Here is a 209,515-nt window from a genome sequence, read left to right on the forward strand (position 1 = left end):
CTTACGACAAGGCCGATAACTTTGTCGTCGGTGTGTCTAGGAAAACAACTAATTTCGTAATAGGTAACCATATAATCCATATAATCGCAAAATTTATTACAAACGATACTTCAAATCTTAATTAAAACCTTTAAATTTAAACTTTATTACAGAGACCAACCCTAAACCACAACTCTAAAACTTATTGTAATTTACAGAAATAAGAACACTTAATGTGTTACACCGTTCAGATATCAGTAATGTGATTGTAGATGTATGACTAGTCGATAAGCATGTGAAAATAATCACGTGACAACATTCAAACGCAATGGGACGGCGTGGTCGTAGATTAGAACGCACAGCTGTTAACCAGAAAGTCACGCGTTCGGATCCCGGTTTCAAGTTCGTAGGGCATTCGTGAGTCCACCCAGCTCTGGCGGGTACCTGACTAACGTTGAGAAAAGTAATGGCGGCTGTGTATAGTGACGCCATATTATCACTTCAAATGCTAAAGTCACATAAACTTTTCCTCATCTGCTTCATATACCAAATCCAGTTCGAATTGGTTACTATAACAACTTGGTGTAATTTATATGTATTCAATTCGATTTCTTAATAGGAGATAAACTCAATGAAAAAAAAAATACCTACAACCCACCCCCTCCATCCCCCACTCCTAACACAGACCTTTATAACAGCTAATAGCAACCCATACTAAACTAAAACAAAGGAACAATGTAGATATACACACACGAACAACAGTTTGAAACGTACACACTGATACCCGCGTCATTAGTTATTAATGTAACCGAACGACCAAGCATCACATTGTGACTATAGAAATTTAAAATGAACTTCAAACAATGGCTACTATTTTCGTTACAAACTGTAACTTTATACCTAAAAACAAATAACTTCACTGCAGCAGAGAGAAGAAAACAAAACAAAACACAATGACACTAAATCCCCCACCCCTTGACCCCCTACCCTTACTATAAAAACCATAACTAAAGACGAACCACCAACAACTAAAAGGGAATGTTCCACTGTCAAGGGGCATAACCATGTTTAAACATCGAGGCAAGCAGAGTTGAATGCAAGGGGAATAAGAGACGTATTTGTGTTCGAAATGCAGATGCAGTGCCGAGCGCGCATCGTTTCAAAAGGGTAGAAAGGGGAGATTACACCAGGAGCGAGAAAGAAGAGAAAAAAAAAAACTATCTGGGTCACATTTAAATTAAAAAAAAAAAAGAAGAAAGAAACTAGGTCACTGGAATAAAGAAGATTAGCAAGTCTTTTGCATCAACTATACTCTTGTGCCCGGGACTCGAACAATGGGGGCAGGCTTTAGACCAGGTTGGTCCAACTTTTAAAAAGTTAAAACAAAAATTATTAAAGGAACAAAAAATTATATTTAAAAAATAAATTTAAAATATTCCCGTAATGAACAAGATTTCTGTGTTGAAAAATTTTCCACCATTAGTAATTTTATTTGTTTTAGTTTCTAAAAGTAAACAGCCATTACTAAATACGGCTAGTAGAATTTCTAAAAAAAAAATTAAATAAATAAAAATATAAAAATAAAGCAGGCGACTATTATGATCTCTTACGCAACTATTAATATTAAAAATAGACCACTAAAGATTTTATTTTCTTTTAAATGATTAACAAACACTTTCGTGCAATTTATCCAATAATCCTATTACATTTGGACTTACATACATATATATATATATATATATATATATATATATATATATATATATATATATATATATATATATATATATATATATATATATATATATATATTTAAAAAAAGGCCCGCTTATAATATATATAATATATGCATTGGTCCCTGATAAAGGAAGATTTGGATAGTGGCAGTGGGCGGCCCACTTGCCGCGTGGCTTGTCTCATCCGGGCGGTATCGAGTACTCGCTCGCCGGCCGAATATCCCCAGCGACTTACGCAACGGCATATTTCCATTGTACAACTGCAGGTCACTATAATTGTTTTTTTTTCCTTCGGTGAGAGGGAAGGGGTCCGTGCGGCATGGGATTGGGGAGGGTCGTTAACTATGAATAATTGATTGGAAAACGACTAGTTTTAACTCTAAACTTAAAGCCTTTCCATTTTACCCAGTGTACAAGCGTCCATTGTTCTAAGGTTTTTGTTCATACACTGGGCTAATTTATTTATTAGAGAATTGAAATGGTCGGAGTTACCACTGGAGCTCTGGGTAATTATAATTTACCTAGACCGCTGATGGTCTGAGTGGGAGAGAGCCCTGCATGGTATATTGGTAAGGGGTCACGAATGGTAAATTGGTAGGGGTCACGAATGGTATATTGGTAGGGGTCACGAATGGTAAATTGGTAGGGGTCACGAATGGTAAATTGGTAGGGGTCACGAATGGTAAATTATTAAGGGGTCGCGAATGGTGAATTGGTAAGGGATCCAAATGGTAAGTTGTTAAGGGATCCCTAATAGTAAATTGTTAAGGCACCCCGAATGGTAAATTGTCAAGCCATCCCGAATGGTAAATTGTTAAGCCATCCCGAATGGTAAATTGGTAAAGGATCCCGAATGGTAAATTGGTAAGGGATCCCTGAATTAAATGGTAAAAGCTCCCAGATAATGCGATGATAAAATGAAAACTGAGCGTTAAAGATTAGGTGTAAAGGGATACATGATCCTTGGGGTTATACGAAAACAGCGTTGAATAAAGTTTTTTGGCTAAAAGCCATGCATGTTACTATGGATACTGTCCTGATTAGCTTTTTATTCGGCAATCTTTTTATTTTAATTCCCAAAAGAACTTAAAACAGAAACAACGGAAAAGCTGGATTAAGGCGAATGGTTCAACATCTTCCGTCCTAGATCTTTCGATCTGTACAAAACCCCTGTACATGTAAACAGTAAATATAACAAATACCGATCGGCTTCTTCCCTGCACCGTACAAAGATGAAATAATTTTTGTCTGTTTTAATCCCAAATTGAGCTCCACCTGTAACTAAAAGCCAGATGTCAAGAGCTAACATTAGTTAACAGTCGATACTCCAGTATGTGATTAACACCGTGGTCGATCTGCCAACTACCACTATCTGCTCCACGCAGTATGGAGACTAAAGGTCAAAGGTGAGCGACATAAGGTCAAGCAATACTAGTCTAACATCAAGGGTTTATTACTGAAAATAGTTCTACTGTTGGAGTCTCGAGAAAAAAAAATCGTATGTAATCTTTAACCTTTCCTGATTGGGTTCCTGTTTAAGAATGACAAGGTATGAAAAGTGAGCTGTCGTGTTATTTGGACCGGTCAGATTAGTAGATGAAGTAGAGTTTATCTATTTTTTTCGGCCCCGGTTTTGTATGTGGTGCAGTGGTCTGCTGCTTTTGTTTTCAATCGCTCATCAAGTCTGTCTGGCGTCGTGGACATTATACAGACTCCAAAACTGTAGAATGTTCTGGATTCGAACTCTAGCATCCGTCAGTTGTGTGCAGCTTTTGTTTTTGTGTTTGTGTGTTTGTGTGTGTGTGTGTGTGTGTGTGTGTGTTTGTGTGTGTGTTTGTGTGCGTGTGTGTGTGTTTTACGATTTATAAAGAAAGTGGGCACGCTCTGGTTTATGGAAGCCTGTTGTCACAGTATTACTTGTGTCATATCATTACACATCTTCACTTAACAGATGAACACACCACACCAAACTCGCACACTCTCATCTTCAACACTCTGCAACTCTACTCACATACTCCACCCGGTTCTCCACCCTTAAACTCCACCCTCAAACTCCACCGTCACACCACCCTCAAACTATCCCCCCCCCCCCCCCACCCTCACGCTTTTCCTAAAAACTACCACTTCACCCACAAAGCACAAAAAACCATCTCTAAAAACCATCGTTACCTAGCATTCACATTCACGCTCCCCTCCCCTCCCCCTACCAGAACCGCCTACACTAAAACCTTAAGCCCCTTCCAACATCGCCGCTAAGGCAGTGACAACCTAACACCACACAGCGGACTATATAATTGGCACCAGTGCCGTCTGCTGGATGCTGCACGTCTTCCGGTTAGTGTCAGCACGTGCTCTGGTCTCGCTCACAAAGTCTTTAGGTCTAGTACCAGACGTCAGGTGCTGGAGCACAGCGGTCCTCACACTGGAGCTCATAAGTCCTCACATTATACATCCTACTGGAGCACAGCGGTCCTTATTAGCCCAGCGGTCCTCTCACGGTACATAATTCTGGTGTCCAGCGGTCCTCACACTGGAGCCTAGAAGTCCTCACATTGTACATCCTACTGGAGTCCATAAGTCCTCACTAGCCCAGCGGTCCTCACTAACCCACCCTGTCCTCTCACGGTACATAATTCTGGTGTCCAGCGGTCCTCACACGGTTAACCATCATGGAGTCCCGAGGTCACAACTAGAGCACAGCAGTCATCACACGGTGCGTCATTCTGGAGTTCAGCGGCCATTACTGGGTACACTATCCTGAAGTTCAGTGCTTATACTAGAGCTCAGCGGTTCCCTTAAGGTACATCCTGCAGGATCCCAGCGGTCCTCACATTAGGGCCCATAAGTCCTCAACCTGTGCACACTACAGGATCCCAGCGGTCCTCACATTAGGGCCCATAAGTCCTCAACCTGTGCACACTACAGGATCCCAGCGGTCCTCACATTAGGGCCCATAAGTTCTCAACCTGTGCACACTACAGGATCCCAGCGGTCCTCACATTAGGGCCCATAAGTCCTCAACCTGTGCACACTACAGGATCCCAGCGGTCCTCACATTAGGGCCCATAAGTCCTCAACCTGTGCACACTACAGGATCCCAGCGGTCCTCACATTAGGGCCCATAAGTCCTCAACCTGTGCACACTACAGGATCCCAGCGGTCCTCACATTAGGGCCCATAAGTCCTCAACCTGTGCACACTACAGGATCCCAGCGGTCCTCACATTAGGGCCCATAAGTTCTCAACCTGTGCATCCTTCAGGATCCCAGCGGTCCTCACATTAGGGCCCATAAGTCCTCAACCTGTGCACACTACAGGATCCCAGCGGTCCTCACATTAGGGCCCATAAGTCCTCAACCTGTGCACACTACAGGATCCCAGCGGTCCTCACATTAGGGCCCATAAGTCCTCAACCTGTGCACACTACAGGATCCCAGCGATCCTCACATTAGCGCCCATAAGTCCTCAACCTGTGCACACTACAGGATCCCAGCGGTCCTCACATTAGGGCCCATAAGTCCTCAACCTGTGCACACTACAGGATCCCAGCGATCCTCACATTAGGGTCCATAAGTCCTCAACCTGTGCACACTACAGGATCCCAGCGGTCCTCACATTAGGGCCCATAAGTCCTCAGCATGTAGGCGACATCCTACAGGATCGCAGCGGTCCTCACATTAGGGCCCATAAGTCCTCAGCATGTAGGCGACATCCTACAGGATCGCAGCGGTCCTCACATTGAAGCCAATAACTCCTCACACTATACATCCTACAGGATCGCAGCGGTCCTCACATTGAAGCCAATAACTCTTCACTCTATACATCCTACAGGATCCCAGCGGTCCTCACATTGAAGCCAATAAGTCTTCAAACTATACATCCTACATGATCCTATTGGTACTCGTGCTACAGCTGTCAGATGACAAAACCTGGAACCCCACAAATGTATACCCCCACCCTGTGATCTTGAAGACCACTATTAAGGCCATCCTAACCTCACACCATATATCCAACATCGTGAGAACCCTCCTCAGTAACATTCTTTCTTTACGATGTGTTTGCAAGTATCTTAACGTCACCAGCATTAAAATAAGTCACGCGCTAACAATTAAGACATGAACTTATGACTTCCGGTCCTGAGAGCATCGTATTTAGTTAACGGCCATAAACACAGAAACAGCGCGCTTTTAAACTCGTGGTTTTTTATTTGTTTTTTTACAGTCATTTAAATAAGAGAGTGTCTATTCGCATTTCACTGCAGTCTTCATAGTCTATTCGTAGTGAACTATAGTAAACTACTTATAGCCGCAGCCTTTATAAACTGCTGGGTCTTACTGTGTATGTTTATTAGAAGAATACAGTTAGCTTGCCCGTACCCCCATAATGAAATCATTAGTATCGATGTTTCAACATATACTTATCCACCCAACCGCGTCTAATTATTCGTGTAATTAACATAGCGAATAACAACACTAAAGCCTACACGTTTACAGTAAATGTAAATTTTTTCTTCTTCTTCGTTCTCAATTGTAATATTAAAAGATGCATTCTTCAACATAATTAAGTATAACGTGTCAACATATTATGTGCCGTCGACTCCAACTTTAGCCTGTCATTTTTTTCTTAATATACGTCCATAGCCATTGTCCAACCAAGAACAATCACAAAACAGCGTTTATTTGATTTTAGAGTTTTCTCTCTTAGAAGAGTTACTTTCCCCACCTAACCTCATCTGCTAAGGGTCCGAACGTGGGACTTTTGGTGTTTTAATTCATACACTCTCCGACCACGCCGCCCCCAATAAGGCAAACCTGGACTAAACAACAACAACACGATTCCAATACTAACTATAGAAATACCCTCCCCCTCCCCTCCGTTACGTTAACGTTGAATATAGATTGTATGGCAGATCTCTAAAAAGCATGTAAGTATTTGTTAGAAGTCTAACATACATTTGTTGTCCCCTGTCGGAAAGTTTGTAGTCGTCACACGGATAATATAAGGGGCCATCCATTTATGACGTCCACACGCGGGGGGGGGGGGGGGGGGGTCCAAAATCCAAAACGTGAACGTCATAAATGGATAACCCCTAAAGGGTAGAAACTCAAGGTCAAGGTCGATACGGTGACTCCTCATATTCCACGTTGGTTTAGTGGGACGTCATAACGATGATCTAATTCACCTTACACTATTGGTATTAGTCCTCGATTAAAAAAAACAACAAAAAACAAAAACAACCTCGTTTTTAAGATGGGCGGGAGTAGTCGATTAAAATGTAACGCAATCCTCACTTTGAGAGCCATAGTACCCTTTGTGAACCTGACGGTCCATTTGGGGCAGGTGAAGTAGACTTTACCTGTTTCACTAACCCACCTCCTAAGACTAAACCCCTCCTCAATGACTAACCCACTCCACTAATACTATCCCCCCTCAAGCTAACCCACCCCTTAAGATAACACCCGCTCACAAAGACTAACCCCCCCCCCCCCCATACACACACACACTGAAACTCCACTATTTCAACCCACCCTAAACCACCCCGTTACCCCAGCCCTGACCCTAGTTCATGCAACATCATGTGTGACACCATCAATTCGATTAGCTGGAGGGGGGGGGGGGAAGGATGAGAGGTAGGGGGGTAGAAAGGGGGGGGGGTGACTACCCCAACAGAACCAGTACTTCAAGGTCAAATTTGTAGAAATTTTAGAAATTTTACTTTTAGAAACGTTTCGAAAGGGAAAATATAACTAGCTATTTAAACTAAGTGTGATGAAAAACATACAACTAGATCTACAAACAATATGGGGGGAAAGGATAAGCCACAGAAGAAGATAAAGTAGCCAAAAATAAAAAAAAATTAACAACGATGAAGATGCGCGGCCACAAATGACTACCCTCATAGTATCGACGCGGTTCAGAATAATAACACATTTTTTTTTCTCTCGGTATCGCTCGGCCACTGCCCCCGCTCCGGAGAAAGAATTGCAGCTGCAAAGAAGAGAGAGAGAGGGGGAAGGGAGGGGGAAAAAACTATGACAGAACCTGTGCATGTCGTCTGCACGGGTGTAGTCCGACCTGGCGCGGGGAGGGGGGGGGGGGTGGGGGAGTGAACTAGTGCCCGCGATCAACAGCATGAATGGAGTCCACGACCATCCAGGCTCGCCGCCACATCGCGACCCACATCGCGCCTGCGATGTTACGTCTGCTTGTGCTGCGCAGCGCGCGCTGCATTTTCTGACATAACCCCCAACGGCTCGCTCTCTCCCTCCCCCATCCCCTCCCTCCCCCACCCCCCAACCCATGCCCTCCTATTTTTCTGCCCTCGCCGCAGGGGGCCAAAAGGATTCAAGATCTCTCTCAATCTCTATCGCGTTGTATCACTTGCGTCCAGTATTACACAACTACACTGTATTACTACCGCTCTCACAAGCGGTTAAAACTTTTTTTTTCTCTCCCCCTCTCCCTTCTCATCGCTACCAACGCTGCATTCTCTCCCCCCCCCTCCCACATGCACCCCCCCACATCTCTTATTATTTAATTCCCCCACATTAAAAAAAGATACTCTTCACCACCCCCTACCCCTTTTTTCCCTTCTAACAATCCCCCTCCCTTTGTATTTTTTTACCCCCACTTCTTAAAAAAAAAAAAAAAAAAACCCTCCCCCCACCACCGCCTTTATTTCTTTGGGTTGTTAGGTGTCGTGGTCCGCCTGCAGTGCGCAATGCATGTTATAGTTCTGCTCTTACTCGTGCAGTTTTCTGTGGCGCGAGGACGGGGGAAAGACTCGGTTTCGTTTCCTTTAGTTGTTTGAGTATGTCAGTTCAAACAGAGCCCATCTCGAGGCTGATAGAAAAAAAACAAACCACAACAAACCACTGAGTCGGATTTTTAACTTTTACTAGTAAAACCACCGGTCGCAGAACGCGTGCTTCACAATTTGAAAAAAAAAAATTACAATTGTGATATTTTAGAAATAATTTTTTAAATCTTATTTTTTGTAGATATAAAAAAACACGGTAATTATTTTTTTCCTACACATGGATATTGCTAGCGTGTTTTGATTTTCGGCGATTACCTTGACGCAGGTAATTATTAATTAAACTTGTATCCTTATTAGTTCTTAATTGTATTTTTTAAACGTTTTTATTTTTAATTTAATTAGTAATTTTTTTTTAAAAACTTAACCTCATTTCACAATTTGTAACATTCACACAACCGAATCTGTACTTCTAAGCCATACATCCACGGCAATATCTTACATTCATATTTTTTGCCTGTAATTACATTAATTGATTAACAAAACATTTTTATTACATTTCCAATAAAAATCAGCCGTTTCATAAATATCGATTCAAATATGTTTCTTCATTTTAAATTTTCAAATAGCAATAATTTTATTTTACTCAATATTTTTGGCAATTTGTCGTAAATGTATTTTTTGAAGACAATAATATACATAATTAATTACACTACAGCGCTTATACGAAATGTACATCAAACTCACATAACAATTTGATATTCATCATACATATAGTAGGAATAGACGTTTAATATTTATTAATAAATCTAATAGATTTAAACATTTAGTATAGATCTATATTCAATAGCCTCTTACATATAGAGCATATATCTAATAGACTTAAATATTTAGCATATAGCTAAAAAAAAACGTTTAAATATACAGCACATATGTAAAAGACGTTTAAATATTTAGCAAACGTTTAGTAGACGTTTAAATATTTAGCACAGGCCTAAATCTAATAGAAGCTTAAATATTTAGCAGTGTATATTATGCTTAAATGTTTACATCTAGTGTTAGCTAAAGTAAAAGATCTACAATTGGGCATACCTCTAGGACTTTAGTTTAAGTAAAGGCTATATAGACTAGGTAGTGTAAGTAAAGGCTATAGGTAGTTCAAGCTATAGGATTCAGCATGCATCTATTACACACTTAACTCTGAAGGCTTTCGGCCGAGAAGAGCGAACTAAAACTTTGATTGTTGCCATCGATTGACGAGACTCGGGCGATAGGTCACACTCGGCTGCTTGTGCTCGGTGTTTACATCTGCTGGGGCTACACGTACACGCCGCACAATGTGTCGTTTGGGACACGGTGCATGTGTCGTAGTCTACATATCTCATACGTTGTTTAACCTACGCTTCGTCGTGTGTGTTTAGAACTTAGAGTAATGTCGTGTGTGTTTAGAACTTAGAGTAATGTCGTGTGTGTTTAGAACTTAGAGTAATGTCGTGTGTGTGTGAATGTACGTGATTGGTGTGTGTTTACATACACACTGTCCGCGTGTAAAGCATGCTGTGTACGGTGTTCTGACGTAACGTTGACACAGCAGCCATGCATGTGACCCCCCCCCCCCCCCCCCCACAGGACACACTGCAGTTGTTTATCGGTCTGGCTTAGTCATGCGAGGGTATAATTCACAGGGTTCACCGCGAGGGTATTATCCAACGGGTTGGGTTCACGATGGGGGTATTATTCAAAGGGCTAGGTTCATGGTATTATTGATATTCGACGTATTGGTTTATATAAACATCTGCGGGATATTATCTACCGTTCGGTGTTTAAGTCGTGTGTTGGTTGTTACTAAACAAGCTCTACACTAACGTGTATTCAATATCTGCCCACTTCATCTATTCACTGTGTATTTGGATCATATGATGGACAATTTGTGTCTGTTTTTTTAACACGCCAGCTTTAAGTTTTCAAAAGGGTATGTTCGTCTAATTATTACACACCTCATCTTAACACTGCACTAGAAAATTATAATAAATAACGAGATAATAATTTCATATTGTTTTAACGCCAGTGTTGGATTCTCGATGAGCGGGTAGCGCCCCTAGTCTGGCTTGTACCGTGTTTGTTATGTTATGGTGAGTACGTCACCTCGCGATGTGCTGGATCCATTTCCGCATGTTGAGTTTTTAGGACACATTCCCGCTGATGAGTTCACCAGAAAAATTGCTCATCTAAAAACACAAACATCGCATTATTATTTTTTTCCCCAGTTATAATTAGCTAGAAGCTAGATTTTTAAAAAAATATCAAGAAGCCTTTTTTTCACCTCAGTTTAACGTCGAGTTTAAATAATCTGTTAATTTTATTATTATTATTCCGACACGACGCAATTTGTTGCTATACATTTCACAACATATAACATTTTACTCAGCATTAAAGCCATAACACAGGACACGTCGCGTAGGTTATTGTTGATTTCATACTACCGACCGATATATTTAAATACTTATACATCTAACCTTGCGCTCACTACGAGTAGGTTAAAATAATAATTAAACACATTCCTTTTAGATTAAAAAATTTAAAATCTTAAATATTTAAAAAAAATTAAAGTTATTTTAATCATGTTATGCCTGAGTTTTTAAAATATGTCTGCGTTGTGGTGTACTCCATGATCTATCTATATATATATACATACTTTTTTGTATATATATATATATATATATATATATATATATATATATATATATATATATATATATATATATATATATATATATATTCTATTGAACCCTAGGTAGCAGATTTTGAAAGTTTGAAAGATTAACAGTATATCTCCTCCCCCCCCCCCCACCCTGCCTGTGTACAGTATACAATGGCACACATACCACAGATTAAAAAAAAAACCTACATGCCGCATGTAACACGACACACACACCGCTTAGAGGAATACACCGGCCTCGTATCCATGTCCCGTTTACTGGGGCGCAGGCAGAATTCAGGTCACCTAATATTAGACACTAGTAACTAGCAGGTTGGCCCGTCTAGCTCGGGCCGTCTGCGGTTTTTGCACCTCTACACATCTTCCCCCCTTTTTTGATGCAGGCAATTTTTCCCCCCTCCTGCACGCCGAGTTTAGCGCGACTTTATCAACTAAATAAAGACGGTATTACGATTTGAATAAAGATGATTTAATAGACTATAGATATGACTTTATCAACTAAATAAAGACGGTATCACGGTTTGAATAAAGATGGTTTAATAGACTGTATAGAATGACTTTATAAAAATTACTTTATTAAATAAATAAAGACGGTATTACGATTTGAATAAAGATGATTGAATAGACTGTATAGATATGACTTAATAAAAATGACTTTATTAAATACATATAGATGACTTAATGATTTAAATAAAGACGACTTAAAACATGGAATAAAAGATGACTTTATGTAGTAAATAAAGATGTCCTAATGAAAGAAGTATTATTTATGAATTAAATAAAGATGAATGTGTTAACTTAAAAGATGACTGTAAGCATAAACTAAAGATGACTTTATAAACTAAATAAAGATGAATATGAACTAATTAAAGATGACTTTAATGAACTAAATAAAGATGACTTAATTAGCCAAAGAAAGATGACTATGAACTAAATAAAGTTGTTTTATGAACTAAATAAAAATGACTTTGAACTAACTAAAGATGTTTTATGAACTAAATACAGATGACTATGAACAAACTAAAGATGTTTTATGAACTAAATACACAAGACTGATTATGAACTAACAAAAGATGTTTTATGAACTAAATAAAGATGGCTATGAACTAACAAAATATGTTTTATCAACTAAATAAAGATGACTATGAACTAACAAAATATGTTTTATCAACTAAATAAAGATGACTATGAACTAACTAAAGATGTTTTATCAACTAAATACAGATGACTATGAACTAACTAAAGATGTTTTATAAACTAAATACAAATGACTATGAACTAACTAAAGATGTTTTATCAACTAAATAAAGACGAATTAACAGATAGAGGGGGATAAAGATTGCTTGCGGCCATGGCTTTAAAAAAGTGAATATAGTTTTTGAAGATTCTCATAAAACTGACTGAACAGTCCCGTTAGACTTTGGGTAGATTTAGATTTAAACCTCCCTTAGTTTATTCGCTGTAGGTAGTCTACTTCTTTTTTTTTTTTAAAGAAGACTTTCATTGATATTAAAACAAGAACTTTTTACATCAAGGTTTTTTAATTGTTAAACAAATATCTACTCAATTTTCTGAAACAAAAATCGAATGAAAAACTAATTACTTATCGCACAGCCATCAACCACTTTCAATAACAACTCCCACAAAAACCTAACCTAAATCTGACTTGCCCTCAATAGTTAACATGATAAAGGTTTGGTTTTTCCGTAATCTGATCGAGCTTGGTGCGGCAACTATGACACACACCAACTCTAAACTTTCCCTCATCACAGTATTTCGACCGCACCATTCTATCTTAGCTAACAACATTGTTTTTAAAAGGCAACTATCGCAGTATTTCGACCGCACCATTCTATCTTAGCTAACAACATTGTTTTTAAAAAAAACTTGTTAAATTCTAGCTCTAGTTTAAAAACTAATTAAAATAAATATGATTTAAAATTCGTGTTAAAACTTCAGCGTTGCTATTCTAGCAATACCATACATGGAGGTTAGATAGCGTTAGTGGAAAATTTAGATTTTAACCAAGTTTAAATTTCTAATTTAATATCAGTTAATTCCGTAATAAAACTTGTAGTATGGAAATAGCTATTTAAAAATTATCATGCCAATTTTAACACTTTACAGTTTTAACATTAAAATATAATATAAATATATTTAACCTCATATTAATACATATGTAGGTCTATATGTTGTTCTCTTAGTTGGATTACAAATTTTTGTCAGTAAAGTACAATTTTATGACAAGATATCCATCTTTAGGTTTTATAGCATTAGCTCCTAAAATTTAACAACTGTTGGATTTTAACAAATATAATTTTGATTGATTATATATTTTACTAGTGGAAGCATAAACTTAATAACCATTTATTAATTTGAATGACCCTAATGTATCTTTTTTTTGTATTGTTACTTAGTTATTTGTTTTACACGTAACATAATATATGCCCGAATATATATATATATATATATATATATATATATATATATATATATATATATATATATATATATATATATATATATGTATATATATATATATATATATATACATATATATATATATATATATATATATATATATATATATATATATATATATATATATATATATATATATATATTGGTAGAAATAGTTTTAGTGGTTATAAACTATATATGTATGAATGTATGATTGTATAGAGTATAGATACTTAGAAATATATCTAGTATTTACAAAGTATGAGTCGGTTAATGCGAATGAAAACACCTAGACTCTTCATTTCCCATTGATTTATGTATTCATTTAATTGCGGCTGCATATCGCCTAACTCTCCCGAGTTAATGAATATTTCTCCGACAAAAGTGTTGAAGTCAGTCGCCGTTGTCCCCTCATCGACGCGTGTAATTAACACGAAAAACGTTCCGGCGATGTGTGACGGAAGAAAGATGAATCGTCCTATTGATTCACGCGGCTAAGCAAATGAAAGGAATTCGTTTCAAATTAAACCCGTTCTTCTAATTAAGATACACCAAGACTTGTTTTATTGGGGATAAAAAAAAACACGAATTAAACCGGTAGCGGTTGGACATTTATTTTGATAAACTTGCCTTGTTGAAAAAAAAAAAAAAAATAAAATAAAATAATATAAAAAAAATCCGTCTGTTTAATTTTAAAGTTTACTTTATTATAGAAAGTGTACACGTTTAAAGAGTTTTAAAAAATATCTCCGTAATAAAAGCTACGCACGCTTGGACAACAATGCACAATAGCGCACCAATCGTGCTAGTGAACGCAGACAATGACACAAGTAATCGCGGATTTTTTTCTTTCTTTCGTTCTTTTCTTTTCTCCTTTTGAGAATGAAATATTTGAAAACTGTATAGCCGTGGTTTTTCGTTGTACGCGGGGGCCAATAAAAAGCGTGGGAAAACAGGAGTTTATAGGCACAAAAATAAAATCTTCCCTCACCTGTTAAAAGTTGGCCTATTTTTTTTTTAAAGCTACATTATAGAAAACCACAAAAATTAATAAAATGTCAAATAAATCTAAATAAGTCACTGTGTTACAATTTAATCTAGAAGTTTACATCCTTATTCAACGTTAAGTATTGTTTATACAATTAAAATATTTATTTGTAATACATTTTTGATCGGATAATATCACCCATACTCTAATAATTTACAGCGTTAAAATATTATCTCTCTAAATTTAGCATGTTTTCTTTTTGTACACACAACATGCATCTGATTTTAAAATACATTTTTAAATTTGAAAAAATCTTCCTCGAAAAATATCCAGGCTACACGATAATTTATTCATTTTTTTCTCTTTCTCTCTGCTCTTTTCCGTTCTATTTCTAATCAAAACTGATATGAAAATTATAAATGAAGTTGTTTAAAAAAAATGAAATTAGGCCGACATTCTCTTGAATGTTAGTTTTTCTTCACGCCGGGATCTCATCATTTTCCAATGGCATATTTCTCCGTCTAGACGCCCGTGTTGCTCATTTTTACACGCCGTCCTCTTTCGATCAAGGATTCGCACATTTAAAAACTCACAGCTACACAGTAAAAACAAATACAACTAGTTTTTAATCACTGGCCTTGTGATATTTAGCCGCACAATTATTGTGTTGTGTCCTAGTTATGTTTATCCTTGATTTATTGAAACAAGAGTAGCGTCTGCTCGTAATTAAAGCAATAGTTGTGGCTACTAGTAATTAATTTTAGTTGTGCCTACTAGTAATTGACACAATTGTTGTAGTTTTGGTAATTAAAACAATAGTTGTATGTACTTGTAATTGACACAATAGTCGTGTCCACTGGCAATTAAAACATTTTTTAAAATTGTAGTAACCAACACAATAGTTTTGGCTACGGGTTATTTAAACAATAGTCGTGTATCCTAATAATTGAAAAAGTAGTTATTAAAAAATAGTGTATATTATAATTGTTGACACAATAGTTTGAATTTTGGTAACAATATCAATAAATATGTCTACTGTATTAAACCATTTTTTTAATTCCGGCAAATATCACAATAGTTGTGTGTATTTTGTAATAAGAATTATAGTTGTGTATTCTGATTATTAACACAACAATTGTGTCTACTGCTATCAAAACAACAGTAGGGTCTACTGCTTATTAAAACGATTATTATGTACTGTGGTTCGTAACAAAATAGTTGTGAATGTTGTTAACTAAAAATACTTCCACACTAGTTCTTAAAACAGTATCTAAAGTTAATTAAAATACTAGTGTATTATTATATCGAGAACAATAGTACTCGAAATAATTCCTGATGATAATTTATACTAGTTTTATTTAGTCACGTGAACAATTGCATTGTGTTTTAGTCATCCTTAGTTTTTTTACACTTATTATATTATGTAAAAACTATAATTGTATGCTTGTATTACGCTTTGTATAAATTATGTGTGAATTAAAAGGTTACAGTATAATTATATACGTGTAACATTTCTTAACGCCATTAATATATATTTATGTAATATTTAGTTACATAGTAACAGATTATTGAAATAAATGATCACACACATGTAATATGTGTAATATTCAGTCTGTTCACACATATTATATACTTTTAGTAGTTATTTATAATTAATTCTACATTTTAAACTCATAATAAAACATAGACGTAATATTTAGTCTTATCATAATTTTTGCTTGTATATCTTATGATATTTGGTTTTTATTTTTATAATTGCAGTAGTTTTATTCTTGTTCTATTCAAGAACAGTATAATTATATATACCTGTAATTTATAGAATTAATAATAAAGTATAATAAGTATTTTAGGGTCATAATAATTTATCACCTGTAATTTATAGTCATAATAGTTTCTTGAATTCCAAATATGTTTTTTACTTGTTTGAACCCAACTATTGTGATATAGATATTGTATACTGAAATAACAAGATACTACTACTAAAATTTTGACATCATTTATTGGATTTAGTAATGTTTTAAAATAACAACACATTGAGTTAATAGTTTGGTGTTGAGGCTTTCAAGACTTTATTTTACTTGTAATATTCAGAAACATTTTTGCTTGTAATATTTTATTTTAATTGACATTTTCTAAATTGTAACATTTATTCATTTACTGTTTTTATTGTAATATTTAACCCTTAAATACCTCCATAAATATAATCCTTGGTCACAAATATATATATATATATATATATATATATATATATATATATATATATATATATATATATATATATATATATATACATATAATGTTTAAAGAAATTGATTAGTACTATTTAACAGTTATAATTTGTAGCATCAATTCAATTGTAACTATAATTTGCCATAATCTCGCCTGTAGTTCTTCTTGTTAATGATAATAAAACTCACACCTTCAAACCTGAAACACAATCGTAATCAATTAATTCAATGCTAAACACAATCATTATCAACTAATTCAACATTAAACACAATCATGATCAACTTATTCAACATTTAACACAATCATGATCAACTAATTCAACATTAAACACAATCATAATCAACTAATTCAACATTAAACACAATCATGATCAACTAATTCAACATTAAACACAGTCATGATCAACTAATTCAACATTAAAAACAATTATGATCAATTACTTCAACATTGAACACAATCATGGTCAATTAATTCAACATTAAACACAATCTTAATAAACTAATTCAATCTTATTAACATTCACGATCAACTAATTCAATATTTAACACAACCATGATAAATGAATTCAACATTAAACACAATTATGATAAATTAATTCAACATTAAACACAATTATGAACGACTAATTCAATCTTAAACACAATCATGATCAAGTAATTCAAACTTAAACACAATCAAGATCAACTAATTCAATCTGAAACCGACTCTACCCACACACGACATTTTAACACCGTGTCTCAGTTTTAACTTCTAAACATCTTCACGGCTAATGAAAAACTTTCAAAAAGAAAACTTTAAATCGCAAATGACGTCATCAATTTTTGTGAATTTTTAAAAAAAAACATGGATTCCTGTTAATTTCCTTGACACGCTTCTATTTATAACTTAACAGTCGCATTTTGAAGAGTGAACAGATTTCTCTGTATAGTTTACTTAGTTCTATTAAGTATTAACTCTCTTAATCCTAATTGATTTTATTAATTAGATAATTAACTTTAAAATAAATAGGCCCCACTAACAATTGTAACACTTACCCACATAAATTCACACAATTTCTAAAATCTTTTTTTTTCAGGTTGCGTTAAACATCAACCTGGGATTGCTTTCCGATAACAAAAGATCTATATCCGATCAATTAAAACTTAACACCTGGTTTTTTGTGTGACCTCACGAGGTAAGTTTTATTGTAATCATTGACTTTAATTTATTACCTCTAATTAGCTCGCAACAACACACCACAATTAAACGTAGCTTTACCCTGTAAATTAAATTAAATGTAATCAAACACACCGATATTTCTATAAAATATGATCAAAGAATTAAACGCAACATTTATATTTAAACATAGGATATATCATACGAAACACATGTTAAAATAATATCCAGTAATATCTATTAAAGCAATTAAAGATAGATTAGTCATACAAATCTATTACACATGGGACAGATCCATTACAAGTACACGGGGATAATCATGAGAATATTCTGAGAATATTCTAGTGCACAACAAGACGGTGAAGATCATTTTAATGTCTTCTCCTTAACTCCAGTTAGAAGAAACGAGTATAGGTGTTGCGTTAGTTCACAAGTAAATGTAGTAGGTTTGGTGGTGTTTTAGTTCAAAGGATATTGTAATAGATTTGGTGGTGTGTATTAATTCACAAGATAATGTAGTAGGTTTGGTGGTGTATTAGTTCAAAAGATAATGTAATAGATTTGGTGGTGTTTTAGTTCAAAAGATAATGTAATACATTTGGTGGTGTTTTAGTTCAAAAGATAATGTAATAGCTTTGGTGGGGTTTTAGTTCAAAAGATAATGTTATAGGTTTGGTGGTGTTTTAGTTCAAAAGATAATGTAATAGGTTTGGTGGTGTTTTAGTTCAAAAGATAATGTAATAGGTTTGGTGGTGTTTTAGTTCAAAAGATATTATAATAGGTTTGGTGGTGTTTTAGTTCAAAAGATATTATAATAGGTTTGGTGGTGTTTTAGTTCAAAAGATATTATAATAGGTTTGGTGGTGTTTTAGTTCAAAAGATAATATAATAGCTTTGGTGGTGTGTATTAATTCACAAGATAATGTAATAGATTTTATTGCTGTCTAGTGTTAGTTAAATATCATAATTCCTGCACTGCCGACATACCTAAAATATTTTCTTATTCATAATTATATTTTTTAGTTATGCTGTTGTTTTAGTAATAAGCAATAAACTAATTGTTTTATTTTTTATTTTTTTATTTAATGATGTATAAGGATATAAACTCGGTTTTAAATAAACAATTATCTATTTAATGAATGAATGAATTTTAAACTATTTAGTAGAACATGGTGAGAGTACCAAGTTACGAATGAGCCGCGGGGGGGGGGGGGGGGGGGGGGGGGGAAGGCGTTGATAGGGCGTTGGTTGGATGATTGCTTTGGGGGGCGTGAAACTAGGGCGCTTCTTTCTTCTATTGTGTTTAAATGATATACTACACGGGTCTGTGTGTGCGAGGGTTGCCGTGGGGGAGGGGGGGGGGCACGGGGTAGGGAGAAAGCCTTGATAGTGTTATTATATTTCTTTGTTTTTTTTTCTCTCCCTCCTAACCCGCGCTCCGCTGTTCCCGTCACCACTACTCGTAGTTATAACAGGAAAACTGTTCCATCGCCACTTTTAATATAAAACAATTTCCTACAATTTATATAAATCTCCCCCCCCCCCCCGGGGTCGATAATGAATAACATTTTAAACTTGCAACCAACGGGATACTTGACTTTGTAAATTGCTCTGTACGCAGGCGTTCGAGATCTATTTGATGGCTTGCAAGTGATTTTTGCCTAGCGTCATTTCCTCCCGGCGCCATACGCACCAGTGTGATGACGGCACGCATGCGCACTGAGAGACTACGACGCGAATGCCGATTGAGAAAATATTTATGTAGATTTAAATACTACTAAAAGAGCTCTTCAAAATGTTTTTTTTAGAAATCTTGTTTTATTTTGTGGCTTTCCGATTTGAATCGTTTCTCAAAAATTTTCTTTGGAACTATTTTTTCTCCACGGAATTTAATTTGTCTGTAATTGGTTTGGATGGATCTATCGCGTAGCAATACACCGCTTTAAAAAAGGTGTAAAAGTGTGCACTACTCCTTATAAATCGTAGTGTTTTTTCCCCATAAATTTCAGTTAAAACTCAGATCAAGAAAAATGTAGTCACTTTGAATTTCGTTAGAAATCGACAATTATTTGTTAATCATTTTCAAATTATAAATTAAAAAATAAATTATAATATTAATATTGGAAACATTTTTGCCATGAAATAGGAGCTTAATAGCCATCATGGAACCGGCACAATATTTGTTTCCTCTGGTTTAATTTTTAGCGTCTGTGTCTCGTTTAAAAAACGGGTGGACATGATGAAAATGTCGTCATTTGGCTCAAGCTAATTGTAATCATGCTAATTATCGATGTTTCGGATTCTTCTGGTGAATATCATCGTTCAAAACACACGCAATTTACTATAGTATAACCTCTAAGTTGCTCGGTGGCAATCTCTATATGACTTAACAATTAGCGTTGATTTGGAGACTATGTTCTTGTTTAAATGACCGATTAGCGTTTAGCTTTTTTTGTTTTTGGGCTATGTACCGAAAAGGATTTGATACTATGAAACGCAACGCTTATAGTTTTGGAGTTAAGTAATAGAAACAACCAGAAAGGTGAACTAGACTAATGATGTGCACGGTCATACATCTTCCATAGTCAGACTACGTAACAACTCACCTGTTTGTCCGGGTTAATAATTAAAAAGTTGATTGATGAGCAGGTAAAAATAAAGATTCTAACAGTCCACGCTAAATTTTATATGTGTGTCAGTCGGAAACTTTTTCGCAACAAAGTCATGTTTTTTTTTTCGTTCTGGCGGTCAGGTCATCTTGACAGAAGACACCGCCCTTAGCCTAATCCTGACCTTCACCCATGACCGCGCCGCCATTATGTTACTATTTATATCTCGCAGCACGCCCGCCGAGCCTGTAAAACGTTTATGTTATGTGCTGCAGTTTTCTAACCCTTGCCCAGATACGTTACCCACCCTAATCAACCACACAGAGCACCAGTGCTTATATTATCACTAATGTCTACACATTTTAAACTTTAGGTTGGGGTAAATATAAAATAAAAATCTAACGAAGAAAACAAACAAACATATTAGTGTAATATTTTTTGTGATGTATGTTGATCTTGTCAGGGGTGGGTGTGACCAAACTATAAGGCGTGAGGGGTGAAATTTTGTTGAACACTTCTAGGGGTTATAAAACCTAACAACGCCTATCTAAGCATTGGGTTGGTGTTCATTACGTACGTAAAGCGGTGATTGGTATTTTTTTTTCCATAATAGAGCGGGCTGACGTCTAGATAAGATGTAATACAATACGAAACAACACGACACCAAAATACAGTCAACTAAATACAATTGAAACCCAACATCATATGCCTTTAGATGCCCTAACATCATATGCCTTTAGATGCCCTAACATCATTTGCCTTTAGAAACCCAACATTCATATATTATAACAAGCCGTTAGAAACCCATCCCATCCCCCTCCCCACTTCCTTATCTACCGTACAATACCTTACTGTACAGGTAGCAAGAATACGGTCATTCTAGTTTTAACCCCCGATTCCCTCCCAAATCCACCCCACCCCCATCAACTACAGAAACATTTTAAAGGCCACACAAAACATCTCACATTTCTCCCTCACACCCCAGTCACACACAAATCCACCTCACCACCACCCCACCAATTAAGCTGCTTAGCTTAATCCCCTAAATACATGTGTTACATAAGCGCATAACCTTATGGTAAACAGTGCTTTAAACTAGGGCAGATGCTTTAGTAGGTCTTAGTATGCTAATGTATGCTGATGATATATGCTGTGCCTTACATGTTGTAATTAGCTCTGACCAATTATATACTTTTCTACTTCAATTAAGTGTGTAATTTGCTTTTGTAAGAAGAACGCGAACTGTATGATCTAGAAACTGGATTTTTAATTATGAAATTAGTAAGAATGTACATTGTTTCATGCATACATTATTTTATGGACACATTGTAGCTTGATTTTAACTGCATTTTTTCATGGGAAGTGTATGTCATGTTACAAAAGGAATCTAGATTTTATACGCAAATTTAACTTTGCTTTTAACAAATATTTGAGTATTATTTGCGTAATATTAATATGTTTTTTTCTTCACATAGTTTAATACTATACACCTTCAGATCCACAAAATAAAAAAAAAAGAATGTTAGGAGTTTGTTAGGACTGTGTAATTATTATACAAAATGTATCCCGAATTTTGTCTACTTCATCCCATTCTGACAAAAACAAAGGGCACTGCTGGGGGTAGGAGATATGTGGCATGTTCTTTGATAAAAGTCTGTTTTTATAGAAAGAATGTGACCGGATACGTACGTCTACTAATTTTTTGTTTAATTAGCACCAACCTCAGGTATGAAACCTGATTAGTGGCTCTATAGAATTAATTAACCGGTTCGATACAAAGTTTAATAACTGAGAAGAAATCTGATCTGTTTCATACAGAGTGTGTGTATTTAAAAGAGTAACATTGCTTGCTTGACACATTTATCTCTTACAAGAGGGGTATATTTTTTTTTATTGTCTGTTTAATTTATAACGTGTGTATACGGCCTAGATTACATTCATAGAGTGTGTATTAGGGATAGAGAACAATCAAGATTTGTGTAATTTGTGTTTTAAAAAGTGAAGTTCCCTTTTCGAACCTGAAGGTCCATGAGCCAACCTCGGCCTATGAAGGGATAGCGTGGTCAGCATTATGCCCAGCCTCCTTCACCTTCCATAGCGAGAAGTCGTTACCCATCAGAGCTGGGTTAACTCAGGAAAGTTCTACTGACTTTAACCCGGCTTTAAGGGCTAGCAGTTTAGCGCTTACCGCTACAATTTTTATATAGTTGATAGAAAATTAGAAAACTAGCTCATAAGGTATTAATGATAATCAGCGGCGTATTTAGGGGGTATGTCAGAAACATATATACTGACCCCCCCCCCCCCTCCCCCAAATGAACCATGTTCTACGTTGTTACAGCTGTCGGCGATGCTCGTTCGTGCCGCTTTCAAAGTTGTGAATGTCATAAAACTTCAGTTTTATGTTCTCAAAATCGTTATATGATAGAGAGCTAGAGCGAAACTGTATGCATAGAGAATATGTATGCATGTTTATATTTGAGTGTGTGTACCAATAATTTTGAAAACCCCTCCGCAATCAGAGTTTCTTCCAGGCATCTCTTCGGCGGGGGGGGGGGGGGGGGGGGGGGGGGCGACATTTTTTTTTACCCCCCCCCCCCCCCGAACGAAATGAAATTTATATAATTTATATAGAAAATATATACTTTTAACAGTGTCCGCCCCCCCCCCCCCCGAAGAAAGTCAACCGCCCCCCCCCCCCCCGAAAATTTCAAGTGCCCCCCCGGAGAAAAAAGTCTGGAAGAAACACTGTCCGCAATAACAAAATCATGCCTACACTACTTACCACCATAGTCATATCTTAATCATATGTACCTTACAATATGTTGTATTAATATTTATTACACTTGCTTCAAAGTATTTGTTCTAAAACCAAATTTAAAACTACATTATATTTTCTAGAGTGTACGAGTCTGACAAATCGGTTTCAAATAAAACAGTTCTTCCCCCATTTTCCTAAACCAAATTATAAGCTTTTTTTTTTTTAATTTTTTTTTTTAAATTTTTTTTTTTACTCCTGCGGCCATTAGCAACTGTCGTATTAGTAGCCCCATCAAATATTTATACCAATCAAGATATTAGTCCACACACAAAAGCCGGTGCTAGTTTTTTAATGGGGAATGTCGTGAATGACAGGAAGCGATACTTAAATAGCTCGACCCTCTGTGGGATTTCGATACCTAACGCATAAAGGGGCTGCTTTAAATAAGACATTTATCTAGTAGACTAGTAGTATGTTTTTTTTTTCAAAATGTATCTTGTAGGCTAGCAGTAAAGTATAATGATTTTTTAAAATTGTATCTAGTAGATTAGTAGTATTATTCTTGAAATGTAAACCAGTAGTAAAGAATGTTTTTTGAAATGTATTATTTAGTAAACCAGTAGTAAAGGATGTTTTTTGACATGTATTTAGTAAACTAGTAGTAAAGGATGTTTTTTCAAATGTATTTAGTAAACTAGTAGTAAAGGATGTTTTTTTTTTAAATGTCTCTAGTAAACTAGTAAAGTATTGTGTTTTTTTTTTAATTCATCTAGTAGAATAGTAGTAGTGTTTAATGATTTTTTTAAAGTATCTAGAAGACTAGTAGTAAAGGATGTGTTTTGAACTGTTTTTTAAAATGTAACTAGTAGACTCATAAAGTATATTTTAAAAAAAATTTATCTAGTAGGCTAGTGGTAAAGTATAATGATGTTTTATAATGCACCTAGAAGACTGGATTTAAAGTATGTATTTTAAAAAAAATGTATCTAGTAAACTAGTAGTAAAGTATAATGTTTTATATTAAAAATCTATCTAGTAGACCCTTAATAAAGCAATTTAAAAAAACTATCTAATAGACTTGTAGTATTGTATAATGATTTTTTTTTCGGTGTGTTATTCAACAATGCAGTGAAATATTTACATTATTATTAGGGCGATTACGTCATATGAAGTGTGAGGGGAGGGTATGGAGTAGAGACAAGGGTAAAAACAATTTATTCGAGGCTAATTTAAATTTAAAACCTTCGTTTAAAAAAATTAATTCAATTAATTTTTGTTTTAAATTTACAATAAAATCTAAAAATAATTTTTTTACAAGTTTTTCTGTTTTGTGATTAAAATTCTCTTTTCTTATATAATTGTGTACATTAAAGTTTAATTAATTAATTAGTATGGCTAAAGTTGACACGAGCTGATAGACTGCAGGCGTAAACTGTGCTAACTAGGCTACTATGTAAAATATACATAAAAATACAATAATAATAATAATAATAATGATGATAATAATAATAATAATAATAATAATAATAATAATAATAATAATAATAATAATAATAATAATAATAATAATAATAATAATAATAATAATAATAATAATAATACTAATAATAGGGCTAATCATAATAATAATAGGCCTAATAATAATAATAATAATAATAATAACAGGCCTAATAATAATAATAATGATGATAATAATAATAATACCAATTATAATACTAAATACAAAATAAAATAGAGGTAATGTATTAGAGTTTCACAACATTCAGACCATCAGAAGTCTTCCTTTGCTGTTAAATAATTGCTGTATTTTATGAGTTAATTTCTGGGTTTATTTTCTGTAATGTATAGTCTTTATTTAAATACTCTATAATTATTTGTTTATAAGGGTTTATTTCTGTTATTTCTCTGGATTTGTTTCTGTTTATTATAAAGGTTCACTTCTGTTATTTATATGAATGTATTTCTGTTATTTATTTGGATGCATTTCTGTAATTTATAATGATTTATTTCTGTTATTTCTGTGGATGTATTTTATCAAAAAGTTATCAGAATCTATTTCTCTAGGATCAATTTCACAATTTTTAATCCGCCTTAATCACCATTCAATTTTTTTTTACTTATCCTGAAAAATCATCGAATATATCTCTTACCTTAAATTTAAGTTAAATCTAAACCCTAGTTCTAAATCTAACCTAAAATTTAACTATCACAATATATTACTATATAACTATTACAAAAAACTTAACCCTGAATCTAATAATGACCCTAAACCTAGCATCAATCCAACTCTAAAAAAAACTCAACTCTAAACCTAACCTTAAATACAATGTTTACCATAAGCCTGAATCTAACTCGGACTCGAAACTCAGCTCTATATTTTGCCCCTGCCTTCAACCTTAATCCAACTCATACAAAACTAAACTCTAACTTAGCCTCTAAACCTAACCCTAGAAAGTAATCATACTCTCTTGAATGTATATGCCTGAGCATCTAGTAGGCCAATAGACTAAAAGAAAAACACAAACAACGCCACGTCTTCTTAGTAAACTCATTGAAACAATTAGACTCAACTGTGACCATTATTGCATTAATTTTTTTTCTTCTACTTTTTGCTTATGTCCCCTCACCGCTTAACTTTATTCGATAAACTCAATCGCCTCCCCCCTCCCCTTACAAAATGTAAGCCCCCCCCCCTTGCCTTACACAATGCAAGCACCCCCTCCCCTTACACAATGCAAGCACCCGGCCTAGTCCTAACGTGGGCGATGTCTGACGAATATCACGACCGGCGTCAATTAGAAGTAAATTAAAATCGTCATCGCTACTCTAATGATGCTAGATGGTAGAAAATTACTCCCCCCGCTCATCCCCCCACCCCCACATCTCTATATCACAAACAGCACATTTGTTTGGTATGCCTTTTTAATCCATACTAAAGACAATAAAAAAATAAGTGCGCAATTAAAAGAAACTGACTTCTCAGCGGCGTATCTTCTCTCCCCTTACCGTTTTCATTACCTCCCCTGGCTTGTAACGGTGAGCAGGGATACTATACACAACCAGCAATTGAAAGCAAGCGGGGCTTACATTGCAGAAACCGATGTATATCGTGTGGCGTATTTGATATCTTTTACAGCAACTTTTAATACATTCTATACGCACTTTTGCATTATTTATTCAGTTAAAAATAATTTACTTTAATTACATTTTCTAAGATTCTAAAATGTTTTACATAGGTAGATGTTTGTGTGTGTGTGTGTATATATATATATATATATATATATATATATATATATATATATATATATATATATATATATATATATATATATATATATATATATATATATAGCGAGAGAGAGAGAGAGAGAGAGAGAGAGAGAGAGAGGTCTATATATAGATATAGATATATTTGTATATTTATATATATCACAAATAGAGCATATACAGACATACTTATGTATATATATATATATATATACATACACACACACACACACACATATATATATATATATATATATATATATATATATATATATATATATATATATATATATATATATATATATATATATATATATATATATATATATATATATATATATACGTAGGTTTATAGAATAATCAATATAATAATATACCTGTTATGCTGCTCCTGACGAATCTGTATGTCTATATATTTCGAAAGTTCCACCAAGCGCCCCCCACCCCTCTCTCCCCCACTAGTGTAACGCCCCTGCTCCGGTCTTAAGTCTACGTGTCGCTCAGGCAAACAATGAGACTCGCCGAGACTGCTCGGCTAATTTAAAACAATAATCTTTCATTAATCTCCCTAACGACCAGGTGTAATCTTAACCGCTGTTTGATACACGTGCACGCGAGTAAAGCCCTCCCCTCCCTCCACGCAATACTCCCCCTCACACATCCAGAATACACCCTACCCCACATTTTACCCCACATATCCCCCCCCCCCCCTTCACTATTTACGTCTTACTAGTAAAAAAAAAATGAGCTTAGAATACAGTTACATCGCGTTTTAAAAAACTATAACATTTTATTATATATATATAATACGAAACAATGATAATAAAAAAGAAGCTAAAATATTACATTACAAAATTCTAATAATCTGTTTTTTCCAAAGCCAAGTACCTTAACTAAAAAAAACCATATCTGATAAATTGTTTTTTTTTAATGTAAAAATGAAAACACCTACGTATTTAAAAAAAAAATAACGCGAAAATAAAAATCGTGAAAATCGTGAAAATTTAAAACTATAAAATGTAATTGTACCTCCCTACTGTAGTATGCTAAATTAGGCTCTTAAAACCAACTCGAAAAAAAAAAAGAAAAATAAATAAAATTGTTCCACTTATAGTTAAACAACGTTTAACTTTTACAAAGATCAATAGAGATGCAGAAAGCATGCAGTGATCCAACTCCGCACCGAACAGCACACACTACTAGATCACTTGAGCCCCAGGCCCCGCTTGTAAGTCGGTAGAAGAAAATTGTACCAAGGAAATTGCACTGAAATTAAGATAAGCTGGTAAACACAGACTAGTGTCGGGGTAATTGAGCACGACATTGCTGAAGTATTTTCCACTTTTTATTTATTTCTTTAACGTTTCATTCCAAATCTTCATTCATCTTTCTGTAGGGTTTTTGTTTTTGCTGAAAAAGATTTTTTAATTTTGTTTTTTATTTTTTTTTTTGAAAAAGAGAAAAAAAAAGACGAGAGATATTTTGACGAGGGTAGAAAGAAAAAATAGAGGGCGTGGTTAAAGTGTGTGTTTGTTTAGACGTAAAGGTGTAGGGAATGAGTTGTAATCGGTTAGCTAGATACGGGGTGAGTAGTTGTCTGTGTGGGTTTGGGGTTGGTTGGGTGTGTGTGTGTATGGGGGTGGGGATGGTCATGCTACTTGTGTATAGCTTAGGATTGGGTGTGATTTTATAGTAGGGGTGTGTGTGACTGTTGGACTGTTGTGTATGTTGGATGTTGGTGTGTGGGTGTCGGTATGTGAGTTGGGGGCGTGTGTAGAGCGGGTATGGTATGTGTGTGGGTGTCAGTATGTGAGTGGGGGCGTGTGTAAAGCGGGTATGGTATGTGTGTGTGTGTCAGTATGTAATTGGGGGCGTGTGTAGAGCGGGTATGGTATGTGTGTGGGTGTCAGTATGTGAGTGGGGGGGCGTGTGTAGAGCGGGTATGGTATGTGTGTGGGTGTCAGTATGTGAGTAGGGGGGCGTGTGTAGAGCGGGTATGGTATGTGTGTGGGGGCGTGTGTAGAGCGGGTATGGTATGTGTGTGGGGGCGTGTGTAGAGCGGGTATGGTATGTGTGTGGGTGTCGCTATGTGAGTGGGGGGGCTGGCGTGTGTAGAGCGGGTATGGTATGTGTGTGGGTGTCAGTATGTGAGGGGCGCGAGTGGGGTGTGTGTTTAGAGCGGGTATGGTATGTGTGTGGGTGTTGAGAATGCACGATTATCCCTTATCTTTTTTTGTGATGCTGACTCGAAGGATTACCCGCGCCGTTCTGTTATTAATACACGTGGGATCACTTTTCAAAGCAAGAGACAACATACACTTTTTGTGTAACAAGCACCCAATCTTCACTTTAAAAAAAAAACATTCACCGCATCCTCACCACCATTCACATCCTCACCATCATTCACAGCCTCACCACCATACACATCATCACCATCATTCACAGCCTCACCACCATACACATCATCACCATCATTCACAGCCTCACCACCATACACATCATCACCATCATTCACATCTTCACCATCATTCAAAATAAACTCGTATTACATTCGGCGATATTTGGTTGACTCTATAATATACAAAACCAATCACTATCAAAACTTATCGCATTTTTTAAAGCTTAATCTTACCTACAAAATCACAACAGCTTTAATGATCATTAACAAGCCTTTACAGTTGAAACCCCCTGAACATTACTCACCCCTACATTTTAAAACAACGGTTATCGCCCCTGCTTGTCCTACACCCCCCCCCCTTTCGCCAACGCCCCGAGTAAAGAAATCTATTTCTTCTGTATCTCTTCCCGCCACTTCAAGAGGGAGGAAAGCGCATCCAATCCACTTATCACGGCGGCATTTACCGACGTGCGGCGGTACTCACGCTCCAAAAGAAACGCACACGCGCCTGTAGTACCGGGTACTGAGTTCAATGGGTGCACCGCTTGTGTAAATCAAAAGTGGTAGATCTATATTTACAGTCCGGACATGTCCGATGTTTACATTCAGGAGGAGATTTTAAAAAAAAAATTTCATACTCTCTAACATCTTTGTTATGATTCACGCACGCCTTTGGTGACGTAGCAAGGATACTCTACAATCAAAGCGTTATTTGAATTACCTTTAATTTTTAACAAGGCAAAAAAAAAATTCTATCTATACTTTAAGTATCTAATGTGGCTGATAAAGAAAAAAAAAAAAAAAAAAAAAAAAAAAAAAAAAAAAACAGCTACAAACTAGGCAAAAAATGTAAACAAAAAATCAAACAACTTAAGATGCCTACGCACAAGAAAGCCCAAAACTAATGCAACAAAACTCTAAAAAAAAAGCACTTCCCAGCTAAAGAAAGTAGCCAACATAATGATACAAACTTTATCAAAAATATACAACAAACATTCCCAAAATGTGCAACAAACACACTCAAACCTATAGCTACAAAACAAAACAACAAAATGCTGCAAAAACTTGTAAAATCCACTTTTACAAAGTTAAAGCTAAAAACACTGGCCCAGCACGAAGTTCCACAAACCTACAGCCTCAAACAAGCAATGATCACTCCCATATATCAGTTACACCTGGAAATTAATCCACGTCTTACCTGTAATATTGATCTCCATGACAACGTGGATACACATTTTTCTCAAGACTTCAAACGTGCCATTACAGACGTGCAACATCATTAAAATAAATTAAAGCTTTAAGAGATTCATTTTTTCCCTCCTGTGTTTATTTTCATTTGTGTACTTTAAGTTGAACCTTGTGTTTGTGAGGCGGGAGATACAGTGAATGTTGATGTAGGGGGTTAATGTATCCCACTTGTAACAAGATATAACAACACGCATAACCAATATATGACTACACACATGATATTAGTTATTTTACACACACAACACTAGATATGTACAAGACATAGAAGAACACACAAGCACAAAAGTAATACACACGTAAGATTAGTAATAAAACAGATAGTGTTACTTACCTCACAAGTTAAAGACAGTTACAAATTCTAATGAGACGTTTCGACCCAAGGTCTTTGTCAGCACACAACACGGAAGATGTAGTATTAGATCAGCAGTGATCCTTGTAGTGCAGATAGTCAGGATATTTGTTCAGGGACTCACCAACAATGACCCTTTAAACCAAATCCGGTCTCATCCCACTTACCAACAAAGTGGTGTCCGCTTGTCACATCCCACTGACCAATAAGTGATGTTCCCTGGTCATTTCCTACTGGCCAATACCGTTACTTCTGTTTGTCATCCCCAACTGACCAAGATAGTACCGTCCCCTTGTCATACCCAACTGACCAATAGAGTGACGTCCCCTTGTCATACCCAACTGACAAAATAGAGTGACGTCCCCTTGTCATACCCAACTGACCAATAGAGTCACGTCCCCTTGTCACACGCCAGTGACCAATAGAGTCACGTCCCCTTGTCACACGCCAGTGACCAATAGAGTGACGTCCCCTTGTCACACCCCAGTGACCAATATAGTGACGCCCCCTTGTCATACCCCACTGACCAATGTAGTGACGTCCCCTTGTCACACCCCAGTGACCAATATAGTGACGTCCCCTTGTCATACCCCACTGACCAATAGAGTGACGTCCCCTTGTCATACCCCACTGACCAATATAGTGACGTCCCCTTGTCACACTGACCAATAGAGTGACGTCCCCTTGTCATACTACACTGACCAATAGATTGACATACCCCCCCCCTTACACACCGAATCACGTGCACTGTCACATCCCACTGACCAACATAGTTACATGCCACAGCTCCCCTACCCCCCCCCCCCCCTTCCAAATAACAAGCTCCGACCCTGGCCAGAATTTATGCCCGAAATTTCCATGATCGCCCAGCTCGTCCAACTTGGCCGGCCCAATTTGTCAGCCCGGCCCGGCTACTTTATGACCAAATTTACGCCAAACATCCCGTCCTGGGCTAGTTAGGGCTGCCACAATAGGGCGCTGGTGCCTCTACACACATGGCTTTATGCTCACGCTATTGTTTTCTCTATGAGGAAACAACAACCACCGCGTGATGGCACTTACACGGACGTGAGCACTGATTAAAACACTCGCGGATGTGAGCTACCAGTTTAAAAATAGACTGGCGTGTTTTGTTTTTTATAATAATCCAAACCAAATTTTGAAAAATTACATTTTGGTATTTGAAATTTTTAAACAATATACTTCTAAATATGGCTTTCGACACATGGCTTTCGTCAAAATACACCCTAAAATAGACTGGCGTGTTCATTTTTTTTAATAATCGAACATTTTTTTTGAAAATTACATTTTGGTATTTGAAATTTTTAAACAATATAGGCTACTTCTAAATATGGCTTTTGCCACATGGCTTTCGTCAAAATACACAAAAAAAAGTAACAGCGATCACAAATTTGATGAAAATAATCTCTCCCTTGGCGGTTAATTATCAAGCTGTAATTAGCTCGAACCTTCTCAAAGTAATTAATAATAATTTTTTAATTCACACTTACTCTAGTTTTTGTTACATTCAAGGCCGTAATGTTATCTCTTCAAACTGTATCTCCTATGCGTATCATTCACCGTGACGCCCTATGGTAGCTTTTGTGTCGAAACGACAATTGGACGAAGCACAGTTGATATTCCCCTCACTATTGACCACCTTAGTCCAGCCTCTCTTATCTCACTTTAAAATAAAATATTTTCTATGCCAATCCTGACCTTCCTTTCTACTCCTACCTCCAGTGGCGTAGGCATGGGGGGGGGGATTAGGGGGGGTCATAACCCCCCCCATAGACCCCTCGGTATATATATAAAAAGTATGAGGGGGGTGCAAATCGAAAGTTTGAGGGGGGGGGGGGGTGCAAATCGAAAGTTTGAGGGGGGTGGGGGTGCAAATCGAAAGTTTGAGGGGGGGGGGCGGTGCAAATCGAAAGTTTGAGGGGGGTGGGGGTGCAAATCGAAAGTTTGAGGGGGGGGGGGGTGCAAATCGAAAGTTTGTCCCCGGGTAAAAATTGGAACCCCCCCCCCCCCCTTTAAGACGCTCCTGGCTACGCCACTGCCTACCTCAGTTGATTCCATTACAGCATCCTCTGAGTAATGTTACTTAGGACCTTTCTAATTGCACTAATTTGTATTTCATTTGAAAATTATTCTGTGCTATAACTAAAACTGGGAGTCGGGGGAGTGGGGGTGGGGTATGAAGGATGGTGCGCTAAGATTGTGATGAGCTAAGATTGTAATGAGCTAAGATTGTAATGAGCTAAGATTGTAATGAGCTTTTATACAGAGCATTCAGTCCTGGAGCTTTACATAAATAAACACACCAAGGTCAACATAATGTGCAACTAAACAAAAAAAAACGTATCCACACACCATACATTGTAAAGGGAAGCTACTCTAAAATTATATTCTTCGCTATGTTTTAAAATATTATGATATAGCTAGCAGGGATGTAACTCTAGGGCGGTACGTTGTTAAGTCCCTTTAAATAGACTCCATGATTGATTTGATTTTAATCCTTTGTTTTCTATCAACCAGCAAACTTTTTTTAAAAAAAAAGTCTGTACTTTTCCTAACATTTGGAGTTTGCATAGTGTTAACGTTAAGCTTTAGGTTTAGACTAGGAGTTTGATCGTGAAGATCTAGCAACTTGCAACCTTTAGAGGTGATTGCCTGAGGAATTTTTTTTTAAAAATTTATTACTAAGGACTTATGGGTCGTTGCTCTTTACCTGTCTGTATTGAATATACGGTTAAAAAAAAAAAGAATCATATTGGTAGTAAAAGGGGCGAGGATTGGTAAGGTGGGGTGAAGGAAACTATCCTGTTTGATTGTGGACTCATCATATGACTTCCCAAAATAATAGAAGAATAAAGCAGAAAAATAAATTATTTTAGTTCTTTTTTATTGTATGTCTCTCGTCTCTGCCGAGGGCATCAAACACGCTTGCATGCATAGGTACTCACACACCCTAACATCATCGTTCCATCCACACATCCCAATACCAACCCTCCATCCATACACCCAAATACCACTCCTCCACACTCCTCCACACTCCTCCACACACCTAACACCACCCCTCCCCCCCAACTTCAACAGCGACTTCTTTAAATCTATACAAATTATTAAGTTCTTTGTAGTTAGTTATCAGGTAAATAAAAAAAAAAACAAGTTAGATTTAGGCTTTAGTTTAGGCTTGTAGTTAGGGCTATCGTGATAGTTAGCTCTAGGGTTAGGAAAAGTTATCGTCTATCTCAGTTTGTCCCTTGCAAGTTTTTCGTGAGTAATTCTCTTCTATCAATACACAAGTACACTAAGTGCTTACACTGGGACGACAAAGCCATACACTTGTTCCACACTTATTACACAACATCATATCTTATCATGTACATTTTAAACATTTTCTCAATAAGTAAGCTGATACACACATTTGGTGGGGGCTATTTTCGGCCAACCTAACAATTTATTTCAGGAGGAATACATTTCAAAAAGTCCTTCCGTCGTTTCTCATGTAATGTATTCTTTAAGACTTTCCCCACTGAGTTTTTCCTTATCTGCAAGTAAAGACGTCACACGTTTTAAAAAATAGCATCGCAATGGCCACTAAGCGTTATGTAACAGAGGGGGAAACATTAAGTTTAGAGAAAAACGGAGAAGACTTTTTTTTTTAAGTGAAAAAAAAAAGATAGATAAGACTTGCCAAAGGAGCAAATATAAATAAGTTGAGGAACTGAATAGGTCACAAAGATACCCATTGTATGGGGGAACAAGAATTCTGGGTAGCCCGCACCCCCCCATCCGCCCCCTCTCACCCCCACCCCATGCAGGGAGCCGTGTAAAGTCGACTCAGCCCTCACCATATAGCTCGGTTATTGGGTCGGACACGAGGCAACAATGTTTGATTTGTTAGACCGTATAAAGTCTAATTGTATGTACAAGTTAGTTTTATACATACTGCCTCTAAACGTGCTTTAGTTACCATGGTGATTTAGTTAACATGGGCTAGTTGGTATTGTTAAGTTTTGATAAAGTTAACATAATTTAGTTACCATGGGCTAGTTGGTATTGTTAAGTTATGGTTTAGTTAACATAGTTTAGTTTACATGGTTTAAAAAAAAGTTTATTTAATATGGTCGTTATAGTTTATTTAACATGATCTAGTTATAGTTTTTTTTTTTTTTAACATGGGTTCGCTAACATCGTTCTACTTAACCATTAATCTTTAGCTTTTGTTTCAGAAACATGCAATTGGCTTGCTTAAATAAATGTGTATGAGTGATTCTAGCGTTATTGTTTCCTTAACATATACACTTTTGAATAATTTAAGAGCTTGTTAATGTTTTGTGCAACTGTTTCTTCAATTTGTTGTCTTCTTGTAACATGTAGGCCTGTAGTTTTCAAAAACGCCATGGCATTATTAGACTGTTTCACTCACCGAAAATAGTTTTCGTTTAATTGTCTCGTTTATATGCAGGAATGGTTCGATTATCGTACACATCCTTGTTTTTGTTTTTAATTGTTTTGTCGACTTTCTTATTCGGAATATTACTGTTCCGGATTTGTATAAAGCTATGTAAGAATTAGAATTGAGCTAGGCGGAGTTGTACTGTATTTATTTACTGTGCATTAGGTATATTTTCCCTATTCGACTGACATGAGTGTAATAAAAACACAGGATAGTGGAACTACTTCTCTTGCTACTAATCTAATAGTCTTAACAATGTTCTGTAGGCTTATATATTTACTGTTCCTTAGGTATATTTTTTGTATTCGTATGACATAAGCTTCAGTAAAAATAAAACTCGACAGCATTATGAAACGGTATCGGGGGGTCGGGGAGGAATGGATTCACATCATGTCGAGAGGTAAATCTTGATTTAACTTCCAAAACTCATCATTCATATCCGTCCTCTTTCCTCCTACATTACTCTTCTCTACCCCCATCCCCTCTTAGTGCTACTCTCCATTCCTCCTCTATCCCGCCACCCCCACTATCCCTTGTCACCCCCCCCCTCCCCCAGTACCCCTAACTCCCCAAACAAACAGTGTTTAGCCTAGCCATCCACCCCTAACAAAGCCACCCTTGTTCCCCCATTTTATTTCCAACTTAGCACGGCCTTACTTTACCTGTGAAGTGTTACATTCCGAATTTGTCACGGCCCTATCCTACAGCCGAGGCCGATACAGGTTGTTTTTTTAATGTTTAGAGGGTCATTCATCTGTTTTCATGTTCTTTTTACTTTTCTTGGATTCGTTTGTTTGTCCAAGAGGAATACTTTTTTTTTCAAAATTTTGAAATTCATTTGTTTGTCTTAAACGAATTAAATTATTTTTTTTTTTTATTCTGAGATCCGTTTGTTTGGAAATAAATTTTTTTTCACTCACATTTGTTCTAAAAAGTACTTGTATTGGTCAGGTGATTCAGAGATTCGTTAGTTTTATGTTTAAAAATACATTTCATAATTAGAACTAGATATTCTAAGCTTATTAGAAATTCATTAGTTTGTCTGAAACGACTTTTTTTTAGATCTCCCACTTCACCTTTTATGACATTTGTGTATTTGTCGAAAACAATATTTTACATTCCTTCACTTTTCTGAAATTCTTTTGCTTATCTAATTAAAAATCTAAAAAAAAAATCCCACGTCGAAAATTGGATTAAATTATCCACTTATTTATTCATCCATCACCATGTACTTTCCCAGTACCCATCCATCCACCCACTTACTATGTTCGCTAATTAGTTTTTAAAAAAATCCAAACTTAAAAAAAAAAACAATTTAATGAAACAATCGTCCAGCTTCACTGAGATTTTAAAAAAAAATAAACAATTTATTATCGTGTTCTAAAATTAGCTTTAATCTAGTTGGATAATTTATCCACTGCCGCTTTTAAAAAACAACACATCTTATTTCATGGTTAAAAATAGATTTACACAGCATCTATTCTATTTATAGTATCAAGACAAGGAGAACAGATGTAAATTTAAAAAAATTAAAAACTCGGAACGCTCAGCACATTTTACGAATTAATTACACAGTGACAGAAACAACATACAGTTAACTCTATGTAGTGTGTTGTATCGCGGATAGGGTGTTTAAAGATGTCAAACACGTTGAAGGACGTGTAGCGTGTTGATATCACGGGGAATGTGTTGTGATAAACCATTCCCCCGAGGTAACGTGATAACCGGATGTGACGTAGAACACAGGAATGTGCAGATATTTTCAACCCGGCAGCTCCTACACAAGGCGTGTAATGCCACAGCAATGGAAAGGACAATGTTGTACGCTCGTTGTGTTGTTAGTAGTGCCGGTCGTTTGTGCACACTTTTTAATCAAATTGCGCGTCACGACTGACAAAATGCGAGTCGCCATACGTCATTACTGACAAAATGCGAGTCGCCATACGTCATTACTGACAAAATGCGAGTCCCCATACGTCATTACTGACAAAATGCGAGTCGCCATACGTCATTACTGACAAAATGCGAGTCGCCATACGTCATTACTGACAAAATGCGAGTCGCCATACGTCATTACTGACAAAATGCGAGTCGCCATACGTCATTACTGACAAAATGCGAGTCGCCATACGTCATTACTGACAAAATGCGAGTCGCCATACGTCATTACTGACAAAATGCGAGTCGCCATACGTCATTACTGACAAAATGCGAGTCCCCATACGTCATTACTCACAAAATGCGAGTCGCCATACGTCATTACTGACAAAATGCGAGTCGCCATACGTCATTACTGACAAAATGCGAGTCGCCATACGTCATTACTGACAAAATGCGAGTCGCCATACGTCATTACTGACAAAATGCGAGTCCCCATACGTCATTACTCACAAAATGCGAGTCGCCATACGTCATTACTGACAAAATGCGAGTCGCCATACGTCATTACTGACAAAATGCGAGTCGCCATACGTCATTACTGACAAAATGCGAGTCCCCATACGTCATTACTGACAAAATGCGAGTCGCCATACGTCATTACTGACAAAATGCGAGTCGCCATACGTCATTACTGACAAAATGCGAGTCGCCATACGTCATTACTGACAAAATGCGAGTCGCCATACGTCATTACTGACAAAATGCGAGTCGCCATACGTCATTACTGACAAAATGCGAGTCGCCATACGTCATTACTGACAAAATGCGAGTCGCCATACGTCATTACTGACAAAATGCGAGTCCCCATACGTCATTACTCACAAAATGCGAGTCGCCATACGTCATTACTGACAAAATGCGAGTCGCCATACGTCATTACTGACAAAATGCGAGTCGCCATACGTCATTACTGACAAAATGCGAGTCGCCATACGTCATTACTGACAAAATGCGAGTCGCCATACGTCATAACTGACAAAATGCGAGTCCCCATACGTCATTACTGACAAAATGCGAGTCGCCATACGTCATTACTGACAAAATGCGAGTCGCCATACGTCATTACTGACAAAATGCGAGTCGCCATACGTCATTACTGACAAAATGCGAGTCGCCATACGTCATTACTGACAAAATGCGAGTCGCCATACGTCATTACTGACAAAATGCGAGTCGCCATACGTCATTACTGACAAAATGCGAGTCGCCATACGTCATTACTGACAAAATGCGAGTCGCCATACGTCATTACTGACAAAATGCGAGTCGCCATACGTCATTACTGACAAAATGCGAGTCCCCATACGTCATTACTCACAAAATGCGAGTCGCCATACGTCATTACTGACAAAATGCGAGTCGCCATACGTCATTACTGACAAAATGCGAGTCGCCATACGTCATTACTGACAAAATGCGAGTCGCCATACGTCATTACTCACAAAATGCGAGTCGCCATACGTCATTACTGACAAAATGCGAGTCGCCATACGTCATTACTGACAAAATGCGAGTCGCCATACGTCATTACTGACAAAATGCGAGTCGCCATACGTCATTACTGACAAAATGCGAGTCGCCATACGTCATTACTGACAAAATGCGAGTCGCCATACGTCATTACTGACAAAATGCGAGTCGCCATACGTCATTACTGACAAAATGCGAGTCGCCATACGTCATTACTGACAAAATGCGAGTCGCCATACGTCATTACTCACAAAATGCAAGTCCCCATACTTCGCTAGTGACATAAACTAGCCATCATACGTATACATTTAACACAAACGTTTATGATTCCAGCTGATTTTAACATAATTTAACCCTCCCGTCATATTTTAACACAAACTTGACTCTTTCACACTGAATGGGGATTTTCCGCAAACAAAAACAATACACAACCTTCTTCTAGTTCGGGGTGGTGTCCAAAAATAAACATATTAAAAAAAAAATTAACAAAAAAAAAAACAGCCTACGAATTAGGCTGGATTCAAAACATTTGGCTGATTAATGATTAAAATAAACAACGCAAAAAAATCCACTGAAATAAGTGATTACGTTGTGTAATGACTTAATTAAAATTGACCAATGATTAACGAGCCTCGAGTCGGTACCTCGTGTAAAGCTGAATGTCATGGTTCGTCCTTGATGAATAATTTAAACCACAATCCCAACAATTAAATAAAACACAGCCACGCAACATTCTTTGAACTAATGGGCTAGACCTAAAAATTTTGTAGTTATTTATTTTTTTTAAAGCTAAGTGCATCTGTTTTTCTATGATGCATGCTGAACGCAGAATGAATACTTGGACTCATGTTAATCTCTGGAAAAAAAAAAAATGTTAAAGCTCTGATTGATCGGATTTTTAAAAACATTCTTTCCCCTACTGTAAAGAAGAAAATGGTTAATCTGCATTTTACTATGCAATCAGTTGCGTCCCGCGAGCATTGCGTCTCCGACAGAACGAACGCGAGGGTTTTAGTAGGACAAAGTTTTTTGTGTTAGGGGGAGGGGGAGGGTGTGTATAAACATATCTGGCCAGTCCTTACACGTGCCACATGGGAGGGTGAGGATTAACTGCAGAATGGTATGGATGTGTACCACTCGGGTTATATGGGATGGGATAAAAATGGGAGCACTGGTGGTCAAAAAGGCAGCTAGATGAATATTGATATGTTTATACGACACTACAACTTTTGTATTTCAAGTAGCCGGAGTCGAATCGAATAATTTAATCCCAGAACCCGATGTGTTTTTTTCTTTATTAGAGTTAGTCTTAGCTTGAACGTGAACTTTATAAAATCAACAGACTATTGTGACTACACTGCCTCCCCCCTCCCCCATGACAGTCGTCTTACCATAACCTGTGACCACTTAACCCTAACACGAACCATGAAAGAACTTCAGAACACAAAAACTTCAGAACATCTGATTCTATACCAGAAAATAAGACATCACAGAAGTATTACAACCTCTGACCCCTACACCAGACATCACAAAAGCCTGAAAATCCATGACCCCCAAACATCACAAAAGCTTGAGAACCCCTGACCCCTACACCAAAAATTAGGGGTCATCCAATTATGACGTCCACATTTTTTTTGGATTTTGGAATCCCCCCCCCCTCCCCGTCCACAAAAATCCACTTATTTCCCTTATAAAAGTCCATACGCGTCCACAAAAGTCAATTTTTTCGGACCCCCCCCCCCCTCCCCCCGTGTGGACGTCATAAATGGATGACCCCGTGCAAAAGCCCGAGAACCCCTGACCCCTAAACCAGACATCACAAAAACCTGAGACCCCCTGACCCCTACAACCGCACCAGACAGTAGTAAAACAACAGGAACGATAACCCCGTTACTGCAGATAGCTCGGTACGTTGGGCCACTTTGACGGCATGCGAGGCTAAAGTCTTCTGCTCCTGGGGCGGCACAGTGCCGGCTTTATGATTTATGGCACACACAAATTACAGACACACACACAGACGCATGTACTTCTGGCCAGATCAGACGGGGGAGGGGTGGGGGGGGGGGGGAGATTGGGGACCTTTTGTTTGTTTAATACAGATAAGTTTACTGCCTTAGTACACTTTTATGGTGTCTAGCGAATGTTGACCTATGTTATCAGAATACCATTGGTGACTACATTGGTGACTACCTTTGGTGACTATAACACCTTATCCTTATGCTGACTACCTCATGGTGACTAGAATATCTATTGGTGACTTAAGGTCCTTATGATGACTAAAATATCTCATGGTGACTTAAGTTCCTTATGATGACTAGAATATCTATTGGTGACTTAAGTTCCTTATGATGACTCGAATATCTATTGGTGACTTAAGTTCCTTATGATGACTCGAATATCTATTGGTGACTTAAGTTCCTCATGATGACTCGAATATCTATTGGTGACAAAGATGTTTTAAACTTAATGGTGACATGATACAACGCATTAAACAAAACATTCGGTAACCAATCAATGACCTCCTTGAGGTGATCGATGTTCGAGCTATCGGTCACCACTAAACGATCCCCCGGGGGTCACCACCCACCCTCGTGTCAGAATTCTTGTTATTAACGTCATCAGCTGTTCCATGTACCAGTCATCCGGGGTCACACTGGGACAATAACCTTGACCTCTACACCGGGTATTCTAACCGTCGCGTTTAGTTCGGGCTCTGGAACAATGTGTACATGCGTATAACTGTTGCAGCAAGTGTGTACTAACATGGTGGGTACACATCCTAGCCAGGCAAGTGTTGGCCAGGTACTTGAACCATTCTTTGTATTGCCAGTTTGTAACAATGATTTACAAGCGAACTGGAGATCAAATACCGAAACCGACTACCAGTATGTCACGTGATATTCATTTGTTAAGGTAAAAATGGATGAACCGATTATAATAAAGTATACCAGTAATAATCGATTACAGTGATAATAATCAGAATAGGCAACTGTCGATTACATCGGTTAGTTTAATGATATTCGTAATACTCGATTTATTTCACTAATGCTAATAGTCGATTATTTTGGTAAACGATCAAAGGGCTGACTATGTAATCGATTGGGCGACTGCGATTACGAAAGTCATAATTGAAAGGTGAATATTTTAAAATTATAGACAGACGATTTCGTTAGTCATGACGTCAGTGGACCGCCTGTATGTCAACAACTGACTCAGGTGAGTTCAGGTATCTACTGATCTCACCTGAGGTGTACTTGAAATCAAGGATCCCTCCCCCACCCTCCCCCACCCTCAAGTGAAAACGATAAACACGACAGATAGCACCGAGGGTCCTCACATTGGTGGTGTGTAGTCTCTTGTTGAGTCCACACTACAGACTACAGGCCACCACTTAGAGCAACTCATCTAGTTTATATCTGATTCATGAGAACTACAGCCTAGTTTGTTTGTTTGTTTTATGAGTAGAAGATGAATTCTATACGACGGGATACCACTATAAGGTTACATGGTGGTTTAGTTATATAGTAATATACTTTGCATTGCTACATAGTTGAATAGTGGCATATCATTTTTAAAGAACAGTAAGATTGATTATGTTGCTACATAGTCGAATAGTAGCATATCATGTTTAAAAACAGTAATATTGATTATGTTTTTACGAAAGTAGGAGATGACAGCAAACACATACTTATAAAAACATAACCATATAAACAACACCAACCACACAGATACTCCACACACAAACAACCACACGCGCATACACTAAGTTATAGAATTTGAGACACGCGAATCTAGATCTAGTCCCATGTGTACTAACACATCCCCCACATACACATCCCCCACACTTACACAAACACACACACCACCCTCACATATAAACATACAAACATTTACCCTCATCCATGTAGCCTACATAGACCATACACACATACATCCGGTACACATTGACACGACCCGCACATATGCCCCCACATATGCCCCCACACAGCTACCACCACTCCCGCCCCCCACCAAACAAACCTCCATGCAGCACACTAAGTCACTTGTTTAAACTCCGTGTCACCGTGACCTGGTCTTGTGTCTGTCTGTGTGTGTGTGTGTGTGTGTGTGCATAGACCAGGTCCTGACTAACCTCCACCACACAGGTAGGTCAGCCAAGTCTGCCGATGATCCCTACACTTAACTCTCGTGTCTGATTACCGCCCCCCCCCCCCCCTCTTCTCCAGTAGCAGCAGAAGAAAATGAAAAAAAAAACTTTCGTCCATTGGTTTTGTTATTATTAGAGATCACGTGACTAACACGTCAGTGCATTCTTGTATAGTCGGTCATGTACAATGTTATTTATAAAAAAATCAGTTGAGTAATCATTAAGTATATGTGGTATGTATGTGTGTGTTGTATGTAGTTGATACTTCGTGTGGATGTGGATTTGTGCGTGTGGATGTGTGCAGGGGGGTAAGGCGAGATTCTCACACAGCGCCACCGCTAATCACAAGTAGCGGGAGTGATTGAAGGTCCCAGGGACCTTGCACGAGATAAGGTCAATAGGTCCCTGGTCCTCTACGTGAATCGGACGCCCAGATTTAGAAAACAATATCGATTCCTCGAGTAGAACCGGATAGTCGGACCTGGAGAGGACCAGTCCATGTGAGGCGAGCAGACGATAGCACATTGGGTCAGTCACACAATGCTTTAAGTAGACCCATGAAACCCAGTACTTGAAGCAGATATATGACCCAGTGCTTTAAGTAGACCCATGACCCAATACTTGAAGCAGACATATGACCCAGTGTTTTAAGTAGACCCAAAACCCAGTGATGTAAGTAGACATATGACCCAGTGCTTTAAGTAGACCTGTGACCCAAAACTTGAAGCAGACCCATGACCCAATACTTGAAGCAGACCCATGACCCAATACTTAGGGCAGACATATGACCCAGTGCTTTAAGTAGACCCATGACCCAATACTTGAAGCAGACCCATGACCCAGTGCTTTAAGCAGACCCATGACCAGAGGTCGAGTCGATTTGCATCCCCCCTCAAACTTTTGATTTGCACCCCCACCCTCAAACTTTTGATTTGCACCCCCCTCAAACTTTCGATTTGCACCCTCCCTCAAGTTTTTCTCTATTTATTTTGCTATTTTTTTGCCTTGGTGTCACCCCCCCCCCCTAAATGGTGTCACCCGTAGTTCAATACTAGCACGTTGATGCCAGAATACTTCAAGTAGATCCATGACCCAATGCTTGCAGTAGACCCATGACCCAGTAGTTTAATCATACCCATGACCCAATACTTCAAGATCGATGCCAGAGTACTTTTAAGCAGACCCATGACCCAGTGCTTAAAGTAGACCCATGACCCAATACTTCAAGACAAACACATCGACGTCAGAATACCTTAAGCAGACTGATGACCCAATATTTTAAGAAGACAGTTGACCAAGTTCTTAATGTAGATTCACTCCATAGGATTCTACCAATACATAACAGAAAACATACCCGTACAGTTATACTTAGACCTCATGCTAAACCTCATGCTATGCCACAACAACTTCACTAACGCCGCAGTCCCTGTTTTGAGTCCCTAAAATTATCCCGAAATAAAACTTATAAATAATGTACATAAAATGCTTTACAAACTGACAAGGTTTGCATTAAAAATACACAAACCTGGACACAAGAAAGTATTAATACACTTCCGGTGTTAATTTTATTTTTACCTAAGCCTAAATGAAGGTAAATGAAGGTAAGACATAATAGGTGGAGCTCGTGTGATGTTGTCTCCCAGATTTTACCTGGCTGGGAGGTATGTTATTAATAGTATCAAGGTGGGCGGCAGGTGGGACTGGAATATCCGGTAATAGAGGTGCCATCAGGTGTCATAGGCGTCCGGTGACTTTGGTGTTAGGTGTCATATGTGTCTGGTGACATTGGTGTCATATAAAATGGTTATCATTTGGATTGACATGTCTATACAAGTGTTATAATTACAAAGGCGAACCTTGACAAGGTGCTGATGTTGACTATTAGAGCTACCATGACAAAATTTCCTTACAGCCCCCTGCCATATATATATATATATATATATATATATATATATATATGGTTCCATGACAAATGATCTCAGGACAAATGATCTCAGACAAAATATCTCAGACAAAATATCTCACGGACAAATGATCTCAGGACAAATGATCTCAGGACAAATGATCTCAAGGACAAATGATCTCACGGACAAAAGATACCAGGACAAAATATATCAAGACAAATGATACCATGGACAAATGATCTCAGACAAAATATCTCAGACAAAATATCTCACAGCAAAATTTTAATAGTGTATACGATAATTTTAGTCGTTTTGAACATTTTTTATTGATTGGCATGTGGTTTTGTTTATTTTTTTACACATAATAATTGTGGGTAAAATAAATTTGGCAAACTTAACAAAACATCACAAGATTTATTAAACTTAATTTTTGTAATAGCAGATCTTCAGGTTTCTAACGTAAAACCATTGTTTTTATTGCATAATCAACACAAATATAATGCTTACGTTTCTTTGCTGACAATCGTATGGCTATGATCACACCTATCCAATAATATGTGATCGTCTACTATTGTGTGAACTCTTGCTCGACATAAATTCACTAGAAACTTAGTTCCTATAACCTTTCAACGATGTAACGTAAGAGGTCATAGCTGAGTAATCACCACTAATACTGCTTTGTTTGCATACACAATATGACGAACTTTGCTCCGCGATGTCCGCTGTCGTTTAAATAAGCATTTGTCACCTGATCACTAAGGTGTGACCGACGCATAACTATTGACTAGTTGTATTGTCCATGGAGGGCGGATGTCTTTCCAATAAGGCATGTCTCTGCTATCAAAGCGGACGGCCACCTTGATACGAAGGTGTGTCTTTATTGTTATTTCATTCCCCTTGATATAGTTTCATCAACCTGACATGGTAGGTTTGTCTCATGTTTTGCAAGCCCACCTATGCTATCTATAGAACAATTTCTTTAAACTTCGCATACTATATTAGTAATCTTAATTTTAAAATGTTTAGTGGAATGTGACAAATTTATGCGGCAAACATTTCTTACAATTATTAAATTGGCCTATAAACAAAATTAAATTTAAAAAACCAATATGAAAAAAAAATTCAGATCAACTAAAATCATCCTACACACTATTAAAATTTTGCTGTGAGATATTTTGTCTGAGATATTTTGTCTGAGATCAATTGTCCATGGTACGATTTGTCCTGATATATTTTGTCCTGGTATCTTTTGTCCGTGAGATCATTTGTCCTTGAGATCATTTGTCCTGAAATCATTTGTCCTGAGATCATTTGTCCGTGAGATATTTTGTCTGAGATCATTTGTCTGAGATCATTTGTCCTGAGATCATTTGTCCTGTCACCATATATATATATATATATATATATATATATATATAATATATATATATATATATATATGTGTGTGTGTGTGTGTGTGTTTGTGTGTGTGTGTGTGTATGCATATATAGATCAAACACAGTATACACAGAAAGGCAAGTAACGCTCCATCAACTCCTATGTTAACGTTATTCCTTTCAGCGTTCTACCATGTCGTTTTGTCGTGTTGAATCAATGGCCGGGACTATTCACACGCCCCCCCCCCCCCTTCCCCCCCCCCCCCCGTATCACCCCCACCCCTTACGTAACCCCCCCCCCCTCATCTACTTTTCTCCAGGTTTCAAACACACACGCACACATACACACAAAGACACACACACACGGTCGACATGCGGGGAACATGCGGCATATTGGAATAAATATTTACACTCAAACGTGCTTCGTTCAACATGCCCAGCACCCCCTCCCCTCCCTCCTCCCCCCTCCCTCTTACGTCACCCCCTCACCTAGAAGACCAAAGTCTGCTACTTACATGAAAGGGTACGTAACCCTCTAGCCAAGTGTGATACTCTCACCTTTATATTCTCCCCCTTTTCTTTGTTACAGTTGTCTGCTCTTGAGATAACTCATGTTGTCTTTCCCTTTGAGCTATATTTGTTCTTTGACTCAAAAGCACTTAGTTTTATTTCTTTCCTCAGAAATATAAAAAAAAAGTAATGATAATAATTTACCTTATACAAATAGTACACATATTACACATATTTTTCATATGTTCCGATTTCAGTGATTTTAGCAGATTTAGTTCACTTTATTGCTATTTTAAGCGTTGTTTTAATTAATTTAATTACCGTATAGACGGCAATGAAACACAGCTTTCTTCTAAGTCCCACTGTGCTACATGATTTTGTTGGTGTGCTTAGAGTAAGTTGATAGCGCTCTATCCCCCGTCCACCAAGTTCCTTAATTAGGATAATTTAGATGCTCAATTTATTTAGTGCAATTTAAATTGTCAGTTTAGTTTGGGCCATTGAGAAGGTCAGTTTAATTATGGTAATTTTAGGCCATTTTAAGTTCATTTAGATGGTCTGTTTTTTTAAGATAATTTAAATGGTCAATATAGTTAGGATAACTTAGATGGTCAGCAATTTAGGGTACTTTATTTTGGCCAACTTCCGGTCATTTAGATGGTTTCATGTAAAGCTTGGTGAGTTGTTTTTTCTTGAGTAATTTGCTATAAGGATAAGGGGCTCGATTAGGGTTAGGATTTGATGTTGAGTTTAAAAGCATTAGAGTTAGGTTAGGGCTAGGGGGTCATGGCTCGGGGATGTGTGTGTGTGGGGGGGGGGGGGGGAAGTACTGCAGAGTGAGGGCCAGAGTTTCGATAGCAGTCATATTCTGTACCTCTGTCAACATTTGACTTTGTGATATCTGTTTACATCGTTATTACAAAAATATCAACAATCAACAATAGAGAAACCAAGTATAATAATAAAGATAGCCCTGTTGTAGAACGTGTAAGTAAACCACTACCCCCACTTCCACCCCCCCCCCCGCACACCCATACGAAAGACACAGCCCGAGTCCCCCCCCCCCCCCCACACACACACCCATACGAAAGACACAGCCCGAGTTTCCTCATACAACAATAAGCTGTGTAAGCTGCTCACGTCTGCAGTGGTCGGACGGTTCTCATCTCAACACACAGGGGACCTGGTCTCACTGAGACCATCATACACCCCCCCCCCCCACACCCTCAACCCAGGTACCCAATGAACTCACAGAGACAACACCCCCCCTCCCTCGTCCGACCCTCGGTTTTTTGAAGATTGATATTTGAGATCAAATATATTGATCCTCTGCAGTTCCTTTAATCGGGAAGTCCCGCTACCCCTCCCCTCCTTACCCCCTTCAACCCCACCCACAGCCCACTTACTTTTAGTGGCCGAATTTTCTTTCAGGTTTCTTTAAAAATGCAAGTCTTAAGTATTGGCGGCCCGCTGGTGTCTCTATTGAGTACTGCAACCTTTGAACTTTGCCCCATCATAAGCAACATAAGAACACGTTTTAAAGGGATGTCGTCTTGTAGGCTATACATACATACATACATATATATATATATATATATATATATATATATATATATATATATATATATATATATATATATATATATATATATATATTATATGTATGTATGTATATATTTGTGTATGTATAATGATACACATATGTGTGTTATGTTGTATGTATAGTCAATATATTGAGTATTTTCTGGAATCGCAAATCAATTATTTATTAGATACCTATATTGATGAAGTAATAAATTTAAAAATATAGATATACATATTTTCTTATTCTGAAATACGCTTTAACTAAAATATGCTGTAGAAATTTACCATGAAACAAAAGCATGTTAAAATAAAAGTAAGTGTAAGTTTAAATTAATTCAAAAATAGGAAAACAAAACGAACATTTTCTTTTGTCAATAAATTTGTTGGTAAAATGTGTTGATCAAAGAGGTTTAAGAGGGATACATATGAAAAGGTCCACTGTAGACCAGTGCCTTTGGAAATAAGAATGTGTTAAAAACACGGCACATTTCGAGCAGCTGTATTTACAAATTATCAACATTTTATATTATTAGATTTATTTCTATTATTATTTTCAAACTGTTAAAAAAAATCAAATTTATCTCAACCGATTCCAAATTTGATAAAGACTTAAACGTCAGATAACTCTTGACTACTCGCCTACTGTAGGCAAAAATTATCGTTCTTTAGTGAAATCAACTTAATCAACTACGTCAGTGGCTTAAAGCGACATAACAACAAGAGCAGGATCTAGATCTAGTTCAATACAATTTTGTCATCAGCTGTAAGAAGAATGTTCAGAGACTAAAAGGTTATTTTGTTTTATCTCCCTGATTTCATGATTTTAGCTCATCTACATCTTTATGAAAATTTAGCTCCTCATAAAAAAAATAATATTTATTAAAAAGCTAACGGGTTTTAAAGTTTAGCTCTCTATCCTAAGACTTACATCAACAATTGAGTATTAAACTATGTCTACATTCTAAGCTTACGTCCATATTGTAGCCCATTATTGTGGGACATCATTTAAACTTTTGATCATAGACCATCCCACTAACATCTAAAACTTCAATTTTTTTTTCTCTAATTTCTAGAGATTTAAACCACAGAGCTAATCATTTTACCATTAGCTGCGGCGATTAGTTTTGGGAACAGCTAACCAAATATCTTTTTTAAATTTTAGCTCTCTCGTTAGTGTCTACAATTTTTAGCTCTCCGTCTTAATTCACACAGGTAACAACTAAAACCTTAGCTCCCGATACCACTTCATCACCTTAAGCTCACAAGCTCTACAACATGATACGCAGAGCTAACAACTATCTTCAGCTTTAGCTCCCCTTTTATCATCTACAACCTTAAAATTCTCCCCAACTTAAGCTCTCGATATAACGTCTTAGCTCCGCAGCTCTACAACCTTAGCTGCCGGGCTACCGTCTTGACTTTAAGCTCCCCCTAGCGTCATGTTTTAATTGACCTAAAAACAAGGCAAGCAGTACAAGTGGCCGCTGATTATCTTTGATATAAGGCGGCTTTCTATTGGTTAGAGTTAAGCCAATCAATAACGACCACTTGCGTTGTACCCTCTTCAAGTCTGATGTCACTTATGTCGTCATCACGAGTGTGAGCAGCTCATCAGCGACTCACTGAGGCCGCACATCGTCTTTTACTTGCTGGCGAGTTTTTTTTTTCTATTTTTAAAAAAAAAGTACTCACGATCCCCCACCACCCTCTCCCCCTTTTCTTGTTAACTGCTGTTGTAATTTTAAAGTATTTCCTTGTTTCCCCCCCCCCCCTCCCCCATACAACCCCCTCATCCACTACTAGACATCGTTTTTTTTTCTTGATTCCTTTATACTGCTGTGAATGATTGAAAGTTAAATTACTGTTCTTGGACCGTTGTCTATTGTTTGTGATGTTGTTTTGTTGGTATGTTGAGCTTGACATTAGTCTATAGCTAACGCTTGAACTATCTTTTATGTTGTATAAGCTGTGTGTTTTTGTTGATGTTATTATTATAGTATGGATATGTGAGCTACATGCATACGAGTCGTCAGCCAAAGTATTAGTTAATGTAATATTTATTAGGTTTGTGTTAGAGTGGTATGGTTAGTGTTAGATAGAGTGGTATGGTTAGTATTAGTGGGATACATTTAGTACCATGGTGATAAACTTAGCACTAGTGTGGATGGGTTACTGTTATGGTAATGATGTCAGCGTTAGGGTGATTAAGTTAGTGTTAGGGAGTTAATTTAAAGCTATGGTGGTAAGGTTAGTATAGGGCGGTAAGGGAAGTGTTAAAAGTGGTAAGTTGATAGCTAGGGAGAGATAATCCGTGTAAGAAAGGAGCAGATAAGCCATAAATTATTTCTCCATCGTTTCGCCATTTGGACTTGTTTTGTAATCCTCCATGATCATTTCATTAAGAGACTCTATGTAATCAACACCTGATTAATGCACTAATTAATTGATCGCATATTCTGATAGTTTAACTAGCAAAATTTACTTTCACCTCCTCGTGAGTTATTCTATTGTAACATGGTATTCTGTGGAAACGTCTATGGATCTGTACGTTCTTATGTGGCTCTGAATGGATCGAGCTCGGTTCTGTAAGAGGTATATTGTTAAAAAACATAAAATTAAAAATAAAAACAAGCCCGCTTTAGAGAATACACGAAGGCCATAATCCCCGTCAAGCTCTACTTCACCTGACCGCGCGAACATCGTTAGTTTTCATTCCCCAAATGGTTTCTTATAACTCCATATCACTAACGAACCTAGCGACGGCTCTGTTAATTAAATCCCCAGGTAAACTATTCATTTAACCTGTTCCATATGTAAACATCAGCAGGTATACCGTCTCGTTATGATTTTAAAAAAATAATCTACCGTTATCATTGTTGTGGTTACAATTAAGGTAGGGGGGGGGGTGATTTATATGGGGGACTAGTGCTACAGTTCGCCATGTCCAGGCTTAAGGTAATCTACAAAACATGAACTCGATGGACTCTTCTTGTTTAGACTGTAGGGGATCGGCGTGGTCGAGTGGTAGTGCGCGTGAATGCTAGTCCGATGGTCTCGAGTTCGGATCTCGGTGCGGCCTCGCACCCACCCAGCGCTGATGGCTACCGTACAAGCGTTAGGGAAAGTAAAGGCGTATGTCACTGTGATAACCTCACACATGCAGAGGTCAAGAAACATATGATTTCTACAGCATCCGCCCTATGGTTCTTTAGGTCTTTAATTTAGCGTCAAGTCGAGGACCGCCCTGACGGTGGCTACATTACATCTGTAACATCATTGGGAGAAACAAATTACACCAAGTTTTGTACTTTATTACTTAATGGCACCATAAAGTCACCCCCTTAACAATCAAAGGACTGCTAACCCGTAAGTCTCGAGTTCAAATCCGGGTTTAAGTCAGTAGATTGTTCATGAGTCCACCCAACTTTAATGGGTACCTAAATCTTGTTAGGGAAAGTAAAGGCGGCTGGGCATAGTGCTGACCACACTATCTCTTCATATGCCGAGGTCACAGAAACAAGTGAACTCTACTTCACTTGCCCTATAGACCGTCAGGTTTGAAAAGGGAACTTTACTTTTTTTTTTACTTTTAACAATCAAACACACACCTTTCTTGTGTTTCGGATCTGCGCCCCATGCAAGCAATGTAATCAAACGATTTTAAACTGCTAAAATCGTTCTGCGTTCACACAGAAGTTAGACCAATGGCTACACCAAATGATGGACCAGTAGTTAGACAGTGGTTAGACCAGTGTTTAAGCTTGCTCGCAGCTGGGTAACATTTAAATTACCGACACCATCATTTGTTATTAATTGACCTGATACATTATAAACCTTGCTTACAGTCATTAACGGTGTCAGATGTGTATTGCCATTACCAATCACAAGTCTGTTTTTGTTTACACCTCGTTACACAACAAATTTAGAAAAAGGGGGTGCTGTGACGTGAACAGCATCACCACAGCAGGAGTAAAACAGCATCGCACAGCAAGTACAGCTATTACGTGAAATTTAGTCATTGATATCCGTCCTGGCAATTCCTAAATGAAAGTACAAAAAAAAAATCTGGTTACTGAGCGAACTGATAGGGAGACTAAGGGAAACATCGAGAACAATTCAGGGGTGATAACTGCACAATTACCAGGAACGGTAATCGAGAGATAAAGAATAAAATTGTAAAAAGCACTATGGCGTCGTTGCATTTGGTCATTTCCGATTCTTTCCCGCCTGCGATACATTTTTATTAACCGCTGACAGGCTTGGTTTTATGGTTTTGTCAAATGGTTCGCTCGTCAATTATTCAGGGCGGTGGAGTGGCAGCCTGAGACACCACGGGGGCCCGGCAGCTTCTCTTTCTCTCTCTCTCTGCTGGTGTGACTCTAGTGACGCTTGTCTCTCTGCTGGTGTGACTCTAGTGACGCTTATCTTTCTGCCGGGGTGACGCCAGTGACGTCATTCCTTTTGCTGGTATGTCGCCAGTGACGCCCTTCTCTATGCTGGTATGACGCCACTGACGCCTTTCTCTCTGCTGGTGTGACTCTAGTGACGCTTACCTCTCTCTATAGTATGACGCCACTGACGCCTTTCTCTCTGCTGGTGTGACTCTAGTGACGCTTATCTCTCTATAGTATGACGCCAGTGACGCCTTTCTCTCTGCTGATGTGACTCTAGTGACGCCTTCCTCTCTGCTGGTATAACGCTAGTGACGCCTTTCTCTCTGCTGATGTGACTCTAGTGACGCTTATCTCTCTGCTGGTATGACGCCAGTGACGCCTTTCTCTCTGCTGCGGTGACGTGAATGACGTCATTCCTTTTACTGGTATGACGCCTTTCTGTCTGCTGAGATGACGATAGTTGCTCTATTACGTTGTGTAAATATCGCTTGAGTAATAGCTGTTACATAAATGTAGAGATTTCGTCCATCAGAGAAACGAACGAAAATGTACTGTGTCGTTTTAAAGTAAAATTCTCACAATAAATTGTTATGATATAGATATTCACCTTTAAAAAAATTATTAACTTCTACTATATAAATGTCATCTGTTTGAAAATCTATGCCCCCACCCTACCTCCATTTTGTTTTCTCTACAACACTGTATTTGTAACCATAATTTAATTTCCAGACCGTAGACTACAATGGACGAAAACCGCATCCTTTTGGGTCGCAATTAAATAAACCCCAGCACCCGCTAGACTTAACACCCCCCCCCCCCACATCCCTCCCCCACCACCCACGTCACCCCGACATCATCCACCGGAAGTGGATCTCATCACTCACCAGGCCACCACCAATCCACCCAAGACGGAGGTGGCGCTAACAGATGATTAAACTGGCGTCGTAGCTAGCAGACATATAGTCCTCATTGATGGCTCGATACATGATCCCCCCCCCCCCCACCACCGTCAGTCCCCCCCCCCCCCCTCCCCTCAGGATTAGTTGGCCAATATCTTTCCTTACCGTGCCCCGAGCTCATCTTTTCGGAAACTCCCGATCAATAAAAGCCACGGGTTAGGTTCTAGTTTTTTTTTCTCTTCTTTCTGCTGCTGGTTGCATGTTAGTGGTACATCATCATCAGGTCACTCCAGGTCCAGATTTGTGGGTCAGGGCTAGCTGCTCATTGCAGGCTTCATGTAGCATTGTGACAGTTTAAAAAAAATAATTAAAACTAGCATTGTGCTTGAACAGGCCTACTCAGAAGCGTGTAGCCGCTGAATACAAACAAATCTGCTACGTCTAGTATTATACCGAAACATGCTCAAAAAACATGCGACCCATATGGTGCATTGTTTAAAACAAAAACAAAACAAGCCAATGAATATACTGCACTCTAAAACTAATAATATGTAGGAAAACCAATTAGGCACATCAAGCAGAGTTATATAGACGAGGCAGAAATCCTAACTGGAGACTTACAAAAAAAAATAATTTTTTTGTGTTACGTATTTTTAATTTTTACTGCTTAATTATTTTTAACGCATCATCCCCGCCCTTAATTTCTGTAGCAGTATTGTGTAAAATGTTTATTGTTTAAAATACATTAAGCCATGAACCAAAATACTACAATGTAAGCTAACACTATTTTTTAAATACCTAAGTAAAATTTTCATATTTTTAAAATAGAAACTTGCCCTTCTTTTAACTTTTGTTAAGATTTGTGTTTAAAAAAAATTCTATAGAAGAAAAAAAAAAGCGGAAGAGTTTAGTGATGTCGGATTGTAATTATTCCGTTTAAACATCCTCTCCATCTTTTGATACAACCCAACCAATGGCGTCTCTGCTCGAATAAGATTGTCCAGACCCAGGCTTGTCCGTTTGATGGACACTAATGGGCAGTGCTGGGTGTGGGGGCGGCCACGTACAACAGTGGCCAGTGACTAAAGGGCCAATACGTGGCGTGAAACCGTTGGACCGTGGCCACACCCCACCAGCCATCTCCCACCATGGCCGGTAACTCCTGCTGAGGCTGGAGTTATGGGGCTTTAGATACCAAAAGAACGCGGTGTGACCAGACAGATGGTCTATAGCCAGTGGTCAGATTTTCACTGGGCGTTACTGAAGGCCGTTGTTAGATAGTGGATTGGGGGTGTTTCTGCTCACAATACCGTTATGGATGTTGGCAATAGGGCTTGTAAGTAGGTCACAACTTCTCGATCTCGTACTATGCAGCTAGTAGATTTCGAGACCGTAGACTACCAAGCCCTATTAAGCGAACTAAAAAATTAGTTGATGTCTAAGGTTGAAGTATCGACGTTTTTTTATCGAAGATACTCGCTATTTGATAAATGAGGTGCGCGTAATCCAAAATTAACAAAACGCGCCAATATCTATCTTATTGATATAAATCCTTTTGAGTTAAAATAAGAATAAGACAAAACCTACTTCCCATCAAATCACACGATATCTATATACCTGTTAGGTTTATGTTAATAACCAAAGAGTTAGGGTTAGATTGTAGCGTAGCTTCCAGTTAGGCATTCTGATCTGTGTGGAGACATTACTATTCTATGTTAATTAAGTTAGTCTTAGGTTATGTTGAGTTAGTGTTAGATTATTTTGAATTAGTGTTACGTTTGTATTTGATTATGCTAGGTTATGTTGAGTTAGTGTTACCATTGTATTTGATTATGTTATGTTATGGCGAGTTAGTGTTAGGTTATGTTATAGTCTTATATCCCAGCTGAGGATCCATGGACGCAACACGCATCTAGAGAAAACGTACCGCCAAAGTGTGTATTTTTACAGTAAATTAAGATAGCCATTAATTAAACCAAGTCCTTGGAGTAGTCCATGACTTCACCTTGTGATACCCCCCCCCCTCCCCCAACCACTTCCTTCCACCCACCCCTTCCTATTGTTTTAACAAATGTGCTTCCGCCGACCCACGTGACAGTAAACTAGGCCACGTCACATCCAGGTACATCTTCCGCAACACGGTGACATGCGCACAGACCACTTTCCTAACCTGTTCCGGGTTAAGTCAAACGATGCCTTGAAACGACATCCTTGCTCCCGTATCCCAGGCAACACCCCTCTACCTGACCCAGGTATTCAAACGTTAATGGTGTGTGAATCTTGGAGTACTAAACATACCTCAATGGCGCACAATGCATGCTTCGTTCATCATACTTAAAATATAACCTTTTTCAATCTACCAATAGCTGTACTCGAATTCAAAGTAAAATATATCGAATATAATTCTACATTGGAAATGAATCTGGGATTAGCTAAAATTTTGAATTTATTTTTAAATTTAAAGAAAAAAAGATGTTTTATTAAACGCTTTTTGAATATAAAAACTCGTTAGATCTTGTACTAAATACACTATTGTTCAAAGCTAAAACTATTTAATATAGTTTAGTGTTTAGCTAAATATTCGAAATATACTGTACTAGAGTTGTCCCCGAAGAACCCCTCTACATTATGGTATGCACATTACGAGAACGTCACAACATAGCCACAATTAACTTGCACAATGCGCACCGGCAAGGCCAAAGACTATTTAAACACATTTTAATAGCCACACACTGACACAGACAAAGGGGGATTATGCAAATATAACTAATGATTTGACAACAGCGGAAGTGTCGTCACACACTAATGTAGCCAACGCCCGACTGGTAAACTTTGTCTCTGCATCGTTTTTTTTTTTGCTTTTTTTTTTTTTGCTTTTTAAATTTTATATTTCACAACCAGGATTCGAACTCTATGCTCCAGCCCGTTATGTAAATACATTCACTGGTGTATTTTTTCTAGGATACTCCTGATCCTCCCTTTCTATCTTCACCCCCCCCCCTTCCCCCCAACATACAAACATCATCTCCTTCTTTACTTCAACCACCCACTAACTCCCCTACCCCCTCACCATTTATCTCAAAACTATAACACACACCAATTTCTACCCCCCCACCCCCTTTATCCACCTCCCCCTTTCCCTCACCCTCACCCTCACACCACACACGCCCATCACCCACCTTAAAATATCCAACACACTTACTTCTCCCCACACACTTAATTCTCCCCGCACATTTACTTCTCCCCACACACGTATTTCTCCCACCTTTCCTCAAAACCACCTGCCTCATCCGCCCCCCCCCCTTCCTTTAACACAGTACCCCCCCACCCTTCCCACATACACATACACACACCACCCCACAACCCTCCTTTCGTCTTCACCAACCCTCACCTCCCCACACCTCCCCCACACCAACACTGCCTCTCCATTCACACCGTGTTCTGTAACCATACATTACAGCAACTCTGCTGACAATTAATTACTGTCAGTCTCTGACATGCAGTTACACCGACAGCTCTATTTACAACTAGTACAGCAGTTACGGTACAACTCTCTATAGTTGGCCACTAGTACAGCAGTTACGGTACAACACTCAATAGTTGGCCACTAGTACAGCAGTTACGGTACAACTCTCTATAGTTGGACACTAGTTACCGTACAACACTCAATAGTTGGCCACTAGTACAGCAGTTACCGTACAACACACAATAGTTGGCCACTAGTACAGCAGTTACCGTACAACACTCAATAGTTGGCCACTAGTACAGCAGTTACCGTACAACACTCAATAGTTGGCCACTAGTACAGCAGTTACCGTACAACACTCAATAGTTGGCCACTAGTACAGCAGTTACCGTACAACACTCAATAGTTGGCCACTAGTACAGTAGTTACAGTACAACACTCAATAGTTGGCCACTAGTTACCGTACAACACTCAATAGTTGGCCATTAGTACAGCAGTTACCGTAAAACACTCAATGGTTGGCAACTAGGTAAAGTACAACACTCAATAGTTGGCCACTAGTACAGCATTTACCGTACAACACTCAATAGTTGACCACTAGTACAGCAGTTACCGTACAACACTCAGTAGTTGGCCACTAGTACAGCAGTTACCGTACAACACTCAATCGTTGGCCACTAGTACAGCAGTTACCGTACAACACTCAATAGTTGGCCACCAGTACAGCAGTTACCGTACAACACTCAATAGTTGGCCACTAGTTACCGTACAATACTCAGTAGTTGGCCACTAGTACAGCAGTTACCGTACAACACTCAATAGTTGGCCACTAGTTACCGTACAACACTCAATAGTTAGAGACTAGCCATGGATTTAACCCAAACCCATATTATAGTAATCAGATCTTCATCCGAGTTACATCGAATCACTGTGTTGATTGGAGGTTCCCAATAAAACAAAGCTACAAACTCATCGATAAATAACCAGTGGTCAAAACTTAAATATAAATAAATGACCAATCCAACCAACTTAACCATTTTAACTAGCCTGAAAATAAACATTGTCCTATGATCCAAAATAAGTTGAGATTTTGCCCTATTTTAAAACCATTCTTCAGGTTACTCTATTTTATAAAGTTGTAAAAAAAATTGCTCGCCCCTGAAGATGAGGACACCAGCTAGTCAGACAAAACACAAAACCTTTGCTCGCCACACACCCTCATATCTTCCTTCTTTCTCTAACGGCTCCCCCCCCCCCCCCCCCCCCCCGGCCAGTAGCATCGATTCATTCATCCGTCGTTTTATTTCTTTCTTTAGTTCACAACAATACCTAAAGTTGCGGCTCGGCTATAATTATCTCCCCTCCCCTCTTTCTCTCCCTACCCCCGTCTTGCTTGCGTCCCTTTGTTTAAAGCAGAAGAAAGCTAATGCTATTAGTTAATGCCCTTTTTTTTCCTTGAAAGCGTCTTGTCCATTCTAAACTGCGTGTGCTGCTGTCTTTTGATCCACATTCTGTGCAAGGTCAAGCACCCCGTGGTGTGAAATAGTAACACTCTACGCGTGGGCTGTTTCGAATGCCCCATATAGCAGATGAAGTAGAGTTAGATTATTTTCGTGTTATGCTTAGCGAACTGCCCCTCCTTCTGAACACACCCCAATAAAACTTTGTTGTCTAAATGTACAGTCTAAGTACGATTACAACACTAAAAAAATAATCTGTTCTTGAACTTCTTAATTAAAATTAGTTAAACTGTCTCCTTAACTATTAGCTAATTAAGTTTAAAAAATAATAGTAAATAGAAGATGTTAATTAATCTGTCATTAATTTAATTTGCTAAATATAATAAGAGTAGATGTGTTCTACTCTATCTTCTGTCGGCGCAGTTAAATCCTTGAAAGAGGACATAAGAGTGTTTTGTTAAATCACAGGCCCACAGCTATTATTTCTAATTGTTTCGTAATACCAAGTCGACCTAGAGGTAACAATATAACGTTGCTTTTTAAAAAACCAACACACAAAAAAAGATAATTAGTCGTCTGTCTAAAAAAATTAATTCCTATCTCATCTTCTCCACGGCAAAGACTCTTGAATAGAAATCTTAGGAAAAACAATACTAAATTGATTCTAAAATTAAAGTATTGATGTCAGAAAATTGCCGGCAATTGAAACAATCCCAGAGATCCCGGGCACTGGAGACCAGTCTCCAATTCTCGCCTACCAACGAGATCTCGGGCTTAAGTTCTCGTTAGTGCGTCATTGGTTTCCTAGCCCGGCGCATCACTGGGGGGCTAAACCCAAGTCTTCCAGAGACCGCCTGGAACTTAACATTTAAACCCAACAAAACAAAACACCTAACCTAAAAAAAGAACCAACTTAAGACTGGTAATTTAATCAGCCCAAAGCCTTGATTGTTTAAATTTGATATTTAATTATTTAAAAAAAATCTTTAATTGGTATTTCTTTTTTCTTTATTTGTTTCAGGAAATTGAAATTAGAAAAGGATCTTTTTATACGTATTCTAACTGGGTATGTACCACAGAAGTAATGTCTTTTTCTGTTTTGTGTGTCCCCACGTGTTTTGTAAATATGTTTTAGTGTATGTATCTATGTTTGTGTGTGTTAAATGCATTTGTGTTGGTCTTATTTTTCAGTGTGTTTACATTATGCATTGTTTATGTTATATTTATGAAATTAATGGTGTTGTCTCATTACTTTTTCTGTGAATTTGAGCGTATGTGTTACATGCATATACGTCTATATGTTATGGTTAGCAGTTGAGCTATTAAATTTAGCTCCATACAAAGTCTATATCCCTTAATAGGGCAAATGAAGTAGAGTTCATGTATAGCCAGCCGCTTTTACTTTCCGTAACGTAAGTCAGATAACCTTCAGAGCTGGGCGGCCTTAAGGACGTCCTACACACACCAAGATCCGAACTCGATACCTTCTGGCTCGCAGCCAAACGCTCTACCATTCGGCCATACCGTTCCAGAAAATATACATTTGACCTTTTTTTACTTTCTCGTATATACGAAGTATAGAGAAAGTCTTGTTCTTTTAAAAATTAGACGTATTAATCCACCGCTGAAATGATAATTTACTCACCCAATTAACTACGGTTCATAAATATCTACACCGGTTTTACAACGAAACCAACACTTCTACGTGATTTAGTAGTAACTAAATTCTATGGCTGTAATAAACCCTTTAACATAACACCAACTAGTGAACTAGAACGCCGACATCTAAACTGATCGTTATCTTTAATTTTGCATTCTCTTAACATTTTTAATCTGCCTCGCTTCTCTTGTCCTTATGCATATTTAATCGCCCAGCTTATAACGAAAAGATTTTAGAACTTGAAAGTACCCCCCCCCCCCTTTTTTTCCCCCTCCCCCTCCTTCCCGTACACCAATACTCCCTGAGTCGTTTCTCTTGTGTATCTCACCAAGTCGTACCAATAATTAATTTTAATGGATGAATAATTAATGGCGAGCGATATTGAGAGCGGTTATGATCTTGTTGGGTGTACTGGCTGGCGCCCCCACAGGGGCTGTTAGTGAAAGCTTTCAACGGTAACTGGGTTAGGGTTTCAGTTACGGTTTAGGTAACAGTTGTATCGGTACATGGATGCTTAGCTTTCAACACGACAGTTGAATTGTTTATGGTGTAAGTAAAGGGACGACACTGTCATGTTAGTCTAAAACTACAGTCCACTAAGTTTGAAACCACTGTCTATTAAGTTAAGAAATATGTCCGCTGAGACAAATGACAACTACAACCATTGTGCACTAATAGCCACTGTCCACTAAAACTACGGTCCAATAAAACCACTGACCACTAAAAACATTTATCCACTAAAACCACTGACCACTAAAACCACTGTTCACTACAACCACTGACCACTAAAACCACCATCCACTAAAACCACCGTGCACTCACTAGAACCACCATCCACTAAAACCACTGACCACTAAAACCACCATCCACTAAAACCACCTTGCACTCACTACAACCACCGTCCACTACAACCACTGACCACTAAAACCACCATCCACTAAAAAAACCGTGCACTCACTACAACCACCGTCCACTACAACCACTGACCACTACAACCACTGACTACTACAAACACAATCCACTAAAACCACCGTGCACTCACTACAACCACCATCCACTACAACCACCGTCCACTACAACCACCGTCCACTACAACCACTGTCCACTACAACCACCGTCCACTACAACCACCGTCCACTACAACCACTGACCACTAAAACCACCATCCACTAAAAAAACCGTGCACTCACTACAACCACCGTCCACTACAACCACTGACCACTACAACCACTGACCACTACAACCACCGTCCACTACAACCACCGTCCACTACAACCACTGACCACTACAGCCACTGACCACTACAACCACCGTCCACTACAACCACCGTCCACTACAACCACCGTCCACTACAACCACTGACCACTACAGCCACTGTCCACTACAACCACTACAACCACCGTCCACTACAACCACTACAACCACCGTCCACTACAACCACTGACCACTACAACCACTGTCCACTACAACCACCGTCCACTACAACCACTGACCACTACAGCCACTGTCCACTACAACCACTACAACCACCGTCCACTACAACCACTACAACCACCGTCCACTACAACCGCCGTCCACTACAACCACTACAACCACCGTCCACTACAACCACCGTCCACTACAACCACTACAACCACCGTCCACTACAACCACTACAACCACCGTCCACTACAACCACCGTCCACTACAACCACTACAACCACCGTCCACTACAACCACCGTCCACTACAACCACTACAACCACCGTCCACTACAACCACCGTCCACTACAACCACTACAACCACCGTCCACTACAACCACCGTCCACTACAACCACTACAACCACCGTCCACTACAACCACCGTCCACTACAACCACTACAACCACCATCCACTACAACCACTGACCACTACAACCACTGACCACTACAACCACCGTCCACTACAACCACCATCCACTACAACCACTGACCACTACAACCACTGACCACTACAACCACCATCCACTACAACCACCGTCCACTACAACCACTCACCAAGCTACATTTCCTCACGCACGTGCACGCACACAGCGCGCGTGCAGCCACGAGCTGACTTTGTATCACTCACTCATCGTGTCGCCCTCTGTCCCGTACTATTTATCGATTTCTAATCGCCGTGGTTTGTCTCCAATCAGAACGCCTCCGCTCTAACAGTACATTAGAGTACTTGTGATTACATATTGCTTGTAGGTAGCTAGTGCTACCATTCGACAGTTTGTGAGTAGCCAGATCTACAATCCAATGGATTGAAGGTAGCAACATTTGACGCCCTGTACATGGCATATGGCTACCATACGATGATTTACTTGTAGCTTGTTGGTTCGATCATTTCACGATTCGACATCTTGTTGGTAGCCAGTGCTACTATTGGACGCCCTGTGTGTAGCCAGTATAAGACGTCTTGTACTTATTGTTGGATGTCTTGTAGGTAGTCACTAATCACTGCTGCTATTCGACGTCTTGTTGGTAACACAAGCATACGATACAAACGCTAATTAACATTTCAATTGACCCACCCGTAGAGCCGCCCACACCTCATGTAAGCCCTCCTGTTTATGATCTCCATAGATCTAGCTACCAACCTTAACCTTTACTCTTATCCTACCTCAAGATCCTGGTCCGGGAAAATAATTTTAAAAAATTAACCTCTAAATCAAACCCCCCTGTTCTATACAGCGAAAACAAAAGATCTTTAACAGACAGCCTCGACTTGATGGTCCTAACGGAGAACATAGTAACCATGTATAAGGAACGATCCATCTCATAAAAATATTTGTTTCTTTTAACTACAACAACAAAAAACAACACAAGTGTCTCATGTCTAATATTACATTCTTTACAATAAGTTTGAAATAATTTGTGCACCAAAGTTTTGGCCACTCAACACCTGGCTACACCATTTATTCTCACAGGCCATAAGATTTTTTTTTTATTACTTAAAATATTTATCTAAGAATATAAATGTTTCGACAAAAGGCCACACCAACTCCCCGGCATTAAATTTGTGAAAAATTGAATTTTTCAAATACCAATTATTTCTATCAACGTGTACTCGATACTCAACAATGTAATGGATATTTTTGTGTATTCGCTTCAAATTCTTAATGGAGAAGGTGTTAAAGATATTCCTATAATATTTCTCGACTTCAACATTTTCTAATTAATCCTTAGAAGGATCACGACTCAATTTATTAATGATAATGTCATTTCTCATTGAGGTGTGTTCGAACTTAAAAAGAAATCAAGATGCATTTCACTACCCCCTCCCCCCTTCCCCGCCCCTTCGCTTCTAATAAAGGAAAATACAACAACATCTAAAGCAACTGTAATGAGCCGGATCGGAAATTTCCATTAAGCCGGCTTTTAAAATTAACGTGGTAACACACCTAATCAAGCCCTGTATCTCTGTAGAGATCCCCTATCGGCTTTTTGAACCGGCACCGGTATCGCGGAATCGACACCTCTCCGGAATTCCTAGAGAGCTATTAGTAAAACCGGAACTGCGTGCCGGTTGACGGTGGCCAATGAAACCGTGTACGTGTGTCTGCCGGTCAATCCGAACAGATCTTTTAGCCGGAACAGTTATCTCCCCATTAGCCAAAAACATCCCACCTGCTTCGTCAGGTTGCGATCTTATATCTAAGGGCAACAATCCACTCCCCCATACCAACATTTCAGTGATGGGTCTTATATATAAGGGAAACAATCCACTCCCCCATACCAACATTTCAGTGATGGGTCTTATATCTAAGGGCAACAATCCACTCGCCCATACCAACATTTCAGTGATGGGTCTTATATCTAAGGGAAACAATCCACTCCCCCATACCAACATTTCAGTGATGGGTCTTACATCTAAGGGCAACAATCCACTCCCCCATACCAACATTTCAGTGATGGGTCTTATATCTAAGGGAAACAATCCACTCACCCATACCAACACTTCAGTGATGTGTCTTATATCTAAGGGCAACAATCCACTCCCCGTACGATCATACCCACTCAACACGTACCTACACAGCGCATAGCCACACAACTCACCCGCATTGATCAAACCCACACCACACATTCACTCCCTCACTAACTCCCTCACTCACTCACTCACTTATTGAACAACTATCAAAAACTTGAACAAAAAAATCTCCTGCTTTAAAAAACATCCTCTCTGCTGGTGAACTATCTGACACCAAATGAACTAATTCCAATCACAAATATCAAAGCAAATGACGACTTCATAAAAGCGACGCCGTTACGACTTCATGTGGGCAGCTAAAGAAGGAGGCGACCCCCCCCCCCCATTCCCTCACCTATTCTTTATCCTCCTAACAAGGACCTCCATAAATCACAACCTACGACTCCTGTTCCTACCTGCCCCCCACCTTTTAATTTTAATTCAAATTTAATCACTCCGCCCATACATGAAAGCTAATTCACACAGCGCCTTAGTACGAATGTCGGAGTTCAAATAACAAATAAATGAAATAAAATACTCGTCATAAAAAATAATTAATGATCGGAAAATAAATTTCAACTTTTCCAACGCTAGCCGCGCCATATTCAAGCGCCGGTACCCTAATCAAGCGCTGCCTTTGAGCGTAAGACAGCTATTTAAGACAGTAGGACGATCCGCTGATTACTCGACCGTCTCTTTGATGTTTTAATGGCCGACACTTCTTGAAATGAAATAACTGGACGTGTCTAGTGCGTGGTTCTAGAGCGAATATTTTGAAAAAAAAATGGATATTAGAGTCAATTTTATAATAAAAGAAAATAGGCTGTATTAGTTAACTAAGTTCAATGAAATCTTTAAAGCGACTGGTTAAATAAGGTCCGAAAAATTAAAACAAAGCTATTTTAGAGCCAATTAATCATAAATCATGATTTAAAACGACGACAAATAAAATCTCGAAAACTAGTGTTTATTTGAGTTCTAAAATTAGCTTTATAATGTGTATATATATAGTATCAACAACATCTAATTTTTCTAACTTTAAAGAAATATTTTGTATTTTATAAAAACAGCATGGTCGTCGCCGACCTAACTGTTACTTAGTGTTTCTTGTAAATTACTTAACATGGGAAGTAACTCCAAGTTGTTTGATAATGTTTCAACAAAATACAAGAACATGATTATCAAATTGGAGTAAATTTATTTTATCAATGTTGTCATAGTGTTAGCTTAACAATGTTTAACTCCAAGCTTGTTACATCATAAGTGACACAGTGTTTGTTACATAAAATACGATTTAATTTTAAAAAACAACTCGAAAAGTAAAGTTGTATTTCTTATATTTACGACAAATTACATTCCATGTTGGTTGAGAATTTGTTAGCCACTCATATTGTATATTCGGTAACTTGTAATCTCGTAAATGCTTTTCTAAAACTGACATTTTGAATTCGGGACATTAAAATTGATGTCAGATTTGTTGCAATCAGCTTGTTGTTACATATTTAATTATTTCCCAGTTTTTCAAACCATTTTTATACCGGACAGCGCGTCTAGCCGACTGGCCTTCACGAACATTTTTTTTTGAAAGTCCGGCGTTCAAATCCGTTTTTACATCAACCTATTTTTTTAAACATCTAATCGGCATATTTTAAGACAATTGGTTTTTATATCTTTCTCTTTCTCTCCATCTTTCTCTCTCGCTCTCTCTCTATTTCTGCGTTTTCTTTCTCTCTCGAATAACATCACTCACACAACATACACTTTCTCTCTCACACACAAATACATCCTCTCCCCTCCCCGCCCCCTCACTCACTCACAACAACAGAGAGGAGTACGAAACATACGTGTGCCATAACATAACAACACCCAATAGCGTCGGCTGCTTATGGTGTTTTGCTAAAATATTTCACGTTGCAGACGAAAATTTTCCACGATTTTCCTGAAGACTAATCGAGCTTTAATTAACTTCAAAAACTAAAACACCCCTTTTGTCATTTTAAACACATCTTTTTAAAGCGGCGTTCAATTCATTGTTTGAATTTTTAAGTTAATCAAATTTAAAAAATTAAGTTTCAGATTTAAAAAAAAATCAAATGCTTAATTTAGACAATTTTCAATTTTCTTTTTAAAATGTTACAACCGAGCCGAGTTAGCGGTTAATTTCTAGAAACAGACACAATTCTGATAGATTTCAAACAACCATTTAAAACAGACAAAATTCTGATAGATTTCAAACAACCATTTAAAACAGACAGAATTCTGATAGACAACAAACTACCACATTTAAAAGAGACAAAATAACCGCTTTATATCAGTCTTACACTGTCTGTTTACATTCTCGAGTGCTATTTATGTTACTTAATTTAGATATAAAACTATTAACAAATGTATAGATGCTGGATTATTTTCATGAATATAGTTGAAGTTTGTTTTATTATTTTCATGAATATAGTTCAGGTTTGTTTTATTATTTTCATGAATATAGTTCAGGTTTGTTTTATTATTTTCATGAATATAGTTCAGGTTTGTTTTATTATTTTCATGAATATAGTTCAGGTTTGTTCTATTATTTTCACGAATATAATTCAGGTTTGTTTTATTATTTTCATGAATATAGTTCAGGTTTGTTTTATTATTTTCATGAATATAGTTCAGGTTTGTTTTATTATTTTCATAAATATAGTTCAAGTTTGTTTTATTATTTTCATGAATATAGTTCAGGTTTGTTTTATTATTTTCATGAATACAGTTCAGGTTTGTTTTATTATTTTCATGAATATAGTTCAGGTTTGTTTTATTATTTTCATGAATATAGTTCAGGTTTGTTTTATTATTTTCATGAATATAGTTCAGGTTTGTTTTATTATTTTCATGAATATAGTTCAGGTTTGTTTTATTATTTTCATGAATATAGTTCAGGTTTGTTTTATTATTTTCATGAATATAGTTCAGGTTTGTTTTATTATTTTCATGAATATAGTTCAGGTTTGTTTTATTATTTTCATGAATATAGTTCAGGTTTGTTTTATTATTTTCATGAATATAGTTCAGGTTTGTTTTATTATTTTCATGAATATAGTTCAGGTTTGTTTTATTATTTTCATGAATATAGTTCAGGTTTGTTTTATTATTTTCATGAATATAGTTCAGGTTTGTTTTATTATTTTCATGAATATAGTTCAAGTTTGTTTTATTATTTGCTCTCATCACGTGATCATACACGAGCATAACTGACCGGAAAAAAATGGCATATTTATGGAATATTGTAATGTTACATAACCCTTCTCTCTCCACCTCACCCGTCCTCAATCCAATTCCCCCCCCCCCCCCCACTACACAGTGACAGTGGTGCGGCCATTTAATCATATTCCATAACCACGGCACATGCGCAGACGTAAAGGTCACGAGTAGCTGTCGTTGGACTGACCTGCTTAGCGAATCGCTGTTGGTCAATAGTCCCCCACCCCCACCCCCCATCTCACTCCCATACACACCCTCTCTTTTTTTTTTCCAGCACCCGTAACACACAGACGAATTATGACAAGCCACGAACTTGCTGGAAATAACGAATTATCCCCAGTGCAGAAATTGGGAACAAGGGGTGCAGGGACAGGGACAGGGGGGGGGGGGGGGGGGGGGGGGGGGGTAGGAGGACAGTTGCACCAACAACCGAAAAAAAGGCCGTGATTATTTTTTATTAGCTGGTACTATCAAAAGGTTGTTTTTTTTAAAGCTGCAACCAATCTAAGGCCTAAAATATGGGTCTAATCAAAGGCTTAATGTTTTCATGAGCACCATGACTAACCAAAACTGCAAGAATGACAACGGTACCATATAATGGTAATCTACAATCTCTCTCTCATTCGTGTGGGACTAGTCAATTCACGTGTAAATAGTCCATTGGTGTGGGACTAGTCAATTCATGTGTAAATAGTCCATTCGTGTGGGACTAGTCAATTCGTGTGTGAATAGTCCATTCGTGTGGGACTAGTCAATTCATGTGTAAATAGTCCATTCGTGGGGGACTAGTCAATTTATGTGTAAATAGTCCATTCGTGTGGGACTAGTCAATTCATGTATGAATAGTCCATTCATGTGGGACTAGTCAATGCATGTGTATATAGTCCATTCGTGTGGGACTAGTCAATTCATGTATGAATAGTCCATTCGTGTGGGACTAGTCAATTCATGTATGAATAGTCCATTCGTGTGGGACTAGTCAATTCATGTATGAATAGTCCATTCGTGTGGGACTAGTCAATGCATGTGTATATAGTCCATTCGTGTGGGACTAGTCAATTCATGTATGAATAGTCCATTCGTGTGGGACTAGTCAATGCATGTGTATATAGTCCATTCGTGTGGGACTAGTCAATTCATGTGTGACAAGTTAATTATGTGACAACATCAGATAACAACATCGACGTCTCAAAAATGTGTTTTTGTTGCACTGTTACCATTTTATACCTACGAACACATCCCACCTGTGTGTTTAGTTTATACCCCCCCCCCAACCCCTACTATATCTGACCCCGTAAGACCCCCCCCCCCAACCCCTACTATATCTGACCCGTAAGACCCCCCCCCCCAACCCCTACTATATCTGACCCGTAAGACCCCCCCCCCCCAACCCCTACTATATCTGACCCGTAAGACCCCCCCCCCCAACCCCTACTATATCTGACCCGTAAGACCCCCCCCCAACCCCTACTATATCTGACCCCGTAAGACCCCCCCCCCCCTCCCTGTACCCTATATCCCAAGACATTTATTTTGTCATCGAACACAGAAGTAAACAACACGATAGACTCTAACGAAGCAATCAACGGGATTAACTAATCTAGAGAAGGCAATCAAACAGCCGCCTCACGCATTAATTAAGATAAGCTGTTTCTGAATGACACGCGGGGTAATTAAAAACTACGAAACTAACAAACCCATGAAAAAAAGCCATGAAACAGATAGAACTCTGGGAGAATGGAAAATGGAATCAAGCGACATCTGACGAGGGAAGATAAGCCATTTCACATCGAGACACACACACACACACACACACACACACACACACACACACACACATCTGTCATGTCTTTAGGCCAGTGCATGTTTTAATCAATACACGTCAAACACCAACTGATCCACCAGTCAGCTATGCTGCAAGTGTCATGGATCGCTGTGGTCCTCGAGAGATAACCAGGTGACCAGATCGCTATTTTGAGCTCAGTTTTTGTTTTGAAAGATTTGTGAGAAATTCTTGTCGCGGATTTAATAAAAACACATCGTCAAGTACATAACTACTCAGTTATTCAGTCTCTACCTAGTTATGATGCGACTATCCGACTATTTATTCAGTCTCTACCTAGGTATACTGCGACTATCCGACTATTTATTCAGTCACTACCTAGTTATTCGGCGACTACCTGCTCAATCAGTCACTACCTAGTTATACAGTACACGATCACCCTATTAAAAAAGTAAAGATTCATCTTTAGACCTAGGGATTCATTGGGCAGATGAAGTAGAGGTCACATGTTTCTTTATCAAGGCATATGATGTTTAACACTATGTCCAGCCGCCTTTACTTTCCCCATCGTTAGTCAGGTACCCATTAGAGCTGGGTGGTCTCAACCACGTGCTACAGTCACAAGGCCGAATCGAGATCCGAACTCGAGACCTTCGGCGTGGCAGCCAAACTTCGGACTAGCAAAAGGTTTTATCATTCGACCATGCCGTCTCATAATCACCCTATAACTACACAATCAACCTATGTTTACCTAGATTATGTACACAAACAGCAAAATAAAAAAAAAACTATTTCTGAACAATGCAAAACCAAAGTTTTAAAATTCAGTTTAAAAAATGAACGACACAAACACAACTATGTGTTTACTAAACAACACAACACATAATCCCATTATCGACTTTACTTTTTTGAAAGCCGTAGTCGCCATTGGACAACTCTGAAAAAAACAACAACCGATGTTTGGATAAAATATTAAAAGCGAGTTCAAACACAACTCTGCCACCCAAAGCACCCCCTGCCGCTCCCCCCCCCCCCCCCCCAGCACCCCATTGGTCTGATTAGTCACGTGACGCCGCCATCTTGATTCGAGTGACGTCCCCTGTGTACCTCAGCCCGCCGCTGCTGCCAGATAAATATTTGGTTTTTTGGTCACTTTACGGTCCTCACGGACTCCCCCCTCCGCCCCTACTCTCTGTGGACTTTCCAGCGGGTCAGCGTGACCTGGCCGTTGCATATTTTAAGCCGAGTTTACGCCGACCTCATGCATTGTGTGTGTGAGGGAGGGAGGAAGGGGGAGGGGAGCTTTGAAGAAAGTGAGAGAAGGATGAAGTGGCCCCCCCAAACGAGGAGGAAATGGCAAGCAGGATTTATGTTGCTGATGTTGAATCGTTTAACACGGCCCGCAAGACGCAATGAGTCTCTCTAGCGCGGACGTACGGTACGTCGTGGTGTTGTATCTCAATTTGATCGCGCTAAGCTTTGATTCAGTCGCCGATAGAACAAGTCATAGTAAATCGCCCCCAACATGAGACCGTCTCATAAATATATCTAGTTACCTCTAGCAGGTTTAAATACACCAAATGTCATGACTTGTCACCGATCCCTAAATGCCACAAGTCCCTGATCCCGTAATGTCAATTTTTTAAATCACTGACCCCGAATGGCAAGACTTGTCACATATTTCATGGTGGCATATCTAGAAATTCATAACCAATGTCAATAATTCACAAATGCCATTCCACTAGTCCCCACATGTCACCTCTAGCTACACATCCGGATGTCATCTCTAATAACCTGTCCTAAATGACACATCACGTTCCTGATCCTAAATGACATGTGGAGTGTCAGATCCAGTGACATATTCCAACATGTCAAGCTCCCATAGACCTACATAGTTACGACAACCATATTGCATATATTCCTGTTTAATAGAATATACAGCATGGTCCTCCATCTCAATCACCCCCACACTGTGTAGGTATATGCTAGAGGCGGTATCACCCAACTATGGGGGTTTCACTTTCTTAACCTACCAATTTACTTTCTACAGTCATCGTGATCATTTTAAATCTCATGTAGATTAGTACAAGAAAAAAAAACAAAAAAACAACATATGTACAGTTGCGGTGAATTGTTCCATGTTCCATGCCAGAATTATTTTTCGGCCTTCAATATCCATTTTCATATCCATACCCATAGACAAACCCACGAACATCAACATCAACACATGCATGTACACACATTCACGTGCACAACCGTATTCGTATTTGTGGTTGTGTTAAATATTCTTAAAATTACCACCATACCGATACGCATATCCTCATCCATCACCAATATTGTATATTATAATCCATTATAAAAAAAACTAAACAATATTCACCCCCCTCCCTTACCATAAGTAACTTGACAGCAATTCCAACGTCCGTCTCCCCGTTATCAATGTATGTTAAGGGTAACTTATATGGTATGTACGCCTTAGTCGTAAGGACACATATGAAGTGATATCTACCTCATAATAAAAAGGAATAAAAATAAAAAAATAAAATCAGTATTTTCTATTCCATACCGCGGTAGGTATCGATGTTGCCAAAGTAACACCCGATACCTGCTCGGGTATTCGAACCGGTCCAGCTCCACCACGATCCGTCCACTTTTCAAATGTCACGTGATCAATTATTCACACAATTACACATTCATCTTACACTAACCCGTCACCACCTTTGTTTAACCACGGTGTAGGTTTTTATCCTAAACAATAACAAAACGGCTTTATTAACCAAAGGCATGATAAGGTAAAGGTTAAGATTAATGGGCGGGTAAGGGTTAAAATATTCAAGATACAGCTAGATACGATTAGCTTTTGCTATATATTACAGGCGCCATAATCTCTATGCTATGATTATAATATGGTCTAATCCCAACCCTAACCTGGAATAATCCCAACCCTAACCTGGAATAATCCTAACCCTAACAGAAAAAACAACGTTTTCCTTGTTAAACTAACTACTAATTTATACTAATTAATAATCGGTAAGCTCGTTTAGAAACTACTACCGGTTCTGAACAGAGCGCCTCCCCACGAAGTACCAAGTACTCTAACTCAACGTAGTTTGTTTGACCACTATTACCACTTGAGCTCACCACATGTTTAATGAGGGGGGTGGGCTGGTCCATCTGCCGCCACATCCACACACACACACCACAGTGGTGTGAGGGGGTTGTGAGGGGGATGACCGTGAGGGCTTAGCCAGACAACAAACTCATCGCGCCGACCGCGCCGAGAAAGTCCGCGAATGGTCGCTCCCCTGGGGGGGATTTTGGTACAACCAATCGGTGTCGTGGCCGTACTAATGTCACGTGATCGAAAGCTACTCGGCCAGAGCACGGGCGACCACTTGCAGACGACGGCCGTCAGGGGACGCCACTTACTGACGTAGCTCACCACGTCGCTGGTGGGGTTAATTTGCCCGAGGTACCGTCTGAGTACTTTCACTCGCGGGGCGAGTCTGTATTGGTTGGTGGGTGAGTTCAGAGGGGAGGGGTGGCCGGAACTGTTTTTGTTGGTTTAGAATATAACAGAAAAACGCCGAAATTTGAACAAGATATATTTATTTTGTTTAAATTTTAGTTCGTTTTTGTAAAAAAAACATTTTTGCAAAGCGTGTCTTTGTAGTCGGATACACAACTAATTGAATACCCAGTAACTAGAGCTGTAATCGAATACCCAGTAACTAGAGCTGTAATCGAATACTCAGTATCGTACTTCGAGACGTCAAACGTTATTGTCGTCAATGTCTAGTTACGGCTAACCGAATATGTAACTGCATTAATTTGTATTGAAATCAACTCGGGTGTCAACTCAATACCCCCACCCCGACGCATGCGTCAAAACACATATTAAGTAGATCCTCCGTTTTATCACTCCATACAACCCCCCCCCCCCCCCCCACTGTCCGAGTTATTGAAGCATGATTCGAACTTTGAACTCTGACCTTCAAATCTTCGAATTCCCACCGCCTTGTTTAAACCTGTTTCTTTCCCAAACCGTCCCAAGTTCAAATCCCAGCACAACACGCAATCCTGTAGTTGTAGCCCGCACTTCTTATACGCTGGCGTAGTCGACCATTCGAAAACTACCCGAGTTCAAAAGAACACACCATTTTTTAGTCGCTACAACCGGATGTGATGTTAGTCTAGCAATGCCCGTGTCACGATTGATGCCCCAATCAACTTTGGACTAAAAAAAAAAAACTAAACATGGCGAGTCTGAGGGATAGATTACAAGGCAGACCTAAAATTCGGAATGCCGGAATAAGCAAAAGCCGGAATCTATGTAACCGGCAAACCACGGAGCCGGTTTGTGTAATCCTTGTCGGGTTGGAGTCTTTGATGCGTGGCCCCAGCACTGGAAGAGCAGCTTTTAATTACAGTGACCTGGACACGCTCCGGTGGTCACGGCGGGCTATTCAGGCCGAGTTAATGACCCCTGCCATGTCTGCATCATGACCCACTACTCGGACACAGACCAGTGCATTTGGAAAAGGGGGGGGGGGGTGAAACCTCCGAGTGATAACCGACGCCATCGTTTATTTTAAATAAATTTTATAGCACACAAAAATATATTCCATGTGGCCTCCGCCCCTTACCCCACTCAAAACCTCTCAATACATGTATGGGATACGGCAATGAATGTATGAAATCTAGCATCAAGTTTCAGGCGCTATAGTGGTGGTAGAGAAAACAAAGTCGCACTTCTTGTTCACCAATGTGTTCATAAAATCTTTCTGGTTGCAACAGTCAAATAACACATTCATCGAATGCCAACCAGTAGCCTACATATGATCTTTTATAAAAGCATATATGTATATACATATATATATATATATATATATATATATATATATATATATATATATATATATATATATATATATATATATATATATATATATTGTAAAAATGTAAATATGTATATGTGTGGTGTGTAACATGCTTAGAACACGTGCCGGTGTGTAGAATAACCAAGCTATTAAAATGTAGGGTAATCCGCGCCATAATATTCTAATCCATATTTCTATTTCCGGACTACCTGCGCGACCAATAGGTACGTTGTCGCGGAAGGTCAAGATGACCTAACACAACCATGACCTCTAGTGACTTACATCAGACCCCCCCCCCCTGTATTGTATAAACCCCGCGTGCCGCCACCATCAAAATGCATGTGGAGCTCACTTAACCTGTTGTCCAATTAACATTAATTAAACAATGTTGTTTTTATGTGTTATGAACACACACATTTGTAGTGGGGGCAAAAAAAAAAACCAATCGATAACACCGAGTACGAATAGAGCCCGAGTACGAATACAGTCCAAGTATGCACACGGTGTGTTCTGTGACACGTCCCCCTGACTGTTAAAAGTAGGGCGACGACACGACCGGTGACGTCAACACCACGGCCATCTGGAGGTCGTCACGCCCCGGGGCCTTCTCGCTGTCACGGGCGTGTACAGGCCAGGTCCTACAGGACTGTTCTGTCGTCTAGACGTCAGCACACGTGGACACTACACCGGACGTTGACCAGTGTTTCTTCCAGACTTTTTTCTCTGGGGAGGGGGGGGGGGGGCGGTAGACTTTCTTTCGGGGGGGGGGGGCACTGTTAAAAGTATATATTTTCTATATAAATTATATAAATTTCATTTGGTTCGGGGGGTGAGGTGCGGTTGATTTTTTTCCGGGGGGGGGGGGGGGAGCTCCGTCCCGTCCCGTCGTCCTTCCCCCCCCCCCCCGAAGAAACTCTGACAGACCTGTGTCTATGAGTAGGTCGTCGATGTTATCCAGTCACTGAAAGATTACTAGCAGTATCGTCTTGGGGGTCAGCGATACTGTCTGCGTAGTTAATGAAGCGCAGCATCGTAATCGAAGTATCGTCTCTGTAGTCAATAATACATGGTATCGTAACGGATCAATAAAGTCAACGATTCTTTTTAGATCAACGACAGGTCGATACCGTATCGTAGCAGGTATTGTTTTCCAACCCACGGCTACGCTGTTAACGTTAGGGTTAAAGCTAGTTTGGGAGTTGGGGTAAAGATTTGGGTCGCTTTTAACAGTATAAAAACCCCTTCATTATCATGCCAGTTACACCTGCTTATCAACGTATAGCAGACCCCTAGCGATCTTACACGTTGTAATGTGTGAATATCATTTTCTCCACTTCAAAAGGTGGTTAGTCATTAGCTTAATTTACTTTTTACGACTAATTAATTTCGACCGAACTGCACTTTTTTGTTTTGTCGCCAAACTACTTGGCTATGCAAGGGTTAACATAACACAGACAGACGCATAGATTGTGGTTATTAACCCTTTAACACCCGTAGTTAGTGGCTAACAAAGTATAGATCTTATAATTGTCGGATACCCCAACTGTTGCTGTCTCGTCCATGACATACGGATGTCAGTTTGTGGTCTTGTCCATGACATACTGATGCCAGTTTGTAGTCTTGTCCAAGACATGACATACGAATGTCATACTGACGTCTCACCCTTGACATATGAGTGTTTGTAGTCTTGACCATGACACATGACACATGTCACATGACACACTTAGTTTTAATTCCGCCGTGATTTGAACAGTACTTAACACCTACATTCGGGTGTTGCTGTATTTAACGCTGACATGTAGGTGTTGGCTGATAGAATTATGTCAAGTGGCCATCGAAACTCAACGGTCCATTGGAGCCGCACATCAGCCTATTTCTGGCCCCGTCATAATATGACCCAGGTGACCTTTTTATTTACCAGGTCGTATTGGGCTCATATCAGTACAGTAGGGTCAAGGCCGTAGCAATGACCTGAGCGGCGAGCCATTGACCCCGGCTATTGAACAGAAACAAACGTACGGACACGGAACACTAGGTTGATGGTTTCAGCCACTCGACCACTTCACTCCGTCCGTTGTTGTAGCTGAGGTAGCTGCTGTGGTAGATGTTAACTGTTCTGTTAAACTTTGTTTTTTTCCCCCGTGTCTACGTCGTGTCGTTATATTATCATCTTCGTGTCGTTATATTATCATCGTCGTGTCGTTATATTATCATCGTCGTGTCGTCATCGTGTCGTCTCACGTGACCTACGAGTCACGTCTAGGGTACCAAGCAACGTCGATGGTCAATTTCCCATACAATCAATCATATCCTGACGGTAAAGGAACTCTACTTCACCTGCTCTATGAAGCCTCCGGTCTAACAAGGAGTTTAGCGTTCTCGGATCAGAATTTAAAAAAAAACAACAACAACAAAAACAACAAAGCATGGAGTTGTAATAACATTTTATAACATACAGAATTAGAGTTACAAAAACAAGTCGTTCATTTATACCAACCAGGCAGAAGGCTGTCTGTGTGTTTTAAACGTCTCGGTTGTATACACACAAAAAAAATGTTCGCATTTTCCAGAGCTTCCATAGAACATCTTTCTGAGTTTAAAAATATATTAAAAGGGGGTGGCGGTGGCATTTTAAAATCCCGCCCAAATTAATACGCCTATTTTCAGAACCCCTTGAAATGTACCGGCAAGATTCTAGCTACGCCTCTGGGATGTACCACATCCGGTAGTTCACGTCATTCGTCTATTCTTAGCCTCAAATCTTTACTTTCGGTGGGAAAATCGTGACGTCACCCTTCACACTTTATTATAACCTAGACAAGCATTTTTTGGTCGTATAACAAAAGCAACACCTCGAATACCACAATTAATATCCAACCACCACTCCACCCGCATAAGGCCGCATACCTACCCCCATCCCAATTAAGCCCCCCCCCCCCCTTTTTTTTTCCAACCCTCTCGGAAACTTCCTTTATCAGCGACTACACATCGACTATAGACTGCGTGTGTAATCACTTTGTTCTGCCTTGCTGCATACCCTCATCAAACCACCACCACTACCCCCCCCCCACCACCACCTGTAAAACATGCCACCACCAGGTACCAACGTACACAGCCCGTGCACGCATGACTGCATCTACTAGCTGCATCTACAACGAAGTCAGTCTACCGGAACGTTAACTTAGGCGACCTGCCTTAGGTAGGCTAGCCTGTCAATAGCGGCGACAGTCAGTGGGGCGGGTCTCAAATTATGACAGTCAGTGGGGCGGGTCTCAAATTATGACAGTCAGTGGGGCGGGTCTCAAATTATGACAGTCAGTGGGGCGGGTCTCAAATTATGACAGTCAGCGGGGCGGGTCTCAAATTATGACAGTCAGTGGGGCGGGTCTCAAATTATGACAGTCAGTGGGGCGGGTCTCAAATTATGACAGTCAGTGGGGCGGGTCTCAAATTATGACAGTCAGTGGGGCGGGTCTCAAATTATGACAGTCAGTGGGGCGGGTCTCAAATTATGACAGTCAGTGGGGCGGGTCTCAAATTATGACAGTCAGTGGGGCGGGTCTCAAATTATGACAGTCAGTGGGGCGGGTCTCAAATTATGACAGGACTCGAACCCTCGTATACACACAGACTGTTTAATGACAGATACAACAACGGTTCTCAAATTATGACAGGACTCGAACCCTTTTATACATACAGACTGTTTAATGACAAATACAACGACGGTTCTCAAATTATGACATGACTCAAACCCTCTTATTCTTATACACACAGACTGCTCAGTGATAGATACAACGGTGGTTCTCAAATTATGACAGGACTCGAACACTCTTATACATACAGACTGTTTAATGACAGATACAACGATGGTTCTCAAATTATGAGAGGACTCAAACTCTATAATATGCTCAACCTGATTAATGACAGATAGAACAATGGTTCTCAAAATATGAGCTCAACCAGACACCTTTCTACACACAAACACGGGTTGAAATTAGGATTCATTTAACGTTTATGTAAGAACAACTACAGAACTGCTTCAGTGGGGGGAAAAAAATCTCCATAGAACGGAAAAGAACCAATATTTTAATTTGACGTGTAATTTGTGTACATCCTTATTTAAATGAAAGTGTGTCGGGTGGTAGAGCGATCGACTGTTGACCCGGAAGTCTGTAGTTCGGATCTCACATGTTCGACGTCCCTGAGTAAACGCGCTTATAAAAGAACATTTCGAACAGGTACACACCCAGCGAAGTAGAAACTAGCGATATCAGATCTAGAAAGATCTAGTAGTTTAATTCAAATATGACAAAATATGATAAAACTACACATTATCTTAAACAATGACAAACTTTCGATTTCGGGACTAGCCAGGGGAAGTAGAGCCTACCTGATTTTGTCTTTACACGATCTAGGTGTAAAAAAAAATTAACCGCCTAGCTGAGATATAAACATCCCCACCGTTTAATCCCTAACTAATCTCTCGTGGGATTAAGAATCCTCGGATAGCCACGGTGGAGGGGAGGAAGGGGCGGGGGACTGGTTTGTCCGCTAACGAGTTAGTGCATAATTTATCCTAGAGAATCAACACATGCCGTCTATGCACTACTGCAGGTAAAACAAAAAACTTAGATACTCGTCTAATAGAAGCTCATCTTTGCACTCATTGTAAAACTTTCTTGCCTTTTAACGGTTCAAAACTCGGTTTCAGTCAATTTAGTATATCACAGACTGTATTGTTAAATAAATCTAAAGCTAGCCTTTAAATGCTGTTTCATTATGCTAATACCTAACCCTAGACATAAGAATCACTAGTTACCACCCCCCCCCCCCCCCCCCCACCCCCCACCCCAACCTGAACACCCGTTCAAACGCCTCTAACGGGAACGTACAAGAAAGGAACTCCAGACTTGTTTGTACGACACAGCCCAACCCAACCCATCCCAACACAACCAAACCCAACATAACCCAACTTAAGGCAACCCCACACAGCCCAACCCAACCTAACCTAACACCATCCAACACAACCCAACCCAACCAAACACAACTAAACACAACACAACCCAACCCAACCAAACACAACTAAACACAACACAACCCAACCCAACCAAACACAACTAAACACAACACAACCCAACCCAACCAAACACAACTAAACACAACACAACCCAACCCAACCAAACACAACTAAACACAACACAACCCAACGAAACCAAACACAACTAAACACAACACAACCCAACCCAACCAAACACAACTAAACACAACCCAACCCAACCAAACACAACTAAACACAACACAACCCAACACAACACAACACAACAGAACCACTAGGGTGAGAATCTCGCCAGTATATTACCCCTTGTCGCGACCCGGCCCCAAACAATCGCCATGCCCCTCCAGTTATTCAAACACCCGAGGGCCAGGCTTATTTAGTCCCATAAAGCGGTCACGGTTGACTGCGTGACCCGAACAGACAGTCGGGGTGTATTTTACCGTCTAGACGGTAGTGCAGACTCGTGGGCAGTGGTTGCTCTCATTTCTTACTGCAACACACACCCACAGACACACATACAGACAGACAGTCGGGGTGTATTTTACCGTCTAGACGGTACCGCTGGGCAGTGGTTGCTCTCATTTCTTACTGCAACACACACCCACAGACACACATACAGACATACGCACGCACCGACAGCGATGGATTCGATTCCACGAGTTGTTTATCTCTTCACACGGCTGTGGTCACGACATCGATTCCACTGGTTTACGAGTATTCGTAGTCATCGCGCTTTCTCTGTGTACTTGTTATGTCTTGTAGGAAACATATCGATACTCTTCGCTTTACCCAGTTACAGGCTGGTGTATGGATTAGGTTGAGGGTTTATAATCTCCCTGTCTTAAAGCTCCTACGGGTCTAAGAAGTTAGATGGCCACACTTAAACCTTGTTTCTAGTATTACCCTCCACACGACTCAAACTCTAAACCTTACCTTAACTTCAAATCAAAGCTTAACCACAAATTTAGAAATAGTGTTTTTAAGTCTGGTTATCGGTCACCTCCGCCACTTCCCTCCCCCCCAGATACACACACTAAATATAAATTACACATTACAACCCTACCATCATAACATTAACCCTTACATAGTACTAAGCAGGCTACTAGATGTCGATCAAACCCAGCTGCTAATTAAACAATCATTTCAGTGTGAGAGAAAAGTTGATATTTATCAAATTGTGCTCTACTTGTACTAAATATAGATCTACTCACAATTACTTTGTAATTAAAATAGCCGTTCGAACAACTGACGATCCATGGTGCCGGAGAAACAGAGTTCACCTGTTTCAGTTACCACCGGCATATGACGATATAGTGTGGTTAGAATTATGCCCATCCACTTTTATTTTTTCTCAAACGTGAGTCAGGAATCCAATGATACTTTGGGGTTAGCAGTCGTACTCTTTTACCCAGTGGCTGAAGGAATAATTTTGTTTACAATTTTGACGCCATGTTCTTGTGTTATCTCTTAATCTAGATATTTTATTCACCATGTTAAAATAATTTTTTAAATTACATAATATCAGAACTGTCCCCCTAGCGCCTTAACGTTAGCCCACCCCCTCTTTAATCCCACCCGCACTATAATCCCACCCGCTCTTTAATCCCTAACATGCAGACGTATTAAACTCGTATTTACCCTAATCTGACACGCGCGACCAAATATCATCAAAGACTGAGGCTAATGATTCCCCTAAGACAATCAATCAATCACCAGGTACGAGACGACCCTCGACGACTAGCCAGACCTATGTGGTGACGTGTCTTTGGCCGATTAGCGGACATCAACCCCGATTCCCTAACCACACATTTACACATGTGTGTGTGTGGGGGGGGGGGTGTCGCCGATAAGGATACACCAACCCCCCAATCCCTAACCATGCATTGACGTGTAGTTAGTGTCGCCTATAAGGGAACATCAAAGACAAGTCCCTAGCTTCCACCATAACCATAAGCTTAATGTATGCTTATCGGCGATTTCCGATATAAAGGTAATCGATATAAAAGTAATGACCGCTTACAACAATAAAACGGATTTGTAAATGTTACAGCCAACTTACTATAGACCGTTAAAGGACCCATTATGTCAAGCATGAAACAAAAACCTAGCCACCTACACAATCATACATTAACATAACCATTTAGCCTACATATATGATCCTCCATTTAGCCTACCTGTATAATCCTCCATTTAGCCCACCTACACAATCATACATTAACATAACCATTTAGCCTACCTATATGATCCTCCATTTAGCCTACCGACAAAATCCTATATTAATATAACCATTTAGCCTACATATATAATCCTCCATTTAGCCTACCTACAAAATCCTACATTAATGTAACCATTTAGCCTAATTATACCTAATTATTAATACCACAATTTCGTCAACCTACAAATTCTGCATACATAAAACCACTTAGCCAGCCTACTAAGAACTACAATAAAAAATAAATATTCCACACAACCCACGTTAACCGCTTAGCCGTCCCCCAAAAACCCACCTTTAAGTAACCATTTAACCAAAACAAACCCTTGTATTAACCACTACACCAACCCAGAAAACCTGCTATAAACTGACCACTTAGCCGCTAAAAAAACCTACTTTAACCACTTAGCCACTTCTACAAACAACCTGCCTTCAGCATTCCTTTGACCGCCCCCCCCCCCCTTACCTGACACACCTGACTAAAACAAACCAAACCTGTACCAAAACCAGCGGCCTACACCTGCACTATCCGGACCAGTAGCCACGTCTATACCGATCTACAGGTACAAGTATATTAACTTTAGTTCACCCACCCCCATTTCAATGCAAATATTATAACCCCTATCCCGTATATTTACACGCATATTAACTTCACTCCCCCAACCCCCAATACAGCTACACTTTATTAACATCCCCCCTTCTTACCCCTTACCCCCACAGGTATATATATATACCCATTAATTGAGACCCCCCACCCCCTGCATTATGCCTACCATTATACTGTAGTGTTGTAATCCCCTAGTAGTGCTACAGTCTTGCTGCACACTGCGCCGTGTTGTATAAGCGATGACGCTTTCTTACGTTACACACTGTTCAGTCAGTCACTAGGGGTTGGCTACTAGTCGACGCTACTACTGCACTACCAACAGTAAGGCATGTATTTGTATGGCTTTTACATTCTTTTAGGTATTTGTCTACATTTATTACTTTTCTCTATTTTCTGACATTTATAACGTATCGTATATTTGACGTGACTTTTAACTTTGTAAGTACTTTCCTACATTAAGTGTTTGTCTTACTTTTAACTGTGTATATATTTTACTACATTATGTGTTTGTCTTTACTCTTTTTATTTTTCTTACATATATACCTTTTTGTAAATCCGACTACATGTATATATTTTATTGTATCAAATTAACAGTATTATTTCTTGAAAATTAGATGTACTATTTTCGTAATTATTTTTACATTTAACTAACATTATTATTAATTACAAATGACATACCTGTTTAAAATCCAAATTTAGAATAGCATAAATAACAAAGGAAACATTACGAACAAAAATCTATTAACAACTTTTATTTCATAGCATATGGTATAACATGCAACAGTACATTAAATAACATAATGTGACAACCGTATATCATATATATATATATATATATATATATATATATATATATATATATATATATATATATATATATATATATATATATTTATATATATATATATATATATATATATATATATATATATATTTATATATATATATATTTATATATATAACCTGTTGTAACACGAATACAACAGACGTATATGACAACACAACCAGGATCTATCTCAGCAATTATTTCTGCCGACCATTTATGATGACGACAGTTACTACTAATAACTTTATAATAAACTCGGCTTAACTGTCGTTTGTAAACCTCGCTGTAACAACTACTCGTGTAACTGGTTATAAAAGTCATTTATAACACCCATTACACCAACACTATACAACATTTGATAACATTTCTATAACTTTACTATAACAATTCTATAACATCGCTGTAAAGTAATTCAACGCTGTCAGTATCATAATGCAGCGACTTCTTCATACATAAATTAACATAATTTAAACCATACAGCTCATAATAATGACATACAGAGACGTGTCCATATGTCTACATATTTCCATACAACGCTAAAATTTAGGCAACTTCCTGTCATTATGCCGATTGCAAGTTTGATATTATTATTTTTTTAATGAAGTAATAAGATAATTAATTGGCGACAAAAAGATAGGAATAAAGACCGACACCTAATTTATGTATCCACGTCTTTAGAAACCTCATTGAATGACGGCTAATATGTTAATCATCAGCAATTAAAATGTCTGAAGTTGTTGAGTTAATTACACCGAGTAGCCGGCGATCATGGGCGGGGATGGGGGAATAAAGAACACACGACGAGAAAATAAGAAATCGAGGGGTTATTACAAGACTCCCCCTCCCCACATTTTCGTCCAGTTATTCTTCTATTCCTTTCCGCTTTCTATCAAGTATAAGATTTGAGTCCAATATTTAATTGCACCCATCTTATACCTTTTAACTGTAACCAATGGATTTCAAGACATTTTAATATTGTTTTTTTTTAATTGAAATGCTAAACAACAACGAATTATTAAAACATCAAAACATCCAGTTGCTATTATTATGCTTGGTTTAAACTATAGTTTAAACTATGTTTGTTAAGGCACTAATTATGTGTCTCTTTAAGAGAAGAAGTAAGCGGCTCTCTGTTTCATATATAAAACCTACATTTAAGAACTTACTTTTTACTTAATGTAAACGTGCCACTTTCTATATGCAGTAGATTGGGCTGTCGTAATTAAAACATACATTTTATGTGCAGATCCCCAAATGTTTTTTTCAGAACGTGTATAATTTATAAAAGAGAACCTCTACCACACAAAAAAACAACCTGCCGACACCTCTATTAAGCCGGGCTATTTATAAATTGTTACCAAAAAACTTGCCGACAGCCGACTCATTTAAAAAAAAAAAAAAAAAAAAAAAAACCTCTTTCTTACCACAATAACAACATTTTCGTTCCCACATCTTAAGCTTTTAAAAGTAATTTTAATTCAGGTCTTTGTACACAATGGTCACTACAAAACTGTGAAGAAGGGTGTACAGTATGTAAGATACGATACGGCCCTAGATAGATAATCTCTAAACTGTATCCACTGTACAACACCTGGGTGTGAGATCACCAGTACACCCCTGGGGTGTAGGGACATGTAGATACACCATCCAGCCACCTCTAGGGTGATCCACGTCTAGAGGTACTAAACACTTCTCAAATACATTCATCTAGATGCATTAAACACTACTGAAGGCGTTACAACAGTTTAGAAAATTCCTTACAAAATTAATTCCAAGAAAAGTTCCAATCACAACAATAGAACAGAGTTCAATTATATGCTATATGTAATAGTAAAAGAAGAGTTAGAACTTTATAAAGTTAAAGGCAGTTAAAACAACCATAACTAAATTTAAAAACAACTGAAAAACGCAATAAAAAAAAAATACCAGCACAATTACCGCAGAACAGTGCAAAATGTTGAGTCTATTTTTAGCCCCATTTTGACATCAAATGCTGTCGCGTTTACCTAACATGAAACCCCTGACCTTCCCTGCATGAGGGTCAAGGTGCACACACCTGTATTCTTACCTGGCCTACCTGTGTGGGGGTCTACACTCTGCATGATTGAAGTCAGAACTAGCGCGGCTCATTGAAACAATTATAAAGTAAAGAAGGCGTTTCTGTTAGGTGCTGGTGGTGCATAGAAGTAAATTGTTGTTTTATATTTAAATAAGCAGAATGTAGGTTTATATTTAAAATGTAAATTCATAGCATTTGTTGTACTCATTTGTACATTGTTTAAATTTGCGTGTACATGATACTTAGTAAATGTGTACATGAGCTTAAGACGGAGACTAACGTAACAGAAGTGACTCTTCACCAAGTCTACGATGCTCAGTGAAAAAAAAGAAAAATAAATCTCTTTAGACCTAGCGATCCGTTTGGCAGATGAAGCAGAGTTCGCATGTTTCTTGAGTTCTGCATATGAATGGATAATGTGGTCAGCACAATGTTCAGCCGTCTTTACTAACTAGAGTTTGGTACCCGTTAGCAATGGGATTTTCCATTGACTTAAACCGGGATTCGAATTCGAGACTTTCGTGTTAGCAGTCTTGCGCTCTACCGCCAGGCCACGCCGTCCCTTATACGAGCTCGGTATTTAATACACGGACTGTATCGTCGATGTATCAAATTTACAACATGCTTATACTCAATAATCAAAACGCCCATTATATATTTGCTATGTATCGAAATAACCGCTTTTAAACACGAATCAACAATCACCTAAAACATAAAGGTATAAATGCTTCTTCTAACAAGGGTAAGGAGTATGCTTTACTAGCACTACTGTATCCCCTATAATATGTAAGGCATGGTCATCAAACACATGACCCGAGGGCCGCATATGGGCTGCAGTTTTTGTCGTAGTGTATACGACTGAATTCAATAATCTTGTTTAAAAACTATAGGCATCTTAAAATGTATTCTTCAAACAACCATACATTAACTAGACCCTACACGCAAGCCTAATCCAGCGTATGTCTACAAAAACGTTAATCCTAACCACTCGTTTCATCAGGTTAACTTGTTCAAGAAAACAAAAAAAATCCATAAAGACATCTAAATTTACTTTAGCACACATATTCTCTCAACCCTATTTCTTAGTACCACAACCTGTTCAAAGCATAAACCCGAACCACATAATACATACTGCAAAACACATCAAGCATAACATCTTCAGACACCACCTCAGCCGTCACTAGTACCACCACCAAAAAACCACCTCGTCAGCTCAAGTTTAGGGCACGTCACCGCACCGTTTCCCCCCCCCCTTGCGCGCAACGGTGCGTAGCCTTTACATAACATGTACATTATTAGTCTAAATAATGGCTAAAAATAGAAACACTGGTATAGCTTTTAACACAGGTGTACCTCGGGAGATTAATGCAAATTTTATGAACATGTGCGACATAAGGTCATTGCAGGGTCACTAGCATAGAGTCACTCGTTGCGAGATAGATGTAGCTCGGCGCTGGATATCGCTCCGTATATATATATATATATATATATTGGGAGAAGAATTCTGACGCCCTGGGACATACTGATTTATCTGCTAGATTAACCTGTAGAAAGTAAAGCAAAGTGACGTAGCATCATTTCTCTGAGGTGAGGGGGGTGGGGGAGTTGTGTGTATGTGTGTGTGTGTGGTTGAAACAGCGCATATAAAGTTGTGTGTGTTGTGAGATTACGGCTTTCACCCACGCGACCTCCAGGTCGGTGATACCAAACTGATCACGTGTGGCTAATAATAGGGAGAAAAAACACAACAACCTCAAGTAGTGTTGTCGACAACACGACGTGTCTGCTACGGTAAATATGTGTTACAATATCACTGTTAACATTGTTAGTAAGCGAATAAAAGCATAGTGCAATGTTTGTATTGATACACGTTTTCCATGTTAAACATGGGCTATCTGATTATGTAAAAAGAAGCGAAATGTTAAGGTCACTGCATATGGGTAGATGTTCGGCTTTTTAGCATAATAATTAGTATTAGCAATATATATCACCATTTCGTACTGTTCAGTATAACATTTTTGAATTTTGTATTCTATCGTATTCGTAGACACCATACTTAGCAGAATCGTTTTAAAATAATACCTCACATAGCATTTCCTCTATATGTTTAGCATTATCACATATTATATTAGCGATTGACTATACAGTAATTTTGTACAGTATCGTACTCCTACATTTTAGATTTTAACAACACATTGTCACATTTTCTAACATACACCAAACATCATACTTAAGTAACTAAGCTCTCATTTACCTTTCATACATCATACAACTATGTCACATTTCTAATTTACCGATACGAATACTGACACCCCCCCCCCCCACCCCACCCCCGGTCTCATTCCCCCACCCCAGACAGATCAACGACGAACAAGATGCGCCAGACTAAACAAATTAATTTCGCCACATCCGAAAACAACACACCAAACTATCGCCATAATGAAAAACAAAACACCAATAAGGGGAGACTACTACCACTATAAATATAACAGGGGCTATAACCAATATCACCAATGTAGAAAACACAATCACTCTATTCTAATCGTGTGCGGCCTTGGTATATGGTGTTGACACTAATGAATTTATTAGTGTCTATGCGCTGGGCAAAAACAAATTGATAATTACTTGGTAGTTTAATTACAGTCATGTTGCACATGGAACGTGCGTACAACTATTGCGCCCTTTGTCCAACCGTAAAAAGGTAACAATTATATTATGTTATCATTGCATTGATTTCATTTTATCCCGTTGTACTTTGTCGATTATTTTTTCCACCTATTTATTACACTAGTTATAATGTATTTTATGATATAATAATATATAATAATATATAGTAATAATAATATATAATATGTATTTTATTATAATTAACTTAACCCCTGTGATGGTTAAAAAAAAATATTTGTAAATTGTTTTATTGCAAATAAAAAAAAAATTTAAAAAAAAACTAGTTATAATAAGTATAATTTTATTTAATAAGTATGATTTTATATTTGTGATTTTAAAAAATTTCATTGGTCGAAATATTTGTCACGTTTCTCTTCCTACGATTTAAAAAAAAATCTGGAATACAAAACTTCGCTAATTTTTTGTTTCTCACTCTAAACCCAGCGAAACAATTAATATTAGATAACAGCGTATAGAACTTGCACTACCATATCTTTAAGTAAAAATAATTAGTGTACTAGCAACAAAACTCGTGTTTTCATGTAGCGCCTACAAAATTCTTCTCTTTCTCGTCTGGAATTTGTTTCCCTTCCACTTTTCTATTGTTGTTTATTAGAAAATTCGTCTTCTTCCACTTTTCCATTATTGTTCATTAGAAAATTCGTCCGTTTCCACTTTTCTATTATTGTTCATTAGAAAATTAGTCTGTTTCCACTTTTCTATTGTTGTTCATTAGAAAATTCGTCTTCTTCCACTTTTCCATTATTGTTCATTAGAAAATTAGTCTGTTTCCACTTTTCTATTGTTGTTCATTAGAAAATTCGTCTCTTTCCACTTCTCTATTGTTCATGTTATTTTGTTTCCGCCTACCTTAAAACACGTTGAAGTAAATTTCTCCTTCGATGCCTGGTGTGAAACTAAACCAGGTGCAGTAGAGTCTGTCTGTCGGTACAACTACAACTTTTAAGAAATGTTGTTACTGTCTTCACATTCACACACCCAATGCACTGAACACATTTTTTTTTTTACATAAGACCAATGGTTAACTGACACTGAGTTGTATCACACCACCACAGGATACAATACCAACACATATTTCAACATAATTAAAAACATCACATGTAATTTGTTTTTAAAGGTAGTTCTCATCATCCTCAACTAACGCACGCACGCACACATACTTACACAAACGCATACACACGCATACACACGCATATACTCGCATACACCCCTCCCCCATGCACCTATCCAGCATTACCTGATCTACCTCCGATCAACGATAGAAACACCATCAGGCAATAAAAATCACCTGCTGTTCGACACGAGCTGCTGGTAATCGAACACATCAGTTCGATGCTAGAGATAACTACATCCTGACGTCACACGTCGGCCTTACATGGACTGAAGGGGTTCATTAACTTGACCACCACATTAGCCACCATATCATGCACACGTCCATCCTCATACGTACACAACACTAACACACATATTATATATATATATATATATATATATATATATATATATATATATATATATATATATATATATATATATATTTATATATATATATATATACATATATATATATATATATATATATATATATATATATATATATATATATATATATATATATATATATATATATATATATATATATATATATATACTAATAGGCCTATATAACACACACACACACACACACATATATATATATATATATATATATATATATATATATATATATATATATATATATATATATGTGTGTGTGTGTGTGTGTGTGTGTGTGTGTGTGAGTGTGTGTGTTATCACATGGCAGAGAAACATATCTTTACACCTTTTCAAACAGCGACCCATATCACCAGTCACCCTTCGGCCTTACCCTAACACTCGTACCAACTGACCCCCGGGAAAATTTCAGTATGAAGCCCTCCAACTTCAGCCCCACCCTCTTCCCTTTCCCCACAGCAGTGAAAACAATACCAAGTGAAGAGCCCTCGGTCGGGTCTGATAAGACTATATTGGTGATGCTAATCTGTGCACTACACGCGGCCATCACGCCCCCCGAGTACCACGACATCTGGTAGATGTCAGACGTTATTGAACATCAACCACCACCATCACATGTGGTCGTGCGTACACAGACTTAAGTTGGTCGCTACCACCACCACCAGCAGCAGTTGTTGCCGATGTGGACATGCTTGGTTGAGTTTTATGCTGGTTGACATTGTGTTGCATGAAATTATCCACATGTTGGATGACTCAAGTTGGGTTTAATGTAAGGTGGATATGTTCATGCTGGATACTTGACTTATGTGTGTTGGCGTGACGTCTAATGACTTTAAGAAAATCCGTAATATATATATATATATATATATATATATATATATATATATATATATATATATATATATATATATATATATATATACATATGTATTTAGGGATATATATATATATATATATATATATATATATATATATATATATATATATATATATATATATATATATATATATATTACAGTTCAGGGATTGTGTATGTTTGTGTTTTATGTGAATGTATGTGAATGTGCTACTATGCCTTATGGCGACAGTTATAAGCCAATGATCTAAGTCCACTTTACTTTCCTTCCACAGCCTGCACGCCACGCTAGGACTTCGAGTTACCGTAGGATTAAGCGTAGCTCAAGCTGTGAGTACTTTGTTTCTCATCACCTGGGTTGGTGGTTCTCACGGTCGTGTTCTGATCGAACTGTGGTCTTAATAAGTCGACATTTCAACTTTCCAGTGCGAATTGTGAAATTTATTTTTATATGTACAACCAAAATATATTTTCAAAATTTTTTTTTTAATGTAGGCTATACTTAAATATTTCTCGTTTATTTATTACAAAAATAATGTACAATACAACATAACAAGCAATCAAAATGAAATCTAGACACAGCCTAAATCAAATGCATTGACTTTCACAATAAAACATTTTAATCTCATCATTTTTCTTACGTTATGTTCCATTACCAGCACGAACTTGCTTCAAATCGATTCTAAAATCTAGGGCAAACTAAAAAATTGCGTAACTTTAAAAAAAAAAAAAAAAAAAAAAAAAAAAAACTATTTCCAAATAAAAGTCAAGCCATCCATCCGACAAAGCTAAAATTAATTTCATTAACCGGCTTGAAACCGCTTAAAAATGATTGACTTGATTCCAAGTATTATAATTACACCTTAGCTAACAACAGCAGCCCTCGACAAAGAGCTCAATGAAACGCTTATAAAACATTTTTTTCACATTGTGCGCGTTAGCGCTGAACGCTGGGTGGTAATTATAGACTTAAGGAATATCCGATTTTAAAAAATATTTTTTTTTAAAAAGTAAGCTTAGTCGCTGAGCAATGGGATCAGTAAAAACTTTCTCTTTCGTAAGACGAAACAAAAATAAAAAATAAATGATATACAGTTTAGTATTGATAATTATAGTAGTTTGTAGGCGAGCGATTAAAAATGTGTCTATTACATAGGAGACAGTAGTATGCGAGTGAAGAGTATGAACAAAAAAAAATTGTTTTTAAATTATAGAGAGTCAAGCGAGAGGCAAACGGGGTTAAAGATAAGTATATGGTAGAGTAGGGGGCGTGGCCTTCAACGGATTTGGTCAAATGATGGCTCTTTGTTTGCTTCAAACTCACGCACTGTCGATTATTTGGTAGTTTAGGTGGGTGGGTGGGGGTCGGGGTGTGAACGGAGGGGTTCTCAGTTTGTTCATCAAATTACATTCATAACTAAAAGGGTTATTTAAATTATCAACTTTGTCACCCGAATATTAACCTAATTGAATGTGCTCTAGTCATAAACATAACCCAAAAGGCCAAAATATATAGGTTTCAATAAGAAATTAACGGCGAATTATTTATGAATAGTAAAAGTCGTTGCGGAACCACATAATTCTCCTATTAAAATCATACATTATAAGTGTGTTGCGTGTATTACTTTATATATGACTGTGTGTGCTCTGTATATAAAAATGTAAGTATAAATTGGCTTAGAGATTAGAGTTTTATTGCCGACTTACTTCCCTTTGTTCTGTTCAACTATGGCCTAGTGACTTAGTCATTGGTTACCCGCCTTTACTAGGGACAAATCAGCACAGGTGTTTAACACGGTCACAGTGTTGAGAAAGTGGGGGGGGGGGGGGGGGGGGGTTTGATGACTCTATGCTTTGAAACCGGATTCGTGTTGGTACGGCCTTGCTTACACAACACACCATAGGAACTTCACCATGGTCTTTGGGTGTGGGGAAAGAAATCAAAGCAAACAGGGACGTTCCACCCCTCCAACACTCTAGATACGCCACTGACCGGAAGTCAGTCCTTGCAATACGCACTTCCTTTCACATGTCGCTGTCTTATTGTATTTTAGTTTTCTACTTCGTTCTTCATTGTAATTTTAGAGTGTTTCTTTCAACAAAATTAAGAAGTATTACACTTCAATATGTTGTTATGCGCCATGTGGTCCGTTTACTACTGTCCTCCCCCCCCCCCCCCAACCTAGATTTCCATAGCCTTGTCCAGACAAGACCAACTTGTAAGACAACATTTGCTTGAGTTTTCTCTCCTAGATGGGTTGCTGCACCCAACTAAACGGCGCCACGGGGAACAACTTTTAATTTTGCGCCACCCCCCCCTCATAATTTTTTTATATTTATAATGCAAAACTGCAGCTTAAGTGTGCGTTTAATTTTTTTCCAACACATTTTGGCGCCCCCTAGAGTCGGCGCCCGGGGACATATTTGTACCCCCACCCCCCTCGCTACGCCACTGAGTCAGAACTCAGGTTACTTGGAAATCATCCGACGAAGGACGATTGAACCCTTATGGTTCTCTATCTTACACGTTTGATACAGTAGACGGGTGAGGGGTGGAGACAGGAAGACGAGCGACTTAAGCCCACACACATTAGTAATTACCACTGCTAGGCCTATTGTCGCATTACTAAGAAAATGCACATCTTGAACCGGATGTACAAGCCTGTGTAGCCAGATTTCTCGTCATGCCATTGTTACCAGTCAAAACATTTTTTTTTACCTATTCAATTTTTATCCCCTTTAAAATTTTAAACGGGCTGTTTCTTTTTACCCCCAGCTATCGAGTCGAACATTTCTTGGTATTAATTTCTCACGGCGGTTTCATTTTTCTTAAATTTTAAAAGGCCGTTATCGAATTTAAGACAGGGATTTAAAAAATCTCGAATTAAAATTTTGAAATGTTAACGAAATAATTTATTTAACCTATTAATAATTTGAGCTGTGTTTACCAGGGATATTATAAGATTGATCAAAATACATCTCGAATGTTAGTTTATTAATTTTAGCTGCGTTCGTCTATGAAATGGGAGATAAGCTCCGTTTTTCTATGAAATGGGAGATAACTATTATTAAACGACCACGGTCCAAGTAATTGAAACTATTCACCACTGCAAGTCAAAATTCAATTGACAGGCCCTGCCCCACTCATCCCTACAATTAATGGGCACCGCCCTTTTATATATTGGAAGTTGTCACCTTCTAGTGTATAAAAACTGACAGGCCACGCCCACTCGCCAATATCACCTCCACTCCCCCCCTCTAGGGTATACCCCATAAAAGACAATGCTCATTCTTTAAATGTATTTATAGCTACCGCCCACTGCTTAACGTCTTTAAAAAAGTCCCCTCCTATATCTCCATCGCTCTCCACAAAGTCAAACATACACGTTACAAACTCCGCCCACTCATGTTTACATTTAAGATGTACCATAGCAGACCACGCCCACTCGTTATAGGGTTTATAATTCACAAAGAAGATTTACCTCCCCCTTCTCATCTACATTTTATAGACCCGCCCTCTTACAATGTCGACGGAAACCCGCGTCCTGTTACGTATCAAGTTAAAGTCCCCGTCCTATGTGGCATACTCGAATGTATACAAGTTGATGTCCCCGTCGACTGAGTGGCCTAGCGGTGGTGAACTAGACTGCCATAAGTCTTAAGTTCGAATCCGGGTACAAGTCAGTAGACCGTCCCTTAGTCCACCCAGCTATGATAAGTACCTAACTCACGGTAGGGAAAGTAATGGCGCCTGAGTTTAGTGCTGACCACACTATCCCTTCTTATTCCGATTTCACAGAAATAGATGGATTCTACTTCACTTGCCCCATAGATCGCCCGGAAGGAGCACTTTACTACTTAACTATATCCACGGCATTAAGGTTTACAGTAAGTTATAATGTCCCCGTCACTAAAGTATATAAGTTAATGTCACCGTCTCTGTGTTATAAAAGTTGATATCCCCAGTACTAAAGTATACAATTTAACCTCCCCACCATCTCAGGTATAAAATCGACAGCCACATCTCTCTAAAACCGACAATCCCAACCACATCCACAAACCTCTACCACACTAATAAACATTTTAAAGTCGATAAAATCTTGATAAACTACTCACAACTAAATATATCAACTTCCTTAATTTAATCATCATTCAATTAGCCACCATACAAGTTATTAGCATAAAAAACGTAAGCATAAATTGAATTCAAGGGGAAGTAATCCCGAACGGCCTGTTGACTAGGTTACGGGAGAAGAGTAATTAAAATTGATGATATATGGTATAAAAACAAACAGAGTTATCGTCCTTCGTGGAGTAGTCTACCTTTTATCGCTGTTCCAATATTACAAAAACAATTCACTCAACACACAGCACAATCTACTTCAGTCTAATAACTATCTTTACAATCGCATGTCTCACTATAAAGAACAGATTTTTTTTCTTCTCCCTGAACCGAAAATTGAAAAATTTAATGCTTTGAGTATGCCCCATGCCCATATCTAGCGGCTATCTGTTCGGATACCGTTTTTTTTATTAATACATATTTACTACCCAGACGTCTGTGTTTGACTAGCAAACACATCCCCCACCCCCACCCCCTCTCTCCTCCCTCAGCATCTTATAATTCAACATCTGTCACTCGTGGCATGTAGGATCTACACGGGCAGATGTAACGGTTTAAATCTTAAGGACCCAGATATCTGACCTCGCTTGTGTCAAGACACGAAGGGCATGCGTATACGGGTGTGTGTATATATATATATATATATATATATATATATATATATATATATATATATATATATATACAGGGGCGTAGCGAGGGGGGGGGCGGGGGTGCGGATCGCACCGGGTGACACCATTTAGGGGGGGTGACACCAAGGCAAAATACATAGAGAAAAACTTGATGGTGGTGGGGGGGGGGGGGGGTGCAAATCGAAAGTTTGAGCAGGGGGGGGGGGTGCAAATCGAAAATTTGAAAGTTTGTCCCCGGGAAGGGTCGCTACGTCTCGGGGGGGGGGGGGGGTGACACCATTAAGTGCCGCACCGGGTGACACCCGACCTCGCTACACCACTGTATATATATATATATATATATATATATATATATATATATATATATATATATATATATATATATATATATATATATATATATATATATATATATATATATATATATATATATACACAAATATGTCTATTATTAGTAAAAGTTTTAGTGAATTAATTTCGGAAGGCAACCCCCCCTACCCTCGTTCCCCATTCAGCAAAGTAAGGGAACATACGACATTTGAAAACTCGGTCAGTTGTACCCACATCTCACCTACTCGTCTAATTAATTTTTCCAGCACTTTGATTAACAATCCCTTTCCCTTCTATACTGTATGCACACTGTATCGTAGAACCCACTCCCAATATGACAGAGAAGACATTTCTTCCATTGTTAACTTTGCTTACGGGTATCACGTGATAAGACGATTAGCTCTTAAGTACGAGTACAATCATGAAGACCACAATCAGTTCAAAAAGATTGATGTTATTATAAGGTTTTATTTAGGCCATATAAGTTCAATCTATATTCTATGAAACGCATTTATTTGGAAAAATATTAATTAAAACAATAAAAGATACAACCAATAATAATAACGGTCATGTAACTCTTATAAAACTCAAATAAACTGAAACGTGATATATATATATATATATATATATATATATATATATATATATATATATATATATATATATATATATATATATATATATATATATATATATATATATATCAAATATGTGTGTGAGTGCGTGTGTTATGTTGTGTCACTGGCATAATAGTGTTCCCTGAAATAGCGAGATATAGACTTGATCTTATGATCTGACGACCACAATCTATGTCTTGCAGACGAGGAGCCGAACTACCAAAAAAAAAACCCTGAAATTAATTGATAAAAAAATAATTTATGTGGGGGGATTATTCTGGCGACCTGTCTCGATTTACGGTCAGTTGATTCAAAGGCGCAGACGACATCTCGAGCAGGCAACTCCTAGACCAAGACGTGAAGTCTGCTGGCTAGTCTAAAGTTTTGTTTTTCTTGTGTCCCTTTCTTTCAGTGGTTCTCGAACTGTATTACTTTAATATTACATAGATAACGTCTTTCATTATAGCAGTATCGGGGTATTTGTAAATTAAATATTCCAAATATTTGTTCTATTGTTATAGCCTTTGTCTTGATTGAATATGTTATGTTCGGGTTAAAGCTCGATACCAATGTTCTCTCTAAGGAAGAAAAGATAGTGTGCAAAATGTATTTTCTGTGCGTGCTGTTCTAAAAGTCTTATACAAGGATATATTTATTTTACAAAATCACTGCGCGGTAGCTCAAAACTACCGCGCGGCCGCGCAACCGCGCAGATTAGAGGGAACATTGCTCAGGTTAAGGGTTAGTGTTAGGGTAACACCACTTTCAAAAGACAACTCCAATCCAATCATGTCGGCTTCCACGCGAGTACATTACTCAACAATTAAATTACAGCTTGCCTGTCATGTATCTTAGTTTCGCCTTACCAACTTCGAATACCGCATCACACAAACTGTCACCACGCAGAATCGATTCTGTCACAACATATCTGTAACTCGTGTTCATAAAGCGATAGTATCGCAGAGGAAAGAATCGAATATTGTGTTAGTTTACCTAGCTACTGCTAAAAATCTACCAATTCGCTTGTCAGCACGGGTGAATATACGTGTATTTTGGTGTATTGTTCATTATTGTTTTGTATATTACGCAAATAAAATATATTTTCTATTATTGTATCTAATACTATTGTTGAATTGTATTACTGTGTTGTGTAACTTTGTGTATATTGCCGTGTTGTTTATTATTGAACTGTATATGCGCGTTTGTGTGTTTTTATTTTTTCCCTTTAATTAGAAATATTCCTATTTGCCAAGTCGTTATTGCTCTATTAATATGAATCTGCTTTTGATGGTAGCTATCTAGGCATATATATATATATATATATATATATATATATATATATATATATATATATATATATATATATATATATTATGTATTTAAGCGAACATATTAATTAGATTAACCTCTTTATAAACTCAACGATCTTCGTGGCAATTATCTTTAATTATCTTCTTATAATTATTTTAATCACATAATAAAAGGTAGTAACGTGTAGCCCATAAACGCGTGTCGAGTGGGGGCGATAATCTACATGTAAAAATGTGGTAGTGAGGCGCTGGTTTGTAGCGAAGTGTGGGGCATCGACCTCCGGGTGAAATAGTGAAGAGAGGGATGTATGGTCGACCTGAAATTAAAATTAAAAATTGGCTTAATTTTGTTTTTACTTTTATTTTGTTTTGTGGGTAGTCGAGTTCGAGTTAATATCCTTACATAAATACAAATACAGTTAAATGTTTATATTAATTTGTACCAATAATCATTCACTAGATAGCCGCTGTAAGTCTTGGAGTTCAAAAGGTTTACACGTGCGTGATTGAAATATAAGCATCAATCTAACATCATTTTAAATCTAGTTTGTACCAGAAAATGTAGCAGGTTTATCTTGTAGCATTTAGTTGAAATGTAGTTTGTACAAGAAAATGTAGCAGTTCTATCTTGTAGCATTTAGTTGAAATGTAGTTTTACCAGAAAATGTAGCAGTTCTTGGTGTATTAATCGAGTCCTTCAGCAACAAAGTTTGTTTGTCTTGTTTTATGTTGATACCTCTATCACACCGCTATATCCTAACACTATCCTTGTGTACAAATGTCCATTAGAATTGTCCTGTAATGTAATGTTGTAATGTTTTAAAATTGTAATGTTTCCATACATGTACCGTTGGACCTACTCTATATTTCGTCAACTATAACACTCAAAAACCATGGCTCAGTATAAATAATTTATACCATGGCTATTTTATCACCTAAACGCGGAAGAATCCTATATTAACTAACTCATTTTTAAAAGGTTTGGGGCTGTTTATTTTACCCCAGCTAAAGCGTATAATTATTAAAATGGCGTAGGGTTCTACATACATCCTACTGTCACATTAATAAGGGTTAACTGGAGTGGGCGATAAATACATAGCCACAGAGCACTAAATCAAGTAATAGATGCGCGAGAGAAAGTAGTTCAGTCTATTCTCCCGTAGGCTCACACAATCCACCGTTTAAAAATCGCCATTTATTAATTACAGCACTAAAGAATCGAAGCACTGTAATTGAACCCAGCGGTTTTTGTTCAATGGAAGAAAAAAAATATCAATCGATGCCAGAAAACAAAACTCGACGATGCCTCGTTTTAATTGAGGTCAAGGTTGTTTCTCGTGACGTGCAAGTGGCCGTTGGAATGTTCGGCGTCAGTAACATAGGAGTCAGATGTGTGAAAACTTGAATGAATGGCCACCCTAGTTAAATGTGTGAAAACTTGAATGAATAGCCACCCTAGTTAAATGTGTGAAAACTTGAATGAATGGCCACCCTAGTTAAATGTGTGAAAACTTGAATGAATGGCCACCCTAGTTAAATGTGTGAAAACTTGAATGAATGGCCACCCTAGTTAAATGTGTGAAAACTTGAATGAATGGCCACCCTAGTTAAATGTGTGAAAACTTGAATGAATAGCCACCCTAGTTAAATGTGTGAAAACTTGAATGAATAGCCACCCTAGTTAAATGTGTGAAAACTTGAATGAATGGCCACCCTAGTTAAATGTGTGAAAACTTGAATGAATAGCCACCCTAGTTAAATGTGTGAAAACTTGAATGAATAGCCACCCTAGTTAAATGTGTGAAAACTTGAATGAATGGCCACCCTAGTTAAATGTGTGAAAACTTGAATGAATGGCCACCCTAGTTAAATGTGTGAAAACTTGAATGAATGGCCACCCTAGTTAAATGTGTGAAAACTTGAATGAATGGCCACCCTAGTTAAATGTGTGAAAACTTGAATGAATGGCCACCCTTTCAAAACCTTATTTTTCAACTGAAAAGTGCGAAGTGGTTGGGTGGTTAGCTACGTACCCATGTGGTTTTTTTTAAAAAAAAAACGTTCTCCATGTGAGCTGTGTGAATTAAGGGACTTCCGACGACTGGAGCTTGGGAACCGAACTCAAGACTTTCCGATTCATGGTCTTGAGCTCTAACACTGAACCACGCCGCTCCATAACTAATTTGCACACTGCCCATTTAACAAAAAAAAAAAATACAACTTATATGTTAATTTTCAAGTTCATCTATTTTTAGCCACCCCCCCCCCCCCTCCTTTAGTGACGTGTGACCGACTTCGGTCCACGAGTCAGGTCGTCTTGACCTCGTCCCCCCACTGCCCACCGACCCTGTACCTGGTATCGATTACAATAACCCGATCGATACGAGTACTATCGCTTAACCCTGACGTCGCCATTGTGCTGCTGTTTTGTGTGTCAACACGTCTAGGCGTCTCCTGGTGCTGCAGTCACGTCGACTTAATCCACATGTGTATCCAGTGTATCCATATTAATAAGGGAGGGGGGGGGCGAAAAGTATATGAAGAATGTTATCGATTATTCAGTTCACAGTCGATACCAACATTCGGGTCACTGTGACCCCGTGTGATCAGCTGTAACGTGTCGTGTACTATTTCCCTGTTAGGGAATCGACCTCATAGAGTAGCGACCTGATAGGGAATCGACCTCCATTGACTGGTTACTATTGTCAGTAACCAACACAGCGAGACCAGTTTAGACTGTTCGTAAGAAACACGACACCTATGGAGATAATAGCTAAACAAAGGGGAAGAAATTGTACATAGGATTGCTCTACCTCGCACTTGACTTACATAAAATTTTATTGTCTTTTTTTTAAAAAATATTTTTAAAAATATTTTATTAAATATCCAACATGTACACCAGGGGTCTCCAAACTTTTCAGTCCGAGGGCCGCATTAACTATCAAATTTCAGTTCGGGGGCCAGTTTCTTCCAGGCATGTCTTTGATTTTTCTGGGCAAAGTTCCTCAGCCATCACCAACCAACGTTTTTTCCGTGGACAAAAAGATCTCCGCGGGCCGGATGAGAGGACCTCGCGGGCCGCATCCGGCCCGCGGGCCGTAGTTTGGAGACCCCTGATGTAGGCCTACACGAATACACACATTAAGGAACCGAAAAAATAATATTCTTCACATGTAATAATGCACTAGAATTAATAGAACTACTTTGGAAAGCGTGCTTTGACATTATATATGTTACGGTCAAAGCCCGAAGTCGGCCAATGCTAGGATTGGCCGGCCAATCCGCGCATTGGCCAATATCGCCTCCCATAGGTCGGTCAAAGTCCGAAACTTTGCTTCATTTCGGCCTTTGGCCGGCCAATCCGCAGACTGGCCATTGTGGACCGGCCAAAGTCTGAAATAGCTCTTGATTTCGGCCTTTGGCCGGCCAGTCCCGGCCAGTCCGCGGACTGGCCATGGTGGACCGGCCAAAGTCTTAATTAGAAGATCATGAGCAGATTTTGTTTTTTTTTATGCCGGTAGGATCATGAAATTAAGTCTTTATTGATTATTAATTAAAGTAAATGACAGAAACATTCAAATTTTTTATTGTACTATAGTCTCAATCAATCAATATTATCATTTGTTACAACAAGTTGAACTTTTATGGCATTTAGAATTACATAGCAGCTTGTCATTTTTACACTTGCAGCGATTTGTTGTACACTTGGTTGTGCAATTGCAGCGAGTGTAGCCTTGGCCCCCAGTCAATGATTGTGAAGATGCGATGAAGATGCGATGGTTCGTAGTGATTTTTCCTCAGTGCCAACTGACGACAATAAGAGCAGTTTTTCGTGAAGAATTGAAAACTCACTTCTAGCATACAGTTGTTTTAGAACACCATGTTCCGTTCCTAATTTGTAGAAACCGCCCTCGACGCTCATGACAACTGCAATCACGCTTCGGGGATCACCGCGACCTCTGTCAACATCTGGAACACGGATGCGTACATTGTCACCCACTTCACCATCTTTAAATTTTGTATTTGATGTTTTAAGCATCTTAGCACCTTGATTTTGCAAGCCAGTATGAGCTGCTGACCTGTGTTCCATGATGTCTTGTTTGTTGTGACACAATCTGCAGGTAATGTTCCCTCCGTACCCTTCGTCTGCTTCATTGAGTATTCCACAAATAGCATGCACATCGTTGCCACAGGATCCACAAGAATGAGCTGCACTACAATGTTTTTCACAAACTATACAGAATCTATTGGCCACATTATTGTCACGCAATTGGTCTGGACGTTCCGCCACGGCAGCAGATGTGTTAGCTGAGGATGTCGTTGCATTTATGGCAACCTCCATTTCTTGTTCAATGTTCTCAAGATCTTCCTCAGTAACTATTTTATTGAGAGCCTCTCTTGGTAGATTTGAAGTGCTAAGTCCCACTTTTGCTTTGCATCCAAACAAGGCTTCGTATGGTGATTGTTGGATTGCTTGATGAAAAGAACGATTTTTCATAAATTAAATGAATTTGAGACTCTCAGCCCAATGAGCTGATTCATTTGTTTGCATCCATGTCATCATCATGTTTTAAACATCTAGGAACGCGGAAAATTCTTTTGAACGTTCCGTCTTGTTGCACGTGGTCGGTGACGCCGACTGTCTTTGATTTTGTTCTTTGATGATTGTCTCACCTCGTCATCATGGAGGAGGCTGTCACATACAGTTGTAGCCCATATATGGAAACTAACATGAATTTACATTTTTTTCTTTTGACAGCCATCTGTTATGTCTGTCTCTTGGTCTGACGGTTCTCTTGGTCTATGTCGCATTGCATATAGAATGCTATACAAACAAGAGCTAAACAATACGTTACTCACAATGAAACCGCACCCAGAATAATTAAAACGCGATCACAACTTAGTCTAGATACAACATTGGCCGGGACATCCCGGCCAATGCGCGCATTGGCCGGCCAATGTACAAAATACGCTGTCAAGTTTAAGTACTTCGGACTTTGGCCAGTACGTCCCGGCCAGTGCGCGCATTGGCCGGCCAATGTACGAAATACGATCTTAGTTCTAAGTTCTTCGGGCTTTGGCCAAGAGAGCCGGCCAATCCGCGCATTGGCCGGCCAATCCGGGGTTTGGCCGCACTTCGGGCTTTGACCGTAACATATATATATATAAAATAAGTTTGAAAAAGTTTGGCACACAGGATACAGACGATAATAAACAGGCTTATGCTACACGAATAGTATGGACTATCCATATATATGTATATATAATATATATATATATATATATATATATATGGATTTTGGGGAAATTTTGTTCGCAAGATTCCACCCATTACTACGTACAATAGAGTCAAGTTCAATAAAAAAAAAAGCAAGCTGGATATGACTACTAACTCTAAGAAATGATGCAAAACTTATATGTGGATTTGTTCAGCAATGATGCAAAACTTATATGTGGATTTGTTCAGCAATGATGCAAGACTTAAATGTGGATTTGTTCAGCAATGATGCAAGACTTATATGTGGATTTGTTCAGCAATGATGCAAGACTTATATGTGGATTTGTTCAGCAATGATGCATGTCATTCTGTGCAACAACACACCTAGTCTACCTTCACCATCAGCCCACATGACTCCACAAATCCCGTGTTACATCCATACGATCGACTGTATCAGTTACAAGCCGTTTATAGTACTGGGGGCACTGAGCGTGAATCATAACTTAATCCTAATCCGATCCCTTTGTTCTTATTGAAATCTATAACTCATGTTTTATTACCTGAACGACTGGTGTGTTTCTCATTTTAAAAAGAAATTATCTTTTAATAGCAGCACACACATGCAGTCTCTGACTATCAACATTATCTAGATGGTATTATGCGGGTAAATTAATTCATCATTTGTTTCGCGAACGTGAAATTATTTACTTTGTTAGTTATGTTTTTTTTTAAACAATTAGTTTTCATTTATAGTCTACCGTCGTGGCGAATTGTTCGTAGAGTGGTGTCACTTACCATGACACCACACACCCCATGTTTAATGTGGTGGTGTCACTTAGCACAACACCACACACCCCCATGTTTAATGTGGTGGTGTCACTCAGCATAACACCACACACCCCATGTTTAATGTCGTGGTGTCACTCAGCATAACACCACACACCCCATGTTTAATGTCGTGGTGTCACTCAGCACAACACCACACACCACATGTTTAATGTCGTGATAACAATTAGCCTATCTACATTAAATTTAAATGGACTAGTAAAGTGGTGGGAACCCTTTGTTTTATTACAGAACTTTATTTAAAATTGTTTATGCTGAAACTTTTTTGGTTGCCCAAACCAAAACAAACGAAACTATACCAAAATGTTTGTCATCATTGCTATTTCCTCGCTTTTATTCTTATATCCACGTGTCGTTAACAATTGATCATAGACGATTCCATCACTTAGTAGAAAACCAGCTTTACATTCGCTAGATCAAATTAACAAAATATTTATATATTTGCTGAAACAGAACAATCTTCATAAAACTTCTATAATAGAATAATATCCATATATTTACTACAGCAGAAAAATGGCTAATCTACTATAACATAAACGCATTCATCTCTACTATACAAGAAAAAACGACATATATATATAACAACATAAACATATCCACATATTTACTTTATTATTAAATTATCCATATAAGTAATATAAGCCTTTCTATAAAAATGTCCATATGCTAAGTGTTTTGGAAAAATGTCGACACATTACCGAGAAAAAGTCTACATATTTCGTTTACAAATAATTCGTCACATTAATTTTTACTTCACCAACATTTTAAATAATTCTTACATATTTTACCCAGACCTTAAATATCCGGATCTTTAGCGTGCCAGTCCTATGTCGGTATATTTCATTCGCGAGAAAATGTCCTTGCGTTAAAATTCTGGACATTCGGTTTAAATATCAAATAACCACACACGAATGTACTCGCTAAATTGGTCACTCCGACTTGTCAAAAAAATGTCCATCACCTATTGTCGACATGGACAATTTGACGACAATATTCATATTGGACGAAACACCGCGTTAGTAGTACGCTTCAATCTGATTGAAAATAATTACAATAATAAATATAGCACAAGTAAATGATCTTACATTCAACATGCTTGTGTTGTTTCCCCCACCTGTTTAGGTGTGTTTTACACGTGGCAGAGGTGGTCACACAACTACAGGTATCTTTACATCAACCCGCCATCTATTGAGGTCCTAGTCTACTTACCATATACAGAATTAGCGACCACATAACTGTTTGTCTTTTTATCGCTGGTCGGGGTATAATAACACATCTATTGCGGTTACTTTAAACAATTCTTAGCTCTTTATGTGCGGACATAATTCGTTTTTAGATTTATTAAAAAGTTTAATCTAAAAAAATATAGGCCTATATTTTGCGAAAAACGTTAAAAAATAGCAACAATGAAAGTGAGAGGTGAGAAGCATGTATCTCATCAGCTCTCGTGTTCAAAACTAATCAAACATTGTTCATAAAAACTCCATGTTCTAACTTTACTTGCTTGACGATACATAACCATACTCAACTTAATACTTTGCATACGTTGTTTAGCAAATTTAAAGAGATTCTTTTACATAAGTCATATACATTGTTTACAAAATTTAAAGAATTATGTTGTAATATATTATATAATCTTTGTAATAATATCATGCATGCCGCATAGTTGTACTGAATTTAACGTTGAAATAAGAACAGCAATGCCTATGATCGCCTTATAACTTCTCATGCACAATGCGCGCATTGTTTGAACTCAAACCAAGTACAATAACTCTAAACGGTTCGGCATATAAAACAAACATAATAACTCCGCAGTTTAAAATATACACAAGAATAAATAATTACGTAGTGATCGGAGAGGATTGGGGTTTAATCTTAACCGGCTGTTTTGGCTAAAATAGTTAAACTCAATAATTTAAAAATAAATTAATTATTATGTCTGTTCCCAAAAAACCCCAAAAAAAAAACAATTTGATCCTTAACTTTAGTTGTTCTAATCATTGTTACAACTTTGTACTCTAATTTCTAACCCTAATCCTAATCCCGTGTTATAACGTTTTCTATTTTCTTTTACCTACCAGGTAATGGCACGGCACATCTGGCTGCACTAAACAGGTAAGTTTTGTTTTATTCACTAACACCTGTAGTTAATTAACACACATCACGTGACACTGGTCAGTTAACACACAACACGTGACACTGGTCAGTTTATATTTTTATTATGATATAAATGTAATCGCCGTAATTATCGAAGATAAATGGACAAATAGCATCAATGTTTTTTTTTCTTTAAATTCTCATACATTATCTTAAAATGGTCGTTTTGAAATATTAGCCTCAAACGCAAAAAACTAAAACCAAAACATAACATCCTGTCTTAATCGATGTACATAGAGCGTGGTATGTTGGCTATTTAATTTGTAAGCATTTCAACTGGAGCTAATTTTTGTTTATGAGATTGAGCTTTAAACAAATTATAATTTGAAAATAAAAGATGCATTTTAATAAATAATTTTGCGCGCCACTTAAATTTCCTGATTTTAAAATCTTGAATCAAATGTTGAATCAAAGTAAGGTAGATAACTGGTGTTATTACAAGGGCAATAAAGTGATACATTGATATACGTAATACAACAAAATGGCGCAATAGTACTCTTATACTACAAGCATAAAAGACCCGGAATATTAAGCAGAAAACAACAAAATATTAGTCTATAAATTTCAAATTATTTTGGTTATCGGTTGCAATAAGCTATGGTGTAAATTTTTTTTAACCAATTTAACACAAACTCGAGAAAGTGCAAATACTAACTTCATCAACCACCATAGTACACCAACACCATCATAAACATCAACAACAGATATTTTTTAAATAATATTTTCTTATCTCTTGTTTGTATCTTTGTTGTATATTAAATTAAATAATTACTTTCTTCTAAAATAAAAACATTGTTGTGTGTTCGATCTTTAAAAATAAACCCATGTCATTGATCACCGTTTGAAGCCAGACTTAATTAATGAGTACTGCGTCATAAAAATGGCGACTACACCTAATCAAACATCCACCCGTGATAAAAATTTCTTTATCATCTTTCTTATTTTTTGGACTGGCCCTTCCCTATACATTTCTAACAATTTATTTATGTATAATCACGCATTACTTCCCTTCAGTGAACGGCAACAGCAATTACCTAAGATAAAAAGTTGAAATTGTTGACCATAAAACTACACTATATCCTTACACGGTCGTCATTTAGATGACAATTTTTTTTTTGCGAAATCTTTCTCTCAGAGCAAGTCGCCGCTGCCCAATAAACACACGTCCCCCAAATTACCACCGCCCACAAATGACCACTCCCCCAAATGACCACCGCCCACAAATGACCACTCCCCCAAATGACCAGCGTTCATAAATGACCACTCCCTTAATTGACACCCCCTCCTCCAAATGACCACTCCCCCAAATGACCACCGCCCACAAATGACTACTCCCCCAATAGACACCCCTCCTCCAAATGACCACTCCCCAAAATGACCACCGCCCACAAATGACTACTCCCCCAATCGACACCCCTCCCTCAAATGACCACCGCCCACAAATGAACGCCCCTGTTATAGATATATATTTTTGGCAATTATCCCGCCCGTGTCTCGCTCAAATGTACTCACGTCCTAACAACTTGCCTGCCCCCATCTGTCATCCGACATCATCATCTTAACTACATGTCCCCCCACATCTGTCATACAACATCATCATCGTAACCACACGTCTGCCCTCATCTGTCAAGCGTCTCTCGCCATTAGCATGCAGCAATTGGGCATTGGGACCACACCCTCACTCGCCGAAAAAAAAAAAAAAAAACACCCCTCGCCGAAGAGCTCGTCGTTTGTTATCACGTGACGTACATCCTAAATTTTAACTAACCGTGGTCATGTGATCATTACATCACGCGCCGCCCTCCCCCCGTTGTCCAGTTCGTTACTGTCCATTTCCCGGCATTCCCCGTGGTCCCAGTGATGGCCGTTTGACGTGGCCCGGCTAATGAGACCGCCGTGGTGGTTTTCTTTCCTCAACAGGCAACAACAAGTGTTAAACCTAACACGACTGGTTTCTTCTTCGTGAAAATAGCCAATCAGATCCCGCCTTACATATTTTACACATCCAATAAAAACAAAGCATACGTCGCGGTCTATCCCCCTTGTTTGGGTACAGCGGCTTATCCGGCGCATACATTAATCTGAAAAATAGCTTTGTAAGTAGACACGGGTCTACATAACTGTCTCGTCAACGTTTCTTTTCGGGTGGGGAAAACAGAAATAGCATATGCTGCTGTAGTTGAATCAAAATGGCTACTGACGAATTCTGTGTACATGTCTAATTTATTTTAAAAAAACCATACAAATCATCACACAACATGCTGGATTATTAGTGCAGGCAGTGTCAGACATTAGAATCTTATGAAAATACATGTTAAGTTGTTAGAGGCTTATTCAATTCAATTTATTCAATAACAGTAACAACAGTAGGCACGGAGGCCTTTTTTCCCACATTGGCCGTTTAAAAAACAACAACTGGTTATTTCAGGTTAGTGATTAGGGTCTCATATAAGAATCAAGGTTAAATAAATGTGTAAATAGCCCCTAAGTCAGACTTATACTTCGGATGTCTTAATTTCGTACTGGGATTCAAAACCAGACTCATTTGTCTTATTTCCACACTGGACCCCAAAAAAAAAAAAAAACAGATTTGTGTTTTGAATTTCTTCTTGTGTTTTTTTTCTAACCAGACTGTCATGTCAGTATTAGGTCTCTACATCTGCTGGTAGACACATAACGACACAACGTGTTTAGTGGGAGGGGGTGGGGGCATTGACGAAATAGGAAATAAATACATAATTTAGGTAGAAAATATATACTTAAATCAGTATCCACTACCTCCCTCTCCGTAAAATGTAAGTGCCTTCCGGCCTTACCCCAGAGGTTTAGAGTGCTCCAACCCTGGAGAAAAAATACCTGAAAGATACCATACACAAGATGTATTCAGAATTTCAGTCTAGCACCAAAAATTGAAAATAGTATCAAATTTATTTTAAGTCACAAAACTGACCGTACAAACGTCGTTGGCGTGAGTTAAAATATTCAGAGAAAAATTCCTACAGTGACCCTTGTAAAAATCCAGGTCCAAACTTTTTTTTTTCCAATCAGAACCTGTCAAAATAAGTCGATTATCTCTTAACTCCAAACCTAATCCTCTCCCATGCTTTATGCGTAAACTTCCCTCCCCTTACAATATCTTACGTAACCACCCCACCCCCTCCCCACATCCACATCAATGTGTCCAGCAAAAGAATAAAAAAACACCCCATTTCCCCCCCCCCCCCCCCAACCACTTCACACGGACACCTCAAATTATCAACTCCCTACATCGGTGACTTAATCCTCATAATCCTCCCCTCCTCATCAGAAGAAGATGATCGTCCGGCGTTTCATCAATCCCCCCCCCCCCCCCCTCATCATTTCCTCTCGCCCCCACAGCAACGGACTAACCCCAAACAAACATGGCGGCATAATCAACATCAGCATGTCCCCCCCCCCCTCCAACGTAATCATCATTCTTTTAATCACAACCCCGCTTATTAGATTTAACGTGTCTCTGCAGACATGTAGGGAGGAAGAGGGAAGGGGGGGAGATGGCGGGGGGATCAAAAGATAAGATTGGGAACCACTGTCATGTGGCGAGCTTTGATCATCAAGTTTTCTCTCTCTACAAGGTCGGTCTGACTTTCTCCTGGGTGGACGGCCCAATCAGATTTCTTAGAGACGGTCACGAGTGTTGGGGCTGTTGGTTTATGTTGAAGTGATGATGGCGTGGTTGGTATGTGGTGGAGGTGGACGATGGCGTGGTCGGTATGTGGTGGAGGTGAGCGATGGCGTAGTCTGTATATGGTAGAGTACGGTGCTGGCATTATCGACGTGTAGTAGAGGTGGGAGCTGGCATTGTTGGTGGAGTGAACAGTTCTGAAGCTGCTTATAAAAGAAAATACTTGTTATACCTTCTTTCTTAATACGAAATCAATCTACAAAAGCATCTACATGACGAAAACTACCCTTGCTTTTTCTTGAACCGGAAAACTCACCGTAACCTCTTCACGCGCCGTCCCTACCCCGCAGTCAATGCCACGCCTACACCCCCTCACCACCCCTGTCCATATGGAACGAACCACCTAACACACTCACAAACAGTTAAATCAAAATGACATCAAGTAACTCGAACCGTCAAACCGGATACGGAGTTTCAGCTCAACATTTGCCGGCAAACTTCAAACGAAATCCCCCTTAAGACGAGTTTCTACTCAAATAGACAAATCCCAACCTGCGCATTAAGCCGATAAATACGACAATCAGAAAAAACGCGAGAACAAACAGACAACTAAAGCAATGCGAGGGTGTTGCATCTATCTGATTCTTTGAATATAATATGCGGGAACTGAATTAGTTTTTATTTTCAAGAACGAGTTAAAAAAAAGAAATAAAAAAAAATTACCTTAAAATAAAATAGAAATAACATTTTTGGTTCTGATATCAATGTTTCCAGAATCGGCTGGAGTTAATTCTACCCCCCTCCTCAACAGCAGCACCACCACACCACTTAGCCCCCACCCCACACATCTCCCTCCATCTCCTTGAACCCCCCCCCCCCTCCCCCCCACTCGTCAATCCTACAAAGTGAACCTTAGACCCTCGGCAAATCCTTTGATTACAGACGCGCGCCGCACCCACCCCGGAACTTACTCATGGTTAGTTTGATTGGTCAGAACTTACTCATCACGGCCTTTTATTGGCCATTGATTTCTAAGCGCCGCCTTCAAGTTTGATTACAAGGGGGAGGTGGCCGGGCCGCTAACAAGCGAGGCCACCAAGACACCCAGTGTTGGCCATCGTGTTTCAACTCCTCTATTTACTCTCTGGCCTTTAAGTCTACTCGCTTTTTTATTTTCTTTACAGGAGAATTACAAGAGCTCCAATTAGACGTAGTATAGGGCCCGATAGTTCTTCAGAAGTGATTTGTGTGTGTGTGTGTGTCTGTGTGTCTGTGTGTTATTAGTTATGTGAATGCACAGTTGTAATTGATGTACACATTCAAGCGGCTTAACATGGGATCAAAGGTGACGGGGTTAATATGGTTGTATGTCGGCTTTAGAAACCTCCATCGCCGTAACTGGGCCGTGAACCATGATCAGGTCACTGTATCTGGTGCGTGTACACGCTCACATCTGTGTATTTTAAATGTGTACGGATTCATGTCAGTGTGTCTTGATTGTGTACAGATTCGTATTAGTGGGTCTTGAATGTGTACAGATTCATATCAGTGTGTCTTGAATGTGTACAGATTCATGTCAGTGTATCTTGAATGCGTGCAGATTCCTATCAATGTAGGTTGAATTTTTACAAACTTCTATCTTGTCTTGAATGTGTACTAACTCGTGTTTATTGTGTACATGCTTGTGTCGGCATTAGATGCAAAATGTACATCTGTTCTTGGTTGCTCATCTCACTACTTGATCAGCTGTCTAAAACTGCTTCTACTATTGTGTCTGCTGCCACGTCTACTATTATACCTACCATCTCAATAATTATGATAAAATTACAATCATAATCAAAATATTGTTAATTAATCCATTTACTTAATTATAATAAAAAAAAACAAGAAAACCAATAAGAATAATAATAATAGCTGATAATAAAATTAATAATAATAGTAATAGTAATAAAAAAATCCTTTGCTATGATGAAATGACGATGTAAATTCTATTTTTTTTTTTTGTATCACTGTTCAATTATCTGCGGCTAAAATGCTATTTCTAGACGGGCTGTCTTGTGACTGTCAAATAGCCTGTCCTCAAATTATCTCTTTAATTGACTGTTGTCAAAGACTTTTGTCCAAAAAATTGGTCGTAAAATGAAATTGGACGCTGAGTGACAACTAGGCACGGCCTTGAATAGGCAGGATTTTAATGATGCGGGGAAAAAATCTGGTCAATACATACTCGCCGGTGAAGTACTGACTTCCGATCTCGTACAAGACTGGCAGACGATACACTGGAAGCCATCTTGCCACCGGAAATACGCATGCTACAAAGCCGTACAACGCAAGGTATGGTTTCTGTTTCACCCTCATTTACATAAAAGTTTGGGAAAATATATTTTGGGATATGCTGTTGTCTCTGTTTTAAAAAAAAAATCTATCATGCAGATATAAAATCTCTGGTGACATTGAAAATGCGGATCACTTTCGTATAACATGTGTTAACACAAAACAAAATATATTTTGTTTTCGTTATCGTTCTTTTAAAAAGGTCTTAACCTTTATGTCAAGCGATCTTTGTAGAATTTTTATAAATTCTTTTTGTTACGTTATTTTTTAAACAAAAATCGGCTATTGTAACTACGAGTGTGTAACTGGATTAAATAGCCTACAATCCCCCTCGTATTTGACAATCAGGATATTTGAGATTATTAAGAAATATTTAATAAAAATAAAGACATGAATTTCTATTTTTTGATCTCTTAACATTGCAACGGAAAAAAAAACAATTTCTAATTTTAATTTCACTTGTTAAAAATATAAATTTACAGATAATTCTCACCGAAATAGACATTTTCTAAACAAAACTTTAAGTCCTGTACTTTTTTATGTTAAAAACAAAATCAACACAATATTGATGGAGAAACGCGGGAACAAAAAAGCTAGAAATTTTAGACATTTCAAATTTCAAAACAAGAAACACATATAACAACAATTCAAGTGCGCTGTTCGAAAAAAAAAAAATATTTTTTTTGCCGTTTTTAATTATTTTAAAAAAATTACGCAACACATTTATTAACAAGCATCGCCTTGACCTAGATCTAGAAACGTCTTCGGCTTAAGTTCTCTTTACGATGTTTAGTAAAATGTTATTTCCATCGCGAGTTACACTCGGCAATAATCACAACAATCGTGTTTTCTTGTTGGTCAATGGATATATTTTAAACCGGGTATTTTGGCTACCTTGTTTTTTGTCTTTTTAAGAATACCATTCGGACAACATGCTGACCAGCGTCTTGATGATATTTGCTATAATTAATAGAGGATAGTGATTAGACTAGGGTTTAGTTAGGCTGAGGCGAGAAATCAACGTGCAGTCTAAATGTGATAACACAATTAGTGGTATGATATCGCCTTAAGTTTTACTAAACTAGTTCGTTTAACTATAGAGAGAAGTATCATACCGCCGTAAATTTTACTAACTAGTTCGTTTATCTATAGAGAGAAGTATCATACCGCCGTAAATTTTACTAACTAGTTGGTTTATCTAAAGATAGAAGTATCATACAGCCTAAAGTTTAACCAAGAAAAGTTACATTATTTCATCTATAGATAGACGTATCAGCCCGGTCTAAGTCTTTAATGGACCTCTTAATTTAAAACATGTTAGTTTCTTACAACTAGGGGCGGGTGGGAGGGACTGAGGTATTAGTTGTCGAGCTAGGAAGGGATTGGGGAATGGAGGGTTAGTTGTCAGACTAGAAATAGATTAGGGAATGAAACATTAGGGAATAGAGATAGACTTTGCTGTTTGAGCTATGAGAAGAACTCGTGGATGACGTGTGACGTGTGCAACTTTTTGCCGGGACATGCGCTGTTAAAACAACAAGGTAGCCGGCACCGGTTAAAACAAAAATCTAGCCGGCACCGGTTTAAAGATAAATCTAGCCGGCACCGGTTTAAAGATAAATCTAGCCGGCACCGATTTAAACAAAAAATCTAGCCGGCACCGGTTAAAACAAAAATCTAACCAGCACCGGTTAAAACAAAAAGCTAGCCGGCACAGGTTTAAATAAAAAATCTAGCCGGCACCGGTTAAAACAAAACTAGCCAGAACATGTTAAAATACCAAGCTAGCCGGCACCGGTTACAACAAAAATCTAGCCGGCACACGAACAAAAAAAAAAATTATCAATTTCCGCTGTTGGAGGGCCATGGTGCAGCAGTGGACTAATTGAGATGTGTAGCACGAGCTGGATGACGTAACCACCCACATAGCCACTGCCCGCCTTGTTAGGGCCCAAGCCTCGCGCAGTCAAATTACCAAGTAAAAAAAAAAAGCCACTATTATCTCAATAATTCGCCGGGAACGTCTTAAAAGAAACGGCCTTAAGACACACATGCAATCTGCCCCACCCCCACCTCCCCCCCCCGGCATGTCACACTAGCAGGCCGAGCTCCCACTGTTCTAGCACATGCAACTTAAAGATTAACTCAGCCAGGGCCAGTGTCTCCTTGCCCGTCCGCCATCTTGAGTTGGTTTTTTTTTTCTTCTTCTCATTTCTCATCAATACCCTCGTTACGTTTTTTTTCTTTATTCCTTCAGCAATGTAGTTGTTACGTTAGGCCTTGGTCGAGATGTATTTAGTCAAAGTTAACTTTAAAAACTGATGTTAAGTAGGCCCTATGTGTTGATATATATATATATATATATATATATATATATATATATATATATATATATATATATATATATAAACGACAACACCCGTAAGTAATTTATACAAACGATATAACATATGGTACTGCGTATGGTACTATATATGTACTGTTTATGATACTATTTGGTACTATTTATAGCACTACATAAGATACTACATCTGGTTTTAGATTTGGGTCTACATAAGGTTCCATATATGAGATTCTAAATATAGTAAGGCCTGAATACTGCAACATATAGTAAAACATATGGTTCAACATATTCTACTATATATGGTACTGGACACAGTACTAGGATTACATACGTTACACATTGCATTAGAGATGGACTTTGTAGCATACAATTCTAAACACACCCATGTTTCGCCCCCTCACCCGCCCCCACACATTAATAAAGTGTAACTATATCAATCAGTTACGTCTTCTCGCCCCCCCCCCCCCCACAACTCACCCACTCCCCCATCTACACCCACTCCCACCGTAACCCTAACGAAAACCCCATTTACATATCTCGTTTTAATATCCCTCCCGGCCTCCTTATCACCGACTAGGTCCGGGCCGACCTTAATATCTGCCGGCTTCTCATAACCGGCAAGGGTCCATGCCGACCGGCAGTAATTCTCATCTGATCGATTCTAGATCTACACACTGACCCCCGTGGCCGCCATCTTCATCAAAACGTCCCCCCCCCCATCCCAGTGTACTGGACAGTGTAAATACATTGACCGCCACTGGCCACGGTTTTTCCAAACCGCCTTTTTAGCATAACTAGGTATTTTTCTTGGCAATTTCAGACATTATGAAAACTTCTGGGAACCTGCTGTAGTTGTGGGGAGGGTGTTTTGTTTTAGAATAATAACAGCACTCTGACTCTCTGACTCCTGGAGTAGCTGACTCTCGTGGCTTTCTACGTGTTTATCTCTCCCTTTTACCAGTGTTTCTTCATGCGCTGTTGAGGCACTGGACTCATTGGAGCGAAGTTGTGTGTGAATGTAAAAAGTTAACACTACATGGCCATCAATGTAATGTTAACCCGACATGGCCATCAATGTAATGTTAACCCGAATTGGCCATCAATGTAATGTTAAGCCAACACGGCCACCAATGTAATGTAATTTTCACATAGCATTATATAACGTTCCACACTAACGTTGTGTTTTGGGTAAAGTAGTTGAAGTAGAGTCGTGAGGTTTCAGTGGATTTCCCTCTACCAGGGGTGTGAGTGAACCCTCTACTAAAGGGATGAGTGAACCCTCCCCATATGGGTGAGTGAACCCTCCACCAGGAACAAAAAAAAAGACAATGGCTAACTAAGTCGCTTGACCAGCCATATAACCTAACCCCACCCCATCTCACCATTCTGTAGCTGATGCTATGTACCACGGCCTCCTCCTGGTTGTTGGACTAGTTCAGCCTAGTTGCTGGTCTTAATGTTTGTTTTAGCTTCATCACAAAGACATCCTTGTCGTCTGCACCATGTTTTTTTTTCTTCCGACTTTTAACCCAAATTAAAGAAACCAGTTCCAGAAATATTTCCCGACCTATTTAGGTAACAGTTTTCCAGTCTGTAGCTTAAGTCTAACAGACCAGTTCCAGAAAAATTCGGCGCTATTCGCCAGGGGACGTATCAGTGACACCCTGACGGATTCACTTCCTGTCGCCTGCATCAGGGGGCGGTGCCTGGTCATAAATCCCGCGTACTTGAGATTCAGTTAAAAAAACAAAAACAGGTCACCGACACTGTTACCACCATTTCGACAAAAACACTCTCTTACCATATCAAAACGTATCTCTAAACACTCAAACCGTTCCAAAGTTTATCACAGAAACAGCCAGGACTTAAGATGTAACCATGGCAACCACGCAGCAAATACCCCGGTCGGACATTTTGAAAAAAAAATAACAACAAAAAACAAACACGCACACCAACTTGCATGTTGATTATCCGAAACGAAATTTCGCATCCGCATGCACAAACAAGTCTTACCACGTGAAAATTAGCGAGGTAGAAATTAGCCAGGTAGAAATTAGCCAGGTAAGCTACGGGCAAACAACCCCACCTCGTTTCTTCTTGTTTGATTTCTTGCACATGCATTAAGCTAATCCGTGGCCCCCGGATTAGTCCACCCACCCCACCTCTTCCCCCCGACCCCCCGAGGTACTCACGTCTTATGAAAAAAAAAATGTCTCAAAAGTTTACTTTAGATTTAAAGTTTGTTAATATTAATTATTCCCCTCCGGTAGTATTACCCAAGTTAAAAAAAAAATTATTCCACTCTTTCTTCTTGACTAATACCGTTTTCCGCGGATTTTAACTATTTATAGCGCTGTTTTAATGTTTTCAAAACACACTGGTAAAGACATCATTAGATTTAAAAAAAGATAAAAAAAAAATAATTCTTAGTGAGCATCAATATTTTCTAAGTTTGATGTATTAAAACATGCTTTCTTACACACAAAAGTTATTTTTTATTAAATGAAAAGATTAATTAGTTTTAAACGAATTTAAAAAAAAAAAAAGTAAAAAAAAATTCTTTGACTAAATGCTTGCGTAACTGCCGGCTATGCAGGGGAAGACAATCGACACAATGATATACCTTAAAAACTAGGTCGCGTCTCATTAACGCTGTTCATATGCCTAATAATTCCCTCCTAATTAAGCACTCTCTGCATGCATAGAGCCATATGAAACAAAGACGTCCACATTAAACATGTACGCCCCTGCCTTTTTCCCCCTCATCCTTCAGCCATCGATCTATACACCAGCCAACGTCATTAAATCACTCACTTTGACGGCGGGAAAAAAAAATTATTAATTAATTTTTTTTGTTTCGAAATTATAATTTTTGACATAAAATTACTTGTGAATAATATATTTGACACCATTCACAACGAGGCAACAGTTTCACAAAGGATGCGAAGTTTTATTTATGAAACAAAATATTTCAAAACAAAAACATTCAGCCGTAGAAATAATGTGAACGTTTTGTCCTGTGCTGTTTATTAATTAAAAAAACCACACTACTAATTAGAAGTTATCAAATGGTTAATAGCTAGATCAGAATGTTCAATTACAATCAACACACAATAGTTAAAAACATTAATTTTTAATCTTCACGTTTTCGTTTCGTAATTCTTGAAAGAGGTCCATGTTTTATCCTAGGCTCTCGACCTGCAGTTAAATACCCACAGTTTCTAAACAAAGCCCGTACGTACGATATTCGTGTCCATTTCCTATCTAATACACCCAAGACCTATTATCTAAAATTGATACAAACTTATCTCACAAGCTTATTCTAGTTAAAGACGTTCTGCTACTGACCAGCCCATGACATATTCTGCCCGTAATACGCTATGCCAAATTTCTGACCAAAAGAAGATATGCCACTTATCTGCCCATAAGACGTTATGCCACTTATCTGCCCATAAGACGTTATGTCACTTATCTGCCCATAAGACGTTATGCCAATTATCTGCCCATAAGACGTTATGCCACTTATCTGCCCTTAAGAGGTTATGCCACTTATCTGCCCGTAAGACGTTATGCCACTTATCTGCCCATAAGACGTTATGCCACTTATCTGCCCATAAGACGTTATGCCACTTTTCTGTCCATAAGACGTTATGCCACATTTATGCCCATAAGACGTTATGCCACTTTAATGCCCATGAGACATTATGCCACTTATCTGCCCATAAGACATTATGCCACTGTTATGACCATAAGACGTTATGCCAGTTATCTGCCCATAAGACGTTATGTCACGTATCTGCCCATAAGACGTTATGCCACTTATCTGCCCATAAGACGTCATGCCACTTATCTGCCAATAAGACGTTATGCCACTGTTATGAACATAAGACGTTATGCCACTTATCTGCCCATAAGACGTTATGCCACTTATCTGCCCATAAGACGTTAAGCCACTTATCTGCCCCTAAGACGCCATGCCACTTATCTGCCCATAAGACGTTATGCCACTTATCTGCCCATAAGACGTTATGCCACTTATCTGCCCCTAAGACGTTATGCCACTTATCTGCCCTAGCACAAAGTCCGTGACGTACTCATGCACCGTGACATCTATACAAATGATTGGACAGGCTGTCCAATATGGCCGCTTGTTACTTCCGGGAAAGGAAAGTGGAGAAAAAAAAGTTTGGAAAATAAAAATAAACTTGGGGGAATGTTGTGAGAAGACTGGGGGGGGGGGGGGGGACACGACACGCCCGGATATGCGGTGGAATCAAAAGGTATACGATGACGGACGGGCAGCTACACGAAGGCAGTGAAGCCCCACGAGCCAGCCTACCCCTGTCTGTGGGTCTAATGAACAACCTACCATTTCTCTTTCCCTATTACCCACCGGCAGAAATACAGCTACGTGACAAGTCAAATACGATGTCAAGTTTAATACCCTGACAAGTCCGGATGGGGAGAAAAAAAAACTTGTCCAAAAGTCTTTGAAAGGAAAGTGTGTCGAATTTCTACAATGTTTTTTTTTTTTTTTTTTTTTGCGTTTGCACATAAACTTGAAGGGCAATGGTAGCAGGGAAAGCAAATACAACATTAGGTCTAGTCAAGGACTATTGTTGTCCTACTACCATTTCAAACAATAAGTGGTTTTGACATCGTCAGAAAGATATTTCTCAGAACCAACAAGATATTAACTATAGGAAGTACCTACTTTAAGCAAGCAAGATACACTGGCATTAAAATAACCATATTTGTCTGCAGAACAAACTTCTATATTTTTTGTAATAATACAACTAAAGTTGTGAACTTGATTTTAATTAGTTGATTTTTCCACCTTTAGTGTTCATAAAAATAATTACACAGTGTGCTTAATGACGTAAAATATTAACCGTGATAACTTTTTGGAAACTAGGTCGTGTTGATAGAGCTTGGCCTCAAACTTATGGAAAATTCTAGAACTATGACCACCAGCCAGATTTTGCTGCATGTCCCGGCTAGCCTTGCGTGAGAAGCGGTACTTTCATTTGTGATGCAATTATTTGTATCCCTAGCAAAATGCAAAGCGTAATACGGAAAACGCCGACACGTACCGGAAAGGCCCGAACCCCGCACAGGCAGTGTTTGGTGTCGCCTTTCACGAGCTGTTCGATACAGGCAACAAAAACAACAACGACAACAACAACAGCAACAACAACAAAATACCACACAATTATAAGTGATTAACTTTAAGCAATTAAATCAAATTGATGTATAAAAGGTAAAATAGTTATGATTATTAAAATAAAAACATGCACAGAAGTAACTCTTCATACTCGGTCCAGATCACAGCAGCAGGCTAACTCCACTTCCCATACTGCTAGGTTCAAAAGGGTGACTACTAGCCCCATTACTTACCCCATACAGTACCCCATTACTTGACGCCATCACGACCCAACTAGCACCCCATCCAGTACCCCATTACTTACCCCATACAGTACCCCATTACTTACCCCATACAGTACCCCATTACTTACACCATACAGTACCCCATTACTTACCCCATACAGTACCCCATTACTTACCCCATCCAGTACCCCATTACTTACCCCATCCAGTACCCCATTACTTACCCCATCCAGTACCCCATTACTTACACCATACAGTACCCCATTACTTACCCCATACAGTACCCATTACTTACCCCATCCAGTACCCCATAACTTACCCCATACAGTACCCCATTACTTACCCCATACAGTACCCCATTACTTACCCCATGCAGTACCCCATTACTTACCCCACACAGTACCCCATTACTTACCCCATCCAGTACCCCATAACTTACCCCATACAGTACCCCATTACTTACCCCATACAGTACCCCATTACTTACCCCATCCAGTACCCCATTACTTGACGCCATCACCACCCAACTACCACACCATACAATAAACATTCCCCACTCCAACTAACACTGTCACGACGACCGATCTCCTCACCTCACCCCCAAATGCCAATAAACGCCATCTAACCCTTACGCTAACCAAATATCAACCCCCGTCCTACCCCACTGAGGGTCATAAATTATAAATCAATCACTCCCTACCACCCATCACAACCATCCCGCCGCAACCATCACCACCATCGCCACGATTCCGCTGATCTTATAAGCAGTATTTACCCACCCCCCTTTTCCACATCCCAACACTAATGATTCCTATTGATATCACTATCATCATCACACACACCCCCCTCTCCCTCCACCACCCCACCCTCTCCCTATTCGTCACATGGTACGACCATGCGCGCCGACCTATCCTACTCACGCCGATCGTACACTCAGAGTAAGTGGCTAAGCCGGGCACCCGACCCCCCCCCCTCCCCTCCGCCCTGCCGTAAGACACATCGCCCCTCGCTATCGATACCCTGATGACGTATCGAAGCATCAGCCGCTCACTATTGGAATTCCTCTCTCACGCTGGCCCCGCCTCCCGCCTCGCCCCGCCCCTCTTCCAAAAATTCCATCCCGACCACACGGGTGCCGCGCAGAGAGAAAACCGTGGCAGATTATGGCGTTAATAAATCAGTAGGCCTCATCATTTTAATCAACCCGTTCTCTTCTAACTAGATCAGAGCACATTTGGCTGGCAGTACCTGTCTTGGTACTCACACACGACACTTACTATATATATATATATATATATATATATATATATATATATATATATATATATATATATATATATATATATATATATATATATATATAGTTATGTACTGCATAAATCATGTAAAAAGATACAATAGAAATGATTACATAATACGTCTATCTTAAGTTAATATCCATTTTTCCGTTTTAAATTATTTAAAATAATTTATTTTAGTTTTATCGTAGGCCGCCTAATTAATTTTTTTATTTATGTATAATTGTTTCTACATTTTACTAGGCAAATGAAGTATAATTAACTCAGTGTAATTTTTATTTATATACATCTGGATATTCCATTATCATTTTACTCAGGAACTCCGGTATTTTTCACCACGCAGCGTCCGGTTCGACCAGTATAGTTTGAACAGTTCCACAAGCAACATGGGTTCGAACCCAGATCGTTTGACATTTTCCGAGACCAGCCCCTCCCCCCCCCCCCCCCCGTGTCAGTGTCGGGTTCAGATGTTGTAACGTTAGACGAAAATCAATGCCCTCCCCCCCCCCCCCCCAATCTTTAATGATTGCGGACAATGGCGCCCCTCAAAGGACAAAGGTCATGACTCCGTTCAAAACTAGGGGGCATGTTGTTTTTTCCAGTGGGGAGAGGCAGGGGGGTTGGAAAAGGGGGGTGGGGAGTAAACATTAAGATCTCGAAATTATTTTTAAAAATCTTTACGTTTTTGCTTTTACAAAATAAAATTTAAAAATCCTTTTGACCAAAATTGAACGGCACTACTTTTTTTTTTCGGGACTTGCTGCCATATTAATTGCCGTTTCTTGTTTTGCTGGTTTCTTTAAGTTACACAACACCGTAATCACTTGACCAGCGTTGAGAAGCTAGCCGAATACTAATACATTTTTATTTTATCTAGTTAGAATTCTCATGAGTACTTGACTAGAACTCAGCTCTAAAAATACTTTTTTTCCCAAGGAGCTGTATAGGTCGTCTTCAAGCCACAAACCTAGCTCTAAAGTGCAATAATTTAAAATTTAATCTAAAAAAAAAAAATCGGTTTTCGACTAATTCTTTGAAACAACAAAAATATAAGTCAACAAGGATGGAGATTGCCGTAATCTGCGCCGTAAATTTGCACACCCATTCTCGTGCGCACGGCGCGCACAGAACCCGGCCCTGAACAAACAGACTAAGTATCCCAACAATTGTTGCACCGATGTCAGACAACACACAGACACTCCGATATCTCTACGCATGAAAAAAATAATCCGTCTACTATTCTTCTTCCATTCTTAAAGAAAAAAAAAACGCTGCAAAGAAACCCGGACGTTGAAGCTACTCAATAAAAAAAAATACAAAAAAAAACTTTTTTTTTTCAAATATTTTTTTTAAAACGAACCAAACTGAAAATAAATAAAGCCAAGAAAAAAAAAATGGCCGAAGTTTGTAAACGCGATTTATGTCCAACTGCATAATGCCTCCACATGTTGCCCAAATTAAATTATTTCATACGACAGCAAAAAAAAAAAAAAAAAAAATAGCCTGACAAGATTATTCCGCGCTGTTGCCTTATGCAAACCTTGTTGGAAAATTGCTTGAAAAATTATTGAAAAGGATACATTTTAAAATAAAAAAAAAAAAAAACTTGGAACCGTGTGTGCGAAAGCCTCCTTCGAGTCCTATCATGCCTTCTCATTTCCAAATAAAATAAAAACAAAAAAAAATTTCCTTGGAATATAAATGCGCTCTATAATTCGACTCACTCTCGCACGCGCATGCAATAACGACAACACAAACCGTGCATGCTACATGCATGCATATATAAATAGTTGACCGCTGGATTCCCGCAGAGTAACGTCCCTTCATTTCACTGTTTAAAAAAAAAAACAAAGCATTTTGTTTCTTCCAATGGGCGAAAATTTGTGTTTTATCTCTTTCCTAGACGCCCTTCCTACGGCCTCATTTCCATTAGCCGTCCCCGTCTCCGGCGAAATTAGCTAAGACATTGTAAGAAAATCCAATTTCTTCTCCATTTATTATTTCAATAATACATGTTTAATTTCGAATTAATTATCTTATTGTAATATATCTGGTGTATATTATCTATATAAATTTGCTTCGATCAAGAACAGAGGTTGTTGTTTTTTTCCCCAATGTAAAAAAGAAATTGTTTTGTTAAAAAAAAAGAAAATTAAAAAACTAGATTTATTTTTACCGTAACGGCTATGTCATGGAGAGCGATTGGCGGTAATGACCAAATACCATGCATGCGGTCAGACACTAGATAGATGGTGACATGTCTGGTCAAACACCTGACATATGGGCTAACAGAACATACATGGGCTTATACCTGACAAATGGGCTAACAGATGATACATGGGCTTATACCTGACACATGTGCAAACACCTGATAAATGGTCATAAGTTCAGACGAAACACCTGTTAATGTCAAAAATTACCAGGCGTCTATACTCGATTTAAAAAAAAAAACTTTCAAAGTTAGTCTTCGATCATTTTTAAACGCTGGGTTTAATACTGAAAACTTTGTATTGAACTTGACAGACCGTCAGTATAGACATGGTGGTGCTACACTATCCTTAATTCACTAATTGGGATTCTGTGTTATTGCGATTTAACCATACTGCTTAGTTTTACCTAGCCGCCTACTTTTTTACAAGCATATTACTGTGCTGCTTTTAAGAGACAATTTAAATACAGTTAAGTGAAAAAAGAACAACTTTCACCTCACATGTATGCATATACTAATGTTAAAATTATAAAATACCTAAAATCCTAAAAATCGGCTGTAATGACCCGCGCTTCATACATTTTGGCCCCGCCTTAAAATAACACGATAATGGAAACTGAATGATTTTGTTATGGATGGTCATCAATGGTAATTCATAACACACTACATATGTTCAATTTTTTAAAAACAAAACTACACACCTCCCTAATCAAATAATTAAGTATTAATCACGATTACCATATACCCTTCTCATAGCACCTATCCTATAATCTATCAATCGCCTATTCATCCACACCTACCCGTTGGCTGCTGTACCGAAATTTAATATCCCATTCATTGAGCCAACAATTCACGCTAAGAAACAAAGCACATTTCTACACCACTGTCACTATACCTCCCTACTACTTCCCTCTTCTAATTATAACTTCTATCGCAATTCTTGTTTCATGTAGTCCTCTTTTCTTGATCAAAAACAGACCTGCATTAAAAAAAAAAATATTAATTCGTCCATATAAAGGATGATTCGCTAAGATGTCTTCGTACGAGTTGCCGCCCTTAACGGTCCATTAGGTCCAACTTGTGTCATTCTTTCATGTTTTTTTTTTTCACGTCTGCTAATCATGGTCGACATGGTGTGACCACAGGCTGGTTGTCTGTCTTTGTTGGCCAGATATTGACCTTTTTATCTGACCAGTCTTAGTTGGCCAGATATTGACCTTTTTATCTGACCAGTCTTAGTTGGCCAGATATTGACCTTTTTATCTGACCAATCTTAGTTGGCCAGATATTGACCTTTTTATCTGACCAGTCTTAGTTGTCCAGATATTGACCTTTTTATCTGACCAGTCTTAGTTGGCCAGATATTGACCTTTTTATCTGACCAATCTTAGTTGGCCAGATATTGACCTTTTTATCTGACCAGTCTTAGTTGGCCAGATATTGACCTTTTTATCTGACCAGTCTTAGTTGGCCAGATATTGACCTTTTTATCTGACCAATCTTAGTTGGCCAGATATTGACCTTTTTATCTGACCAGTCTTAGTTGGCCAGATATTGACCTTTTTATCTGACCAGTCTTAGTTGGCCAGATATTGACCTTTTTATCTGACCAATCTTAGTTGGCCAGATATTGACCTTTTTATCTGACCAGTCTTAGTTGGCCAGATATTGACCTTTTTATCTGACCAGTCTTAGTTGGCCAGATATTGACCTTTTTATCTGACCAGTCTTAGTTGGCCAGATATTGACCTTTTTATCTGACCAGTCTTAGTTGGCCAGATATTGACCTTTTTATCTGACCAGTCTTTGTTGGCCAGATACTGACTTCCTTATCCAACCAGTCTTAGTTTTGGCCTATTTAAATGTGTTTCAAGCAGACTCGGATTTCAACCAATATTATTTTTCCATTTCTAGACTCTCTTCTTGTCCAATTTTCATCTTTGAGTTCCGACTCTTGGTTAACCTTGTCAATTTGTATCTTGTATTTCTCGACTCACTGGTTAGTTAACGAGCAAGGTACTTTCTCGGTTTAACTCCTTTACAACTTTCTCTGCAGTCACACTATAAAAACATCTAAACTATCTTCTGCAGTCGTATGATAAAAACATCTAAACTATCTCTACAATCTAGATCTAAGTGTCAAACATCTAAAATATCTCTACAATCTTACTTTCAAAACATCAAAACTATCTCTACAATCTTACTATGAAAATATATAAACTATCTCTACAATCTTACTGTAAAGCATCTAAACTATCTCTACAATCTTAGTATGAAAATATCTAAACCAGCCCATCACGAAAATTAAAATCATCATTTCTGTTTTTGTTGTATCACGTGAAAACACATTTTTATAATTAATTAACTTAATTAACAATATCAGCACAATTTTAAACCAGACGTTCTAAATATAACAATATTCTCATAAATACGCTCTCTCGCGTTAAAGTTTAGAAAAACTTGAAATACCAAAAATGAAATTTAAAATTAAAAAACAAAAAAAAAATACGTCAGTGCTCTTTTATTCAGTGTCGCCTCAAATACATTTTTAACATTTAGACACAACTTAGACACGCGTGTTATAAAATTTAATTTCAGAATTTCACAGATTGCTATTATTTCATTCAATTTTTTTAAAACTTCTAAAATAAAAAAAAATGTAAAAAAAAAAAAAAAAAAAAACCTCGTTCGTCACGTGTTGAAAAAGTGACGCCATCCGCTTTGATCTATTTTTAGAACTGTGATCTCTGTGAAAACTAACGAGAAAGCGAAACCCCCCGAGCAGCATGCCAGCCCTCGTTTCAATGATAAATACATTTTCAAAATCACTATTTTCTCCCAGTTTTCTTCTTTCAGATATAACAAGGATGGCGATTTTTAACAGTCGGTTTAAAAACAAACTTGAATTGTTTTTTTATTTTTTTTACAACCTTGGATGAGAAATGAATTTTGTCTCCGTCTCGGCATTATAAAATTTTTCATTTTGTGGTCAAGTTCAGGGTTATAAGTGAACTTTACCACATCACTAATTCTTTGGTGTTAACTCTCTTCTATCCTGTTTTATCTGTTTTAGCCTGCTTCTAACCGGTCATATTCGCCTTCTATGTTCGATTTCCTTCTTCTTCTCTTTAGTCATGTAATTTTAATAATTTTTGCATATAGTTGTGATATAGGCAAACATATTTTTATATTCATTCATTATAATGAAGTAAAACTGCAGATATGTTTTTTCTAAATTAAAAAAATTAGTTTTGCTGCGACAAAGATGCAAGAAAAAAAAAAGCATTACTTTCAAACTTGATGAATTACATGTATTAGTTTACACTTCGTTAGTTGAGATGACAAAAACAACCTGCATAACGTGACTAACGTATCCACCAATGAACTCTTCTCTCACACAACCCCCCCTCCCCAAACACCGTCACAAGTCAGCAGACGACACGACACCAGCGTTAAAGCAAGAGAAAAAAAAAACAATCTTTTCATCACCGGCTGGATCTGAGAATCAAAGAGATTTAGGACCGGACTAATCACAGACATCATACGACGTGACACCAATAAAAAACCGGAAAAACAATCTCCACAATGTTCTCCGGACCTCCAAGACTTTCAAATCCATTATTTCACTTGTGCGTCGTTTAGTCTTGCGCTTGGCTAAATTCGAGCGCATAAAATTAAGGTATCTTTATTAGAAATTTTCTCATATATATATATATATATATATATATATATATATATATATATATATATATATATATATATATATATATATATATATATATATATATATATATATATATATATGCGCGAAAGGTGTCCAGGGGGGTTTTATATTGCAGAGAAATTGATATAATGAACCACAGCTTACCGCGACAAATTGCAACCGTTCTAATTCAGCAGGGCATAAAAATCCTTCGGGCCAACCCTCGACGCGCTCAACACAATTTATCGCGGCGAAACGAAATGGATTTCTCACTCTCCAAACTGTTGATTTCATAAACTTTTACTTTGTTTTAACCCCCCTAACCCACCCCCCCCCCCTGCTCACCCCTCCCCCAACCACCACCCCTACTCGTCCTAAAATACGACACTTCGGCATTGATCATTTTCCCGAGGTGGATTTCTCGCAAATAACTCCCTCTTGCACGGACATGCACGTGTGACGAGCAGCGAGCAACAGTAAATTGGGTCCGCTTGCGTCATGCTCCACCCCCCCCCCCCCCCCACTCGCTCCCACATGCATTGGCAAATAGCGTTTTGCGCAAGAGATCCATCCGTCCGCGTATTAACAAAATTTTCAGATCACTTGGCTCCACCAAAATATCCCCACCCCCTTTTTTTCCCCCACCCCACGGTGGCATCTCGGCTCACAAAATTGACATGCGCAGTCAGGAATGTCCGATGCCCTTGCATCAGACGCATGTGCATTCAGCTTTTTTTTTTTTTATATAAAAATGTTTTTTTCCCCAAAGAAATAAAATGAAATTGGGGGGTGGGGGTTTGGGCCAAGATATCCCCCAGCCCGGAGGAACTAGACGTCCAAGTAAAGTTGGCCCAGCCCGACCAGGGAACCAAATCTTTGGAATTTATTGTACATGTAGTTTAATTCCAGTGATGCCCGCACTAGGAACTTTTTTTTTTTATCTTAATGTGCCTCAAATGGAACGGAGGCAGTGGGCTCAAGAATTTGGATAAAGAAGGGAAATAACTTGGGGAAAGTAGAAAGGGGAAGGCATTAGGAAACTGAAGGGAATTATACAAGCGTGAGAGCTAGAGAGTGGGGGGGGGGAGGGTGGTAGATGGAAGAGCCGGGCTTAAAACCAAATGCAATAAGAAAATTTTAAGCACTCTGTTCGAACACCCGCTGTATATCCCCACCCCCCATCCCCCACCCCGGACCCTACCTCGCCCCAATTTAAAGTTTAGGATTTATTCTAGTTCAGTTAATTTGAAATAAGGGCGGCTGTTCTTCTCTTTTGGCTTGTAAAGCAGACCCCCCCTCCACCTTCGTCCCTCCCAAGTCTATTTCAAGTTATGTAAAGTAACGTCATCCTCCAATCAGTTTATTCTTTTTTGATCACGTGATGTAAGCAGAGATGTATTTTTCATTGCTGTAAGCATCACTCCTTCGCCCTTTTCATTGATTTTTAACTTGCACATAAAAGGGGCCGAGATAGATGATGTCCCTATCTTAAACCTCTAGTCTCTACAGGGGTGTCGCTACAACATACAGTACATATGGCTGGCCTATACAGGGGTGTCGCTACAACATACAGTACATATGGCTGGCCTATACAGGGGTGTCGCTACAACATACAGTACATATGGCTGGTCTCTACAGGGGTGTCGCTACAACATACAGTACATATGGCTGGCCTATCAGTGTATGCTGCAGCATACAGTACATACAGCTTGCCTATCATATTGCAGCATACAGTACATATGGCTTGCCTATCACTGTAAGCTGCAGCATACAGCATACGGCTTGCCTATCATATTGCAGCATACAGTACATATGGCTTGCCTATCACTGTAAGCTGCAGCATACAGCATACGGCTTGCCTATCATATTGCAGCATACAGTACATATGGCTGGCCTATAAGTGTAAGCTGCCGCATACAGCATACTGCTGGCCTATCATATTGCAGCATACATTACATATGGTCTGGCCACCAGTGTAAGCTGCAGCATACACCCCATGTTGATCGCTCCGCTTGATTGCACACGTCAACGTCCGTTCACGTCGTCCATTTTAAAATTTATTTGAAAACCGTTGGACCAGATTTTAAATTTGAATTTCTCTTTTAAATCTCACGAAGCATAGATAAGCAAAGACATGTTTTAAATATGACACTGTACACAGCCAGTTTGTTTCGCCGTTTTACAGATAGGCTATATTTACTTTCTCGTATATACGTAGTATAGAGAAAGAATTGTAATCGTGCAAAAAAAAAAAAATCGAGATTTTTACAAATCTCGACGTTTTACACCTCACTGATACGGAAAAACATAATTTTGCAATCTTGTCCGTATGTCTGTGTGTGTGTGTCTGTGTGTGTGTCTGTCCGTGTGTAAACACGATAACTTGAGTACCGTTACAGCTAGGTTAATGAAATTTCATATATAAGTATTTTATCAAAATCGTAGATCCGTATCAACTTTTGAGCGATTTCCGATAACCGGAAGTGGTACTTTTCCTACTTTGAATTTTTCAAAAGCCTATAACTTGAGTACTATTTCAGATAGATAAATGAAATTTCACATGTAAGTAAAAGATCTAATTCTCTACCTTCTGTTAAATTTTGAGTAATTTCCGTTGACTGGAAGTAGTAATTTACGCTACTTCCGATTTCTCAAAAAACTAATGTAAATTTTTAAAGTACTAATAATATTGCGCACTATTATACGCGTTTTTATTCGGCGTTTGCTTGGTGCGCAATGTTTTTTTTTTATGAGATTCTATTCTATTTTTAAAAGTTTAAGTATTTAAAATGGATTAAAAATCATAACTATATCCCCAGTTACCATCCCCTGTTGTTTTATATAAGAATATTCGAGAAAGTTTAGGGGAGATCACTACCGGTTTATTTTAAACTAGTCATCAAACTATTAAAATTTGGCTTTAAAATTAAAAGAATTCTCTAAAAACATTGCGTATTGCAACAAAACAAACTTGAATATATATTTTTAATTTTAAACGCCGTTTTCAAAGAACTACCACTATAATTTATCCGATGTTAAAGTTTATTCTTCTTCATTTTTAATGGCAATGTTGGACCCTATTTGCTCCAACACAGTTTTGTATAACGCGTCAACCTGCTATGCGCCATATAGGCCGTCGACTCCAATTTAAGCCTGCTTTTTAATATATATATATATATATATATATATATATATATATATATATATATATATATATATATATATATATATATATATTTATATATATATATATTTATATTTACCGCATCCTTTTACACATTTCTATAAAAGTAAAGTGGAGCACAATTTCATCCACTCCTCTCCTGTATCAAACCCTAGCTGGAATACGGTGATGCTGAAGATAATCAAAAAATGTAGATAAATTAAGTCAAGCCCCACCTCCCATCAAAAAAACCTTATCATCAAGATATCTTCTGCCGGGGCTTCACTCCCCCAATCTACATCATATTCCAGTTTCGGAAATTCCATGTTTTTAAAAATTCCAGTCAACACACTGTCCTCTCGCGTCGTCTGAAATTATTCTTTAAACCTCGTGGATTTTCTTTAATATGAAAGCAGACGCTGATTATTTAAATTTTTGCATCTCATTTTTCTTCCATGTCTGGCCGGCGGTTCTCACGCTCTCTGCCGGTCAGTACCCCACAGCCACAGCAACAGGCAGCCCAGACGACAGGCTGATGGAACCGCTCTCCAAAACGGGAGAATTATTTCTTTTTTTTTTTTTAAATGTCTGCAGGATCACAATTATCATGCGAGGAATAATTTTGTTGACATTTGTCTCGAAGACTTGTCAAAACAAAACGGTCCACCTTTCTTTAACCTTGACACAGTTTCGTTTTTGTTTTATTTTAAAGATTTGAAAAAAAAAAAAAAGAAAAAAATTAAAACATTTGAAACATTGATATCGATTCTATTTTAAAACCTGTTCACGTCTTGTGGCAGAAAATAAAATAAATTTAAACCTGACGTCACAGCTCACCACAGCACTAGCCGGATAATCGAGGGTAGACCGAGGGCATGCCGGGAGTAGACCGAGTCATCTTGCACGCCCCTCCCACTTCTCCCATCAGTACTTATTGACTCGCGCTCTGGTAGACTTGACCAATCAGATTTGCTGTTACATAAAACCGTGTAGCATTCGATAGTTGTGACTTAAACTTGTACCAAAACATACTGCGGAGTTCAACCTTCCATTTGCACCCCCCCCCTTTCATGTTAACACACCTAACTACTCACCAACCGCACCTGCACCCCCATGCACTCCCCCACCGCGAATACGCCCCTATGCACCACCACACAGCATGATCACCCCTATACACCGCCCCACATCTGGTGCACCCCCATGTACCGCCTTAAAAACTTGCGTCAACCATACACCCCCCCCCCCACCCCACCGGCTACAACGTCTTTTTAAATTTGTCATCAAGTCTGCGTGACGCAGATCTCGAGTTCTCGAAAAAGCCTCAAATGCCGGCAAATGCCGGCAACCTTATATAAACTTCACCCCTCGCGGGCACTGATTGGCACCGTACTCAACAACTTCATAGCCGGCATAAGGAGCCCGAAATTAGGGCAGGGGAGGGCAAGCAGTGGTCGCTGGGGTGGGGGTGGGGGTGGGGGAGTGAAGCTGTGGGGTGGCTCCTCAAGGATGTACATAGCTAGAGCTCGGGTCAAAGGTCAGGGGATGATTGAAAACACAACGTTACCGGCATGGGGAAAATCGAAGTTTTTAATACGTTCATATGTAAAAGTAGAGGGATCAGTGTAAGAAAAGGGGGCTCCTGGATTAGGGATCAGGGTTAAAAACAGGGTTTCTAAAAATGGGGGTCAGGGTAAAAAGTGGGTTCCTGGAACGATGGGGTTGGGTAGAAACTGGTTGGGTGTTAAAATGGATGGGAGCAGCGCTTTGTGAAAACAGGGATTGGTGTAAGCAGAGTTGGGGGTTATTAGAATAGAGGGATCGGTGTAAGTGGAGGTGGGGGTTATTAGAATAGAGGGATCGGTGTAAGTAGAGGTGGGGGTTATTAGAATAGAGGGATCGGTGTAAGTAGAGGTGGGGGTTATTAGAATAGAGGGGTCGGTGTAAGTAGAGGTGGGGGTTATTAGAATAGAGGGGTCGGTGTAAGTAGAGGTGGGGGTTATTAGAATAGAGGGGTCGGTGTAAGCAGAGTTGGGGGTTATTAGAATAGAGGGATCGGTGTAAGAAGAGGGGAGTTATTAGAATAGAGGGATCGGTGTAAGTAGAGGTGGGTTATTAGAATAGAGGGATCGATGTAAGTAGAGTTGGGGGTTATTAGAATAGAGGGATCGGTGTAAGTAGAGGTGGAGGGATCGATGTCAAAAAGGGGTTTCTTAGAACAGTGGGTGTAAGCAGTGGAAGTGTGAGGGGGGGGGGGTATTCTCGCACAAGTGAAGAGAAAAACAAAAAGGGGAGGAGAGGGGGAATTAAGAAGAGAAACAAGAAGCATGTCTATGATTACAGGGGTGGGGGGGTGTGGAAGTGGGGGGAGGGTGCAGTGCGGATGGGGCGCTGGGTAATCATCTATTACACAAGAAGACGAGCTGAGAGGGAAAATATGCATTTAGGGCATTAGGGATGGAAGATATAGAAAAAAAAAATCTCCATGCAGAGGCGAGCGAGCCGTGTTTGTCAATCGTGGGGCTATTTTCATCGAATTTCAGTTAGAATCGATACCGTTTTTTTTTGTTCAGCGAGTAGCAGCACCTCGGATTCGGTTTAAAAAAAAATGTTTTTAAGGTTAGGTTTAAGTTGCCGAATACAGTTTCATTAGGCTTACATAATTACACATTTTGATTAGGGTTACATAATTACACATTTTACGCCGTGGGTAGGGCGTTGCGAGAATCACGCGGGTCCATTAGATCACATGTTTATTTTTGCGCTAGATCACATGACTATTCTAGATCACATGACCGGAGCCGCATCGAGTAACTTCCGCATGCCGCCACTCGCGACGATAAAATATACATCAGCGTCAGCCAATCAAAAAATAAACATGGGCATCAGCCAATCGAAAAAAAGATTCTATCTTTTGAAAAAAAACAAAAAAAACCTTCACTTCTCACCCACCTAACCTTCGCCCAATGAATATTTCACTGGCTACAACAATAAACCCGGGCGATATCGACACCGCGTTTGCACATGGAATCGACCACGCCCACTTAGGGCATGTTTGGGCATGTTTTTCAGATGGAAATTGTCAATTTTTTTTCTCTCTCTTCATTTTTGTCTCCAATCTTCTCACGTTTCTACCCCCCCCCCCCCCCCTCCATCCTCCCCCCCCCCCTCCCATCCAACCCTCTTCCACTGTTAAAATGCCCACCGCATATTCTCGCCTCTCATTTTTTTTACGTAAAAAAAAGTTTTATCTGTTGCTTTTAAAGTTTATAAATAAAAAAAAATAATTTAAAAAATAAAACTCGAAAAACCTCCCCTCCCCCCACCCATCTTCCCAATTTTTTATTTTTTATTTTGAAAAAAATTCCTGATTAAAGCAGAGAAATGCGACCCTAGATAGATTTTGTTTAAAAAAAAAACACCTTCCTTGCCATGCATTTTATGTAGATTAGATCCACATCTATTGCATGGAGGGTTCCAATCAAGGGGCTGTAGGCAGGCGTTGGATGAAGAGGGTGGGGGTGGCAGGGGGTGGGGTGTGGGATGTTGGACGTTCTGGACAGCATTACCCGTTTGCTATCTTTCAATATTGACAGGGAAATACAATTATAGCTGCATTCCTATCTAGCTTGCTGCCAGCTATATTGTAGCTACGGTTGAACTTGTATCAAGCCAGATTCAATCCATTAAAATATATGATTACAGCTATAATATAGCTAATGTTGTATATATGATTACAGCTATAATATAGCTAATGTTGTATATATGATTACAGCTATAATATAGCTAATGTTGTATATATGATTACAGCTGTAATATAGCTAATGTTGTATATATGATTACAGCTATAATATAGCTAATGTTGTATATATGATTACAGCTATAATATAGCTAATGTTGTATCGGTGACCTCACATTTTTTAGACGACAATCAAATATACCCGGTGATTTAAAATAGCTAGGCGTCCATAGCAACAGCCAATGGTGTGTATGGCGAACAGATTTTCACAGAGCTGGCGAATTTTACTAATCCGCAGCTGTAATCTAGCTGACAATCTTAAGAACTATCAGCTATACCTTAGATACTACTTTAACAAGTAGGCTATTTCATCTTTCGTCTGCGCACTCTAAAGATAACAAAAGTATACACCATTTTTTTTTATATTTAGATGAATATCAATACTAATTTAACTTTTTTAATCAACATTCCCATATCTATAACTAGCTTTTTAAATTCTTATGCATTTTTCTAACTTTAAAAACACTATGCATATATATATATATATATATATATATATATATATATATATATATATATATATATATATATATATATATATATATATATATATATAATATATATATATATATATATATATATATATATATATATATATATATATATATATATATATATATATATATATAGCTAACATTTAAATCACTATGCCTTTAACTATTAAAGTTATGTGCATTTAGCTATAGATATCTTTTAAACCACCTGGCGTAAAGCTGTTTCTAACGTTCTAACGTTTAAACTACTATGCATACAGCTATAGCTAACATTTGAACTACGTTAGCGTATAGCTAAGGTTTCAAGCTCGTTAACTTATAGCTGACGTTGAAACCACTATGCATGTAGCTAACGTTGAAACCACTATGCATGTAGCTAACGTTTAAACCACTATGCTAGGGCTCTATATTTCACCGTATCCCAGACTGGCCTTACGTCCGCCTATATTGGATCTCCCCCTTGAAATCAATTATTATCATGTAAAATAAATTGAGACACTGAAGCTCCATCTTGACATTTCTACAGACCCCCGCCCACTTTCACCCCCACCCCCCCCCCCACCCCCCCGCACCTCCTACACCCCTCCCCAACTATATTTCACGTGCTGTCACTCACCTCGTCTAAGACAACAAGAACAACACGCACGTCTTTCGTCTACATCAACATCACATTATACCAACATTACCATATACAACATCACATTATACCAACATTACCACATCAACATCACATTATACCAACATTACCACATCAACATCACATTATACCAACATTACCACATCAACATCACATTATACCAACATTACCACATCAAAATCACATTTTACCAACATTACCACATACAACATCACATTATACCAACATTACCACATCCAACATCACATTATACCAACATTGCCACATCAACATCACATTATACCAACATTACCACATCAACATCACATTATACCAACATTACCACATCCAACATCACATTATACCAACATTGCCACATCAACATCACATTATACCAACATTACCACATCATCATCACATTATACCAACATTACCACATCAACATCACATTATACCAACATTACCACATCAACATCACATTATACCAACATTACCACATCAACATCACATTATACCAACATTACCACATACAACATCACATTATACCAACATTACCACATACAACATCACATTATACCAACATTACCACATACAACATCACATTATACCAACATTACCACATCAACATCACATTCTACCAACATTACCACATCCAACATCACATTATACCAACATTAACACATACAACACCACATTATACCAACATTACCACACACAACATCACATTATACCAACATTACCACATCCAACATCACATTATACCAACATTACCACATACAACATCACATTATACCAACATTACTACATCCAACATCACATTTTACCAACATTGGTTATACCAACATTACCACATCAACATCACGTTATACCAACATTACCACATACAACATCACATTATACCAACATTACTACATCCAACATCACATTTTACCAACATTGGTTATGTCAACATTGCCACATCAACATCACATTAGACCAACATTACTACAGCCAACATCACATTTTACCAACATTGGTTATACCAACATTGCCACATCAACATCACATTAGACCAACATTATTACATCCAAGATCACATTTTACCAACATTGGTTATACCAACATTGCCACATCAACATTAAATGAACATCATACATCGCCACTGTGTCATAGAACGGTTCTCAAATCCCTTGCTTTAACCTCATCCTACGTAACGTTAGAACCACTGCCCTATTTCTTTAATTCCGCATTTATTAAAACCATATCGCATATCAAAGCCGCCCCGGCATATCATATTTAGCATGTAACATGTAATTTGTATCTCATCATATCTCTCTAAAGATGACACCGCTTACACAGAATCACTACATTATGTGTAAGCTTGTGTAAGCTTACCATGAGCTATTACACTTTGAATTATTCCGAAACACGATTACATCATACAAACGATTTAAATTCAGATGCCTTCAAAGGAGCATCGGCCTTTTAAAGGAAGTAGCCAGACCAGTGGCTTAAAAAAAGACAAAAGGCAAGTATATTTTATACCCTTAACACCCAGAACCCCATAGAAAGTCCGAGAAAAATGTCTATATTTCGAAAAAGGCAGTATAAAAAATGTGGCTAGAAAAATCCCCACTTCCGTATTGTACTAAGAGTACCCAAAGTCTTATGCAAGAATGCCGCAAGAGAATTGTGTTTCTTAAGACCATCCATAAAATCTTGCAAGAATGCAACAAAAGCCTGTTCCTTAAAGACAAGGCGTACAATTTTACAGAAAATGACGCAAAAAAAAATTTGCTAGTTAACAACAATGCATAACATCTTGCAAGAATGTCGCAAGAAAACAGTCTGTTTCTAAATGCCAACACACAACATCTAATGCAAGAAGGCCGTGGTAAATGTCTATTCCTCACCACGTCCATGGGATCCTTCTCTACGTCTCGATCGTGTGCCCCCCCCCCACTCCCCTCTAGAACACTCAACCCCTAAATTAAATCTTCGAACTTGTTGTGAATATCTCTAACATTACCTTTAAAAAAAAAATTAAAGAAAAAAAAAACTTTTAAACATGTCACGTGACTTTTATTCCCTCCAATCAAATTGTTTGAAAAATCACCCACCGTTAATATCCGCCCCTGATGTCCAGGAACAGAACATAGATCAAACAGAGGCGGGGCTTGTGTTGGGGGGGGGGGTGTCCAAAGAAAATATTTTTACACGGCAGCTTGTGGTGAAGAAGAGAGAAAAAAAAACCCTGGGCTTTAGCAGTTGGCTGGAGGGAAGAGATACCCTCTTTTAGAATGCCCACATGGAAAAAGCCCAAAATCTCTTGCCGTGTTAAAAAAAAAAAAAAAAAACCTCCGCCTATGTAGATGCAGGCTGAGTATGTCAAGCCAAATGCAGGAAAAAAATCAAACAGTTTTTTTTTATTTTGTCTTGTTTTGTTTTTATATGAACCCCTTAAAAGCAGATAATTAATGGTGGCGTGTGGGCGTTCTGCAAAATGGCACTAAAAATTAAATGTTTATCCCATACAAAGCTATGTTAAAATACAACGTTTAAGATTATATATATATATATATATATATATATATATATATTTATTTATTTATTTATTTATTCCTTATGTCTTGACTCCCATATTAACATATGTACTGCAACTTATGTAGGAGACTATAGCGCAGTTTCCCAATAGAAGAATATACATGTAACAACTTCGATACCGTCTATCAGCATTACTAAATAGAAGTCTTTGTAGATGGTCAGACATGAGAGTATGAGCCCGTAGGCAGGGAGGAGGCAGGAGGGAGGGAGGGAGGGAGGAGGGAGGGAGTGATGAACTGCGTCTCTGGTCAAATGGCGAGTTGACCTTGCTGTAGGTGTCATGTTGTTTCTGCCTCTTTGATTGATTATGATAGAAATCGATCGAGCTTGTTCGCTTCGATAAGCTAACGGTAGATCCCGCCTCTCCGGCCATAGATCACGCTGTGGGCACGGATCACGTGGCCGTGAACACAGATCACGCCGTCGTGAACAGGCAGCACACAGGCGAAAACTTGGATGGGATAGACACGATGGGTTTTATAAAAAAAAAAGTGATAATAAAAGACATGCAAGACTAACATTTTCTTTGAGTTTGTTCTTAAGTTGTACCAATACAACTAGGTCTTGATTTTTTTTAAGCGGTCACTTGCAAAACAAAGAAAACAGTTTTAAAAGTCTAATAATTCATGGGAAAAATTATTTTTTTTCATCATGGCGGTTATTTAAGACCGGTAATTAATTTACGCAAATGTGCATTAATTAAAAATTCTTGCCTTTTGAGATAAGAGCATTGACTTTTAGGCACTTTACTTTTCATAATAGACCTCGTAATTTAAACAAAAAATAGTTTTGTTGCTTTTAAAATTGCTTTTGTTTTCTAGGCCATTTCAGTTATATCCTGGGCCACTGGCTTAATGCACGGGCCATCTCGATCAGGGCCAGCCGTGTAGATTAAGAAGCTTGATCTATTCAACTTTTAATTAGCCTGCAGGTGCAGATGTCACCGTCGTTAGCATATCTAGATCTGAGGACATTAATTCAAGCTAGCTGGACAGGGTGGGTGGACGGGCGCTAGGCTAGGGGAGCCACAGGGTGGGTGGACGGGCGCTAGGCTAGGGGAGCTATAAGGTGGGTGGACGGGCGCTAGGCTAGGGGAGCTATAAGGTGGGTGGACGGGCGCTAGGCTAGGGGAGCTATAAGGTGGGTGGACGGGCACTAGGCTAGTGGAGCTATAAGGTGGGTGGACGGGCGCTAGGCTAGGGGAGCCACAGGGTGGGTGGACGGGCGCTAGGCTAGTGGAGCTATAAGGTGGGTGGACGGGCACTAGGCTAGTGGAGCTATAAGGTGGGTGGACGGGCACTAGGCTAGTGGAGCCACAGGGTGGGTGGACGGGCGCTAGGCTAGGGGAGCCACAGGGTGGGTGGACGGGGGCTAGGCTAGGGGAGCCACAGGGTGGGTGGACGGGCGCTAGGCTAGCAGGACAGGGTGGGTGGACGGGCGCTAGGCTAGGGGAGCTATAAGGTGGGTTGACGGGCGCTAGGCTAGGGTAGCCATAGGGTGGGTGGACGGGCGCTAGGCTAGGGGAGACACAGGGTGTGTGGACGGGCGCTAGGCTAGGGGAGACACAGGGTGTGTGGACGGGCGCTAGGCTAGCTGGCCAGAGCTATACATATGGAGCCACAGGGTGGATAGACGGCGAACACTAGGCCACACGGGTCATGCTGTAGGACTGACACTGACAATTTTAGACCTGGATTTGAACCCACGCCGCTCATGCAACGCAACACTCTCACACAATCATTTTCACCCCCCCCCCCCCAAACACCTACTTTTCTACCCCACACCTCATTCTATCCGCTCCCCACATTTCACACATTCTCGCTCGCCTTTGACATTTTCGTATTAAAACTCCCATTAAAAACTGTGTAAATTAATACTTCAAACATTTTTTGAAAGATAATTTCCAAGTTTTAAAAGCACAAAAAACCGTCGAATAATAATCCAGCTTTCACGCGGAGTTATCGTGAGATGGAGGACTTGTACGTTTATATATTTTCTTTCAGCATAAAACGTTTACATCATGTAACTTTTAAATAGGCTCGTTTAAATTAAGGTTTCTGTTTACATGCATTAATGGATGCCGCTGGAAGATTTATTATTAGCACTATTTCTACTTCCGTCTGTTCTTTGCATTGGAGATAGAATTTACTTTCCTTAACATACAGTACCGATCAGGCACATTAAGCCGGGGATACGAACTGGATACTTTCGGGTTAGCGATCAAGCGCTCTACCGTCCGATCACGCAGTCCCATTAAAAATGTTTCAAAACATGTCTAATTTTTGTTTTCTTACATGTTTCCCATGTTACAATCATATTTTTCAAAAATAACTTTAAACCTTGTTGCAGTATTATAACTACAGTTTACAATTTGGATGACGCCATTTCTCAACTACCCCCCTCCCCTACCCCTCAGCTAAGCACCCCCATCACCCCCTGTCATGCCCCCCCCCCCACCCAGCCTCCACACCCCATCACTAGGACGAGGACGTGTAAGTCATTAATCTTTTAAGATTGTTGAAACACTGATCTGGTCCATGGCGGTATCGGAGAAATCTCCTACAATCGATTTCAGAAGAAGAAAAAAATATCGATACCACCCTACTAAATTCGGACCTTTTTTTTCAAAGATTAGAATCATTTTAAAAAGTCATCTTTTATACCCATTTCTACAGTAACAATTAAGTTTTAAGCTGGCGTTTGTTATAAAACTTATGTTACTGAACTCATACTTAAACGCTTCAACACCAATACAAAACACACACCAACAAACAAATCCATAACCTTAAATTTGACAGAAACTAAGAAAAGTAAAACATTAAAACGTGAACAACCTCACAATGTAAAGATAACTATAAGATAACAGTGTGTGGACACAGTGTCTTGTTCAACGCACATTGTTTTCATTGACTTACACACTTAAAAACAAACGATACAAACACAATCACCACTAACACGACACTGCTTACCGCTAAACAACAAGAGGAAAATGTAACGCATGCGCACAACTGAGCAGGAAGACATTTTTCTGTCCATCCACCATCTTAAATTCTTTAGTACTCCCTCCATTTTTTCCACCCTCAAATCATCACCCCCTCCCCCCACCCCACGACACGATTGGGGGCCAGCCCTCAACACTCAGCTACCCTAATTACAAACGACGCATTTTTTGAAGGATTTGAAGGATTACTGTAAATTATTAACGAGGACAGACTTCGCCTTGACGTAATTGTGTTTATTTATGTTGTATTAAGGTGTCCTCCACGTCGGTGTTGTCGCCCCTTTTGCGCTCTTTCTTTCCTTCACTTTAGTTTCTACCAAGCTAAATCCACCCCTCATCATCCTCCCCCTCCCCCAACAATACTTTTTAAGAGAAGTTCACCATCAACCCCTTTTAACATCACAAAAATAAAACATAAAATAAAACGAAATAACCTACTTTTTTGTTTGTTTTTATTAAAAAAAAATCTCGTAGATTTTTTTAAAGAATTCAGTCTAAACCCTCGCCTTGCCCCGTGTCAATCTTTCATCACATGTCAATATATTCCTGTTAACATTTGAAAAATCTACACCATCTCCCTCCCTACCCCCAATCTGTCTATTCGGGTTTATCCGTTTCTATAAATACATGCCATCAAGACCAGTGCTAGATACATTCTTTGATTAAGTTATGAAAGGTCGCGAGTCAACTATCTGGTTTTATTAAATGCTCGCATTACAATCCTTCCTTGTGGTTTAATTGAAAAATGTGTTTTTTTAAAACCTTTTGGCTAACTAGTGGTTTCTTTGAGATAATATAATAGAGTTTTAGGATCGGGATTGAAGCCATAGTATGCGGAAAGTTGCGCTACATTTTTTTATATAACAGAGTAAGTACAACTACTTATTACTAGAGACTTTTGCCACGTTATAAGGCGTAACATAGACCCAATTAGCATATGCAAAATACAACACACTGTCAGTGCTATAAACTCCACGGTGCTTTTCTTTGTTATAAAGGGCTAACTGTGCAATTCCTTTATATAAAGGGCTAATGGTGCCATTCACTTCTATATTTAAGTTGCTTCGCGTAGCCGTTTAGACATTAGAAACACCACTTTAGAAGCTGGACCGCTGAAGCCAACAAAAGATACCACCACATAACATAACCTACATCTAACAATACATCAAAATATAGCATGTGTGAATCTATGATCATACCTAAAGCTAAAAAGTAGCTGTACGTTCTTCTCCCATCATCACTACATTTGAGGACCTACAAAGATGTCCTGCGCCCCGTCCTCTAAAAGTCTAGACCAACACTCCCCACAAGCCGTATTCCCCTGGTCCCCCACCTTATACACCTAACACTCCCCACAAGCCGTATTCCCCTGGTCCCCCACCCTCAACACCAACACTCCCCAAAACCCGTATTCCCCTGGTCCCCCACCCTCTACACCAACATTCCCCACTCCCCACTGGTCGTATTCCCCTGGTCCCTTCCTGTCATGCGCACTGACATCATCCTTTCCTCTAGCCCCACCTACCAATTGTAACCTTTATTTACCCTCCACCCTTCGAGTCCCGCTTACAGATTCGAGATGGGAAATCCGACATCTTATCGAAGGTCTCACCCCCCCACCCCACCCCCAGGGAGAACCCATTTCCCAAATTTGGCGGCGTTCGGCGTTCATCTTTTTTTTTTTCTGGGGACATTACCACACCATCTGACTTAATTCCTGCTAGCTAGCCTGACGTCACCGGACCACGTGATTAGAGTAAGAAAGTCATTATCGATTCAAGTTCCCCACTAATTCAATAAAACGGCCACAAATAAATTGCCACGAAGTGTCGCTGGACTTAGCTCTAAATGCATGCATGTAATAGCGCTATGGTGAGTTCTAAATGCATGCACGTAATAGCGCTATGCTCAGTTCTAAATGCATGTAACAACGCTATGCTAATTTCTAAATGCATGCACGTAATAGCGCTATGCTCAGTTCTAAATGCATGCAAGTAATAGCGCTATGGTGAGTTCTAAATGTGTGACCGGCATAGTTTTACTTAAATATTCATTGATGTGTTAACAATGGTCAGAGCACACTAACCAATATTAAACATTACCATAGCTTTAATGTAACATGTACAAGAAATCAATATAACGGGAACTATAACATTTATAAGACATCAATATAACGGGAGCTGTAACATTTATAAGACATCAATATAACGGGAACTATAACATTTATAAGACATCAATATAACATGTTATGTGAATAAGACATACCTAAAACTGGAGCTCTAATGTGCATAAAACAGCCTATAACATGAGCTCTAATATGCATGAAACAGCCTATAACATGAGCTCTAATATGCATGAAACAGCCTATAACATGAGCTCTAATATGCATGAAACAGCCTATAATATGAGCTCTAATATGCATAAAACAGCCTATAACATGAGCTCTAATATGCATGAAACAGCCTATAACATGAGCTCTGATATGCATGAAACAGCCTATAACATGAGCTCTAATATGCATGAAACAGCCTATAACATGAGCTCTAATGTGCATAAAACAGCCTATAACATGAGCTGTAATGTGTATAAGACACCCCACAACGGGGGCGCTAATGTGTAAGACACCCCTGCATCCCAAGATTAAGAGATAAAAGACAATGGGCAGGTCACCCCGGCGTCCCCCAAGCTGCTCATTCCCTGCCCCTGCAGGCGGCGGCTCGTTTAGCTTGATCTGTGGCGCATCGGCTCATTCGGAGCCGCAAATTGAATCATTTCCTCGTGATATATCTGCCAGATAAGTCGATTTACTGAGCAGAGGCCCGCAGGAGATCTACTTTTTCTCTGGCGGACTTTGGTGGCGGAGGAATATAAATGGTCTACCGCGGAGAAATCTGGCGGTGAAATTGGCCGGCTTAACAAGTTCTCACACTGTGGATTGTGGTCCCAAAGTGGTCTCAGGTGGTCTCATGGTCCCTTACATGGTCCCACTTCATAGCACAATGTCCAACTAACATAGTATCCAACTTTGTTTTTGGCAACACCGTACAATATTATTATAAAGCATATTGTTGGTTTGAACATACAACATAAAAGACTTTCTCGTGTCATACAAGACTTCCTCTTGTCATACAACATTACAAGACTTCCTCTATACAACATTACAAGACTTTCTCTTGTCATACAACATTACAAGACTTTCTCTTGTCATACAACATTACAAGACTTTCTCTTGTCATACAACATTGCAAGACTTTCTCGTCTCATACAATACTTTCTCTTGTCATACAACATTACCAGACTTCCTCATGCCATACAACATTACAAGACTTCCTCTTGTCATACAACTTTACAAGACTTCCTCTTGTCATACAACATTACAATATTTCCTCTTGTCATACAACTTTACAAGACTTCCTCTTGTCATACAACATTACAATATTTCCTCTTGTCATACAACTTTACAAGACTTCCTCTTGTCATACAACATTACAATATTTCCTCTTGTCATACAACTTTACAAGACTTCCTCTTGTCATACAACATTACAACCCCACCCCATGACCACCATTTTCTTCACGTCTCCCCTACCCCCGCCTTGACGATTATCTCCCTTCCTTGGTCAATCTCCCCCCCCCTCTCAAAGATCACGTCTGCAGCGCCACCCCATCAAATTTCTGCAGCGACTAATGTGATGAAATCTCATTGACGCCCCGACTTGGTTTAGTCTCGACGTCCCCACTATTTACCTAGCCCCCACACACCACACGCACACACAAACTGACTAACTTTCTATCGTCATCACTCCCCCCCCCCCACCATTGTTTGCCCCCCTTCCCCCCAGTCTGTCAATCCGACGATGCATACGCCAATCACCGTGTGCAGGGTGGCTGACTGGAGGGTTAAATCTGTCTATCAGTTTGTCTGTTTCTCTGTCAATCTGTCATGTTAGCTCTGATATTTTTTCTCCCCTACGATGCTTTAATCATTTTGGTAAAAAAAAAAACATTTTTACACACACACACTCACACAAATGTTAATGCGTTATGATGAAGTGAGGGAGGAATACGGTAATGAAACCATAATTTGTTGTTGCGCTGTTCAAGGGACCAGTTTCGTAAGGGCGCCTACTCTAACTAAACAATCTCAAATCAAATTAAATAAACCGGGAGTGACCTCCCCTAAACTTTCTCGAATATTCTATTACAACACTACGTGGGATGGCAACTCGGAATATAGACATGATTTTTGTTTACTTAAACTTTTAAAAATAGAATAAAATCTAGTAGAAAAAAAACATTGCGCACCAAGTGAACGCCAAAGCAAAAAGCGCATAATAGTGCGCAATATTATTAGTTCTTTATAAATTTATATGCGTTTTTTGAGAAATCGGAAATAGCGTAAATTAGTACTTCCTGTCAACGGAAATTACTCAAAATTTGATAGAAGGTAGAGAATTAGATCTTTTACTTACATGTGAAATTTCATTTATCTATCTAAAATAGTACTCAAGTTATAGGCTTTTAAAAAATTCAAAGTAGACAAAGTACCACTTCCGGTTGTCGGAAATCGCTCAAAAGTTGATACGGATCTACGATTTTGATAAAATACCTATTTATGAAATTTTATCAACATAGCTGTAACGGTACTCAAGTAATCGTGTTTACACACAGACAGACAGACACACAGACAGACACACAGACATACGGACAAGATTGCAAAATTATGTTTTTCCGTATCAGTGAGGTGTAAAACGTCGAGATTTGTAAAAATCTCGATTTTTTTTTTTGCACGATTACAATACTTTCTCTATACTTCGTATATACGAGAAAGTAAAAACCAAAAATAATAATTAAACCGGGAGTGATCTCCCCTAAACTTTCTCGAACATTCTTATATAAAATAACAGGGGATGGGAACTCGGGCTATAGACATGATTTTTAATCCATTTTAAATACTTAAAGTTTTAAAAATAGAATAAAATCTCGTAGACAAATTAATTGCACACCAAGTGAACGCCAAATAAAAAAGCGCATAATAGTGCGCAATATTATTAGTACTTCTAAAATTTACATTAGTTTTTTGAGAAATCGAAAGTAGCGTAAATTACTACTTCCAGTCAACGGAAATTACTCAAAAATTTAACAGAAGGTAGAGAATTAGATCTTTTACTTACATGTGAAATTTCATGTATCTATCTGAAATAGTACTCAAGTTATAGGCTTTTGAAAAATTCAAAGTAGGAAAAGTACCACTTCCGGTTATCGAAAATCGCTCAAAACGGATCTACGATTTTGATAAAATACTTATATATGAAATTTCATCAACCTAGCTGTAACGGTACTCAAGTAATCGTGTTTACACACGGACACACAGACACACACACACACACACACACACACAGACATACGGACAAGATTGCAAAATTATGTTTTTCCGTATCAGTGAGGTGTAAAACGTCGAGATTTGTAAAAATCTCGATTTTTTTTTTTTGCACGATTACAATACTTTCTCTATACTTCGTATATACGAGAAAGTAAAAAAACACACATTTTCTTCCTCGTTTTATAAAACAATACAAATATAGAATCTAATAGTAGAAATTAATTCTGTGTATAGAATATTGGTATTGTTATCCTATAACAATAAAGAGATTCTAAAAACTCACTTAAAAGTACGTTTCTAGAATTTAACATTTATACTATCCCAAACCAAATCCTCAACAAAAAAAAAATGACAATTGTTGCCTGAAGTCGAAGAAAAAACTGTTCTTAATTGGTCTACGTATTCATTTTGTTATGTAAAACAACATCTTCGGCAGATTCACAATACGGCCTGTTGATAGGTTTCAATTTTTCAACCATTTCAGTATGCAAGTTGTTAGAGGAAAAAAAAATATTCAACTTATAACTTTTAAGAATCGGCAATGATTTTTTTTTGCCGTTAAAAAAAATAAATTACACTTCGCTTCTTTATCGAAAAACAACAACAACAATAGAACAATACAATAACGACGAATTGAAACAAATTAAATTTTTGTTTTCTAAAAAAAAAGCAACACGTTATTTTTAAAATATTTTTTTTTACCCACAAACCCCCAGCAAACCAGCGAGTGTAGAGATCCGGTCAGGATTTGACAGATCTGACACATTCTCCCTCATCACGTGACCATCTGCCGCTACACAGACACGACATCACGCGCATGTAGTACTCACGAGTTACGGCGGTTGAAAATGTGGAATCAACCTCGTGTCCCACGCACAACGAAACAATCATAATCGTTTTGAGAAAATACAGCACCGCTTGTAAATAATGTGTAGGCTAAATAGGAAAATTGACACAAGGGTTGATGTGGTAAACCACATGTAGTTAGGATTAAAATTGGGTTCGGTTTTTCATATTTAGATTTAAGGTTTGACTATAGTTATAGTTAAAATTTTGGTTACGTTAGAATTATATTTTTTGACTGTATTAAGAAGTGATTCGGTTTAGGTTTAGAGTTAAGGCTTGAGTTTCGACTAAATGAAATGTTACGATAAGTTTATACCCAGGGATTTACCCCTCTACGTGCAGGTTAAAGCTATAGTCAGAGTTAAGTCTAAATTTTGTTTTAAACATTAATGTCTAATTTTAAAAACGAGTGTTTCCGCATGCCTTGGTGTAGTCGCACTTCTACTTTCCTGCTTATAAAGGCTGCTCTAATTATAACACAAGATTTGTCAGGTGTGTGGCAGTAGATTAAACAAGTTGTATAAGACATGTAACAATCAATTAAAATTCCCCGCGACACAATTTAAAAATAAAAAATACAAACTTTAATTGACAAGAAGATTCAAATTATTTTTTCCCAAAATAAAAATTAAAAAAACCCCACCTCTCCACATGGAAACTCGTGGCAAATCAAACTAACCAATCAACAGCGGGCTTTTGTTATTTTGTCCAGATTTTTTACTGTCGTGATGTCCCGGAGCTAGCATTAAGTTTTAGAAAATTTGTTCACGAATAAACAGCGTTTCAAAGAAATCGAACTTTGTAATTTTTTTTTTAAAGTTTGAGTAAGGGAACTGTGGACCGTAACTGTCTCGTATATTGGTGCCTCTAGGCCAGTTGTCGAGCTCTTCAGATAAGTACAAAGGGGTGGAGACTTCTTGAGAAACTGTTGATCTGGGGTGGGGGGGGGGGAGGGGGGGGGGTAGTTAATCGGCCTGCCGACTCCAACAGCTCAATTGGCCTATAAACTGTTGGCCATGTCTAGATAAAGTTGGCCATGTCTAGATATAATTGTCCATGTCTAGATACAGTTGGCCATGTCTAGATACAGTTGGCCCTGTCTAGATACAGTTGGCCATGTCTAGATACAGTTGGCCATGTCTAGATGCAGTTGGCCATGTCTAGATATAGTTGGCCATGTCTAGATACAGTTGGCCATGTCTAGATACAGTTGGCCATGTCTAGATACACTTGGCCATATCTAGATACAGTTGGCCCCCGCCCTCCCCGCGCCCCGCTGGTACGCCCCCCCCTCCCCCATCACGTGACATCTAAACCGATGATTTGTTTTTGACATTCTTAACTGCTCACCCACGACGTGGCAGTCCTTCATGCCCCCTTCCCCCCCCTTCCCCCACCCCCACCCCCGCGGGCCCGTCACATCACCGGAAGTATTGGGAAGCTTCTGTCACAGTCGCCTGAGTTAAAGCAAGGAGAAGGAAGAGAAAGAAAAGAAAATTGAAACACATGCGGCACCCAGGGGTCAGGCTGTGACGTCACAGCTGAGCCAGATCTGGGGGGGGGGGGGGGAGCTGCACGTCAACATGCAGGCACCAACTTAAAGACGGAACCAGTGTTTGTTTAAAAGGAAAGAGGAAAAAAAAACGTCTTTAACTAGCGGGCATTAAAAACATGGAGTGAGGAAGGAAGGGAGGGGGGTGAGAGGGGGGAGTGGACAAGTTGAGTATAAAAGCGTAATGACTTTCAGTATGTCGCAGCCATCTTGGATGACCGGATGTTGTGCTTAAACATAACGCAAGAGTCTTGTCGTCATACCTGCTCATTGTTGTCTAAGTTGTGCTCACACATAACGCAAGAGTCTTGTCGTCATACCTGCTCATTGTTGTCTAAGTTGTGCTCACACATAACGCAAGAGTCTTGTCGTCATACCTGCTCATTGTTGTCTAAGTTGTGCTCACACATAACGCAAGAGTCTTGTCGTCATACCTGCTCATTGTTGTCTAAGTTGTGCTCACACATAACGCAAGAGTCTTGTCGTCATACCTGCTCATTGTTGTCTAAGTCGTGCTCACACATAACGCAAGAGTCTTGTTGTCATACCTGCTCATTGTTGTCTAAGTTGTGCTCACACATAACGCAAGAGTCTTGTCGTCGTCATACCTGCTCATTGTTGTCTAAGTTGTGCTCACACATAACGCAAGAGTCTTGTTGTCATACCTGCTCATTGTTGTCTAAGTTGTGCTCACACATAACGCAAGAGTCTTGTCGTCATACCTGCTCATTGTTGTCTAAGTCGTGCTCACACATAACGCAAGAGTCTTGTTGTCATACCTGCTCATTGTTGTCTAAGTTGTGCTCACACATAACGCAAGAGTCTTGTCGTCGTCATACCTGCTCATTGTTGTCTAAGTTGTGCTCACACATAACGCAAGAGTCTTGTTGTCATACCTGCTCATTGTTGTCTAAGTTGTGCTCACACATAACGCAAGAGTCTTGTCGTCGTCATACCTGCTCATTGTTGTCTAAGTTGTGCTCACACATAACGCAAGAGTCTTCTCGTCATACCTGCTCATTGTTGTCTAAGTTGTGCTCACACATAACGCAAGAGTCTTCTCGTCATACCTGCTCATTGTTGTCTAAGTCGTGCTCACACATAACGCAAGAGTCTTGTCGTCATACCTGCTCATTGTTGTCTAAGTTGTGCTCACACATAACGCAAGAGTCTTGTCGTCGTCATACCTGCTCATTGTTGTCTAAGTTGTGCTCACACATAACGCAAGAGTCTTCTCGTCATACCTGCTCATTGTTGTCTAAGTTGTGCTCACACATAACGCAAGAGTCTTCTCGTCATACCTGCTCATTGTTGTCTAAGTCGTGCTCACACATAACGCAAGAGTCTTGTCGTCATACCTGCTCATTGTTGTCTAAGTTGTGCTCACACATAACGCAAGAGTCTTGTCGTCATACCTGCTCATTGTTGTCTGCTTTTTAAAAAATAAAAAAATCTGCTTCCTTTAGAAAGATGGTTTTAAACAGTGGGAGATGTCTGCATACGTGTGTTTGTGTGTGTGTGTGCGTGTGTGTGTGTGTGTGTGTGTGTGTAGAACTGTGTGGTGCATTGTGAATGAATGTGAGTGTGGTGTAGTGTATAAGCCTATATGTATAGAAATACACATGTAGGCAACTTCGTGTAAACACAAGGAAATGAACTGTAATCGTGTTTGCATATCGAGAAAACAGTGACTTAAATCATATACGCAGTTTTAGTATAGGCTCGTATATATATATATATATATATATATATATATATATATATATATATATATATATATATATATATATATATATATATATATATATACATACATATATACACAATGAAGTCTTGCACAGACTTTCGTGTATACACCTTACCCACACACAGACTACTGTGTACACCATTGTTTTATATAGACTTTCTTATATACAGTGGTATCGTACACAGACTTTCATATACACACTGGCGTTCTACACAGGCTTTTGTGTACAAACCTAAGCCACACATAGACTACTGTGTACACCGTAGTTCTATACAAAGTTACATATACACACTGATGTCTTACACAGACTAATATACACTGTGATGTCTTACACAGACTTTCATATACATACTGACGTTTTCCACGGACGTGTGTGTGTACACGCTAAAAATCTTGTACAACCAACAGCCCTCTTTATCTCACCCCAGTAATTTTTTGACAGAATCAGACGACAAACATTGTATGGTGACGGCGGCATAGTCATCCCTGCACAACAAAGTACCGTAAGGGCGCGGAGAAGGGGGGGGGGGGCTCCACTGTGAATTGGGGGGGGGGAGAAGAAAAGAGGTCAGGGCCGGCATCACACACGTCTGCACATGCGTGGCTGCTGGAACTCACACACAAAAAAACATGCATGCACGTCCATAAAACCAATACCATGTTCTCATTAGCATATTCATCCCCACCTAATCGTATACGCCGATGCCTGCTCACAGGGCGAACCCTTACATAAACATTCAAGTCCCACTGCAGTTTATGCACGCGCATATTTATACTGACCGATCAAAATGTACACTTCACATATAGATTGACCAATCCTATTAAGTCGCGTTGCGCATGTGATATTATGTGCATAAAAAAAAGCACGACCGATACATATATTAAAAATATTTCTGCGTGGGATACAAGATAACATACAGAGCGCAGGGCTAAGCTGAATGTTAACATTCTTTGTACTAGAACAACATGCAAGGTACAGATGATAACAACAGTATCAACATACAATTAAACTGACCATACACAAATCAACACACAACTAAACTGAAAACACAAATCAACACACAACTAAACTAACCACACGCATATTAACACATAACAAAACTGACCACACACCTATCAACACAAAACTAAACTGACCACACACATATCAACACACAACTAAACTGACCACAGATATATCAACACACAACTAAACTGACCACACACATATCAAAACACAACAAAACTGACCATACACATATCAACACACAACTTAAATGACAAAAAGCATATCAACACACAACTAAACTGACCACACATATATCAGCACACAACAATACTGACCACATCCTTTAAACACGTCACAACTAACCACATCTATATCAACTAACAACTAACTGACCACATCCATATCAAAACAGCACAACACAACTAACCATACTCATTTAAACGCAACACAACTGACCCCTTCCTTTACAAACACAACACAGCTGACCACCTCCACACACACACTCAGCACACTAAACAACTGACCATCCATATATTCTACACCCAACCCTCCAACACATCAACACACCAACTAACAACAACACACCACCACCACCACTCATCCATCCCCCAACCCCATGCATCCCCCCCCCCACCACCCACATGCAGCAAATCCTGGCCATTACAGTAACGTGGCGGTGACCTAATTTGATAGCATAGGGTCGATCGATCCCGCTGACGCAATCAACAACTGCACGTCTAAAAACGACTATGTCAAGCCAGGCTTTTAGCCCCGGCCGGTGCCTTTATGGCAACCAGCGCTTCCTCTATTGTCTTCCTCGCTCCATTGTCACGTGGAACGTGGTCCATGCCACGTCATTGTCACGCCGGTTCCCCACCTCGGTACCGAGTACTCACTCCAACACAATCAGGAAGAAAGTCAAATCTTTTATCTCACTGCGCGTGGTTATCGGTTTAAAAACCGATCAATTTCTTCGAGCACAATGTTGGTGCTTCTTCTTCTACCGCTAGGAACAAGGGGAAAGAATTTATTACACTCACCGATGTGTACATCAGTAATTTTGGCAGGGGAGGGAATGAAGAACCAAGGGAGGTAATTACGATTTTAAAAAAATGTATAGCTTGCTGCAGTGGTTGCAGTTCAAACTGACGGAAAAGGGGTCAATGACCCTAGTGGAACCGATTACACAAGACTTGTGTGTGTGTGTGAAGGGTAGGAGAAAGGTCATAGTTTTAGGATGGGGTGAGGTGGGGGGGGGGGTACAAAATCTGATATATTATCTCCAGTGACTATACATTTGTTTCCCACGTAGCTAGTGACAGTCATGAGAATGTATTATTTATAAATGAAGTTTATAAGAAAAAATAATGTGCTCCTCGAAAGAAACAATTGAAGTTTTTTTCATCTTTTCATTCATGCGACGTACCGCAACATTCCCACACAATGTTAATATGTTTTACACTACTCTACTAATGATTATTCTGCAATAACCACTTGGTTTTTCTGCTATATGTAACTAGTTGGTTTTCACATATACTAAATAGGTGAATGAGTTTTCCTACAATATTGATAGAATATTTTCTACCAATATGTTCGCTTATGCCGTACCTATGAACCCCCCCCCCCCCTCCCATAGATCCCTCTGTAGATACATAAAGGTTGAGCGGGGGGTGCAAATCAAAAGTTTGAGGGGGGGGGTGCAAATCAAAAGTTTGAGGGGGGGGGGGTGCAAATCAAAAGTTTGAGGGGGTGCAAATCAAAAGTTTAAGGGGGGGTGCAAATCAAAAGTTTGAGGGGGGTGCAAATCAAAAGTTTGAGGGGGGGGAGGGGTGTAAATCAAAAGTTTGAGAGGGGTGCAAATCAAAAGTTTGAGGGGGGGGGGGTGCAAATCAAAAGTTTGAGGGGGGTGCATATTAAAAAGTTTGTCCTCGGGGGCTGGGGAGGGGACGCTACGCCTCTGATATATACATTTATAATGCGGGAAAAAATTTGAACCCCCCCCCCCCTGAGACGATAATAAGTCACCGGCTCAGTTACAAAGTCTGCTTGGTATCCCCTAAATACACAACCCCCCCCCCCCTCCATCTCAACACCCCCCCCCCCCCCCCTCACGTACCAACCCACATTGTAAACTAACCTGAAGATCATATCTAATCGAATCCATTTTTTCCCCATCACTAATCTCATCACCAATACTTGACTCCCCCGACCTCAACAGATCCAACACAATTGAACGATCACCAGTAATTAGATCAATACCCTCCTATTAGTATCGAGCTCAACAACCCGTACCTAATCCGCGTGAGTATCGCCCCGGTAGTGGTGGCAGATCTATTCATCGCCCGTCACGGTTAGATCTTCACTTTCCTCGCATGACTGACTCCATTCAACTACCTGATCAAAGATGTTTTCACCTGTCCTTGAAGCAGATAATTCACCTGTAATTACTCCTGCTTTTAGTATTGATTTAACAGCTCCCCCCCCCCCAACCACTTATATATTTTTTAAGCCAAAAAAAAAATAAAATTCAATGCCCGTGTCATATGCACTATTACCTGCACTGTTATATTCTTTCAATTCTAAATTGACAGGAGAGAAAAGTATTAAAAACATAATAGGGTTTAGAGAAGAGATGGGGGATGGGCGGGATGGGTTGCTAATGCCTATAAAGGGGGGGGGGGGATAATTAATGAAGGCCAATGTTTTTTTAAAAAAAGGGAACTTTAGCAGAAATTAATTCAAAACGTCTTCGTATTCAAACAAAACAATAACATCAACGACCAATAAATTAAGTTAATAAACATTTTTTAAAACAATATATCTTAATTTCGCCAACAATAGAATTGATAGATCTAAATTTTCTAATCACTGATTATAAATTTTTTCCTATTAATTTTGTGAAATGTTATTTTTAATAATACTAAAACATATGACTTCTATATTTATAAACAGTAAAAAAATTGAAAAAAAAAACTCGTAAAAATAATTGTATTATTTTCATTATTATTCACTGAGGCTATAAAATACAAACGCATAGAACGACAACTCTTATTTGCACAACGGAGTTAATTCCCTTCGCCATGTTTAATTATCAAAGCTGGAAGAGTAAACAAATATTTTGATTGGTTGTTTTCCACAATCGAGTAATTCTTATCCAGCCGGCTGGAGGACGATATACTTCACCGTAGCTGTTCTCGTGAAGTGCCGCGCGATCAACGAGACTTTACGAGAGGGGGGGTAATCTCTTCAGTAAATACTATTGTGTACGTATTTTATTACCCAGAATGCACTAAAGTAGGTCAGAGGTTGTGCGCATGTTCTCTTAGTCACTCAATGCCAACAAGGGGGGGGGGGGGGGGGGGGGGGGGGGGAAGGACACCTAACAAAGAACTAATCCTTAATCATTTTCCCCACCCCCTTACATTCACTCTTTCATTTGGAAGTGCTTATCCCCCCCCCCTACCCCACCCATCCTCTAGTATGCTGATCCCCTGAAAGCAAGTCAACCGAAGTGTCACAAAGAAGACTCTCATTCACCCCGTGCAAGGGGACTTAAAGTGAAAGAGATCTACGTTATCTTGCACGTCTGCCATCCTCCCCTCTCCCCTCACTCTCTCCCCTCCTCCCCTTTAACTCACACACGAAAAAAAATCGTCTCAAATTTCGCACAAACTCATACACACAACCAACCGGCTAATAAAAAAAATAATAGTAAAAACCATTTAATGCGCATAACTCACCCCCTCCCCCTTCTCTCCCCCCAAAACCCGATACTAATTCCCTCCCCCACCCACCCCCACAGCCACCCTCACAGCGACCCTCAGAGCGCCCCACTACTCGTTAATAATGCAGCTGCTATTATTTTGTGTTGCATAATTAGCCCAGGACAATATCGACTACCGAGAAACGGGCGATACACAACCTCGGAGATAGCACGTTGTCAGTTTGGTCATCAGCCACCAACTCGATGTGCCGTTCCGGCCAGGCGTTGCTCCGGCACAAGAGTGCTTTAGTTTTCGATAACACTGATTCCAGCAACCGAAAACAGAATTCACATTAATTAACCTAGTAATTTATTGATAACCCACTGCGTTTGTTATGAAACTCGATCTATCGCATTGTTTAATTTATTCACGTAATTTTATATTCACTGACATTAACCCACATATATATTGTTAATTTAATTTAACAATCAATAAGCATAACAATCATCTGTTTGTCTTCATATTCATCAAAGAAGTGATACGAGATTTTAGCACTCGAGTTTATTGTTATCTTGTTTTCTTAAATATGACGATACGGTGGACCGCACACTGCCCGTGAAAATAGACAAAAATATCTGTTTAACCAGTCAACTAAGTTAAATCATGGTCCATCTAAATCTCACAGCGTTCTTAATTTAAGTAAAAAAAATAATAAACACCCACTTCGTTAAAATAAAACAAAAAGCGTTTATTATTTTTAAAAAAGTTAGATAAGTTTTTGAGTTGCCTGGAAATACTTTGTCAACTCTTATAAAAGAACATTTCTTCTTGAAATTGTTCACTTTTTCTTATTAAATAACAATTTCAATTTTATTCAATTTTCTTTTGTTTACTAGTTGTTTTTTTTTAATGATGACTTTACTCTGACTTTTCACAAACGTCACAATACAAAAGTGAAAAAAAAAGAACAGTCTCCAACAAAGAATTAAAACAGTTTTCACCAATTACATAGCAAACCAATTTCACAAAATCAGATATACTGCATTTTTATTTTACTTGCTGGTTGAAGATTGTATTTGCTTCGCCGTAAGCAAATATAAAAATAAAACGACATAAAACGAGATAATTTTTTTGAATTATTTCATATTTATTGTGGCTGTATTCTAAGCGGAAAATTATAGAGCATTCTCTCAAAAATTTGTAAGAACAATTTTTTAGGCGAAGCTGAATTGCGATTACTATTTTTTTCTTAATATTTAAAACAGCATAACTGGAGTTGTTTATGCAGAAAGACAACGTTAAATTGTTTTTAAAGCCAAAAATTGTAAAGTTTCTTTAACTAGTTTTATAAAAGACTATCAGAAAAAATATAGTTTACTATCCAATACTTTAGTTTTACTATATACTAGACAGCCAAGCTTCTCGTTAACGCTTTATTTTATTTATTTATTTATTTTTATTTAAATAAAGGCGAAAACACAAACAGCAGTATCACCCCCCCCCCCCCTCCCACATCAGCAGCCTACACCATTCCCGTGCGTATGTTCATCTCCATATAAATAATACTTTGCTTGACCTAAATCCGCGCGTGACGATCATGCGCAGAACACTTAAACCGGAAACAGAGGTTTGACCTTGAAGTGTCATTAGAACATGAACTGTGGGAGACATTTGCAATCATCTTCGGCACTCGCGCCAATCAAAAGCTTCGATTGTTTTCAATTTTTCTATTAAATGCAGTTCTTTTTTTTTTTTTAATCCCCCACCCCCTCACCCCCTTCCCCAGTGCCGCACTCGTGCAGACAAAGACCACACGAGTAACATTACCCATCATCTGCACGCTTTCTTTTTTCAAACTCGACCCAACTTTTTAAAAAAAAAAAATTGACTATAGTCACAGCCTCGTTTCTACTTTCTTTTCCCATGATTCCTGCACGCCGGCACGGGACGTGAGTACCACAAGAGCGCGCTGTTCCGGCACAGACGGACCCTAAACCTACTGCACAATTTTCTCCCCCGGGGGTGCATGGGTCCCCGTGCACGGGCAGACAGTTAATAATTACACGATATCCTTGCATGGTTTGAAGCGAGTCGTCTTTCTTTATCTCTCCTCTTCTGCCCCCACCCCCAGTACTTTTATAATGCCTGGTGGTATCTCCGTCCACGGAGAAGACATTACCCCCTGAAACCCGACCCCCCGCGCCAGCTGAAGGGCTTGTCAGATTTACGCTCGGGATGTTGTGTAGCCTACCTATCACGTCTCGCGCATTGGGTAGCGCCCGTCACCACACAGACACCATTATGTAAGAAATACCCCCGGGGTGGGGGAAAAAAAAGGGGGGGGGGGGGGCAACTTTTGTCAGTTATAGCAGTCAAGTTGGTGTTTTAAATCTCTTTAGAAAGTTCTTGAGGGTAATTCACGGGTTTCCCGTAGTTCACGGTGGTCCCGTGTATCAAGGGTTCCCGGAAAATCCATGTCTCACAACAATTCACATGTTATCCTAATCCGTAGGTTCCCGTAATTCATATTTTCCGAAATTCATAAGTTCCCGTAATTCACGGGTTCCAATAATTCATAGGTTCCAATAATTCATAGGTTCCAATAATTCATAGGTTCCCGAAATTCATAAGTTCCCGTAATTCATAAGTTCCCATAATTTATCCGGTTCCCATAATTTATAGGTTCCAATAATTCATAGGTTCCCGAAATTCATAAGTTCCAGTAATTCATAGGTTCCAATAATTCATAGGTTCCCGAAATTCATAATTTCCTCTAATTCTCGGGTTTCCATTTTACATCGATTACAGTAACTTTAGGGTTTCCTTGATTTAGCGGTTCCTATAGTTCATAGTTTGTCGATTCCAATAACTCATCAGTTCTGGGAACTAAAGTTCCCCCGTCTGCAGAGTTCCCACGTATTCCACTCAAACAAAGCTCACAACTTTTCACCGGACAATTAAAACACCAAATTACGGTAATTTTCTCAGGATAATTAAAACACCAAGTACGGTAACTTTTCTCTGGACAATTAAAACACCAAGTACGGTAACTTTTCCACTGGACAATTAAAACACCAAATACGGTAACTTTTCTCTAGATAATTAAAACACCAAATACGATAACTTTTCACCGGACAATTAAAACACAAAATACGGTAACTTTTCTCTAGATAATTAAAACACCAAATACGATAACTTTTCTCTAGATAATTAAAACACCAAATACGATAACTTTTCACTGGACAATTAAAACACCAAGTACGGTAACTTTTCTCTAGATAATTAAAACACCAAATACGATAACTTTTCACCGGACAATTAAAACACAAAATACGGTAACTTTTCACCGGACAAAATAAACACCAAATACGGTAACTTTTCTCTGGATAATTAAAACACCAAGTACGGTAACTTTTCACTGGACAATTAAAACACCAAATACGGTAACTTTTCACTGGACAATTAAAATATGCACGGTGCTATTTATTCAAACCAATCACATCCTTACCTATCCCAATTATTAAAACAATGAATTAAATTCACCTTTAACCTACGACCTTCCCAGCAGGATCCGAACACACACCAACACAATCCACCAACATAAGACATATTGAGACGAGAGCCATTAAATGAACACAAGACTTTAGTTACCCAGTTAACTTCCTGTATAGTTGACAGCAACTTAACATGAACACAATTTATGATCTCAAGTTAATGTTTAATGTTTATTTCATTTAGTTCTCTTCAAACTAACTCCGTCAGGTTAAACAGCTTACATTACATCGCCATCATCCACTCACAACACATCAAGCGCTTGTCTCTTAGCTTACATCACCATCATGTAAGACATCAAGCAGTGCGTCATTTACCTTACATTACCAAAAATTGTCGTGTATTGAAATACTAACTTTGTATTGTTTAAATATAGTAATATTTTTTCTTTAATAACAATATTATCCTATCAAACAACCCCACTGAAGGGTTTTTTGGGCAATAATGTTGCCTTCTTCATATCCCCCCTACCCTCCGCCCCCCCCCCCCACACACACACCCACTGTGACTCTTTTAAATATCTATCGACCAACATACACAAAATGTTGCCTTTGCTATGTTGATATCACTGTTCCGTTATGTGAGTGGGGACATGACCAAAAACTTGTGCTATGTTGATATCACTGTTCCGTTATGTGGGTGGGACATGACCAAAAACTTGTGCTATGTTGATATCACAGCCCCCGTTATGTGAGTGGGACATGACCAAAAACTTGTGCTATGTTGATATCACAGCCCCCGTTATGTGAGTGGGGACATGACCAAAAACTTGTGCTATGTTGATATCACAGCCCCCGTTATGTGAGTGGGGACATGACCAAAAACTTGTGCTATGTTGATATCACAGCCCCCGTTATGTGAGTGGGACATGACCAAAAACTTGTGCTATGTTGATATCACAGCCCCCGTTATGTGAGTGGGACATGACCAAAAACTTGTGCTATGTTGATATCACAGCCCCCGTTATGTGAGTGGGACATGACCAAAAACTTGTGCTATGTTGATATCACAGCCCCCGTTATGTGAGTGGGACATGACCAAAAAACTTGTGCTATGTTGATATCACAACCCCCGTTATGTGAGTGGACAGGACCAAAAAACTTGTGCTATGTTGATATCACAACCCCCGTTATGTGAGTGGGACATGACCAAAAACTTGTGCTATGTTGATATCACAACCCCCGTTATGTGAGTGGGACATGACCAAAAACTTGTGCTATGTTGATATCACAACCCCCGTTATGTGAGTGGGACATGACCAAAAACTTGTGCTATGTTGATATCACAACCCCCGTTATGTGAGTGGGACATGACCAAAAACTTGTGCTATGTTGATATCACAGCCCCCGTTATGTGAGTGGGACATGACCAAAAACTTGTGCTATGTTGATATCACAGCCCCCGTTATGTGAGTGGGACATGACCAAAAACTTGTGCTATGTTGATATCACAGCCCCCGTTATGTGAGTGGGACATGACCAAAAACTTGTGCTATGTTGATATCACAGCCCCCGTTATGTGAGTGGGACATGACCAAAAACTTGTGCTATGTTGATATCACAACCCCCGTTATGTGAGTGGACAGGACCAAAAACTTGTGCTATGTTGATATCACAACCCCCGTTATGTGAGTGGGACATGACCAAAAACTTGTGCTATGTTGATATCACAACCCCCGTTATGTGAGTGGGACATGACCAAAAACTTGTGCTATGTTGATATCACAACCCCCGTTATGTGGGTGGGACATGACCAAAAACTTGTGCTATGTTGATATCACAGCCCCCGTTATGTGAGTGGGACATGACCAAAAACTTGTGCTATGTTGATATCACAACCCCCGTTATGTGAGTGGACAGGACCAAAAACTTGTGCTATGTTGATATCACAGCCCCCGTTATGTGAGTGGGACATGACCAAAAACTTGTGCTATGTTGATATCACAACCCCCGTTATGTGAGTGGGACATGACCAAAAACGTGTGCTATGTTGATATCACAACCCCCGTTATGTGAGTGGGACATGACCAAAAACGTGTGCTATGTTGATATCACATCCCCCGTTATGTGAGTGGGACATGACCAAAAACTTGTGCTATGTTGATATCACAACCCCCGTTATGTGGGTGGGACATGACCAAAAACTTGTGCTATGTTGATATCACAGCCCCCGTTATGTGAGTGGGACATGACCAAAAACTTGTGCTATGTTGATATCACAACCCCCGTTATGTGAGTGGACAGGACCAAAAACTTGTGCTATGTTGATATCACAGCCCCCGTTATGTGAGTGGGACATGACCAAAAACTTGTGCTATGTTGATATCACAACCCCCGTTATGTGAGTGGGACATGACCAAAAACTTGTGCTATGTTGATATCACAACCCCCGTTATGTGAGTGGGACATGACCAAAAACTTGTGCTATGTTGATATCACAACCCCCGTTATGTGAGTGGGACATGACCAAAAACTTGTGCTATGTTGATATCACATCCCCCGTTATGTGAGTGGGACATGACCAAAAACGTGTGCTATGTTGATATCACAGCCCCCGTTATGTGAGTGGGACATGACCAAAAACTTGTGCTATGTTGATATCACAGCCCCCGTTATGTGAGTGGGACATGACCAAAAACTTGTGCTATGTTGATATCACAACCCCCGTTATGTGAGTGGGACATGACCAAAAACTTGTGCTATGTTGATATCACATCCCCCGTTATGTGAGTGGGACATGACCAAAAACTTGTGCTATGTTGATATCACATCCCCCGTTATGTGAGTGGACAGGACCAAAAACTTGTGCTATGTTGATATCACAACCCCCGTTATGTGAGTGGGACATGACCAAAAACTTGTGCTATGTTGATATCACAGCCCCCGTTATGTGAGTGGGACATGACCAAAAACTTGTGCTATGTTGATATCACAGCCCCCGTTATGTGAGTGGACAGGACCAAAAACTTGTGCTATGTTGATATCACAACCCCCGTTATGTGAGTGGGACATGACCAAAAACTTGTGCTATGTTGATATCACATCCCCCGTTATGTGAGTGGGACATGACCAAAAACTTGTGCTATGTTGATATCACATCCCCCGTTATGTGAGTGGGACATGACCAAAAACTTGTGCTATGTTGATATCACATCCCCCGTTATGTGAGTGGGACATGACCAAAAACTTGTGCTATGTTGATTTCACAACCCCCGTTATGTGAGTGGGACATGACCAAAAACGTGTGCTATGTTGATATCACATCCCCCGTTATGTGAGTGGGACATGACCAAAAACGTGTGCTATGTTGATATCACAGCCCCCGTTATGTGAGTGGGACATGACCAAAAACTTGTGCTATGTTGATATCACAACCCCCGTTATGTGGGTGGGACATGACCAAAAACTTGTGCTATGTTGATATCACATCCCCCGTTATGTGGGTGGGACATGACCAAAAACTTGTGCTATGTTGATATCACAGCCCCCGTTATGTGAGTGGGACATGACCAAAAACTTGTGCTATGTTGATATCACAACCCCCGTTATGTGGGTGGGACATGACCAAAAACTTGTGCTATGTTGATATCACATCCCCCGTTATGTGGGTGGGACATGACCAAAAACTTATGCTATGTTGATATCACATCCCCCGTTATGTGGGTGGGACATGACCAAAAACTTGTGCTATGTTGATATCACATCCCCCGTTATGTGAGTGGGACATGACCAAAAACTTGTGCTATGTTGATATCACAACCCCCGTTATGTGAGTGGGACAGGACCAAAAACTTGTGCTATGTTGATATCACAACCCCCGTTATGTGAGTGGGACAGGACCAAAAACTTGTGCTATGTTGATATCACAACCCCCGTTATGTGAGTGGGACATGACCAAAAACTTGTGCTATGTTGATATCACAACCCCCGTTATGTGAGTGGGACATGACCAAAAACTTGTGCTATGTTGATATCACAACCCGAGTTATGTGAGTGGGACATGACCAAAAACTTGTGCTATGTTGATATCACAACCCCCGTTATGTGAGTGGACATGACCAAAAACTTGTGCTATGTTGATATCACAACCCCCGTTATGTGAGTGGGACATGACCAAAAACTTGTGCTATGTTGATATCACAACCCCCGTTATGTGAGTGGACAGGACCAAAAACTTGTGCTATGTTGATATCACAACCCCCGTTATGTGAGTGGACAGGACCAAAAACTTGTGCTATGTTGATATCACAACCCCCGTTATGTGAGTGGGACAGGACCAAAAACTCGAGGCCTGACGAGCGAGCTTGAACGAGCGGTCACACACGCTACGGGGAATGACATTTAAGTTTTACATAAAGCAAGACACTCCGTGAACAGACACGACTTTCGCCAGCGGCCCCGGGTATCGTTTTCTCGCCCCCCCCCCCCACCTCACCACCACCCTCCCGACCGTAAACAAGTAGGATGCAGGAGCGGTTGCTGCTGATTGACCTAAAAATATCGGGCCGTGTTGAGTCACGCGAGATCTATTACAGAACTAAAATGTATGTCAGGGGGGTGGGGGGGGGGGGGGGGGGGGGGGGGGTAGGGGGAGAAAAAAAAGCAATTGTGTTGAAATAGTATAGTCATGGCCCAAACCTCACTCCCCCCCCCATCACACCCCCCCCCCCCCCAAACGTTTCTTTATTTCAGTATTTTTTCTTTTTATTGTCACGAAATGAAAAGTTTCAAAATGTTCCCACGAGTACGGATCGCTGGGGCGCATAGGCCGAGACATACTAATAACAACTGTCGTGTTACTAATAATAGACCGGAGCAGTACAAAGTAAGCATAATCCGTCACCTGGTATTTTAAATATACGCGCGTCAAAAGTCGCAGAAGTCGTCGGGCGCTATTTTAGGAATTCTTAGGTTTCTTTTTTGTTGCTTAGTCGACCTGAAAAAATACGTAGCAACACTTAAACATTTTAAAATACAATTTTTATTAAGAACACGGTTAATTTCTCAATGAGCGAAGAAATTCAATAATAAAGAAACTTAAAAATGTAATGCTAAATTACAAAAACAAAACATCAAAAAAAAAAATAACAAAAAAACAAAAACAAAAAATAAATAAAATATTTTTCTCCCGTAAAACTATGCAGTAGTTTACTGTTAAAGCGCCTATATTAGTCGAATAATTAACAAACCAAAAAGAAAACGATAAAATAAACAAAACAAGCAAACACAATAAATCTTTGCGTGTTTACACAATTTCATCCAATTATCCAGCCATATATATCCCCTTCTTGTGTCTCCCCCCCCCCCCCCCATATACTCTCCCAGCCCAAATACTGTCAACCCACCCAGCCCTATTCCGCCCACTGTCACTATTACGTCCCTACCATCTAGACCTTTCTCCTTCTGTATTTACCCTCATCCTTGCTTCATCTCTCCTACCCCATGTAACCCCAGCCTCCCGTGCCGCTACCATTTGTGTTTATCTTTTCGTCTCCCGTGCTAACCCTAAAGTCTTAGCCGGTCCTGACGTCACGAACCTTCCAGAACACGACTTTGATCCGGCGTCCGACACCCGGGGGTCTCGCTGCATTGGTCACGTGCCCGGCCGCCTGGGACCATCCCCCCACCCTCCACCAACAAAGGACGGATATTTCGACTTTTTAACACCCGAACAAAAGGCACGTGATTGCTCTCCCTTGGCCGTAGTACCGAGGCTATTATCTCCCCGTAGTGTTGACGCAGGCACTCTCTGGTCCCCATCTGGAAGGGTTTTCACACTTGACAATAACTATCTCGTCCGACTTGATTTTTTTCCCCTCCACGATTCTCTCCCTTCTCGGTAATTACTGACGTAACAACACGCTCCAGCGGTCCGCAAGATGGCGTCGGGCAGCTGATTATAAAACAATAAATCAACAGTCATTTTAATAACCAAACTTCGACACACACACATACACACACGCACACACATACACGCACGTCTTCTACACACACAATAAATTAAAAAAATAAAACAGTTCCGATCACTCTTATTAATTTTTGAAACCAGAGTTACCTCCACTAGCATGACGTGTGAGTGTGACGACACTTCTATGAATAGACCGCAGCGGTGACCCGCCCCTGGGTACGACTGTCAAAACCCGCCGGTGAATGTTTCAATAGTAGGGCGGCGTGCGGCAACTGTAACCCACACACACACACCCACACACACACACACGCACACACACACACACACACACACACACATACACACACACACACACAACCTCTGACTGCTGAGGTATTCCTCAGGTACGGGTGGGGGGTGGGGGGCTGAGGGTGGGGGTGACAAAGACGATGAGTGCTGCTGTTTGTACGTGCATGGAATCAATGACGTGTAGGTGGTTGAGTGGTGGCGGGAACTCTGGTACTCACCTCACTTGATACGTCACACCTGCGACTGATGAGGTTAAAAAAATTATTTCTCTCCCAGGATATTCTTGTCATTTTCTAATTAATTACTTACACCTCAATGCATGGTCAGTTACTTGTTCTTTTATTTTTTTTTGTAATTGTAAGCGTGTGTAGTGTTTTGGTTATTAACGGTGGAAATTTTTCAGTTATATGCGTGTTGAATATTTAAATATTAAATATTCAAAATATTTAAATTTAATTTTTTTATTTTTAAAAAATTAATTTATTATTATTTTTTGTGATCGAACTGTTGAAAATTTCCAAATAATTGCGTCTAGTTTTTAGGTTATAAATGGTCGAAGTTCTCAAAGTATTGTGTAGTTTATTTATAATAAACAGTTAAACATTTTTTTAAATTATTGTGTAGTCTTTTGGTTTTACAAACGATCGCAATTTAAAATATTTATGTTTGTATTTTTAGCTTACGAAAAGCTAGAAGTGACATTTTATAAACGCATATAATTCAGGATTAAGGATACTCTTGTACTCTATGAACATTTCCATTGTGTACCGTTTTTGATCTTTTAAAAATATATTTGAAGCTCAGGATCTCTTAGATCTATAAATAAATTACGTGACTGCTAAGAGAATAGACAACAATGTGACGAGAGTAGAATCTAGTTCTATATAGTTTACTGCCGAAACATTTTTTTGTGTGTGGTTCAGATGGGGATAATTTAAAAAAAAACATAATTTGTTTTGTTCCTTTAAAATTATCAAATGAACGTTAAAAAGCACTTCATTATTTGGACCAGCCTGAATCTTGTGCACCTACATAGGTTAAGGTGTTAGTGTTAACATTTGCGTGTTTAAATGTCTCTTAATGTTTTAAAAGCTGTAGCCTTAAAAAAAAATCACATTATTTCAAAATAATAATAATAACGTTAATATTTCATTCCCCTAGACACGATAGTTCTACTTTAAAATTTGGTTGAACAAATTAGCACGTTGGCAGTCTTCAAAGCGTGTCGCCAATCTCCTTAGATCACCTACTAAGACTGGACTGTATAACCCATCCATTAACTGATGAGCCCTATCGGTTTCATTACGTGACTAAACTAGCTAAAACTCTTTAAAACAATTCTTTCACATCAAATCAATTTTTAAAATACGCCGTGTTACATCATAGCGTATATACAATCATTAAACACATTTAATTTTCATTTTTAAAGGTCTTATCTTTAATATTATTTTTAACTAAACATCATTGAATTATTGCTAACATTTGTTATAATGCGCGTAAATAACATGAAGCATAGTTTTAATTATCTTGCAATTTTATTTATGATTTCAGAAAAAAGGAAAGAAACTTTGAAGAATACCAATCAACTTGAAGACCACTCTTGTGATTACTGATGTGAGTTATCTTTCCTTGTTTTGTATTTGAAAAGGATCGTGTGTTTTTTTTTTAATTCTTACTTTGTTAATTAAAGAAAAATTCAATTTTAAAGTCTTAGCCTGCACAGCAAACAAGCTCGAAAACAAAACCGTTCTGATTGGTTGTTTAGTAACCACTGACGCCAGCCGCATTACCAATACTGACATAAGCCAGTGGTTTACAATCTCTGAACTCAGCCTTGCTATTTTAATGTTACTTTCATAACACAGGCCAAAGTTGGTATTGATAAGGTTGTTGTAAAACATTCATCAGATACCACTGTATATTTAGACAATGATTTATTTTAAAAAAAAATATTCTCGTTATCCTAGATCTAACCTTAAACTTTAACCAAAACTTTGTTTAGTAAACCTTATCAAGCAGCCGTTATAACCATCACATTAAAATGTGTTTGTTTATTAATTAAATAATAGATAAATAAACGAGTTCTAAAAATTCGTAATTTAAATTAAAATATGAAGGAAAAATATCTCGTAGAGTATTTTTACTTTGATTATTTTAACACATGTTCTTAATTAAGAAGTTGATTATAATTAGAATGAAGTGCATTTTTTACTAGCCGGGATTCACAATCGACAGTCTACAGTAGGTAGATGTGAACTGTAAAGTGGCCAGATTAATTTCTAGAGTCCTTCTAATTTATTGTTTTCATCAACTATTGGGATGCCATATGGATTTGGTCTCATAGTTATGTCATTACATCAGTACTGGATGTCATAGTTATGTCATCGCATCGTCAGTACTTGATGTCATAGTTATGTCATTACATCGGTACTTGATGTCATAGTTATGTCATCGCATCGATACTTGATGTCATAGTTATGTCATCGCATCAGTAATTGATGGCATAGCTATGTCATTACATGGGTACTTAATGTCATTCTGTTAACATCCCATCCACATAAGGTTGACATTGTAATGTCATTACATCACGTGACCATTGTATTTTTAACCCCTAGATTTAACTCATACTATTATCTAACTGAAGATTTGAAATGTAGAAATATTGTTTCACTATCTGCTTAGTTAAAATAGCTTAATCTATGTTGAACAAGCTCCTCTCAAAAACCTTCATTTACGTCTACTTAAAAAAAAATTATATTTAATTTTTTACTACTAGCATCATAGCTGCTATTAAATTTAATACAAACAATTTTATCTTCCAACGTTTACTTTTCATACCTAGTTTTTTTTTCTTGTTCTTCTCAAAACATTGTCACAAATTACTCCTCCCCCCCTCCCCCCACCGTAACTTATAAAAAATCTGTTTCCGCTTCCGATCCCCCCTCCCCTCTAAGTAACTGCAGTCGCGCCTGAATGTATGCAAATTGTCCCTCCTTGAGCGTGCATTACGACGCACTTTATTAAATAACGTTTGCGCCCACTAAAACGATGGTATGCAAATTTCTGACGCTCCCCCCTCGCCCGGGCCTCGTGTCGTGGTGAGTCTGATTTAATAAACCAGGGGGTACTTGTTCCGCCAGGGATGCGCGTTATGTAGACCTGTGGGGAGGGGGTGGGGGGTAGTGGGGTGTGGGGGGGGGGGACGCTCCGTGGGTCTCAACTCTTAGCAGGCTGGAAACATGTCAGCAAACATCTTGTCAGTCTGGGGGGGGGGGGGGGGGAAATTACCCAGGCTTCAATCAAGTGTGTGTGTGTGTGTGAGTGTGTGTGTGTGTATGAGGGAGCGAGAGAGAGAGTGTGTGTATGAGAGAGCCAGAGAGAGTGTGTGTGTGAGGGAGCGAGAGTGTGTGTGTGTGTGAGGGAGCGAGTGTGTCAGTGTGTATGAGGGAGCGAGAGTGTGTGTGTGTGTGTGAGGGAGCGAGAGAGTGTGTGTGTGAGGGAGCGAGAGAGAGTGTGTGTGTGTGTGAGGGAGCGAGAGAGTGTGTGTGTGTGTGTGTGAGGGAGCGAGAGTGTGTGTGTGTGTGTGTGAGGGAGCGAGAGTGTGTGTGTGTGTGTGAGGGAGCGAGAGTGTGTGTGTGTGTGTGAGGGAGCGAGAGTGTGTGTGTGTGTGTGTGAGGGATCGAGAGTGTGTGTGTGTATGAGACAGCGAGTGTGTCAGTGTTTGATATTATGGCGGAGGGCGGGATTTTTTTTAATGGCGAGATAATTTGACCTGTTTGCATGTTTTTCATGATTTATTAATATTGATCGAGTAAATTTTTAATATGAATTAATGTTGTCCGCTCACACGTTTTTATAATAAAATACGGTAGCCCGCCTTAGTGCTTGATAAACAAATACGGTAGCCAACCAAACCTTTTTAATAGAGGAATTAGGTAACCAGTCTAAATGATTCTCTAATGAAAATACAGACGCTCTATGATTGCTTAAATGTGATTTAGATCTCCATATTTTTTTAATACCAAATTGAAATGCTAAAATAAACACACTTATAACTGGATAAAACTTAGACTAAATAGTAGGATCCGCGATTGGTACTGCGATTGTGAAGAAAACATATAGTCAAGATACTTTCAATAGTATCATTATAAAGACTGCCATCACCGCGTTAGATAACATTTTGTGTTGCGAAGATTTTGAACAATGTAATATTTAGCTATTGTTAACTGAAGTAGTCAGTATGAAATTATAATTTCTTCTTATCATTAATACACATATTATTCTAGTAAACCAAAGTAACCTAAAAAAAAAGTATTTACACTTTGACTACCTGGGCGATCTTTGGTGGTTTATTGGAGTTCAAATCAAACATTACAGTAGCGGTGCCCCATGATTTAGACTTTATATGACAACATTTTTGTGGAAAATTTTCGATCTAGTCATGCTATTAAATCAACAAGCGCTCGACTAACCTAGAGTTTATTTTTTGGTGTATGATAAAAAAAAAGCTAGACTATGTAGCTGAAGGTATGACCGTAGGTTAAAACATCTGGACATTATGTTGACCACACTACCCTTACGTAGGCCTAGGCCGTGAAAACAGATCAACTCTACTTCACCTGCTCTATGGAGCATCTACTTTTGAAAGGTCACTTCCCTACTTTTTACTTTTAAGGTTATTAACCTTTACATTCTTATTATGAACACAAAGCAAGCTTTTAAATTTACCCTAAATTAAAAACAAACAAACCATAATTGCTTTAATTAGTTTAATGTACATGGTATCGGGAACTCATACACCAGTGACGTTGTACACACGTTTTTCCCTCTCACGGTAAACTTTATCAACTTTTTCAATACTAGCGTGCAGGTTGTAGAAAAAAAACGTCATTGACGTAGAGACATGCATTTACCAACATGCCTTCCATACACAAGGTAATCAACACATTTCTATCGCCTGCTCTAATTATTTACCTCGGTCCATTAACGCTCAAATGTCAAGGTTACGAAAGGCGGAAAAAAAAACACGTTGAATTACTACAAAGTTAAATTCATCGAGACCTCTGACCTTTGAAGATGTACCACGTGATCAATTATCAAACCAAATCGCCTTAATCAAAAATAGCGCGGAGAGCGGCCCGGTAAATCGGTTAAGCTTTTCAGCTGTGAGTGACGTCACCACCGGCCTGACTGACGAGCAGGGGTGTCGTGCTGTCATGTCACGTGCTGTCATGTGTCAGGGCATGTCATGTCAGGTCATGACACATCGTCTGTCACCCTTAAGGAAATATACGTGGGCACCTTTTTGTGGGTTCGAACGCTAAACAATGTGACGCGAACATTTATTGGGAGTTTTAATTGCCCACTGGTCGATTTTTAAAATCAATACAAATCAATCACTGGCAGACAGCGTGAGGTTGTCTCACCTGTCCAGGTTTGTATCCTTAACCCCCATGTTCAACAGGAAGTGCTACCTCTGACGTGATTTCACCAACCTGCTACCTTAAAACTATTATCTCTGTTGTATAATATTAGCACTCTCCAAATACGCTACGTCCCATGTAAGCAAGTAAAGTTCGGACCTCGTGGCAAAAGAGGCAGGTAAAGTAGAGTTCATCTGTTTTAATGACATCGTGTTATGAAGGGACAGTGTGGTCAGAACTAAGCTCAGCCGCCTTTGATTTCAACAACCAACGGAGCTGGGCAGACTCTACGGACTCGAGTCTGGGATTCAAACTCGAGATTTTCGGGTTGACAGTCGTGCGCTCTAGCCTCTAAAATGCTACCTCTGAAATACCACATCTGAGATACTGCCTCTAAAATGCTACCTCTGAAATACCACATCTGAGATACTGCCTCTAAAATGCTACCTCTGAAATACCACATCTGAGATACTGCCTTTTAAGTATTACATTTGAATAGCTACCTCTGAATTTCTACCTCTAGAAAAGCCTTAGTCAACTACCACACTATGTAGGTCACGGTGTTTAAGTTATCCACAAAGAAAACAAAAACCCAAATTCACCCACCTCTATTTGAATTGGAGATGCCACCAAGTGAATTAACCACCCCCTCCCACCTAACCCTCCTTCCCCCAACCCTCCTGAATTAAATCCTACTACTATTACTGCATCAATTACAGTTTTCCCCAGCCCTTTTATTCTACCCACAATGCACCATGTATTGATTACACAACAGTACCACCCCTTCCTATTTTAGAGTCACCACACTTTATATTCAGATAGGAGTGTGGGGAAGGGGTTAGAGGGGGTATGAAACAAAAGAATAAACGATTAGATAGCAAAATACACACACTGTACCGATAGGCTATAGTACAAGGGGATGAGAGTTAATTCCCTTTATTGTCTCCTGTTTTACTCTTTATGCTAATGGCGTAAAATAAAACACCAGTAAACCTAATTCACTCGTGCCGAAGAACAAGCCGTCCTTGTTCGTGGTTCAACGTAAAAAAAAAAAAAAAGAAGAAATTCTGTTAGTCAAGGGAAATAAGCTGGAAATTATTACCTCCCTTGTCACCAAAACAGAAGGATTTAACAAAACAAAGTTTTCGCACGTCTATCTACTCACATACCTGTTAGACTAAGGTAACAAGCGCGACAGATCTTTGATATGTCCATACCAATTTATTCATTGCGGAGTATAGTGAAACTGGAACTATCTACAAAAATGCGGCACATTAGCTTATATATATATATATATATATATATATATATATATATATATATATATATATATAAGCTAATGTGCCGCATTTTTGTAGATAGTTCCAGTTTCACTATATATATATATATATATGAGATCCACCATGTTTGTTTTTTAAGTTCTATTTTTAGACTGTGTTCTTGCTTATTTCATCCTTGTTATTTGAAAATGAAATCGAGAGATACATGTCAATCTGAGTTATGCCCCTTTACCCTGTCACCCACTATTACGTCACAAGGAGAGCGCAATCAGATGCATGCATGAAACGAAATTAAACCGAGTTCCTCTTCTCTGGGAGGAGGAGAGAGGGGCTGAGGACGACTCGAATGCATGAGGGGAGGAAGTCTAGAGGGTTGGGCGAGGTCGTGGTCGGATGGGTTGGAGGGTGGTTGGTCATCATCGGCAACTTTCTATTATTTTCCAATTTTTTGTTTAAATTTTACTTGTTATCTCCCTGCATGTCATATAGAATTATGCCCCCTTATTCAAGATTACCACTACGTCATTTAAAAAAAAATTCTGTCTTCCCTATTGTTTTATTCCCCCCTTCCTCTCTATCCACTTCCCTACGTTTACATGTGAAGAACGCATATCCCCTCACCCCCCCCCCCCCCCACTTTTCCTCCCTGGATTTTATGCCATCTTTATCTGAAAAACCACTGTCTGAAACCCACTCTCAGAAAACTCCTTCATTAACTCATCGGAGTCGCTTCCGTCGGTCGCCATTAGAATAAAACAGCATAATAACGTGACGTCACGAGCCGACCATTAAATTTAGAATTGACCTTTCAGCTGCAGAGAACCAACCAATAAATGACGGCCTTTTGCTTGTCATGTGACCGCACGCGGCGTTGTCAAATTGAGGCTGATTTTATTTTCCAGGCTAATTATTTGTTGATTCAATCACCCAACTTACTCAATTTTTTTTTTCCGGACATGCCGAAATCATTTTTATTTTATCATGTTTTGAAAAAAAAAATTTCAATCTTATCTCTTCCCTGTCTCCTTTCTCTATAATTTTCTTTCTCTTTCAATTACACGTCAATGTAGCCCTTGTCTTGCTGTTCTCTACATTAACATTCCCTTTTCTTCAGGTTTTTTTTTAATTACCATGTTCTGCCTCGCACATATTTTATCATCTATCATTTTTTTTTTCACAAACTTCATACAATTTTTTTTCACTACACTTTGTATGCCAGGTTTTTAAAAAATTGACTTTATACTAATAAATGTGTATCATAGTTAGTTATTATTTTCTAATAGCAAAATTAAAATTAAATTCTTGTGTTCTCTAATGATGCCTCGAAGTTCGAACCATACATTTTTTTGACAGTTATAGTTGTAACACATGTGTCTGTACCGATATCAAAAAATATTGATCATTATCAGAAGCTACTTTTGTAAAAAAATACTTGTTGAAAAAATTTTAGAGCATAACAAACTAAAATTCAATTCTTATGCTCTCCATTCTATCATTATAAATATATGATTTTTTTTTTTAACTTCGACCTCGTTTCAACGCTAAACCACATGCTTGATCATCTCTCCCCAAAATGTCCCTGGACCTTTCTCCATCCTGCAATTATGTAAGACCTTTCAGAAACTCCCCCTGGACCTTCCTTACCCTCCCCCCCCTCCTCCTGTTAGATCTTTCAAATTCAACAAGTACACCCCTTGTTCCATTTTTTAAAAAAAAGTCCCATCTTCTCTTTATTCCACGCACGTTTATCTCCCCTTATGTCCCCTTTTGCTCTTAATCTCCCCCATCATCCCTCAAAACCCCCACCCCAACTCCCCCCACCCCTCTCTAAATAATTTTAACTAAGCCACATGCGAAAGCACAGGCCCTGCTTACCTCACCCTGTCACATAGGACGCAGCGAGCAAGAAGCTTCTCCACAAAATTGCATGAAGTCAAATAAAAAAAAAAACTCGAAAAAAAAAAATATAAGAATATGGAAAAATGTTGCGGAAAACGAAATTACTTCTCCTCCACGTATGCATGCAGCAATTTAAGCTTCAAATTAAGTTTTGTCTTTACCTTCCAATATCTATCCGTTTGTTTGTTTGTCCGTGTGTCTATAGCACGCCCTTGCGTTTCGGGGATTATTTGATTTAGGCCCCACCCTGTCAGCGGGGCCAGGGGAATGTCGCGTTTCTTGCCGCTCGCACTTTTTAATCTACCCTGATCTTTCGTCGTGTGATTTCAATTTTCAAACTTTTTTTTATACAAAAGCTCGATAACACCACAGCTCTTATATACATACGTATATACATTTTTTATATTTAAAAAAAATTTCATTTGAATATGATTATACACTTTTTTTTAAAAGTTTTAAAGCGCATATAAATTTTCAGGTTAGCTCTTGTGGCAATGATTTTTAGCTCGTCACATTTTTAACTCTAGCTCTGACTTGAGTATTTTCGTAATCCTTAGCGAAACGTTAAAACTGACCTTTTAACCGTAAAGCAAACAACGACAACGGCCAAAACAAAACCTCTACACCACACCTCACTGCCCGACCGACCACTGAAACTACCCGTGCCATCCTCTGGCTCCTCGTCTGCTTTCATCTCCACCGTCGTCGTGAGTCGATAATATTCCCCGTCACGTATGACGCGCGCCGTCTGCTACACACTGGGACTGACCTGTGTCACGCTGACCGTTGTGATGCCGAAATAACTCATCGATCGATCTACACTGGCCAGGGACCAGAAAACATGCTCGCCAACTCACCATTACGCTGGGGCTAGCTCTGCGAGAAGAAGAAAAAAAAAATCTAGAAAAAAAAAACAACAACACAAACAAACATGGCGGAATATTTGTTTGACCATCGCATGGATTGGTCGGTACTGGGATAGTGTAATAACGAGCCAGGCCAAGGCCTTGTCGGAACGGCCAGTTAGGCGCAGTCGGTCATTGATTGTGTGAGATAATTGGCTGGACTAAAACATGGGCATGTCCAAGACAGGCGTGAGTACACACGTGTTGGGTGCGTCGGCCGTTAGCAGGCGCCTCATTGGGGGGGGGGGGGGGGAGGATTGCAGTCACATCATTCAAGGGGGGATTTAGGTCATGGTCAATATTCGTATTATAAATACAATTTTGAATCTATAATAAGAACTGTATACTATACATTGGGAACTGATCGTCCATAAGGGCAGTTGGGGTAGAAGTGGTCAATTTTGGGCGTCAGTAGAAAGGTGAAGTAGAGTTGTTTTATCCTTAGGTGAAGTAGAGTTGTTCTATCCTTAGGTGAAGTAGAGCTGGTCTATCTTTGGGTGAAGTTAAGTTGGTCTATCTTTAGGTGAAGTAGAGTTAGGTCTATCTTTAGGTAAAGAAAAGTTAGTCTATCCATAGGTGAAGTATAGTTGGTCTATAGTTAGGTGAAGTAGAGTTGGACTTTCCTTAGGTGAAGTAGAGTTGGTCTATCCTTAGAAGCCGTTTTTGTCCTCACCATCACCGTCCCCTCGAACTAATTTAATGTACACACACTAGTACTCCTTACAGACTCAACAGACAAGATTTGAAGATGGACTTATGCGTCAGACGCAATGAGTACTACCCCTCGACCACGAGGATGAGACTGGAATAGGGAAGTGGTAAACTTGTAAACACGCCATCCTTGTGCAACGGTCTGGTCAAGCACTAGAACACGAGCCTGCAAGCCTTAAAGATTCGAGTCAAATCCTAAGACACGTGTTAAGTACTGTGCTGAGCACTAGCCGATTTTTTTTATCCAGTCACACTCAACACTGTTATGCCTCGACAACACAAATATATAAACTCTACTTCATCTACTGTACTGATATTTCAGTTTATAAATCCAATACCCCCATCCCCCTTTTTTGACGCTGTACTCTGTTTCGAACCTACTATCTTTAACCTACCACAACATACAATAACCACTACCATAACGCATAACCCATCGCCATATCAAACGCACACAAACGCACACAAACCCACACAAACCCTTCATCTTTCCTATTCACCGACCACTACGCAACAGCTGATTTCTCCAAGCATCTCTGGGCATATTCTCCATATTTAATATCGTAGCACCGTTTGATTGGAATATTCTGCTCGCTAACAAACACAATCGCGCAGTGGCTGACCAGCGCGGAAGAAGTGGGGTGGGGGGGGGGGAGGATGGAGGGGGTGGGGCTTTGATGGGGGGTAGGGGGTTAAGAAAATCGGGCTCTGCTTGCGAAATTGATCGCTGGAGCATCCTTGTGGACGTATGTGACATGCAGCCTCAAGAAAATTACTGCGCATGCGTACATGTGCGTGAGTGATGCGCATGCGTACATGTTTCGTGAGTGATGAGCAAAGAGGAGGCTAGAGCTGCAGGGGGTGGGGGTTCAGCGGGGTTAAAAGGAGGGTGGGAGGAGTTATAGGGGGGTGGGAGGAAGGTCAGAGCAAAGGTTGACTTGAAGAAAATTGTTTGCCGTGGAGGGGTTAGCTGGGGACATAAAGGACATTAGCTCTAGGACATTTAGGACAGTTCCCTGCAACAGTAGGACAGAGAGGAAAGTCCTCTGTAACACTAGGACATTGAGAACAGTCCCCTGCCACAGTAGGATATAGAGGACACTTCGTGCAACAGTAGGACATTTAGGACAGTTCCCTGCAACAGTAGAACATAGAGGACATTCCCTGCCACAGTAGGACAGAGAGGACAGTCCTCTGCAACAGTAGGACATAGAGGACAGTCCCCTGCCACAGTAGGTAATTGAGAACAGTCCCCTGCCATACTAGGACATAGAGGACAGTCCTCTGCAACAGTAGGACGTAGAGAACAGTCCCCTACCTCTGTAGGACATAGAGGACAGTCCCCTGTAACAATAGGACATTGAGGACAGTTATTGCGATCAAGAATTTAAATGACAGTCCTGTCAAATCTAAAACGTTTAAATCTTTCATTGTTGAGAAGTAATTTTTTAGGTGTTTACTGTCGGGGTCTTTTGTTCGATATCATGACGTCGTCTCAATACAACAGAAAAGATTCGCCAGGACGGAAAGATAAAGTGAGATTGTGTCTGGGGCTTTGTGTGAAGTCGTGTGTGGGTTACTTGTGTCGACTTATGGGGTGTTTTGTGCTAAACGGCGTAGGTTTTGTTTGGTTATGTAGTGGTTAGTGTTAAGTAGTGTCGACTTATGGGGTGTTTTGTGCTAAACGGTGTAGGTTTTGTTTGGTTATGTAGTGGTTAGTGTTAAGTAGTGTCGACTTATGGGTTGTTTTGTGCTAAACGGTGTTTAATACTGAGTGGTGTTCTTTATAATTTGTTGTTAGTAAAAATCTTGAGTTTTAATTTTTTTTCTCGATTTTACTTAATATTTCGTATTATTATTATGTAATCTGAAAATTGTCCAGAAGACTTCCACAACACGGGGACATGTCATACAAAAAAAATAATAAAAGAAACAATATTTTAGACTCACCACGACGGGATGGGTTCGGAAGGGTGCGGGTGGAGTGGGGGGGGGGGGGGGGCTCATGTGGTGAGGCGAACAGCGTTAAAACGAACTAAGATTGATTCTGGTATTAAAATGTAGTTTGACTTGAAGAAGAAAAAATTGTCCTGGTCATCGACGATCGCCGTGAGGGGTGGTGCAGGAGAGGTGCATGAGGGGTGCGTGAGGGGTGCGTGTAGCAAATTTCACATCTGGGGTGAGGGTGGGGGATCAATGCGTGAGAAGTTCACTGTTTGCGTCTGCTCCGGCTAAGACGATGTTCGATCATGTGTTTTGTTTTGTTGGTATCGCCGACACATGTATCGCCTACATCGGTATCGACAAAAAGGTATCGCCAGCTTGAGTATCGTCATGGGGTATCGCTAATATGAGTATCACAACTAGTTGTATCGACATCTGAAATAATCAATTTACTCTTATATTAAGGGTTAAAAAATAAACCAATGAGAATAGAAAACGACAAAATTCATTAACCACAAGTATTAATATTCATTAACCACAAGTATTAAAATATTCATTAACCACAAGGCCACAAGTATTATTAAGAATATAAAAAAAAATGTCGATGCTTTTATTTCTTTTGAAGTATAGGTCTATAAGCCTAATGTAAGCCTATATATATATATATATATATATATATATATATATATATATATATATATATATATATATATATGCCTATATATATATATATATATATATATAGGCATATATATATATATATAGGCATATATATATATATATATATATATATATATATATATATATATATATATATATATATATATATATATATATATATATATTTATATTTATATATATATATATATATATATATATATATGTGTGTATACACACAAAATTCGACGTGCGTAGATATCTGAGCAGACTCTCCATACTTTCCTGTCAGCGGCTAGAAATATTTTAAAATGCAGTACAAAATTAAAACCTCACTAATTAGGCTCCCATCCCAATTAGCCGTAGCCTATTCGCTTTCCGCCTCTTGTGCTTTTCGCACCCCGTGTGGTCCCGCCCCCTCCACGCGCAGAGACTAATCACAGGAAGCCTTTTAAATAAAATCAATAACGGCAACAGGATTGGTCAGGCCAAATGACGCAATCATTGACGTCACGGTAAGCAATGACACCTTTAAAAAAACTTCATCTAAAACATCCAGGATAAAATAGATAATTACGTAAAAAAAAAAACTTCAAATTGTTCCATCTTTATATAATCTACAAATTTTCAATTAATGGCAACAAAATGGGATGTCTACAATTCGATATTGGAAAAAAAATTTCTGGAGCACTTTCTGCATAACAATTCTTTTCCACATTAACTGTCCATGTTTTTTTCTCCCCAAAAAAAAAAAAAAAAAAAAAAAAAAAAAAAAAAAAAAAAAAAAAATGGGAAAAAAAGGAGAGAAAAAAAAAACAGAATCTTATCTAATCCATTTTTTTCCAAAAAAAAAAAAATAAAAAAAAATAAAATGGCCAACTCTTTACGTCAGAACGGAGAGAGAAAACTAAATAAGACAATAAATATTAATCTAGCCAATCCGCTCAAGGCTACTGACATGTATAAACTCTCATTAGCATATTTCGCTGTTGAATACATGTTTGCTAATTTCAATATGTCTGCTCTGTTTTGATACATTTGCATAATTCACACATAAACTAGGTGTTTTCAACGCTTTATAAAGAAATTCGTATTAATAAAAAAAGTGTTACATTATACACAAAAAATAAATGGATAGAAAATAAGTATAGTTGCTTATGATATCAAACACAATAAAAAAAATGAACGGGTTTTAAAATGATTTATACTTTTTATTTTATCATAAAGAAAAAAAATTGATAAAAAAACTTTTATATCTGTTTAGATTATGTATTCAGTCTTCACACCCCTTCTGCCGTGTTAGCAACAATACCTAAAATTAAATATTGCTTCAATATAAATAACATAAGAATAAATCTAAAAATTTCCATAATTCAAAACAATAAAAAAAAATAGACTAAGCCCTCGTTGTGAAAAAAAATGATATTTCAAAGTAATTTATAATACAATATAAATAAATAAAGAATACACGCAAAGCGTTATTATGACTTAATTAAAAATAGCTGGAAATTTTTCAGCTGCATGTTTTTTTATGCCTTAAAGAAAGCTCTTCCCGGCCCATATGACCGCCCTCTATCCTGCCCTTTCCAATTAGTGCAGTGGCCGAGCGTACAGCGAGGGGGAAAAAATTAGAAAAGAAATGCGAGAGGCCGAGAGAGGAGGGGGAGAAAAAAAACGGTTTCCAATTTTGTGAAAAATCTATGCACGGGCAGGTCTCCAAGGTTGGCCTATGCAGCAGGTTGCTTCATCGTATTACACAACATCGGAAATTTGATGCGCTCTGCAACAGTCCCCCCCCCCCCTCTGTCCCCTCCCCACACTTCCTCATTCCCCCTACCCACCCCCGTCACTGTCGCCATGTTATTCTTTATTTTTTATCTTCATTTAACCCAGTTTCTATTTTGCATTTTAGAAAATTTTAAAAATATATTTTTTTTATTCCAGCCCTGCACGCCTTGCTTATGCATTGTCACCTTGAAATTGTGCCCGACGCAATTGTTTTTAATACAGCCGTACTTAACCCTTCCCCCTAAACACCCTCCACCCCCACCCCTCCACCCGAAACACCTTCCTTCGCACCCCGGAATTACCCTAATAACCAACATGCCCAAATGCTCACAGTAAATCAATTTTAGAGTGCAACCCTCGCCACTTGCAATCTTATCTCCCCCTTTCACACTTCTCTCCCTTGAAAAAGAATGAGAAAAATTCTTCAAACTGGTGGCGTGTTTTTTTTTTTTTAAGTTTTTATTTTAAAACTCATCTCATCCTTCATCCACCCCCTACCCCCACCCTCTCCTATATTTTTCCCAATTTTTAAAAACCCAACTGCTATAATGCCTCTATAACCCAGTTACAGGGTGTGTTTTTTTCTTCAAAGAAAAAAATATTTAAGGGAAAAAACCCACATTACCACTGCAGTTATTTCCCTTTTTCCCCTCTTTAAAATTCTAAAGGAAGGAACAACCACTGCATTTATCTCCCCCTACCCAGCTCCCCCCCCCCCCCCTTTCCCCTTCCTCCTTCCCACTGCATCCACTTTCTCTTCTCATTTCTCCCTAAACCCTCCTAGGAATAGAAAAAGGAAGGGGGAAAAAAAAACACAACAAAACAACAGCCACCAGTTCTCCCCCTTTTTCGTTGAGCTCACAGAAGGGGAGAGAACAAAAATTCGCCTCACCAGTGCGCTGCGCTTACCCTTTCAATATCTTTTGGTGTGCACCACCGCTTTCTCCTGCTCCCGAAACATGTATTTTTAGTCGCGCTTTGCTTAGTCATTGGTGCAGGGGGCGGGGGTGAGGCGGGGTAAAGGGACACAACCGGATATAGGCCTATCTGTTTTAAAAGAAATAAAACGGCAAACAAAGGGAAGTAATAGACTTGCTTTTACGAATGCTTTCGATTCGATTGTTTGTTGTTCATAAAACGTCTTTAAAAACGTCTTACATTTTTTAAATGATTTTTTGTTATTTGACGTCGTATTTGACTACAAGAAATTATTTTTTTTTACAAAGTAAAATCATTTTAAATAAAATATTTAAAAGAGAAAAACATTTTTTTCTCACATACAAATACACAGCTTTTGACATACAACACAGAGGGTTTCTTGTCTTGTTATGGATTTGAACCCGTGTACTAGTGCAGACTCTCTGGTAATACATTGATTCAGCTTGCTGATATACTGGGGCTAATACTGAAACAATAAACAACACAGGGCACGTGAATATTATACACAGATGTGTAGGCCCCCATAGACGATATAAGCACGTTGTGTAAGCAACGTTACTGTATTATACTATATAATAGTGTAAGCATTTTGTGTAAGCAGCTCCTTTATATCCCACGTAATTATGTAAGCACTGTGTAAGATGAGTCTTCATAATGATATAGGCACTTTGTGTAAGCAACGCTACTTTATACTACATAATATATAAGTATTTTGTGTAAGCAGTACTTCTGTATCTCACGTAATGATGTAAGCACAGTGTAAGGGGAATCTTCATAATGATGTAGGCACTTAGTGTAAGCTGAACTTCTGTAGATAATGATGTAAGAACATTATGTAAGAATCACTTCTGTACCCTAGATCATTATGTAAGCATTTCGTGTAAGGAGCACTTTTGTATCCCATTTAATGATGTAAGCACTTGGTGTAAGGAGCACTTATGTAATCGCCAGCTGAGTTAATCCACCGAGACTTCACTGTGGGCGTGGTCTATTGTCACGTGACATGGATAAACAGTGCCGTGTAGACACACCCATCTCCTTGTGGACATTTTCAGAGACATCTAGAGACATTTTTAGGACGGTAGCTCTTTTGTAAGGCAGGGGAAGTAACAATTATTACGGGATTCACTCTACTCAAGGACAGTCACTCTAAACAAGTTAGGCCCATGTAAACAAGTTAAATCACCCGCAACACGCGAAGTTATTCTATTTTAAGAGAGGCTACTCTATATAATGTAAGTCATCCTATATCAAGTAAGTCAACCCACACAAGTCACCTCCTCACAAGCCGCCCCACACAAGTCACCCCACTCTAGTCACTCCACATCAGTTATCCCACACTACTCCAAACATATTACCCCTAACATTTAACCCCACACAATCACACAAGTCACCCCCACACCAGTCATCCCACATCGGTCACCTCCACACACAAGACACCGCACAAGTAACCCCCACACACCAGTCACCCCCACACCCTTCACCCCCACACACCAATCACCCCCCCCCCCACACACACAAGACACCACACCAGTCACCCACACACACCAGTAACCCCCACACAATCCACCCTCACACAAGTCACCCCCACACACCAGTCACATCACTCACCATAACAGTCCGCCATCACATGCATCACGTAACCCGACTCACCACGCGTGTATAGCTTGTATCTTCCCACTACACTACTGCCTGCCTTGGTTAATAATTCTATTGAAATTAATTACCAGGCTCTTGTAAGTATAGATCACGTAAATGAGCCCCTCCCCCGAGCGTATTAGCAAGCCAGGGACAAAGCCCAGCCTTACGGTAGGGAACAATGCAGGAACTAGTCATGTCTTTAAATAACCAGATTTACATCACGTTCAGCCTCAGCACACCATTAAACCGTTGTCTCACGTTAAGTATACTGCTATTGCCCATATACATATACGTATACATATATATATATATATATATATATATATATATATATATATATATATATATATATATATATATATATATATATATATATATTATGTGTATATTATATATATATATATATATATATATATATATATATATATATATATATATATATATATATATATATATATATATATGTGTGTGTGTGTGTGTATATATATTATATATATATATATATATATATATATATATATATATATATATATATATATATATATATATATACTTGGATATTGGATACACTAATCGAACCCCACCCCCAAAATAAATTCCTGTCTCCGCCACTTGCTACAAACATTATTTATAAGATTTTCATGAGTCCACTAGCCCCACTGAACATGCGCAGTTGAAATCTTACCATAACGGGAAGAAAGAAGATATAGGTTTTTAATGAGCGGGTCGGGCAAGTAAGATCTCATCTCGTATGGTCATCTCGCCCCCCTGCATGCTAATTCTGCCGGCCGCTGGTCGCAGATTTATGACCGTCGATACACTCCGGCAGGACGCCGTGGTGATAAACTGCTACCGGGGGACGATCAAGGATGAAAGAGGGGGGAGAAATTTCGGGGCGCTGGGCGCCCTAGTGAGGGTTACTGTAGATGGGGATTAATCTGAGAAACATTTCAAACACGTGACACCAAAGGATGACTCGCTGGTGATGACGTAAGATAAGTCATATGACTTAGGGAAGATGCGATAACGTATGTGATGACATACGTAATGACTTCCTATATGACGGAATAGGATAGTATGCCTTAAAAAAACCTAGTAATTACTTCCGGACCTACAACCCCTCTACCCCACAAATAGACCGGACCTTCCACCCCTTTGTCCCCAAATAGACTAGACCTTCCACCCCTCTGTCTCCAAACAGACCGACCTTCCACCCCTCTCCCCTACAGTGGTAGATCACCAAACGCTATAACCAACATTGAATCGAGTCACTCAAAAACAAATCCCATCGTTCTTACATTAAAACACAATAGATCAATAGTTCAAGGTATGGGGGTGTTGTTTTGGCTTACACGGGCGACAGGATGTAATTATATTCGTGAAACTCTGCTAAACGATTGGTTTCAGCCACTGAGTACTCTGCCGCTTATTTATCTAACACGCACGACCCCCCCCCCCCCCCCCATCTTAATAAAACCTTAACAGTTGTGTGGATGTCTACCCGCGCCCCACAGGGGAGCGTCGGAGAAGTCTACCCCACGGGATGTAAAAGAAACAGTGTACATGTAAGACATGGTCAAGGAAAGAAAAGAACTGCTCAACTCTAAGAAGAAGAAAGGATTGTAGACAAGGAAAAAAGGATGGAGGGTATGAGGGATAGAGAGAGAGAGGGGGGGGGGAAGAGGTGGGGGTGGGGACCAAGGCGCCCAAGAGGGTTCAAGGGTTTAGGTCCAGCTTTTGTCCACCACCGAACCACGGCTGTCAGAGCCGGTCTGAGTGCGCGCGCTCAAAGTTGATCTACTCAACCGCCAATATCTACAGCCGTCACGGCAAGACGCGGCTTGATGCGGCGGTGCGCGCCTCTTCAGCGGGAATACCCCAACACAAATATCTCTATCAATGACGGACCGAGCTAAAAGACAAGGGGGAGGGGACGTGGGGGGGTCGGGGTGTTAAGGGAATTGATACGGTGCGGGGAGGGAATTGTGGTGGTTGGGGGGTCACTTTACTTGAGGTTGAGTAAATTCTTTCCAGTAATTTGTCGCCTCGATCGGTGAGCTCAGCAGACGTTACTTGGAATACTGTAAACTCTTTCATAGTTTGCAATTTGTTATTTTGGAAGTTACTTTGAATACAGTAAACACCGTAAAACTTCGACATGTTTTTTTTCTGCTTTAGAAATGTACATTAGCAAAAGCTGTTTGTAGTATTGCTAAAATAAGTAAAAAAAAAATAACGACAAGATAAGCTATTGTGTGTTTTGGTTAGTGTCATCGTAATGAAGATCGTCCGCTCTACCACTCGGCCACCCTTCTAAACAACACTTGAAATAGAGAACCCTCTTGGCCCCCACCGACACCTTAACAATCTTCCGGTGCTATGGGTTGCAAACGTGTTTTTTTACGAAGACCTTGTGTCTTGGAAACGTCATTTGTTGTATAAAAGTGCCTGTGTTATTGTTTTCTTTTTTCGATTAAAAATGTTTAAGTCCAATGGGATATACTTTCAATAGGGAAGGTGAAGTAGAGTTCATCTGTTTCCCTGACTTCGGCAAAAGAAGTGTTAGTCTGGTTAATTCAATACTCAGCCGCCTTCACTTTTCCTAACGTGAGAGGTGTGGATGGACTCAAATCCCGTTTCTAAAATGTGACTTTAAACTCAATCCAAACTCTATTTCACCTAACATACATTGAGTGAGTACTCATGATATTCTTCATATGCTACACCATCCTACACTGACCCATCCCCCACCCCTCACGTTATTTAAACCTAAACCCACGCCATCACCACCCCTGCGACGATTTACAACCGCACTTGACTGCACCCCACCAAACATGGTATGAAATATTGAATTCCTTGATTGTTGCCAGTCCAATATCGACCCCCCACCCCCACCCCACCCCACCGCCCTTTTCTCCCCCCTCCCTTTCTTTATAAATCCTCTCTTTAATTTACTACTCCCTCTTGAAGGGAGGATTACCGCGTCCTCATCTTTTCCAATCTTCTCAAGTCCCGGGCACCACGTCACAAAAACCAGTTGAAATATCCCTCGATTGACATTCAAAATAAACCATCGCTGGTTCGTTGTGGTAGGCGGGCGACCTAGGGGGTATGGCTGGGGCTAAATCGTCATAGCTGACCCGGAGTTATGGCTGGAGATACGGCCTAGCTGTTCACCTAGGTTGTATGGCTGCAGCTATGTTATAGCTGACCTTGGGGGTATTGCTATGGCTATCTTAACAGACGAAGTTAGTTTAGCTATTTCTTTACTTGCCGTTCGTTTAATTTTGATTTCAACTGAGTTTAAATGATTTTAAAAAAAAGATTTATCAAAAATTAATAAACTATTCAATCGAAGACTGTGCTCAAAGACCTATCTGTCCACTGACCTACCATTTATTTTAAGACCTGTTTTATCGCCTCATATCCAATCGGAAAACAGCTGATCATTGACCTATTTTTATCGAAGACCTGGTCATAACATTAGAACCACCCCTCCCCCCCTTTCCGTCCAGTCTCAAAGCTGACGCCACCACCTGTGCTCCCCCATTTCGTCCCCCATTTCCAGCGGTCCTCATCCCCCACAATCCCCATCGACCTGGTGACACACTTTAGTTCCCACCCCCCCTCCCCCACCCCCACCTTATGTGTTTGCTTATCTCACGTCCTACCACTGCCTCTACTAAACACCCATCTCTACACACACCACGCCCAGCTGTCCACAAACTACTCCATCAACAAACCAAACTCCGCCCATTACGTCTGGTCCCTCGACCAAAAAGCCAAACTCCACTAACAAGTTTACCATCAATACCCCCCCTACCCATCCCCCCCCCCCCCCCACGGTACCCCAGACCCACAGACCTGTATGCACTGGAATTGGTGTTATAGATTTTTTCCCCCATCCGGAGCATTTCCCTAAATTGCTACCAAGTAACCTCACCTAGCCCCCCCCCCCACCTCCCGCCACTGAGCAGCACCTCCCTAACTCTACACCCCTCACTACCCCTGACCAGCGAATATAAAAAAAAAATCCAAAATATTTTAGCTAACCAGTGAAGAACAACCCCCCTTCCCCCATCAGTTTTATCTCTCTTAACACCTCCCCCCACCCCCATGTCATCCCCTCGCCAACAATGTCATCCAGCCTAGGTTGTCAGTCTGTCAACGCTGTCAGTCACACATCGATACAATCAAACATTTCTGCAGTTAAATAGAAAACAATTTTTTTTAAAAAAAAATCACATTAAAATTTCTCTTGTTATTTTTCTAGGGTATCTCACAACTCACATTTAAAAAAAAATAATTTTAACAAGAAAAAAATAAAAATTGGGTAATTCTGTAGCCATCTTCAATAATGAATTTCAGCCAAGTTCCGATAACTCAGCAGGAATGGAAGTATTGATTAGAGTAGTTTCCCTTACCGTTGGCTGAAGAAAAAAAAAACAACTAACCCGGACACTAAAGCTGAAATATTTAAGAACAGCTATTTTCTCACACTCTGCAATCATGTCATAATAACTCAGCGTCTGATCATTTGTAAAATAAGTCGAATTAAAACCTGCATAAAAAGTCGAGAGAAATATTCGACTCTATGAAAATTAGGTTTGCTAGTTCATAAGACAGTGGACGTGTAATGGAGGAGGGGGTGGTGACTGGTGGGGAGAGTGGACTAACCACCCCAGGGTTTCTTTTAGATTTTTTTTCTGTGGTAGGTAGCAGCAATTGCTAAATTTCCGGTGAAGGTGGACACAGACTTAAGAGTAATTTTTTTTTATATACGTTACATATTTCTTCAGCGACGAAAAGATGGGGGGGGGGGGGGACAGGACCTCTCCCCCTCCCCCGAGAGATGCATGAAAGAAACTATACCCACTCCATATGGGGGGAAGGGGGGCATGACCTCTCCCCCTCCCCCCGAGAGATGCATGAAAGAAACTATGCCTATTCCATATGGGAGGGGGGAAGGGGGGGCATGACCTCCCCCCCACATCCAAGCGATGCATGAAAGAAACTATGCCCATAATAAAATAAAAATGGAAATTATGTTGTAACCGAATTGGTTAAAAAATTAATTGTAATTGGTTTAAGAAAAAATTCGAATGGTTTTCATTGCGTTCATTTATTTTTTTCTTTCTACTTAATTAACATCTTTTTTATATAGTGTTACAAAATACTTTTAGTGAACCAATTAAATATATAAATGTAATGTATAAGAACTAGCTGTGTAGGCTATAATAAACGTATGTTGGCCTATGTATGACTCGAGTTGAAGCCCAATGACAATAGTAGGATGTTTGCTGACAGATGTGACTCGGTTAGCCAAGCGAGCCTCCGAGAAGAATATGACAACTTTCCATATTGTCCACTCTGTTTGTCCACATTGATGTCCACTCTGTTTGTCCACATTGATGTCCACATTGTTTGCACGTGGCTGATGTTCGCCAAGCTGTATTTACCTGTACTGTGTTTGCTCACCTGCCGGCCGTGACCTTGAGATGGTGTCACAGGAGTTAGTCTGTCCGCTGTCTAAGGTCGCGAATAGCTGGACGGGTTTTCACCGTCTGATCTAGGCCGGGCCACTGAGATCATTTCATATCCCCCCCCACCACACCCTCCATGGCTTTTGAGTCCCGAGTCAGCTGTAAGAAATCACCCCCCCCCCCCCCTCCTCTCTCTACTTTCTTAAGATACACCTTATCAATGTTACAGTGATTCCCTACCCTTTATGGATAATGAGTTCCCTCCCCTGTTATCTGTAAGTAGACCCCCCCTCCCCTCCCCATCTGTAAGAAGTGCAGGACTTTACCTGCGAACGACCTAATAAGTAACGTGGGATTAACAAGCCAACGACTCACGGATTATCCCCCTTTTATCTTCTCCCCCGGGACTTATTAACCCGGGCATGCACGCCAGGTCAACCGTGACAAACAGAAGAGCTCGTCACCACACAGAAGGATTTCATCAACCCCCCCCCCCCCCCCCACGTCACACCATCCACTGTTTTCATTGACTTTTAAAAAAATTAATATAACGTTCTCGGGTCAACTACATATCTCCTTGTTGCTAATGTAGTCCCTAGTTCAACAAGTAAACCAGCTATGATAGGATTTATGATACGCTGGAATACAACAGTGACGTGGATGGATAATTCGAGATTTTAATTTTGTCGTCACTATACATGTTTTATAGAGATGGACTCTCTTGTTTTATGGATTACCTGGAGTCCCTGGGAAGGGGGGGGGGGATTATAGCACCCCTCATGCTCCAGACTAACTATTATATAATCATATTAGAGTCTATTACAGTTTACTAAAATTATAATGTTTTTTTTTTTATTAAATCCTAACCTTATCTTATATTCATAACACCAACGAAAGAATGTTTTCAATTTTCAAAAGGGCGTTTCATTATGTCCTCTTGTTTACATAGAAAAAAAAAAAAAAAACGTGCACTTTTTAAACCTAACAAAACATGACATTTTACTAGATGACCACACACTCACACACACACACAGACACACACACACTCACACACACTCATACACACACACACAAGTATAAATGAATAAAATATCGTTGGTTCAACGATAGGGACATTGTCTTCTAAACCCCCTCCCTCCCCCCCTCCCCAGCTAGAAGCGTCCACTAAGCGATGTGTCATGGACCTGTTGTGTTGACCCTTGCTGGACTGACCCCTTGTTCTGGCCCGTCCGTCTATTTGTATTTCCAACAGCGCTTTAGTATAAAGCGACACCATGGGTCAACAATAAGCCGACTCACCACGGTCACGAAATCAAAAGGTTGCTTTTTTCCGGGGGTCGGAAACACCAGTACATTATTTCACTCGTCAATGTAACACCGCACCAATCCACAACAAACACAAGTACAAAACTCCGCCAGATCAAAATGTCCCCAACATACCACAACATTTAAATTTAACATTAGCCAAGAGACTAGCTACGAATACCAACAGTTCACCACTCCACCAGATCAAAATTTATAGTGGATTACTGGACTTCTTGTGCAAAGTATGTTTGATCTATAAATCATATATATATATATATATATATATATATATATATATATATATATATATATATATATATATATATATATATATATATATATATACATATATATATAGGCCTATATATATATATATATATATATATATATATATATATATATATATATATATATATATATATATATATATATATATATATATATATATATATATATATATATATATATATATATATAGGCCTATATATATATATATATATATATGTATAGGCATATATATATATATATAGGGATATATATATATATACATATATATATATATATATATATATATAGGCCTATATATATATATATATATATATATATATATATATATATATATATATATATATATATATATATATATATATATATATATATATATATATATATATATATATATATATATATATATATATATATATATATATATATATGTATAGGCATATATATATATATATAGGGATATATATATATATACATATATATATATATATATATATATATATAGGCCTATATATATATATATAGGCCTATATATATATATATATATATATATATATATATATATATAAATATAAATATATATATATATATATATATATATATATATATATATATATATATATATATATATATATATATATATATATATATATATAGGCCTATATATATATATATATATATATATATATATATATATATATATATATATATATATATATATATATATATATATATATATATATATATATATATATATATATATATAATTGGGAGTGGAGACTGACATCAGTAACACACCGTTCTCAACTTGCCCAAAAAGCTAACGTTATTGACCTATTAAAATCGCAATTCAAGAAAACCAACTATCTCCACCATCGTCTGACGTCACGACCAGGGCCGAGCAGCGATTGGACAGCGCGACAACCTACTCGTCTATCTGGGGACCGTGCGGGACCGTGGCGAGGGCTGACGTCAATCACTGAGTGGCCTGCTGGTAAATACCAGTGCTTTGAGTCTAATTAATTCACACCACTGTCAACTGGGGATGTCAGGCCGGACAAATAAAAAAAAAAAATTCAACCAATCAGCTCGCTTCTTGCAGCGCTTTAAGTAGGTTAAGATACGGGTTCCAAGTTAAGAAAATGACGAGTCTATAGCTCTGTCTTTTTTTTCGGTTAGCCGTGCCTCATTTTAGAGGTGGTTTATTGTTAAAGATGGTACTTAATTAGTAAATACAGTAACCATAAGCTGCTACAGTCTGACTTTGCCAGGGAATTTAGGTGGTTTTTTACTGTTGTTTAAGGCTAGCCCTAAATCTAACCCCTCACCATAAAGCCCTAAATCTAACCCCTCACCATAACACAGTTATCCTGAAATCATAACCCTTCACAATAACACCTTTATCCTGAAATCACCACCCCTCGCCATAACACCTTTATCCTGAAATCATGACCCTCTCACCATAACACCTTTATCCTGAAATCACAACCCCTCACCATAACACCTTTATCCTGAAATCCTAACCCTTTATCATAACACTTTAATCCAACCACACAGCTTTAGGTAAGGGTTACATTGAAGCCTTCATTTTGGGACAAGATGCCTAGTATGCAAGAACAGAAAAAAAGTTCCTGCTGTAAATATGCTCGTGACGGCTCTGTGTCACCCTCTAACGGAAAAGTTCTACTTAGCTTATATAACCCATATCCACCCATCCTTAATCCCTTTAATCTTCTTTTATCTCACACACCACACCCGTTTACGGTATCACACGGTGTATCATATTTTAATCCCCCCCCACCTCCCCCATCACCCCCCGTCACTCCTGTATATAGGTAAGCAGACTGTCACTTAACAGATTACACCTTTTTAATTACACGATCACCACCTTTCCCTCCCCCCTCCCCTACCTGCTCATCCCTTACCTGCACGACCTGATGCACGCGCCTTCACACCCAGGTCTGAGAGGTCAACGTCTCCTACAATAAACCAACGTGAGCTGCTCTAGAACTCAGACAAGCATCCCCACCTCCCCCACCCCCCCCCCCCCCATACCTTATATTCGTTACAAAGCTGTTTACCTAATTTTCTCAACGTTTTAAACGCTATGATATTATCCGAAGGAATACTTTAAATTTTTACAGCCATTGAGAGCATGACTGAAAAGTTACACTTTATTTTAGGATTGTGATATTTCTTATATAATGGCACGAACTGTTTTAAGAAATTCTAATTAAGCGATGGATACACGGAACACTGGCCACTGTATCGTCTTTGGGATGCATAATCTCAGTGTGTGGAGGCTTTTTGAGGAGCTATCTACGGTATGAGGACCTTTCGTGGACCTATCTCTGTTTTGGGGACCTGAGGTAGGGGTGTTATATGTAGTGGGGATACATAAACATATACAGCGGAAGCGGAGGTAGGGGTCAACATAGGGGTTAAGCTGGGGGGGGGTGTCCCACCTTTAAATAGACGCAGTTGGATACCAGACAATTTAATTATGACTGCCGTTCTCTGGTTCCGTCATACCTTCACAGCCCCCTGCACATTCCGGCCGCGCTATTTATAACCCGCGCGTGGTCGCGGTGACCCAGGGAGTATCAGTAGGTCAGGCCAGGTTTAGACTCCCCCGGGGCCAGGTTTAGACTCCCCCGGGGTCCAGGTTCCTGCCAGACCCCGCGGTAATCTCCAGCAGCCGACACGGGTGTCAATCAAGGGCAGGACATCTGGAAGCTGGCCTGACGTTCTATGACTCAAGCCTGCGGCGTGCCTGCTGGGGGTGGCGGGGTACTACCCGGGGCCTGCTGGGGGTGGCGGGGTACTACCCGGGGCCTGCTGGGGGTGCCGGGGTACTACCCGGGGCCTGCTGGGGGTGCCGGGGTACTACCCGGGGCCTGCTGGGGGTGCCTGCTGGGGGTGCCGGGGTACTACCCGGGGCCTGCTGGGGGTGGCGGGGTACTACCCGGGGCCTGCTGGGGGTGCCTGCTGGGGGTGGCGGGGTACTACCCGGGGCCTGCTGGGGGTGGCGGGGTACTACCCGGGGCCTGCTGGGGGTGCCGGGGTACTACCCGGGGCCTGCTGGGGGTGGCGGGGTACTACCCGGGGCCTGCTGGGGGTGGCGGGGTACTACCCGGGGCCTGCTGGGGGTGCCGGGGTACTACCCGGGGCCTGCTGGGGGTGCCTGCTGGGGGTGCCGGGGTACTACCCGGGGCCTGCTGGGGGTGCCTGCTGGGGGTGCCGGGGTACTACCCGGGGCCTGCTGGGGGTGGCGGGGTACTACCCGGGGCCTGCTGGGGGTGCCTGCTGGGGGTGGCGGGGTACTACCCGGGGCCTGCTGGGGGTGGCGGGGTACTACCCGGGGCCTGCTGGGGGTGCCGGGGTACTACCCGGGGCCTGCTGGGGGTGGCGGGGTACTACCCGGGGCCTGCTGGGGGTGGCGGGGTACTACCCGGGGCCTGCTGGGGGTGCCGGGGTACTACCCGGGGCCTGCTGGGGGTGCCTGCTGGGGGTGCCGGGGTACTACCCGGGGCCTGCTGGGGGTGCCTGCTGGGGGTGCCTGCTGGGGGTGCCTGCGGCGTGCCTGCTGGGGGTGGCGGGGTACTACCCGGGGCGCTGACTTTTGTATACAAATAAACAGCAGCGGTTCAAGAATTTAGCAAAACTTTAAAAAGAAATTAATTAAAATTCAATTGTCCAATACGCCAAATAATTATTGTCATCATATATTCCCGCTTGTGTCTAAGACTAAGTAGAGTTCATCAGTTTCACCGACCTCGACTTACGGAGGGATATTGTCCACAGCTTGTTATTACACCCTGATATAAATATACAACATCCTTTCACACGCCGAGGTCAAGAAATACAATAAACTCTACTTCATCTGCTCATTGGACCGTTTGATCTATTTGTCTAGTTGAAAAAAGTCAACCAGGAAGAACCACATAATCGACCTTTTCCTCCCCCCTCTCACTCTTACAATTTGCAAAGTAGTATTAAATGCGATTAGTCTGTAGATTCTGTCTATACATAGCTATAAAAAGGGTTAGTACAATCCTTTATCCGAACCCCGGACACCCAGGTATCTAACGGTAGATCTAATCCTAATCCTAATGTGTCGAGCCATAACCCATCCTCGCCTCCCTTCCATTTCTTACATCTGCTTGTCTGACACATTACCTCCAACTGAACCCGTCGAACAATTGTTCTTGTTGTAATACAAACCCTAAAACAATCCCTACCCTACATCCCACAAACCCCACCATCCCCCACACAACGACCACCCAACGCCACACAAACCCCACCATCCCCCACACAACGACCACCCAACGCCACACAAACCCCACCATCCCCCACACAATCCCCACCCTAGGCCACACATCTGCACTATTTTACCATCTCTGCATGTGTCATCATTACGTTCTCTCCACTTAATTCTAATTCTTAATCTTCTTAACACATTTTTAAAAAAATTTTCGCTAAGCCGGTCCTGAAAAACGTGAACTACGTGCAGTTTCCAATATCAGGGAACGAAGCAGTAATAAAACTACCCTCATTAGCGACACCACTTTGTGTCACACTACAAAAACAAATCTCAAATCTGTTGTGTTTGTATAACCTGCCCCCCTCCCCACCAGACTACAACACTTTTAATTCTATGTCAGACGAAACTAGAACGGTCGTCTGCTTCTCGAACCACGTGACTGTCTGGCACCCAGACGAGCTGATCTGCCATTAGTGCTGTTAATGACATCTGACTTTGACACCAGAACTGATTTCACAGATGTTGGTAGACTGCAAACTAGTGTATATAATATATATATATATATATATATATATATATATATATATATATATATATATATATATATATATATATATATATATATATATATGTTACGGTCAAAGCCCGAAGTCTGCCAATGCTAGGATTGGCCGGCCAATCCGCGCATTGGCCAATATCGCCTCCCATAGGTCGGTCAAAGTCCGAAACTTTGCTTGATTCCGGCCTTTGGCCGGCCAATCCGCAGACTGGCCATGGTGGACCGGCCAAAGTGTTAATTAGAAGATCATCTGGCTAGGGACGACCGGCCAAAGTCCGAATTAGAAGATCATGAGCAGATTTTGTCATTTTTTTATGCCGTAAGGATCATGAAATTAAGTCTTTATTGATTATTAATTGAAGTAAATGACAGAAAAATTCAAGTTTTTTATTGTACTATAGTCTCAAACTATCAATATCATCATTTGTTACAACAAGTTGAACTTTTATGGCATTTAGAATTACATAGCAGCTTGTTATTTTTACACTTGCAGCGATTTGTTGTGCACTTAGTTGTGCAATTGCAGCGAGTGTAACCTTGGCCACCAGTCAATGATTGTGAAGATGCGATGGTTCGTAGTGATTTTTATCAGTGCCAACTGACGACAATAAGAGCAGTTTTTCGTGAAGAATTGAAAACTCACTTCTAGCATACAGTTGTTTTAGAACACCATGTTCCCTTCCTAATTTGTAGAAACCGCCCTCGACGCTCATGACAACTGCAATCACGCTTCGGGGAGCACCACGACCTCTGTCAACATCTGGAACACGGATGCGTATATTGTCACCCACTTCAGCATCTTTAAATTTTGTATTTGATGTTTTAAGCATCTTAGCACATTGAGTTTGCAAGCCAGTATGAGCTGCTGACCTGTGTTCCATGATGTCTCTTTTGTTGTGACACAATCTGCAGGTAATGTTCCCTCCGTACCCTTCGTCTGCTTCATTGGGTACTCCACAAATAGCATGGACATCTTTGCCACAGGATCCACAAGAATGAGCTGCACTACAATGTTTTTCACAAACTATATAGAATCTGTTGGCCACATTATTGTCACGCAACTGGTCTGGACGTTCCGCCACGGCAGTAGATGTCTTACCTGAGGATGTCGTTGCATTTATGGCAACCTCCATTTCTTGTTCAATGTTCTCAAGATCTTCTTCAGTAACTATTTTATCGTGAGCCCATATATGGAAACTAACATGGATTTACGTTTTTTTCTTTTGACAGCCATCTGCTATGTCTGTCTCATGGTCTGACGGCCCTTTTGATCCATGTCGCATTGCTTATAGAATGCCAAACAATACGTTACTCTAAATGAAAACGCACCCAGAATAATAAAATTCGATCACAATTTAATCTAGATAGAACATTGGCCAGGACGTCCCGGCCAGTGCGCGCATTGGCCGGCCAATGTACAAAATACGCTGTCAAGTTTAAGCGCTTCGGACTTTGGCCAGTACGTCCCGGCCAGTGCGCGCATTGGCCGGCCAATGTACGAAATACGATCTTAGTGCTAAGTTCTTCGGGCTTTGGCCAAGAGAGCCGGCCAATGCGCGGATTGGCCGGCCAATCCTAGCTTTGGCCTCACTTCGGGCTTTGACCGTAACATATATATATATATATATATATATATATATATATATATATATATATATATATATATATATATATATATATATATATATATATATATATATATATATATGTATGTATGTGTGTGTGTGTGTGCGCGCAGTTAAATTAAGTCGGCGGAGCTTCTTTTAGCTCAGTGAGCTTACATTTAGGTGTTGTATAAGAAAAAAATTTCTTTAATAGTAGAGCCCTTCTTCTTAGTACCTAGTACATATAAAAGTAAGTAGAATTGAGCTAACTTATCAACATTTCTGTATTTACATAGATCACTAACACTATTCACAATGCTATCTGCTTGCTATCAGCAATTATTAAACGCATACGTACATTGTTATTTCAACTCCCCCAGTGTGAATATAATCTCGCTCAATTAGTGTGTACAGTGACTCACCGTAACACCTTTAAAATGAAAACACCCGTTTTTTTAAGACAAAAGGGGAAACATCATCCAGGTAGTTTAGTCTCCTTCAAATGGATTCGTTAGTTATCAGACGGGAAGTTCAAAACCATTCAGGCTGTCTGATGAAAGTAAGCCAATATATTAGGATGGGGGGGGGGGGGGGGGGGGGTTAAAATTATTTGTGCGGTTGGGGGAGGTTGTAACAGCTTGTGTGTGTGTGTGGGGGGGGGTGTTGAAGTTTTATTGTGGGGGTAGGGGAATAGGGGGTGATGAAGTTACTCGGGGGTTTGAAGTTACTTGGGGTGGTGTTGAAGCTACTGGGGGGGGGGGGGGTGTCAGTGACTTGTAATTACGTAACAGTTAAGACCTGGCTTCTATGAGAATCTCTCTTCTGTAAGGTCTCATTCTTTTTCATGTAAGTGCCTCAATCTGTTTTATGTAAGTGCTTCAGTCTGTATCATATGTATTATGTAAGGGCCTCGGCCGTTTTTGTAAAGACCACAGTCTTTTCTTTCTTCCCTTTATAGCTTTAATTTGTATTATGTAATGACCTCAAACTATTTACAGGAGTACCCACTTTTCACGTTTTTTTTCTCTAAAAATAGCCAGACCAGACCAGGTTACACATCAATAAATAATTCAACGACCGTATCAATTACCACATCATGACTAGTTCAACGGATATAAATAGATTTATGATAGCACGAAACTAACATTCAAACGCCCCATATCATTCCCACCCTCCTCCACCTTTTCACCTTCCTTACTAACTCGTCAGTGTGACATCACTTCCTTAATACTTACCAAAGTCTTCGGCACGTTAAAATACGCACACGACATAGTATAAGCTATACAACATGCCGTAAGTCTTCCCTTTAAGTGCTACACTCCAGCATGTAGCTCTGTGCAATCTACATTCCAAAACACTCTATGGACACCCATCACTTACTCTAGGTTATTGTCACACCCCCACACCCAAACACCGCCCCCCCCCCCCCACCTAACCCTGTGACAGACACATAGCATGAGACATCAATATTTGATACCACCAAACGGCACTAACCTCACGTCTGTACTTCTCGCAGGTCCCACAACTCTCGCGGGATTTCGTGACATGACCCGCGGACAGTGACGGACCCGTGTACGGGGGAGGACCCGTATATGGGACAGGACCCGTATATGGGGCCGGTCTCGTGTATATGGACGGTCCCGTGTGTTAGGGAGGTCCAGTGTTGAGCCCTGTCCTCTTGACCACAATGTGACCATACAGCAACCCTTCCCCATTACCAGACCAAACCTGCCCGTACATAAAAGCAGCCGACTATATAAAACACGTATCGGGTCACGTGATGCCCGTACGACTGCGCATGTGCAATATTTAATAAACTTCTTCACGCTATTTGCCAGGGAATAAAAAAAGTTTTGGAAAAAATTTAGTCGCGATGGTTAGAAGTCAAACACCGGCACGCGGCACAAAATGTCGTTAGGTCGAGTCACGTGATAGTTTATAGCACATCACAACCCGGGGGTCGGGGTCTGGGTCGTCAGAGTAGACTCGTGCGCATGTTCCTATATGCATCTCCTGTGGCATGGCATCTAAATGGCACACAGGGACCGGTAAATACCTACTGCTACGCCCGGCAATTTCCGGCCCCAGTGCCGTACTACCGATGCGTGTGTGAGGCTGTATTTGATATAGATCGTACTGGCATTTAGTTAATACGGACAGACTGACACGGGAACGTTGTAAATTAAATCCACTCACCCATGTTATTGGCGGTGTTAAATGTTTGATGCTTGGATTAGCTGACTAGAGTTTTAACACTCTAAGTCTCACTAGCAGGGACCTTATTAAAACCTCGCCCCTGCTAGTGATGAAACCAATCCCATGGAGCGTAGATGTCGTGGCACTGGACATCATCAAACACACGCCCTATGGGACGTCGCTACTGTAACCCATCTCACCTGGACAGTGAAACCACATCCATGGACTTTGTGAAAACACGGGACCTTATGGGACCCACGCCCCTGGACCTCATGGTACCCACCCCCTGGACCACATGGTACCCACGCCCCTGATTTCGACCAAACACCCTGGCTAGGTGGTGCGTGGCTAGATAAAGCTGAGATCGCTTGATCACGTGACGTCTATTAAACAAAGTAAACTAAACAATTGCAGGAAATTCATAAGAAATTAATAGAAGTTAATTCTTAACAGTATTTTTTTTTTTTTTAGCTTTTCCTTCAGTCCAAAAGTCAGCAAAAATTAGTTCGTGGTCTAAAATACTCTAACTGTAGCAGTTTTAGCACCTATAAACAAATTGCGCGAAGCGTCTGTTTCCTTTATCTTGCTTGAAAACTATATCAATCTCATTGACAATAAGATGATACTACTGATTTAAAAATACCTCCATAATAACAATAGCCGCAAATATTGCCGGGCTGCGGGTTAATTATTTTCACGATTTAGTAACATCTAAAATAAAAGTACCAGTTATTTAAATACGCCGAGCAAATACTTGCTAGACCTTGACCTTCAGTAACCGGAAGCTGTCGATAACGGTTGACCAGAGAAAGCTGTGAATAGAATCCTAGCTCCGCCGATTACTTCATAACAGAAGTAAACAAAACAAAACGAACTATGTACATTTCATTACAGTGACTATTGTTTAGATCCTCGCCATGGTGTCATATCTACGGCGTCATATTTACATTTACACTAGGTAACAACTCGGAAGTGTTGCGCGCTGAGCATGCGCAGTCAGGCAATCATCCTTCGTTTGTTAAAAAGGGCAACGACTGTGTTTTTGTTTATCAGCGTGTGATGTCTCCACCCCTCACTATCCCCAGGTATTTGATTGTCCGGTTCTCCCAGCATTCCGCGCGGCATATGGTTCTGTTTCCGGCTTTATCGGATCTCTTTGTCTACCCCGGTTAAAGAAACCAATCACCGCCCGTCAAAAGCAGGCTCCAGCTGGTGTTACAACTACTAGTCACCTTTCCCGTCGGTGTACGATTTCTGGGACGGGGGAAAAAACAACAACACAACACCGCGCAGCCAATCATCAGCAAACACGAGCGACCTGTTTCTGTAACAATCTTGTGATCACACAGAAATAGATCAAATAGTTAGAGTTCTCCCCCTTTTTCCCGCAGGAGTGAAGTGGTTAGTTCAAAAAGTTAACTGCTTTCAGATGTAACGGCTGATGTCATACCTGCAATATGTACATGCATACATACATATATATATATATATATATATATATATATATATATATATATATATATATATATATATATATATATATATATATATATATATATATATATATATATATATATATATATATATAATTATATAGGCCTCTATATATATACAGGCATATATATATATATATATATATATATATATATATATATATATATATATATATATATATATATATATATATATATATATATATATTGAACCATGTCTATATTGCAGCAGTTTACTTCTTGACCCTCCCCATTCCCAGAATCTTAAAACAATTTACCCTCCCCTATCACTACCCTCTCTGCGCGTGTCAGCACAAATTACCGTCCCAGCCCCTAACACCCGAGTGACCCTCGCAGTGTACTTTCAACTAAACATTTCAAAAAGTCGGCTGCGCACAGTTTTGGTGCCTAAAGTATTTCAGGCTGGGCATAGTGCCAGCAGACGACCCAGACGTTGAGATAATGGAACAGGCCGCGCAGTCATACTGAACGCGGTTTTTTTTTCTTTCTTTAGACAGGTTGTTGCTTTCAACTCACCCCCACCCGCCCCACCCCCCAGACTCCCACTGGCTGTTAGATCCAAATAACTTACCACAAACTAAGATACCAGACGGAAAAAAAAAACTACCCACAAATTCTATTTTCGTTAGTTGTTTTTTTTCTCTCTTTGTCACCCATTTACCAGAAAAAAAAACCTACTTCACGTTTTGTTTTTAAAAATCTAACACATAATTCTCATCATAACTGCAGCGTTGTCACTTCAATCCATATTTTTCAATTCCCTTCCCCCATTTTTTAACCGCTTATTAAAGTGATCCAACTCCTCAAATGAGTAGCGGTGTCATAACGCAAAAACACCCCGGAAAAAAAATGTCTCCAGTAATTTAAAAAGCCAAATGTAGCACATCCAAAGACCGGCTCGTGGTGTGCAAGGTAATGAAACTCTCTTCTAAAGTTTCGAGGCTATCGCATTTCATCAGTCTTAATTAGTTTACATACCAACGGTTTTCACCTAATTTAAATAGGGGGGGGGGGGGAGGAGGCGGTGGGGTGAAAAATGTAATAATCAATTCTCGTTGGGTTTTCATTTTTTATTTTCTCATCTCAGAAGGTATGTTCTTTCATTTCTGACAAATCAAGATAAAAAATAAAAAAATAAAAAATATAAAAAAAAACGACCCGAAAAGCGTATACATGTATCGCATGTGATCACGTGTTAGGTGTGTGGGTGTGGGTGTGGGTGTGTGTGGGTGTGTGGTGGAAAAACGTGACATCTCACACAATTCCTATCATCTATAATCACCGATGTGATCCAGAGTTCGATATTAATCTTTTAAGAAATTAACGCCCCAACATAATTTAGAATTTAACTGGAGGTGGCGATGTGTTGCACGACGTTTTAAACATCAAGTTACTTCCCTTGAACAAATCTTTCGCTACTTAAAAATAATTCCACTTTTAATTGAACTAATTGTTCCGTAATAATTTCTCCCCGACTAACATTTCACTTTAAATTTGCTAGAGTTAATATCTCTAAGCAAGATTTACGTTGTTGCAAACATTGGATGAGTTTAATTTTAACACAATTAAAACAGTTGTTAGTACATTTCACGACAGAACAAAAAGTTCATTTTAACAACTTTTATCGTCACAATAAACCATTAGTTACATTTTAAAAAATCTTTTAGTCTTGTAAAATTGTAGCGTTTGTATGCTGCTAGCTTCTGTGTTTTTTTTTTTTTTAATTTTAAATTCATTCCTTAAAAAATTTTAGAATGTGTATTAACTTGTGTGGTTTTTAAATTGTGTGTTCATTTCTTAAAACCTAATAGGGTTTGTATTCACTTTATTATTTTGTATTTATTCCTTAAACTATTTTAGGTTTTGTGTTAACTTATGAATTTATTTTAATTTTTTTTTAAATTTGTATTCATTAAAATATTTAGATTCTATATTAGCTTGCGTTTATATCTATTTTTAAAAAAAAGATTGTAGTTATTGTGTTCATTTATGTTTTTATTTATTAAATTTTATTCTATAATATATTTTAAGTTATTTATTACTTGTGTATGATTTAACTTTATATCTGTTTCTTGAAACATAGTAGTTCTTGTGTTCACTTATGTATGGATTTATTTTATATTTAATCCTTAACATATTTTAGGTTTTATATGAACGTGTTTGTATTTATTTTATGTGTTCCTTAAAACGCTATAAGTCTCTGTTAACTTGTGTTTGTATTTATTTTATATTTGTTCCATAAAACGCAATAGGCCTGTGTTGTGTTTGTATTTATTTATATTTGCTCCGTAAAACGCTATAGGTTTGTGTTGACTTGTGTTTGTATTTATTTTATATTTGTTCCTTAAAACGCTATAAGCCTTTGTGAACTTGTGTTTTTTATCTTCCCCAGATGGCAGGCTGAACCTCAAGTCACATGACCGGTGTACGAGGAGTATTACATCCAATCACCGGTCACTTTCACCTTGACCCTGGCCACTCAGATATCCCAGCGTACACTTTGTTTTCACCTCGACCCCTAGCAGCGTGTATCCCTTGTGTTGAAGCTTGACCCTCCTTGCACTACACCTGACCCACCTTGACCCCCCTTGTCCTTGACCTAGAGACCGCCACCCCATGCTCCCCTGACCTCCGCCCAGCACGATGTCGGAGAGCAAAGTAGCGTGCGAGAGCTTTCCTCGGACCAGCAGCAACAGCAGCATCAGCAACGCCAATGGCAACAACAACAACAACAACAACAACACTATCGACAACGGCGACGGCATCAACGGCGAGGGCAGCCCCGGCCCCGCCGGCGACCTCCTCGACCACCCCAAGTCCCGCTCGTTTCTAGACTCGCTCGAGCGTGACCGCCGGTCCCCGCGCGACATGCACGAGATCCGCCGTAACTCCTCGCACGGCCTTGACCTTTCCAAATCCTCCCCCACCAACCCTTCGGACGAGACCAACGGCCTCGATCTGACCAAACCGGAAATGATCAGCGCCAGCAAATACCCCCGCAGCTCCGACCCCACCCCCTACACGAACGGCATCCCCACGGACGCCCAGCCCACACCCGCCCCCGTCAGCTACGGCCCGGGCCGATCCCACAGCGCCGGGGAGTCCATCTCCCCCTTCAGGGCCGACTCCGTGCCCAACGGCTACAGTCCGGACAACATCTCAAACGGCAACGGATATAAGAACAAGTTCCCCGACGCCTACGCCAAGTCCGCTGACCCCGACCGCTACGGTTCGAAACCATTCGAGTCGATGCCATCCTCCGCGGCCATGTCATCTTCATCCTCCTCCACGGCCTCGTCGCCCACCTACCCCTCGAAAATCCCCGACCCGTACAAGATCACAGAGAACTCATTCCCCAAGCCGCAGGACGCGTACAACAAAATCCTGGAAGACTACGGCCACAACGCCAGAAACAACAACAACAACAAACTCAGCGACGACTACCCCGGCAAAATCCCGCCCGAGTCACAGTTCGTCAAAATGGCCGAATCCTACGCCAAGCAAATCGAATCTCTCACCAACGGATACAAGTCGGATCCGTCTTTCAAGAAAGAGAAGTCTCTGTCACCAGGCGGGTACAAAAACGACCCGTCACCGCTGCTTGGTTTTCCGAAAGCTGAACCCGGAATGACCAACGGCTCGCTGTACGGCAGCAAAACGGAAGCCGTGAGCTCATCCTCGTCCCAGCCCCCCAACCAGTCCCTACCCAGTATCCTCAACTTCTCCACAAACCACCTCCGCGGGATGGCCGCGGCCGAGAGCGGACTGGCCAGCTACCTCAACAGTTACGGCGTCGGCGGGCCCGGTTCGGGTCCCGGCGGCGACAGGGGCGACAGAGGGAGCGGGAACGGGAACGGAAACGGCAGTGGGGACACGTCAATGTCCAGGTCCAGTCCCAACAACAAGCTGGCATGTCGGTTCTGTGGCAAGACCTTCTCACAAGCTGGCTACATCAAGGTAAGTGCTGGCTCACTGGTATCAGTCGCCCTCTCTACTTGCTGCATGCGGCTAGTCTATGGCTAGCCCAAAACTAAGTTACTGCTGCAATCATGGTACGATGTGGCCTAGCGGTAGCGCGCAAGACTGTTAACCTGAACGTCTCGAGTTCGAATCAAGTCTGTAGAACGTTCCTAGAGTCGACTCAACTCGTTAGTTGGCCACTCTATCTAGCAACAACGACACTATGGGTTTGTACCCCAAGTCTCCACTGGCTAGATACACAGAAAGTTGTTTTTTTTTAATAAAGAGTAACTATTGTAACATATGATTCTTATATTAGTCATTATAAAAAATTAAGGATTAGAAATATATGTTGAAAAAAAAACAGAAGAATTATCAACAACCATGTATCATATTTCCCTGGTCTTGCCTAAGACAGATGGGGCAGATGAAGTAGAGTTCATCTGTTTCATTGACATCGGTCTCGAGTGGATAGTATGGTCAGCACTAAGTCCAGCCGCCTGGTATTCACTAATTTGATCAACAACCATGTTTAAACACTACCATTCCGGCTAGACAACAAAGCTTTAAGAGTTAGAAAAAAAAAGATTTTTCACTATTCTGTAAAGAGATTTTCACGTTATTTTTTGTTTCTTATTTTAAGTTTTATTAAAACCCATTCGTTTTTTTTTTTCTAAAAATACCTGTAAACTTTAACTTACCTGAAGAATTACACCTGTAACCTTGTGTCCACCCCAGGCCCACGAACGTCTCCACACAGGTGAGAAACCGTTCGCCTGCTCCGTCTGCGGCAAGAGGTTCAGCGACCCCAGCAACTGGAAGAAACATGAACGTGTCCACGCTAACAACAAGAAACAGAGTCATCTCATGGAGTCACCTGACTCAAAGGTTGGTCTCTTTATGGCGAGTATTAGTTCAATACTTTCAATATTTGTCTGTCCACTACACTGGTCAGTTGAACAGAGTCATCTCATGGAGTCACCTGACTCAAAGGTTGGTCTCTTTATGGCGAGTATTAGTTCAATACTTTCAATATTTGTCTGTCCACTACACTGGTCAGTTGAACAGAGTCATCTCATGGAGTCACCTGACTCAAAGGTTGGTCTCTTTATGGCGAGTATTAGTTCAATACTTTCAATATTTGTCTGTCCACTACACTGGTCAGTTGAACAGAGTCATCTCATGGAGTCACCTGACTCAAAGGTTGGTCTCTTTATGGCGAGTATTAGTCCAATACTTTCAATATTTGTCTCTCCTCTACACTGGTTAGTTCAACGGCTGACTGAGGCGGTTCGTCCCCTAATCGTAATGGTCAGCTGAACATTTGGCTAATGACTTTGCTGATCCAATGGTCAGTTAAACATTTCGCTAATGACTTTTCTAATCCAATGGTCAGTTGAATATTTGGTTGAAAAATTATGTAACCTGTCTATCCATTAATCAGAGGAAACATGGCTAAAATTTAATAAATGACCTCTCCATCCACTGGTCCATTTAGAGATCAACTACCTACTGACAAGTCGATAGAACTACCATCTAAATGACCTATCACTTCCTGGTCAGTTAAACAAAAAAGTCAGCTAGTGAATTGCTAATGGCCAAAGTGTTATGATCTAGCCACAGCCAGCAAAAAAAAAAAAACAAAAAAAAAATAAAACCTACTTGATCGCTTTACAAATCCAAATACATTTTTAACTCTCATTCACACTTCCCATCAAAAGCTTAAGGAGTAAATTGAATATTGTATTAAAATCTCCTTTTACACATAACCGACCTCATAATATACCCCACCCCCATCCACACACACATCAACTTTTCTTTTAGCTTCATTTGTATTTAACAAGTGCCATGCTTTGAAGATCTGCCAGTGTGTAGTTCCTGCATTCAGGAGAGGACGCCCACACTCTCCACAACACACTTGTTAGTGCAGTGTGTACAACGTCACCACTTTATGTTGTAAATTGTTTCTTCCTTATGCTATTTTTGTCACAGCGTCTTTCACAAAACTTATTCCTGACACTCTACACAAGCACACAAGAAGTTAAAATTGATGTTGTAAATTTATTTATAAACATAATGTAAAATGTCTAATTTATTGTATCATCTTCTTGCATTACTTAGAAGAGTAGAGAATTTTTTTTTCAGGATATGTGTAAAGTCTTCAGAACCTCGAGCAGTGTATTTTTGTCTTCATCTACTAAAGTGTCTATGTTGTCATTGATCTTATTATCATCATCTTATTTAAGATTATCTATTATAACGTGATGTCATGACTTGTGATCATCCAATATAAAGTCTACCTGTTATACAAAAATACACTACCACTAATATTTATCCCTACCTATACCAACCACCCACTACCACCAACATTTATCCCTACCTATACCAACCACCCACTACCACCAACATTTACCCCTACCTATACCAACCACCCACTACCACCAACATTTACCCCTACCTATACCAACCACCCACTACCACCAACAATTATCCCTACCTATACCAACCACCCACTACCACCAACATTTATCCCTACCTATACCAACCACCCACTACCACCAACATTTATCCCTACCTATACCAACCACCCACTACCACCAACATTTATCTCTACCTATACCAACCACCCACTACCACCAACATTTATCTCTACCTATACCAACCACCCACTACCACCAACAATTATCCCTACCTATACCAACCACCCACTACCACCAACATTTATCCCTACCTACACCAACCACCCACTACCACCATCATTTATCTCTACCTATACCAACCACCCACTACCACCAACATGTATCCTTACCTACACCAACCACCCACTACCACCATCATTTATCTCTACCTATACCAACCACCCACTACCACCAACATTTATTCTACCTATACCAACCACCCACTACCACCAACATGTATCCTTACCTATACCAACCACCCACTACCACCAACATTTATCTCTACCTATACCAACCACCCACTACCACCAACATTTATCCCTACCTATACCAACCACCCACTACCACCAACATTTACCCCTACCTATATCAACCACCCACTACCACCAACATTTACCCCTACCTATATCAACCACCCACTACCACCAACATTTATCCCTACCTATACCAACCACCCACTACCACCAACATTTATATACCAACCACCCACTAACACCAACCCTTTCCCCTATCCACACCAAACGTCCAACCCATACACCAGCTTCTATCAACCATCCACTATAAAAACTTAACTCCACATTTAAGTGGGATAGTTTTCACTCGGATCAATGCTGACCAGACACCGGTAGATCCCAGCTGGCTGGGGGGTGGGGGAGAGGTGGGGTGGGGGTTGAAATGACGTTATCACAAGAATCCATCTTAAGTTTGGGGTTCTATCAGGGTTTTTTCCCCCTCTCTCCCCTCCCCTCCTCTCCCTGAAGCCGAAGCTAAAACTCTTTTAATTCACTGTCAATACAGTTTACTGTGGAGAAATAAATTACCCTGACCTTCCGTGTTTTAGGTTTACAATGTGCTGCATTCTTTTAAAACCAGACACACGCACGCATACAATTTAAGACATACATGTACCGACTCACACACCTTCGATGTAACCACAATGTTTTCACACACCCAGATACACATTTCAAAGATACACAGACATACTTACATACACATAAGATAAACTGTTTTACACATTAATGGTTAAACATGCATTGCCATACACTCTCACTTATATATGTACATATACACACATACACACTGACTAACCCTGCACAGATTCACACAACTCTGAACACCTAAACACAAACACACTCACGCCCCGTCGTGTCCAGAACCGTTTGTCTATGTGTGTGTAGGTCGGCGTGTCACGAGGATGTCACACACAGCACTCACCAATACACACACACCACCCACCAACCCACACACACCACTCACCAACTCACACACCACCCACCAACACACACACACACCACCCACCAACTCACACACACCAACTCTCACACCACTCTGCTAGCATGATCTGTGTTTAACCTACGCGATCCATCCTTCACTACAACAGACGGCCTCTCTACCACTTCTCACATCTCCATCAAACTCGTGTCATTGTGCACACCACCACAGCCGCCACCATGATACGTAACTCTACCACCCTATCGTCGCCATATCAGTCGACTTATTTTTCCATTAAAGAGTCGGACCAATTTCCAACATCTCATTTTGTTTCGAGTTTTTTTTTTGTTTTAGTAAAAAAAACAACCAAACACAGCATCAAGTATTCAAAACCTCGCGAGACTCTATTAAAAAGATTTCAATTTGAAAACGAAAGTGCAATTCTTACTTTTCATCACGTGGAGAGCTCACACGCAACACTAACAAATGCGAGCCTTCACTCGCCCCACGATGTAAAAAAAAAAAAAAAAAAAAAAAAAAGCCGCCTGGAAGAAAATTATTGCCCCTTACTCTTATTTGTCCCCCTTTACAGTCTATTTCTTTTCACAGCTTTGCTTACCTCACTCACCCAACTTTCGATTTCTTGGCCGTCCAATCGCATGTCTCCCTTTTATTCTTAAAATATTTGGCCGTGTCCTCCCCTGTAGGTCAGCCTCGGCCCCGCAGCTCAACAAATTTGGGTTATTCACGTTTGAGGAATTAGATTTACGGTTTTAAAATGGCCGATTTCTATCCTAGTACTGCGTCAGCTGACCCCGTTTTAAATTAAAACATGGTTAGGATTAGGTTTTAACTAAAGAAATAATACACCGTGCTTTCTTAAATTTTTATAATGGTTTAGTTTTGCATGGTAAACAAATTAAACGATGATATAGTGATGATCTTTTAATATTTACATCTACCCCAACCCATAGGGATATTGAATTAGGAATCGTTGTTTCACAAGCCTGAAGTAGACAGGCTATCAGATCTAGGATAATAAATTAATGCTCTTAATTAATCAAACCTCTTTTATAGCCTTAAGTTCTATTGAATAGTTGAACATTGGGGGACACTACTCTCTCGCCTTCCTCCATTCCCCTCTCTCTCTACCACCATCCCTAGTACCTCTCCCTGTCACACCCGTCCATTCCCTGATGTTGTTTACTCCCGCTTATTCTTTTGTCTGCCTCTTTTACGTTTGTCTGCCTCTTTTACTTTTGTCTGCATTTTTACGTTTGTCTGGCACTGCTCGTAGCCTGTGCGATTAAAAAACAAAACAAATTTTGCATCTAAACTCATCTCTACAATGTTTAATCACTAACAATGCTACTCAATTCACATTTAAAAAAATGTAAAAAATACACACCACACACAAACCTCGTTTCCCCCCCCCCCCTCTCCTTTCTCTCTCTCTCTCTCTCTCTCTCTCTCTCTCTCTCTCTCTCTATATATATATATATATATATATATATATATATATATATATATATATATATATACATTTACACACAAACACATATCTACACATATACTAATACATTTATTCACACAAAATACACATGCAAATATATGTATACATAAATAAATTAATTTAAATATATATATATATATATATATATATATATATATATATATATATATATATATATATATATATATACATATGTATATATATATATATATATATATATATATATATATATATATATATATATATATATATATATATATATATAAATTTACGAAAACTCAATTTACCTATTCTGTTGACTTTTAACTTTTTCAAATGTTACCGCATTGCGTGAATATAATTAATTATAACTAGCTGAATTTTCTCCGAATGTTCTCGATGCCGTCACGTGGTTACCGTATAACTGTCATCCTTGTACACCGGAACGTTAATGCCCCCATCATTGTAGCTGTTTCTAGCTAGACCCAAGCGTACTCCTCAAAACCCGTTGCGTTAATTAAATTTTTACGACACCCTAAAACTATAATTATCTCGCAAATCGTGACGACTTCTCGCCTGGCAAGAAAACTCTCAAATAATTACACGACTTGAAAACAACACGATCGTCCTAAACTAAATGGTTTTTTCGCGATGAAAGAATTAACACTTATCTCCCTTTAGCCACGCGCCGCGTATTTCTCTCCCCTATTTCAATTAAAAACGACTTTTATTATTCCGACTTATTGTAACAAACTCCCATCAGGGGCTGTTCGCGCGGGGACTAACCCACGGACACTTGACATTTCAAACTAAACAAGAGTTATCCTCATTGTTTTCTTGCATTCTAAATGTTACACAAATGGAACCATTTGAGTTTGAGTTTGTTAGCTGTGGAAGAGAATCGCGGATTGTTGGTACATTTTTCTTCTCTCTACAATCGTGTTAGATACTTGATTGATTAGGGCGTGGGTGTGATTGTGTGTGTGTGTGGGGGGGGGGGGGGGGGTATTGAAGATACACAAGTCGAGTTAAAATAACCAGTAAAAAAGCTTAGTTCATTGGGCTTTAAATGTCGTGGGTTCGAACACCAGTTAGACAAATATCCGACTAGACATTTTGAAAATTCAATTATCTTCTTAAAGCTCGCGCATAAAAATGTGAGGTTAACATTGGAGTTTAAAATGAAACCAGCAATGTAATCATACAGCATATCCTTATAATTAAATGTCATCTGGTCTTGAAGAGCAACAATTTCATATTAAACTTCGACTGGACATTTTACGAAAAAGCTGAAGAATTAATTTAAAGATTCGTTAAAGATACGTTGTTGTAAACTTGACGTATGTAATAAGTCTTAATAATTAGACAAGTAAAGGTAAACTAGACACGAGAAAATTGTAAACTTGACATTGTTTTTTACCAGTAAATATAATATCAAGACATTCTAGACTACTGAACTAAAACTCGATTATTTCACGTGAAAAAACACTGTGCATTAAACACTTGGGGTAAGATAAGCAAGTTACGCTATAGTCAACTCAAGGATACATTGTGTAGCCACCCTCTTTAATGTTACTGGTGGGTTTTATTTATAGATTTTTCTTCTAATTGGAATTCCAATTTTAAAGATATATTTGTATGAAAATAAAAATATTTCCTCAGTTCACTTTATTTTACTAATTTTACTACTTTATTATTTATTACAATAAAATGTAAGGAATGGATTTAAAGCAAAAATGTAATAATTTATTTTTATTAAAAAGTATATGTTAACTAATTACACAATAGGCAATTATGTCTTCTAAAGCTACTTTACTATTTATTATACACAAATTGTGGTTATTATACAAAATACTAGTTAGGTTAAGCTAATGAAAAAAATGGCAATTTTTAAATTTAAATTAAAATAAAAATAACACCAGTTGCAATGCAACGATCCCGGACAGAAACGAAACAATTATTTTCAAAAACACGCCTTGATTCTGATCGTAAGACCTTTTATTTGTGTTCCATGCACCCCCCCCCCCCTTTCTCTTTTGTTTGTGACCCCCCCCCCCCCCAGTACTGTGACCCCTAAACCCTTGTAATGGCGACCCCCCAACCATCTATACACCCCTGAACCCCTTTGACGGCGACCCCCCAACCATCTCAACAACATATACAGCCATCAGATATCGCCGTATAACAGATGATATTCCATCATTGACATCACCTCGTGTCTTGATCGAATCAGTGATATCGGGGGTGGGGGTGGGGGGTCGAGGGGTCCATATCAGCCGTGTGATTACCGACCCCCGCATCAATTTTGTCTGGTATATCGCCATCTAGAACATTCCTAACAATTACCTGAACTCCTGCGACATCTGTCGGGCGATGCGTTCAA

The 209,515-nt window shown here is 39.3% G+C and overlaps 2 protein-coding genes across 2 annotated transcripts; both read left to right on the forward strand.

Annotated features, from left to right (window-relative positions):
* Positions 1-8,430: 8,430 nt before the first annotated feature.
* On the forward strand, positions 8,431-202,953 carry LOC131944710 (uncharacterized; the record flags this gene model as incomplete). The annotated part of the gene is made up of 8 exons (XM_059305501.1): positions 8,431-8,800; positions 17,944-18,042; positions 59,293-59,337; positions 89,880-89,934; positions 104,762-104,795; positions 164,948-165,010; positions 200,183-201,747; positions 202,489-202,953. Coding segments are annotated over exons 7-8 (1,779 nt in total), but the record flags the coding sequence as incomplete, so codon positions are not given.
* LOC131944709 (uncharacterized) lies at positions 190,405-191,289 on the forward strand. The gene has a single exon (XM_059305500.1). The coding sequence runs from the start codon at positions 190,405-190,407 to the stop codon at positions 191,287-191,289; it is 885 nt and encodes a 294-aa protein (XP_059161483.1).
* Positions 202,954-209,515: the final 6,562 nt, after the last annotated feature.

This window comes from Physella acuta, unplaced genomic scaffold, assembly GCF_028476545.2.
Source record: "Physella acuta isolate Inbredline_101_S28 unplaced genomic scaffold, ASM2847654v3 ptg000504l, whole genome shotgun sequence".
Lineage (NCBI taxonomy): Eukaryota > Metazoa > Mollusca > Gastropoda > Physidae > Physella > Physella acuta.

Bases quoted from the DNA above. Each gene is read 5' to 3' on its own strand.
- LOC131944709 (XM_059305500.1), top strand. From the start codon at position 190,405: ATGACTCAAGCCTGCGGCGTGCCTGCTGGGGGTGGCGGGGTACTACCC.